Source organism: Misgurnus anguillicaudatus, chromosome 4 (genome assembly GCF_027580225.2).
Source record: "Misgurnus anguillicaudatus chromosome 4, ASM2758022v2, whole genome shotgun sequence".
In the NCBI taxonomy this organism is placed as follows: domain Eukaryota; kingdom Metazoa; phylum Chordata; class Actinopteri; order Cypriniformes; family Cobitidae; genus Misgurnus; species Misgurnus anguillicaudatus.
In genome coordinates, this window is record NC_073340.2 from 6,641,827 (window position 1) to 6,930,184 (window position 288,358).

At 38.0% G+C, this 288,358-nt stretch overlaps 4 protein-coding genes across 7 annotated transcripts; 2 read left to right on the top strand and 2 right to left on the bottom strand.

Moving 5' to 3' along the window:
• Positions 1–22,773: 22,773 nt before the first annotated feature.
• wfikkn2b (WAP, follistatin/kazal, immunoglobulin, kunitz and netrin domain containing 2b) lies at positions 22,774–26,299 on the bottom strand. The gene is made up of 2 exons (XM_055177064.2): positions 25,565–26,299; positions 22,774–25,102 (listed from the first exon to the last, which is right to left on the bottom strand). The coding sequence occupies exons 1-2, from the start codon at positions 25,763–25,765 to the stop codon at positions 23,597–23,599; spliced, it is 1,707 nt and encodes a 568-aa protein (XP_055033039.1). The 5' UTR covers positions 25,766–26,299; the 3' UTR covers positions 22,774–23,596.
• Positions 26,300–41,683: 15,384 nt separating this feature from the next.
• abcc3 (ATP-binding cassette, sub-family C (CFTR/MRP), member 3) lies at positions 41,684–127,369 on the bottom strand. Of its 4 annotated transcripts, none has more exons than XM_073866593.1 (31): positions 127,082–127,369; positions 95,243–95,419; positions 95,001–95,126; positions 92,416–92,553; positions 88,620–88,745; positions 88,367–88,428; positions 88,119–88,250; positions 83,739–83,972; positions 81,087–81,264; positions 78,160–78,321; positions 75,238–75,330; positions 74,516–74,719; positions 73,836–73,982; positions 71,604–71,691; positions 71,372–71,438; positions 68,793–68,923; positions 68,539–68,711; positions 68,230–68,397; positions 67,939–68,122; positions 67,734–67,842; positions 65,755–65,911; positions 64,107–64,314; positions 59,243–59,556; positions 55,080–55,279; positions 54,781–54,907; positions 54,011–54,112; positions 52,408–52,554; positions 50,339–50,497; positions 45,666–45,832; positions 45,175–45,369; positions 41,684–42,120 (listed from the first exon to the last, which is right to left on the bottom strand). In XM_073866593.1, exons 1-31 carry the CDS (start codon positions 127,115–127,117, stop codon positions 42,012–42,014), a joined length of 4,620 nt encoding a protein of 1,539 aa, XP_073722694.1. In that variant the 5' UTR covers positions 127,118–127,369; the 3' UTR covers positions 41,684–42,011. The 4 variants fall into 4 exon arrangements, with proteins under 4 accessions (XP_073722694.1, XP_073722695.1, XP_073722697.1 ...); XM_073866594.1 differs by lacking the exon at positions 59,243–59,556 and adding an exon at positions 60,236–60,546; XM_073866595.1 differs by lacking the exons at positions 41,684–42,120; positions 45,175–45,369; positions 45,666–45,832; ... (2 more) ...; positions 54,011–54,112; positions 54,781–54,907 and having other exon boundaries at positions 55,148–55,279; positions 59,337–59,556.
• A 7,458-nt stretch (positions 127,370–134,827) lies between these two features.
• On the top strand, positions 134,828–176,227 carry LOC129421124 (ras-associating and dilute domain-containing protein). Its single transcript, XM_055176441.2, has 16 exons — positions 134,828–135,152; positions 135,729–136,040; positions 140,251–140,483; positions 141,440–141,804; positions 145,776–146,450; positions 146,695–146,732; positions 146,840–147,018; positions 149,346–149,458; positions 159,979–160,198; positions 160,299–160,471; positions 171,303–171,447; positions 173,019–173,200; positions 174,748–175,078; positions 175,193–175,275; positions 175,572–175,711; positions 175,927–176,227. The coding sequence occupies exons 1-16, from the start codon at positions 135,034–135,036 to the stop codon at positions 176,006–176,008; spliced, it is 3,390 nt and encodes a 1,129-aa protein (XP_055032416.2). The 5' UTR covers positions 134,828–135,033; the 3' UTR covers positions 176,009–176,227.
• A 65,694-nt stretch (positions 176,228–241,921) lies between these two features.
• Positions 241,922–263,309, top strand: LOC129420514 (disks large homolog 2-like). Its single transcript, XM_073866603.1, has 5 exons — positions 241,922–244,006; positions 261,701–262,031; positions 262,145–262,227; positions 262,538–262,677; positions 262,892–263,309. The coding sequence occupies exons 1-5, from the start codon at positions 244,004–244,006 to the stop codon at positions 262,971–262,973; spliced, it is 639 nt and encodes a 212-aa protein (XP_073722704.1). The 5' UTR covers positions 241,922–244,003; the 3' UTR covers positions 262,974–263,309.
• Positions 263,310–288,358: the final 25,049 nt, after the last annotated feature.

Consider the following 288,358-nt stretch of genomic DNA (forward strand, 5'->3'; position numbering starts at 1 on the left):
CTTTCAGACAAACACATTTGGAGTTGTTTTAGCAAATGTTCTTGCTTTTTCAAGCTTTTTAATGGTAGAAAGCAGGGATCAACTTCTGACTTTAAACACCCAAAAAGTGCATTCATCCTTCACAGAGGTTATCCACACGACTCCAAAAGGCTAATCAAGGTCTTCTGTGGGTAATGAATACGATTTTGTAAAAAAATCCATATTTCAAACTTTAAAAAATGTAATAAAGATGCCATCTTGGACTCACGTGATTCACGGGAAAGTTTTAGTGTAGTAAAACGTTACAAAGCACTGACTCGCGTGAGTTCAAAGATGCCGTTGGTACCGGAACACTGAAAAAAATGGACTTGGTGGGTCTTTGAATTTAAATAAAATAAACATGTATATGCAACACAAAATATTATATTCCTTGTGTAAACATAATTTAATTGATTAGGATGAAAATGTTTTGTTTGAATGTAAAATGAACACATTATTCTCACATTGATTAAAATTGATTGAATTGAATAGTTAAAGCAATAAAATTGAGTTTGCACACAAAACGGCACCTCCTGAGCAGAAGGTGGCAGTAACGCTCAATGAAAAGGACGTCAACTGCCATAAAAAAAGAATAAACATCGTTTGTTTTGGGCGCCAAAATGAAGACTCAGCAGCAGTCAGTCAGAAGAACTCTCTCAGACGGACACCACGTTATTAAAGTAAGTTCTATTATTTATTTATGTTCACTTTATATACGTGATACATCTTCACTAGACAGTTTTTTTTACAATATGTAGTCATTGCAATGACGTAGTAAAAATTAGTTTGGAGGAGGTTGGTGGAGTTAGTTAACGTTACAGTCAGTCAGTCAGTAAGTAAGTGTAAGGCTCATAAAGAAAAACAGCGTTTTAAAAATGTCAGCTGTATAACGTTATTTCACGTTTGGTAGTTTTATCCGAGTTGAAAACTGTCAGCTTTGAGTTCACTTTTGAGGCACTTTTTACTCAGCTGTTCTATGGAAACGGTTCAGGACAAATAAAACGCTAACCAAACGTTATTCTGTCCAGAGTAACGTTATCCATGTAAGTAATTTACCAGATAATATCAATTGACTAAATTAATAATGACATTGCGTATTAAACAAACTGTCTGCTTAATCAGATGAACAGACCCGCGTCAGTTATTCATGACTTCGCTACGCCACGAGCAACACTTGATTCTATTAGAAAAAGCTTTTTTAAATGTCTCGCGTGACGTCTGGTATATTAACTGAAAAAAATTGCTTTGAAGTGCCACACCTTAAAGCTGACGTTTTCAGAAGAGAACCTTGTTGTTTTAAGATCTAATTTTGTCCAACATTGCGTCCTATGACAGATATAATACTTATTTCATTATTGCTCTGTGTATGTGTGACCTTCATCATTTGAGGTTGTGTGTTGATTTCACCTCTGAATATTTCCTCTTATAGGTCCATCATCCTTTCATGCACTACACACTCAAAAGCATTGGTAAGTAATTCCTATCACTGTTTTACTGCTGTTAGTAGCTAAATCTTATTTTTGTAACTAATGTACATGTATTATTCTTTGACTCGCAGTACTCAAATATACAATGGTTGGTTAATCTGTTTTCAGATAAATGTTGAATTTAAAAGAATCACTACTGTTTAATGTTCCTGCGTGTCACCTGGACCTCCAATCCAAAAACCTGACGAAACTCTTCTATCAGAAAGGAGGACAGCTAGCAAAAATACTTGGAACAATCAATGATCAAATGACAGAAGAGAGTAATATAGATTCATAGACATAAAAATGTGTAAACCTTGTTGGAAGTACAGAAAATGTTGTATGTTTTAGTTACATCTTTTGGCACAAGGGTCATTAAAACACCTGGGAAGATTTAAAGGGGTAGTTCACCCAAAAATAAAAATTCTCATCACTTACTCCCTATCATGTTGTTACAAACCTGTATAAATGTCTTTGTTCTGATGAACACTAAGGAAGATATTTTGAGGAATGTTTGTACCCAAACCAATCATAAGCCCCATTCACTTCCATAGTGGGGAAATATAATACTATGGAAGTGAATGGGGCTCATGAACAGTTTGGTTGCAAACATTCCTCAAAATAAATGTCTTCCTTCGTGTTCATCAGAACAAAGACATTTATACAGGTCTGTAACAACATGAGAGAGAGAGAGAAAATGAGAGAATTCATTTTTGCTGTGATTGTCAGGTATGGTAGCACACACTTGAAATGTGGCCTCTTTATTTAATTCATCCCAGTGTAGTGAACACACACACACACACACACACACACACACACACACACACACCTGGAGCAGTGGACAGTGCAGCTGCCTTGCTTTGTAACCCATGTATTTGTAACCAATTGTAACATGCTGTGGCAATGCACATGGGTCTGTATACTTGCATTTATATTTGTTTGCATTGTACTAATTTCCAATGACACTTTTATTGTAACAGTAACTTTTTTTCTGTTTCTTTAACTAAATTGGTCTGTTTTGTACAGGGCATGGATGAAGTCAGCATCAGTGAGGTCATTTGAAGACACCACTGTTGGGATTTGTGCTCTCAAACAACATGCTTCTTGTGATGAAGAAGAGGATCTTTGTATAGTCCTGGAAGGCATGAAGGTGTTGCAACATCGTGCCATGTTGTTTGAGCTGATGTATGCCTTAAACCTGATCTCCGCTTTATTTTTGAGGAAATCCAAAAGATTTTAACGGAACTGCATTGAGCATAACTTTAACGAACAGTTTCTTTCAGTGAAAGGATCAGAAAGACTGTGCTGCTCATTTATGTTCTTTTTATTTATCTGTTTTAAGTGTTTTCTCTTATTAAAACATTAACAGTTTGCTGCTCAGAGTTGATTTTGGAAATGGTTGTTGTATTTTGTTTTTGTTGAATCTTTGATTATCAGTTTATACAAATGCTGTAGCTCTGACTTTCTGAATGATTGATATTTTCCATTTTGTAAATCCATTTAAAAAATAATATTACTTACTGTTTTGCATGTCTCTTTGGAATGCAGTGTTTGTGTTTTAGCACTTCTAAATCTACTGTGATAGTAACTATTTTAAACATTTGAGTCAGTTTCACAGATTGGGCTTTTCCTAGTCCCAGACTTTTGCAATGCCTTAATTTGAAAACATATTGCACTGACATACAGTTGTGTTCAAAATTATTCAACCCCCCAATGCTGTTAAGGGTTTTAGGGAATTTAGTGTACATTTGTAATTGTATTCAGAATGAAATCCTACAATGACTTCTTAAAGAACCATATGCAACTAAAATGACATCAATTGGTTTTGTAATATAGTAGTAAATGTTTCTTTTGTGAATTCTTCATTGACACAATTATTCAACCCCTTAAAGAACTACCACTCTGAAGAACAGAGGTTCATTGAAGTGTTTTCAATCAGGTATTGAAAACACCTGTGGATGTCAGGGAACAGCAATAAAGCCTAATAAGCACCAATTAGGCAGCTTTAAAATGACTGTGATACTCAACTCCTTCTAAACATTTACTGGTGTGGTTACAAACATGGTGAAGTCAAAAGAATGGTCCAGGAAGACAAGAGAAGAGGTGATTAATCTTCACAGGAAGGGCAATGGCTATAAGAAGATTGCAAAGATGTTAAACATACCAAGAGACAACATAGGAAGCATCATTCGCAAATTCAAGGCAAAGGGCACTGTTGAAACGCTTCCTGGTCGTGGCAGAAAAAAGATGCTAACTGCGACTGCTGTGCGCTATCTGAAGCGTAGAGTGGAAAAAAGTCCCCGTGTGACAAAAAAGATTTGTCAGATGTGGGTACTGAAGTTTCTGCTCAGACAATACGGCGCACCCTGCGTACTGAAGGCCTCCATGCCAGAACTCCCAGGCGCACCCCTTGCTGTCTCCAAAGAATAAGAAGAGTCGACTGCAGTATGCCAAAAGTCATGTGGACAAACCACAGAAGTTTTGGGATAGTGTTCTGTGGAAAATTAGAACTGTTTGGGCCCATGGATCAACGCTATGTTTGGAGGAGGAAAAACAAGGCCTATGAAGAAAAGAACACCTTGCCTCCTGTGAAGCATGGTGGGGGGTCAATCATGCTTTGGGGCTGTTTTGCTTCTGCAGGTACAGGGAAACTTCAGCGTGTGCAAGGTACCATGAATTCTCTTCAGTCCAGGAGATATTGGATGACAATGTGTTGCAGTCCGTCACAAACCTGAGGCTTGGGAGACGTTGGACCTTTCAACAGGACAATGATCCCAAGCATACCTCCAAATCCACTAGAGCATGGTTGCAGAAAAAAGGCTGGAACATTTTGAAGTGGCCATCGCAGTCACCAGACTTAAATCCGATTGAGAACCTCTGGTGGGACTTAAAGAAAGCAGTTGCAGTGCGCAAGCCTAAGAATGTGACTGAACTGGAGGCTTTTGCCCATGATGAATGGGCGAAGATACCCGTAGATCGCTGCAAGACACTTGTGTCAAGCTATGCTTCATGTTTAAAAGCTGTTTTAACTGTAAAAGGATGTTGTACTAAGTACTAAGATTGAATGTCACTTGGGGGTTGAATAAAACTGATAATGATGTGAGCACAGAAAAGACATTTGTGGTTATTTCATTATAAATGTTATGTTATATTTGTCTGACCTACACATGCCTCTTTGATGTAATTGTAAGCAGGATGACCGAATGATCAAAATCAATGTCAAACCGGCCAAAACAATCAATTTCAGTTGGGGTTGAATAATTTTGAACACAACTGTATCTTGACATATATCAGTGCCATTGTTTTGTCTCAAGATGTACTCCAGTGTTATTTTTGTAAGGTAGGTTTGTTTGTAAACTTTTTTTGTAAAAAATATTCTAATATAACTAGAGCCTAGTCATGGCTTAATCTACAACCTGTCTGGGAAATTGCACCTTTGTATGTACTGCATGTGCTGATTGTTGTAATAGTTATTGACTGTTAATGAATTAATGTGTAATGATTTAAATGAATTGATGATCTGAAAGCAGTGGTTTGCCTCAATATCACTAAACATTTGTTCAAAACTCTTTGCTTTTTATGCCAATGCAAATGTATTTTGATTTAAAAAAGAAATAAATAACATTTGGATAATTATGGGTGATTATTCTGGTGCCAGAGACATAATGAAATTGCTTTAGAGTTACATAATCCCATAATATAAGCATTAAAAAAGCACGTTGGAATTACAGATGAAAATCTAGTCCCCTTACATAATAAAATTACTTAAACATTACAAAATAAATGTGTTATAGTAAAGAGAAATAGCACTTTGAGTCAACATATTTATATTAGACTACTTAAAACAATTAAAATGTTTTGGTCTGACACATAAAAATTAAATGAGGAAAATTATGTTGGTTTTACACAATCGGATTATGTGGGACCGATGTACACATTAAAATTACGTAAATTAAAAGGATTTTTTTTTCAGTGAAGCTAGTTATTATAGTTTAAAATATAGATCGTTTTCTTACAAAATCATATTGATTACCAGAAAAGGACCTTTATTAACCATTGGAGCCGTGTTGATTACCTTTATGAAGGATGGATTCAATTTTTTGGGCTTTAAAGTCAGAAATTGTTCCCTGTTTTTTACCTTATAAGCTTATGGGCAAGAACATTTACTAAAATAACTACAAATGTGTTCGTCTGAAAGATGATGGACACAAGTATCTCGGATTGCTCGAAGGTAAATCAATAATTTTAATGTTTGGCTGAAGTATCCCTTTAACTTTGTCAAGTTCTTCTGATATAAAATAATTTGAGATATATTATCCATATTGGCTTGTAGCTCTGTGCTCTTTTAAACCAGTGTCCTCATTGGATGATATTATTGGATAGTGTGGTGTGTTTATACAGAGCATCTAAAACTGATTCACTATTATACGTAAGGAATAATTGACGATGGGCCATTGAATTATAAGAATATAATGCATTAATTTCAAATAATTCAAAGTGAATTATTTCTCTTATACCACAGTTACCACAAACATTGCCCTGGTGCTTATTTTTAAGACATTTTACAGGTTAGATGTGCGGTTTACAGAAAAATAATCAACACCCATGAAACATTTCTCAGCCAATCAGAATAAAGCATTTAACAGACCCGTGGTATAAATATAAAATATGTAAGAACCAACCAAAATGTTGAGTTCAGGGTGAATGTGTACATCTGCTCTGTGATATGTGGACAGAACATCCAAGCTTTAATTGTCTCCATTCACCTCCACCGCCACGTCACCCTCTTTTTTTGGCTGTTGGGCTAAAAGCCTGGAGATAAACTCCAGAAATAGAGAAGAGAAGGAAGAGAGGTTGAGTGAGTCATCCATATCAGCTGCACTCATCCCTGGATGAACATTTGCCTTAATGCATTTAGTGAACACATGTGCGACCATAAAAACACAAACGCTCTCTAAAATGGCACTAATGCATGCAAAAATAAAACAACAGTTAAAGGGATGGTTCATCCAAAAATGAAAATGCTGTCATCATTTACTCAGCCTCATGTTATTTTAAACCTGTATGAGTTTCTTTATTCTGTTAAACACAATAGACGATATTTAAAAAGTAATTTCATAGTATTTGTTTTTTCTACTATGGACGTTGATGGGTACCATCCACTGTGTGTTTTTTTTTTTAAATATCATCTTATGTGTTTAACAGAATAAAGAAATTCATATACAGTATATAGTTTTGCCATTAAAGGCACGGTGCATGATCTCAGAAAGCCAATGTTGACATTTGAAATCACCTAAACAAACACGCCCCTACCCCAATAGAATCTGGACCGTCTTTTGATAGACATACGCAACCCAGGCAACAATGTCAGTTAGTAGCCACAACCCTTATTGCTGATGGGCTACAAGTGTGTTTTGGTAGTCGTCACGACTCACTTTTCCAAAGTGTTTTTCAAAAAGCTTGCACCCCGCCTTTAAAGTATCGCAAGAGTGACATGGCAGCACTAATTTCGAATCACTCTTGCAATATGTTGATGTCACAATTTGACTGGTCTGTGCAATGTCTCATGAAGTCAAACACACCTATGATTTCTACATCAGTAAAAGCAGAAACTGAAGATAAAGTTTACAGGCAAAGGAGAGACATTACACAAATTAAAACAGTTAATTTCTTTGGATTCAAACATTGTTGGAAACATTTAGGATAATGTAAGTGAACAAAATATATAACACTGTGCTGGTGGTAGTGGATCATAATCATTATGATTTAAAGGGATAGTTCACCGAAAAATGAAAATTCTGTCATCATTTACTTACCCTCAAGTTGTTACAAGCCTGTATATATTTCGTTGTTCTGCCGAATACAAATGAAGATATTTTGAAGTATTTTTGTAACCAAGCAGATCTGAGGCACAGACTTCTATACAGTAGTGAAAAAAAAGAATTCTATGTAAGTAAATGGTGCCCCAGATCTGTTCATTTGGGTTCAGCCGAACAAAGACATTTATACAGGTTTGTTACAACTTCAACAACTAACATTTTTTCGGTGAACTATCCATTTAATCCTCAGGCTGTAGCTATTTTGTTCTCTATGTCAGAGGATGTTGATTTGTGCTCTGCTATACTCTGTGGACAGATGAACTAAACATGGTCTTGCTTCAAAACATAACGAGAGATGATACTGAGCAAAAGTGCAGTGAGAGTTGGTGAAGAGCTCCTGGCTTTCTCTGGGGTAAAGGTCAAGATTGATCTACCCATAGTGTGTGTGCAGATGAGACGGCTTTCCTAATCTTTGTTGCTTGAACCTTTAGTCCTGTGCTTAGTCAATGCCCATTCACTTTCCCCAGTTAAATATGCAGAGAAATATAAGCAAGTCATTTATAATTTAATTGTAAATGCTGAAAAATGTAAACAAAATGTGTTTCTGTGGCACACTTAACCAACAGCAGGTGTTTGCCTGTTCAGTGGAAGATAGACCCCAGTTAAAAAACAAAAACTGCTGTTTCCATTTCATACTGGTAGTGACCCATCCTTCCCCTTTCAGTTAGCATCAGTTACATATAGTAAAGTAGTTGGATGGATAAACCATGTGATTTGACTTTCAATCTGTAACTGTTTCATACCACACAAGTAAGCTGTGCAGTTAGGGTGCCAATTCGTGCCAGTTCCGCCGGACACGTCCCGAACATGTTTTCGGGTTTGTTCACCGGAAGTCGCGTTGGTTGACCGCATACGTCATCAAGGTTTAATATTTCGGGTTTCATTTCAAAAAAGCAACCGTTACATTTCAAGGTAAGAATGAAACTACAATGATTGTATGTCTTAAAGCAAATAAATCTTAATTTTCTAATGTATTTTAACTGAAATGTGAGAACCTCGATGACGTATATGCGGAAAACATGTTCGGGACGTGTCCGGCGGAACTGGCACGAAGGCCATGTGCAGTATAGGAGTAACATACAACTCCAAAATATAAAAATAATCTCCCATAATTACTCATCCTTATGCCATCCCAGATGTATATGACTTTGTTTCTTCAGTTAAACACAAACAAATAAATTTATATTAAAATGCTGTAATTTTATCTTCTTATAGGCTATGGGAGTCAGCATGGCAAACCTTAAGAAAGCACATGCATCCTTCATTAAAATAATCCAGGGGCCTCATTTATAAAATGCTGTGTAAAAACCATCCTACATTTGATCTTACGATCATTTATCAAAAATGCGTACGTGTGATTCATAAACCGAACGTACGCGCAGAAAACGCGCATACCCCTTTCAAATCTATAAATCGCAAATGAACTTGAACTTGTGCGCGCAGCCGAGCAGTTTTCAGATCTCCGCCTTTAAACGATGCGCAATTAATGTCAGACATATAAAAGAGCGCTTATCAATATTTAAACTGCAAGAATGGCTTATATTTCCAAAAACCTGCAGCAATCAGACAAGCAAAAGTGCGTATGTCTGCTCAGACCCTGACGTGGTGCTAAGCACTTTTCCACGTCAAAGACAGTTTTTGTAAATATGGACTTTGCCGTGGATTTTTGCCTAAGCACACTTTACGATCAAATCTGTGCGTACGCTCGCTTTATAAATGAGGCCCCAGATGACTCCATATTTATGTCTTCTGATGCAGAAACCATACTTTTGTGAGGGACATCCGACACATTCGTACACATTTATGAGGTGGCAAATTTGTATAAATTCATACAGTACAACCTTATCCTCACGTTTTAGCCCCTGTATTGTTGGGTTCAGGGGTGGGGTTTTATTACTGTTTTTTTCTAATAATTGTTTTCATCCAAACTCATACGAATTAGCCCACTTATAAAATGTGTATGAATTTCTGTCAGATTAGGTCAATAAACCACATAGCCATTGGGAACATACAGATTAGCATGGTCTGTAGTTCAAATATGGCAGATGACATCTTGTTGACTTGTTATATGCGTGTTTCATTACAGGACACGCATGAACCAATTATATTCTGCATTATGGATGTACAGCTATGTAACCTTGCCTGTGAAATCCAGGCTATAGTCTCATAATCTAATGAGTTCAGTCATTGATTTTCATCTTTGACATGACCATACTCAGTCAATAGATAAGCATATCAAGGTTATATTTTACAGAATGTTCTTTACATTATGTAGGATGATTTTATGTAGAAACAGTAAATCACAAAATATGACTTTAGCTGGATTTTTAGAGGCAGGGTCACATATTTAAAGGGCACCTATTATGCAAATCCACTTTTACAAGGTTTTAGGACATAATGTGTGAACACAACCACCCTTGCGAATCCACCCGCTCTATGTTTTTAAATCATCAGTAAACCAAAGCAGTCTCATTAGAGATGCCATTTTGATTCTCTTTTCAATGTGAGGTCACATTGAAGATACTAGATACTATTGACTCAGACTGTTTTAATAACTTTAAAAACATATAGCTATGGCTATTATTAAAGAAAATACACATGCTTGGTTTCACAAGCAAGGCTTAGCTAAAGCAAGGACTTAGTTAAATTAAAACGTTTTATAAAGATGCCTTATGTAAGGGATAATGTAGAGGCAGCTGGTAGTTATTGGGAAATAAGCCCCAACAGTGTGACCAGGACCCGACGTGAAGCGGAGGGTCCCGTATCACACTGAAGGGGCCCACCTCCCGACAACCACCGGCTGCCCCCACACCATCCCGCTTATTACACGGCTACTTGTCACATAAGAAAAAAACCGGACATGAATATGAATTTGAAACATTTTATTGGCATATTTGTTTTAAATTAACATTTTTATCCTTCCGCGAAACTTTGCACAGATGCATAAAATGATCGTAATACCTTATTAAGATCCTCTGCTTCATACTTGTCTGTCTCCATTTTTTCTCTTTTAGCCAGTCTTTGAGCAGTTTTAATGCCCATTTTGTATTTTTGTGTGTGTTGGCTTCGTAGCTGTCATGCTCTATTTTGTCAAGTTCAGTCTCAGTAAGCTGTCTGTGTCTTGTCGTGGTTGTCCAGTGTTTGTCACAAGATGGCGCCAAACAGTAATCTTTATTGATCTTTATTGGCGCGGAGCGATTTTACTCGTACAAGTAGTACCGGCTATGCGTTATTACTTTGGAGCGGTTATTATTTGAAAAGAACGAACCTGCAAATGTCTCAACTGACCAATCAGAATCAAGCATTTCAGAGAGCTGTGTAATAAACTGGTATAATCAATATAATATAATCAATGGCACCTGAAATTTTACACAGCAGAAATGCTGTCAGTGTGTAAGCACAATGTGATCTGCTATTGGTGTACATTTCTTCTTCCTCTGATCATGTAAGAGATGTAAAATAGAACAAAGATGTAGCGTTTGCCTGTATCAGGTTTGTCACCTAAGAGTTTTCACATTCAAACTCTCTCAATTGGGTGCTGGTTAAGAGCTAGTGGTGAGCTTTTGTGTCGCTGTGCTGTGTTACGCTGACTTGCATGCTATCTGCATCTTAACAAGGACCAAAAGTCTGGATTGTACGCAATGTACTGAGCCGATTTTTCCTGGCTTGGATTCAGAAGCAGTGGCCTGTGCGACTGGGCCGGCAAGAACCTTCCTTATCTAAATCATTTCATTCAAGTTTGAAACATGTTTTCTAAACATGACAAATATATATATAGTGGATATATTTAATACAGTTATATACATAAAACAGTGTAATCCTTGAACCAGACAGCTTGTTAGATATTCTTGTGTTGTAGACTAGAGCTTTGACCTTGCTCTTGTTTGATCAAATTGCTTATTCTCTATGTGAAGATCCAGTATAAAACATTTCTTTATTCATTGCTTTCCTTTGAAACTAAATTTGGCAGATAAACAGCTTTCCACTGGTGTTATCTGTATCACAGCCCAGCAAACAGTAACACCTCTAATCAGACAGTCAGGTGGTTCAAAGACTACAAGAGAATGCTTAAGGCAATGTTTGTATTGTCTCTGAATTACTATCAATAGACTGGCAAAAACATTTTTAAAAAGCCCAAAATCCTCTAAGTGCACCTAACATGTTTTTTTTTGTAAATAATCTACACGGGCAACTTCAGACCCAGACACAGGCTGTGGCTGTTCTCAATGTCAAGGTAGGATCCTCAGAAGCCAGAATTTTGAGGATGCTACGTCATCGACATCCGTCGAAGGACTGTTCCAATATCGAGGATCCTTAGAATTTCAGCCAAGGACTGAGTCCTTCGTTCGAAAATACAGGAAAGGATGCATATGTGTATCCTTCGCGCTCTCAAATCACCCAAAATCCTATGAGCCCAGCGCCGAAAGCACACCTTTTTACTGACGGAATGACGCAACGACGTGCACTTGCTAGCCTGTTCCATTAACATGTTCTCCGAATGCTAAAGAGGAGCGTCGCCTAGTCTCTGAAGGAAGTGACTTGGAAAGACCAGTCCTGCCAAGGAAGTATCCGTGACATTTCTCAATGTCAAGGATACTTCATTGGAAGGACTGGATATTTTTCGAACGAAGGACTTAGTCCTTGGTTGAAATTCCGAGGATCCTCGACATTGGAACAGTCCTGCGAGGATGTTGATGACGTAGCATTCTCGAAATTCTGGCTTCTGAGGATCCTTCCTTGGCATTGAGAAACAGCCACAGCCAGCACACAGGCAGTGTAAGTTGACCTTCCAGGTCGGAGCTACTTTGTTGGCGTCGGTTGAGTGTATCCCTACCATTAGCTTAGAATCTTTCCAATTCTGGAAATCATGTTCATTACTCTTTTTCAAATACTTCCCAACTTCTATTAAACACAATTTTACACAAGCCTGTACACCTGGCAAATGTGTTTGTGTAATTCATACTTCAAAGTCTTTACTAGAAGTAAAAGTTTATACTCGATTGTCCACTGTACACCGTATCCTACAGTATGCATAGACACAAACCGTACGCCATGGCCTGACGCCATGGTAGACTGACGAACACCTTTCCAAAAATGTAACAACACGTCAGGTCTACGCAGTCGGCAAGTGCTCTGATTGGTCTGCTAGAACCCCTCCCGTCAGGTCAAAAAATATTATCACCATCATATGGTTTTAAACCTGTGTTGGAGATAGTCAGGATGTTGCTGTTTACATACGGTACAATAGAAGTGAATCATGGTCAGCGACTGACTAATTCAATAAATTATATAAATGTCATTAAAAAAATAGTATATACAACTCACACCAAGACTTCTGAGACCATAGCTCTGTGTGAGAGGCAGATTGATATTAAAGTCATTATTTCTTTCCCCCACCACAGTTCTTAAATGTCATTTGTTCAGTTTAAATAAGCTCATATTTAAATTTGGCATGTTGTGATTGGTTTGCAAGAAACCTGAGAACCAATGACCTTTTGCATCATGGATGTGGCACATTTTGATGTGCAGTATAATATGTGCCAAAATATGCCAATGAGACCTGTAAGGCCCTGTCCCAAAAGGCACACTTCGGACTTGTGGTCCTCCTCAGAGTCCACACTTTGATGACATCATGTAGTGCAGACTTTAGAGACCCTTGATGCGAATCCCTGTGGGTGCACCGGAGTCGTATTTTGGGACGGACTCAAGCGTCATGATGGAAATAGGAAGAGAAGTTGCCCGTCAGTGTGAACTCCTCTCTTCCGTCGTCTGATTGGTCTGATTGCTCTTTCGCAAGGACTTCTGTTGGTAAAGTGCGTGAAGCCTGCTGCAGTGCGGGCTTTGCCGAAGACCGCATCAAGGGGGCGCTGATGAGCACACTTCAAAGCATAAAAATGACACCCTACGGACTCGTAGACTAAGGGAGCACGCGCAATTTAAGGCCACAAAACCGAAAGTCCACATGAAGTGCGCCATTTGGGACAGGGCCTAAGAGGAGAATACTGTTAGTGAACAGCAACTTAAATTTGTATGTTTTCCTCCCAAAAGTGGTGCATTAGTTACACTGTCAGAAAAAAAAGATACAAAAATGTGCAAACTACCCTTTCTGTGGCTGCCGTGGTACCCTCAAAGGTTCATTTTTGTACCCTTATGGGTATACACACATTGAAATGTTGTACCTTTTGGGTTATACAATATTATACCCTCAGGACATATTGTGTAACTTAAAGGTGCAGTGTGTAATTTTTTTAAGGATCTCTTGACAGAAATGCAAAATAATACACAAAACTATATGATCAGGGGTGTATAAAGACCTTTCATAATGAACTGGTATGTGTTTATTACCTTAGAACGAGACCTTTTTATCTACATACACAGAGGGTCCCCTTACATGGAAGTAGCCATTTTGTGCCACCATTTTTTTACAGAAGCCCTTAAAGGACAATTTTTTTTACTAAGTTGTCTCCGATGATGACATGTTTGTCTGTTGGCAGCTACCGTAGCTTCTCTTTGTGTTTCAAAAGCGAGGGGTGAGCCATGGACTAAGTCTTTGGTTGCAATTCGCCACCTCACCACTAGATGCCGCTAGGGTGTAGAGCCCCAGCGACAGAAAGTGTAAATTTTTGTAACTGTTTTTATGGAACTTTTTTATTTTGTTATATATTTTTATATTATAAATAATATGTTTCCTGTGTGATTTTGATGTTTGGCTCATATAAAATATGCCTACTGTGTTTCCCCAAAATTCATTCTCCAAAATCTCATCTTTTGAGATAATATGAAAGAAAATCAGATTGCATTTGGAGTAACGTGGGAGTGAGTAAATGATGTCAGAACGTGCTAAAGCCAAAAGCAAATACGTGATCTTTCTTGCATAACAGTATATTTGAGAAACATGCCCTGAACATGCTGAAGTAATGAGCTCGATGAATCAACATGAACACTAAATTTAGTTTCTGCTCATCCAGACATGCAGCATACAATCTCATTCAGTATGTGTTTGCATTGTTAGTCACTGACACAACCAGAAATATTTGCAATGAGAGGTGGAGTAACAGTATGAATAAAGCCAATTAACCCATTAATTCCTAGATTTCCCTCAGAGAAATTTTGGGTCTAATAGCTGGATCGGGGTTACATTCAGAAATCTAATTAAATATAACTGCATATATGTGACCCTGTCTGTGAAAACACAGCTAAAGTTTAAAGTTTGTTTGTTTACAGAAAAGAGCATTTGGCAACTTTATTTCCCTGCATGCTTAAACACATACAAATAATGCATATTGGACTAAACAAGAGTCGGCATTTAGTAAAAAACAAATTGGCAATTACCTTAATTTGTTTCAGGCTTTCAGATTAATTGTGCTGTTACTTAACATCCTATATGTTAACTTTCAACACCCTGAGCGAACTTCAAAGCTGATTGTATAATTGGAGAAACATGGGCAGTGGATTTTTGGAGCGGCTCTGTGTGTCCCTTAAACCCTGATAAATGAGTTACATAAGAGAGAGAGAGAGAGAGATGAATTCAGGTCAAAGCAGAGCATGTAACAAAGACAGAGAGAAGAGACCAAGCGCATGTATGAGTGATCTAACAAGAGACCCTGGAGTGTCATCATATATGGAGAGGTTTTGATAGTGTTGATGTGGTACTGCTGGATTAACTGTAGTGTTCTTGTGCTTTAGTCTGGGTACAGCAGATTATGATTACACAAGCAGGGACCGCTCCGACGCACTCTATTCCTGACTACACCGCGCGCTGTTCCAAAAATAAAATGCAATAACTGGCTTCTCACACACCGCAGTGTTGTGCTTTGGTGACGTCAACGCAATTCTTTGCTTAAGAGATAATGGATTTGCAAAAATAGTCCAACCCAAACAGAACGACAGCGTCCCACAGTGGCAAATGGATGCAAGTGCAAGACAGTGCTGTAACTATATTTATTACAATATTTTCAGATGCTTTTTCTAAAATATTATCAATGTGTGTGTGCCCCCAGGGGTCGAACATATGACCTTTGACCTGATGCTCCTAATGCTCTGCCACACTGTAAAAAAAATATTATGTGCCTTAGTAGATTTACCGAAATAAAATGAGTAAACTATATTTAAAAAAAAATAGTTAATTGTAAGTAATATATTTAAGTAATTCTAAATGAATAAATATTTTTTTTGAATTTTAGTATTTAAGTTTATGTTTCTTCTTTGAGTTTTGTTAACACAGTCTCACACCCATGGCGTCAATATTTGACGACACTTGACCATGCGTCAATATGTTGACGCGGAGGGTATACCTTTCGCGTCATTTTTTGACGAACTAGGGACTTCAATACTATTAAGTCCGTTGCATTCTCTTTTCCTATTTTCAAACCATTTTCGCGTCGGTTTAGGGTTAGATTACGCAAAATTAAACAGTGTACGCGAAATTAAACAGTTGTCACCTGGCGTTGGGGTTAGAGTTAGGTACGCGAAATTAAACAGTTCTCACCTGGCGTTGGGGTTAGAGTTAGGTTTGGGTAGGGATGTCATTATGTAAATCTAACCCTAAACCGACGCGAAAATAGGAAAAGAGAATGCAACGGACGTAAAAGTATTGAAGTCCCCAGTTCGTCAAAAAATGACGCGAAAGGTATACCCTCCGCGTCAACATATTGACGCATGGTCAAGTGTCGTCAAATATTGACGCCATGGGTGTGAGACTGGGTTGGTTTTGTAGTTATCACTGTTCAGAAGAGTGCTGCTTTTGGTTTGTTAAATCACTCTGTAAAAAGATTCATTCAATTTACTCAAATGTTTTAAGTGGTTGCAATCAATTTATTTAAGCTACATCTAATCACAAGTGTTTTGTTTTGTTTTTCAAATTATTTTTTTTAAATGTAGCTTAAATAAATTGATTGCGACCACTTACCTTAAAAAATTAAGTAAATTGATTGAATCATTTTTCAGGCTAATAACTTTGCTAATGTCAGTACTGAGACAGTCTCTTCTTACTTGCTCATAATGTGATATATAATAATAAATATGTAAAGAAAATAGTTAATTTAACATGATTAAATCAGCAAGATTCCATTAAAGAAGTAAGCCTTAAAATGTAAAGTTGCAGAAAAAAAAATTTGTATTATGCAAAATTTCTGTAATGTATTGTGCTCGTTATTTTACTGTATTTTTACGGCACCCTAGCTGCTGGAATTCTACCGTTTTTTTACGGATTTTTTTTCTGTGTACTTAAAAATATTATGTATAATATTGTTACCAAAATTTAGTTTAAAGTAGATATCACACATTTTTTCCAACTTAGTTAAATAGATTTACTTAATTTCCATGTGTGAAATTAACTTGAAAAATATTAATACAAAAACTTAAAATAAAATTAATAAAATAAAATAAAATAAGTCTATTCTACTTAATGTTTTTTTTAGTGCAGTTGAGTTACAGGAACACATATAAAACTGCTGCATTAGTGTGTGCATACTTGGGGTAGTTTAATCTAATTATGTCGTGTTAAAAAAATTACATTTTCTGGCACCTTCTTTGTTTTATAAATGTCTCTGCTGTGTCCTGATGCCTGCTGTCTGTTACTGTTGACATTACCGAAGGGTGGGAATGCAAAGAAATCCTCCATAGGCTAGACCGTCTCATTTAACAATGCTTGGTTTAACCTTTGTGGACTTTGAAGACCATGCAGCCTCTGAATAAGGACACAGCTCATGTCTGTATCCCTGGAGAAAGTGTAGCGGTTAATATGGATGATGTGTACCTTGTCATTCGATCATATTATTGGCCTTGATGCCTTAAACATACAACCAGCTAAATTTGCATATACCATAGAAATGAATGGGGAATGCCACACTGAAAAAAATAAATGAAAATAAATGTATATAAACTTTTTTTTGTTAATTATAATAATAAAAACATTGCTAGATAAAACAAATGTCTAAATTATTATAAGAAAACATCATCATTATAATCTGTAAAAATAATCTGTTCAATGAAGGATGTTTGCTCACAAAAGCAGCATCTCATTCACTTTCATCTATTATAAACAGCCTCTTGTCTCCTTGCCAGTTTACTGCCACATAACACTTTGTTTTGCTGACCTTGGAGGTTCCAGCTACGGATGAAGCTTTCAAAATGTCTCTGTTATGGTTGTATGTCAGCACGCTGTGATTACTTGGAATAATATGCTTGCTCTTGAAATTTTGCCTTATTAGTACTGTATATTATAAAATCTACAATCGTACCATTTCACAATGACAAATATATTTAGGGGTCTTATTTTCTGCTAAAAACAAGCTGATCAAGAAAAGCATGTGATAAAGCATGATTTATATTCTGAGACAGACACGTCAAAACATTTTCTATTCATATACGTTCAGATTGAACTGAATGATCAATACTGAAGGGATGAAGTCTTACAACGCTGTAGTGAGTGAAATATACTCTGTACAATGCTGACATCTACTGATTTGTTCAGAATATTGGAGTAGATACAGTAGCACACATGTGAACGCACAGACTGACTGAATTTTATTAGATGTTTAGCATAGGTTACTACAACTAGTGTTGGGTGTAACTAGTTACTAAATAATTAGTTAGTGTAATGTAATGATTTTTTTCCATAAAAAAGCACACTGAAAAAATGATTAATTCAATTTACTACATTTTTTAAGGTAAGTGGTTTGCAATCAATTTAGTTAAGCTACATTTAAACAAACAAAATTAGTAAAATAAAATCAAATAAAAACGTTTGTTTAAATGTAGCTTAAATGAATTTATTGCAACCACTTACCTTAAAAAATAAAGTAAATTGAATGAATCATTTTTTGCAGTGCAAAGTAAGGGAAAGTACTCTTATTTTTTCAGTAATTTAACCACAGTTACTGGACTGAAGAACAATTATATATAATACAATAGTGGATTTAACATCAAAATGTAAAGTCTAATATTAAAATGCATGTTTTTATGAATCCTTCTCGCTTTAAATAATTTGGTGAGTTAATGGTAACACTCTTGTGTAGTTCAATTGTAGTACAATTCTCACTATTAACTGGTTGGTTATTAGAATTAATATTACAGAGATATTGACTGTTTATTAATACTTAAAAAGCACATTACGTAAACTTAACAACTACTTTACTAAGTATTAATAAGCCGTAATTAGGAGTATCATGATGTAAAAGTATTATTATTTAATAGTGAGTTTTATATTTTATTTGAGCCGTTTCAAGCCTACCTTTGTATCATTTACTAAATAGGATTAGTAATTAGTTATAAGTAAAAAGTAATTAGTTATAAGGAATTTAATACTTTTTGGAGAGAGTAATTTAATTTACATGATTGAAGATGTAATTAGTAACTAGTAATTAATTACTATTACACTTACTACAACACAACATTTCTTTTTAGATATTTGCTGCTTTATTTTATTTTTTATTTGATTTTACTGCTTTATTTTGTTTAAGATCAAAATGCTTGTTTTACAGTAAGCATAAAAATAGGATATTGTCTTCTTATAAAGTAAAGTGTTAAAACATGGAATGAATAAAAATAGGAGCAGGGATAACACTTAATAAATGTAGCATCATTTATGATTACTGTATTTAGCTTACAGTGACCATATTGTCTTGTGTTTCCCAGTCTTGTACTTTTATTTTGAAGTTCTGTTCTGTCATGTTTTGTAATCTTTTGTAGTTCTATTGTTCATTGGTTCCCTGTTTTTTTCCCTAAGTGTCTCTTGTTATCCTGTTCAACCCTGTGTCTATATATAGCGCTAGTGTTTCAATTGTCACTTGTCAGTCTTTGTTGGTGTAATTGTTTGGGTTTTCGTGTTTCATGTTATTTCATTTATGGATTACTTTGTATCTGTTGGTCTTCGTTGATTTGAGGTTAATTAATAAATGTTTGCAATTGGATCTGTTGGCTCTGCCTGCCTTCTGTCTAACGTTACAATATTACAGTGTATATAAAATAAAAATGTCCTACTTGAAGTGAAAACATTTAAGTTGATAAAACCGATTAAAGTAATTTAAGTAAATCCAATTTTCAGTTTTTTCAGTGTAGTTATGCCAGCCTGATTTCACAAAAAATCGTACATGTTTTACAAGTTGGCTAATTCGTATCATATCAATTCATACAAAGTTAATCGTGCAAAATCTTACAAATCTCATGAAAAAAATAACAACAATGAAACCGAACTCCTGACGCCGCACCTAACCCCAACGTCACAGGTGTCAAGGCAAATTGTACCAAAACTTACGAATGTGGTCGTATGAATTAATATAGATTAGCCAAATTGTAAACATTTACAAATTCTCGTGAGATAGCGTTGGTTTTGCACAATAAAATGTTCTGTCTCCCAAAGTAGCGAACCATTTCAAGACAGATAATATTTATTTTTAAAACCTGGTCCAAAATTCTTATTTACAATTAGGTGTATTTGAAACAATAAATCAAATCATAGACAGTCATTAACAATTTTTTTTTATCTGTTTTGGGGTCTGTTTCAAATTTACTCGTGTCTGTATAAATGTAACCACAGTCTCCATACCAGTTGAAATGAAAGTTTAAAGTATGAAGATGTATAGAGGGTCAGCATTTTCCTTTAATATTGAAACATGAATAAGGGGTAGATTTGCATATTATTTATGTTTTCATATTTTTAAAAATGTGTTTTGGAGGTTTAAAGATGAGTGTGGGTCTGTAGTGGTGAAGTTGCCTATGGTAATCTTTACACAATAGATAGCAATGAAGGCTCAATTAAATATTCACCAGGTATCTTGCAAGGCAAAATGAAACAAAGCAATTTAACAGACATTAGCTTTATAGCAGTAAAAAATGTTAAAAACTTGATTGTAAAACAACAGGAAGAAACTCCTTTAAAAAAATAATTGAATACCGCTGAGCAAATTAAGCTTTTGCTCTCTGGCCAAAATATGCTGGCTGATGCCAAACATGTAAATAAATGAATACAATTAAAATTGTTTCAACAGACTCCACAATGTTATCTGAGGTAACATTGTTGGTGCATATCCCACTGTGTAAACAACATTATTTCAGATGTAATTATGCCTCCAAATATCATTGAAACCAGGCCTGTTTCCTGATAATTAACCAACAAGCAGTTTTTGTCTAGCAAACTAATATGACAAAGGCAATAAAATAATTTTTTGAATATTACCTTGGCAAACATCTGCTTTATTAGTCGAAGTTCAATGGAGGCACATTGCTGTGGGTCTGTCGTGTCTGTGGGGGCCAGATTGAAGTAACAGAACTCATGGAACAGGAACCACCAGGTTAAATTCATTGAACAAGGTTTACATAGCTCAGCACACACTTGGCAGATCAGAGACCTGTGTGAGGTTCCCATTAATCTGAATTGGAATGGTGCACATAGTGCCATAAATTTTGTTTTATGATGCCAGGAGGATTTGCAGCTACAATGAACCATTTCTACACTGCAGTATTTACAACAGGAACATTTAGAGTACTGTGGGAAGCCTATCTGTTTACTTTGGGTGAGAGAAGGTATTCCCTGCTCAAGTTATTACCAGCCTGAAAACTACAGGGCATTCAAGGACACCTCAACTCTCGGTCTCAAAAATCGACCTCATACTTTTCAACGTTGGCAGTTAAACTAAATAAAAAACTTAAACTAAAATGTTTGTCTTATCAAATTCTGAAGTACATTGCTTCTCCCTTTAAATTTTAAAATATCGGAAAAGTCATTTTAAGCCAACTGTAATTCTTTTTGCAGGAAAATGGTGTGTGTGAACAATTTTATTCAGGATTTACGTCCCAAAACAGCACAGAGACAGCGCTGTTCAAACTTACAAATGATGCTTACTGTTAAAATCTGATTAACATCTGATCAATCTCTCTTCTTGTGCTATCCTTAATGCAGCTTTATGGATCATACCATTCTATTAGATAAAAAAAGTATGTTGGCTTTAGCCTCTGATAAATCCAGTAATCACAACTTTGTCATGTAAATGAGGAAAAGTTATATAAATCTCTGGTTAAATATGGTGTCCCACAGGGATCTGTTTTAGGCCCTAGCCTCTTCTCACTAATCATGTTCTTCCCATTGATACCATCCAGTTTACAAACTGAATTAAAGGGATAGTTCACTCAAATATAAAATTTCTGTAATCATTTACTCATTCTCATTTGTTACTAAATCTTATAAATGTATTTTTTGATGATTTGTTTTTACAATCAGGATCACTAATATAACTTAAATAGAGCCTTAAAAAATAAATGTTTCGATCAAAATGTTTATAATCCTAGTACAATCTCTTATTACAGTTAACACTGCTAATATACTTAATGATACAGCTGCTTGTTTAGTGTTATGAGTATAACGGTCTGACTGTTTTTGCAGTGGGTATGGTTAATGTAGTTTTATTTTGAATTTTTTTTAATACTTTTATTCTTAAATACTACTATACTTTGTATTTACTGTAAAGCTGCTTTGCTACAATGCAGAATTGATTTGAATTCACAATAGATTCAGAAATAATCTTACCCTTGATCTATCTAATAAAAAGCAGCAAAAAAATGAAAGTCTAGCTTTTTTATTTTTTGTTCTGTCACTCCTTGCATCTAAGGTCACGAGTTTAGTTTCTACCGCCTGCGGCAGGCGTTTTTTGAAGCCCACCCTGAAAAACTATAAGGAAACCATCTGTTAGGACATTAGATCTCCGGTAAAGGAAGTCCCAAATGTTCAAACCTCATATCCAAACAGTTCTTCATCTTCCAGCTCCCCCCTTAGCTCAGCATGGCCCTCCGTCTGAGGTCCGTGTGTGGTAGTCTGCTGGAATGAACCGAGGGGCCCCTTCATCGCCTGAGACCGCTCGAGTGAAAACTTTATCAGGGCAACTTAAACTCTCCTTACTGATGAAGGTCATGGCTTATTTGATTTTAGATACATTTTCGTTTTCATGACACTTTAATAAAAAATTAACATAACAGAGCTATGAAGGGACATTTTTAATTATGTGTTTAAACCATGGTACAGTGTGTTTATAATTGTCTTGATAGCGAAAAATGTGCAAAAAATACCTCATTAAACTTCACGCATTTGCTCATTTAGTACTGCATTCATTTTATAAATGTTTTGTGAATGCTTACACTGTTAAATTCAATTAGTTTGGTTAATTCAACTTAAAAATATTAGTTAACTCAAAAAAAGGTGTTGTGCCAACTAATATTTTTATGTTAAATTAACTTAAAAAAGTGAGTTACCTGGTTGCCTTAAAATTTTAAGTTGATCAAACTTTTTTTACAGTGCAATTTCTTTAAATAAATTATGAAAATGGCTAATAAAATATTTAAGATTGTTCATGCACTGTCGGAAAAGTAGAAAAAAAATAAACTTTAAATCTTTATTTTCAAATCATTATTCATATCTTTATTTTCATTATTCCACAATACAAATGACAGTATTACAGACACTGAACCACAAAGATTACTAAAAAAATAATACAAAAATATGTAAGTGCTTATAAGAAATGCCAGTCAGCCTTTTGGTCCATCACACTGAATGTTCAAATAAAAACAATAATAACAATAGAAAATTAAAATTAAAAGAATTACAAATAAATAAAGATGTCTGTACTAAATCATATACACTCAAGTCTTTCTACAAAAGTACTGTAAGGCTTAAACAAGAGAGCAAAGTCATTTTTTCCTGCTGCAATCGACATCAATTGTATACAACTTACCTAAGTGCATTCTACAGTGGATCTACTGTAACTTTAAAATACACGTCAACAATCTTTTAAAATAGTTCTTATAAGCAGAGAAAATAGGTGCAAGTTCATTTAGCAAAATCAAAAGATGAGACAGCATTACAAAAATGTGCCAAAAAAATATTACCAGTAAAAAAAATACATTTACAAGGCAGTCATGGACCTCCTTTTGAAGTCCGCTGGCATGTTTGGGCTAACAGATGGGTTTGATTAATGCATCCTATGTCTACAAATATGGTCCTTTTAACATGGTGGGATACTGTAAAGGCAACACATAAAATATCCAGCGTTGATGTTGCTTGATCAGTGAACATTACTGTTTGAGCTGCGGAAACATTTCCTCAGTTTTACATTCGAAGCGTCTGAGTTTTACCTGGACTAGAAATGCATATGAAATAAAAAATATCACAAACTAATTTCAATCATTATTTTTTTGAAAAGTATATCACATTTTGAAGAACATTTTAAGGAAATGTGTGATTTCCTATTGAATAAACTCTTTCAAAATGTCACAAGTTTTTTTATTGATAACCTCACGGAGCTTACGGACACGCTTGACGCTGGAAAGTGTGATGAAGCTGTCAGGCTGCAGAACAGCCATGCCGTTATTCGCTTCACCCATGATGATGATCTGACCATCTGCAGTGGTGATGTTAGGACACGGACAGGCCCAGTCCATGTTCTCCAATGTCACTTCCAAAGGCTCCTTCCCAAAGAACTTCAGCCCCATTTTCTCATCCTTCAGGATCTCCTCCACGGTGATCAAAGCATGACCGGACTCCTCGTCCTTCGTCAGCTCCATCACGCGGCCCAGAATCACAAAATCGCTTTTACAGAAGCTGGTCACCATCTTGTGCCGTGACTTGCATGGCTTGCACTGGTGGATCTTTGGAAAGGGACAGGTCTCTTCGCATGCTTCTTTGGTCTTGAAGTTGTTCTCATTGCCTTTACAACCACCGTAAATGAAGGGCTGGCACTGTCGCTGGAAGCCGCTGTAGGCCCAACGTGGTTCATATGCTTTGCAAGGGCCCTGATAGCTGGAGAGGTTACACGGGGCGGCGAGTTCTTTGCGGCATGAAGACATGCACGCCTCGTACGTCTCAAAGTGATTTTGGTTTTTGTTGCAGTTGCCGTATGTGAAAGTGTGGCAGTTGTTCCTTTGGGGGTCATAAAACCAACTCAGCCTTTCTTCTCCGCAGTCATCGCTATCGGGATCCTTAAAGCACTCATCGGCCGGGAAAGTTGTGGAGTTGTTCATCTCATCGTTTATAACCGGGTCTCTCTGGACCACAGAAAGTGGAAAGTGAGCTTGGACTGAGCCACCCGGGTTCGTGGCTGTGCAGGTATAGATACCCGCGTCTTGCGACTGGGCGTTGTAAATAACCAGCTGGCCGATATTGGTGACAACCACGTTTCCATGTACGTGGTTGGGTTTAATGACCAACTTGCCTTGCCCCTCCAGGTGCTTCTCCCAGGATATCTCAGGCTTTGGTCGGCCGGCGACTTCACAAAGGAAACTAGCCGTCTCGCCAACAAACACAGACTGTTGGGTTGGACTTCCCACCATGAGAGGAGCATGCACATCTAATGGCGTGGTGTGCTGCACGGCTGTCGTGGGGACTGCGGTAGTGCCTGCGGGCGGAGGGCTAGTTCTGGGCCCGGTGAGATGAAACCGGCACGTTACCACGGACAAGGAGATGCCCTTGGAGCAGGCTTCGGCATCCATGTAGCACTTGTTGTAATAAGTCATGCCATCGGAGGCACAGGTGAACTGGGGTTCTCTCTCACAGCGGTCACGACACTTGCACACGGGCTGTCCGTCCCAAATATCACACTGTGAGCCTTGCTGAGTGCACATGAACTTGTCGCAGGTCGCTTCCTTAGGCATACCCATTGGCCCTTTCTTTCCTGTAGCATCTATGTAACGGGCCGCCACACAGCTTCGATTACCACAAACATTGGCACAGCATTTTTCAGATGTGTCACAGTCCTAAAGAACAAAGAGGAATTTTAAAGAAGATTAATGCAACGGAAAGTGAGAATTTTGTTATTATTTCGGTCTGAATAAAGGAAATATCCAGTGAAAGAATGCAAAAAATGTTATGCATATCACTCATCTGATAAAATAACTAGCTACTTATGACAATAACTCTCATACAGCGTGAATGCAAAAAAGTCTCTTATTATATATTATTTAAATCATAATTTTAGCTTGAATTTAATTTTGGACATGGCTTTATGCAGTAAATATTAAAGATATCAAGGTTATATTTTCACAGAATGTTGTTTACATTATATAGGATGAGTTTATGTTGAAAACAGTTAATTACAAAAAAAACTACTTTAGCTGGTCTATCACAGACTGGGTCACATAATATATTATTATATTTTAATATAATAAAAGTGTTTTAGTTAAATGTAAAAATGAAATAAATTGAATGAAATTACAAACCTGATCAGATTCACATTCTCGCGTGCAGGTGCTCATTGCATCAACCCACAAATTTGGGTTTATGTCGTTTGGACAAATCCCTGCGTGGGAATACGCAGCTCTTTGCAAAGTCATGCCTTTTACGCATTGTCTGTCCAAAAATAGAAACAAAAACTGTCCCGCCACGAACCAGATCCAACGAGGAAAGAGCATCCACCACATGTTGAAAATCAGAAATAATGAATAATTGTAGAATTAGTCTTTTGTAACTAACTTAATTTTATTGAAACAGCCAATCTGAGCGCTTCGAGGTTCCAAGCTGGAGAAGAAATATCCTTGATATTCTGAATACTGTGTGTGGCAAGTGAGTTTAGATCTCTGTATTTATACTCTGATAGTTTTACATTCTTGAACAACAAAGGCTATTTCCCTGACCACAAAACTCGCCCTTACGCGCAAATGACAGTTATGAATTACTCTGTAGTTCTAGAGAGACGATTAAAAACATCTGCCCCAGAGTTGGGTTGGTACTAGGACACCTGCCTTTCTTTGAAAGTACTGTAGCTCGCTTTAACCCTTTGTCCTCACCATGCGCGCACCAGACGGACTGAGAGCGCGCGCTGCGTTTCTCTTCGCGTGAGATTCCTTCAGTGTAGGCTATTCCTTTACTGTGACAGCAACACTTACAGTAGCCTACTCCTGTAATAAAACTTAAAAATATTTTTATCTTGATATTCGACATTGGTTACAGAATCAGAAAGACTGAAACATATACTGAGGTAGAACTGAATATGCAACGTCTATTTGCATATGAATGAAGTGAAGTATGAACGAGTAATGAAGTACTGAAGACTAGATTCGGTGTATAATGTCTTAAAACGTAATGGTTATATTTATTTGTATTTTTAAGCTAATTTTCTTTATATATTGCAGTAGTTTCATTTGCCATAAATTTGTTTATTTATTGTTATCTATCTGAACACTTTAACGTCTTTTATTAAAATTAAAATTACGTAAAATATTTTTTTTTTTGTGAAAATATGTTTTAACAAAAAAATATATATTCCAGACAAATATTATTGAAATTAGGCCTGGCAAATGGGATTTTAAACTGCATTAAAAACTCATCTGTTTCATGAACTGTTTGGTGTATTACTCCGTACAGTATGTGACAACGTGTGTGTTGCTTTTTCCTGGCCAATATCTAAAAGTTGTCAGTATCTTTTTAGCTCCAAATCAGTGTTTTAGTGATGCATTAAAACGAATAAACACCCCAATGAAAAAATACAGAAGTATTCTTATTTATAGTAAACTGTATCCCAGATATTATTATAATTTGAACTTTAATTTGATTGAAAATTCAGTACAGTACAGTATTTGAATTCAATATAGTTAATACTAAAGAATATTCCTGTATGCATTAAAAAGTGTATCAATTAGTAAAATTCCAACATCCAGCTCAAGACTGCGGTTTCATATAAGACATGTGTTGCTCTAAAATGCATCACACGTCTTAAACCCCTGAGTCAAAAAGAAAACCTATTTGTGTCAAAACACTAAAGCTGATTAAAGAAAGGCCACATAACTCACCCTAACCATACCAAAAATACGTCCCAGACGAGAGCTATTTATTCAGTGTGTCGTTTAGCGACTGTTTAAAACTCACGTCTTTTACGCGTAATTACGCATTTCACTCATTATCATTTTCAGTAAGTTAACATGATAATAAGTGCCATCACAATGACTTGCACATTAACTCACTAATAATTATTATGGTTTAAACATTACGAAACTGGATAAGTTAGAGCTAGCCTACTTTATCACGGGGCTGAGTATGAGACGTTTCACCTTATTTTACCTCTGCAACCATGGATTACAGTAACTCTCTAGGAGATTTAAAGTGTTTCTGAGGAAAACATTCATGTTTCAAAAGTGTCAAATGAGGACAAACTCTTTATAAATCCGTTTAAAATTATAATAATGAACCCTGTGATTATTAAAATACCAATTTGACATAAAAGAGCTCCTGTATTGTTCATTCACAATTGATATTTTTAAAACAAATGACACAATGAATGTAAAACACATGTGGTTTGTACGGTTTTGTTTATTCTTGGTCAATCGCTCCTAATTTGGAAATAAATGATGGTGCCGTACTGTTTGTACAATATCTTACTAAGAATGATCTTATAAAGTTACTTTACGGTTATTAGCAGGGCTTTGGCACTATACCAAACCTAAATATCAAAACTCAGTACAGGAGACTGTATAAACAGTATTCCTATAATATCACGCCTCAGGTGTTTGGATCCAAATATATCATTAACCGAACGTCTAACAGCACATCAGTGTCTTTTTAAACATTTCAGAGGAAATATGTTCCACTGAAGTGTGTTCTGAATACAGGTTCAGAAGAGTATGGCCTCAGGGGGGAATAAAAAGCTTTCATGGGGCCGCTTCTAACTGCTGGCACATTGATAACATACTGCAACACCAACTAAGACTTCGTCTTTGATTGATTGCTAAAGGAGTAGCTACAACACAGTGCATTCTTTCACATAACGTACTTTGGAGACGGATTACCTTACTTGCCCTCTATAAAGGCAACACATTTGTTGAAGGAAATAGTTCAACGGGAGCAAAAATTAATAAACTCCTGTCAGTCTGTACACGTTAAGTGAGGACTGATGTGACCTCAGGCTGTAGGTTGAAAATAATAGGCTGGTTATTTTTGAAAAAAAAAGAAAAGAAAAGCGATCTCAGAGTCTATTCATAGTCTAATAACATACTTATCAAAAATCATTTCAACTGTCAACACAAAGCAGACTATAATAATAAATTAATAGCTCCAAAATCCAATTATTTGAAGACAATATTATATTCATTTCATGTAGACATAAGTGTAAATAGGCAGTGTAGATTGATTAATATTCCGTTTGTGGCGTTCACATTCATCAACTGTGCATCATGTTCTGTTAATATTCGTCTTACTGTTTACTACTTATATGTTTTACTGACGAAAATTTCCCAGTTTCCTGAGAAGGGAATACTACGCTGTATCATGGTGTTGATGCTATGGCCAAGCAAGGTTGTGTAACACTGACACAGATGATTGCTGAGTACACACTGGACCAAGTAAGTCAACCCTGAAGGACCAGAGAGATCCTGGTGTTGAATCCAAGTCCAGACTTCAAACCTGACAAATGTGTGCAGAGAGGACCAGCCTGGCACAGCACAAACATCATGTATGAGTGCACTCAAAGATGGAGCCTTGAAAGATCTGACACTACTGGTGGAGTGGGCCCTAAATCGTAAGGGTGAAGCCATACTGCCTACTCTGTAGGACAGAGCGATAACATCTGTAATCCAATGGGAAAGGCGCTGCTTGGTGACAGTGTTACCTCTATTGCAACACCTAAAGCAGATTAAAAGCTGGGATGGTTTACACCACTGGCCAGCATGTTAAACGTAAATTCTAAGAGCTGCCCCCACTATCTGGACACAGTGGGTGCAGCTTTTCTTGTTTGGGTGACTCACTAGAAAGACTTGAAGCATGACCATCTGGCCAGTACTGAAGGTTCAATACTGAAGGTCTGGTATTTTTCGCTGATTTTTCTGGACAAAGCCCACCTACGAGCTGTTTGACCGACATGTTAAACAACCAATCACAGTTTGTTTCGTCTAGCATCACGTTTTGGACTCCCCACAATAATGAGCCGGCTGGCAACAAGTCAGTTATTGAAATAACCAGCCAACTAAATAGCATCTAAATAAACAACATTACTCACCATAGGACAACGTTGTGCACTTCATCAACAGCCACACCAATGAGACGCTCCCATTAAACATCTGTTTGAAACATATCTCTTCATTTTTTAACACATACAAGCAATTCAGGAGAACCGAACTTTTTGACACCACTAACTGCCTCAAGCAAAACTCTTGGATGTCTTTTAGAAAGTCTATGCTGCGAACTTTGCGTATTTTTGAGAATCCAATATTTAGCTGATCATGATAACTGGTCATTATTATCCACGTGAACACGACTGATTTTCTTCCTCAATGGAACGTCAGAGCTTTGTTTTCCAGGGATCGAAACTAATCGCGACACTCGCGTCTCCTGGAAATCCGGTATATTTCAACCAATCAAAGACGACTTGGACATTCCAACAGGGTTTCCAGAAAAGTGTACGAAAAACATCAGACGTTTAGCCAACATTCTGTGGGCGTGACGTCTGAGGCTTAGATTATAGGTAGGGTAACCCTATTAAGGAACTCCTGCACTGTATCAACCGGAAAGTGGACTAAGTTTAACTGCAATATGGACTCCATCACCAATGCATGGAGTCATCATTTAGTAGGTCTCTTTTCCACATAAGAAGTGTACAAAGACCTTGCTGTGTAACCCTTATGACCTTTGATAGGTGGCTCAGGGGATGAAACCCACGCTCTAAAGCCAGAACAACTCGTACAGTAGACAGAGTAGCATCATGTTGGCTGCTGCTGCCAAGCGAGGTGACGTGATTGCCAAGAGCCAATACTTGAAATGTTACATCTGCATTAAATCTATCTATTGAGTAGTAAAACATGCACTGCAAGCCATGAACACATAGAGGCTGTTTACACTTGGTATTAAGATGTGTTTTCATCGATCGGATCACAAGTGGACGAGAGAGACACATTACGCTTACACCTGGTATTTAAATCCGTCTCTTTTGTCCACTTTCGACCGCTTCTGTCCTGAATACTGTGAGGGGGCGATCTGTGAGACGGTGGGCGAGTCTCTCTGCTATCATTCAAATGCGAGTGGGAGTAATGATGTTTATATGGACGCAAACTAATATTATGTCGGAGTCCGGTGCTTGTTTAGCAAGTATACATGCTGCACAGTGTTTTGTACGTTTATATGTTGGAGCTTTCTCTGAATTTTCAGTGCAATTGATGAAATAGGATCGCGCAACTTTCACGCTTTCACCCGCAGTAGTTTTATCAATGAAAGGCTAAAAATAGCGCTGTTCACCCTGTGTTTGCGCCAGAAGTCAGAGACAACGTTAAACATTGTGTTCAGTACTTCAGATTAGATAAATGGGCGGAGAGAAGGCGGTCGCATGTGGCTGTTCGAACACATTCAACCACATGTGTGTTGACACTACAAAAGCAATCTGATCGAAAGGGGTTTCGACTACCTCTGAATGTGGTTTTGAGAACCACTGTTCTAGGGCACCTTAGTCTTTTTCTGGTTCTGGTTACAAGTCTAACTGTCTAACTATTAGGCCACCAGGGAAGAGCACAGATACAGCTCCCCCACCTGAAATCTTGCATTCAAGATTTCCACATTTGGGGAATTTGCAAGTCTCAGCACACTCGAGAGTGCAATGACTGAACTAGTAAGTATTAGCCAGTCGCCAATGTAATTCCGAACATGGATGCCCTGGAGTAGTAAACGAGCCAAAGCTGCATCCATGCACTTTAAAGTGTGGGGATAATGCTAGGCCGAAATATTGGTATGCTACTTTGGTACCAAGAATTACAGGATGAAAAGCCAGACTCTCTCTTGCAAGGACACATACTCTATGTCCATAACAGATCAAAGTGCTTGTGGTAACGCAAATACTTCAACCATGTGCACTATAGTGGGCAGTACACCAGCAAAATGAGGTCTACTGCCAAATAAAGGGAAAGAGGTATCACTTCTTCAATTTTTCATTTGGGAGCAACTGCCTGATGCCACCGGTACCTGGGTGCAGTGAGAGATAAGCTCTTTAAAATACTGCCAGGTGCCTCTTTGCTTCCCTGTATCTGTCAACAATGCTATTTTAGCAAACCGACAAGGGGCAAAATCTGGGCATCCAAGGAAATCCTTATCTCTTCTTTATCCCTGTAAGGTTGAATCACAGATGGCCTAATGAAAAAGAGATCTGTGGGCCAGCAGAGTTATTTATCCATCTCAGGGTCAAATCCCTCATGATGATTCAGTTCCTTTCCGTTTCAACAACGACCAGTGCCCATGTTCACACAACCCCATAAGAAATAATTTGAACATCCTGAAAGCATCCCATAGCATCAACCCCATGTTACAGTTTCACAAAGTACCGTGGGTATGCACACTATTTGGAAATGCAACTTGTGTCTCTTCTAGTAACATTGTTTCTGTTAGGGTCAGTTTGAGTTGCACACTCTCAGTAACCTCAAATACATTTCCTTGTACAAAAATTGAATGTTTTAAGATGGCATCAAGTTACTTAGCAAAAGTTTAGGGTCTCTTAGACACAGGCCATGAGGGTTAAATATGTTTGTGACTGTAAAATGGGGCAATCTATACTGACATGTACTGTATAATGTTACAATTTACACCCCGGACTGCAGACGACTCCGGGCCGGATTCACACCAGATCCGCATCCGAACTATTGACTGCGGTGCAGATCCGGCCCAGAGTCGTCTGCTGTCTGGGACTAAATCTGACCACCAAGCTGTCAGGTTAATTGTGTACGTGTACAGTATATGTAGATATACCACAGCATAAGTAATTCAGACACCAAGGGGCCCAATCCAAGATTTAGAAAATTTATTGCCTAGAAAACAACTTCCATGCCAGGAATCATTCAAACATCACCGGTCATTAATTCCACAGACATTTAAATCGGGAAATGCACTGGCAGGTGTAAGATCAATTGGGCTTTGATAACAAACCAGTGCTTTGTTTAATATCTGAAAGAAATCTTGCTTTGTCACCACTTGATCTAAACATACCTACTCCTGCGGTAATCTGTCTGCCTGCAGCACGAAATGAATCAGCAGGTAAAGAGCCAAAACCATCCATATTTCATGTGGATCAGCCTAAAGGGGTGATACTGTTTCGCATCCTGGCACTACAGTCCTTATTCATGATTCTGAGTCAATCATCTGTCAACAAGGCAGCAGGGATGAGACGGCAGTCTTTAAAATAAGTAATATCACTAATCTAAATTACTGTAAGAAAATGCCAAAAGATGCCAGCCCTACCCTTGTACTTAGAAAGCAGAACCTCCTAACATGAAGTGTCTTGTTTGGAGTTTAACTGGAATAAACAGCCCTCCTATCAAGATATTTGTGTCTTTGCCAATATTTGTCACTTGCGGAGAACCACATAACTGAGGATGTTAAAAGATCTGCGTTTTTATTTCTGCCTCTAGGAGACACGTCGTGATTAAGCTTGTCCGCTGAACTCAATGTATCTGCCTCAAGATGTTTAGGGCCTACAGTATGTTGTTCATTTGGGCAACTTTGTTTTTCTCCACGAAACACAAAAGGAGAAAATTTGTCAAATATAGTTTTTCACTTATTTCCATTAAGTTACAACAAATACTGATTTATTTTAGTTTACTTTGCTTGTATTTACAGGTAGCTGTTGATAACAGCTGCAACTAGATTGTGCCTAGGAGAAATAGATCATGTCAATATATTGAACAAATCAGAAGAGCCATCTGTTTACAAATCTTTAGCCATGTTCACAAAGTAATTCTGGTAAATTCCAATACTAATATGATTTTACCAATAAATACAAAAATGTGCTGGTACCATTACAGCCTATCCTCCAACCCATAAGATTGTTGGTTTTTTTTCTGTCGTTTGTCCGTTCCTTCAAATACGACAGATGTGTTTCTTAAATTAGCGACTTGCAGCAGCAGGTGAAATTTAAAGAGCACCTATTATCCTATTCACGTTTTTACATTTCCTGCTTCAATCTAGTTTGCAACATTTCTCGTTGTGAATGTTGATATGCGTTTGCTTCCTCACTACGACACGCCCATGACGGAATTGTTGTTAAATGTGAAAATCGGCACACCTCTGATCTACTGGCCATCCTTCAACGTGATGTATATATATATATATATATATATATCTCCCAAGGGTTTTTCCCTCCTAGGCCTTTTTTTACTTCCCCGGCTAAAAAGTCTGGGGTTTTTTTCTCCTAGGGGGTTTTTCAACCTGGGGAGGCAGCCTTCTTGGGCTTAACTTAGCACCGTCTTCTATACGTTACATTAGTAATATGTTCGCTTATAATGTTGATTCATAGCTGCAGCTAATTTAGCTGCTTGTGCTATCGTGTATTATGTTGTGCTATCTGTCGATTTTCTGTGCTTTTCACTGCTTCTATTAATATATAGCTGCTTTGATACAATTACCAAATTGTGAAAAGCGCTATATAAATAAAATTTAATTGAATTGTTTCGGCTTCTTGTTCACACAGAGGGTTTTCCATGTATCTTACTAGGTCCTCTTTCCGGCAACGATCTCAGAAGATTTACGGGACGTGTTTGTGTTCACACAGACACTTTTCTGGCAATTTTACGGGTATTTTCTGGGACCAAAGGTCTGTGTGAATGGGGTTACATTTAATTATACCAAATACACAAAATAAAGTTGTTATTTAGCAATGAAATAGGTGCACTTTAAACAAATGTAAACCTTTCATTCCATTTAGTCTTAAAGAGCCACACAGATCCAAAATCGAAACTGACCTGTATTGCAGAGTGTCATGTAGCTGTCAATCAATGTAAACAATGTGCAAAGTAGTTGAACCAAAAAGTGCACGATTAATAAAGTTATTGGCTTCTAAAGTAAGGAGTCAACTCTGAATCGCTGAAACGAGTCGTTATATGGATTGGATCTCCTGCTTGACTTTGTCCACGTCACACAAACACTTCCAAGTCACACGAGATACTAATCTTCCCCTACAGTCTCACCCGTGGGAGAAACGAAAACTATGACCCGCCCACAACTAGTTGGTGTGTAAACATCAAATCACACTGTGTTTTCAGTTTGTGTTGTTTTCAGGAGACTTTTTCAAGGAGGGATATCCTAAACGTGTCTGGCTGTGAAGAATCAGTGGTTCAAATTTATTTTTAACGGAGGGATTTAGACGTTTGGCAATGAAAGATGGTTCAGTACCCACTTTATTTGGAGAAACATGCATCTCCTAACCACAACCTGTAAGTATGATTATAGCTACATACTTGCTTAAATGAGTTTAAAATGTTTTTATTGCTTGGATTAATGATGAATGATATAGTTGTTTAAACTCTATATATTGTCAGAGTCACGATAGCAAGCGGCTAACGCATGCTGCACTTACGGTTTTGCTATGACCCGGTTAGTTTACATAAATGCTTAAAGGGACACCATGAAACTATTTGGCCACTAGGGGGTGCTAGACACGTATTTTTCACTTCTAGCGCCCCTAGAGCCCACAAGCGCCGCAGCACTGTCGCAAAGGAAAGGAACTGGCCAACCTTAAAACTAAACTAAAAACTAAACATTTAAAATGCTAAACGATCAACATGTTGAGACAACAGGGAGAAACGCAGTCATGTTACAACTTTCTGATGAGGAACTCGTCGTGGCAGAAGCCATTTCTCAATCTGAAGGTTGCAGCCTCCGGATGTCTTATTTCTAAGCTGTATACGTCATCAAGACTGTCTTATTTCACAATATTAACAATTACAAAGTTAACTATTATACTTAGTTAATCGTAAATTGTTGCAGTATGCTTATGACTTGCGAATGTAATGCTCAGTTTACCTTAATAACCCAGGCTTGATGACGTATGCAGCCTGCATATTTGACCTCCGGAGGCTGCAGCCTTCCAATTCAGAAACGACCAGACGTATTTCCTTGCCTTTTTCCAAACAAATATTGTTGCATCGTCTCTCTCTCCCTCGCCACCAGGATTTTCCACAATGGCGCTCGTTATTCCTCTTTTTTGTGTGAAAATCGCTCCAAATCCAAGTAAACCGATGCGTTTAGGTCTGCCGCTTTGTAATACGTCACGCGAGTGACAGGGGAACGCAGCAAATGAGGAAGAGAGAAGAGAGAAACGCTCGGATCTGATTGGTGAATGAATAGGGTTTGGTTTTACACTGTGAGCAAGTTTGAGTGCTATAGCAACATGGATTGTATGTAAATATCATAGACACAGTAAAAGAAAGGTAAATACGTGAACACAGCATCTGAATACAGGGAACTATATGCAATATAATCGCCGTAATTTATAAAGAACATCGCATTTATGTATGAATCAACAGTTTATATAAAAAATTGCCTTAAAGGGGAATCGAGCCCGGGTCGCCCGTGTCATAGGTCCGTGACACTAAAGACTGTGCCACAGAGTCACATAATAGAAACTGCTCTCTACACTCCTTAAGTAGCCTCCAGCAAAATTCACGTTAAAAACAAATTGTGTGGAGGAAGTGACGTATGCCGTAAAGCAGTCGAATTTTGTAGTTTTTTTTGTGCTCTGGTTACTACCAGAAACCCTAAGTTTTAAAATACGAGTAAAAGTGATACAGACCCCGTCAGGCTATGGTAGACATGTCATTCAACCTATTTAAAGTCGATGTACTATCACAAGGGTCTTGAAAATTTATTATGAAGGCTGAAAAATTACATGGTGTCACTTAAATGAGTGTAAAATGTTAGTTTTTATTGCTTGGATTAATGATGAATGATGTGTATTGATGTCGATAATGTCTTCTCAGTAAATCATGTTAGCACGAGGTCAATACATGTTGCACTATTGTTGGTCTGTGCCACTGATCTGTGGTCTGTGCGGAGACTCTGTCAGTTAACCAATCAGAGCAGAGTAGCCTACTGAAAGGTGGGGTTTAGGCAGAGTGAGTCGTTGAACGGCTTCACACGAATCGTTTGGGGATCTCTGAGAAATGGGGTAATTTTTTATATATATTTTGAGAAAATTGCAGTGTTTTTTGACCTTGCATGCATTTAAACCTGTTGTCTGGGACTTATAAACAGTGATAGGATGCTTACAATTGTCATCTTACTGGCCCTTTAATAAGCCTACCTGTTGAAATATCTGTCATTACAATTATTATTACATTAAAAGTTAAATATTATCATATTTACTTTTTAATAAATAACCTTTTTGGCAAAAAAATACTTTTCGTGTTGAGCTACTGTAAGCTCAATTTGAATGTAGTAATAAATTGGATAATAGTGTCTGTTTAAACTAACATGATTAAAACACAAGATAAATACTAAGTGAGTGGTTTGATAAATGTGTGTGCATGTGTTTGAGATGATGATTCATTGATAGTCTTCTGCTCTGTTTGTGAAGTCAGATCAGCTCCAGCGGTTTCCTCCAGAGGTGGATTTACTGCTTACACATAAGGGTGTTGTGAAAATCCAATAATCGTTTTCATTTCACTGAGCGCTCTCGCTGTAAAAGAAAATGAAAACAACCTTCATAATACTGCACAAACGCTAACGCAAGCGTGAGGTCCCCCTGCTGCATGGGGCCCATGGGCTTGAGCCCAGTCAAGTGCAATTAGTGTTGGGGAAAGTTACTTTAAAAGTAATGCATTACAATATTAAGTTACTCCCCAAAAAATTAACTAATTGCGTTACTTAGTTACTTTTCATGGAAAACAACACCTAAGTTACTTTTAAGTTACTTTTTCTTACTTGACTAAGGCTTGATCTCTTTTAGGTGTTTTTTAGGACTGAGAAGTTTTGCTTATTTCCATCACAAAAATGTCAAGCTCTGGGGCCTCATTTATAAAGCGTGCTAATCATCCTAATATCCCACCCTGCAAGCCCATTCTCCCATTAAGTTTGTTTTTTTTATAAATCACAACCTTTGGGTGGGAAATGGCGTACGCACGTTTCCAGCCCAGTTTTGTACGTACGCTATATCCCACGCAAAGGTTGTGACTTATAAAAAACAAACTTAATGGGAGAATGGGCTTGCAGGGTGGGATATTAGGATGATTCATGTACGCACACTTGCAGGTGATTTGTGATTTATAAAGGGGACATTGCTTTGTTTAATAAGTCTTCATATTTTTTGTTGTATGCCATTTTTGGCTTTTGTGCGTACGTAGACTTTTACGCACAGTTTTATAAATGAGGTCCCTGACCTGCCATCTCAGTTTCTGACTCAAGCTGTTCCCGCTCATGTAATTCTACCTGTTTACGTTCAGTTAAATTCAGTACATTGTTTTTTTTTTATTAAACGAATTAAACTGAAAAGTAACTCGCATTACTTTTTAAAAAAAGTAACGCTTAGGTAACTCACGTAACCCCGGTTCCCTGAAATAACGGGAACGAAGCATTGCGTCAGTTTGCTGACGCTATGGGGGAAACTCCTGTTTACTCCGTGAATGAAGCCTATTGGTTAACGTTTGTACAAAGTACAGACCAATGACGTTTGAACCCGCGCGCGGGATGCACATGTCCTTATATAAGCGCGGTTCAAGCGTCAGGAGCTCATTATTATTCGACTGAAGCGCGCAGCCGAATACACTCGCTGCGTAGACGTTTGTAGCACGGCAAGTGACGCAATGCTTCGTTCCCGTTATTTCAGGGAACCAGGGTTACGTGAGTAACCTAAGCGTTCCCTTTCAATACGGTTCACTTCGCATTGCGTCAGGTTCGCGCTGAAGGAGAAATTAATGAGCTCCTGACGCTTGAACCGCGCTTATATAAGGACGTGTGCATCCCGCGCGCGGGTTCAAACGTCATTGGTCTGTACTTTGTACAGACGTTAACCAATAGGCTTCAGTCACGGAGTAAGTAAGTAAGTAAACAGGAGTTTCCCCCATAGCGTCAGCTAACTGACGCAATGCGAAGTGAACCGTATTGAAAGGGAACTCAAATATTATTGTGTACATTTTATAAAGTAATGCGTTACTTTACTCGTATGCACATTACTTGTAATGCGTTACCCCCACACTGAGCGCAATGGTAACTCCTGCCTTGTGTACTGGGATATGATTTTCAATTTAAACTGCCAGAATTAATTGTATTTATATTACACATTACGCTATTCAGGCATGTAGTGCAAATAATGCAGCCATTTATTAATTATATGATATAAAACACAGCATTATAAAAAGTAGTCAAAAAGTATCGAGGTCAAACAAACGAAAAAAGATGCGAAAGTGATGACAATCCGTTGTAAATATTATAGGCCTCATTTATAAAATGCTGTGTAGAAACCATCCTAAATTTGATCTCACGATAATTCTTTTTTAAAAATACGTACATGTGATTCATAGAACGAACATATTCACAGAAAGCGCACAAAATCTATAAATCGCAAATGATCTTGAACTTGTGCGCAGCTGAGCAGTTTTAGATCTACGCCTATAAACGATGTCTAATAAATGTCACATATAAAACATACATGAAAAGCAATTCCCGCACACTATCTGCTTGCTGACAACCTCTTGCCTGAGGAAGATCAGTTGATCGAAACGTTGCAACGCAACAATTATTACATTTTTTAGCAAGCAGATAGTGTGTGGGAATTGCTTTTCATGTATGTTATGAGACTTTTTGTCTTCTTATCCCAAGCACCTATCCATTCACCTCAGGGGCCTCATTTATAAAATGCTGCATAAAAACCATCCTTCATTTGATCTTACGATCATTTATCAAAAATGCGTACCTCAAAGACAGTTTTTATAAATATGTACTTTTCCGTGGATTTTTGCCTACGCACACTTTACGATCAAATCTGTGCGTACGCACGGTTTATAAATGAGGCCCCAGGTGTGCAACGCCAATTTGTTTACATATAAAACATATAAAAGACATATTAAAGAGCACCTGTCAATGTTCAAATCCTTTTTGAACAGCAAGGATGGCTTATATTACCAAAAACCTGCAGAAAAAGTGCGTACGTCTGCTCAGACCCTGATTTGACGCTATGCACTTTTCCACCTCAAAAAAAAAGTTTTTATAAATATTAACATTGGCGTGGATATTTGAGTATGCACATTCTACGATCAAATCTGTGCATGCGCACGCTGTATACATGTGTCCCCAGAAAACGTAACCACAGGTTGTAATACATTGCTGGCCCCTAAAGGGCACTGATCTCTTACACGTACCTTGACGTCGTAATAAGGTGCTTGCACAAACAAACTATTAGGTCGTTATTTTGAAGGGCAGTCTCTAACATTCACACATCAGTATTGAAAATACCAGTAAAATCTGTCCAAGAGCCAAAGTTTCCCCTTCATTGGAATAAGACAAAAAGTAAATACATACATGACAATATCTGCATTTAAGATGCCATGTTTTAGTCCCACACATTGTAAAATCCTTACATTTCGCTTTCAGACCATTTTCTTCAGCCTGTGCTTACTTAAAAAGCTTGTTCTTTAAGGTGTTTGTGATAAGTCTGAGATCTCAGAGGACCACAGACAGCAGCTGTGTCCAGTATGATAGGAATGACACCCTTTGACCTGCTTTATGCTTTACAGTATCTATCACTGCAGATTTTTAGACATTCACATAACACGATTCCTTTTAGCATTTACTGATTGTATTGATAAGTAAGGCAGAGTTAATTCACAAATATTTCAGGATGATGTTTTAGTTTCTTTAAACATTAAAAGGAATGGAGAGCACATATACTGTATGTTTTTTAAGCACGCCCTCTAGTGGTGAGTAGTAACAGCAACTTTATATCTGCAATACAAGCAGGCCACTTTTTGGAAAGTCATAGCTTCAAAACATAAAAAAGTTACATTTAAAAAGTTACTTCTGGATGTTCAAGCTTTTGTTGTTTATATTTTAAAATATTTCCTTTTAATGAATGCTCTTCACTAAAAGTACATGTAGTACTCATATTCCTGTCCTCGAAATGAAGTCATGATGTTAAACTACCAAACAAAGTGTACTAAAATATACATTTATTTCTCCACTTCTTATTCAGTGTGGATGTCACAGTAGGACACATGGTCTGGTCATTTTCATATTTTTTATATATTAACTAACAATGTTAGTTTTGTTTGCCAATGTTAGCAATTTTTGTGTTTAAGGCAGCTTCGCCTTTAGAAAAACACTGTACAACAGATGGTTATTATAGGAAAATATTCAATTTTGTCAACTTCATCACTTCACACAAATTTGCTGAATCAATGTTAATTTAAAAAAAGCATTTTCATAAAAGCATACATTACTCACTAGCTTTGTCTACAAATATATACATTTCTATTTAATGAAGTTTTAAATACTAAATAAAAAATAAACATTTAAAATATATACATTCATATTAGGGCATCACAGTTATACATTTGCATAGGACCTTTTTAAAGGGTACTGTACTGTTTTGTACCTCTCTTTTGGTAGTATGGATGGTCTTAAAGACAAATAGATAGACAGATAGTCTAATCAATTTGTTAAGCACTGTAGCCTATAGTATGAATATACAATTTAAAGTATGTTATTTTCAGTGCCCCGGTCAGGCGGCAAGTGCATCACTATGGCTAGGACATACAGCCATAAACACGAAATAATCTGAATTATAAAAAGTTTAAGCTGTATCTTTAATGGCCTAACAAACCTACGATGAAAACCAACCTGATCTCACAAGAATTCATGCATATTTTATAAGTTGGCTAATTCGTATGAATTCGTACGAAGTTAAGCGTGCAAAAACATATGATTATCATTAAAAAAACAATAACGAAACCCCACCCCTAACCCCTTCACAGGCTTCAAGGGAAATCGTACAAAAATGTGGTCGTACTAATTAATACAAATTAGCCACCTCGTAAAATAAGTAGCATAGTGAAAACTCAGAAATCTCAATATCAAAAAAACCCACATCAATATAAAACAGACACTTAAAGGTGCAGTGTGTAGATTTTAGCGCCATCTTGTGGTGAGGTTGCGAATTGCACCCCTCCCTTTCGAAGCACATAGAGAAGCTACGATAGCCGTCACAGCACTTGTCATCATCTGAGACAACGTAGTGACAAATGCGCTCTGTAGAGCAGTTTGTCTGTTTAGGGCTACTGTAGAAACATGTCAGCGCAAAAAGGCGGCTTACATGTAGGGGGACCCACTGTGTGTGTAGATAAAACGGCTCATTCTAAGGTAATAAAAACAATACAGTTAATTATATAAGGCCTTTATCCAACAATGATAATACTGTTATCTGTATTATATTGCATTGCTGTCAAAAGATCATTATGAAATTGACACACTGCACCTTTAAAATGAAATAATAATAGCCAGTATGAAGTTTTTCATAAATGGAAATAGCAGTGTATGTTTCTGTTTGTATCTATCGTTTATTTGGTCAAAGAGTTTTTGGAAAAGAACGTAAAAAATACACACATAAGAGAAACAGCGTAACAGTTTTAATAAATGCAACGATACTCCAAGTAACAGAGTTCAAGTTTTTACAGATTTGGTTTACAAAAATGAATCACATGTAACTGCGCAGTAATCTTTCCTATTGAACAAGTGACTTAAATAATACAGTACAAAAATATCATCAAAATTTCTTATTGAATAAACAGTGGCACTGTAGTATATAGAAAAAGAGACAATAAAGTAATATAATAAAAGATCTCGTGTAGCTTGCTGTCAAGTAAACATAAAATGACATTCACTGGCATTCAGTCTGATACTGTATAAAGGCACTCTCGGCATTATTACAGCATAGTGGGATCACACCAAACCTGCGTCCTTAGCCATTCCAAAAAATATACCTTTCTGCCCGATAAGATTCGTCGGTGTGTCGAATTCTGCTATCTTTCCCTTGTCCAAAACAAGCACTCTGTAACAAGAAGAAGTATTATCTAAGTTTAATCATACAGTCTTGCAATATTTTGGATTCTTTAACATACAGTGTAAAAACGGCAGCCAGAAAACTGTTGTTGCCAGAAAATCTCAGTAAAAATACAAAAACAAAAGGTGGCATTTTCTTTTTCTGACTCCACCCACTGGCAATATTTGAAAAATGCAAGAAAAGTGGGCAGACCCCAACGGAGATAGGGTGTGGTGAGCTTGACCTGCTTAAGTCACGTCATACTGCTTCCGCAACATTCAATAGGAAAATTCAACTGCAGTAGCCACCGTTCAACCTGAAGAGGGCAGCACTCAGATGTTTTTACACCATATATTGTAGCATTGAAACACTTTGGGCTCTATCTTACACCCAGCGCAATGCACAACGCAAGTGTCTTTTGCTAGTTTCCACCATGCGCAATTATAATTTTCACGTTTAATGCCACGTTGTTTAAATAGCAAATGCATTTGCGCCCCCTTTTGCGCCCATGGGCGTTCTGGTCTAAAAACGAGGTGTGTTCAGGCGCGTTGTTGGCGCGTTGCTATTTTGAGGCAACTAAAATAGACTACGCCATTGACCAACAAAAACCTGGTCCAAAGTCTAAAGTCAATGGCGCAATGTTTTTTGTAATTTAAAGAGTGCATTAGTCATATGCGCCTATAAACGGGACGACAACGCGGGTTTGCTTATCACACACATGAATGCGCAGCAGCACAAAAACGCTTTTAAATATGAAAGATTAAAGGATTGAATGTAAAAGATTATTATTGAGTCTCTTGGACATAAATGAGGACTAATTATGAAACGTTAGAAGGCACAAAGAGCTGCTTCACCTGCAGCTTGGTAAGTAAATAAATGCTTTGCTTTAAACAAATGCATCTGTTTTTAAATGTTTTTTTTTTCAAATGCTACCTCATGGATTTATTGTATATGATGACTCTATACCTGTGGATATGGTGAGATGAGAAACATTTTTAGGTAATGCTTAAAAAAACTGACGCTGTCCAAGTGCTGAAACGTGCGGAGAGACGTTTATAAATTCTTTATCTCCTGTTTGTTACAAATAAAGTTTTTTACAGTATAAACCTTTACTTTACATACTTGTAAATTATTTTTTGATGATAATGGATAGCCATACATTTAAAGCAATTAAAAGCCTGCTTTTTTACTTCCATGACTAAATGAAAACGGGTTTTAAAGGTTTTAATGAAAAAAATAACAATTTCAATACAAGTGAAAAACAACACAATTATTTAACATTAATCTTAAACTGGGGATCTTCTTCCTCCGCTTAGTTTTTCAGTTTACAAAGTCCGTCATCTAAATAGGGATTAGACATAGTGCCAGTGCAACAGGCTTTTAAAGGGGATGAGAGCTGAGACTCTCATTGGTTTATTGCACATTATGCCCAAAATACTCCCATTACTCATTAAAACAATAGGACCAACCCTTTTCGACCCTGAGCTCGGCGCACAAACCATTTTTCCCGTCGTTAAATTAGCAAAAGTGGATTCGGACACGGCCATTTAGATGTTGCGCTGTGCACTTTAGAGTTTAGACAATGCGCTTAGATCGTTACAATAGGGCCCTTTATATCCAAATGTCAAAAAAGTTACTCAAATCAATGAACAGCAATAATAAAGCATCATTCTTACAGATTATTAACTAAAAAAGTTGGTTTAGGGTTTAGTTACTCTTTAACTTACAGAAACCATGATTTAACAAAATTAAACCGTAAAAGTACATACAATCCTTTTCACCATAACACATGGTAATTCACAGCATTTACTTTTTCAAAAACTGTACATTTTAGCTTATTTTACCGTATAATTACATTTTAATTAAAGTTTTTAATTGTATATGTCAAGGTTTTAACCGCTTTTAACCGTAGCAAATTACGTAAAAATGACGGTGTACATATTAAAATACAAATTAACTCTTTCCCCGCCATTGACGAGATATCTCGTCAATCAAGAGAAAACGCTTCCCCGCCAATGACGAGTATTTCCGTCTTTCCGTAATACCGCTATTATCCACTAGGCCCTTCTGCAACTTTTTAAAACCGGAAGTATTGCCCTATGGCAAGCTGCTGCATGTCCGTGTCTGTTTTAAAGATCGCTCTGAATGGGATCTCTATGAAAAGTCCGTCACAAAAATGGAATTATCTCTGCTTTTTGCTCAAAATGTGGTGTTTTTGCAGAAACCTACCCATATTCAAAAGCTGATTACAAAAGAACTACTCAAGGTAGGATGAAACGGGTTTTTTTTGTTTGAAAGCAGAGGGTCTGGTCTTTCATTTGGTATATTGTATGTTTATATATTTGAAGAACAACATTTTCTGGAAGGCATTAAACTTTTGTGAAAATCATGAAAAACGCTGGGGCTGGCTGGACACTTTTTTTTTAAAAACGCTGGCGGTGAAAGAGTTAATAACAAAAGATAACATACATATATTTTTAAATGCATCACATTAGATTACAATACATACTTTTTTCTTAAAAATACATATAAAAAATACAGTTTAGACTGTTTGTAAGGAAACTTTAGGTCATTGTCACTACAATACAGGTGACCAGGTAAACCACTGGTTAAAATATTGTGAATAGTGAACCGCTCACTTCTAAATACATGTTAAACTATAAACAGATACAGTTTAGATGTAAAGAAAGCAAGTTTTAGCATTTGACAGTGATTGAAGGTTTCACTTCATTATTGCAGCCCCAATGACTGTAACCTGCCGCCACCTGACTTCCTGTTTGCCACCTCCAATGAATCAGTGTGATTGTCACCCAGTTACTGACCACAGACCACCCACATGAACATCCCACAAACCACAGTGATAACAACAGCACGACAGTCATTCAACGAGACATAATAGGTAATAATCCACTATCTGGGCACCTTTACTACAGTCTGGTATATCAGGTATATTCAATAACAAGAGGTCAAGTTACTTTCCTTCCTGTGCCAATACAATAGTTTTTAAAAACTATAATTGTAGTTTTACTATATTAAAAAATTATAATTGCTTATAATTCATACCTGGTGTAGTCCATAATGGTGTTTAGTCTGTGAGCTATAGTGAAAACTGTGCAGTCTTCAAACTGAGTGCGGATTGTGGACTGGATCAGATCATCCGTCTCCAGGTCAACGGCGGCAGTGGCTTCGTCGAGGATGAGGATCCTAGTCTTCCTCAGCAAAGCTCGAGCCAGACACACCAGCTGCCTCTGACCCACACTGAAAAGATATGAGCAGGTCATTAAAATGCAGTCATTGAAGCAAAAAGAAAGTCATATCAAATACCAAAAATATACAAAAATAACAAAAAAAAATATTTATGTAAAAAATTCATTATTTTCATTTTTGACTCAATGTAATTGTAATTCTAATGAAATAATATGTAATAAAAAAATGTATAAGATGACATTTAGAAAAGGCAATGTAAAAGCATTTTTATTGGTGGAATCCTTAGATTTTCGGACCAAACAGTAAATAACAGAAACTACACCTTTATTGTATTGTATTGAATGTACCTTAGATTTTCCCCTCCTTCTGAGCATTCCAGATTGAGTTTGGCAGTCTGATTGCTAACAAACTTCTTTAGATGAGAGAGTTCAAGAGCGTTCCACACTTCATCATCACTGTATTTACCAAAGGGATCGAGGTTCATCCGCAGCGTTCCAGAAAACAGAACAGGTTCCTACAAATGCATATCAATCACAAGTCAAGTTATTATGAATGCTTTAATTAGCAATACAGTAGCAGACATTGTGTAGTTGAGAAGTGTGCCTGGTGATAATCTCTACATGGCAAGTTCAGGAGCCCTATAGTTTCATATGCTTAACTTACATAAGTTAAATGTCACCTTTGTCAAAAATGAGATAATGAGATTGACTTAATGCTCTTGCCATGTATTATACTGTACATTTGTCAAATACTTTCACTTTAAATTTGCTTACTTCCCACCTCAGGCAATTCAGAAATACTGCTTTGTTTGCAGAATCCATTAAATAGATTTTTCAGAAAAGTCCTCTAAGTGCATTAAAGATGAATTGGATGAATGATGGTGTGCAGAACAACCATGAGTCACATTCAAACTTGTGTCCCTTGTAAGTACTTGGACCTGAATTTAACCTGAATGTGGCTGCCACATAGATCACAGCGCCCCCTAATGTGTGGTTCAGTTTCTTCATTTTTACATTCTGACTTTTATTATTTGCAATGTCGTGTTGAATCTTTACTAAGTCTTGTCCAAAAAAGTGGATTTCTTGGGCTTTTTTTTTTTTTAGAAAAATATAGTAAAGTTGATGATTACCAATGTTTTGACATCACAAGGGGAGCCAATTTTTTCAAATGCCTGCAGAGAATAGTTTAACAAAACTAAGTTACTGTGCTTTTCTTTTTATGAACAGTGTGACAACTTACCCCACTCTTCCCTACAATGTAAAAATTCCTTGTTGCACTAAAATGTTTAAGTATAAATAACTTGAATTTATTTTTTGACTAGTTAGAAGTTGCATAAATTATAAAAATAAAGTTGTATTAACTGAAGTATTTTTTATTTATACCAACTCCTCACAGTAAGTAAAAAATACTTTTAAGTTTGAGTCAAGTTGTTTAAACTTAAAAACTGAGTGCAACAATGACTTTTTATAGTGTATTGATCTGTATGTTTTTCTATAAATATGCAATGTATTGATGATTACTAAGCTCACAGTAAGCTCATAAACATATAGTTTTTAGAGTCATTTGAATATCTTTATTGATATATGGATGTGCTTTAAGGTGTTTCACTATGTTGGCTCCCATGTAAGATTTTTTTTATATTAAAAGCATTTAAAAAATATTTATTGTTTAACTATAGAAAGGAAATCATAAAAATCTTTAATGACTTTAGGGTAAATTATGAGCAAATTTTCATAATTGGGTGAGCTATGTTTTGAGCAAAAGCTGTAAACACCAAGCTGCTTAGGGGTGTATTCCAGAAAGCAGGTTATGTGACTTACCCGGGTATGTTTAGGAGTAAGTAAGCGGATAAACTCTGCTTTCGGTTCCAAAAACGGAGGTAACTTTCGGGTTATGTAAGTAACCATAGCAACTGACTCTCTGAAGATAACTCTCTGCTCCGGAGCAGGTTATGTTGCAGAGTAAGTTGAGTTTACTTAATAAAACGAGGCTCCGGAGGATGTCTGCGCATGCGTGTACATATGATGAGCGTGTAGCGGGCGTGGAAGCATATATTTTGCATAATATTACAATATTAAAGCATTTATTTTATTACATTTACAGTCACGAATATTTATTGCTGTCTTAAAACATTTACGATATTTTCTTTAAAGAAACATTTTTTTAATAGCATGGATTGATATTTGTGATTGGACTAATTACTGTACATTTAATTATGTCCATTATTGATAAAAAATTATTCATATTTGTGTTCGGACTAAATACTATACATTTAATTATGTTCATCATTAATATATCTCCAAATATCAGTAGATGTATGAAACACATTTCCATCAGTTAATTAATGTTAACAAGTACATTTCTATTTAAATTTGGTCAATTCATAAATAACCTCATCTTTCACTTACTAGATAATTTGAGATGAATCTAAAGTTCTAATAAATTGTGTGTGCAAATACATTGTCAATATTGAGCCAGAAATCTTAACATATTTTACTTAAGTGACAATGTGCCAATGTTACAGTAACAAATAGAAACACATGATGCCATCATAATAATAATTACTGAGGGACAGAAGTTACCCCTGCCTGCAGTCTCTGTGCATCTAACCTGACCCACAGAATGACACCCATGAAGCACAGGCATTATTTAACACTGACCCACATGTGAAGCACAGCCTTCATTTGGTGAAACACCATTTAATCACAGACATGGCATAGTGGTCAGAGATTTTCTATTATTAGTTAGATCATGTACACAATGAAATAAAATTATAAATATATATTCCATAGTATCAGATTTATTTCTTAAACATGCGCTTCAGATCTGTAGCCCCCTCTCTACATTTGATCTACAGTTTTTCTAAAATCACCTTTTTTTCTTTATGGGCCTTTTGTGCTTTCCTGGGCTATCATTTTTGAGCCAAAGAGAAATTGAGATATTTGTTTATATTAGATGATACAGAACATATTAGAACATGTTACTATTGACACTAATGTAACATTTCTATTCTCCACTTCTGTCACAGCAGATCCTAATCGTCCAATACAAATGAATGATCATTCTTAGTGTAGTGTACTGAAAAGAATGACACAAAATTTTTGAAAATCTGTAAGGACCGTAAGAAGGCTTAGCAATTAAAAGAGGGTGCATTTATCAGATAAGTAAACATTAAAAAAGATGGCGATACAGTGTCATACAATGGAAAGTCCAAAAACTAAACAGGGTCATTGAAATAAGTACAAGTAGTACAAGTAGTGAATATAATCATAGTGCATTTTATGCATACACAATACAATCATGTCTAAAAAAAAAACTGTAAATAAGCCTTATGACAGATTTATGCACTTTATGTGCCACAGCCCTTTAAACTTAATGGGATTTATGTCTTGTCACATCGTGTGGACACTTGGAAAGAGGAATGTAAACTTTTTTTTTCTGGAGCAATATCTCTTATCAGAACGCAAAAACACCGTGGAACAGCAGGTAAGCACCGCAGCTTTTAAATGTGGACATTGATCATTTACTTTATCGTGACCTGACTATTAAAACATGTTATGAGATATCGCCACTGGTATATTTATAAACAGCATGCAACAACATCTCTCTGACACTTATAAAAAACCGTTTTCTATAGTACTGACAAGAACAAAGTTTAATAATAATCGAGTGCTCGTATCGCGTTAAGAAGAAATGGTAAACCAATAGTAACATTATATAAGTATAGTTTTATTCACTTTTACCTCGCGCCAAAAAAACAAACAAGGCCGACATGAGAGTCAGGGAATCCCTGTCAGAGATGTAGCCCAGAGAGGGCGGTGGTCAGCGGGGCGAGTGAACACTGACATCCGCTCATGCTTTGGTTCTCATACGTACCGAATCTCACTAAGCAAACATTCAAACAGGCGCTCTCTTTACTAATCGACTGTAGATTTAAATATAATACATATACATTCTCGACTGAACTAATCTTAAAACTACACTTTGTGACCAAGAAACGGTAATATAAAGAAACGGCTTTTCCGTCCATTGAGTTGTTATGAGATTCAAAGCAGCCGAAAGTGTTACCTGTCATTCTGGCAGCCCTCAAATCGGTGGCGGAAGAAGTAGTTCTCAAACAAAGAGGCTTTTAAAATAACTCTGTTGTTGTTTTCTAGTTTTCGTTTTTCAAACGTGTGCCGTCGAACTGTTGTATAAAAGCAATTTCGCTCTCGGAGTCGTGTGATATAGAGCTATATCACACTCCTACTCAAGCGATATTGCTTAAATAGCAGGGGACTATTTTCGGGCAGTGCGTAATATCACTACGCCTGCTGCAGCTATGTTACGGCAGCAAAGTTCTTGATTATTACACCAGAATGAGAGTGTGGTTCCTTGCCATATCTGCCTAGAAAATCACAACTTAATTTTCCTTCAGTGTTAGTGCACGATGTAACTAAAGAAGTCAAGTTTTAAATAGGAAAAATATCCAAACTGTTTGGTTATTTTTAAGTGCAATGCTAATGGTCTAATCAGAATCAATGGATTATGCTAAGCTATGCTAAAAGTGGTAGCGCCAGACCCGGAGATCAGCTGAATGGATTCCAAAACGGTAAAAATGAAATGTTTAACTCTAGGGGAGCTAGAAAATGAGCATATTTTCAAAGAAAGTGGAGTGCCCCTTTAAAGAGTGAAATTAAATTCAGATCTGCCTTTACAAGCAAAAACAACAACTAAATGTTAATAACCTGGGCACAAGCTAACAATCCATTAGCCACAATAGTGTTTTCAATTGAACAAGCTCATTAGCCACTGTTTGTAAGCCTCAAGGTGCTTTGGCCTCCTCTATTGCCAGGACCAAAATCACAATCAACTGCTTTATGGCACTAAATAGGGAAATTTGCTGATTTTGCTGACATACTGTAGTAAACCCAACATGAGTGAAATGCTAATATAAAGATAAACACCATTGTCAAGCTGTGCTTAACTTACAACAGATGTCATACCACCGACAAAGCCAAAGAGATTTCAGAAGACCAACCTGAGGAATAATGGTGAGTTTGGATCTGAGGTCATGAAGGCCGATTTCAGAGATTTTCACCTCATCGATTACGATATCCCCCTCCGCTGCCTCCAGCAGGCGAAAGAGACACAGCGTCATGGACGACTTACCGGCCCCTGTTCTTCCTACAATGCCGATCTGTAGAAAAAAAACTGTTTTTAAATCCCTGTGATGTGTGATATAGAGGCCATGCTTCAAAAATTTTGTTAAACACAAATGAATGCAAGCCAAATCACAAGAAGTCACTATGAAGGCGCATTTACCGTAGTAAAACTTTGCATTTTACAAAAAATCTGAGCAATGAAGACTTACGGATGACGCAATGTCAAAGGTTTGTATCAGGGTTATGTTTTGTGAACTTTAAAAAATAATTTGAAGCCAACCCATAACAAATTGCGTGGTTTGGCAGTGTTTCGCCAGCAAAATTTCACAGCACTTTAAAGTAGCATTGTGTTACTTTTAGAAGGATCTCTTGACAGAAATGAAATATAATATACATAACTAGTATTCAGTGGTGTACAAAGATTTTATTTACATGTACACTGCAGGTTAGTAATGGGAATCACTTTAACCAATTGCTTTAAAAAATTATTCACTGTTCGAAGCACTCAAAACACTTAAAGGATTAGTCCATGTTTTTTGAGGAAAACATTTCAGGATTTTTTCTAATTTTAATGGACTTTAATGGACCCCAACACGTAATAGTATTAATGCAGTTTAAAATTGCAGCTTCTACGGCATTTCAAAGGACTCTAAACAATTTCAAACGAGGCATAAGGGTCTTATCTAGCGAAACGATTGTCATTTTTGGCAAGAAAAATAAAAAATATGCACTTTCAAACCACAACTTATCGTTTATCTCTGGTCCTGTGGCGCGCCAGCGCGACCTCACGTAATTGCGTAATGACGTCGAAAGGTCACGTGTTACATATATGAAACGCACATTTGCAAATAAACTGACACAAAGACATTAATTAGTATCATTCGACATACAACAACGTCGGAACGGTCCTCTTTCTTCACACTTGACCTCTTGACGTGATCACGTATTACATGAGGTCGTGCTGGTGCGTCACAGGCCCGGAGATAGACGAGAAGTTGTAGTTTAAAAGTGCATATTTTTTTAATCTTTTTTCTAGATAAGACCCTTATGCCTCGTTTGGGATCATTTAGAGTCCTTTGAAACAGCAATTTTAAACTGCATTAAAACTGTTAAGTATTGGGGTCCATTAAAGTCCATTAAAATGAGAAAAATCCTGAAAAGTTTTCCTCAAAAAACATAATTTCTTCTCGACTGAACAAAGAAAGACATCAACATTTTGGATGACATGGTGGTGAGTAAATTATCTGGATTTTTTTAAAGAAAATTGACTAATCCTTTAAATATGGCTCCACCTGCTGGTGAAATTGTTGTCAAAGCAACAAGATCTAAGTCCAAACTTTTTACAAAATCATTTGCAAAGGTTTTTCTAAAAATATGTTTTAACACTCCACTTTTAATTATGCACATGTTTGTGAATAAATGTATCTATAAACAAAAATTATGCGAAATGGTAGCGTTATCATTTAAACGGATGAATGTTTTATGAACTTGCATAATAAAACAGACCTGAGTTCATTCAATATTAGACATTGGGCATTTGTGATCAACTCCCCCTAGTGGTGAACCATCAGATTTTCGATCGAAACAGTAATGACGTAATGAAGCCTCGTTTGCTAAAATCACGTGACTTGGCCAGTTTGAAACCACTAATTCGAAACAAAAGATTGATAAATGTTTTGTGGCTTCATGAAGCAGTGTTTCGAAATCTGCCAACACTACCGCAGGTTACACGAGACTCGCCATTTCACACCGCAATGTTTCTACAGTAGCCCTAAATGGACAAACTGTTTGTCTTGTGGTGATGGCTACTGTAGCTTCTCTAAGCGTTTCGAAAAGGAGGGGTGAGCTGTGGAATGATGTGTCGGTTGCAATTCACAATCTCACCAGTAGATGTCGCTAAAATCTACACAGTGCACCAGTAAAAATGTATTGCGATGATTCTTACCTTTTCTCCTCCTTTCACCTTCAGAGAGATGTTTCTCAGCACCAGGTCCAGACCTTCTCGATACCTCACACTGTAATCCACAAACTGTACATTCCCTATAGGGGGCCAATCTGATGGGGGCATAGTTTCTGACACTGTCCATGGAGCCTATGAATATATGAACATATATGTCAGCTTACATGTTCTCAAAGATGTACCATCTGCTTCTAGAACAAAGGTGCCCAAACTGGACCTTTAATTTGGCCCAACATGCCATGTGAGCTAAGGAAAAAGGATAAGTGTCATTGACCCAGATGTTCGTATTTTTTAATTAAACACTTTCTAAAATTCAAAATTTTTTGTTTTATTTTATAAAATTCAAGGAATGAAAGTGAATTAATTTTTATGTACAGGCATACTTTAAGGTGTGTAGACAATTTCATCATGTCTGGATCCGAACTTCACTTCCGTTTTTTTTTTTTTAATGGTATGACTAGTTGCTAAACTGATCTCTTGAAGAAATGCATTGTCGAAAATAACAACTGTTTTGGTTTCCTATGTAATCTATGTGTTGTTTTTTGCTTGTTATATAAATAAACTACGTTTAAATAGTTTACCGGAAGTTACATGTTGACCACGAAAGCTGCTTGTTTATGTTGTTACTGCTAAAACCGTCTATAGCTTGCGTCACGAAACTAAATGAACTTGGGTACTATAGGGCTAATAATGGAGAGGCCGAGGCACACAGACAAAAGGAAATTTAAAAATGATTGGCAAAATGATTTCTTTTAACAACCGTTACATTTGAAAATAAAACCGCATTAGTTATGCTTAAACAGAATAATGTTTGCTTATTCATTTTTTAAATATTAGAAAATTATAAATTAGGAGAATCAGGGCAAATTTATTTTTAATATAACACAGCAACATTTAATTTCGGCCCACGGCCCTCAGTCAAGTTTTTTTTGGCACTTGGTAGGAAAAAATTTGGGCACCCCTGGTCTAGAAGGACAAAATTTACACAAACTACTTTCTGCTACCATTTGTGTTTTGAGATTGCTTCACAATTGTTTTAATGAGCTACCACTTTTCTGCATGCTTGTATTACGGTACATTCACATGGGCCGTAAGAGTTGACGCTTCCCAATAACTTTTAATGGGTGACGTCATGCGTTGCCGAACTGAATTGTGGATCTGTCGGTGCCGCGTCAGAAGTTGAACATTCCTCAACTTTTAAAGTGGCAACGCGTGCATCAGCCAATCAGAATGCCTTATGCAAATAACCAAGGCAGAGATAGGCTATTACGGCCACTGTGATTGGCCGTTGTCCACGCTTCAGACAAGCCTTCCAACAAGCTTTAACGCTTTCGCCCCGTGTGAATGTACCGTTACTGACTTCATTCATTCATTCATTTGACAGACGTTTATTCAAAAGTGACTTATGGTGCATTACAAGGTATTTTTTATCAGTACATGTGTTCCTTGCGTTCGAATTCATGACCTTTTGCGCTGCTAATGCAATGCTCTGCCAACTGAGCTATAGTGTTTAAAAGTCGGCAAAAGTAACAGAATGGTAAATGAAACTTGCTGACCGATAAAATGATTAAATTATATTGTACTGCACCTCAGTTTGTGTCTCTGAGTATTCTTTCACTCTCTCCACTGCTACTATGTTACTCTCAAGGTCAGAGGTCATCCTCACCATCCAGTTTAAAGACATCGTCACCTAAGAAATAAAGTGGTAAATACAAAACGTACTGTTACAAAATTTAAGTGATTACATACAAGATTTCAACAATTGTGCTATTGCTTTAAGAAATGTAGTAATGTATAAACAACATAAACAACAAACTGCATGAATTTACAGTACAGCAGCTGTAGATGATAACTAATGTTCGAAGTTCAAATAATGCTTAGATATCACATGGCTTGTGATCAGTGACCGGCGGGTGACTTCTCTACCGTGGGGGACGAATTCAAATATCTGAACCATGTGCATCATGTCAAAATACGTGCCTGCTACACACGCATTGGGTTAGGATTTATAAAAAGGATTTATGACAAAAGAGACGTTCACAAAAAACACTAACTTAACACTAAACTCTGATTACGCATGAGATTAAGCGAGTATCTGGCAATAGTGAGCGTCTCTTTTAATTATCATAAACCTTGAAGCGTTTGCAGCAGGCTCCTATTTTGAAATGACACGTGATGCACATACAGTAGGTTCACATGACACACCGAACAATATTTTGAAATTACGAACCACACACAAGACGGGATAAATACATGTTTTGACGAGTTTGCATCATGCGCCCTCGAAAAAGAAGTCACCGCCCACCACTGCTTGTGATGATATAATACACAATCAGTATAAAAATTATGTTTATTTACCTGCAGCGCATATGACACCGACAGTCCAACCAAACCAGGATTGAGCTTGTCCTTCCCAATGACAGCAAACAAAGCAGCAAACAGCACTATGCAGTTCCCGATAAACTCGATTCGAACCCCCAACCACCTGTTTTCAGTTAAACACAATACTGTGAACACTCACACAGCAGATCTCACATGTCGCAATAAATAACATTTCCAAATAAGTAAATGCTAGTTTTTGTGTAGTAAATAAATAAATAAAATAGAGACATAAATGAGCAGAAATGCATCCAAATGTGAGCGGCACTACAACCTACCTGTTGGAAACAATACCAGGGTAGTAACTCTTTTGGTTCTCATCCACTTTCATATCACTCAAGAGCACAAAGGCATCGTTTCGCCCGTAGGCACGGATCACACTTGTGCCCGTGATGGTCTCCGAAAAATGAGAATATATAGGAGACCTACTGACAGATTCCAGTCTTTTAAGCTGCCGAGACGTGGCAACATAAAATCTCTACAGAGGAAATTGAGGGGAAAGAAACAAACATCCTGTTCAACTGCTATTACAACCATTGACAGCAATATAATAGTAACAGCAACAACAGCACACATATTAAACTATGTTTACTATCTATACTGTAAAAATATATATACTGTATTTTTCACTGACCCATAAATGAAATGTAACACTATGATAATGTTGTAGTGTTTGTTTGGTTGGTCAGGCATTAACACCTCAATGGGTTTACAAGGACATCAACATAAATAAAAACAATGGATCTGATATTTTGGGTGCATGCAACAGACAATTAATTCAGTCATCGCAAGAAAATACAGTGCAGTTAGGAGAGAATCACGCCATGCAAAGCCTGTGCAATCCAAGAAGAATCAGTGAGATTACGTAAATCACAATTATGCAATGAAAGATTGGGCACCTAGATGCTTTAGGACAGAGGAACATGTGTGGAAATATCTATGAGAATTTCAGAAGAATGACTAGGGAATAAATGACGACGAACCGTTGAGTTATTTGAAAATAATGCACACCAAAGGTGGTAATGTGGGCATGACGCAAAGCAAATTGTGGTGCATTTTTTTCCAAATAATTCAAAGAGTCAATTATTCCTCTTATACCACGGATACCACAAACATTGCTCTGGTGCTTATTTTTAAGACATTTTAATGAAAAATAATCAACACCCATTTAGAATTTCTCAGCCAATCAGAATAAAGCATTCAACAGGCCCGTGGTATAATACAATGATAAATAACACTATATCATCTACAGTATTTAAACTGTATGTGATGTCACAGATTGTTTGTGTTAGCACTGTAATGTCATTTTATTTGTTTGGTTAATAATCAAGGTCTGAACTGGTTCAAATGGATTTCTTGCTAAATCGTTAGTAGCTTAATAAACTAACAAAGCCTAAATCAACAAAAGACACACCCAACACAATCTCACCGCTACAGACTATATTATGTTTTAGTGAATTGGTAGCTATTTCGAATAAATTGATATGATGTCATCTGCTATATTTTTCCAGTGATGATTGTGTTTACAAATTGATGTTTTTTCTAATAATCCTAGATTTTTAAATCACATCATATGAATCCATATCACCACCTCATAAAATAGTCACGTTTTCCTGTGAGATCACGTTGACGCACCACCAAACCCACAGCGTACAGTAAGTATTCTGATTCACTTATGTGGCTACTCTCTACTCACTGCCCTCACATCCCTATTCTATTAAAACTCCTAAATGCCAGGTACAAGGGAAAAGTCCACTTGAACTCGACTTTTACATGCCTGTTACGTGTGCTAGCATTAGTACTGAACTGTTAAAAGAGAGTACGAATGATGATGTACATAAAGGTTGGACTGATGAAATGACGAGATTACTGTACAGCACAACAACACTTCATGCCATGTTCAGTATACAGACAAATGAATTAATGTACATGCTACTTCTGCAAAGCTAACTCTACAGTAAAAGACTGTTCTTACACCTTCAATACTTTTTAAGAGTTTCATGAGCACGAAAACAAATTACAGTATGTCATAAACTTTACATTTCCCCTCAAATGAAGACGATTTTCATGTCCATAAACAGTAGGGTTCAAAAGTCTGAGTCTATACTGAACATCTGGGATTCAAAATCTACACTGTCAGAAACAATGTTAAAAATGGTCCCAGGCTGTCACTGGGGCGGTACCCTTTAAAGGGGACATTTCAATATGTAAAATAAATTTTCGGTGTCTCCAGAGTAAATAATAGATGTCCTTCAAAATGCAAATGAGCTGATGAAAAGCAAACACTGATCGCCATAATGGTGGTTTGTTGAAATGGAAACTCAATTGTGCTGTCAATTATTTCTCTCTCTTTGCACTAAATGGCAGTGGCGTGGTTGGATAGTGCAGATTAAGGGGCGGTATTGTCCCCTTCTGACATCACAAGGGGAGCCAAATTTCAATTACCTATTATTTCACATGCTTGGAGATAATGGTTTACCAAAACTAAGTTACTGGGTTGATCTTTTTCACATTTTCTAAGTTGATAGAAGCACTGGGGACCCAATTATAGCACTTAAACATGGAAAAAGTCAGATTATCATGATATGTCCCCTTTAAGAAGATCCTAATACGTACCATTTGAGGTACTACTACGCACTCTTTGGTACCTCTGATGTATGTTTATGAACTTTTTAGGTTCAACGGTGTACTTTAAAAAAGGGTACGGCACCAGTGACATAGGGACCATTTCTTGACCATTATTTCTGACAGTGTAACTGAAATTCTAAATAAATAGAAAGTTTTAGAGGTTTGTAATAATTAAATTAAATATAAATAAATTTTTGTACAAAAACTAACATGTTCTTGCTTCAACTGGGCATACATTAAATTTCAGGTTAACACTGACAAGTTCTACAAAGTAAAAGGGGAACATCTAAAAATGTAAAATATATTGGTGATTTTCCATTGGATAAAACAGTACAGCTACGTTTTCCACTATGTACAGTACCCAATACTTTTTAGTACCTCCTTTGTTGAGTTTCCAAGCGAGCCGTACCGATACTAAAACATCACGTGTAACACTGCAGGTCACTGATTGGTAAGAGAAAATCGTCACTACCAGCGTCATTGCTAAATGCAAGATTAGCTTACCCTCGTGCACCGTTGAGCAAACTAACGTTACATTCACACGGGCCGTAAGCGTTAACGCTTGACGGAAGGCTTGTCTGAAGCGTGGCCAACAGCCAATCACAGTGGCCGCTACACATGCTCCGGTCTTCCATAAACGTAATTAGCTGGCTCTGCTTTGGTTATTTGCATAAAGCGATCTTATTGGCTGATGCATAATGCGATCTTATTGGCTTCAAAATTTGAGAAATGTTCAACTTCTGTCCGACGGATCCACAATTCAGTTCGGCAACGCATGACGTCACCCATTAAAAGTGAATGGGAAGCGTTAACGCTTACGCCCCGTGTGAATGGACCGTAAGTGAGGTTGTCATCTGTGCTTTGTTGTACAAGTTCCCAAACTCCTTTTTAGCGGTAATTAACACAATCACATGCCGAAAATCAAGAACAGCATCGATATGCTCCGTTGGTACCTGTTGTACGTGGTATCACGTTTTTACGATGATGTCACGGCAGTAGAGGCGGCGCAACTGTATCGATTCTGTAATCCCACCCGCTCTAAAGTGGTACTAAACTCCAATGGAAAAGCAAACCGAGCCAAAGTAAAGCCAGCTGAGCTATCCAATGGAAAGCACCATATGTACTTTTCCACTCAAATTATGGTAGCAAAATTAACTGTAATAAAAAGTACTAAGAGGGGAAATGCAAAACTGGTTCTACTGTATACCATTAGCGTAAAGTTCTCAAAATCCCAAGAAAGTGCTTTGGTAAAAAACAGCTACTGCCTAAGGGGGCGTGGTGTACACCAAGGCGGCCGGTGTACGTTTTCAATTGTTTCCAATGGAAATGCCACGCTTTAAAAAAATGGCTGATTTTATCCGCGCTAATCGCCAACGCTAGCACTGAGCACCCAGAGTTGAAAAATTTAGGTAAAACGCTCAGCTCGTCAATATCACTTTTTATTTAACCGTCCAATCACAGTGGACGAGGGGTGGAACAAATACCACAACAACCAACCGGTGCATCATACAGCGTATTTATACAAAGTCTTATAGCAATCCAAGCACCCAGCTAAAAAAACTCTGGCAAGCGCCTACAGTTGCCATCTGCCTGGCGTTTTTGCCGTGTTTAAATGCTTTGGTGTACACGCCGCCAGTTCAGGGGTTCGAGTCTTGATGGCCACCAGAGTCTCGACTCCATGACTGCACTAAAAACCAAATGACCAAACCACATGGTGTACACTACTACAACACTAAAACAGTGCTAATGCAGCTAGAACATAAAAGAAACATGTTAGCATGCTGTATTAATGAGTTAGCAGACTCCTATTTACCTGGACCCACCAATAGAACAGCATTAACGGCACTACGACTATGAGGAACATAGGGGTGAGGACAGAGCATACGATCAGCACATTGACTGTGTACCAGAAAGTGCGCATCCAGATATCAATATTGTTTGGCAAGGCAGAGTCTATCGTGTCCACATCTTTGCTGAAGCGGTTCAAGATTCGGCCTGAGGGTGTGGCCTCGAAAAAGGCCTGGGGAGCTCTCAAAATGGCGTGGAGCATGTCGCGGTGGGTGGCGTGGGCCGCCTTCAGCATGCTGTAAGCCCGGCACAGTAAACAATTGCCCAGAATCAGCGCACCTGTTGAAGGGGCAGCACAATGAGAGACAGTGAGGAAGTGGAGGGTTAGTCGCGTGCCCTCTCTCGGCTCACGTCTTAAAGCTTTGGTTGAATAAATCAGCTATTAAACAAGCTACTACTGTACATGAACACTTGTGAGGGATTAATACTGATTTGGCACTATGGGGATGGCTGCCATCACGCTGCACATATCTAGAAAAGAAAAAGACTCATCTGAACGTCAATGTTGATATGATTTACCATGAGATAGGAAATAAGAAGCATATGTGCCTCATGCACTACTACAAGAATTTCACCAGAGGGCGCTAATACACCACAAAACCACTACAGTAAGAAAGACCCTTAAATGCAAACCACAAGGCAAAGACTACACTACTGTATGAACCGAACCAACTCTCAAGAGATATGATATGACTCTGCACCTATAATCACTGTAAGTGTACATGTGTGTATTCGTGTAATGGTGTGTGTGCTTATGAATGTGTGTGAGTGTGATTGCAGCCGAGCAGCAGAAGTCGGAACAGGAAGTGTGCGGGCAGGCATAGTGGAGAAACAGGAAATGAACACATGACAGATAAACAAGAAAAGGGAAAATTCAAGACATTTTGTACCACATTCACATGCGCTAACAATATTAAGGTTTCATCCAGCATTGATCGTAGAGCTGCAAAAAAAATACCTGCACAAAGAAGTAAATGCATGCCAGGGGAATAATGACCAGGGCGAAAATGGGTGTACTGATTATTATAACAATCATGGTGGACAGGGAGGCAAAGAAGGTGCCCAGGAACATCAGCATTGTGGATGGAAGAACTTCATCTATCACATAAATATCCTTGGAGAAGCGGTTGATGATCCGGCCTATAGGGGTGGTATCAAAGAAAGACTGGGGGGTGTGAAATTTGTTGTCCAGCAGGGCCTCGTGCAGCTTGCGTGCCGCCTGGATTTTCCCCAGGGCGAGAGTAAAGGAAGAGAATGTAACCAGGATGCCTGTGTTAGAGAGACCAGAGCAAGGGGGAGAGGGTCACTACATACTACATAGACCTGCTGGAAAAAATGGGGTTGTGGGTAGAATTGGGGGGGGGGGTTGTTGAGAGAGAGAGAGAGCTAAAAGGCAAGATTAATGTTCAGGAGCAAATACACAAAAGGTGCACATATCTGTATCATGGAAAAGAAAATTCACCCAAAAAATTAAATTCTGCCATTAGTTGCTTTGTTGCTGTTTCAGATTTTTATACAGCTATATTCTATTTCCACAGCAGTACAAACAGGTACCGTAATAAACATGGTTATCAAGTTTCAAAGAGGACAAAGATACACCGTAAAAGTATCCTAGCATTTATGCATTCGGCAGACGCTTTCATCCAAAGCGACTTACAGTGCATTACAAGGTATACATATTTTACCAGTATGTGTGTTTATTGGAATCAAATCCAAGACATTTTGTGCTGCTAATGCAATGATTTATCACTGAGCTACTGTATACAGCAGGGGTGCAAACTCATCAGGGGTGAAAAAGGTGAAAAAGACACAAGATACCCTTCTACTTGAGCAATAGCAGGAAACTGCAGGATCTCTTAAACCTAAATAAAATTCAATCCTAATTTCTAATTTTAAAGAAATTCGTCTTTTTACTTCATTCTGCTCAAAAACGCTCAAGATGTGTTTTCCCATTTCTCTGTATTAGCCCTTACCCCTTAGTTTTGCATGTTCACGTGAAAGTAAGGGCTATCCCAATTGGCCCTTACCCTCATGTGAATGTGCAAAACTAAGGGGCAGGGGTAAGGGGTAAAACAAAGAAATGGGATTAGTGCCAAGAGAAGTCAAACTAAACACAGACGATGCCTAAAGAAGACATTTAGTCCTGAAAAAAATAAAATAAAAAAATAAATAAATATATTGTACATATTTTCTGTATTTCCTGTTTGTATCTTAATAAACTAGATTGAAAAATAAATATGAATGGACATTAAAACTTCTAATACAACAAGTCTGGTGGTGGTGGCCTAAGACTTATAATATATATATATATATATATATATTAAATGAAAATACAATAATCCTAAACATTTAATTCAAATGTTCATTTACATGTACATTCTATATAATCCGAACCAAACGTCTGCGTACGCGCACAGCCAAGGTTGCCAGATTCAGGTATCAAAACCAGCCCAATGGACAGGTAAAACTAGCCCCAAAGCATCCCAATGACTACTAACACCAAAAACTAATAAACAAAATACTTTCATCTTTAACATGTAGAAAAAAATGAAAATGCTGAAACAGTTTGAAGGTACCCCAAATCTGAAGTCCGCAAAAATTCAGAAAACTTGGCAACGCAGCACAAGCATCTCTCGTCAAGTTCACGCTTGATCTTTGTATGTACAGAGTCAAAGTTTAGTTGGCGAAAGTTGTTCTTAAGAAGTTTTCAGATATAGGCAATGAAAACACATTTCGAAAGGCAGAACGCTATTATATTTCTTCATGTAATTTTATGAAAGACATGAAAGCTGCAGCGCGTGTTTGCCTTGCATGTTTTTGTGACGTGAATCATGTGATACGTAAATAAGAGGCGAATATAAGACGTGAACTTAAAGGTGGAGTCCATGATGTTTGAAAGCCAATGTTTATATTTGAAATCACCTAAACAAACACGCCCCTACCCCAATAGAATCTGGACCTTCTGTTGATAGACCCGCCCCACACATACGCAACCCGGCATTTGATTTGATTTGAATGGCTGTAAGTGTGTTTTGGTAGTCGGCCCGTCTCCTTTTCCAACGCGTTTTTCAAACATCGTGGACTCCGCCTTTAAGTGTGAACTTCAGAATTCTTCTGCGCGAGTATGCGTGCTCAATCTGCACAGACTGCTTAACTCTCGTCAATTATGAGAATTGCTTACCTGCCAATGATGAGTATTTCTGGCTTTCCGCAATACCGTTATTATCCACCGGGTGGCACTCTTCCGCAACTTATGCAACCTGGAAGTAACACCTCACGTGAAAGAGTAAGAACTCCGTGTATGTTTTGATGATCGCTCTGAATCTGATCTCTATCAAAAGTTCTTCACAAAAATGCAATTATCTCAGCTTTTTGTTCAGACAGTGAGTGAAATCACAGCAATTCTGCTATACCAAATGCCCAATGCTGTAATATTACAACATTTTCATAAAAACTTACCAAAATGTAAAAAATGTAAAAACCCATTGATTTTTGCATTAGAGGACTCTTACACAACATATAAAAGGTATAGAAAAGTTTTTTACATTTTCTGGAAGGCATTAAACTTTTGTGAAAATCATGAAAAATCCTCCCGCTGGCTGGCGACTTTTTTTTTAATGTTGGCGGTGAAAGAGTTAAACTTCGGCAGCAAATAAGGGGACTATAAATTGTAAAACATAACCCGCCAAACTGGTTAGTGATTTGACATCGTTATCACAATAGCTGGACAACTATTTCGCAGACCCCCCTCACCCCCATTTTCAAAAACTCGAATCTAGAAGAATTACAAGAATGGCCTATTTTGGATCCAAAACGGCGAATTTTGCCAAAATCTGACAAGTTTGCACCCCTGATACATTAGCATTTTTTCTTTGCGTTAAGAACATACTTTACAGTGAACTGTGCAGGATTATTTAGACTTATATAAATATAATCCTTCTAAGTTATTACTTATAATTCACTAGAAGTGTATGGTAGTGCTTGAAACGCCATCCTCCATCTGTATTTTCTTCTATGGTTTTGGGGTGCTCAGGACATTTCTGAGAGATAACCTTTGGACAGAGGGTGTGTAGCCCCCAGCCAATAACCACATGCAAGTCATAGTAAGTCATCATTGATTTTACATTTGGGTCTCTTTCTTAACACAAAGCTATCATGATATGACATGATATCGATTATAGGAAATTTTTATGGTGTTTATCTCTTGTTGTCCTTCTTTGAAATTGACAAACGTGGTCACTTTAACAGACATCCCACTGTGCAAAAACTCATTTCAGGAAGAAAAAAAATGTGTATTTAATATATACACACTACAGTGTAAGCCCGCCCACAGTGAAAACTGATTGGACTAGTTATCAGAAAGAGAGACTACTCTACTGCTAGTCGCTGGCGGTCTGAATGGGACATCAGTCTCTTCAGACTATAAAAATTTTAACCGGACCTCTCTAACTCACACATTTCTGGGATATTTTACATAATTTGCGAGTATTAGGGAGCTAATATTAATATGCAAGAGACTTCCAGAACAGCTGAGAGATGTGGGATGTCTGCTGTAATAAACCATCTGCTTGAAAATCAGATTCAATTCAAAATTAATTTTCCTGTTTGGGTGAACTTTTCTTTAACCATGCACATAATTGAAATGTAAGACCAGGATTATATTACATGCACATACTTGATATTTCAGTTCATTTTATTTGGCATCAGTCTTGGGTTCACTTAATCTAATCAGACCAGGCTCCATTAGATTAACAGGCCTGTGTGCACTACATCTAACTCGCACAACATCCGCATTACATTATGCAAATAGTATATAGACCATGTCATACCTTGTGAAATGCCCAGCGCCGCGTACACCCCCACCCTCATTTGTACATTCTCTTGCGTTTGGTTGTTGTGTTCATCATTAGTCCATTCACTGAGCCAGAAATTTGCTCCTATCGCTGCCGCGCTCTGACAGCCATACAGGAAGCAGATGAAAACAGACAGGAGAGGTCCCACCGCTTTTGCATACTCCCAGTAAACCTTTAACTTCACCTGAAAGAGGAAGGTGTCATGGAAAATGCAGTTTACTGTCATGTTAAAACTAGCTGCGTTTCCATTACATATTTGCGCAAAACTTCAGCGATATTTTCTATATGTCGCAAAAAAACATTAGCGAAATGACGGCGTTTCCACTAACCGATGATATGCAATTTAAACATGTCCACTGATGTTGGTATGTTTACTAATATCACATCCACCACACTCAGCATTATTTTTACCGAAAGGACTTAAGGGGGTGTGCACACCAAAGCTTTTAAACGCGGCTGAAAACGCCTGGAGTACACCAAATGCCAGCTGTTTTTTCAGCTGAGCGCTTTGGTAGCGCTGATACTTCTGCTTTGTTTATCAGTCGTTGTACGATGCGCCGGTTGGTTGTTGTGATATTTGTCCCGCCCTTCCTCCACTGTGATTGGACGGTGTGTGAGAACTGACATTGACGAGCGGAGCTTTTCACCCAAAGTTGAATATTTTTCAATTCTTGGCGCTCAGCGCGGAGAAAACTGCTAGCTGATAGCTTTTTTGAAAAAACCAGAGCTTGAAACAATTGAAAACATATGCCGGCCGCGGATGTAAAAGCTTTGGTGTGCACGACCCCTAAGAGGATCCAAACATTAATGCCAAGGAAAGCCCCTAATATTTAGGGGCGGCAACGTATTGGTGTATCTTGGAGGTAAAAGTACATTATTTTAAATCAAAAGAGATGTAGAAGTGTTATCCAAACATTATTGGCAAGGAAAGCCTCTTATACCTGGGAGCAGACACGTATTAAGGTGTTTTTTGGAGGTTTTAGTATATACCGCGTCATCTTCAAATAATAATTATGTGACTTAATTGTGTCAGGTAAGCTGAAAATGCGAATAAACTGTTTCCATTGCAGTTTTGTGAAATACACCTTTTACGAATTGTCTAAAAAACCACCTCATGTGAGCGTAAAAACTTTTTTGCGATACATGGGAGTTTTCTCGAACTTGACGTGTTTCTATTGGACATATTTTCAATTCGCACCTTTTTCGAATTGCCTAAAAAAACACCCCATGCAAGCATAATAACTTTTTGGTAATGGGTGTATTAGCGGAAATTACCTGTTTCGATATTTTATGTAAATTTGTGCAATATGAAGGGTAATGGAAACGCAGCTACTGTGCTTGTACCTCAAAAGCATTTAGTGCAGGGATGGGCAACTTCGGTCCTGGAGGGCCGGTGTCCTGAAGAGTTTAGCTCCAACCATAATTAAACACACCTGAAGGAGCCAATTAAGGTCTTACTAGGCATACTAGAAATTTTTAGGAAGGTATGCTGAGACAAGTTGGAGCTAAACTCTGCAGGACACAGGCCCTCCAGGACTGAAGTTACCCATCCCTGATCTAGTGTGCTGTGAGTGTGGTTGCACAGTTCCCATTCTCCAGATGGGGGCAGTCACGAGTCACTTACCCGCCCAGTTTCGGTCGTTTCTGCTTGGATGAGCTTCTCCCCCTTTTGTTCCTTCTTCTCCACTTGGGGCTCTGCGAGTTTCTTCACACTGCAGCGCCGGTGACGGATGGACTTGTTCTTTGGGTTCTCCACGTCATTGGACATGATACTGATCTGCCTGCAGGCGGAAAAGGGTCGAGAAATAGGCTTGAAAAAATCTGACCAGAAACTGCATAGGCTCCATCTCCCACAGGGGACAAGAGGGTTTGGAGAATGCATGGATGGGGTATTTATAAAGCCCTGCAGAGCATAAGCGATCTCCTAAAAAATGAAATTCTTTGATAGATTTATATTGGATTCTGTTGTAGTCTGCCACACAAAGCTATGGCATGCCTACTATTGTGCTCTGTAAAAGATTTAAATTACTGTAGAGCCTATAGAGACATTTTTAAATTGGATTGAAATGTTTCTTTTAGTCAACCTGATTGATGACATATTTGGGACTTTTGCAATGACTTTACAGAAAAGTGCTGACAAACCGAATCCAGCTCCTCGCCTTTATTTGGCCCAACTGGTTCCCAACAACAAGCAACAAATATGAATCAGGCCTGATGTCTCATGTCAAGTGACAGATAGTGCAAGCATGCTTGCTGCTGGTTTAACCAATGTGTTTAAGTGTACCAAACGCGAGTACGGTACGGAGCAATCACACGAACCAGCCATAACATTATGACAACCTGCCTAATATTGTGTAGGTCGCCCTTTTGCCATCGAAACAGCCCTAACCCGTCAAGGCATGGACTTTACTAGACCTTTCTATCAGAACCAGCAGTCACTTTTTCAGCAATTTCAGCTATAGTAGCTTGTAGGATCAGTAGGATCGGACCACACGGGCCAGCCTTTACTCCCCACGTGCATCAAATGAGCCTTGGCCGCCCATGACCCTGTCGCCAGTCCACCGCTTTTTGTTCTTTGGACCACTTTCATAGGAACTGACCCCTGCAGACCAGGAACACCCCACAAGAGCTGCAGTTTTGGAGATGCTCTCACCCAGTTGTCTAGACATCACATTTTTCCTGCTACTAACACATCAACTATGAGGACAAACATTTGTAACGCAGTTCTTGTGGGGTGTTCCTGGACTGCAGTGGTACCTATCAAAAGTGGTCCAAGGTAGATGGCCCGTGTGGTCCAATCCAACAGATGAGCTTCTGTAGCTGAAATTGCTAATAAATGTGAATGTAAACAGGGTTCCCACGCCTTAGTTAACCTCAAATTCAAGGACTTTTCAAGGACTTTCCAGGTCCAATACCCTCAAAATCAAGGAAATCTTCAAGGATTTCAAGTGAGAGCAAGGTTACATCGTGTTACCTTTTAAGATACATTGTTACAGTTCCCTTTCGAGGGAACTTGCGCTGCGTCACTGCGGTGACACTTTGGGGACGTCTCCAGAAGTAAGTGCGTCTGAATGTGTATATCAAATTCAACCAATGGTGAGGCTTAACAACAGGGTGACGCGGGAGCCAGGAAGTATATCGCTATCTGAAATATTGCCAAAGATGGCGTTACAGGGACGCAGAAAGTATGGCAAGGGAGGCGCAGCGTCTCGATACATACGTACCCCGAGACGTTTTCATGTGTCAAACACAACTATGCAAATAAACATTTTGGTATGAATCAACATTCACATATAGAAGATATAAACATTTAAAGCGAACAGTTTAGCACGTGTGCTTAAAAAGTCTAGAATTTTTATGATATTATCCTACACTACACAGGGAATAATATGAATTTTTTCCAGAAAATGTATTGTTTAAAATAGATTCAAGCACTTTCAATGACCTGTATCTATGTAAGTGGTTTAGAAGTAATTAGTAAGTGTAGTGTATAGCATACGTCACGCAAAAATAAAAGCAGATGACGTGGTTGCCAGGAGCCACATTTCTATCATCTAAAGAAAGAAGTGCTACAGTGAGAGGGCATTAAAACTTCATGTGTACCTCATGAATTGTCTGCGTGCCTCATTTACTGCAGGTTCATTGTCCACCATGTCAATGTGGTTACTAAGTGCGTCCTCTGGAAATTCCTCTTCTTCATCAACCACTGAAACTGTAAAGAATAAAATGTACAAATACAGTACAAATAAGTCATATATAAATCACCACAGTATTTATTCCAAATATATACACAGTGTTGTGTGCTTACGGGTCATTTCATCATCTTCAATGATATCCTCAAGTGAGTAGTTTCTTAAAAATTCGGCAAAAGCCCCATTCTGCTTGAGAAGATCCTGGTAGGAGCCCATCTCTGACACCCTGCCATCCACTATCACAAGGATGTTATCCACTTGAGGCAGGAAGCTGATCCCGTGGGTCACCAGTATCCGGGTCTGCGAGGAGATCAGGACAATGATTTACTTCTGCATTGCTAATTCGCATAGCAAATTATAGCATAAATTATTTAGAAGAAGTCTGAACCGAGTCATGGCCTGAATACCTTGCCCTTGAGCATTCCCTCGGGTCCAACGACATTGTCAAAAATGTGTTTGGCAACATGAGCGTCCACGGCAGACAGCGGGTCATCCAGGAGGTAGACGTCTGATTCGCTGTACAGCGCCCTGGCTAAACTTACTCGCTGTCTCTGACCACCAGACAGATTAATGCCCTGTGTACATACGTAGAAACAAATCACTGCAATCCAACTGCAAAAATGACCTGATCATTAAAACCGACAGTTACATAACAACACTTTTAATGTAAAACACATGTGTTCAAAAGTCATATATATATAACAATTAAACAGTACCTTCTCTCCTATCTCTGTTAGGTCACCACCAGGAAGCACTTCCAGGTCAGGGGTGAGAGAACATGCCTCCAGCACACAGCGATACCTTTGCTCCACATAGGGCTTTCCAAACAAGATGTTGTCTCTCAAAGTGGCATTCTGGATCCAAGCTTGCTGTGGTACGTAAGCCACAGATCCCTATACAGAAAATCAATGTATGAATTAAAAAGTAGAACTTGTTATTTAATTAAAACAAAAGCATTATGTGAAGCTACATCCACGTATGGAGATCTGGCCATCGAGTTTCTCCATCTCTCCAAGCAGGGCGGAGACAAGAGAGGTCTTTCCGCAGCCCACATGTCCAACCACTGCCAGCAAAGAGCCCTGAGGCACCATCACATTAATGCTGCCAACAGATGGCAAGTTGTTTTATTACAGAGTAATCTTTGTTGTCATCATTGTTATAAGAGCATTCATGTTGCAATGTTTTGTTTGCTTTGATGCACATGTGTGTGGATTATTGGTACATAACACCATTTTAGTCAAGATTTATGATTAAAATTGCTAAATGGATCAAGTGTATACTGTAGGGGGCATAACTGGTCATTTTTTCTTTATCAGTAGGTACGTTTACATGCAACCAAATAATCCGTTTGTAATCGTATTGATGGCTCAATCGTCTTCATGTAAACACCTTACTCAATATGATTGAGGACGATCGGATGCAAATTTGGATCGTATTGAAGGGGATGGTGTACTCCGATCTGTGATCCGATCAGCAGGAGAAAAGTACGCATGTAAACGCGTGAATCGTAGTATTTTCTCAATCGGATGCAAAAATACATCGTGCACATACGCAGAACGTTTGTGCTCAAGTTCACGTCTTATATTCACCTCTTATGTCACATGATTCTTGTCACAGAAACACGCAATAGCAAGGCAGTGGCATCACGCATTATTAAGGTAAGGATACTGGGGTCACGCGATGTACATTCTGCTGCGTTTATGTGTACTTTTAAAACATTAGGCTACTTTAAGCAATAAAAAAGTGTTGTGACTTTTGAAACATGTGTTTTCATTACTTTTATCTGAAAACTTCTTAAGAACAACTTTCTCCAACTCCGCTTTGACTTTAATCCAGAGATAAAGCCTGAACTCAATGAGAGATGCTGTCCGCAGCGAGGCGTTGCCAAGTCCTCTGCTTTTTTAGAGTTTAGATTTGAGCTACTGTTTAAACTGTTTCCACCAGTTGTTGTTTTTTCTACGGGTTAAAGATGTAAGTATTTCGTTCTTTAGTTTTTGGTATTTGGGCTGTAAATAGTCATTGGGATGCTTTTGGGCTAGTTTTGAATGTCCATTGGGCTGGTTTTGATTCACGAATCTGGCAACCCTGGTTGTGCGCTTGCGCAGACGTTCGGTTCGGATTCTATAGAATGTACATGTAAACCAACATTTTAATCAGATTGCAATCTTTAGGGTCCATGTAAACTGTATCGTCGTAACCTTCTATCGTATTAAATTCAATCGGATTGACAAAATTTTGTGCATGTAAACATAGCCACTGTTTTTCATCAGTTTTTTGCTTTTATTTTAAATGGCCCTGCTTTATGTCAAATATGCATTTCAAAATATTAGCAAAACTCCAATAAGTGCATTCGTCACATTACGTGACAAAATAAAATATTTTAAGTAGTCATGAGACATGCCAAAACCAATAAGATTTTAAGTTATCAACATGATGCCGTATATGAATTTAATGAGAGTATTCAGACTCATTTAAATTCATTTTTTTCTTATTGATCTACACTCAGTACCTCATAATGACAAAGTAGAAACTGAATTTTACAAATGTTTGTAAATGTATTAAAAAAAATGAAATATCAGGTACATCATTTACATATGCATTCAGACCCTTTACTCAGTACTTAGCTGAAACATCTTAGCTCCCAAAAAAATGGGAGGCACCCAAGCTAAATTTCATAAAAATGTTATTGCATAGGGTCTAAATACTTATGTTTCCTTTTTTTTACACTTTTGCAAACATTTCTAAAAATCTATTTTCACTTTCGTGAAGGGGTCTGATTACTTATGCAAATGTGATATTTCTGTTTTCTTTTTTCATACATTTGCAAAAAATTCTAAAAATGTTTCTAAAAATAATATATATATGATGAAAGTTTTTTTTCCGTTTTGTTTGTTTGTTTATTGTTTCATGAGTTCACACTTACAAATAAATTGGATAGATTAAATTAGTAAACGTTTTTGGCGTGCTGTCCAGGGAGAGGGCTCTGAGCTCGGAAAGTGGCCCGAACGCAGAGCATCCCCCCCCCCAGGTTTAGGAAATAAACAGAGGATCTTTGGAGAGTTACTGTGACTTATATATGGCTTGCCTTTGTGCTGATTGGGTAGATATGATGATTGTGGCATTTTGTGAAACTTTTGTGAAAATCACAAAAAATGCTGGCAGGCAACTTTTTAAAAATGCCTGGTGGGGAATGAGTTAAATAGATAAACATAATTTAACGATAAGGCTGCAACATAACAAAACTGAAAAAAGTGAAAGGGGGTCTGAATACTTATGCAAACATGATATTTCTGTTTTCTTTTTTCATACATTTGCAAAAATGTAAAAAAATCTTATTTCACTTTGTCATTTTCAGGGTACAGAATGTCGATTAATTAAAAAAAATGAATGTAAATGATTGTAGTATCATGCTGCAACATAACAAAATAAAAAAGTGAAGGGGGTTTGAATATTTTCTGAATGTACTTTAAAGAACACTCAAAAATAAAGCATGTCAAACTCTTGGCAATTTTCCAAAAGTCTATTATATCAACAAATGTGTGTTCCTACTTTTCAAGAGTGGGTTGATCTTGTTTGGCCCATGCAAACTTCCCATTCACCACTGTCACCGCATATTCTGAAAAAAGAGAAAGATTGAGAAAGTCAAGCTCTGACTCATCCTAAAGAAAACATTCAGAACGTAACAGAGATTAATGCTGACTCAGCAAATATTCACTCCCACACCCAACAGAAACCCCCAAACATTTACATGTTTCAGCTTGTCAGCTATGGCAAAAGTCACCTGAAGTATTGTTTTTTCTGTCTACGCTTTCTGGATCTAACTCATCGTGACTCAGGAAATCCTTGATACGCTTCAGAGACACACTGGCCTGAAAAAGAACAATGTCAGGTTATGGCTGATTACAATGTCTGAAAATGATGATCTCTACAGGAATCTACCATGGTGAAAATTACGTCATCATTTAAACAAGCCTAGAACTGTACCTGTATCAGACTAACCCTCTTAAAGTATGTTGCTTTTAATATTGTAGACATTGCATTTGGATATAAGGTAAAATGCTTGTGCAGAAAAGCTAAGAGGGTGTGTAAACCAAAGCATTTAAACACAGATGAAAACACCGTGCGGACACCAACGGTGGGCGCTTGCCAGTATTTTTTCAATTAAGCTCTTTGGTTCCTATGCTACTTCTGTTTTGTGTATCAGGCGTTATACGATGCACCGGTTGGCTGTTGTGATAATTGTCCCCCCTCCTTTACTCTGATTGGACGGCTGAGTAAAAAGTGACATTGATAGACAACATTGATGAGTTATCTCGTCAATTAAGAGAAAACATTTAGATAAAAACGTGTTCCTGATTAATTTTTATGTTAACCCAATTTATAAAAATACTGAAGCCAAAATGTTATTTACTAATTTTAAACTCTGTATCTGTTTTGATAATCGTTCTGAATCTGATGTCTAACAAAATAACTTCACAAAAAGGCTATTATTTCAGCTTTTTGCTAAAAAAATTTTTTTTTAAAGAAAAATACCCATATTTAAGAGTTTATAAGCAGAGAAAAAAATATGGATGGGATGAAACGTTTTTTCCCCGTTTTGTTTGTTTGTTTGAAAGCAGATGGTCTGTTCTCTCATTTGATATTTGTATGTTTATATATTTTTAGAAAAAAAAAATCCTGAAAGGCATTTTGTGAAACTTTTGTGAAATCACAAAAAATGCTGGCGGGCAACTTTTCAAAAAATGGCTGACGGGGAATGAGATAAGTGTTTGTGGTCCTTTTTTCACAAGTGGTACAAAACTCCTCCAATCGGATCACGTGTAATTCATCATTCACTTTCAGTAATATAGAAATTAACATTTAATGTCATAGTAATAGTATTATGAAAGTCAGTTATTGTAAATTAAAAGTTTATAAAAAACATATTAGGAGATAAAGATACTTTATGTATAGTTTAAAAAAAATATTTTTTGTATAGTATTGCAACGTAATGCAATGTCTGTAAAAATTGCATATTTGTTGATCTGGTGTGAGATTAGTAAAAAATGTTTAATATTAGATATAATATTGCATTATATAGTACTTAATACTTGCATGTTAAAAAAAAACTAAAGCAATCCCACCTAACATTTTTTGGTTCCCAAAACGTTTCCTCAACGTTAGTTTTTGGTTTCCAGAACGTTATTTTCCAAGATTTGTTTTTTGGTTAGCCAGGAAAGTTTCTTTATGAAATATAATTTATTTATAGTTATTTTTATGTTAGTCTAACGTTGCCCTAACGTTATTTTTTAATAACGCTAGGGGAACGTTCTTTTATGGTTAAAACACCCCAAAAATAACCATTAGAGCAGTGTTTCCCAATCCTGGTCCTCGAGGCCCCCCTGCCAGAAAGTTTTAGATGTCTCCTTATTTAACACACCTGATTTAACTCATCAGCTCGTTAGGGAGACATGTTTACCATTTTTGAAGGAGATTGATAAGTTGAATCAGCTGTTTAATTAAGGAGACATCTAAAACTTTCTGTCAGGGGGGCCTCGAGGACCAGGATTGGGAAACACTGCATTAGAGAACATTATGCTTGTTATTTTAGGTTTTTAATAATAACCACCCTCCAACATTATGAGAAAGTTTTTTATGGTTGCAAAAACAAAACCTATAAAAAATGTTCCCAGAACATTATTATTTGGTTTCCAAGAACGTTAGGTAAACATTCTGTGTTTGCTGGAATGAATAATATAATAAAATTAAAATAAAGATTGGTCTAAACATTATTTTAATCTTAATTTTTGAGGAGGGACTATTTTTTTGGATGAAGTTTTTTGCTGAAGTTATTAGGTTTTATGGTCATGATATAAGTTGGATACATAAAGTCTGCATATAACTGGAGCAAATATTTACATGCCAGTCCTATGCTAAGATGTATAAACAGCAAGAATTAGAGCTAATGTATTTAACCCATATCCTTACTTTACAGGTCAACAGTTTTTAACAAAAGAAAGAAGTGAATACTCACTTGTACAATGCTGCTTATGACTTGTGGGAGCATATTCAAGGGAAATCTTAAGATGTTGAAAAGAGACAAGGACACAAAAGCCTTCTCTGCATCCAAGATATTATTTTTATCCACCGTCACATATACAGCAAATGTTGTCAAGGCTACCTGCCGAGATATTAAAGGAATAGTTTAGCACAAATTTTAAAGATTTATTTATTCACATTTATGATGATTAAACCCCCATTTTTTTCTTTTGTTCTTCAGAACCATTACAAACTAAAACATAATCCATTATTATATTAAAATCTGGGCCTGTGCCTCTTCTTTTCATGCAAGTGCATACACATACTGATACATATAGTGTATACCTTGTATGCACTGTCATTGCTTAATATTAAGTTGCTTAATGTACGTAAAGGTAAATAATTTGACCATTGACCAGCATTGGGGTTCTCAGCAGGGTATACACATTTAACAGATCATCTGCATTAAAACAAGATAGTCTTCCAGCCAAACCAGTTTCTCACATCACGTATCTGTCTGTTACATCTGACTAATGCCTGTTTAACTAGTATGAGACATGCATGATAAAGATCTACAGCATCATTTGGCATATCAAAGATACAGTAAGCGATTTGCATTTTCCTCAAACACATAAACCACATAATAAGAGAAATGAGACACGAAAGATGTGTTACCATGAATGGTGCACTGGTCCAGGCCATGGTGGAGAGGGCACTGAGGTAGGCCGTCTTACGCAGCACGTTAAGCTCTTTTTTCCGAATCTGAAGGATCTTCTCCTTGAATGAGACCTCCCAAGCGTAGAGCTTCAACACCTTTATGCCATTTAAAATCTCGTTCATTAGCTTGATGCGTTCATCTTTATATTTCATTTGTTCCACCTGTAAGAAGTACAAACAGGAAGTGACATCAGACAACTGAGCAAACGTCATCTCACTTTTTTTAAGATGGTTACTCTACAACTTTGTTCACACTGACTACTAAACCAAATTGGTTTACAAATAAGATCTTTACTGCTTAGTATTTGCACTGTCATCTTACAATGAAATCCGATCTGTTTGTTAATGATATAAGCGTCAACACTACGCCAAGAGTCTTTCCCATGCAACATCCGAGAGAAGCTGCTTTATATACTGTTGCATAAACATAGTTTGTTATACGAGTAAACTATTGTCTAAATAGTTTAGCATTGCTGAAAGGTGTCTTGTTGACAATTTAGTTATGTCTCTTAAGCAAATTAAGAGGAAGTAATGGTTTGCTTAAAGTTTCACAAAAATGTGAGAGACTAAACAGTTCCTGTCAAAACCACAGACCAGAAAAAAATATTGATAACCATAAAAAAACGCTTCTGTTTGCAGACAGACACAGATGAAGATCTGGAGAGGAAAAGGAAACAAACCTGGTAAGTTCTGGTCTTCATAGCAATAAAAGCATTGAACGGGATAAGCAGAACCATCACTGCCACACCAGCAAGTACTGAGGGACCCAGATTCTGAAGACAGAAAAAGAATATAATGAAAATAGATCTAATCTCCCACCATATTTACAACAACCATGCAGGTTTAATAAATGCCTTCAGTAAAATGCATTATTATATGTCTATATGGCTAACTGGAAGTTTTAAAGGGCACATATTATGCCCATTTTTGCAAGATGTAATATAAGTCTCAGGTGTGCCTAGAATATGTTTGTGAAGTTTTAGCTCAAAATACCCCACAGATCATTTGTTATAGCATGTTCAAAATGCCACTATTTAAATGCAAATGAGCTACTGCTTTAGTTTAAAAATAGATCTGATTTCTGTTAATACAGTCTTGTACAGTGGTATCTTTAGCCGTATTAGTGCTACAACTATGGAGGACGAAAAATGACTTAAGTGTATATAAATAAATAAATAAATACATAAATGCATAAATAAATAAATGTAGAAATACATAAATAAATAAATGAATGAAAAAGCAGGAATAAATAAGTAATTAATTAAATTCATAAATAAATAAATAAATACATAAATGCATAAATAAATAAATGTAGAAATACATAAATAAATAAATGAATGAAAAAGCAGGAATAAATAAGTAATTAATTAAATGCATAAATAAATAAATGAAATGTAGAAATGAGAAATAAATAAATGCTGAAATAAATAAATTTAGAAATTCAGAAATAAATAAGTAATGAATTAAATGCAGAAATAAATGCAGACATAAATAAATAAATATATTGTTGTCAAAATTATCAACTTTTAATTTTATTATTTTTGCACCACTACATTTATTTCTACATTTATTTATGTATTTATACATGTATTTATGTATTTATACATTTATTTATTTATTTTTACATTTATTTATGCATTTCTACATTTAAGTATTTATGTATTTCTCCCAACCTCTCTCAATGCATGGATTGGTTAAAAAGGATCATTAGGGCTGTGGCTCCACTCAGCTACATACATACTGAACAGTCCTTTTGACGGACTTTTTAAGAACTATTGCTACTGATCGATGCGGGATTGCACGCGTGAGCGACGTGTCTAGCGTTGCCTCGTCCGAAAAATATGCTGCATGTGACCGTTGTGATTTCACGCAGAAATCACACTATTGCTACTGATTGACGCGAGATTCACACGCGAAAGCGACACGTTTAGTGTTGCCTTGTCTGGAGAGCGTTTCCAGCGCATGTAGCACAACTTTGTGTGTTTGGCTGTTTGTGTACTGTACCACCAATATAACTATTGCATGCTCGATATGATCAATATCAGTTGCTACTGAAATGGTTTCACACGCATGCCTGAGCAGAGCATTTTTTGGCACCCATGTTAACAAGTTTGCATTTATACTACAGCATGAGCAAAGCAGAAGCAGACAAGCATGGATTGACGCAAGATCATGGATTGATGAGAAACGTCATACATTACGTTTTATCTAGTGTGTTTTGTTTTAGCATTGCTTTTAACAATTTTTAGACAAATATCCAAAAACACTGTTGCCAGGAGTTCTTTTTGCCCAAACCATAAAAGCATGTTTAAATCATCTATAACTTAAACTGAAGATTCATTTAGTCATAAATTTTTTTATCACAAATACACAGCATTAATTTTAACATACACTCACTGAATTAATCATATTTCTTCCTTAAAGAAACAGAGATGATTTGGTTTAATGGGGATTAAAAAGCAAGAGTGGGTGGATATTTTTCATTGTTTCACACATTGCCAACACACATTTATGTCCAAACTTTGTAAAAGTGAACTTTGCATAAAATGGGCCCTTTAAAAAAGTGGTTTATAACTGTTTATGATGTTTAGAACTACTTTAATCGAACAAAAGTAAACAAAAAAAGTCCTTCAGTTCAACCACTGAAGTTTATCAATATTACTATGAATACACAATGACATACTAGCTCAATAACATGACATATAGGCTGCATAGAAAAAAAATATTTTACTCTTGAATTTTTATATCTATCGTTCAAAATCGCCAATTAATGTAGTTTTACCAAGGTTTTGTTCATTTTTCTTTAAATACTGCATCAATTGTTTGTTGGTTTTGAGAATAAAGGCGTTAGTGGTCGACCGATTTTTAATGGTTGATGCCGATATTAAGAAAGCAGAATGGCCAATTGGACGATATGAGCCCGACATATCACAAATGTCATTACAGTAAATGAGAGAAAAACAGAAAATAAAACTAAATAAATATTTGTTATACACATAATATTTATAAATATACCCTTTAAAGTACTTAAAACATATTTACAAGACATAATAAACATGGATTTGACATCTCACAGTACTGTTTGAATAAGACTTTGCTGCACACCAGACTGTGGTTGTTGCGTGTTGAGTGTGTGGCTTTACATCTGCATGTCTTTTCATTAAAAACAACTAATTTAAGTAACAGAAAAATGTACTGGCCAATTGAAAAAAATCCAATATCGCCCGGTATATCGGCCCTGCAATTTGACTAAACTGCGTGTCACTAACCGGCATGTCATGCAACCTGTCTGTGTAATCCGCCTATCGAGTGACAGACAAATTTATTGCTAAATACTACTAAGTTTAACTAGACACATCCTTCACATTTTGCAGAATATGCAAACATGTCATTCCATATAAAATTATAAAGTAGGAAGTTAAATTCCTTTTAAACCCAGCAACTGATTTGCATTTAGCAATGTTAATCCCTGATGTTTGCCGTCCGATAAGAAAAGAACATAAAGTTGTGACCCACTGCTTAAAATGAAACAATAGTCATTTATAAACAACAAAAGAGGCATGGGGTGATACTACAATTAAATAAAACATGTACAATTTTACCTTCCAGAGGAAGAAAAGAGCAAGAATGATCTGGAGTGGGGCTGACCACAGCATGTTAAGAAAGGTGGTGAGATCCATGAATGTCTGGGCGTCCACAGACATCAGGTTGACCACCTCTCCCACCGTAGATGAACGCTTGGCTTCATTTGTGATTATTAGTGCCTGGAGAGATTAATAACATTATCAGATGTATCCATCATCCAAACTAAACTGACTAAAATGCTTTAATACTTGTGTTAGGACAATATCTTTCTTTTAATCTATTTATCTTGTTTTTATCATTTCTACTTTATGATCAGTAATCAAAAAGTAATTTCTTGTTAACACTTAGTGAACTTATAATTGCAGGTTGTACATTTGTTTGAATTTTTTACTTAAAAAATATATGGCAAGAATTAAACTTGAGTTTTCACATTTTTAAATTTAAATTTTTTATATTTTATTGGGTTAACAACTTCAGCACTAGAATAAACATTATATAATGTAGTATTACTCATTTATCTCACTCTGCATTACTTAATGAAATCAGTTTTACAAAAAAAAAAAAAAACGGTGACAAAGCAGAATTTTTTGCTGTTTAAATTAGTAACGTTGCCAGTGACACAAAAAAGTCACACCCAATACAATGTACCCATGCGGCTTAAAGCAGTTCTGGGTTAAAGTGTACTACTGTGTTTAAACAAGCAGCCACTCCCACAGCATCACACCGACTGTAAAACCCTACTGTATTCTTTACCTTTCACATATAAAAAGTCATTAATGTCTAGTGCGACCTGAATCCATGACTCATCCAGTCATTAAGTTCAGTGTAAACATTATTACGCTGAGAAAAGGAAATGTGATTAAAATAAATATAAATGTTAGGCAGTCACTAAGGACTCTGTTGTAAACTTGGACTGTCCAGTCATTTGAAATGATTCAGCTTTCCACTGTACACGACAAATGACGGCAGATCAACCGGAAGTCATTCATTCCTTAGAGAGTCGCAAAGGGGCTGCTTGAGGTGCGTAATTTTCGGATACGTTTCGGAAAATGTTAACTTCCCCGTCAACCGGATAGTGTATTTCAGTGTATGTCAATCAAAAACTGAGTGCGAGGTGAAAATGATTAATTATTTTTTGTTTAACTTTATGCACCGGTTTTCCAAACAGGGCTTATGCTAGTCCCCGACTAAAATGCATGTTTGAGGTGCCTTGATTTAAACATCTTGCACTGAAATATCTTAATATATATCAGTGCCATTGTTTTGTCTCAAGAGGTATGTTTGTAAAAACGTCTTAAATGTCCTTATATGACTAAGACCTAAACTAAGTTTAGGATTACTCTAAACCCTGTCCGGGAAACTGCCCCTATAAATATAAAATATAAAATCATCAGCTCTTGCGTGTTACCTGTAGGCATGTATTTAATTCGAAGTAGTTTACGTTTATAAAAAATTAAGGTGTAATAAAGGAACCATTCTTTGGCTGTATGGATCCTTTGAAATCCAAAGATCCTGTTGCACAAAAGCATCTTTGTAGTCCTAAAAGGTTCAATAGGGTTCCCAAAATGGGGTGTGCGAAGCCTTGGTGGTTCACAGAGGAAATTGACGTGGATAATTTTTTTATTAATTACACTTAAATAATAAAATGCAAATACATTTTAAAATAAATTTAATATTCGTTTATCATGTGAGCATTACACAACAAATATATAATATATCAGAAAAACGAGAACTCATGCAAAATGGACAAATACGTTTTATTTAGCAAGAAAATAAATGTTTTAAAAGTTAAACTTGCAAATGTGCTACAGTATTAAATTATTGAAATACTTAAAATCTCAGGGGTACTGTAAGTGAATAATGTAGGTCAAGGAGGTTTGGCTGACAAAAAAGTTAAAAAAAAGTCTTGCTTTAGACTATTAAAAGGTAGGAAAAATTATTCTTTTGAGAACCTTTGACCAAATGGTTCAATTTTTTTGTCAGACGAACTCCTTTGGCCTAAAATTATTAAGGAATTAAGTATTATTAAGTATTATTAAGTAAATATTTCAATAATTGAATAGCTCATTTGCATCTTTAACTTTAAAAAACAAGTTTGATCAGTAGTATTTTCTGTCATTATGTTGTTATTACCTGTTATAGCACGGGCTGTTGAATGCTTTATTCTGATTGGTTGAGAAATGTTCCATAGGTGTTGATTATTTTTCTGTCAAATGCACAACTGACCTGTCAAATGTCTTACAATAACCACCAGAGCAATGTTTTAGCAATGTCTGTGGTAACCGTGGTATAAATCGAATAATTGACTCCTGTCCTTTGAATAATTCAAAAATAATGCACACCCGCGGTGTAATTATTACCTTGAGTGTGCATTATTTTCGAATAATTCAATGGCCCGTCATCAATTATTCCTTACTTATTGGACCTTTATCTGGTAATTTTCATGACACACAGAATAAAATGTTAGTAAATGTTATATTTTTTTATTATTTTAAATTATTTATTTAAATTTATTATTTAATTGAAATTATTAATTCATTGTTTTTTCATCAACTCACAAACCCCCGGCAATTCCCCCTGCAATTCGGAAAACCCTGTTCCATGGCATCGCTGCGAAAAACCTTTTGTAGCACCTTTATTTTTAAGAGTGTATCCTTTAGATTGCATTAAGGGATACGTGCAACATCTTTCCCACAACAATCTAGAAAAAAGGTGTTTGTACTCTAAATGTAACTCTTGACAGTCAAAACAGTACAGTCATAGCAGAAATAACAAATTCAAGTACAGGTTACTGTTGACATAAGCTCAAGTATCCATATTCAGTGTTTTTACAATAGGGTTTCACAGCACTTGTGCTCCTTATGAATATAAATGGTTAACCAGCTAACTAAAAAGACCAGTGAGACCAGCATTAACAAGTTTAGGTCATCTCAGCAGTATGTGCCTTCCTATAGATGGCCCCTACGATTGCACTGCGGAGCCTCATGCCTGTTACGAAGCAGTACTGAAAGTGCTGATGCAAGATGAGCGTCTGCAGGAGGGAAGTGCCGAACATCAGAAAGGCCAAAGCGTAGCCCCACCACGTCGGAGCGTCCGTCTGTTTGGTATAGCCAATCAACATCCTGGAAAAGAGAGGGCATTTATTACCATTGCTTTATAGATTGATAGGTAGCACTTTATTTACAGTCCCATACTACATGTACATACAATGTACCTACTCTGTACACAGTAACATAACCCTATCCCATATTAAGTACATACTGTATAGTGTTTTGTGAAGTGAACAACACTGTACTGCAAAATAAAGTGCAAACAATTGTTAAATATTGTATAGTTCAGTGGCGGCTTTTTCGAGGACGCTCGATGCGAAGTTCGTCACAACATGTATGTAGCCTGTCATGCGTGTGGTTTGTAATTTCAAAATATGTGTTCTGCGCCTTGAGAGATCGTGTGTGCATCATGTGTCCTGCCAAAATAAGTGCCTGCTGCAGACGCATCTAAAGGGTTTATGATAAAAGAGACGCTCGCGTTTGCCAGATACTCGCATAATGTCACGCGTAATCAGAGTTTACTGTTAAGGAAGTGTCTTGCGTGTATTTTGTTAACGTGAGCGTCTCTTATCATAAACGGTTTTGACGCGTGTGCAGCAGGCACTTACTTTGACAAAACACGTGATGCACACAGGATCTCTCCACACGCAGGACACATATTTTGGAAAAGGGAACCACACGTGACAATCCGAACACTTATTTTGAATTAGCGCATCCTCGGATGAGCAGTCACGAGCCGCCACTGGTATAATTGTATGACATTAGTGAAGATTAATCAAATTATTGTTTCTTTTCCGCCATGTGGTTTATATTTACATATATCATCATGCATACTGTGTACAATAGTGTATTGTGCAAAAAGCATTATGCAAATGTCTCAGGCCACCACCAGCAAAGTGCAATGACCAACCATATTTATCTTCGCTCTTTATGTTAAGATTCAAACAGACTTTTTTTGTTAACTAATATTTTATGTTGAATTAACTCAAAATGTTAAGGCAAAAGGTACATTTTGAGGTCATTAGATTAAAATTAGAGTTTAATTTCATTTAGTTTTAAAACACCCTGCAGGTTTATGCTACAATGTCAAAAAAAAATTGTCAAAAAATGGTCCCTTGCACTGGGGCGGTACATCTTTGGACCCAAAGAGTTCATATTAGCATGTCAAAGGTACCTATTGATACACTGAAAAAAATGATTCATTGAATTTAATCAATTTTTTAAGGTAAGTGGTTGCAATCAATTTATTTAAGCTACATTTAAACAAAAGTTTTATATTTTACAATACTAATTTTTTTTGTTTAAATGTAACTTAAATAAATTAATTGCAACCACTTACCTTAAAAAATTGATTAAATTCAATGAATCATTTTTTTTCAGCGTACCAAAAAGTGCATTAGTACCTCAAGGGTACATTTCAGTACCAAATGTATACATATCTGTAACTAAATGGTACATATTAGGACCTTTAAAAGGGGCACTGCCCCAATGACAGCTTGGGACAATTTTCTGAAAATGTATTGCTTAAGTGTAAGGGGAGGTAACACTAAATACTTGACATTTTTAGTTACAATTGTATTCAGTTTTTTATATTCTATTCCAATTTTACTTTATTTTCTGGTTGTTTTCTAATAAAGAGAAATAATTGAAGAGTTTTGTTGCAAAACAAGATAACTCAGTTTTTTTAATTGTTCAGAAATCTCGTTTTTTGGTTGTGGATTCCAATTAATATCAATTTAACTGAAGTTGGTTTGTTTTGATTTAAACCTTCATAACTTAAAAAATACAGCGAAGTAGCACCATAAAACAGAATAAAAACATGATAACATAATAATAAACATGTTTTGACAAAAATGCTAAAAACGGAGTTATCTCGATTTGCAACCAAACTCTTCAATTATAATTATACATGATCATGATACCATTGCAAAAACAACAAATCTAATTGTGGCAAGGTGGTCTTAGGCTTTTGCACAGTTCTGTATATTTGAAATGGTGACGAAGGACTAGTGAGCAACATTTTTGCACATTCAATTTGCATTGCAAAACTTTGGCAAGGACATATGGAAACGAAAGGCCGAAATTAAAGCAAATATCATGCAAATATATCTGCTTGGTTCTGTGGCAAACATAATTACAACAGGTCACATCATCCAGGTAGTTAGAATAGGTTTGGTTAGTTTTAGCTGTTATAATAAGCAAAATAAACCATGTGACTAATACAGTACAACCTTGTTCTAAGTGGACTGCCGAAACATTAGATGCTATTGTTTTTCTTATTATCACATTATCTCTATTCGGGGCTTGTAAAGCAAACAATTCCATCTGTTGAACAGCGTGTGTATCATGGATTATTAGATCATTCCCAGGATTATCTGGCTACATGCAACCATAAAAAAACAGCAGCCCTGTAGCCCTGCCATAAATCGGAAAATCAATAGATAAGGCAGATTTCCTGACAGTTATGACACATTTATGCGCCATATATGTTATTAAAAGTTTCCTGTCATAAAACTATAACTTAGCTGTTATACAGCCTCCCATACCTGAGAAACTGAGGGTTGACAAAGGTAATGAGATCCTGCAGCAGTTTGTAAGCAGAGCCGATGAGGAAGTAGGGTCCGAAAGCTCGGAGCAAGGCCCGCAGAAAGGAGGGCTGCTGGGACTCCTTTCGTTTGGACAGCAACACCTCCGCCTCTTCAGGATTGCCACCAACATGGTTGGTGTCAGCACCGGTGCCAGGTTTCGTAAATGTGGCCTGATCCTTCACCCTCTGTTCACTGTGTGACGAAGAATTTTAGACATATATTGATACTGTATGTTCTGAGGTTACAAATTACTTTATATATTGTGTAATGTCAACCAGGCTGGAAAGTTTTCTGTATTGCTTTTAAACTTATATGAAATAATCTGGGCAAAAAAGCTGAAACTTAGTTAAAGTCATTTCAGATAATTGTTTCTAAACACATTATAAATGTTAAACGCTTTGCTGAAACACGTTACAAAGACTGTAATCTTTGTAGTACTGAATTGTGGAGTTAAGGGGCGTGAACACCAAAACTTTTAAACGCGTCTAAAAACGCCTGGAGGACGCCAAATGCCAGCTGATTTTTCAGCTGAGTGCCAGCTTTCTTCAGCTGAGCGCTTTGGTAGCTGTGAGCGCCGGCTTTCAGTGTGGAAAAATCCGCCAGCTGCTTGCTGTTTTGAAAAACGCAGCCCTTACATTGGAAACAATTGAAACATGTGCCAGCCCCTGGCGTAAAAGCTTTGGTGTGCACGCCCCCTTACTGAGGCTGGCTCCAAAAGGGAGTAAATTCCCATAAATCCCCATGTTAAAAAGCCCAACTTTACAGAAAATAATATGTTTAAAGTGTTTTTGATCTATATAGCTAATTTTGTTCTTGAGGGGGGTGAATTTTTTTGTAACTCATTCGTTTAAATTATATTAAGTCTAAAAGTTTTTCATAATTAAGGGCGTGGCCACTTGAGTGACAGGTGAACTGCCACTGTACTCACTAGAGTCGAGCTACTTCACCCACGTCCTGCCTCTTTACCTATTTTCTGTTATGTATATAAGGAGGAACCCAAGTGCAGACGGTAGGTACTTAACAAAAGACTTTTATTAAATGACAAAACCAAAAAACAAAACCCACGAGGGGGCAAAACAACATAAACTGGATACTTAGTGAACACTAAACTAGACAGGACACAGGACCAAACTATGACACTAAACTGGATACACTAAACAATAAACTAGACAAAACACTTAGTATATAACACTAGACTTGACTACTTAACAGAGTACTCACATGAATTGGAAACAATGCACAAGCACAGGACAATGAATACAAGAGGATTGAATAGGGGAGCAAATCAAGATGGGAGCAGGTGATATAAATCAAACAATAATGAGGAGGATGACAAGGAGCGGGGTAAAAGAGACAAGACACTGGAACACGTGGTCCAGTAAACCAATACTAAGACCACGTGAACCCACACAAAACATGGGTCTGTCATGATTCTGCCACAAGACTAGATTAAACAAAGGATAAGATGGCAGAACCATGACATTTTCGGTTATCTGCTAGTGATGGACGGTGATGCCCGGCCAAGATGACAACGGCAAGCCCCATCAACTATTGGCTTCAAAAAAGCTCTTCACAAACCTATGGGTAAAATCACGGACACTATGTTCATATTTTTTAATCACCCACGTCACTGTGACGTAACCGCTAAAAAAATAAGTAGGAACTCAAAGCCAGCGCTCTAAAAGTTTGAGGTTTGGACTTTAAAATGTCACCTTGTTTTTTTTGCTGCCAGAATAGAAGGAACAGCACTTTTTGTTCAAAAATATAGTTTTACCAGATCCCGGCAAACATTCCTTCACAGAAATCAAGAAGACAATTGTGGTTGAATGCAATACGGCGTACAGACTTGACGGAGACGATAATAAATAATGCTTGTGTTTGCAGTGCACAATTCATATCAGGTAAAATAATCTATGCATATGTACTAGTGTGTTGGTTTTATCTAGTACAAGTCAGCAAGTTTCTGTTTTAAATGTGAAAAGTCACCAACCTTCAGCGCTATTGTTTAGCTTAAATGTTATACAAACATACAGCGATATATGTGTGTGCCATCCTTAGAATGGTCTCTTAAAATAATCCACTTAATTAGCCCAGCAATAGGTTACATTAGACAATAAGCCTGGACTAAATTCCCCAAACCACCCGAAAGTAATTAATATGTTGTCTAGAAAATATCCAAAACCTGGTTAAATCGCGAGAGTTAAAGGATTGTGGCCAAAACTGGTATTGCAATCACAAAACTTGTGGCTGAAACTGGTACTGCAATCACACAACTGGTGGGCAATACACAAAATGACAACATAAACATCAGTTGAGGGCTGCACTCCACTTTTTAAATGACAATATCCTGGCCAGACCACTGTTGTGAGTGATATAAGTATTTGAAATGAAAATTATTTCTTAATGTCTAGTGACATATCAGGGCCATTTTGTGATTAATTGATATACATTTCTTACATCAGGGAACTACACTAACCTTTTCCACTGGTGGCACTTGCGCTACCAACTTTTTCAGTTACTGGCGCAAAATATGATTTGGTCGCACATATTTTTTTCAAGTTATATTAAGGCGCTCTGGTTAATAATGAACAATAATGAAACTGTATTGCATATAGATATGCTTTTTATTTTACTTGCCATCTTTTAAACCACATGCCGCCTTGTTTTCTTAAACGTTGCAGTCAGTGTTTCCCACAGATCTGAAATTTACTTGGTGGTGGTAATCAGTAAAAAGGGCAATCATTACCCACTGACAAATATGGTCTACTATACATATGACGAAGAACTAATAATGTGTGACACAACAAATTATTTTTATTTATTGAAAATTAATATTTATTTCACATTATATTTCATTAATCTAAACACTTCAAACTTTCTTTGCCATTAACAAAGCTGACACTGTTTGTCAAAGCACCACGAAAACACGTACTGTTTTTGCACTGATATATGAAGCAATTAGACCCCTTTTATCAAACTCAATATAATACAATACTATTTATAGTATATTAATAGACAGTGCAGGTCTATAGATTATAAATGTGACTGATGTTATGACTGATGTTATAATGGTAATCATTTCTATAGGCACTTTTACTGCTTCTGCTCTATCTTTCTATTTCTCTCTTGCCGATTTAAAAAGCTTAATCCACTTATTATTTCAATAATATTATTCCACTTATTTTATTTTCAAATCTACTTGCTGTCCCGGTGACAAACTTTACATTGCTTTGTTCGTTTAGTGCAATGGGCTTGACATTAGCACTGCTTTTTTGCTACATCTGTGCAAACTTAATATGGATATGGTTTTAGAAAAGATATGGTTTATTAATAATAAGATTATTAAAAACATGTGAGAAAGAAAACGCAGCGCGTGGTCGTAACGAGAACCATCGCCATAGAAACCGAAGGCACGCTAAACTGCACTCGAGCTTTAGCGCGGTAGCGCTCATGGCCGTTTTCCGATCGACTCGGGTTATAAACTCAATATAAATCAGACTTGGGACCCAAAGTAATTAAACTAGGACCTAACCGGACCCGACAGACCATTTAAAATATAAACCCGGAACCATACGGGTCCCGCGTCCTCAGTGAAGAAAGACCTCTGCTCAAGTTCAGAAACATGGAAGACACTGCGCTTGCGTCGCGTCGCACCCAATTCATTGAGAAACAGCTGTGCACGCAAACGCACACTGATGGGGAGAGACACGACGTGCTTTCACACAAAATGAAGCCAACGTGTTGATGGCTCAGAGCACGTTATAAAACGTATTCTTAAAATCCACATTTCTGTTTTAATAAATGCTCATAGTAAATCATAGCATATTGTCTAAAACATTACTAGGTAGCACATTTGCGACCCATTAAAAATTAGGGTCGCAACGGCAGTTCAAAAGGTCGCATATGCGACCATTTTGCTCGCAGTGTAGCTCCCTGTACATACTGTTCCTTTAATTTACAAAAATAGGTGTCATGGTCCCGCAGAATCAGTGACTGTACCTATTCGGCCAGTTTCTGACCTTTTTCTGCATCCATGTTTTATAAATCCCCCTAAATAGTGCTAGCTTAAGCTCTGTGGCTCTTTCTGCCTCCAACTAAGCCCCGCCCACACAAACACGTCACAATGTTTACCAACCTAAAAAGGGTCTATAGATTGCATTGGTATTTAAATGTTGAGAAACAGGAGCTTTACCACGAGTGGGTGTGGTTTCAGGGCAGACAGCAAACACGCCCCAGAGTTTCAGATCATGCTCTCATTGATTTTGTTAACTTACCGTTATTTTATTTACTAGCAAAATATTGCAAAATCTTGATTTAAATCAAAAATACGGGACCTACCTAAGTGCTTTGGATTTCTCTATCTCCCATTCCTTGAGCAGACTGGGAACCACCACCTCTGAACTGTCTTGCTTGTTTAAAGACCACAGGTCTTTATTCTCTAATGGGGACTTGTAGCCTTTGATAGCCATGCTGTAGAACAGACACATCAATTTAAAATCCAGTTTTAGATTTGTTAGATATTAACAATATTAGTTGAACTTGTGTGTTGATGATGACCCAAAAGCTATATCAAACATAATACCCACCTTGTAAACCACCAAAAGGTCATTCTTGATAGGAACCCAGCAGTTGTTTCTGGACATACATTCTGAAAAAAACAACAGAAACATCAAAGGCACTTTAGGCACTTCTTGTTCTGTCGTTTCCAAGACCTTTGTGTTCTAATCCAGACACAGTTTGTGGCTATAAATCCTTCTTCTAAATGTTTGATGATAACATAAATTATAAAGACAATGAGGATGACTGTTAATGTTCAAGGCTGCACATTTACACACTTACAGGGTCTGTGACCACATTGGAGAAAAGAGGTGGCTTTTCATTGAAGCATGATAGGATGAGTTCAAGCAGGGTGAGCCCGAAATAAATGTAGAACGTTGTGAATCTCAGCTTGTCTTCCACTCCATTCTAAAAAAAAAATGATGCTTTATCAAGTACTCATAACGTCTCTACATGCAAGAAAAATACCATCAGTCCAGAAAGTCCTTATTTTACTCCATTCTCTTTTTTTAAGCAAATAAATTGAGTTTTTCATTCGATTTCAAGATGTTAACCTAACCCAACCTTTAACAAGGGCTGTCCCCTTAAAAAGACTGGGTAACACTTTACTTAAAGGGATGTGCATAAAACTGACATGGCACCTTCATAATCATGACATGACACGTGTCATTAACATGAAGGGGATTTTATGCACATTTATGACAATTGTCATTAAGTTTTATTTGTTCAACTATGTAATTTTTAATGCAAAGATGAAATTGTTCAAAATGTCTTTGTTATGACAACTTGAGATAAACCAATACATCATAACTTGTCATAAATCTGTCATAAACTTGACATTCAAACTTAAGAAACTATAGCTTTATGGGTTAACATTAAATATAATGTGTCATTTAAATCTGTCATTAATACTCTGTCAAATAGTTTTATAACAGCATCATGAATATTTTTCTTGACCTCAACTACAGTGATACAAATTGAACTTGTCATTAAAATGTCAATAAGTGTTAATACTCTGTCAAATAATTTTAAATACCTTAACAAAACCCAACAGACAAGTCAAACGATTATACTTAACTTCATGTATGAGCACAACACCTAAAAACTTGTTCTTCCTCGCACAGAGGGTTATGAAATTTTCTGACATAGTCCAAAAAACTAACAAAACATTTAATTAATTAATTTAAATGTAGTTAACTGTTTTTGCAGCAACATTATCCAGCGCTGCATGGCTTAATCCATTATTGTACCATTTTTATTTAATTTTAGGTGAATCGGTCTCCAAATGCAATCAAATATAATTTTATCCATTTTAATTATTATTATTATTATTATCATCATTATTATTATTATTATTATTATTATTATTATTATTATTAGTAGTAGTAGTAGTAGTAGTAGTAGTAGTAGTAGTAGTAGTAGTAGTAGTAGTAGTAGTAGTAGTAGTAGTAGTAGTAGTAGTAGTAGTAGTAGTAGTAGTAGTAGTAGTACTATTATTATTGGATGATTGATTTTATTTCTCTAACACCTGGGGGGAACTAAAAAAACATTTTAAACTGAAGAATATTTATGATGCTATTATAAAACAATTTGAAAGAGTATTAACACTTAATGACATTTTAATGACAAATTCAATTTGTATCACCAGTAAAAAGTGGTCAGTTATGACAAGTTATGATATATTGGTTGATGTCAAGTTGTCATAACAAAGACATCTCAAACAATGTCATCTTTGTATTAAAAATGACATATTTGAACAAATGACACTTAATGATAGTTGTCATATACGTGCATAAAATCTCCTTTATGTTGACGACACCTGTCATGTCATGATTATGAAGGTGTCATGTCAGTCTTATGCACATCCCTTCAAGTAAAGTGTTACCAAAGACAGTTTACATTTACATTAAAATGACTTACAGTGCATTACAAAAAAATGTAACAGTATGTCTGCTCCCTGAGGTCGAATCCACAACCTTTTGCACTGCTAACGCAATGCTATACCACTGAGCTGTACAGGAACACAGTTACTTGACAAATGTAAATATTTTGTATGGCTGATTTTTTTACTACCATTATTAATGTTGATAATGTATTCTCACTTTTAGTGCCCATCCCTGCAATACTGTAAAAAAGAGGGCTACTAGAAGGCATCAGTAAGGACCAGGAGCAAAACCCAGACAAAAGCTAGTGGAGCCTCTCTGGAGTGGCAGCCTTGAGCTGTGTTTGTGTCTGTGAGTTAGATAATCTGTCTTGAAGCAGGTTTCAGGAACAACAGAAACACTATTCTCTTCAAACAGTCATGTCCTTAATTGAACTCCTTCAGATTTGAGGTTTCTGAATATGTAGGTCAATGATGCACAAAAGAGCAAACTGTGCAGAATGAATCAAACACACATATCCTAAACCACATGCAGGGTTCTCACACTTTTCGATCAATGAACTTGACATTTTTCAGTCACTTGTGATTACAGGTGTTTTTTAGACATTATCCCATTTTCATTTAACCAATTCAGTATTTAGAGGTAATAAAAGCGCAAATTCACTGTACACATTTTCTAGACTTTTACACTACTTTTAGATTTTATTACTGTCAATGATCTTCCAGGCATGCATACACAATTTAAAGTTCCTTAAATTCGAAATAAAAATGATCCACGACTGTCGAAACGTGTGAAAATACAATAATAATAAGTAAGAGAACAGATGCAAAACCCTCTAAGTGCGTCTGACATGTTTTCTTGTAAATAACTCTTATGTTTAGATTCAGTAATTCAGGGTTCCCACACCTTAGTTAACTTCAAATTCAAGGACCTTTCAATGACTTTTCAGGTCCAATACCCTCAAATTCAAGGACTAAATGTGGGGACACATTTCAAGTGAGAGCAAGGTTACATCGTGATACATTGTTACAGTTCCCTTTCGAGGGAACTCGCGCTGCGTCACTGCGGTGACACTTTGGGGGCGCATCCAGGGGTAAGTGCGTATGAATGTGTATATCAAATTCAACCAATGGTGAGGCTAAACGACAAAGACAGGGTGACGAGGGAGTCAGGAAGTATATCGCTATTTGAAATATTGCCAAAGACGACTTTACAGGGATGCAGGAAGTATGGCAAGGGAGACGCACCGTCTCGTTCCCTTCTCAGGGAACAACAATTACATACGTAACCCGAGACGTTTTCATGTGTCAAACACAACTAACTATGCAAAAAAGCATTTTGGTATGAATCAGCATTCGCATACAGAAGATATAAGCATTTAAAGCAAACAGTTTAGCACGTGTGCTTAAAAGTCTAGAATTTTTATGATATTATCGTACACTACACAGATTTTTTTTTTTTTCAGAAAACTTCTTGCATAACATAGATTCAAGCACTTTCAATGACCTGTATCTATGTATGTATATTTTCAACAACTTCCCAGGGCCTTAAATTATTTCCCCCAGATTTACAAACTTTCAAGGATTTCAAGGACTCGTGGGATCCCTGGTAATTTCACTTAAACTGCAATGGAAAGGTTATAAGTCTGTAATTTAAATGCTTTATTTTCACAAATGTTAATTTAGTCATTTCATTGGAATTTCACAAATTTGACTGTCTTTCATTGTCGGGTTGTAATCAGATCCAAGTACTTACAAAGGACCCAAATTCGAATGCAACCCATGCCTGTTTGCCAATCCCACCCTATCTTTTTCCAGTTACTCTTCACTGTCCTTTCTGAATAAAGCTTAAAGGCTCAAAAATTTGGTCAGTATCCTAATATATTTGCTAAACCTCCTTTAACCGGGTAAAAAACTTGTAGTGGGTTCTCTGCGATTTCGTTCCCATTTCTCCACTTTACACTTTTTCCTTTTTGACGGAGGTGGTGTTTAGCAGCTTTTGCATCTGAACTCTTTATATACTGTATAATAATTTATATAATGAATAAAATAAATATATATTCTTAAACAGGATTAAATACAATAGACACATACTGTAAGTGCACTGCATGCTGTAATTTACTTATCTTTTAACCAAGTTAGTGAAAGAACCTGCTATAGTAAAGTCTGGTGGTATATACTAAGCTTGGCACTGACCTCTTGATTGGACAGAATAATTTTGGAGCGGAAAGGCACGATGGCACACAGCACTGTGATGGTCCAAAAGATGAAAAGCACACCGGATGACTGCACACCTTTCAACCTTTCAAACTGGATAAGGAAGGTGGCTAACAACTGGAACAGAGAAAAAAGATAGTGACAGTGGATTTATAATTGAATCATTATTTTTTGCTATCAGTTATAGGTATTAACTGTATATCTGTGATCTGCACAGTATTGTAAGTTTACAAACATGCATGATATAATTGCAAAACTTCTTGTAGTAACTATTCCCAAACACTGAATATAACTAGCTTGACTCCAAACAGTATCGGGCCAACAGTTGACATTTAAAATGAAGTGAAAACTAATTTCTTCTGAAATTATGAGACACCTTCAACACTTTAATACAGATATACCACCCTCTGTGCACAGTTGCTTCACAGTAGCTACGTTTACATGCATCCAAATAATCCGTTTGTAATCATATTGATCATATTGAAAAGCCTTCTTTTGAACACCTTAATTAATACGTTTGAGGTTGATCGGATGCAAATTTTGATCGTATCGAAGGGGGTGGTGTAGTCTGATCTGTGAACTGATCATCAGGAGAAAAGTATGCATGTAAACTTGAATCGTAGTATTTTTTCAATCGGATGCAAAAATACATTGTGCACATGCACAGTAGAATTCTACTCGTTCACGTCTTATATTTACCTCTTATTTACGTCTCACATAATTCTCGTCATGCAATAGCAAGGCAATGGCAACACACATTATTAAGGTAATGGGGTCATGCGCTGTACATTCTGCAGCATTCAAAAAGCAATAAAATAGCGTTGTGCCTTTTGAAAAATGTTGTTTTTATTGCCTATATCTGAAAACATCTTAAAAACAACTTTCTCCAAATCAACTTTGACTTTTATCCATAGATAAAGCGTAAACCCGACTAGAGATGCAGTGCGCTGGGTGGCATTGTCAAGTACTCTGATTTTTTCGAGTTCAGGTTTGGGCTACTGTTTAAACTGTTTCCACCAGTTGTTGTTTTTTCTGTGGGTTAAAGATGAAAGAATTTCATTGATTAGTTATTGGTATGTGGGGTGTGAATAGTCATTGAGATGCTTTTGGTCTAGTTTTTAATGTCCATTGGAATTGTTTTGATACGCAAATCTGGCAAACCCTGGTTGTGCACTAGCGCAGACGTTCATTTTGGATTATATAGAATGTACATGTTAACGTATAAGCAGATTGCAATGTTTAGGGTGCATGTAAACTGTACTGTTGTAACCTACAATCAGATTAAATAAAGGAGGATTGACAACATTTTGTGCATGTAAACATAGCCAATGAATGTCAGTACTAGAAACACCATGATTTTAGGTGCATTTTGAAGTATCGTATCAAAAACATGTGATGGAAACACCAAATTTCAAATAAAAATCCCTTAAAAATACCCAAAAAACGTTTTTACGCTTGTTTAAGGTTGTTGGGCAGAAAAACACCCCCAAAGCATGATGCTACCACCCCCATGCTTCACAGTAGGGATGGTTTCTTGGGATGGTACTCATCATTCTTCTTCCTCAAAACATGTTTAGTGGAATTATGACCAAAAAGTTCTATTTTGGTCTCATCTGACCACATGACTTTCTCCCATGACTCCTCTGGATCATCCAAATGGTTATTGGCAAACTTAAGACGGCCCTGGACATGTGCTGGTTTAAGCAGGGTGAACCTTCGTGCCATGCATGATTTCAAACCATGACCACTTAGTGTATTACCAACAGTAACCTTGGAAACAGTGGTCCCAGCTCTTTTCAGGTCATTGACCAGCACCTCCCGTGTAGTTCTGGGCTGATTTCTCACCTTTCTAAGAATCATTGAGACCCCACGAGGTGAGATCTTGCATGGAGATGCAAGAGATGCAATCGGATTAAATAAAGGCGGATTGACAACATTTTGTGCAATGAAACATAGCCAATGAATGTCAGTCCTAGAAACACCATTATTTTATGCGCATTTTGTAAAAGTTTTTACGCTTGCTTGCGGTTGTTTTGATAAAAGCGGATAATGGGAGATTTAAACGCATTTGCCGAAATAAATTCTGACATAGCAAACATTAAACCCATGAGACTGACCAACTTGCTTGTACCGTTGACATTGTCTTTCCCATATAAGGAGCTTGACCTCGTACCGATGCCCTTGCTGCTAGTGCTTGCATCAATAATTCTGCATTCCTTCTTCTATGCATAACATTTAGTTTGGCAACTATAAGCTGCACTGCTAATAAATGTATAACTTGCCATAACGTGTACGTGAGTACATGCAGTCATGTCTCCATTTTTCAAGCGTGTCTTGTTTTATTTACTGCTAGTTACAATGTTACCAAAATCACCGTCATTTACTCAAAGAATTTGATGGAATCTCACCTAATTTGCATTTGGTTGTTTTTCTTTTTTTGGCAAATTTTGAAAAGATTCGTTTTACATTTGGATGGAAACCCAGCTTATGTGCTCCAACATAAATTTAAGACGTTTCTGTTGTATTAACATACAACACATAATCTGGAAGCTTTTCTCACTTACCATTGTCATGCCGACTATTAAAGGTGTAATGAAATAAATGGGAGGTTTAGGGTGACCCTCGTTCAGCTCATGAAATGCAGAAAAAAGATCTGTCCAGCATACTATCCACAATACCAAACCAAGAACCTGTACACAGACACAAACCACCATTAGATAGATACCAACACACGAGATAACAGAAAGTACAATTGTAAAAACACACAGGTGTCCCGAGAAGACATTTGCTGAGTAATATCACTTACTGTTTTGATTCTGTTTAATATAGACATCATGATGTAGCCTTTGTTGTTCCTCTTGAGGTATAGGATGTAGAAAGGGGAAGTCACCCACAGGTAGATACAAGGAGCCCATGGCAGTATCGACATCTGAAAACATTCTGGTAAGTCGGGCACGTGTTTGTGCAAGGTGAGATTGGAATCCTGGAGGTGAGAAGTACACAGGAAGCTGATGAGTATGACCTTTTCTTTGATTTACTGTATATGAACAATCCATTTCATGATCACAGTGACATCACACCATTCTCATGCTGTGAGATTCTCATATTGTGAGTAATATGCAAGCTCATTGTGAATAATTGCTCATTGTCGAGTTGTTGGTTTGATTCCCACAGCTAGCAGGAAATGAGTGTGGGAATCAAGGGAGATGTTCCATACTGCAGTGATAGTTCGAGTGATACGATTTTGAGTATTATGTCAACAATTCGATTCAATATATCTAGTTGCATCCCTTAATTGTTAATATCACTGCACATGTAAATCTGTCTGCCTCATTAAAAACTCTGCTCTGCTTCATTAAGAGAGAGAGAGAAAGAGAGAGAGAGAGAGAGAGAGAGAGAGAGAGAGACATGTTTAATATATCATTCAATTCCATGGTTTATTTAATTCACCTTTATTTTGTGTTTTTGCCCATGCATTATAATGGCTTATATCTAATCTATTTTAAAATGGTATTTAGTGTACACCTTTCGTCACAACAAAGGCACCCATCACTGGCAACCATCACTATAAAGGAAATAAATGACATCTCAAGAGAGGTACCTTATGCTCTTATGAACCACAGACAGAGCAGTGGTAACAGAACTCAGATAGGTTTTTGTGTACTGTTCTCTTGTTTCTAAATGCTGCTGTGCTTTAGAGCCCCTATAGTTATAGCTGTTCTATCACCATGCCAATGTCGGTGTAACCGTTCTATTAGTGCCAATCCAACCGAGCCGGTATGGTTATTATTTTCCACTATGGGTCTCGTAGTAGCATCCTTTAAAATGTTCTGTAATACAAATGGGTCAGTCGTTGCCTTGGTAACACAAGAGATGGTGTGCGATGTAAATAGCAAGCGCGTTATGGAGGATAATCTTTTATCTTTGTTTTTAGAACTACTTTTTACCATACCAGTGTTTTCTTGGCTCAAATTCCAACGTTAAGAAAAAAGTGGCTGAAGTATGTTTTTAACAATGTGGCTGATTGCGTCAGTGCAGAATCGTTTCTTCAGCGTGGATCGATTGCATACCTGTCATAGTACATGAACCAGTATGACCAAACAACCCAACCCATATCATCACCTCTAAATCCCTGCTTTGACAGAGTTCACAGACACATTACAACCATTACAAACTGTATTGAACTATACAGCACAAGAACCATTATCTCTTAGCTTGTCTGCCCATTACTGTGTGACATTGGTGCAGTACACAGGACTTCATATTGTGCAAAAACTTGCATGGCTTGACCACTAGTTGGCGCTATAACATGACCATTTATTTGAGTAGCTATAACAACAGACGTCTTGAACTGATCGACCTGAAACTTGGCATGTGTGGTGAGTTGCCGCGGTGACGTAATTTTCCCACCGGTTAATCAGCGCGTCACAAACTCGGTGATCCCGGTATCACCGAGTGGGAGGGGCTTATAAATGCGCATGCAGACGTGCACATTTTAGTTTCACTTTTGAATTACGCAACTGTTTAAATGCATCGCTTGCGTAAGCTGCGTTAAATCGCCTATGAATTTGCGTGCAATGTGAGTGCAACAGCTGGTTTACTTAAGTGCTTGAGTCAATGTGCGCAGGTAATTCTCACAGAACCCGCCAGTCCCAAGCAGAGCAACCGGCTACTTCTCCATAAAAGCGCTGCTTGAATGATGGGTTTAATATTTTTCTTGATGAAAAACACAACAACAAAACGATCTCGCTTATATTAAACATCATATATGTATATTATAACAAAAACGAGCAAAGCACGCGGCTTCTGTCATCATCTGGTCAGTCAGCTCGCCTTGCAAACTCTGACAGAAATAAATGAAATCTGACACCTGCTGCTGCTCTGTCATGTGACGCGCGTTCAGCCCCGCTGAATTCAGACAACAGACACATTCAGTTGTAAGTGTTTGCTCTCTCTAACGAAACTAAATGATTTAATTACACGAAAATATCAAAACGATGGTGAAAGACGGTGTCGCGGTGGGCAAGTGATATAACCGGTGAGAGGCTGAAGCACCGGTTATCACCGTTTCACCGACTATCGCGGCAAGCCTAATGTGTGGTCTTTGTCCAAGGTATCATGAATTTCCTTTTAGACATTCATGGTACCTTGGACAAAGACCACATGTGCCAAGTTTCAAGTTGATCAGTTCTGAAAGGACATTCAAATCTATCAAAAAACATGGCCACCATCGGCCAACGAAATTCAAGCAGTTATTACAGTAGACAATGTTAACGAAGGTCGATCGAAATGAAACTTAGTGGCCCTTTTCGACTCTTGACCTCGAAGGTCTGTGCCAAGTATGAAAAAATCAACCACAGAGGGACACTATCACGTTTTTTCAGTTTCTGTGAGATTGTGTATTATGCAGTTTCAGATATAAACACGATACTTATATCATTTGATGGATCCCTTATTCTGAGCAACTTTGCCTCAAGAACCACTGGTCTCAATTGAATTATTTTTTAGATATTCTACATCATTCTACAATAAAGAAATTGAAGTTTGTTATATGATTCAAACTTACAAGCAGCCAAAGAACATCATGCAGACATGGGGGTTGGTTTATATCATTCATATTGGGTGGCAAGGTCCTAAATGCTTAAACCCCGGTTATTGCTGCATAGTTTGGCAAATGCTTAGGTCATTGATACTACAGGGGTTTCAAAGTGAAGTCTTATAGGACAAATTTTTAAATATATTAATTTAGCAGATGCTTTCAAACGTACAAATGAGAGAGCATTTAGCATATTGTCTTCGCAAACAAGCAGCAGGTAAACCAAGTGTTAAGAGGGTCGGAGAGCAGATGAACAAATTGCACACATCATACCCATGACCTGTAGCATCGCAATGCTCTAGCAGTTGAACTATAGGACAAAAAAGATGTTGGTATATTACTAAAGTACTTATTATAAACACCTTGTACTTACTATAGAGTTAGGGGTGAGATTAGTTGCATGTAACCATGCATAATGTACTGTTATTACTATAATAATTTCATGTAATGTATAACAAAGGCACTGTAAAGTAAAGCGTTACCAAGAAATGTTTAAGGTGCACTCATGTATACTCACAATACAAACTACAATTATGTCTCTAAAACATAATAAAATAGTTTTAATAAGTATGACTAACCTTATAAAGAAGTAAAGCAAACATTTGATATACTGTAAAAGACAAAAATGTGTAATGTCACACTTCAGTTTACCACTTCCCATTTCTCACATTGTAAGGGCAAAAACTGACTGTTTTATATCCCCTTTAAATGTAAGGCTAGTGACTGTCAGGCATAAACGTTTATTAGCCTCATTGTGTTTTCAAAGCAAGGACCCAGGGGAGGAGACACTTGAGTGCTCATGTAGGATGTGGTCTGCGGTTTAAAGGGAAGACACCCTTCACTGTGCCGACTTTGAGGTGGTTAGGAGGTCAGTCTGACAATATCGTGCCCAAATCTGTGTCCTTTCTCTAAGTTGCTCTATTGTGGTCAGTGGTGAGCATTAAAACTATAGGTGAGAGGCCAAAAACAGCTAACTGACCAGAAATACTAATGCCAGCTTTACAGCTTCTTGTGTTAATTAGTAATCTATGTGACTTGTAGTGCAATTTAGAAACTTGGTCAATCAAGTGCTGGCTTAATGCATCCCCTACAGCTCTGTAATAATATCCAATGGAAGAATTTATGGCAACTGAATGATTTTAATGTTTGTACAGAGCGGCTGAAATTTATTGCAATCTTTAAAGTCTGATCTTAACAGCACACTTCAGGATAGATATGTTTTTTTAACCTGTTACACTGTAATGCGGGCTTTCCAAAGAGGATGTTATTGTAGGGTGGAGCTGTTAAAATTTTATTTCAGTTTGTGTGAGAAAACAGAACAGTGTGCAGAGGGCATGTATACATAGAAGGCTTAGATACTGTACAGCGGCATCTTGACACCCAACAATTGACACATTCATTTTAAAATAGAAAATTTGGAATTGCTGATTTTCTAATATTATAAGTGTACCTTGGGTAACAAATATGAATGAATAAATCCAGACAGGTTGATTGTTACATAGTGAAATGCTGAAAGTGAATGTAACATATTTGTCAATGTATGGTGACCCATACTTGGAATATGATTTTTGCATTTAAACCATCCAGTGAGTAGTGAACAAAAGCACAGCACATCGTAAACACACACCTGGAGTAGTGGGTAACTATTCCCAACAGCACCTGGAGGGCAACTGGGTTTAAAGAGCAACTATCGTCTGATTCACGATTTTACATTTACTTTGGTGTGTGTTATTAGTACATGTTAAGGATATGTAAAAGGTACAAACCCTAAAGTAAACAATAACGTGGGTTATCAATTCCAACGTAAATCTCTTTTCTTGGACTACAACAAACACACAGACTGTACGCAACAGTTTACTTCCTGGGATTGGTGATGTGGACAAGACCGACACTATCATAATTCCTCCCGCTTCGGACTCACAGCCTGTAAGTTAACTCCTGTCAGCATTGCATTGTGAGCAAATCTTTTTAAACATGTTAACGAGCGTCACATTTGCAGCTGACGTCAGAGGTATTCAGACCAATCACAACGTAAAGATTAGCTGGCCAATCACTTTTCAAATCGATGCGTTTGAGGAAGGCAGGATAACTTGAGCTACAAAAATGTACGGTATGTGGAAAATAATGTGTTGTTTAACCCATAAACCACGCAAACATATTGTATTATACCAAATACACAAAATAATGTGGTTTAGCAATGAAATAGGTGCACTGTAAAGTGCTTTGCTTAAGGGCACCACAGTCACAACCTGCCAGCCATGAACCTCAATCCGGCAACTGTCGTGTTACTAAGTCGACACTCTAACCACTAGGCTATGACTGCCCCAATAGTAAATATATAAACGCAAAATATTGATTTGATATATATTTTATTAGCTCATTTGTAGGAAACGCAAACCTTTTGTGAGGGAAAAAAAATTCTTGCAACTTTAAGCCAAGATACATTAAAACAAGTTTAAATGTCAAACAAGACGTTCATACTTTTCATTTAATCATTTATTTATATATCATGTATATTAAACTTTACCTGTCAAAGTGACTAGCAGTACCCTCAGTATCATCAGTTTTAGGTGATTTTTATCTGGGAATAAAAAAACCTCAAAATGTCACCACTGATCAATCAGAATCAAGCATTCCAGAGCGTTATGTAAAAAAAAAGTATTTTAGTTTTCTTCCTGTCTGTGGTTTCCGCAGTCACTCATCCTGCACCTGTCTTTAGTTTAGTTAATTAGCTATTTGTATATACTGTATAACCACCCTTTTCTTTTTTGCTTCGTCATGTCTTGTTTTTACATTGCCTGTTTGTTTAGGGATGTTATACAGATTTTGGTGCATCAATCATTCTTGTTAAATACACCAGCAAGTAAATCCTTCCACTTTCCTGCTACATCTTCTTTCTGTAAATTGTACGCTTGCTTTATTTATCATGCACACTACCATAATGCATTATTTATAATTGCATTAAAGGCACCCAAAAAGTGCTTTAGGTCTATATAGCTAATTTTGCCCTTCATGACTACTTAAACTCATCAGTTTAAATTATATTAAGCTTAAAGTAGCTTAAAGTAGCGATTGCCTTATTTTCCCCATGGATTAGCAATTAGCAATCGTATATCCGAATGAAACGGCTTCTGAAATGAAATAAGGCAGGGCTGGATTTGAATTTGTCCATTGAGATCTGATTGGATCGTTTGAAGTTGGGTCGTGTTGCTAATTGCTAATCGCTGCGATCTTCTCCCGGACCCCGCCCACCTGCCATACCATATGACCGGAAGTGAAGATAGATCGTTTTTAGGAGGGGAGGAGATTTGCATTTTTGATTAAAGATTATGAGCACACACGAATTTTTTTTAAAAAAAATAAAGCTCACAGATAAGTCATTTGTTAATAATACCACAATATTAAAATGTTGCAACACATTCTCACTTCTCAAGGCGTCAAAATCTAAAAGCATGTCCAAACGCCTTCAGCGTCAGTATGAAGATGCGAAGGGTGCCCCTATGCGTCACTATATCGACAAAATGGGAACTCCTTTGCTTTCATGCTAATCCCACAACGTCGGATATAGACGAAAGGGAATCCCGGAAGGTAATGCCGTCACGTTATGCGACGATCGGCAGGATCATGCCGCTTCTGGACAGTAACTACTCAATTTTTTTCCAATTTTTAAACCATTGTCGCTTGGGGTTGGGGTTAGACTTGAGGTTTGGATGTCAGTTTGTTTATACTTTTTGTCTTCTGATTTTTAAGCCACTGTTTCTTGGGGTTAGGGTTAGAGTTGGGTTTGGGTTAGGATGTAATTTTATGTAACAGAAAGTCGTTCTAACCCCAACCCCAAGCGACAATGGTAAAAAGTTTGGAGAGGAAGTTGAGTGGTTGCCGTCCAGGGGCGGCATGATCCTGCCGATCGTCGCGTGGCGTGGCGGCGTCGCCTTCCGGGATTCCCTTTCGTCTGTGTCTGACGCTGGGGGATTGGCATGAAAGCAACGGAGTTCCCATTTCGTCGATATAGTGACGCATAGGGGCACCCTTCGCGTCTTCATACTGACGGTGAAGGCGTTTGGACATGCTTCAGATTTTGACGCCTTGGGGAGTGAAAATTTATATATATATATACATAGTTTTTCATTTCAATTTCATTGCGAATTTAAAGTTCTGCATAATTAAGGGCGTGGCCACTTGAGTGAACTGCTACCATCAAGCTAGGTGGGCGTGGTTTCAGCAACCAGCCACTTCAGCTTCACCCACGTCCCGCCTCTTTACCTATTTTTGGTTATTCGCGAGTGATGCATGGTGACACGCGGCCAAGATGGCGATGGCAGACACCGCCTACTATTGGCTTCAAAAGAGCTCTTCACAAACCTATGAGTGATGTCACGGATACAACATCCATATTTTTTACCGTCTATGGTTTAAACCCAGGTAATAGACATACAGTTATAAAAAAGTTACCTTGTAATCGACTGTCACTTTGGATAAAAGCGTTTGCCAAATGCATAAACCTAATGTAATGTAATGACAATGGTTTTATTTCATATTAAAAAATATATAATTTAAATATCAAATAAGTCAATTTAATGTATTATGTCTATCTTTAATTTGATACAAACCAAGTTAACATGGTTAGTGTCACACATTTAATAAATTATTAAAAAATATTACTAATATATATAAAATATACTGAAATTTATTTTTTATTTTAAGCCATAATATTTCTAGATTAGTTTTAAACTTGGTTTCAGATGTTTGGTCTTTACAATATTACCATTTTCTCCCCTCTCTTACTTTTCAAAATAATATTTTAGTAGCAACTAACCAAGTTTAGATAAAGCAGTGTGTATCGGTCTATCTGGTTTGCTCTCCTAGACTGAATAAACTCAGTCTGCTGGATAAACTTACAGTAGTCTACTGGATAAACTCAGTCTGCTGGATAAACTCAGTCTACTGGATAAACTCAGTCTGCTGGATAAACTCAGTCTACTGGATAAACTCAGTCTGCTGGCACTGCTGACAGATGCTGAGAAAAAGGGCAGCTGTGTTTATTTAACAGCGGGTGGGGATGCATTTACCTTTCACCTAGTCTTATATAAGCCTGGTAATAGCATCTTCCTAAGCCCAAGTATGTTTTAACTTCTTTCATGTCATGCTACAGTAGCCAAATGTGCTGCCAAATGTGTAAATACAGGCATGTGGTCGTAGATTTTTTCATGTCAGTGGTAGTTTTTTACAAAATAACACCACACACAAGTTGTGAAGCTGTCTCATAAACACAAGCTGGTAGGGGTTGCATCTGGGGATTTGAGTTTCTTAGCCTTTTCAGATAAAATCTTTGTGGTCTGTAGACTGATAGTTGTGCTGTAGAGTTGGTAGGAAATGGGTCAAGTGTGCAACACTCAATATTGGTGTTTGCGCTGATAGTTCTGCAGTCTCAAGCTTGATGTGTTATCTTCTCTACTGTACTGATTGAAAGAGTCAGAAGGATATTAGCAGTCAATGTATGGCTTTGTTAAACATTTTCTTCAAATTTAAGCATTTTACCTTTACATTTAGCAGATGCTTTTATCCAAAGATTAGTAAATGATAAAGCGATTTGTCATAGGGAGGCAGTAATACAAGAAGTTGCTACAAGTTTTTACTATTGCGAAAGAGACTTAGTATTTTTTTAAGATAGAAGAGGTGTGTTTGCAGTCAATATCAATTTGTCAAGTATTGTTGGAAGAGATCCGTTTTAGTTGTTTTTTGAGATATGGTTGACAGGACTCCTATAGGAAGATCATTCCACCAGCAGGGAGTAGTGAAGAAAAATGAGCGGGAACGTGATTTAGTGCCTTTTTGTGAAGGTAAGGACGTGATGTAGAAATGCAGGAAAGTGTGAAATGCTTAAATGCGTAAGCAAGTAAACTACGTATTAAATAAGAGGAAAGTCAAAGGGGGAAGAACAAATACGGTGAGTGTGTTTGCAATGACGATGCATTTTTCATATGAAAGGATTAGCAGTTTGCATGTTGTAAACCACGTCTGTTTTAAGCTCCGCCTTTGGCAAGGCCTACGCCAGCTGGTTTGCGTTAACTTCCTTCAGTGCTGTTTTAAATATCTGAGTCTGGGTATGCCTTCCGCACCTCTCATCTTGTTCAGTGACTTACACAATCACTATGAAGGCGCACTTAGCAGACCAGAAGAGGAACATTCCTTTAGGATTTACTCGCTCACTCTCGCTTTAACCTCTGGAGGCACCGATATCATATTACACACATTTTACCTTATTCTGTTACAGTGTAATCACAAACAAGTACTGACAACATTTAGAGGTTGGGATATGGTTGAGGATTGGTTGCTTTTGTGTATGCAAAATTTATATATGTATAACAAAAAAGAAATTATGCTTGGCATTATAAATAAAAACGGTACTACTAATAGTACAATACTAAGTGTATTGTACAATTGTTGAGGATGCTTACACACTGAAGTTTATGCTGTGTCTGAGAATCTCAGTAATTTACTGATTTTTATAGGGATGATTGCTATATTTAAACTTATGCTCTCTATGCATTCTAATGTAAGCATTTATTCACCACTGTGGGTTCAAAAATGTACTGTTTTCCTGTTTGATTTGAAGCTGACCCGGCTCATTCCACATCCTCTTACGCATTCCTACCTGTCAAACGCTCTGTCTGGGCCTTGTCTTTTGTGAAGGTGCCTTAAAGCCATATTTAAAATACTTCTATGTTTTTGTGGGAAGGTTGGAAATTATAAACGTGACTGCAAGAAAATGTTTCTGTATATGGTCCAAACATTTACAAAGAAACTAAAAGGATTTTTCTAATTAAAATAATTCAGGCAAATACATATGTTGTATTTGTGATGCCATGGTAAAATCCTTTTTGTGAAAATTCAGTGAAAGGTTCTTAAAAGAACCAGACTGTTAGGCTGTGCTGTAATTTCTACAGTTACTTACAACAAAATGCCCAATAAAATATTACAATATTTTATTACAGTTTACTGTAATATGCACTGCATTATGGGTGTTTTATGATGCTTCTTGTAATTTACAGTAACATACAAATTTTTCATTACAGTATATTACTGTAATATACATTGCATTATGGTTGTTACATGTATATGACATTTCATGCCATTTACAATTACATACAGTACATTTGCAAATTTGTAGTACTGTGCTGTTTAGCTCTTTCCCCGTCATTGACAAGTTATTTCGGCAAAGAAGAGAAAACATTTGCCTGAAAAAAACATGTTCCTGATGAGATTTTATGGTAATCTGTAATACCGCTCTTACCCAATTTATACAAATCTGAAACAAAAAATCCTTCACAAAAATGCAATCATTTCAGCTTTTTGCTCAAAACTTTGTATTTTTGAAGGATTCATAAACAGAGGAAAATAAATAAAGATTGGATGAAATTTTTTTTTCCTGTTTTGTTTGTTTGTTTAGTGTTTGTTTGAAAACAGAGGATCTGTTCTTTCATTTGATATATTTGTATGTTTATATATTTAAAGATTAAATTACTAACTTACTTTCAAACCTAAGGTAAGGACAAAGACTGTGTACTACACAACGATATGCGAAAGGTAATTGTGAGTAATGCGGCTTTCCATCCAAATTGATTGACAGCAATTGCAATTGATGCAATTGTTTCCCCTCACACGTATACAATATAAAATTATGTGTAGGCTGTTTGTAGTTTTATTTTTTTATCTAATAAATTGCATTGAAATATTAAGATATACTATTGAGATGATTCACAGCAATTGACAGTTTTTGTATATGTAAGGGGGAAATGGTCATTCGCTGTTGTTTTCTGTTTTGTTTTGTGTTGTAATGAATTTGTATTGCTTTGTTAAAAATCTATATTGAGTTTTAATAAAAAATATTATTGTTATACATGGACTAATGTCATTTATTTGCAGCAAATTATAATTATAATGCAATTTCTGTAAGGTGGTTATACTGTAAGGCTATTCTGTACAATAAAATTGCAGTAAGTAATGTGTTGTAAAATACATCTTAAGCTACTGTACTGTAAGGGGCTCTTATAGTAACTTACAGGCAATATTGCTGCCACTTAGTTATTGTAAAAATATAATGAAAAGTCTAACAGTGCATTTTTTACCTTTCATAGTCTAAAAAAAACTTTGTCCACCCAAACATTTCCGTGGATATTAAAGGTTCTTTATAAAATTATACAGCCTGACAAAAAAAACTTTTAGGAACCTTTACTTTTAATACACATGAACACCCTCATCTGACTACAGAAAATGCATGTTGACAAAAAAGGTAGGGTTAGAGGTGGAAATGACATATGGATTTCTGAAAATAAAGCAACAAAGCGCTTTAGAACTGAGCACAAAAGCATTTCTGTACATTAATTCTGTGCACTGACAGAAAACACCATCATCACAAAATACAGCGTCAAATGACTGAGCTTATGATCAATGAAGTAGTTAACACTCAACCTGTTCCATAAATGTTTAGAGAAATCCAAACATACAGCAAAAAACCTAGATTGCTCAATGTCGGTTCAGGAAGAAACACCGTATACGGTTATATTTTGCAGACACGTCTTATGAAAAAAAAAGAAATCACAGCTGGTTAACCGCTTTCAGTTTATATACATTAACTGAGACTTCTCAGCTGTCCTAAAGTATGTCTTTTAAATATTACAGTTGTCATACAGCTCCTCTGAAAAGCGTTGTTATCAAAACCTGTCTTTAAAATTTCAGGCCCCTAAAAAATGGTTGAGAAGTGTTTGGGTTTAGGGTAGAAGTGGGGTTAACTTTTTCCCCGCCAGCGTTTTTTAATAAAAGTTCCCAGCCAGTGCCAGCATTTTTTATGATTCACAAAAGTTTAATGCCTCCCAGAAAATGTTGTTCTTTAAATATATAAACATACAATATCAAATGAAAGAACAGTCCCTCTGATTTTAAACAAAAAAACAAACGTTTCATCCTACCTTCATTTGTTCTCTTTTTATCACCTCTCAAATATGGGTAGATTTCTTCAAAAAATACAAAATTTTGAGCAAAAAGCTGAAGCTTTTTTGTAAAGGACTTCTGATATAGATCAGATTCAGAGAGATGAATAAAACATACACAGAGTTGACAATTAGTGTGCGTCTGTTTCGATTGCTCGAGTACTCGAACGTGGCATCGATGATTGATCACGAAAACGATGAACATGTGGGTTTATTTATTTATTTATTGTGGATACGGCGGCATTTGGATGTCTGGTTAGCATTACAAGCACATGTGGTAGTAAAGACTGGGTCTGTAGATGTGGGTTTGACGTTGTGTCGAGCTACGCAGACAGACGTATGACGTAACATTACCATGCGTGATTCAAAAACAAACAGATAATTCCGTGCAACTTAGTTGAAGTCTTGCATTTTATGCAGATAGATGCACGTTGTACATTTATGTTGTATAAGGCTTAATACTTTGCAGAGTGTGTCATATAGAAAGCGCTTCAGTTTGTGTTTATTAACCCTTTGGTTTCACTTCATCACGCAGCTTTTCCTGTTAGAGGTTTCTGTTAAAAACATTTAATTAATTAGGAATCTAGTATGTGTTCATTGTTCTGTCATAGTTTCTTCGAAATTAAGTTTTATTTGAGTGTTTTTAATAAAAATATTTTCATTTTCACCATGACGTGTACGCCCCGCCCCTTTGATTGCCCCGCCCCCAGTTAATCGAGTACTCGTTCTTCAGACCTATGGATTAATCGAAATGAAAAAATGACATAAATGCACATCCCTAATATCTTTGTCATTATAAGTATTTGATCACCACATCTGAGTGATAATTGCAAAAAATTTGTTTATGTATACAGTATATTCTGTGTATACTATGTACAGTACTGTATCAGTACTGATAAGAATTGACTTGTATGCTTAGTTATGAATGAAAAAACGTTTGAAACGTAATTTTTATCATAAAGCTGCTTTAAAACAAAAATGCACAATTATAAAACGGTTAGTTCCAATCCTTGATTCTGATTGGTCAATAGGTGTGCTTTATTCACGATAAAACACTGCTATGACCGATTCACCCAACGGTTCTATTTAATATCACTGCGCCCTTAGCAACACCCTTAACAACACATAAACATATAATGAGACAAAGTCTGAGAACAGTTGGTTGTTTTTATTTGAGCTTTCATGTTGTTGTTCGCAGTCAGGGACTATTTTTTCTAGCGGAAGGAATGCTTTTATTGATTTAACTTCATGAAAGTTGCACTAATATTTTTTTTACTTTAATATTGTGTGGTAACCGTTTTATAAAAGCAATAAGGTACTCGAGGCAAGTCCTGTATCGTGAATAAGTAACGGCTGAAGGGCTTCGCGTCGTGCCTAACAACGCTCTTCAGCCGTTACTTATTCACGATACAGCACAGCCTCTCGTACCTTATTGCTTACATAACAAACACAATACAAACACACTGATACGAGTAAAGTTTTTTTGTTAAATTTTTCCCAAAGTTAATAAATCTCACACATCACCAGTCATCCAGGGGATTCCTACACTGTGAAAAATTCTGTAGAAATTACAGTATTACTGGGTATTGGCAACTAGCTGCCAGTAACTTACTGTAGATTTTACATTTATGTTATTAACTGGCAACATTTTCAGTCTATATCTTCTACAGTAAGGCTATGTTTACATTAATGCGTTTATGCTTTAAAACTCGTTACTTTTGCTACGTTTACGCCTTTCATCTACACTACATCACCGTTTTCGACCCTCATAAACGGATTCGTTCGCAAACGCTGAAGACCCTGTTTTAGTTTGAGAACTCAGACGTTGCTCTGAGTGTAAATGAACGTAGATGGAGTCTTATGTAAACGAACAGCTGATGTTAATGTGACAGCGCATCATTTTCAAAGTAAAAATTATTTTATTCATGTAAATATTGGTTTGCAACGGAGGTTTTGCCAAAAATAGTAAACATCTACCAACCAGCTATTATAAACGCTATATCGGATTGTTTTAACATGTATCCTTTTAGATAATGTCTGTTTTATATTAATGTTTGAGTATTGTTGGGTTTAATGTGTTTATGTTTTGTTTAAATTTAGTTAGCTTAGGAAAGATAGACTGTAATTTAAGCGCCATATAGGCGTTGCAAAGGCCAATATGAAGGGAGAATTGTAATGGGTCAGACATTATTTTCCAGTTTAATGTAAGTTTTGTTTGCTTCTTTAAAATGAATTTCGTTTCAGTTAATTTGTCTCTTAATTTTAATCGATGTTTTGTTGATAAGTTTTGTGAATATAAATGAATAAAAACAATAAACTCAACGTCATTAATATAATGCTCGTTTAGGCGCTTGGCTTTTAGCTATTTGTGTGTTGCTATAGCGGAGGACGTGCACGGACCTCGCACACTTTTAAAAATTAATGCAATAAGCATTTCTGGTAGGCTAAAGCAATACTTCACTTCTTACTATGTTTGATTGAAGTTTGCATTTGCGTAAATTTATTTTTGCTTCAATTTCGCTACTGTTTAGTACTGTTCACTTGAATGCTTTCTTTTTAAATCATAAAGACCTTTCTGTTTAGTTATAAAATTAAAATTAACCTATTAATCATATTAATATGTTGTAGGGGGAGCTAGAACAGTATAAGTGTTTATGTTTTGTTTAAATTTAGTTAGCTTACGAAAGATAGACTGTAATTTTAAATGCCATATAGGCGTTGTAAAGGCCAATATGAAGGGAGAATTGTAATGGGTCAGACATTATTTTCCAGTTTAATGTAAGTTTTGTTTGCTACTTTAAAATGAATTTCGTTTCAGTTAATTTGTCTCTTAATTTAAATCGATGTTTTGTTGATAAGTTTTGTGAATATAAATTAATAAAAACAATAAACTCAACGTCATTATTATAATGCTGGTTTAGGCGCTTGGCTTTTAGCTATTTGTGTGTTGCTAGCGGAGGACGTGCACGGACCTCGCACACTTTTAAAAATTAATGCAATAAGCATTTCTGGTAGTCTAAAGCAATACTTCACTTCTTACTTTGTTTGATTGAAGTTTGCATTTGCTGAAATTTATTTTTGCTTCAAGTTCGCTACTGTTTAGTACTGTTCACTTGAATGCTTTCTTTTTAAATAATAAAGACCTTTTAATCAAAATTAACCTATTAATCATATTAATATGTTGTAGGGGGGAAATAGAACAGTATAAAACTTTCCCAAACACATTTTTATAGGTTCAAAAATAGTGTCTGTTATAGTTGCCAGCAAAGGACCCATGTATGAATTTTTGTCAATATCGCACACCCCCTAGGCTGCGTAAAGGTGCAAAGGTAAGCTATTATTAGAATAATAAGTTATTTTACACTTTTATGCGCATGCCCAGTTACGTGATTGGTCATGTTTCATGCGTTTAAGGTGGTGTATAGTGTGGATGAAGATTCTTTTTAAAATGCCAGTATAAACGAGGATCGTTTTCATTTTAAAATGCCGTTTTAAAACGCAAATGCTCTAATGTAAACATGGCCTAAGTTACTGGCAACCAGCTGCATAATTACAGCAAATTTTTTTACAGTGTACTTATTTTCAGAAATAAATTGCAAGCCTTATATTGTTCGAGCTTTATTTTTATGTGTTGTTGTGTTTAGGTCTTTCTGTTTTAACTTTAAGTAACAAAAAATTCATTTTTACACATTAGTGCAGAATGATTACGCCACATCCAGTACAGCGGCTGTCCCAACACGCAGAGTCTCAGCAGCTACAGGTCTCAGTAAGCTGTCCACTAACACATTGTTTGAAAAATACTTGCTGACAACCACAAACTATTCCCACTGAGAAACCTCAACCCAGGCTGAACCCCCAGCGGGGGGGAGGGAAAGGTGCCCCCTGTTTCCACAGTGTAATGTAATACAGAGGGCCAAGCAGAATAACAGAACAACTACGTGGGCGGCACGGCAGTAGATGCGGTTGATAGCACTTATTAAGATTTTTAAGGTAATCCAGTTCTGAGTAGTTTGAAAATGGGTTAAATATATATTTAAAGAGAAGAAATGGAAATAACCATTACTTTGCTTTGCTTAAAATAAATGAGTCTTGTAACTCAATTGCATTGCATTAGCAGCGCAAAAGTCATGGGTTCAATCTCCAGGAAACACACACGCTGATAAAACAAATACATTCAACACTGCAAGTGGCTTTGGATAAATATATGTGCTCATGTATAGCTCTGTGATAAAGCATTGCATTAACCGGAAAAGGTCATAGGTTCGAACCCAGGGAACAAACAAACAGTACTATTAAAAAATTTATACCTTGTAATGCATTATAAGACACTTTGAATAAAAGTGTAAATAAGGAAAGTGGCACGCTAGTGTTCACATTGCAAAATACTTTTACACTCACAGAAAAAAGGTACAAAGTTGTCCCTTTAAAAAGTTTCTAACATGTGCCATTTTAGTATAGATATGTATCTTTAAGGAACCAATATGTACCCCTATGGTACCAATGTGTACCTTTGAGGTACCATTAATATACAGGGTACTGTCCCTGTGAAAACTTTTGTACCTTTTTTCTGAGATTATTAATGGAAGTTATTACAATATATATTATTTAGAAATGGTTAGTCATGGTTATGATGTCACTACAGTATATGTCATTTGACAAGGAGTTAAAATTTGTACTTGATCTTAAAATCAAGCACTCAAAACTTTCTGTCAAAAGAGTACTGAATTTCTCCAAATCTATAACATCATACGGATAAACAAATGACCATCAACATTTACAATAGTGTTTAGAAACAACTTCTGTCCAATAACAGTGAGATAACAAGGTGAGATCAATGCTATTTCTTTCTAAACACAAGAAACCAGAATAGCTTCATCCTTATGTTAACATTTGATTGTTTGTGATCTTGTCATTTTGTATATCATACATGTTAATAATGGATGGAGCAGGTAATAAATATTTGACAGCTAGTAAACTCGTGAGCACGTGAGAAACAGAAAGAAGCAGTGACCACAAGTGTTTATGACATGTCACATGTGCGGTAGCAGCAAAAAAACACACGTTTATTTCTGAGGGTCAAAGTAAAGTCGAAAAAACATCTTCCTCTATGCTAGGCGATGCAGCACATCACCATTTACTTTGTGGTGAGAACCAGAAGGGCGTAAGTGACATTTTGAATGAAATGGAGATATGAAAGGCCAAAAGGACATGAGTGATTTCTTATTCAATTTGGAGTTATAAAAGATTAAAATTAGTACACAAAGTCAGATCCTGTAAAGTTGGTAAAATGCCACTTACGCCCCTCTGGTTCTTACCTCTTCATATCATCAACACTCTATACAGAGGAAAACATTAGCCAATATCACAGTGGTATACACTGTTTACCATTACTAAGTAAAAAGGTATGGTTAAACATTAGCTTGCAAACGTGAGCCATGTGGTACATGCACACCGCAGCATAAAACAGTGGCGGTAATACCAGACACAATATACTATAGAGAAAAACTGATATTTACCAGGCTGATTAATTAGTCAATACGTGAGTAAACAATGTAAAATAAAAATAATATCTCTTATCAGTGTACTATAAGTAAGATAATTGTTAAAATGCATAACCGTGCATTCACACCACCACCAGCGAGAGCGTCAATAAAAGCTCTGGCTGCCCGTCTAACGACGCTAAAGAAAAGGTGTAGTGGACGCTCTGACGCCCGAATGCATTCTCTGGAATCCTCTCAAGCGGAGGTTTCCGCCTTCCGATTGGTTGCCGCCGAACCGCGTCATAGCTCAAGTTGAGCTGGTTTCAACTCTCCTCGACGCTCACGCTGTACACGACGCGCCGCTGCCCGACGGAGCTCGCCGCCGGCTCTCATTGAAAATTAATGACTTCTGGCCACTTTGACGCTCTCGCCAGTGGCGGTATGAAAGCACAGTAACACTGTAAAGTTAATTTAGAATGCAGGGGTAAACTAATCTAAATGGGGGTACATTTGGTGAGAAATTATGTCATAATTTTCTCATCCTCATGTTGTTTTAAATCTTTATAATTTTTTAAACACAAAAGAAGATATTTTGATAAATGATGGTAAGCACACAGTTAACAGTACCTATTGACATAAGCCCTTTTCACACAGACATTCCGTAAAATACACGGGAAAGGCATCCGGGATTTTTCCGGGATCCTTAGATTTTTTGTTCATTTTGATTACCCGGCATCTGATGGTCCCGGAAAGACACGTGCCTGTTGAAAGTCCCGCCCTCTCTTCTACGCAGCGTCTGAAGTTTGCATATTATATATTATTTTTCTCTCCAAGAACCACTCGCGTGCATTTTTGTTTATGATAAGATTATATAGGAGCGCCTGACGCGCCGTTCTAATGCTGGTGAATGATCTCAGCTTCAGAGTGGATATTTGACGAACTCCCTGATCTCTGCTTTAATACAGTTTTCAGACATTTCTCATCGTGATTGTTTATATGCCTGTAAAGTTGCCAGACAAGCGTCTGTGTGAACACAAACTCGTCCCGTTAATCTTCTGGGATCGTTTCCGGAAAGAGGACCTAGTCAGATACACGGATAACCCTCTGTAGCCCTTTTCACACAGATATTCCGTAAGATACACGGGACAGGCATCCTGGAATTTTCCGGGACCGTTTGATATTTTATTCATTCACACTGACATGATTACCCGGTCCCGGAAAGACACGTGACCTGTTGAAAGTCCCGCCCTCTCTTCTATGCAGCGTCTGAAGTTCGCATATTATTTATTATTTCTCTCTCCAGAAACAACTCGCGTGCATTTTTGTTTATGATAAGACTACAAAGGAGTGCGTGAACGCACAGTTATATTCTGGTGAATGATCTCAGCTTCAGAGTGGATATTTGACGAGCTCCCTGATTTCTGCTTTGATACAGTTTTCAGACATTTCTCATCATGATTGTTTATATGCATTTAAAACCCGCATTTTGAGGAGCTGAACGATATATCTTGTTGGGATGACGCGCGGGTATTTTCGTTTATTATAGCTCAAATGAGCATGTGATGCGATATTCTTTTATGCTGCTGAATGATCTCCGTTTCAACGCAGTAAGTAACAAGCTAACTTACCTGATATCTGTTTCAGTCCAGTTTGCTTACATTTCTAGTCGTGAATGTTGTAAATCCCTCATTTTAAAGAGTTGAACCAACTTCATGTTGCCATGACACGCGTGTCCTCACTACAGCACATGCGTCATTGTTTATGCATCTCATTTATAATTTCCTGATAACTGCGTCAATATAGCTTGCAACATTTCTCGTGGTGAATGTTTATATGCATGTTATCTCTTGTTGTAAGGAGCTGAACCATAACTTGTGTTGTGATGCCGCGCGCGTCCTCACTACGACACGCCCATTACTGCATTCTTTCGGCTTCTTGTTCACAGAAACCCCATTCACACAGACCTTTGGTCCCAGAAAATACCCGTAAAATTGCCAGACAAGCGTCTGTGTGAACAAAAACTCGTTCCGTTAATCTTCTGGGATCGTTGCCGGAAAGAGGACCTAGTAAGATACGCGGGTAACCCTCTGTTTGAACAAGAAGCCGGACGAATGCCATAATGGGCGTGTCGAAGTGAGGACGCGCGCGTCATCACAACACAAGTTATGGTTCAGCTCCTTACAACGAGAGATAACATGCATATAAACATTCACCAGGAGAAATGTTGCAAACTATATTGACGCAGTTATCAGGAAATGATAAATGAGACGCATAAACAATGACGCACGTGCCGTAGTGAGGACGCGCGTGTCATGGCAACATGAAGTTGGTTCAACTTTTTAAAATGAGGGATTTACAACATTCACTATGAGAAATGTCAGCAAACTGGACTGAAGCAGATATCAGGTAAGTTAGCTCGTTACTTACTGCGTTGAAACGGAGATCATTCAGCAGCATAAAAGAATATCGCGTCACATGCTCATTTGAGCTATAATAAACTAAAATACCCGCGCGTCATCCCAACAAGATATATCGTTCAGCTCCTCAAAATGCGGGTTTTAAATGCATATAAACAATCACGATGAGAAATGTCTGAAAACTGTATCAAAGCAGAAATCAGGGAGCTCGTCAAATATCCACTCTGAAGCTGAGATCATTCACCAGAATATAACTGTGCGTTCACGCACTCCTTTGTAGTCTTATCATAAACAAAAATGCACGCGAGTTGTTTCTGGAGAGAGAAATAATAAATAATATGCAAACTTCAGACGCTGCGTAGAAGAGAGGGCGGGACTTTCAACAGGTCACGTGTCTTTCCGGGACCGGGTAATCATGTCAGTGTGAATGAATAAAATATCAAACGGTCTGTGTGAATGGGATTTTACAGTTGAATAAACTGCAGTCTATGGGACAGACACAAGCCTCCCTGTTTTCATCAAAAATATTGAAAACCGTGTTCTGAAGACAATCGAAGGAATTGGTGGTTTAAAACGACACAGGCGTACGTAATTTATGATAAAAATTTCATTTTGGGGTGAACTATCCCTTTAACTTCGCTCATCTCATTAACGTCTAGAAGAAATAGCTCAGATATTAAAAACTATGATTTTTCTTTCTAATGGGACGGCAATAAGGAAATGCAGATGCAATCGTTGTAATCGTGTGCTGTATTATTTTTTAATATACAAATGCAGAAGCAAAGAATGTCTCCCATGGAAATTTTAAGCATTGAGACAATCACTGCCAAACATGCTGACTACAACAGGATGTGTATCACAAGGACAAGCTTTTGCTTTCCAAACATAGTATTAGGCATGATCTTTCCTTTCCAAGTCATCATAAGACTTCATAATCAGCATGGATGATGAGCCATGCCCACATGAGGGGGAATTCTGACCGTTATAATAAAGAAGTGAAACTGCAAGATTCATTTGGAGTGAGAGATTTTCTAACCTCGATCTCTACTGAACTATTAAAGGCTGTCCGTGTCCTCAAGTCAATGTTTGTATATAAAGCCCAAGCAAACATAGCAACCTTCTAATTGCTCAGTCACGGCGTTCTCTCGGAAAAATCTGTGAATGGCTTTCTAAAGGTTGTAAGATGGAAGACTACACTGTATTTTAAAGTGCACTTATTTCATTCATAAAAAGCAACGTTGTGTATTTGGTATAATACAATGTGTTTGCATGGTTTATGGTAAAAAAAATCATTATTTTCCAAATACAGTACATTTTTGTAGCTCCAGATTTAACTCTCTTTCTGAAACGCACTGATTTGAAAAGCTCTGTGTCCCTGATTGGCCAGCTAATCTGTACATTTTGATTGGCCTGAATACCTCTGATGTCAGACGGAAATGTGACGCTCCTTACCATGTTTGAAAGATTCTCTCACAATGCAATGCTAACAGGAGTTAACTTACAGGCTGTGAGGCTGTGATAATGTCGGTCTTTACTACATCACAAATCCCAGGAAGTAAACTGTTGCCTAAAATCTGTGTGTTTCCAAGAAAGAGATTTACGTTGGAGACGATAACATGTGGCATCGTTTACTTTGGGGTTTGTACATTTTGCATACACTGTAAAAAAAATCCGTAGAAATTGCAGCTGAGTTGCCGGTAATTTACCGTAGATTTAAATTTATGTTATTTACTGGCAACATTTTGTTCAAAGTTAAATGAACATTTAACATTTACAAGTCTTTGTCTTTACAGAGTAAAACTAAAAAACAGCATCAAGCAAAACATTCTGGGAAACAAAATCTGAAGCAAAAAACAGAAAAAGGTTGATGATGATTTCTGGTTCCCAGAATGCTTTGCATGAGGCTATTATTGTATAGTTTTATTCTGTAAAGATAAAGACTTGTTAATATTTAAAATTTATTTAACTTTGAACAAACTCTTGCCAGTAAATAACATAAATGTAAATCTACGGTAAATTACCGGCAACCCAGCTGCAATAACATTGAAATTTTACGGACTTTTTTTACAGTGTATCGTTAACATGTACTAATACACACTTACACACCAAAGGAAAGAAAAATGTGAATCGAACCAAAGGAGCTCTTTGATGTACACACATTGTAGCAGTTTTCCAGACAGTGTTTAGATTAATCCAGGATTAGGCCTTAGTTATATTGGGACATTTTTATAAACATACCTTACAAAAACATTACTGGTGTGCATGTTGAGATCAAACAATGGCACTGATATATGTTAAGATATGTTAGATGTTTTTAAATGAATGCACCTCAAACATGCATTTTAGTCTGGGACTAGAATAAGGGCCAATCTCATTTCTCTGTCTTACCCCTTCCCCTTTGTCTTCGTCCCCTTGCCCCTCGAAACCGAGTAAAGGAGAAAGGGGTAAGACAGATCGTTCGTCTAAAAAATGTGACACCACTCGATTACCGTTTGCGTCACTTTTCCTTGCCGCTAACCGGCTGCTACGTAAACAGACAAGCGTTGACAAACAAAGAAGATGCCGTTGTCTCAGGTTGTGGTATCGATTGCCTGAGCGGAGCTCAACAAATAGAGCATAACTTAGCTGCTAGCTAGCGCCTCAACTAGCGATTCAAAGCGAGTTGCGGTAAGTAAGACTTCTGTCTTATGTTGGAAATAGGCGCGTGCATATTATATAAATGACACGAACATGTAGTGAATCATAAGTTAAACAGTGTTGTATAGTGTTGCATGACTCGTACTCGCTCCTTCCGCGGTAGTAACTCCTCCTTCTTCATTTTTTTATACGTTATCGGAAAGGTTCAGTAAAGCTAATCTTTCATTTATAAATCTGATTAAACTAAAAGACTCTTCAGAGATATAAAGGATGTCATACTACTCTATAGGTACTCCATTTTAACATCAGAAATGCAGAAACAGCGTGTGTTACGTGAGCTTTAAAAGTAAATAAAAAGTACTGAGGAAATGCAACATAAAAAGTAATACCGAGGAAATGGTAAAACTGAGCATTTTTGAACACACATAATCGTTTGCTTTTTAGTAAGTGCTTAAAAAAATCTGAATATCTTTTAAAGCTTTGATGACACCAACCCTGCAATCTCTGTCCAGATAATTTCTCCCAAGAGCTGTTTCCGGGTGGACTGATAAGAACACCCAAGGCTCAACTTAAAAGACTGCATGATGGCCCGGGGCCAGCGTGAGAGACGCTTGGGCTAGTAAACAGTATTGTCTTGCCCTCAGTGACTAAAATATATTTCTGCCTGTGGCCATTTGTCTGTATGTATTCTGCAATTTTACCATCACAAGACACATTTTAAGCTCACAAACATTAACTTCTCAGCAATGTCATGGAATTTCTTCTACCTTATTGGTTGTTGTGGACAGTGTTGCATATGTTGGGTGTTATGTCAGCTGGTAGAGCAAAGAGACGTTAAGACGACAGCGCCCTCTAATTATGAGGACAAATGAAAATGTAATTTTGGACATCTTGGAAGCAGACATTAACTTGGGTAAAACATGACGATAGAAAGGTTTGCACAGTTTCAGTCAGTTTCCAGGTAAAGCAGACAAGTTGGGAGCCTTTTTTACATACAGTAGCGTGCATGGTGTCTAAAAGGGTTATCTGACATGTTCTAACATTGTTCCGAATCTGATCTCTGACAAAATTTCTTTACAAAAATGCAATTATTTCAGCTTTTTGTTCAAAATGTTTTATTTTTGAAGAAACCTACCCATATTTAAGAGGTTATAAAATAAAAAGAAATTAAGACAGTTTTTTCTCGTTTTGTTTGTTTGTTTGAAAGCAGAGGGTCTGTTCTTTCATTTGATATATTTGTATGTTTATATATTTATAAAAGAAAATTTTACTGGAAGGCATTTGTTGAAACTTTTGTAAAACTCCAAAAAATGTTGTCTGGCAACTTTTTAAAAAAAGGCTGGCGGGAAATTAGTTAAGGTAATTAAATGTAGGTTAATACCTTCAAAGTAACCACATGGGTTTAATACAAACCAGTCCCTCCAGAAAAACGCAATAGAGACATACCTGAAAACCACACCCACCGGGGGGAAACAATCCATCCGTCTCCATTGACTTTCTATTGCGAGAGGCCGCCTCCTTGTCATTTCTGGCTTATAACAAAAAAACAGAATAATGCCTAAAAGCTGCTGTGTGACAAGATGTACAGCTTACAAGCCAAAAAACCCAGAAACAAGTCCCTATAAGCTGTCGACACCCAAAAACGAGCGTTTAAAGACACAAAAGTGGAAACAGGCAACTTTTCATAGTACTCCAAATAGTAGAACTGCGTCCACTAGGGGGAACGTAGTCGGCGATCCACTTTTTTCTCCTTAAAGGCTGGGTTTTACAGCTCGACAGCCTACAAAAACGTACCTATGGGTTTCCTGGCTTGTTAGCTGTACATCTAGTCACACAGCAGCTTTTAGGCATTATTCTGTTTTTGTTATAAGCCAGAAATAACAAGGAGGCGGCCTCTCGCAATACCAATTCAATAAAGACGGTTGGATTGTTTTCCCCCCGGTGGGCATGGTTTTCAAATTTGCGCTCTGTCTCTATTATGCGATTGCATGATTCAATGCATAATCAGCCAAAGTCTGCATATTTATGCGGGGGGCGCATATTTTCAAATATGCAGCACTTTCGTAGCATTAATTGCAGATTTCTGCGCAAAAAATGTGGGATGCTTGCATGACTTTATAGCAAAAAGTCACATATTTCTTAGCAGAATGTTGAAAAATGTTGCATTTACTTCACACAAGCGTAGCCATGTCCCCTGTTACTATGGGAACGTTATGAAGTGACGTAATTACGTGACGTGAACATCATTGAAAAGTTGCAAACCCCAACCCCCCAGTTTTTGCAAGTTCCCGCAATTTTTGCAAGTTCCTGCAATTTCATCGCATAAAATTGCATAAATATCCCCCATATTCCATCACAATTTTTTAAGAAAACGTGCCACAAGATCAAGGATTTTTGCCCGCAACAATCACGTAAACAATATCGCTACTACTAGTCAACAGTTTAAAAAATCAAAATGTCCTTACTCTGAAGCACAAAAAGCAGAGAGCAAAATCCAGGAATCTGTGCAGTAATGGCACTTATACATTAATACAGGTATTACCTGAAATGACCGCTGCTCTAACAGGGTCAAATTCAAGCCACATTCAATGAAGCTGTCGGTCGTAAGACAATCAAGTCAAAATCCAGCAGGCCGACAATGTACTGTACTCTTAAGGCTCTTCAGCACAACAAACAGGTCAAAAAGGAAAAACAGATTTGATGAAACCGTGCCAATCCAGCAAATATGCCCCAAAATGAGTGACCTTACCTGACACTTCAGGCATGCCAACTATGCCAATAATTGTTTTAGCTCTGATTATAGTAACATTCAGTATTAAAGTTTTTGTGGTAATCCCTTGATGTATTAAGTACTTCAGGCTCATTTGAAATTGGGACACCACAATGCTACAACTACTTCCCACTGATCTCAGCGTAAGAACTGTGGCTTTTCTGGAGTAAGTCGTTTTCTATGACTGACCCATTTGCTTGGCTTCCTCTGTGAGGAATTTCACCTATATATGAAATCAATGGCATGCCTTAAAGTGACACCATGTAATTTTTCAACCTTCATAATAAATTTTCAAGACCCTTGTGATAGTACATCGACTTTAAATAGGTTGAATGACATGTCTACCATAGCCTGACGGGGTCTGTATCACTTTTACTCGTATTTTAAAACTTAGGGTTTCTGGTAGTAACCAGAGCACAAAAAAACCTACAAAATTCGACTGCTTTACGGCATACGTCACTTCCTCCACACAATTTGTTTTTAACGTGAATTTTGCTGGAGGCTACTTAAGGAGTGTAGAGAGCAGTTTCTATTATGTGACTCTGTGGCACAGTCTTTAGAGCCACAGACCTATGACACGGGCGACCCGGGTTCGATTTTTATATAAACTGTTGATTCATACATAAATACGATGTTCTTTATAAATTACGGCGATTATATTGCATATAGTTCCCTGTATTCAGATGCTGTGTTCACGTATTTACCTTTCTTTTACTGTGTCTATGATATTTACATTACAATCCAGGATGCTATAGCACTCAAACTTGCTCACAGTGTAAAACCAAACCCTATTCATTCACCAATCAGATCCGAGCGTTTCTCTCTTCTCTCTTCCTCATTTGCTGCGTTCCGCTGTCACTCGCGTGACGTATTACAAAGCGGCAGACCTAAACGCATCGGTTTAGTTGGATTTGGAGCGATTTTCACACAAAAAAGAGCAATAACGAGCGCCATTGCGGAAAATCCTGGTGGCGAGGGAGAGAGAGAGACGATGCAACAATATTTGTTTGGAAAAAGGCAAGGAAATACGTCTGGTCGTTTCTGAATTGGAAGGCTGCAGCCTCCGGAGGTCAAATATGCAGGCTGCACACGTCATCAAGCCTGGGTTATTAAGGTAAACTGAGCATTACATTCGCAAGTCATAAGCGTACTGCAACAATTTACGATTAACTAAGTATAATAGTCAACTTTGTAATTGTTAATATTGTGAAATTGTGAATAAGTTTCATGGTGTCCCTTTAAGTATCATACAGTTATAGGACGTCAACGCTTTAAACATAAAGCACCATCTCTGTAACGTCCATTGTGGAATGAATTTGTGGAAATCTTTTTGGCCTCATTCAATTAAAATGTTTTTCTGTTATAAAACAAACGCTTTATGTATAAACACAATGTATGCCTTATATATAAATAATTGCAGGAAAAACAAAAGCATCTGAGGACATGGATGCCGTGTGTGCTACATACTATTCAAGAAAAAGAATAGGATCAAAATGTATTTCATCATCTTAGAAACATGACTGTCTTTAAGGGTATACTTTCAGGAGCGTGGTGACACACATTTTTAACTGCAGTCGATGTAAGGCGGTCACCTTACATGCCCTGTGGCTTTTGAGCAAGCTAATCTAAATCTGAGTGAGCAGAATAAAATGAGCTGAACTCAGCCAGACAGCAATGTCTGAACCTTTTCAATTCTCGAGCCAGGTCTTTGAGTGTTTCGTGACAACACAATACGTTTGAATACATGGCTAAGCTATGATCTATACGTTTTCTTACAAACAGGAACCCACACCCCTCTCAAAGAACTCAGGGACCCCCTTAAAAATGCTTGATTGTCACTCTAACACTGCATCATACGCTCTTAAAAAAACGCTGGGTTGATTTAATCCATGGTTGGGAAAAATATGAACAAACCCAAGCATTCACTGTAAAAAAAATTCTGTAGAAATTATTTCTTGACGTCATGATTGGCCGATACCAATGCTCGATAAAGTACTTCAAAAGCATATGTTTATACATTTTATGCATAATTATTTATAATCATTTCACCAATTTTCTGTTTGTCTCTTATTTGCTGTAATAACATTTGTGTTATATCGGCCATAAAAAACACATATTGGTCAACCCCTATCCGATACAGATTTGTTGAGCTGATATGCAATCTTTCTGATGACTAGCTGTTAAATCTTTTTCTAGATAAATCAAAAGCACAGATGTTGACTTTGATATATTATTTAATCGGGTATATTATTTTTTATTACAGAATTAAATAAGCACGACAAATATTCATTCTACGAAGATCAATTTAATATGCCTTTAAAAAGGTTTATGTCTGTAAAAAGTACTAAAAATAAAACACTGCACAGTCTTCAGTGTATGAAGTAAATATAGATGCATTCTTATAACCGTTCTTAAGTCATGAGCAGAAAGTGATTTTCTCTTTTATATAATTGAGAGATGAATTATGTTACTGTAGCTTTAAGACGTAAGAGAGATCTTTGTTCTGTACTCGTGCTGAATGACAGGCTGTGTATGCGGCATCATTTTAAGAGCGGCTGCGAGTAAAATGAAAGTTGAGACTGTCAAAACTTTCAAACACATGCAAATAAGATGGCATGAAGATGCAAGATCGTATAAGATATGTATACGCTGTTTGATGGGGATGTGAAGACGGGCTGTGCTGCATGTTAAAGGACAAGTTCGGTATTTTACACTTAAAGCCCTGTTTTCAGATTGTTTATGATGAAATAGAACGGTTTTGACTGAAATTTGGACATATGATGCTGGCCCGAGAATTTTCGGCTGTTTCTTGTATCACCTCCTCTACAATGGCTGCATAGGTGCACTGGAACAATCCTTACTAAAATGTAAGTCCGACTGAACAAAGAAACACATCAACATTTTGGATGACATGGTGGTGAGTAAATTACATGGATTATTTTAAATAAAATTGACTAATCCTTTAAGGTCTTACTAAGCATATTACAAACTTCCAAGCAGGTGTGCTGAGGCAAGTTGGACCTAAACTCTGCAGGACACCGACAATCCAAGACCGAGTTTGGGCACCCCTGCTTTAGATATTAGATATCAGATGTGAGAGACTTTACACTGTTAAAAATAAACCGTACATTTTACGGTAGAAAACCGGCAGCTGTGGTTGCCAGATCTTTACCGTCAAAAATACGGTAGCAATGTTATTGGTTTTACGGGATTGCACCCATTGTACTGTATATTTTACAAATTTTAAATGTTTTTTTACAGTTTATAACTGTCTATTTAACATGTTTATGTTGCTAAAACAGTTTATATCTGTCAAATTCAAGGGTTAACATTATGATATTTATGGTTCATTACCATTTTTTACAGCTCAAAACTATTTATTGTAAAGGTTTATGTTGTACAAATGACGGTTCAGTACCATCTATTTTACAGCTCAGAACTGTCTAATTTAAATGCTACACTGTAAAAAAAATCTGTAAAATAGATTACCAGTACTATTTCCATTATGTTTATAGACATTTCCTTTAATTACTTTAAAATACTGTAGATTTACAGTACATTCTCCGTAGTCTTTACAGACACTTTAATCCGCCTATGAAACGCAACAATGGTGACATTCAACAACAAAGCTTCATGCTGCAATGCATGCTGGGTACCAGGATTGTAGAAAACTCATTCATAACTCCCATCATGCATTGTGACATGACAAAATTGTGCAACTTTCTTACCATTTACTGTCACCATCGTTGAGATTTGTATCCAAAGTGTTGATGTCTAAAGAAACTAAAAAAAAAAGAAACTAACTAAAGCTTTAAAGCAGTCTTCTTCTAAACAGTGTCATTTGCATAGAGCATCACTTTTTTGTGCTTTATATCTTTAATGTTCTTTTATCATTTTATGTTCATAAAATATTTATAAAATTGTATGCATATAAAATTATATGCATGATATACAAGCAATCAATAGATCACATGATAGTTTTTCTTACTCCCTCTAGCAATAAACAAGTGGTCTTTATAAAGCACTGTTGCAATTGCTAAAAGAGGAGAGTTAGGTCAATAAAGGTCACAAGGACAAATGCCTAACTAAAGGAAACACTAATCACAATAATGGTGACTTCAAATGAATCTTAAACAAACACAAACTGGAGATTTAATGGGATAAATTTGGTGGAAAATATGCATTTGACTTGTGATTATATCACGTCAGAAAGAATATTTGTCTACTAAATCACGTGTGTGGATGCTGGAATAGTTGAGCACTTGTATCTTGTTTTGACAGTTATAAACTTATCGTCCATGTTTAGAAAATAATTGTAATTTTATGTTTAAAAGTAATTTTAGTGTGATAAAATTAGGAACTTGATGACAAATGCCTGCATGATGACCACTATAGTGCAGACTGATATTATTCTAATTTTTAAACTCTATCAACAAGGATTTAGTAAAATATAAACAGATGGTTCAGTATATTGGTAACAAATATATTCTCTAAAAGTTTTAATGTTACATCAATAACGCATAATGCCATATCTATTACGCTGATATTGCTAGTATCTTGTTAATTTTACTGCAATAAACCATATTTTTATATGTTTTTACTGTTAAATGTAAGGTCTTAGTCTGTAAAACTAATTAAAGTTTTTCACAGTGAATCCTACGGTTATCACATGTTTTGTGAAATACGGTTTTATTCTGTATCACTTATACGGTATTTTACTGTTTAATTTACAGACATTTTTTACAGTGTAGCCAGGCAAGGAAACATAGTCCAAATAATTCCCGTTTACTTCCTGCATGTGCAGACTTCGTGCTATGTGCATTTATCATTTGATTAATCTTTCAAAACAGACAACATGAGCTATAAGCGGTGAGGAACAAAATAACTTTGAAAGAAAGATCAGTGAAATACAAATATCAGAAGCGAATTGCATTTTACGGTACATGACTTCATTTGCATAAAAAAGCCTACAGTACACAAGGGGCTAAAAAGTGTAGAGGATTTTCATCACATTTTCATACACTGAACTAAAAGGTTTTGCAGTAATAATGATACACGTCATTTTTGTAAATGCGTCTAGTCTATTATACGACTGAGGTCCCTGAGTTTTTTGAGAATCCAGATGGGGTCCCTGGGCCCGTAACATTAAAACCCTTGTAACAGATGATAGCAAGGTCAGCGAAAACATGCCCAATCTTCTTATCTGATAATGTTCATGGTCTGTAATGCTGACCGACTGTACAGCCCCACAGAACCACATGTGTCACTTGTAATAACTAGGCCATGCACAAGGACAACAGTACCTTAAATAACCTCGCAAACAACAGAAATTCCTCTCTAGAACCTGTGACGTGCAGCCTGGACTGCTGAAACTGACATCAGCCGGAGGGATGAAGCTGACAACATCACACCATTTGGAAAGGGTGCTTATTCATGTGTTAATGGACGTAGACTCCTATTAAACACGCTGTCATCATACAGTATTAAATGTCATAACCAAACACTGAATTAACGACTGTATCATACAAAAATATTAACATACATAGTATGCACGAAAAAAACACGATAGATCATGACAATAAAGACTAGTTAAGGACAGAATTGTTGAATGTTATTGTTACAGGTTTGCGAACCACCTGTATGAAATGTAACCATGCTTTTATTATAGTAAAGGTGTAGTAACAATCCCTACTGAAAAAAAAAACAATAAACCATTACAGAAAATATTAATGGTTTTATTGGTTTTATTGGGAATTTTATTGGTTCTAATGGAATATGGCCCAAAACACACTACAGTGTATTGGTTTTTGTTGGTCTCTAATGGTATGTATTGGTTCTATTGGTTCTATGTATTGGTTCTAATGGAATATGGCCCAAAACACACTACAGTGTAGTAATTTTAATGGTAAAAGCTAATGGTTTCTATTGGTATTTTAATGGAAACCATTAGAATTTTCTGTAATAGTTGTATTGTTTTTTTCAGCAGGGATGTTTTAGATTGGTTTTACTAAAACTGTGGTTCCCATAGTAAAATTAGGGTTAATTGTAAGGGTTAAGATGATTCGCATGGCTTATGTACATTAATGAGATGTGACTTTTTTGACATGCGGCCCCCCCTTGTATACAGTATGGTGCATCATGTTGTGGCCCACCAAAGAAAATGTATGACATAAAATATTACAAAACTTAACATTTGAATTAAACAAAACATTAAATTATACAAAGTAGTGCTGTTGGTTAGTAGCCTTATTTTTCTGAGGTTTAAATACACACAATTCATGATTTATGCCTAAAGAGATAGTTCACCCAAAAATAAAAATTATTTCATTTTCTCATCCTCATGTTGTTGTAAACCTGTATGAATTTTTTTCTGATGAACACAAAAAATAAATTTTGATAAATGATGGTAAGCACAGGGCTGATTGTAACCATTGACTTCCATAGTAGGAAAACAAATACGATGGAAGTCAATGGTTGCAATCAGCTGTGTGCTTAGCATCATTTATCAAAATATCTTCTTTTGTGTTTATCAGAAAAAAGAAATTCATACAGGTTTAGCACAAAATGAAAGTGAGTAAATGATGACAGAATTTTCATTTTTGGGTCAACTATTCCTTGAATATGCACGCACAGCTAAACGCATCGAAACATACTAAGTTAACTTACACGGACGGACATAAAGGGGGTAATACTAGGCTCGTGTTTGAATATGTTTGAATATATGTAGTATAATGTAAGAGTTGACCAGAACTTACCCAGAATGGAAGTTTGTCACCGCATAAGTGCTCCATTGCTGCTGTGTTGTTGGATCTCTTCCTTACGCCGAGGGGATGTGGCTCTTCTTCTCTTTTGTTTTTGCATACAAACACACGATCACACGCACATACATGAGCAAACTAACAGCATCGACGGGCAAACATATAATCTGTTATTGTGCCCAGTACCTAACCCTCCTCCCCAGGCGTATATGACGTCCAAAACTACTTGCCCCCTCGGTACAGTAGAGACAAGACTCTCGGAGGTTGTCATGGCACGAGACTCCGCCCATTTTCTGTGCGTAGTTCGCAAGCGCGCGCACCCAACCTCACAGACACAGTACACACATGCGTTACAGTACGTTTACTTTAGCTGTTTAAATCGGGATTATTACATATTACTGTGGATCATGCTTTTCAACAAGGAGTCTTGTGCTACTTGGGGATCCGTGGTGGTGATACTGGGGGTCCTTCAAAATTGTTTTGAAGCATCAAACAAAATGCATTAATTGTCTAATAATAACAGAAATGATAAAAAACTTGATTGAAATTAAGGTTATCATGTATAATAATATTAAACTTTATTTAAATGAAGGTTCCCAGTTAAAATCTATTCAGTAAATTTTAAATGTAAGTATGTTTTATCGCTGTATACAAAATTAAAGGGGCCATGGCACAAGACTTTTTTAAGATGTCAAATAAATCTTTGGTGTCCCCAGAGCACATATGTGAAGTTTTAGCTCAAAATACCATTTAAATAGTTTATTATAGCATGTTAAAATTGCCACTTTGTAGGTGTGTGCAAAAATCTGCCATTTTGGGTGTGTCCTTTTAAATGCAAATGAGCGGTTTGTTGCAATTGAAACTCAATTGTGATGTGAATTATTTTCTCTCTGTCTTTTTCTCTGCACTGAATGGCAGTGCTGTGATTGGATAGTCCAGATTAAAGCCGCTTTTCCACTGCACACGACAAACAACGGCCGATAAGCCGGAAGTCATGGAGAGTCACAAAGGGGCTGCGTTAGCTGCCGACCATCTACGGTTGTGTAAATATCGGATCCGTTTTGACGGTTGGATCCGTTAAAAAATTTGAACTTGTGCAACTAAACCGCATGCAATAAGCCGACCGGAAGTGATGTATTTCAGTGTATTCCAATCATAAACAATGTGTGAGCTGAAAATGATTAATCCTTTTTGTTTAACTTTATTAGTAACACTTGAAATTTTTTTTGGTTACTGATAAAAAATACATTATCAATTTAATTTGTGTATGTTATTATTTTAATCTTGTCTTCATATGTTCTCTCTAAAAAATATTGGCAATCTTTGTGATATATGCATAGCTGTTTATTGTTTCATTCATTTGCGTTCATTTATTTATTTCACCATGGTAAACATATTAGAATTAAGCCTCTTCGCTGGAACGAGCTTCTCTCTCATATACGATTAAACTGAAACTTCATTACGACTGCCACTAGGGGGAGAACTCCGACTGTCGTTTCCGTATGTCGTGTGCAGTGGAAAGGCGGCTTAAGGGGTGATATTATTATAATAAGTGCTCCTTATGACATCATAAAGAGAGCCAAATTTCAACGACCTATTTTTTCATGTGCTTGTAGAGAACGGTTTACCAAAACTAAGTTACTGGGTTGATCTTTTTCACATTTTCTAGGTTGATAGAAGCACTGGGGACTCAATCATAGCACTTAAACATTGAAAAAATCCGATTTTTATGCCATGGCCCCTTTATTAGCTCCATTGGGGTCACGTGGAGTGCTGGAGCCTTATCAGCCTTTTATCTTAGCCAGACAGTACCTTAACCCTATACTGATCAAATTTATGTAGAAATTACAGTATTACTGGCTTATAATTATGTTTTTTACTGGCAACAGTTTGTTCAAAGTTAAATGAACATTTAACATTAACAAGTCTTTGTGTTTATAGAATGAAAGTATAAAATAACACCCTTATGCAATTCTGGGAACCAGAAATCCTCATCAACCTTTTTCTGTTTTTTTTTTACATTCAGATTTTGGTTCCCAGAATGCTTTGCAGGAGGCTGTTATTGTATAGTTTTATTCTGTAAAGACAAAGTCTTGTTAATGTTTAATGTACATTTAACTTTGAACAAACTGTTGCCAGTAAATAACATACATTTAAATCTACAGTAAGTTACTGGCAAACAGCTGAAATTAACACTTAATGTGTTTGTTAAACACATAACAGATGAGGTCAAATGAACCCTCAAAACAAATTTTCTTCATAAAAAGAAGAAACAAAAAATAAAACGAATAAAAGAATAAAAAATGGTGTAGGTTTTCATGGAACAACCTACCGCAAAAGTGCTGCAAGCTAAAACAAAAACTGGCATAGAGAACTTATTTGCAATGCAAATTCATTTTATTGGCATTAATGCACATGAAAAAAAATGCACATTCTTCCAGCAAAGTTACTTAAGTGCTTCTGGTCCATCTTTCAAACACTTCTCACAGTCACTCTTCGATGGTACAGGACAAGATGTGATGCATCGCTTCATGTGCCTTTTCCACTGCCTCACCTCCGCCTTCTGCCAGAGATTTTTCTTGTGGTTATAGTTTTACCTTGAAGTAGTCAGAGGAAAGACAAATAGAATCATTTCTTCACTTTAAGCATACATATGTTGTTAAAGAATAGTTATATCTAATCACTGCTCATTATCTCATTATCCTATTGTTAATGTGCACTCATGAACTCACAAAAGAAGATATTTTGATAAATGATAGTAAGCAGACATTTGACAGTACCCATTCACTTCCATAGTATTTATTTTTCCCACTATGAAAGTTAATAGGTACCATCAAATTTGTGGTTATCATTATTTAAAAGGGAAACACCCAAAAACAACACATTTTTGCTCGCACCTACAAAGTATCAATTTTAACATGCTATAATAAATTATCTATATGATCCTTTAAGCTAAAACATCACATATGTACTCTGGGGACACCAAATATTTATTTTACATAATATTAAATATCCCTTTAAATATCTTTATTTATCTATGGCATAGTCCTGGTTTCAGCACAGCCTTGTCTGTGAAACCAGGCCATTATCTTCTTAAATTATTTTAAGTAATTATGTCATTTTGTTTATTTTTACATACGCACCATTCTGATTCAGACAACCATTGATGTCGGTATGAATGACCTTTTGTAAATATTCTTCTTTGCCCTAGGCATAACATAACGTCAGAAAAACTAACTGATCATGCAAAGTATGAGTAGCATCTCTTAAAATGTACTCAGCTTTGCCAACCCATCTTCTTGAGTAATACACATTATAAGAAGATGGGAAAATAATCACAACTAACCATTAACCTCCCCCCACAATAAACATTGATTAATGAAAACATATGTACAGTTGACATTTCAACCGATGTTTAAATTAAATCTACGCCCTTGAAGGAAAGAATTGATCCCATGAGGCAGATCTCATTACATGCATTAAAATATGTCCCTCTTCCTGTAACAACTAATCTGATCCAGATTAATGAAGATGAGACACACATCAACACAAGCCTCAGATTTCCAGGCCTGACAAAATAATCATGCATTATTATGCATTTGTCTTTTTATTGCCTATGTTTATTGCATCCACTGGATGGGAAATCATAATTTCTCAATTTTCTAGTATATTTTATACTAGATTGTTTATGGATCAAAACAGATAGGAAAAGTTTTTGAGTGTTTGGCGCCCCCTGAAGGCTGATTAGCGCTAAAACCTTAAAAGCCACTTGTAAATTTGTTGGAAAAACAAAAGGTTTTATTTATTGATTTTTTTTAGGCAGATTTAGGCAGCTGTTTTGATTCAGCTAGACAGTAATGGAGGCCCTTTGGTATTTATGTTCATTTATTGTTAATTTGTATAAATATTTATTGTCAATTATCGGTACATTTCTGTGTAGTTACAGTTTTTTCAGTTTTTATTAAAAACAAAACCTCATCTTCAAGCACTTTTGCAAAAACTCTGACTCCTCTTGCAAAATGAAACTTTGAGCGAGGCACCTCATTGCTCCCTGGGTGCTGATAGCTGCCCACTGCTTCGTGTGTGTGTGTTCATACTTGCAGTGTGTGTTCACTACTCACTGTATGGGTTAATGCAGAGGTCACATTCCAAGTTTTCCACTTTCACATGCGTAATTTCCCCAGATGAATGCAAGCAAAATACTCAGCGTAAAGATCAGGGCAGAAAGGCAGGCTTACGGCAGCTTGGCAACTATGGTATTATATGAATAAGTGCACTCGATGTTCACTATAATTTCAAATGGTCACCTCAAATGGTGCACTACTTAAGGGTATAGGGAGCTATTTTGGACACAGCCCAGGTTTAAAGAGACATTTCAAGACTTTTTAAAGATGTAAAATAAATATTTGGTATATCCTCAGAGTACATATGTGATGTTTTAGCTTAAAGGATCATATAGATAATTAATTATAGCATGTCAAAATTGATACTCTGTAGGTGCGAGCAAAAACGTGCCGCCCCTGGGCGTCTCCCTTTCAAATGCAAATTAGCTGATCTCTGCACTAAAAATGACAGTGCCATAGTTGGATAGTGCAGATTGAAGGGGTGGTATTATTATAATAAGATCCCCTCCTGACATCACAAGGGGAGCCACATTTCAATTACCTATTTTTCACACGTTTGCAGAGAAACTAAGTTACTGGGTTGATCTTTTTCACATTTTCTAGGTTGATAGCATTGGGACCCAATTATAGTCCTATTTGGATGATATGTCCCCTTTCATACTTTAAATGTATTGCATTTTTTGGGGTTATAAAAATAATGTAAATTTACTTTAGTAAAGTGCAGTAATTTGTAGTATACTGTAGTAATTACAACACTTTGTTAATGCAGGCATATACTAAAGTATTCTGCATTATTAAGTAGTAAATTGATAAACTGATTGATGTAAATACCATAGTATCCTTTAAAATTATATGGTAAGGTTCAAAACACTACAGTATTATACTACAGTTTACTATACTAAACTATACCACAGTATGGGTAATACAGCAGGATATAGCAGCTCTGCAAGTATAGGGTGATTTAAGTGGGACACTTTTGTCAATGAAATTCATGAAAAGTGTCTCACTTTACCCCAATTCTTTATTTTTTACACTTCACCTAAACTGAATTTTTATTTTAATGACAAAGAATGGAACAAAAGTCACCATTTGATCATATTCACACATGAATAGTGTATAATAACATGTTTATAATAAACATGCTTAAACTGAACGACTTTTAATAAATAGTACTTTTTTTATAAATGAAAGACTGCTAACAGGTTTGTTACTGCCAGCAATTTGTAATGTATTAAAAGTAAAACACTTTTCACATGTGATGTGTGCTGTATACATACACAAGTCACGTTATTCAAATAGGCTTAGGCTAATTTAAAATCAAAACATTTGTTACAAGACCTCAAGCAAATTTACTGAAGAGTTAATATTACCCATTGTCACGAATGTGTCAAAATGCTGTTCTTAAACTTTTACAGAAAGTCTATCCACATTTTCACCAATTCAACTACTTTTTTTATTAGAATTTTTAATTTCACCAAATTTGGGTGAATATCCTGCTTGCAGAATTTTTCCTGGACAATCAACAACTGTTTTGTGATGTGTTTTGTTTGTCGTGAGTCATTAAATCGACATTGTTCTTCAAGTAAAGTCTTCCAGATCCTGCACATCTATCTTCTGCATAATCTGCCCCATTTAAACAGGGATTGTATGATGTGTGAAATCAACACAACACATACAGCAATATGTAAACATGTGAACAGAACAGTTAGTATTATTTTTTTAAATGCCTTATTTTTCATTAATTAATGCTCTTCAAAGGATGCAAAAGATATTTATGTTTCCCAGTAGACACAATTATCCTTTTTACTCGGTGTCTGCAGCTGCTGTGCCAAATCTGACCAGTAGTTGGGGTTAGTGCTCCAGATAAATTACTGGATTGCAAGCACAGGCAACTCTGCAGGGTTGATTTAGGGCAGTGTTTCCCAATCCTGGTCCTCGGGCACCCCCTCCCAGAAAGTTTTAGATTTAAAACACCTGACTCGACTCATCAGCCTCCTTCCAAAATGGCAAACATGTCTCCTTAACAAGCTGATGAGTTAAATCAGGTGTGTTAAATAAAGAAACATCTAAAACTTTCTGGGAGGGGGTGCCCGAGGACCAGGATTGGGAAACACTGATTTAGGGTAAAGTGGGACACTTCTGTCAAATGAAATGAATGGGAAAAAGTGTCCCACTTTTATACTTAACCCCAACTGCTACAATGGTAAATCATATAGAGATGCTACTTCCAAGAGTGAATGGAACAAAATAAGGGACAACCAAATAAATATTCGTATAATTTTATTGTGAGGATATGTTTTTTTTTGTGTGTGTGTGTGTACGCGCGCGCGCGTGTATGCGTGTGTACCACCTCAGAAAGACATACAGGTTTGTACTGACGTGAGGTGCAATGGCAGGATTTTTTAAATCATTTTTAGTGAACAATCCCACATGAAAAAATAGCGTACTACATTGTAGTAACTGGATGCACCGATACTTTTTTGGAATACGAGTACGAGTACTTGCATTTCAGTTCTTGTCGATACCGATACAGATCACTTAATAAAAAAAACATGATTTAAATGTACAGGTAACAGCTTTAGTCATATATTTTAACAAAAAACAAGAGACTAGTTTTCCCGTTTGTTGTAAACTCTGCCTCTTTGGACAAGAGGCATTAACCCCTTACACGTCGTTCAAACATAGACATTTTTCAGACCGTGGTATCGATCCCCGGTATAGTGGAACTTTTAACGAGTACGAGTACTTTAGAAAATGTGGTATCGAGGCCAGTATCGGTGCATCCCTAAATATGGTAATTAGTGTAGTAATTAGATTAACTGTAATAAATACTGTAGCATGACTTAATATTTACTATGTTTATAACTATTAGTCATTGTACTACAGACTAGTAAACACTAGCGTTTAAACGCAATAGTATATTTCTGCACAACCAGAAGGCCGCAGTTTCAGGACTGCCGCAGTTCTGTGACCGCAGGTCTAGGATCCTACTTTTTTGTGACAGCGCCACCTATCGAGCTGGGTGGTATAGCGGCGGCTGCAGTTTTAGGTCCGCAGTTAGTTTAATGTCTGTACTGTAGCAGCCTACATAGTCAGTAGTATTTATAAATTTAATTTTGTTACCAAGTGTGCTTGAGTCACAATTTAAAATTTAAACATGAATTTACTCATAAAATATAACTGAAAAATGTATATACATCTTTAAACAACTGAAAAAGCGAAGTTCCTTAAAAGTCTTAATTCCTTGAATTATACATATCAATTAACCTTTCGTTTTTATTTATTTATTAGTGCATCAAACATTTTACATAAAACAGAATGAACAGAAAAAAAACTCTACAGGAATAAAATCACATGTTTCACAGATAAAATAGGGCAAGAGAAAAGATACATAAATAAACAAATAAATACAATAAGAAAAAAATAAAATAAGCAAGTTATATGGTGTGGGATTGGTATTGTTATATGGTATTTTTGGCCGGTCAATCATACACAGCCCGTGCAACATTTTTGAACTCGGGAACGCGCTCATGATGCCCCTAAACTCTGCCTACGTAAACAGCTCACGAAGTTTCCAGCCACAGCCCATGTAGACGAATGGACACGCAGAGAGAGAAAGAGAGAGAGAGAGAGAGAGAGAGAGAGAGAGAGAGAGAGAGAGAGAGTTTCGTGGATACACAGGACACACAACTGATTTTGACAGTTCAGTTCAGTTTGATCTGGTGTTGATTTTAGGGATGTTTTCCACAGTATGATCTGCGCGCTCTGGCGGGACCGGACCGTTAGACGAGAGTTGATCGAGGACGAGCGCTGGAAGACTTTACGATGATAGGTAACGAGCGGACATCCAAACCGCCTCCAGCATCACCTGCGGCTTTACCGGTCAACACATCAAAGAGAAGATTCACAAGGGTCGGAAGAAAGCAAAGCAATGGTTCCCTCCAGTAAGTTTATTTGCCAACTCCTGCTCATTCAGTCATATATTAAACCTACAAACACGTGTGCTTGTTTGGATTGAAATGTTTTACACGCTAAACATTGGAAACCATTACAAAATTTCTAATGGATTTAATAGTTATTATGGAAATTGTATTGCTTTAATGGAAATTATAATGGTCTCTACTGGTAATGTGTTGAGTTATTTTGGTGGGATGTTATCTGGCAGATAACCATTAAATCCTACTGGATTGCAATAATACCCACAACACACTTCATGTAGCCTACATGCATGAATTTTTATCAGCTGATGGTTTATAATGCCACTATCAGAAGAAATGTTTAAAAGGTCACTGCGGGTGGTACACTTTTTTTTTTAAAAGTACACATTTTCACCTTAAAGAGTTATATATTAGTACCTGAGATGTACATTAAAACATGTACAATTTACAAAAATCTAATGATGGTCAACTCACAGTAAAACAGCCTGGGTGGACGCAGCCATACTTTCACTGCTTCTGTACCTCTATGGTCACTCGACCCGGCTGTAGAATTGAACGATCTGTCTTGTGCCCTCTTCCCAGGTCAAGCTCATCCAGCGGCACAACCACAGAGATTGTGGGTATCCGCCAACCAGCAAAGAACAAGATCCGTCGCCACCAGCATCGCCTCTCAGCTGTGTTCAGCCGGGGTCCTCGGAGAGACTCTGGGGAGATGGCTGCTTCAGGAGAGGAAGTGTCGGTGACTGAAGATCCCTCCGAGCTATCAAATCACATCACGGCCCCAGGCATTCTGAAGATTTTTGGCACTGAGATTTGTGAAGGAGCCAACTATAAAAGTGTACTGGCCACAACACACTCCAACGCCAAAGAACTGGTCAAAGAGGCATTAGCCAGGTAAGTCCAACTTTATTGTCAAGAATTACTGTTAATTATGTTATTTACAGTAACATTAATACGCTACTGTACTTTATTTGTAGCAATTTATTATTTTTCTTGAGTTGACACTTTGTTATGCTAAGTTATTGCTTATGCTTAAGTGTTCATATATTTTGGGGCAGGGGATATTGCATATTCAGTTTTGGGTAAATAACTGGGGTTTGATCATGTTTAAATTTATATTTCTGTTGAGGTGTTATCGTACAGAACAGTTCAAACTATTTGGTATGGATTCTGGAATGTAGGTGAATGCACAAAACTGCGATTGTGCATATGGATTAAAGTGCCTTGATGGCATTTCTTTTCATGCTAATCTGGTTAAGAGGTGTAAAAAATTCCTTTGTGAATGCAAGTTGCCAGGGAACGAATGCTTAGTTAAACCTCAAGATACGAAATTCCTTTATTTGTTCTTTATTCTGCAACAGAATTTCTATACAATTTTTTTATCTGTTGATGACGTTTTGACACCTAACTTTTCTTAAATTTCAACGTACAGAGATTTATTTATGGATGTTGTTTAACTGAAAGTCATTTTGAAAGTTGTTCAGCCAGTAGTTCCGTTTCCATTACTCTTCAAACTGCGCAAATTAAAGGGACACTCCACTTTTTATGCTCATTTCAGAGTTAAACATTTGATTTTTACCGTTTTGAAATCCAGCCTCTAGCACTTCTAGCATAGCTGATCATAATCCATTGAATCTGACTAGACATTAGGATCGCGCTAAAAAAATAACCAAAGAGTTTTGGTATTTTTCCTATTTAAAACTTGACTCTTCTGTAGTTACATCATGTACTAAGACCGACAGAAAATTAAAAGTTGTGATTTTCTAGGCAGATATGGCTAGGAACTATACTCTAATTTTGGCGTAATAATCAAGGACTTTGCTGCTGTAACATGGCTGCAGAAGGCGCAATGATACGCAGCAGCCGAAAGTAGTCACCTTAGTAACTTTCAATGGCAGGGGACTATTTTCAGGCAGTGCGTAATATCACTACGCCTGCTGCAGCCATGTTACAGCCATGTAGAAAATCGCAACTTTTAATTTTCTGTTGGTCTTAGTACACGATGTAACTACAGAAGAGTCCAGTTTTAAAGGGATAGTTCGGCCAAAAATGATATTAAACCCATGATTTACTCACCCCGAAGCCGTCCGAGATGCATATGTCCATCATTTTTCAGATGATGACATTTTCAGTTATTTTAGAAAATGTTTTAGATCTTTCAGTTAATTAAATGTGAAGTTACAGGGTCCACGACAGTCCAAAAAGTGTGCATCCATTCTTCACAAAATAAATCCAAATGGCTCCACAATGATAAACAAAGTCCTTCTGAGGGTAATCCGCGCAGTTTCGTTGTAGAAATATCCACATTTAAAACTTTATAAACCAAAATAACTCGCATCCGGTAATGCCGCCATCTTAGTCGGATCCGCATTCAGGATGAGAGCTTACGCACCGTACGGAGGTTACTCTGCTGCAGCTCTGTGCCCCCGCCCTCCGAATTTGTCATTACGTCACTAAGAAAAGTGTGTACACTACGCTGATACTCTCTCCTGAATGCAGAGGAGTCTAGGCTGGCGGTGCTACCGGAGGGTAGTTATTTTGGTTTATAAAGTTTTGAAAATGTATATTTCTACAACAGCACCGTGCGGATTACCCTCAGAAGACCTTTATTTATCATCTGTTTGGATTTATTTTGTGAAGGATGGATGCACATTTTTTGGACTTGAAGGTCGTGGACCCCGTAACTTCACATTTAATTAAATGAAAGATCTATTTTAAAATAGCAAATTGCGCACAAAGGAAACAGCAATTTTGCATAAACCTATACATCCCAAATATTGTAAAAATATTAAATATTAAAATATTTTTACGCCCAAGTGAGGTGGTTTTTCAGGCAATTCAAGAAAGGAATATATTGCATTAGAAATGTTTTTTTTTTTTGCGTTTACATGTCATCTGCTGTGCATAAAAGTCTCATGATATGGCGTAGTATGCTTAGGTGTGTTCAACTTCATGCGACGCAGACCGATTGGCGGCTGACTTTGAAGCAGTGCATGCGATTTGTGAACACCCAGCTGGCCCAGCTGACATATTTTCTTCCCAGTGGTTGCACAGAGTTCTGATGACAACACAGCTCTTCGTGATTGGTCGCCTCACTGTTGACAACAATCATGTGCATTTCATATTTAATCTAACCTACAGTTCCACTAATAAACATTATAAAGTAAAACTCTTTAATATAACCTTAAAGGCGGAGTGCACAATTTCTGAAAAATGCTTTGGAAAAGAGTTGGGCCGACTACCAAAAAAAGCTTGTAGCCTATCAGCAGTTAGGTGCATGTCTACTTAACGACATCATTGCCTGGGTTGTGTATGTGTGGGGCGGGTCTATTAAAAGAAGGTCCAGATCTATTGGGGTAGGGGCGTGTTTGTTTAAGTGATTTCAAATGTCAACATTGGCTTTCAGAGATCATGGACCCTGCCCTTAATACGCTAAGCTGTGCCATATAAAAAAATGAAAAGAAGTGAAAAACGAAACTTTATTAGTATTTTAATAATATAGGCTTATGTTTACCGTTATTTTCGGGCATAGGCCTACAGTATAAACAAATTCAACATCTAATTTACTTCATTCACGATTAAAAAAAGGAAGCTGCAGGTGTCTGACTTGACGGCTTCGTCTTCAGTTCCTCGCTCGACTGCAAGCAGCAAACCTTGCTGATTGATCTGCGCAGCGGCCCATGAACTCAAACACACCTTTTAGTTGGACAGTCCATTCTCATGAAATGTGAATAAATAGCACGCAGTTGCAATACATGCAATACGTAAGCCAAATTCCAATTTTGCATGCATATGGTACACCAGTCCAGCGCATTTTTTCTTGTCGTTTTATATTGGTTTCTCTTTTTTTCTATTTTTATACCATTGTCGCTTGAGTTTGGGGTTAGAGCAAGATTTTGTTATGATATTCTAACCCAAACCCTAATTCTAACCCCAACTTCAAGTCACCAGGGTTTAAAAATAGACAAAACATAAAGAAACCTATATATTAAATGACTTCCTAAAGCAAATCCCAAATCTAACTCCAAACCCAAGTAACAATGGTTTAAAAAGAAGAAAACAAATAAGAAACCAATAAAATAAAACGACACAAAAGAGATGTGCCATATAAGTGAACGGGAAGGACTGGCGTATGCATTGGAATTCAACTGTGTGCTATTTATACACATTTCATGAGAATGGGTTTGCGTTAAAGGACAAGACAGAATAGGTGTGGTTGACTTCATGACGCGTCACAAGAACCAACAAGCTCATGACATCAAAATTCCCGCAAGAATGATTTCGGGAATCGACTGCTCTGTATGCTTTCATGTAGGGCTGCACGATTTGGGTAATTTTTCCCATTGCGGTTATTGCTGCTAATATTGCGATTGCGATTATACTAAATGGTATCATGAGTCAACTTGATGGGTTTTAAGGAAAATCCACACACAGTTTAGCTAAAATGTGTATTTGTAAAACTAGAAATGTTTTCGTATTGCCACGTGATATAGCAACTGCTCAGTGTCAGTAATCCTAAATCCAAAATACCGGCATACAACAGACATTTTTTTTTGCTACCAGATCACTGTCAACCTCCTCTGCATCCATCTTCGCTCTGGTATAAGTGACGACGCACACCACACACGTGCATGCCACACGGTGCACTGCCTTTTTTGTTCGTTTTTCTTTCTTTTTTTAAACAGCAAGGAAAATCATCAAACTGTTATCAGAAAGTTTGTGTTAACAAGTCCTCACATTTATTTATTTAATATAATTGCAACATTTTGCTGTCATATAATTGCACAGGCTGACATTGCGATTGCGATGCGATTAATTGTGCAGCACTACTTTCATGTCACTCTTGCGGTATTTTGATGTGGGTCTGCACATATGAAGATGAACACAATCGTTGGCATGCTTTTTTGTATGACTTATTGCGAGACAATTAAATAGCTTACGTTACATGACATTGTTTAATGGAAACGCCATTGTTTTTTGTCGTCAATACAAATTACAAATAACGCTAGTTATTTGCGAAATCTTTAATGGAAAATATTAGTGAAATATTTTGTTTTTGTTTACTGTATTTTTGTTTTTCTGTTGCTTGTCTTTATGTTTTTAGATACTCCCTAAGCAAAGAAAATACAGATGACTATGTGTTATGTGATGTGATTGGCTGTATTGGAGATCACACCTGGAGGACTGAATGTGTTCGTGTGGTAGGTGACAATGAAAAGCCCCTCCTGCTACAGTCCCTCTGGAAACCTAAAGAGGGTTATGCACGTCGATTTGAAATCCAGCACAAGGCTACTGTGGAAGAGAACAACTCCAGAGATAAGGACACAGTGACCGCAGGTATACCAGACTTAAAATATTAAAGGAATAGTCTACTCATTTTCAATATTAAAATATGTTATTACCTTAACTAAGAATTGTTGATACATCCCTCTATCATCTGTGTGCGTGCACGTAAGCGCTGGAGCGCGCTGCGACGCTTCGATAGCATTTAGCTTAGCCCCATTCATTCAATGGTACCATTTAGAGATAAAGTTAGAAGTGACCAAACACATCAACGTTTTTCCTATTTAAGACGAGTAGTTATACGAGCAAGTTTGGTGGTACAAAATAAAACGTAGCGCTTTTCTAAGCGGATTTAAAAGTGGAACTATATTTTATGGCGTAATAGCACTTTTGGGAGTACTTCGACTCGGCGCAATAACACCCTCCCACTCCCATTATGAGAGTGAGAAGGGGAGCGGACTTTTCAGGCGAGTCGAAGTACTCCCAAAAGTGCTATTACGCCATAAAATATAGTTCCTCTTTTAAATCGCTTAGAAAAGCGCTACATTTTATTTTGTACCACCAAACTTGCTCGTATAACTACTCTTCTTAAATAGGAAAAACGTTGATCTGTTTGGTCACTTCTAACTATATCTCTAAATGGTAACATTTAATGAATGGGGCTAAGATAAATGCTATCGAAGAGACGAAGCGCGCTCCACCTCTTACATGAACGCACACATATGATAGAGGGATGTATCAACAATTCTTAGTTAAGGTAATAACATATTTTAATATTGAAAATGAGTAGACTTTTCCTTTAACACATTTGCGCTGCAATTTACATTAAAATTACTAAAATCACTAAAATGATTATTTGAGCTGTCCTAAATTAAAACAGTGTGCACTGACATATCTAAAAATATATCACTGTCATTATTTTGTACACCAAAACTAAAGCCTAGTCCTGGTTTAATCTCATCCCTGTCTGGGAAACTAAAATATTAATATTAAATATTCTCATGTTTTAGGCATAAATGCACAGGCACGAAAGTTGCAGAAGACACGCTCCAGGGGCAAATCTGTTCCTCTGGACATCTGTGTAAGCGATGGTGCAGATGACGGCAGACACAATCTGTTTAGGAGTGCAAGCGAGACGAAACTAACAGCTGATTCTCAACGCACCTGCATCCGATCCTGTAAAGAAGCCGGCGAAAACGGCAAGAACCAATTGCAGGGGGAGGAGCCAGAGGCTGAGGCCTACAAAGCAACACACTGTCCTGCCAATGAAAGAGAGGAGACCGAGAGTAGCGATGACAACTCCACACAGTATTCCATTCATCCACCCCTTGAGTTTCCTTATTTCCTGCTCCTGCAGGGCTTCAGTTACAGACAGGTAGGACAAATTCCTACTATATCTCTACCCACAAACCCCAACTCTCTAACGTCCTTGCTCCTTTTAGCTTCATACATGCCATCAAACACAAGCTTCACTGTTTGCTGATTTAGCTTTATGAAGCTTTTATAGAAGATATGACGCTTTAAAGACATTTTTAGGTGCATTTATAGCCTTTTGTTACTAAGAATTTTGACATCCACTTTAGCTTACTCCTAAATCTAGTTCATTAAACCAGTCTGAATAATTGAATAGGTGACTCTGTGATCCGGTCACAGCGGTCAAGAGCTGCGGAGTTTTTTATGGATTCTTTCTTGGAATCGTCTGCCAAGGTTGGAAGCTTATTCATTGTAACTGTTTTTGCAGAACCGCATGTACATTTTTGGATAAATTAGTTTTTTTTAAGAGGTTTTTGTGTTTGTTGAGATAATGTGAATTAACATTAATGCAGTGCAGTTTGAGCACCTTTTTTATCATTTCTTGTGTGTGCTAATTCAATTCTGAATTCATTACAGGGAATTTTCATCAATATTTGTTGCAAAAAAGTGTTTATTCTGTGCCCTTCCCACAATCTCAATGTTTCACAACTTTAAACTGGATAATACAACACATGTGACGTCAATGCACCATGGAAAAAAATGATCCCATATCCCTTGAAATCCATTGGAAAATAACAGAGTGTGCCAAACAGAGGAAAAATGTCATAAAAATGACAACGTATGCAAAAACAGACTGAGATTTAACACTGGATAGGAAGTGGTGTGTCCACAGTAGGGTGTCCAAAGGGTGGACACATTTCCTGACAGATTAGTTCTGTTCACAGGATGAAGAGTAACCATAAATTAACACACATATACGTGCGTGTACAAACCGATAATAAACATACATGTCGGATTTATTATATATATTATATTATACAAATTCATTAACTCCCTTTTAATAGTGTACCTTTTTCAAAGTAATTAGGGTTGGGCATCTTATGCCTTTTTACAGGGTCAGATTGTTGTATATTACCAAACAAATACAGAATTTGTTTGTAAAGCAAAAGTGTGATTGGTTAAAGCTATAGCACACTGGTTAACACAATGTGGAAGTTACCTGATTGACCTGATTGAGTATATGTGGATTTGTGGGCACGCCTTGATGTTAGAAATGTTTCAAATTCCGCAAATGTGTGCAATGATTTACAAATGTTCAAAAAGCAATCAAGTAAATGCAATTAAAATATATTTGTACATTTTTAAAAATGACATTTTATTTATTTGTAAATTTTATTTATTTAGTGCAACATCAAACATATGAAGAGTGTGGTTCCAAAACGCAATAAATCCATTTGGACTAATTTTGGTAAAAATGTGTTTTCTATACCAAGAAAGTGTCATGATGAAAACCAGAATTTTCTGTTACAAACTTTCACATAGCATCTTTAGGTTATAATAACATTAAAAATTCAAATCCATAATTTGAAATTGCATTTTTCCGCAAAATGCACTAAATCCATGACAAGTTTTTTTTTTCAAAATGATATAAATCTATTGATTCAATATATAAACGTGCATTCATCTTTGCCATGTTATATTCATTTATATTCATACTAGTGGTATACACTGATAAAAAATAAACATTAATGGCATTAATCAAAACAATTACTTTATCATATTAAGATCACTGTCATTTCTGCAGTTATCCTTGGGACGTCGTCGTGGAACTTTTTTTGACAGCGATCAGCTGTAAAATGTTTTGGTCCTGCTCGATTTTCGTTGACTTCGAGTAAAATCATGTAAAGTTAGCATGACGGAAGCTTGATGCTGTCGGGAGAACATGCAACAGCTGGCATTTTTCTGTCGCCTGAGTGCCCAAGTGGCTTACTTTCTTGCCTGCCACAGAAAACCACCACAGGTTTATCAATGCCATCAAAGTATTATTTTGTTTTTGTTTGTTTGTTGATCATAAAGTTGTCAGGATCCCGAATGTTATTAAGTGTATTTAGTCTTGTTTCTGGTGCCGGGATCCTGACACCCCCATATACGTGTTCTGTGGTTGTGTGGAGAGTCATGTGGTCTGCGTTTTGTGTACCGCATGCTCTCCTGTCTTAAGTTTTGACCCTGCCCCCTTGTTTCCTTGTTGATTATTCATGATTGGTTTATTCCCTTCACCTGTTTGTCATTGTTCCCCAGTTTAGTTTTCCCTATTTAAAGCCATTGTGTCCTGTGCCGGTTCATTGTGTATCGCGAGATACTGTTGCGTGTGCCTTGTTTGTCCAAGTCATGATTATTTTCTAGTTCTGTCATTGTTTGCCCCCTCGAGGGTATTTATGTTTTAATAAACGTCTTTGAGTTATGAGCTATCTGCGATTGGGTTCTATCCACCACCACACCTGACAAAAGTACAAAGTAGATAAGGAAAACTACGTGTGTATTCAAAGCGCTGCCATTGTTGTTTACAATGTGTGGAATGGTGCGCTGTGATTTGTTGAGCGGATTTATTGCATTCTGCAGAGAAGGAGTGGCGTTTATCGCTGTTTGGGGGAAAAAAGGAGAAAAGATGACAGAATGACATGGCGGATATCGAATTTTGCGTAAAATTAAGAATTTACTTTTTAATACTGACCTGATAAAATACTGATTTTGTTGCCGTTTATTGCGTTTTGGAACCAAACTCTTCATATTTGTATAGCTTTCTGTGCAATGTGAATGAATGAAATTAAACTCTTTACATTTATTTGTCAATCAGATTCTATTTATTTAGTAATATTCAACAATCCACTTTTTTCAGTGATTGAATTTAATTTCTTATTTTATTGCAAACTACAAAATTGAAAATTTTTATTGCAAATCAAAATATCTATAATGTCACATACTGCAACAAATGAAAATGAGACATTATGGATATTTTGATTATTTAAACGTTGGCATTATTTTGATTTGAAGATCTGTATAAACATTTTACATGCATTACTAAAATAGTTAACCCAAACTCTAGTTGTGGTCTATCACGAAACATTTATTTATTTGTGTTTATTTGTTGCTTTTTTCGTGTCATTGAGCATGAATATCTTTTCGTGTCACTCAGCACACATTTCTAAAAATTGTTTTTATGTCCGTACCATGACTTCATGTCATTTTATATTTTTTCAAAATTTTTTTCAATATTTTTACCATTGTCGCTTAAGTTGGGGTTAGATTGACTTTCTGTTAAATTTCAGACATCCAAACCCCAACTCTATCCCCAACCTCATGCGAAAATAGTCTAAAAATCGGAAGAAGTGAAAATGTTTTAAAAATAGAAAAAAAGGGGAAAAAAACATACATAAAATGACACAAAAAAGAAAATTCTGCTAGGGACATGAAAACGAATTAATGAAAATTTGTGCTGAGTGACATGAAAACGACATTCGTGCTCAATGACATGAAAAAAAAGGAAAATCGTGTTCATGAACAAGAATAAATCAATTAAATATTTCATGACCACAAAACGCCTTTAGGTAGGGTTGGTTATACATTAGTGAATTGACTTATGCATGGGAGTTAGTAAATGACAAAATTTGTTTGTTGTACTTTCAATATTTTAAAAATAACACGTATGGTTTATGTGTTAAGATTATTTTGATTTGCCAAAGTCAGATATTTAACTCTTTCCGCGCCATTGACAAATGATCTCATCAATTAAGAGAAAACGCTTCCCTGCCAATGATTCAAAAACAGTAAAAACGCTGTGTATGTTTTGATCATCTTTCTGAATCTCATCTCTAACAAAAGTCCTTTCTAGAACATTTCTGGAAGGCATTAAACTTTTGTGAAAATCACAAAAAATGCTGCCACTGCCTGGCAACTTAAAAAAAACGATGGTGGCGAAAGAGTTAAACATTACAACAACTCTGTGTATTTTAACCTATTGAATCTGTAATATACTGTACATCACTGTACCAAATACACATTATCTCACAAACCTTTCATTTCATACTTCCTTAGGATTTTATCATCTATGCACTGATAGGCAGCTACACAGTATTTGGGCACCAAGTTAAACAAACTTGCGGTGAGCGTGAAGGTGATACAGATAGTCACCATCTATGGGCGCCTGATATTCTCCCCCATCACTGCTGTGTTCAGCGCCTGGACAACCATCCAGCCCCCGACCAAACTCTGGGAGGTGTCACTCTACTGAAACCCTTTGATGGAGCAAAAGTGAAGTGGAATGGAGTTGTCATTACCCAAGATGCTGAGCTGCAATCAGGAGACATCATCGGCTTGGGTGATCATTACCTCTTCATGTATAAAGACCCCAACTCACCAAGGGTCACAACTAACGTTACCCTACCATGGCATCATGAGATGTCACATACGTGCAGGCTACCCATACTTTGTAAAACGTGTACGTTATCAGAGAGAAAGTCTCGCGGTAATGGCTTGCCCTGTCTTAAGGATTCGGAAGGAGAGGAACTGGTGCTGGCTTATGATGTGGAACATGAGTCCAGGGTCCTTAAGGAGATATTTGCAATGGTTGAGAAGACTGAAAGCGCACACAGACTGACCGCATCCTTCCTGCTGTGCTTGTGTCTCCAACAGTCTGCTACTCATTTCTCAATGCCTGCCATACGCAGACTGCTGTTACATATAGCCAATGAGATTCAAACGGTCGTATGGGTAGGTTTAAGTTATTACATTTAAGCTATTTAATTTGCAGTGTCTGTAAAATATTCAACTTTAGTGTTCCTTTAACGCAATGGGTAGAGCATTGTGTTTGTTGCACAATCATTTGGGGTTCAATCCTAGGACCATTTATACAGTTTATACAGCGCTCTAAAACAGTATTTTGTGATAAAAAGCAGAAAATTAAGACTGTTGCAAGTCAACAATCTGTTTAAAGATGCAATCTGATTTAATACAGGCCAAAGCAAAAGAACTTGCAGCTTTACTGTCTGAAAAGTAAGAGCAAAACTTGTTTTTATTCATAACCAGTGGAATAAAAATTCCGTATCTCTGGCAATGCTCACATTAAAGCAAGATTTTCCTTTCTCTTTTGACGTACATAGCAGTGAGTCAGACCCAGAAGACTTGCATCCAAGCACTGAAAAGCTGATCCAGGGTCTGGAACCACTCGTCCTGTGGATGGCCAATTCAATCCAGCTCCTTCATTTCATTCAGCAGGAGGTTCCTCGTCTGCTACACGCAATCTCACAAGAAGAGGAGGAGGAAGAGGAAGATTGTAATGGTAGATCTCAACATGTACTATCTTTTTGATAATATTGTACAAGTCATTATGAACTCACATGCAAAAGAGTTTGCTGTTATTTTATATTACACAAAGTATACTGTTAAAAATAAATGACATGATGATTGCATTGAACAGTGGTTCTCAAACTGGGGGCCAGGGGCCGTGAGATGGTGCCAGGGGGCCCCCAGTTTTTAGACAGTTTATAAAATACATTATATATATACAGTGAGGAAAATAAGTATTTGAAAACCCTCCTATATTGCAAGTTCTCTCACTTAGAAATCATGGAGGGGTCTGAAATTGTCATCGTGCATGTCCACTGTGAGAGACATAATCTAAAAAAATCCAGAAATCACAATGTATGATTTTTATACTATTTATTTGTATGATACAGCTGCAAATAAGTATTTGAACACCTGAGAAAGTCAATGTTAATATTTGGTACAGTAGCCTTTGTTTGCAATTACAGATGTCAAATGTTTCCTGTAGTTTTTCACCAGGTTTGCACACACTGCAGGAGGGATTTTGGCCCACTTCTCCACACAGATCTTCTCTAGATCAGTCAGGTTTCTGGCCTGTTGCTGAGAAACACGGAGTTTGAGCTCCCTTCACAGATTCTGTATTGGGTTTAGGTCTGGAGACTGTCTAGGTCACGCCAGAACCTTGATATGCTTCTTACAGAGTCACTCCTTGGTTATCCTGGCTGTGTGCTTCGGGTCATTGTCATGTTGGATGACCCAACCTCGACCCATCTTCAATGCTCTAACTGAGGGAAGGAGGTTGTTCCCCAAAATCTCGCAATACATGGCCCCGGTCATCCTCTCCTTAATACAGTGCAGTCGCCCTGTCCCATGTGCAGAAAAACACCCTCAAAGCATGATGCTACCACCCTCATGCTTCACAGTAGGGATGGTGTTCTTGGGATGGTACTCATCATCATTCTCCTTCCTCTAAACACGTTTAGTGGAATTATGACCAAAATGTTTTATTTTGGTCTTATCTGACCACATGACTTTCTCCCATGACTCCTCTGGATCATCCAAATGGTCATTGGCAAACTTAAGACGGGCCTGGACATGTGCTGGTTTAAGCAGGGGAACTTTCCGTGCCATGCATGATTTTAAACCATGACGTCTTAGTGTATTACCAACAGTAACCTTGGAAACGGTGGTGCCAGCTCTTTTCAGGTCATTGACCAGCTCCTCCCGTGTAGTTCTGGGCTGATTTCTCACCTTTTTAAGGATCATTGAGACCCCACGAGGTGAGATCTTGCATGGAGCTCCAGTCTGAGGGAGATTGACAGTCATGTTTAGCTTCTTCCATTTTCTAATGATTGCTCCAAACACGTTTAGTGGAATTATGACCAAAATGTTTTATTTTGGTCTCATCTGACCACATGACTTTCTCCCATGACTCCTCTGGATCATTTTCTAATGATTGCTCCAACAGTGGACCTTTTTTTCACCAAGCTGCTTGGCAATTTCCCCGTAGCCCTTTCCAGCCTCGTGGAGGTGTACAATTTTGTCTCTAGTGTCTTTGGACAGCTCTTTGGTCTTGGCCATGTTAGTAGTTGGATTCTTACTGATTGTATGGGGTGGACAGGTGTCTTTATGCAGCCAACGACCTCAAACAGTTGCATCTAATTTAGGATAATAAATGGAGTAGAGGTGGAAATTTTAAAGGCAGACTAACAGGTCTTTGAGGGTCACAATTCTAGCTGATAGAAAGGTGTTCAAATACTTATTTCCAGCTGTATCATACAAATAAATAGTTAAAAAAATCATATATTGTGTTTTTTTTTAGATTATGTCTCTCACAGTGGACATGCACCTACGATGACAATTTCAGCCCCTCCATGATTTCTATGTGGGAGAACTTGCAAAATAGCAGGGTGTTCAAATACTTATATTCCTCACTATATATAATAGGTCAAAGTAAAAAAAAAATGTAAAAGTTTGGCCCGTATCATATTTACAATTTTAAAATCTGTCCCTCAAAGGAGTAGTTGAAGACCTCTACCTTAAAGGTATATATCTGTACAAAGGTACCGTCCCAACTTTTGTACCTTTGTTTCTGAGAGTGCATTGACTTATGACTGGTGCATTACTTATTGACTTATTAAGGATTTTTAGGAAGCCTACAGGTGGTGGCACTTTAATGTTTTTTCATACTTTTCCGAGCTTAAACCCCCAACACACAGTTTACAGTAAATTACATGGCAATAGCTAAATAATGATTTTTAAAGAACCAGTGAACCAAGAACCAAACATTTTTATGAATTGTTCTTGTAATTTGACTCAATATCTCTGACCTAAATTTTTCAGCGGTGCTGGAGTTACGCCTGTCCTCAATACGATCAGCCAGTGAGGAGGCCATGACGGTTCTGGAGGAGGTCATAATGTTCACCTTCCAGCAGTGTGTCTATTATCTCACTAAGGTCAGACTCACCAACATCTGTTCGCTTACTACACAAAACACTGAATGTCATTTAGTTGGCGGACTTTATACCAATGCACTGAAACAGGGTCAACATCTTCATTTTAACCACAAATTGTATATGTTTTATATAATCACACTGATCATTTTACACACTGAACTGGTTTGAAAGAAACAATCAAACTCAAACTTATGCTGAAGGAGCACTGTGGTCATGTAATGTATGTAATGAATAACATATTGTCAGAACTCTCACATACCAACAGGTTAGCAGGCCTAGAAAAGCAGTGGTATTGTGAATGTGGTTTATTACATGCAGAACTGTGGGTATTGAGAGATCTCAAATGCTTCCAGATGCCTTACGTGGTTTACCAATGTTGTGTTTGGTAATGTACAGAACAGATAGCATGTGTGTAGTATCATCCTTGTGGTACTGTATGTTTCATTCAAGTCTGTCTAAAACAGATTTAGTACAAACATCTGATGTGCTTTTGTAATGCAATCCCTGTGTAGCTCATTCTTCTGTTGGTAGCTCAATCAGATATAGGAAATACTTTCTGAATGTATAAAGGTGATTGTATGCAACATATCAAATCCAGATATGGAGTGAGACTGTGAGTTGGTTCTTATCAAAGCTTCTCTTTCCTTTAAGCACAGTAGAAAGGCAAGTGCTGTCCACTGATAAGTAACTTTCGTTGAACGACAGATGAATTAAAGGGATAGTTCACCCGAAAATGAAACATTTTCATCATTTACTCAACCTTATGTTGTTACAAACCTGTATACATTTCTTTATTCAGATGAACACGAAGGAAGATATTTTGAGAAATGTTCGACTTCAGTGGAGTGCTGTAGGGGGGAGTTGTCAGGAGTGATGATGTAACTGCGTGTACGTGCTCTGCCGCCATACAATATAGTTCTCATTTTTTATCCGCTTAAAAAATCGCCTCGTTTTATTTTGTGCCACCATACTTACTCATGTAACAGTCTTTAAATAGAGAAAACATGGAAGTGTTTGGTGGCTTCTAAATTGATCCCTGTTTGGATCCTAAGGAAGGAATGGGGCTAGGCTAAATGCTAACACATTCACAACACACTGTACAAAGATTAAGTGCACACATTGAATAAAGATAGCTATGCATTTTTTTAATATGTATATTATCTTTCTTTGTTCAGTCGAGAAGAAATTATGTTTTTTGAGGAAAATATTGCAGGATTTTTCTCATTTTAATGGACACCAACACTTAACACCCAACCCAACACGCAACAGTTCCTCAACTGAGTTTCAAAGGACTACAAACGATCCCAAACGAGGCATAAGGGTCTTATCTAGCGAAACGTTTGTCATTTTTGACAATAAAAATAACAAATATACACTTTTAAACCACAATTTCTCCTCTTCCTCCGGTCCTGAAAGTGTCAGCGTGACCTCACACAATACGTCATGACGTCAAGAGGTCACAGAAGACGAACGTGAAACTCTGCCCCAGTGTTTACAAGTGTGTTGAAAGAGGACCGTTCCTACGTTGTTGTATGTCAACTGATACTAATTAATGCCTTTGTGTCAGTTTATTGTTTTCAATGGTCCGCAAATGTGCGTTTCATATATGTAACGCGTGACCTCACTACGCATTTACGTTAGGTCGCACTGGATCGGACGTAGACGAAAAGTTGTGGTTTAACAGTGCATATTTTTTATTTTTCTTGTCAAAAATGACAATCGTTTTGCTAGATAAGACCCTTATGCCTCGTTTGGGATCGTTTATAGTCCTTTGAAACTCCGTGGAAAAAACTGTTACGTGTTGAGTTAAGTGTTACGTGTTGGTGTCCATTAAAGTCCATTAAAATGAGAAAAATCGTGCAATGTTTTCCTCAAAAAACATAATTTCTTCTCGACTGAACAAAGAAAGACATCAACATTTTGGATGACATGGTGGTGAATAAATTATCTGGATTTTTCTTTTAAGAAAATTGACTAATTCTTTAATAAGCGTGTGAATATATCACAATTGAAAAAATCTGATCTATTGACAGCCCTAACTTTTATACATTGATGTGTTGCTATAAATTACAACTCTTCTTATACTCCCTAGACATTATACTTACAAAACATATATTGTTTTCCCTTCCAATTTCCCTTCATTTTTTTTAGTTGATCTTAAAAAAGTCTTCATATAATAAATGCCTTCATAAAACTTGCAGAAACCCTGATTTAACATGATGACTCAAAACCCCCAGTCCAAGATGAGTTCTTAAACTTTAGGCGTGCCTTGTTTCCGTTATTATACACTATATGTATATTGTACTGTAGCTTGTTAAATATGTCTGAACTCATAATGGACAGCACAATAAAACCGAGTCTGTGATGAAAAACAGAATCTTTGACAGAAATGTGAAATTTTATAACCGGCTCTTTTTCTCCTTTAATGTTCAGACCTCATTTTAATATTTAAAGACAGATTTTGAAGTGATTTGTGTTCTGCATGGGAAAATCTGCAAATATCTCCTCACTCTGGAAAATCACAATAGATTTTTGTCCTAAGGCATTGTTTGTCATGGAAGGACATGATGTTTACATGGGTGTGATTTGATTTAGTGAATTTAAGGTCCAATTTTTGAATGCGGTTTTTCTGTGGAAAAATATTCCCTGGCCAACATTACAAACAACTTTGAGGTACTTGAGACGTTTCCTCTGTCATAATTGAAATAAGTGCTATATTGTGTTTCTTTTGATAATTTTATGTTTGAATTGGTCGACAGATGTATATAATAATAAGGTCAAACCTCAGAATGTTGTGAACCACAGGATATTGTTAAATCGGCGGTTTGTAAGTCTAAGATGATGTTTTATATTGTTAATTAACAATTTTATCATTGACTTACAGTAATGAAACACTTGAAAAAGTAATGGAAAGGTTTAAGTTGAAGTCGTGGGAAACAAAATGATTTTGTGTCAGTGCAGTTTGAATGCGTTATTCATCTTAGACTTTAAGCTGGATGAGAAACTAGACATTTTTAAAGAAGAGGAAATGATTTAGCAGTGCGGTTTATTCTGGTGGCAGTTACTATGAAATGTCACCCAAAATGACATTTTATACTTTAAACATTTGGCAAAATGTCAATTTCTTGCTTCTTCCTGCAGTGCCAATGCTCCATTATGAGGTCGGTGTTTTCAATAGGAAAATCGAATCAAAAACAAACATGTCTGGATGGAAAGCAAACTGATGTTTTACAACTATAATAACAGGTTCTGTGTTCAGTTGTGTGATTTTATCCTGCTGTGAAGGAAACTGCTGGTGGGCTTAGATAAAGTGCTCACTGTTGATGATATCCAGTGAAAACGACAGTACCTGCACGTTGTTAATGGGATTGTTAATACAGTATGTGTCACAATATTTGTCTCACAAAAGTTAAAATTTCATTATTCACTTACTATTCACTAATGTCATTACAGAGATGTCGTCTTATAAGGATTAGTTATTGGAAAAGTACATTAAAAGAACATTTGGGGCGGATCACACAGAATGCATTCACGGCAGTCGCAGGCACCTTTTTGTAATGTTTTATGGGCAGTAAGCGCTATGCGCACTGTTTATCCACGCCGAACACCTCACGTTTTGGCTGCCTCCCGCACCACACATTTTTGCAGAACCCTTTGAGCAGAAAAGTGCCTGATGTCAATCATGTTTTTTCCATTGTCCAATCGAATGAGTGGAGAGGCGGGACTTCCGTTGTGGTGACAGAAGTTTACAGTGGCTTGGACACACATGGGTGCTTTTTAATATGCGTCCTCGCTCCTACGTCCTACATCCTACGACCCGAAAACCGATCGAGCTCGGCCATCTTGTAGGACATCTCAATTCTTTAATTGCACTGTGAGGAGGCCCCTCACCTGTTTGTCATTTTCCCTAGTTTAGTTTTCCCTATTTAATGGCATTGTGTCTATATCTTGTGCCGGTTAATTGTGTATCGTATGATACCGTCTCGTGTGTGCTTTGTCTGTCTTGTCATGATTATTTTCTAGTTATTGTCATTGTTTGCCCCTCGGGGGTATTTATGTTTTAATAAACGTCTTTAAGTTACGAGCTGTCTGCGATTGGGTTCTATCCAGCTCCACACACTGACAGAGTATATGCCATTTCACTTAATACTTTGTTTCCTCCGTCCTCGCGTAAGGAAAGGAAATGAGGATGCACAAATAAGAATTGAGAAGCACTCACTGCCTCCTGTGTGTTTGTGCAGCTCTCACCCTCGATCAAGGTTAATCCAGTTCACAGAAGACATCTGAATTGCCGTGTCCCAATTCAAAGGCTGTGACCTTCTAAGGACGCGACCTCAGAAGGCGAGCACTCAGTCTTTGAAGTTCGCAACCTTCGAAGTCCACAAAGAGCAAGGCTTTGAACCGGTTCATGGTACGAAAATGAAAACCAGAAACTTTTGATGTTTTGCAAGGAACAGAAACGAAACCAGAAACTTTAAAAAATATAGAATTGTTTATTTAAAATAATGGTAACCGGTTAATACCGTTATTTTTTTCGTTCTTCGACAAGATTTCTGTCCAATACTCGATGAAGTTCACTTCCGGTCATCGCTGACTCATCGGAGAAATGAGAAGCTTGCCACCAGCAAGTAGTCTACTCAAGCCCAAGTCTCTAATGCTCAGTCATTAGAGGGAAATATTGTAGTATCTCAAGATGTTTGTTTTTTTAATACTAATTAGTGGTAACGGATCGCAGTTGATGCGGTTCGGCTTGCATGCGATTCACGGATTAATACGCAAATTTAAATAGGGTGAAAGTTATCATTAGCACGTGTTTCAAAGGCTTGCAAATATTAACACTAAGTGATTTTAAACTATTTAACCACATCAAGTCGCTAAAGTGAGCAATTTTCTGTACGCACAGACGCACATGCGGTTAAATGTGTCTAGTCCAACTCCATCAAACATGATCATCCCTTCAAAGATCAGAACTCTTGATGTATAAACTTGAGAGAGAGTTGCGCTACTGTGTCTCATACTGTAGTCCATTAAAATACATTTGACGAATAAAGCACTGAAAACAACGAAATTTTCACTTTATGTGGAGCGACTGTTTATGATCTTTTTCCCGAAGCGCCGTTTGGAATTCGTCCTACGTCTGTGTGTGTGCGCGTGTTTAACTTATTCACCGCCATTGACGAGTTATCTCGTCATTTATGAGTTCATATTTAACTAATAAATATGCCTTTCTGGACGAATTTCAAAGTGAAAGTGGCTTTTATCCACCAGATGGCGCCAAACCGAATTTATCAAAAACGGAAGTTAAAAAGATTTAATGATTTATTTTAACTGCCTTTATGTTTGATAGTCATTCTGAGTCTGATCTCTAACATAAATTCCTTTACAAAAACGCAATTTTTAAGCTTTTTGCTCAAAATGTTGTATTTTTGAAGAGAAATATCCATATTTCAGTGGTTAAATTAAGTAGAAAAAGTAAATATATAATGAAACGTTTTTTTCCCATTTTGTTTGTTTGTTTATTGTTTTTTGAAAGCAGAGGGTGTGTTCTTTAACTTGATATAATTTGTATGTTTATATATTTATAGAAAATAATTTTTCCTGCAAGGAATTTTGTGAAAATTTTGTTAAAATCACAAAAATGCAGGTGGGCAACTTTTCTCAAAAAGGCTGGCGGTGAATGAGTTAAGTGCACTCAACAAATGTAGGCATGTCAGAATTACAGTAATGCTGCTTACATAATGTAGCCTTTTTTAATGTTTGATGACAAGATAGAGACTTTAGGAATTTTGTAGACTAATAATTTAAGTTTAATGTCCTTATGATCAGCCTACTTATTTATATGTCCCACAGCTGACAATGAACGTTATTAACCGGTTCGGGAACTTTATTTTTTGTGTAACCGGTTCAGAAGCGTCAATTTTAGGGTTGAACTGAAAACCGGAAACGTTAAAATACTGTTTCTGTTCGGAAGGAACCAATTGGGGGAAAATCTGGTTCAAAGCCCTGCTATTAATACAAAACTTAACTTTTAATAGTAAAGCAATGACAAGAAACTTTTATTTAATGAAGGTTGTAAATGTTTATTTTAAAATATCCAGCCCTTATATTCAGCCGTTACAGGTGCGCAATGAATCCCGTGATAGCCTAGACTGTGAAGGATCCATTCGTTCTATCCTCAACAGCGCAGAGAAATAAGTAAGCATTTTGAGGATTCATTTTAAGCATCCTTCGAATTGGGACGGCCTTACTGTGTGTTCACATCACCACCTTCAACGCCCAGCTTTGACTCAGGAAGTTGCTCAAATCCCTGTCGCGCCACTCACATAGTTTAACATTAAATAACATCATATTTTTCCCAAATCATTAATGATTGACATTGGCTGCTAACGTATAGTTTGCATTTTGAAGTAGACTCTATCTGACGAAGATCGAACTATTTAATGTGCACTTCCGGTTTGCGATACCTCCGAGTTGTCCTAGACGTGACACGACGCTGAGCTGCCCGGGCGGTGTGCGACCCCCTTAGAATGCAGCCGTCGAAGGTTGCAGCCTTTGAATTGGGACACAGCAAATGATTTGTTTATGAATCAAACTTGGAGCCGCCGGGGTTCAAGTTTAACTAAATTTGTCAATGATCCTTTCGCAACAGTTAATATCTCACTGGAGGAATAGTTCCTTCATTTTAGATCTGTTCTTTACACAAAGCTATTAAATAAACATCAGAAGATTTAAAACAATGGGGCATATGGGCTACGTTTGTAATCCTTTTATGGCATTTTGAAGCTTGACAGACGCAGTTTTCCTTCACTTTCATTACATGATTTACATTACAGTGGCCAGATGATTTGCTTCTCATGGTTGTGCTGCACGGAAGAAAGTCAGTTGTTAAAAGACACAAAGGGAAAATTATAAATACTTTTAACCACTTAATATATCTAAGGGCGGTTTGGATTAATCCAGGACAAGGCCTTAGTTATATTAGGATATTTAAATAATTTTAACAAACATACCTTTAAAAAATGCTGGTGTGCATCTTGAGACAAAACAGTGACATTGATATATATATATACAGCAGTGGTGTCCAAAAGTGAGGTCCAACTTTGAATAATTAACATCTTAACTCTTTATTTAAATATGAACTTTAACTACAATGTAAAAATGATGTTATATTAACATTTATTTTTATGCTACTTTAAGTTAAACAATTGAAACTTTTATGAGTTATGCCAACTTATCACAAGTCAAAACTTAAAATAGTAGGTTAATTTGACTTGTGTAACCAAGTTGCTTAAACGTCAGGCTACATTTACAGTGTAGTGTCATTATATGCTGATCATGTTATCAAATGTTACCACTTACTACTTTTAATTGGGACACTTTTACACTCTTGCAGGCAACTCAGTGTCTTTAGTTTTTTTAATAAATGGAAGCGCTTTTTCCGAAAGCTCACTTTTTCCTTTAACAGCTTAATGGTTTTGGGTGGAGTCTCTTTACTGTATATTAGCTGTATCGAGAGCAAACTGCCAAAGAGGGCACCGGTTGCCAAGATGGTGTCAACGCGTGAGAGCCGTCTCCATGAGAATCTTTACATATGATGGTTAAGGCTGCGGGTGCCAAATGTAGACTGGATTCAGCTGTCTGCACACAATTAGCCCGAACAAAGCCAGCATTGTGTTAATCTGATGTGTGGCACATAAAAGAGCCTTGAGATGGGAGAATGGGGGCTGCGCCTCGGCAGGCACGTCTCAAACAGACTTTTCTTTCTGCGCTGATCTTGTGGGTCCTCTGGAACGCGGCTCGATGATCTGAGCAATCTGCTGCTTTTCGAGGATTCCCCAACTGTATATCCTTAAAACCAGATGGAAATGTATTATCACACGGTTATTGCAGGAGTGTTGTTAGTAACAGAGCTGTAGCCTGAACACATGTGCCTCCAAACAATCAGAGTTTTTATTTGATGAAAGGAACCATAAAAGTAAATAGACTTGGCATTTTGTCGTTTTTAAAGGGCGCGGGCAGTGCAGAGAAATCCTATCACAGATGTTTTGGCATAAAACTGTGTTCACGATCTGGAGATTACTGTCAAAATCTGAACTGAGCTTGTGTTCAGCTGGGTAGGAGGAGGTTTGTCTCCTTTCCTCTGTCTGTTGATAAGACACTGGTGTGAATTATCTTATCTTTAAATACATTTCCTTTAAAAAAAAAACTGCCTGGAATGAACTTTGAAAGTGATACACACGGCACATAAAATAAATAATCTTGACATTTAAGACACTATATAGCCTCTCGACAGTAATATAAGTTTATAGTTGGCATCTGTGGGTGCTGTGCACTGACGTGTTTTGCAATACTTGGATTAGCATCCAGGACAGGAATTATGGGTTTCATATTACACTGTCAGAAAAAAATAGTCCATTTCAAAAAGTACACCTTTGCACCTAAAGAGTTCACGGGCCATTACATTGAATAGTTGCCATTTCTGTCCCCATGACATTATACTGTATGTATGTATAAAAAATGCAAGATAACTAACACTTAAATACATTTTATTATTAAGCAAAATTTCCTTCATGTTAATCTAACACCAAATTTAAACTATATCATTTAAAAGATTAAAGAGCACCTATTTCACTACTAAAAAACAATGATATTTTGTGTATTTGTAATAATATAATGTGTTCACGTGGTTTATGGTTAAAAAACACATTATTTTCCACATACAGTAAATTTTTGTAGCTCCACATTTCACTCTCTTCCTGAAACGCACAAAATTACGTATACGTTGTGATTGGTCTGAATACCTCTGACGTTAGCAGGAAAAGTGACGCTCCTTACCATGTTTGAAAGATAAGCTCACAATGCAATGCTAACAGGAGTTAACTGACAAGCTGTGAGTCTTAATCAGGAGTAATTATGATAATGTTGGCTTTGTCTACATCACCAATCCCAGGAAATAAACTGTTACCTACAATCTGTGTGTTTGTTGTAGTCCAAGAAAAGAGATTTATGTTGGAGACGATAGCTCGCATCATCGTTTACTTTGGGATTTGTAGCTTTTGCATATGGAAATGTAAAAACGTAAATCAGACAATAGGTGCTCTTTAACTCTTTCGCCGCCATTGACGAGATAACTCGTCAATTAAGAGACAACACTTCCCTGCCAATGACGAGAATTTCACTTCCGCAACTTATACAACCGGAAGTAGCACCTCACATGAAAGAGAAAGAACTCCGTGTATGTTTTAAAGATCGCTGTGAATGGGATCTCTATCAAAAGTCCTTCACAAAAATATAATTATCTCAGCTTTTTTCTTAAAATTGGGTGTTTTTGAAGAAACCTACCCATATTTGAGAGTTGATAAGAAGAGAAGTAATGAAGGTATGATGAAACAGGGTTTTTTTTGTTTGAAAGCAGAGGGTCTGTTCTTTCATTTATATATTTAAAGAAGAACATTTTCTGGAAGGCATTAAACTTTTGTGAAAATCATGAAAAATGCTGGCGCTGGCTGGCAACTTTTTTAAAAATGCTGGCTGGGAAAGAGTTAATATAAACTACATAGAACACTGAAAAACTGCATTTTTTTATCTCTATACTTTACCATTAAATATAAAGCATAATTTTTTTGCATATTTGTGTGGGTCCATATCCAATAATTTTTGCATTAACTATTTTTTACCATTGAAAAAGTCATAATATTTTAGATAACATGCACACAGGATTTCCCTTAGTCCTGCTACCCAACATGTTCCCCCCTCTGAAAACAGGAGTCACATTTTCAAGAGGAAGTCACATCATCTGGTTCTTCTGAAGGCCATTTTAAAGGCGGGGTGCATGATCTCTGAAAGACAATGTTGACATTTGAATTCACCTAAAGAATCACGCCCCTACCCCAATAGAATCTGGACCTTCATTTGATAGACCCGCCCCACACATACGCAACCCAGGCAATAATGTCAGTTAGTAGACACGCCCGTTACTGCTGATTGGCTACAAGTGTGTGTTGGTAGTCGGCCCGACTCTCTTTTCCAAAGCGCATCTCATAATAGTACCTCGTAGTTACCATATGTATACATCTTTACCGAAATGGTACATAATAGGACCTTTAAAAGGGTACTAGCCCAGTGACAGCTTGGGACAATTTTTTTCTGACAGTGTAGGCCAAACATTTCATGGCCAATTTAAATAGGTACTGTATAATCTATCCTGAGACCCATCAACATATTTTTAAATAGTAATATGATAAAACACAAAATGTTCTTTCACAAAAGTAGTTTTTTATTTTACTTGTCATTTTATTAATGAAATGTATGTTTATAATACTTTATATACATACTTTGTAATCATATCAAGATAATTGTTATTGCTTGTCATTAGCTGGACTAAACAATTCACTGCTATAGCCGAGGGACTTTGCCCACCCACCTTATCCCACTGCCCGACCCACAGTTTGAAAAACCCAGGTGTAGGCATTATAGTTCAATTATTTACTGATGAATCTTTTTCTTCGTTTGTCTCCCAGATGTTGTATCCAGTTCTTCCAGGCTTGTTGGACAGTAATCCTTTCTCCAAAAGTGGACAGCTGCAGATCTCGAAGGACGTCAGAAGGGTCCTGGAAATCTGTACAAAAACACTGCAGCTAGTCAGAGTGTTCCAGGTGCACCCAGAAATCACAGTGCAGCTCTTCGCCTACCTCTTCTTCTTCATCAATGCTTTGCTTTTCAATCTGTTGATGGAGAGAGGTGAGCCTTCACTGCCCATCTGTCAGACGTTTCAATGCTCATTTGCGCTGCATGTCATCACATCGAATCATTTTGGCCTTGTGTTTGGTTTTGTGTGAAGGATCGGGGGGAAGTTTTTACCAGTGGTCTCGTGGGGTCCAGATCAGGGCTAATTTGGATCTGCTTATAGACTGGGCACATGGAGCAGGACTGAATGATTTGGCACACAGCTACCTTCTCAAACTCTCAACAGCTGTCAATCTACTGGCCACGCCCAAGGAAACCCTTTTGCAGGTCAGAGATACATCTATAAATGATTCTCACGCAATTAGACTTATGAGGTGTCATGAAACATTTTGATAAAAAAAGTAAATGCAAAGTAAGAAGCATACAGTTACAAAAATCTCTTCATGTACTATTTTGCACATGATTTGAAATGACATCATACGAACCAATTTTTTTTTTCCACATTTAATGGGAAAATTTTCATTACCGCAACGTGTCCGTGACTGGATTTGGGTTCTTTGACATGAAAATATTTATAATTAAAAAATCTTAAAAAGCTTCAGTTATACTATAAACATTTACAGTAAAGAAACATGTGGTATTTGATGATCATTGGTAAATGTAGAGACAATAATAAGGAATATAAATGTGTCCAAGAAAAATTTTCTCATCTTCCGCAACAATTTTCAATCATTGTTTAAGCCTTCAAGGAACTAACATTTAAAAAAAATAGTTGTAAGGGACATAATTGACTGTGACTGCTACCAGGTAAGCAGAAATTTTGTTATTTCTCATTACCGAAACATGAGTTTGTAAATGCATATATTTAATGTAATATCATGTTGCGGTAATGATAATTTTTGATAATGATAATCTAAAAAATGTAAACAATTCAATAGGAAATATTTTTAATCCTCTAAAAATAATGGTTATAGTAAGTTCAAACCTTAATCTTATAAGTGCAAAAAAAAATTGTCTACAAGGGCTTTTAGAAAAATCTGATTCTGGACACCTTCTAAATCTGGATTTCGTGAGAATCACCCCTATGTATATTCATTATATTTCTCAAGAGTCATGTGGGGTGTAGTGAAACAATTTTAAAAATGTTTGCATGCTAAAACAGCTGTTGGTATACACAATTCTGAGCATTCCTGTCTTATTACAAATAAATTCCTTATTTATCACAATCTCAGTGGAGATCAGGAATTAGTTTGGTCCTCAGAAATAATTAACAGGAAGTATTACTCATTAAAGGATAAAGTTTTGTGAACACAAAGATTCTTTCATAGTAATAGATAAAGATGCAGGATAAGCTACATCTCCATCTGACATGTCTGGGTAACAAATCATCTCGCTAAGGGGACATCCTGCTAAAGGAAATAATAAAACATTGACTAGCATTACTGTCAGAGACTATATGACGCTTTTTGGGTTTGGTGTCTAACAAATTGTCAAAATATATTAGATGTTGTGTTGTAGTTATTGATACGTAAAACAAGGGTTTTATTTTATTTTTGGTAAGCACTTACTATTTAAAAAATATTTCTTATAGAATTATTTACATGTTTTAGATTATCATTATAAAAAATTATCATTACCGCAACACGATATTACATTAAATATATGCATTTACAAACTCATGTTTCGGTAATGAGAACTAAAAAGTTGTCTAGGTACTATGACAAAATTTTAACTTTTATCTGGAGAGAAAATAAGAACTACCTGGTAGCCATCTTGAGTGTCACAGTCAATTATGTCCCTTCAAACTATTTTTTTTTTAAAATGTAAGTTCATTGAGGACTTAAACAATGATTGAAAATTGATGCGGAGGATGAGAATTTTTTTCTTGGACACATTTATATTCCTTATTATTTTTTCTACATTTACCAATGATCACCAAATACCACATGTTTCTTTACCGTAAATGTTTATAGTATAACATGCATTTATCAGGCAGAAATAAGTATGTTTGTTTGACATTGAGATTGTATTTGATCCAAAATGTATTGGTGACCATCGTCAAGTGGTTAAACATGACTTTTATATCACTCAGTCGCAGACCTAAAAGACAGTTTACTTACATGAAATACACATATTGAATGGGTTTGTACTTGTCTAGAGCAAAGACTGTACCTCTTACGTACATCACATCTGTATGGTGTAAATAAAAATGTCTGATGCTGTTTTAGGTATAGGATCACAGTATGGTTTGGTAATCTTTCAGTTAAGCTTAAATAAAAAAAAGTTGTTGTACCTGATACTGACGGCATCAAACATTGTCAGGCATGAGAAAGATCATAACCTCCAAGATTGACATGAGGAGTTTATTCTTAACCAGTTGGAGAGGATTCTTGTCGATCAGAGTCATTCTTTGTACTCGCAGTATGAACTGCTTCCTTTTGGCAGAAGATACAGAGTCCCAGTGTGTAAACTTAATCGATACAACAACTCCTTTGTGCCAGTATCTTTGCATTAAGGGGCGGTTTCCCGGACAGGGATTAGACTAGTCCTTGACTTAAATAAATGTAAGAGCTGTCCAAACTAAAAACTACTTGCATTGACATATCTTAAAATACATCAGTGCCCTTTTTTTTGCTTCAAAATGCACACAAGTAATGTTTTTAGCAAGGCATGTTTGATAAAACTAGTTATATTTCCCAATTAAACTAAGGCCTAGTCCTGGTTTAAGCTAATCCCTGTCTGGGAAACCACCCCTAAATGTTTATCTTAATAGGTTTTTTATTACTATTATACTGTTTTTTACCTGTCTATTGTAGTCGTGCAGCAACATGCAGCAACAATTTCCTCTCGATGACAACAATAAAGTATAATTAACTGTGATTCATCAATTCTACATAACAAAGAATGGTTCTGATATTCGACCCTGGACCACAAAACCAGCTATAAGGGTCATTGTTTGAAATTGAGACGGCTGTATAAATAATATGCATTGATGTATGATTTGTTAGGATAGGATAATATTTGGCTGAGATTCAACTATTTGAAAATCTGGAATCTGGTGGTGCAAAAAATCCAAATATTGAGAAAATCACCTTTAAAGTACCCCTAACCTATGTGTTTCCAGCAATATAAAAATAGTCTCTGGTATCCCCAGAATGTGTCTGTAAAGTTTTAGCTGAAAATACACCACAGATCTTTCATTATATGATGTTGAACAAGCCATCTGGAGCTGCAATAAAAAACACGCTGTTTTTTGTGTGTTTCGTTAAATGCAAAGACAGCTTCTGTTCCCCTCCCCGTATGCAGAGTACAACATCAACATCATGTGCTTTGGACTACATCAAAAAATGTGTCTCTGGCAGAAAGTTGAACTATGCGCTCATAAGGTGCAGTCTGTGAGTGTTTATGGTGGGGCGTAATCAGTGTGACATCACATTGATAGGGGATCCTCAACAGCCTGTTTTGTGTGACTGTTGCAGTTTAAAGATTACACAAAGAACCTAGAAAAAGTTCTAAGTAGAAAAAGTAGCTTTTTCTGTTAGAAAAATGATAAAAAGTGAATTTTTTAGGTTAGGGGGTCTTTAAAGTTTTCAAATTACAGCACTAGATAGAAAAGTTTGTTGACAAACTTTATGTTGGCTTGACAAAGCGTAGCCTGTATGTTTAAAAAGGTTTGACAGATGTATAGTTTAGTAGGCTATCTGGCTGTTAGTATGTTTAAGTATGAAGCTAGCCTGATTTAGCATGAAGCTAGCATGATTAGCCTGAAGCTAGCATGAAGCTAACATGATTAACAAGAAGCTAGCATCAAGTTAGCATGATTAGCATGAAGATAGCATGATGCTAACATGAAATAGCATGAAGCTAGCATGATGCTAACGTGAATTAGCATGAAGCTAACATGATGCTAACATGAATTAGCATGAAGCTAGCATGATGCTAACGTGAATTAGCATGAAGCTAGCATGATGCTAACATGAATTAGCATGAAGCTAACATGATGCTAACATGAATTAGCATGAAGCTAACATGATGCTAACATGAATTAGCATGAAGCTAGCATGATGCTAACATGAATTAGCATGAAGCTAGCATGATGCTAATATGAATTAGCATGAAGCTAGCATGATGCTAACATGAATTAGCATGAAGCTAGCATGATGCTAACATGAATTAGCATGAAGCTAGCATGATGCTAATATGAATTAGCATGAAGCTAGCATGATGCTAATATGAATTAGCATGAAGCTAGCATGATGCTAACATGAATTAGCATGAAGTTAGCATGAAGCTAGCATGATGCTAACATGAATTAGCATGAAGCTAGCATGATGCTAACATGAATTAGCATGAAGCTAGCATGATGCTAATATGAATTAACATGAAGTTAGCATGATGCTAAAATGAATTAGCATGAAGCTAGCATGATGCTAACATGAATTAGCATGAAGCTAACATGATGCTAACATTAATTAGCATGAAGCTAGCATGATGCTAACATGAATTAGCATGAAGCTAGCATGATGCTAACATGAATTAGCATGAAGCTAGCATGATGTTAACATGAAATAGCATGAAGCTAACATGATGCTAACATGAATTAGCATGAAGCTAGCATGATGCTAATATGAATTAGCATGAAGGTAGCATGATGTTAACATGAATTAGCATGAAGCTAGCATGATGCTAACATGAATTAGCATGAAGCTAGCATGATGCTAACATGAATTAACATGAAGCTAACGTGATGCTAACATGAAGCTAACATGATGTTAACATGAATTAGCATGAAGCTAGCATGATGCTAACATGAATTAGCATGATGCTAACGTGAATTAGCATGAAGCTAGCATGATGCTAACATGAATTAGCATGAAGTTAGCATGTTGCTAACATTAATTAGCATGAAGCTAACATGATGCTAACATGAATTAGCATTAAGCTAGCATGATGCTAACATAAATTAGCATGAAGCTAGCATGATGCTAACATGAATTAGCATGAAGTTAGCATGATGTTAACATGAATTTGCATGAAGCTAACATGATGCTAACATGAATAAACATGAAGTTAGCAAGATTTATTATGAAATTAGCATGAAGCTAGCATGAAACTAGCATGAAGCTAGTATGACTTAGCATGAAACTAGCATAAGGCTAACATGACCAAAAGACCCAACCCCCATGTCTCTATGATGTTCGGATCCAGAGATATAAGGCTTTGTTTATTATGTTGCTAGGGTGCTCATATTTGGTTGCTAGGGGCGTGGCTTAATACCTCAATAAGAATCCTTAGAGACTGATTGGATGCCTGAGTAAAATGAGCCCACCCCCATGTCTCTGTGACACTGTGCTGCAAAGATATCCATCTGGGCATTTTATAATGGCAGTCTATGGGAGATGTTGCTAGGGTACCCAAAAATGGTTGCTAGGGGCGTGGCTTAACAGCTATGAGACGATCCAGAGAGACTGATTGGATGCCTGAGTAAAATGAGCCCACCCCCATGTCTCTACGACACTCTAAAGTGAAGATATTCCATCTGGGACGCTTTTATTCCCTTATATGGGCATGTTCCTTGCCCCATTATAAGTCAATGGGGAAATTTGGGTGCCTCTTACACCCCAGGGGTGAGACTTACACCCCAATGTGATGTATGTTCTTACAGAGCCTGCCAGCCTCTTCAAATGTGGTAACCCACAAGTTTCTACAAATTTCTCGCTTGCAGCTAAGACCCGTCAAAGTTTGTCGCAATGTTAAGTCAATGGAAAATTTGGGGTGTTTGAGCGCCCCGTTTAGGAATTCGGTAGGTCCCATCAGTTAGAAAAGATATAGCATAAATCTACGTACCAGTCTTAAAAGTTTTGTAAAGTTTTGTGGGTGTAGCTTGAAAGCTCTAGGAGGAGTTACTGTTAGAAAAAGTGTGGACCAGAAGAATAATAATAACTAGATAGGTACATTTCCTGAAGAAAATGTGAGTGGTGCTTGCCGTGGCAAAATTCTGGGTAACATATATGATTATACTCCAAGCCAAAAGTAAAACGATCCAACTCCCGTGTCTCTACGATGTTCTGATGCGGAGATATAAGGCTATGTTTATCCGGTTGCTAGGGTACTGTATTTGGTTGCCAGGGAAAAAATTGCCATCCACTAGTGATTACCCTCCGAGTCACGAGTCAAACGGTCCAACCCCCGTGTCTGTACAATGTTCTGATGCGGAGATATAAGGCTTTGTTTACTCTGTTGCTAGGGTACTGTATTTGGTTGCTAGGGAACAAATTGGCATCCACTAGTGATTACCCGCCGAGTCACAAGTCAAACGGTCCAACCCCCGTGTCTCTACGATGTCCTGATCCAAAGATATAAGGCTTTGTTTACTCTGTTGCTAGGGTACTGTATTTGGTTGCTAGGGAAAAAATTGGCATCCACTAGTGATCACCCGCCAAGTCACGAGTCAAGCGGTCCAAACCCCGTGTCTCTACGATGTTCTGATGCGGAGATATAAGGCTTTGTTTACTCTGTTGCTAGGGTAATGTATTTGGTTGCTAGGGAAAAAATTGGCATCCACTAGTGATTACCCTCCGAGTCACGAGTCAAACGGTCCAAACCCCGTGTCTCTACGATGTTCTGATGCGGAGATAGAAGGCTTTGTTTACTCTGTTGCTAGGGTACTGTATTTGGTTGCTAGGGAAAAAATTGGCATCCACTACTGATTACCCTCCGAGTCACGAGTCAAACGGTCCAACCCCCGTGTCTCTACGATGTTCTGATGCAGAGATATAAGGCTTTGTTTATTCTGTTGCTAGGGTACTGTATTTGGTTGCTAGGGAAAAAATTGGCATCCCATAGTGATTACACTCTGAGTCTCGAGTCAAACGGTCCAACCCCCGTGTCTCTACGATGTTCTGATGTTGAGATATAAGGCTTTGTATATTCGGTTGCTAGGGTACTGTATTTGGTTGCTAGGGAGAAAATTGCCATCCCATAGTGATTACACTCCAAGCCAAAAGTAAAACGGTCCAACCCCCGTGTTTCTACGATGTTCTGATGTTGAGATATAAGGCTTTGTATATTCGGTTGCTAGGGTACTGTATTTGGTTGCTAGGGAGAAAATTGCCATCCCATAATGATTACACTTCAAGACATAAGTAAAACGGTCCAACCCCCGTGTCTCTACGATGTTCTGATGCCGAGATATAACTGTTTGAATTTTATGTTGCTAGGGTGCTCAAAAGTGGTTGCTAGGGGCGTGGCTTAATACCTCAATAAGGATCCCGACAGACTGATTGGATGCCTGAGTAAAATGAGCCCACCCCCATGTCTCTGTGACACTGTGGTGCAAAGATATCCATCGGGGCATTTTATAATGGCAGTCTATGGGATAGGTTGCTAGGGTGCCCAAAATGGTTGCTAGGGTAACCTTACACCCCATTGTGGGGGACATCCTGACAGAGTCTAGCACCCTTTTCAAATTTAGTAACCCACATCTTTCTACAAAATCCTGGCTCGTACCTATGACCCGTCAAAGTCTTTGCAATGTTAAGTCTATGGGATTTTCCCCCATTGACTTTTCATTGGGGCACTTTTGGGCGCCTCTTACACCCCAGGGGTACAACTTACACCCCAATGTGATATATGTTCTTACAGAGTCTACCACCCTCTCCAAATGTTGTAACCTACATGTTTCTACAAAATCCTCGAGCGGAGCTATGACTCGTCAAAGTTGGGCTCAATGTTAAGTCAATGGGATTTTTCGGGTGGTTTTTCGCCCCCCTTTTGGAAATCCTGCACCCGATCGCTTATAAAAGTCATAGCAGTCGTGTCCTTAATAAGCCCGTTGATTTGAGCCCTCTTTCATGGGTCTACGACAAACCGTGCGGGACTAGTTAGGTGCCGAAAAAGTGTGCAGATGTAAGAATAAAATATAATAATTATTATAATAATAATAATATCCCTGAGCAATAGTAATAGTGATGCCTTGCATAAATGCAAGCACCACTAATAATAACTAGATAGAAAAGTTTGTTGACAAACTTTATGTTGGCTTGACAAAGCCTGGCCTGAACGTTAAAAACTGTTTGACAGAAGTTTAGTTTAGTAGGCTATCTGGCTGTTAGTATGTTTTAGTATGAAGCTAGCCTGATTTAGCATGAAGCTAGCATGATTAGCCTGAAGCTAGCATGAAGCTAACATGATTAGCATGAAGCTAGCATCAAGTTAGCATGATTAGCATGAAGCTAGCATGATGTTAACATGAAATAGCATGAAGCTAGCATGATGCTAACATGAAATAGCATGAAGCTAGCATGATGCTAACATGAATTAGCATGAAGCTAGCATGAAGCTAACATGATTAGCATGAAGCTAGCATCAAGTTAGCATGATTAGCATGAAGCTAGCATGATGCTAACATGAAATAGCATGAAGCTAGCATGATGCTAACATGAATTAGCATGAAGCTAGCATGAAGCTAACATGATTAGCATGAAGCTAGCATCAAGTTAGCATGATTAGCATGAAGCTAGCATGATGCTAACATGAATTAGCATGAAGTTAGCATGAAGCTAGCATGATGCTAACATGAATTAGCATGAAACTAGCATGATGCTAACATGAATTAGCATGAAGCTAGCATGATGCTAACATGAATTAGCATGAAGCTAGCATGATGCTAACATGAATTAACATGAAGCTAGCATGATGCTAACATGAATTAGCATGAAGCTAGCATGATGCTAACATAAATTAGCATGAAGTTAGAATGATGCTAACATGAATTAGCATGAAGCTAGAATGATGCTAACATGAATTAGCATGAAGCTAGAATGATGCTAACATGAATTAGCATGAAGCTAGCATGATGCTAACATGAATTAGCATGAAGCTAGCATGAAGCTAGCATGATGCTAACATGAATTAGCATGAAGCTAGCATGATGCTAACATGAATTACCATGAAGCTAGCATGATACTAACATGAATTAGCATGAAGCTAGCATGATGCTAACATGAATTAGCATGAAGTTAGCATGATGCTAACATGAATAAGCATGAAGTTAGCAAGATTTATTATGAAATTAGCATAAAGCTAGCATAAAACTAGCATGAAGCTAGTATGACTTAGCATGAAGCTAGCATAAGGCTAACATGACCAAAAGACCCAACCCCCATGCCTCTATGATGTTCGGATCCAGAGATATAAGGCTTTGTTTATTATGTTGCTAGGGTGCTCATATTTGGTTGCTAGGGGCGTGGCTTAATACCTCGATAAGAATCCTCAGAGACTGATTGGATGCCTGAGTAAAATGAGCCCACCCCCATGTCTCTGCGACACTGTGCTGCAAAGATATCCATCTGCGCAATTTATAATGGCAGTCTATGGAATAAGTTGCTAGGGTGCCCAAAAATGGTTGCTAGGGGCGTGGCTTAATAGCTATGGGACGATCTTGAGAGACTGATTGGATGCCTGAGTAAAATGAGCCCACCCCCATGTCTCTACGACACTCTAAAATGAAGATATTCCATCTGGGACACTTTTATTCCCTTATATGGGCATGTTTCCTGCCCCATTATAAGTCAATGGGGAAATTTGGGTGCCTCTTACACCCCAGGGGTACAGCTTACACCCCAATGTGATGTATGTTCTTACACAGCCTACCAGCCTCTTCAACTGTGATAACCCACAAGTTTCTACAAATTTCTCGTTCGCAGCTATGACCCGTCAAAGTTGGCCGTAATGTTAAGTCAATGGAAATTTTGGGGTGTTTGAGCGCCCCGTTTAGGAATTCGGTAGGTCCCATCAGTTAGAAAAGTCATAGCATAAATCTACGTACCAGTCTTAAAAGTTTTGTAAAGTTTTGTGGGTGTAGCTTGAAAGCTCTAGGAGGAGTTACAGTTCGAAAAAGTGTGGACCAGAAGAATAATAATAATAATAAGCTTAGATCGAAGAACAGTATGTTGGCTTTGTCAAGCCAACATAATAATAAGCTTAGATCGAAGAACAGTATGTTGGCTTTGTCAAGCCAACATAATTAGCAACACATATTAGTAATAATAATAAATACATTTTTGATATATTTACAGTAGGAAATTTACAAAATATCTTCATGGCACATGATCTTGATATCCTAATGGTTTTTGGCATAGAAAATGTGTCATTTTGACACATACAATTGCTACAAATACACCAAATAACTTGTTTTGTGGTCCAAGGTCACATATTACATTTAATTACAAGGAATTAATGCTTTTAGTATGATACGGTAACTTAATTATCATAAAAAGTATCTGTACATTGATGGTGCTTACACTCAAATATGGACATCAATTTAACCCAGAGCCTTTCAAACTTTTCCACATGTGCCCCCCTTAAGAAATTTCATCATATGAAACAATCTCAATCATTGAATTTAATGAAGTAAAACATATTAAATGATACAGTATAGTGCTGTTGGTTAGTAGACTTATTTTTCTGAGGTTTAATTACACAGAATTTATGATAAATTAATATAAAATGTGACCCTGGACCACAGTCTTAAGGGGTTAATTTTCTGAAATTTACATTTGCTATATGATTTGAAAGCTAAATAAATAACCTTTCTATTCATGTATGGTTTTGTTAGGATTGGACAATGTTTGAAAATCTGGAATCTGAGGCTGCAAAGAAATTGTATACATAAATAAATCACCTTTAAATTTGTCCTTAGCAACACATTACTAAACATAAATACATTTTTGATATATTAACGGTAGGGAATGTACAAAATATCTTAATGGGAAGTGATCTTTACTTAATATCCTCATGGTGTTAGGCATAAAAAATCTATAATTTTGACTCATACAATGTTTTTTTGCTTTTGCTACAAAATACCCATATAACTTATGATTGGTTTTGTGGTCCAGGTTCACAAGTGTCATAAAATTGGGCCCCTTCGCTCCCTTGTTGGAGAACCACTGATTTAACTCATTGGTTAAGTTTGTCCATAACTAACCTACTATGAGTTAAAACCAGCACAGAGCATCATTTTTAGTGTAGTTTTCCTTACATTTCTAAATGTCATGTTTAATGTGGATAAAAAATCAGGTTGTTAATATTAAAACACTTAACATTTATTATGTATTATTATGTCAGTATGTAAATCTCCATGTTTGTGTCAATGTAGATGTCCTGGAGTGCCCTGCGGATGGAGTTTAATGCACTTAATCCAGCACAGCTGCACCACATACTGAGAGAGTATAACTCACGACGCTCGTGTCCTGCTGCATGGGCGCCCTCTAGTGATGAAACCAACACTGCTCTCACAACCAGTAAATTATTCATATCATTACATAAATATATTATCTTAACAATATGAACTGTGTTTCACACATCTCATGCATGCCGTATGAATGTAATGCATGTTCATTTCAGAATTAGCGTTTAAGACAGCGTAGGGTTGCGAAATATGTTTCTCGACCCTGTTCCTTAACCCAGTGGTTGCCAACTTTTTCCTTGCCCCCGCCCCAAGTACATATATCTATCTTTCAGTTTGATTTTGCTGTTGAGTTGACAAGTACAAATAATTTGCAAACAAGAAAAAAATTAACTACCCTATCTTGGCATTGTAAGAATATGATTTTTAAAAAACTTAAAAATATATATAAATGAAGAGTTTCGTTGCAAAACGAGATAAATCCATTTTTTTACATTTTTGTCAAAACATGTTTATTATTATGTTATCATGTTATTATTTTGTTTTCTGGTGCTACTTAGCTGTATTTTTAAGTTATAAAGGTTTAAATCAAAACAAACCAACTGCAGTTGCATTGAAATGAATTGGAATGCAGAACCAAAAATCGCGATTTCTGAACAATTAACAAAACGGTGGTTATCTCGTTTTGCAACGAAACTCTTCATATATATTTTATAAAATTATTAGTGGAACATATGCATCTTATTGCGCTCACAGCATATGGGATCCTGCACCCCGTTGTGAACTCTGGCTCCCCCCTAAGGGGGGGCTTGGACCCCAGGTTGGGAACCACTACCTTAAGGTACAGAAGGTACACATATCTCTCTAATCAAATACATTTGATTTCACCTTGCTACTAGATGGTTGTGTCATATATGCAAAATGTTTAGTGTTGATGAGGCTCCAGGAACACACCATACAACGATTGTATTCCCTTATAAAACATTTAAAAGTAAAAGTAAATTTAAGGGGACATATCATGAAAATCTGACTTTTTTCATGTTTAAGTGCTATAATTGGGTTTAATAGTTTTGGTAAATCATTCTCTGTAAACGTGAAAAAATATATCATTGAAATTTGGCTCCCCTTGTGATGTCAGAAGAGGATAATACTGCCCCTTAATCTGCACTATCCAACCACAGCACTGCCATTTAGTGCAGAGAGACAGAAAATAATTGACAGCAAAATTGAGTTTCAATTTCAACAAACCACCATTATGGCGATCAGTGTTTGCATTTCATCAGCTCATTTGCATTTAAAAACCCCAAAACAGCACATTTTTGCTCACGCCTACAAAGTTGCAATTTAAACATGCTATAATAAATTATCTGTGGGATATTTTAAGCTAAAACTTCACATATGTACTCTGGGGACACCAAAGATTTATTTGACATCTTAACAAAGTCTTGTCAAATGTCACCTTTTAAATGTCATGATGATCAAGTTTGTAATAATTCTCAGTGATCTACTGTCTATAACTATCAAAGCAAAAACTCAAAAATAATTTTATTTTTATACATCAAACAGTTCATAGTATAGATTTGTTACATAATGTTTACGTCTTCCTGTGATTCTTGTGTTGGGGTGAATGAGTAGCGCATCAGCTTTTCTTAAAACTGATTATTTTCTTGTGCTTTTTGTCTGCAGTTGATATCCTGGAAAGTTTTGATAAGCACCCACCTCTCATACTCCCTCTGGATGGTTTTGTTCTTGATCTAAAAAGACCGATCAGTGAAACGGGTCTAGTTAAACAGCTGAGTCATTTTCAAAGGCTGATCAAAAAACTCACCGACCCGGATTCTGGTCCAAATTCCACAGAACCACATCAGGTATACGTGCAGCTTAATTTTTGTTAGATGAAACATTTCACCAACCAAAGCTTTACGTGTACATTTTGTGCTAAATTAGCCTTTCTGGAACAGCAGTGTGTAGTGGAGTCCAAAATCTTAGTGGACATGATCGAGTCATTCAATCCCATGATGCACCGCAATAGCAAGTGTACACTCAACAGCCTTCCACTTTAAAGCTTGTGTCATATGAATTCCCGCGTCTTGGCACAAGATGGAGCCTGGAGCACTTCTAGCATACTCAGGGTACATTTACATTACATGGCAAAGATGTACCACACAGTGGTGGCTGATGACTTCTCTTCCGAGGGGCAGAAATTCAAAATATGTGTTCGTTGTGTCATGTGAACCTTTGTGCATCATGCATTATGTCAAAATAAGTGCCTGCTGCACACGCGTTAAAAGGATTTATGATAAAATAAAAACGATCACGTTCACAAAATACTCACTTAACACTAAACTCTGATTACACATGAGATTACGTGAGTATCTCTTTTATCATAAACCCCTACAAAACATCTGCTGCAGGGATGTATTTTGATATGACGCATGATGCGCAGGTTCACATGACGCGCCAAACTCATATTTTGATAGGACGAGCCACACACATGATGGCCTCAATAAATGTTTTTATGAGCTTTGCATCATGCGCCCTCGAAAAAGACCAAAAACATATAGTCCTGTGGCCGGTTGCATAAAACTTTAAGACTAGTCTTTAAAGTTAGTCATGAATTTTTTTCTTCAAGACCGATCATAACTGTTTTAAGTATGTTACATAGTAAGGTAGATTGGTCTAATTTAAATCCAAATAATAAGACTGATTAGCCCTAACTAAATGCTAGTTAGTCAGAGTCATACTTAAGACGCAGTCTTAACGTCACGGCTATGTTTATGCAACCGGCCACTGATTTCACAGACAAGGCTTAGCTGAAACCAGTGGCCGGTTGCATAAACATGGCCGTGACGTTAAGACTGCGTCTTAAGAATGATTCTGACTAACTAGCAATTAGTTAGGGCTAATCAGTCTTATTATTTGGATTTAAATTAGACAAATCCACCTTTCTATGTAACACACTTAAAACAATTATGATCAGTCTTGAAGAAAAAAATTCATGGCTAACTTTCAAAACAGTCCTGTTTACATGGATCCACAAAAATGAGCATGTTGTATTACCCATACCAGGCCTGTAGTTGGCGATGTTTGAACACGTAATACGCATGAAGTCACCATTTTCACAAATGCACCTTTTTGTAGTTTATATGGAGATGATAATGGTTTAGTTTTAAAAAACGTGCACTTTGAAAGCCCCAAAATGTATATGAACAGCCAAAAGATGCCATTTTATTACTTGGAGTCCTGTAAACATCCTTTCAGTGTCCAAATTCACTACTTTAAGTGCACAACATTCGTGAAGTAATGTACTAGGGAGTAGTGAATGAGAGTAAAGGGGGCTATTTTTTTGTACACAGCCAAAAACTTTATGGTAAATGACAGAATAATAAATTGGCCTATTTCTGTGTTTTTACAGTTCGTCTCCGCTGTACCAACAGAAGCCAAATTTACTAAACTGGAAGCTCATCCAACAGCTCATCTTGAACTTGGGCACACGGAGAAAGTTTTTCCTTGGGCTGGAACAAATGATTTGAGCTCTTGTGAAACTATTTTAACAAAGAAGCTTCAAAATCTCGAGTTACAGATGAAAGGGTTGCATCCCAGCAGTGTGGAGCGCTCGGCCCCATTTTTACTTACACCACCAAACCCACTGCAAAACCTTGAGCTGATGGATCCTGAAACAGACCAGCAGGAGACGATATCACACCATCAGACCTCCAAATACCTTACTGATATCAAACAAGAAGGTAGCAGGATTTTGTCTTCCTTGTTTTTTAAATACACTGAATGTAAAAAGCCATAATGAGGTCAAGATGCTAAAATGGTGACACGTGTTTGGTGTGTATAATATGTTTTTGAAGGTGAGGGTGATGAGGAAGATGTGTTTGTGCTGGAGTTGCAGAGAGGATCATGTGGTTTGGGTCTGGCATTGGTAGATGGACAGGTCAGTGGATCAGTAGGCAATGTTTGCATCATCCCTCTATATGCAATATTTTTAAAATACACTTTCAGATGTTTTGTGTTAAATAAACTGGAATCAATAAATACTTGGCCATTTTAGGATATTATGTCTAAAAGTTTGCATCCAAAAAACTGCTTATGGAAATCAAACACTAAAAGTGACAATATGTGGTAATGAATATGTAACAAATTCTTACTGTCTCGTTGTTTAGTACTGTATTTTTGGTGGGCATGTCATAATATTATATAAATATTATACAGTAATCTTTATTTAAACAGGAAACACCATTTAAAGTCAATGGAATATACATCAAATCCGTAATGCCGGAATCTCCTGCTGCTTTGTCCCAGCGGCTGAGACCAGGGGATCGTATTCTAGCAGTGAATGGACTCAGTCTGGTTGGGGTGGACTACCAAACGTGAGTAAAATGACAAATAGATTGAGCCAGGTACAGTTTTGTACCTTAATTTCTGACAGTGTGTAATGCTCTACCAGGAAAGCACAAGTGATGCATTAGGATTTGACAATTTGTTAATAAGTATTATTGTAACTCTTAGTCATTTATAAAGCACTATTGTTATATTTTCTGTGTCAATAAAATCACTGTAATGTATTTTGTTTGTGTGTTTGCAGTGGCAGGGAGCTCATTCAGACATCAGGAGACAGACCCCGATTACTAGTTGCCAAATCTGACAGAAATACAAGAGAAGCATAACATTCCTCCCACAAAACAACTTTTCTACATTTTTTACCAAATGCTTTTATGTATATGTCTTTTATTTTATTGTTATACGTGTGTGTGTGTTTCATTAATTGAATTTTGAGATTAAATGTATCGATGTTTTTTTGAAATGATAAAACATTTGTTAATGTATGTCTTATACAAATGGCCTCATTGCCTTGACCAACTAAGTAAAACCTTTTTTTTTTCAAATGCTGCATCCTTATTGCATAGACCAAAGTTTCTACAATAATTTGTTTTATTCTTTAAGTGTTAATTGTTTGTCAATGTGCATCCCAGAAAATAAATTTTTCACTTTTTGCCATTTGATTTGGCTGGATTGTCTGAGGTGGTGCGAAAGAGTGGAGGCTGGGACTATTTGCATATTTATATACAGTGAAGACAATAAGTATTTGAACACCTGAGAAAATCAATGTTAATATTTGGTACAGAAGGCTTTGTTTGCAGTTACAGAGGTTTGCACACACTGCAGGAGGGATTATGTTTAATTCTTAAGGTGAAGGAATGTAATAGATGTGCTGAGTGATGGGCACGTTAAGCCACGCCCACTTGTTTATGTATGGGGTTTCCACGCACACCCGGAAGTTAGCTGTAAACTAAGTAACCCTGCAATGAGGGTGTCTGTCTGCTTTCTCTTTAATATCGCAGCATATTACAGTCATATCCTAACTATCTTATAGATCCAATTAGAGTCCAGATGCAGGGAGCTACACTGCGACCAAAATGGTCGCATATGCGACCTTTTGAACTGCCGTTGCGACCCTAATTTTTAATGGGTCGCAAATGTGCTACCTAATGTTTTAGACAATATGCTATGATTTGCTATAAGCATTTATTAAAACAGAAATGTGGATTTTAAAAATACGTTTTATAACGTGCTCTGAGCCATCAACACTGTGGTGTTGTTGCGATCGTCGATGATATTCTGGTTTACGGACGAACCCAAAAGGAACATGACGACAATTTACACGCAATGTTGCAAAGGTCTCGCAAGAAAGGCATAAAGCTCAACCCTGAGAAAAGTATTGTGAGTGCTACTGAAGTTCGCTATTTCGGTCACTGCTTATCTGCTGAAGGAGTCAAGCCAGACCCTGAAAAGGTTTCAGCGATCAAGCACATGGAGCCACCAAAGAATAAAGCGGAACTCGAAACAGTCCTGGGAATGGTAAATTACCTGTCCAAGTTTGCACCCTGCTTATCGGACATTAATGCACCGCTTCGGCAGCTCCTCAAACAGTCCAGCGAGTTCATATGGGATTCCCAGCACGATGCAGCATTCAAAAAAATGAAAGATCTCATAACTACAGAACCGGGACCAGTTCGTGCATTCTATGACCCACAGAAAGATCTGCACCTTCAGGTGGACGGATCGAAATACGGTCTCGGTGCAGTTCTGCTGCAGGACGGGAAGCCACTCAGCTATGCGTCAAGGTCACTGACTGACTGTGAAGTTAGCTATGCTATAGAGAAGGAGCTCTATGCGGTCTTATTCGGCTGTAAGCGCTTTCATCGGTACGTATATGGCCGAAATGTCATAGTGGAGTCTGATCACAAGCCACTTGAATCAGTGATGAAAAAACCACTAGCTGCAGCTCCGCCGCGACTCCAAAGAATGATCTTACAGCTCCAGAAATACGATATCACCATCATACACCGGCCAGGAAAGGAGATTCCGGTGGCGGACCCTCTCTCCAGGAAGTTCATCGAGACAGAGCACGACAACCTGAGCGAAGGAATGGACATGCAAGTTCACATGGTTTACAAAAGCTTACCTGTCAGTGATGAAAAGCTCCTACAGATCCGTGCTGAGACTGAGTCAGACAGCCAGCTTGTCCAGCTTAGACAGGCGATTCTGGATGGATGGCCTGGGGAAAGGAGAAAATGCCCCGCAGACATCAGTGACTTCTGGAATTTTCGAGATGAACTGTCACTGACAAATGGAATAATTCTTAAAGGTGAGAAGATAGTCATACCCACCTCACTTAGAGAAGACATGCTCACACGCATTCACATCGGTCACATGGGCATAGAAAAATCAAAGCAAAGAGCACGAGATGTGTTATTCTGGCCAGGAATGTGCAAACAGATAGAGCGCATGATTGAGAGATGTGATACTTGCCTGGAGCGACGTTGCTCAAACACCAAGGAGCCCATGATTTCCCACGAGATACCAACCAGACCATGGCAGGTGATAGCCTCCGACCTCCTTACCTGGAACAACGAGGAATACATGGTTACAGTAGACTATTATAGCCGTTTTTTCGAACTGGACAAACTTCACACCACAACAGCCGCTACCGTCATCAGCAAACTCAAAGCCATTTTCGCGAGACACGGCATTCCAGAGAAAGTCGTCTCCGACAACGGTCCACAATTTCGAGGCAAGGAGTTTGAGGACTTTGCCAAGACATGGGGTTTCACACACACCACCACCAGTCCCCACTACCCCCAGAGTAATGGCTTGGCTGAGAAGACAGAGTGCAGATCACAAAATCGATCCTGACAAAATCCAGGATGGACCGAAGAGATCCCTATATTAGTTTACTGGAATATAGGAACACACCTGTCGACAACTTCAAATCGCCTGCCCAGCTCCTCATGAGTCGCAGGCTGCGTTCCATTCTGCCAAACACCAACAAGCAGCTTCTGCCTAAAACCGTCAGTTTCACAGAGGCACGCTCCAGAAGAGTGGAACAGCAGCGGCGTCAGAAGAAGTACTATGATCGTTCGACTCGTCCGCTATCACAGCTTTACACTGGACAGTCTGTTCGCATGCAGGAGCATGGCCTATGGAGGCCAGCTGTTGTTGTCCACCCTGCCAATTCTCAAAGATCCTACCATGTTTGTACCCCAGACGGTCGGATGTATCGCAGAAACCGTCGTCATCTCCTCCACACAAAAGCTTCCACAGAGCCTGTGGAGAACGCTGCCGTTTCTGAAAACATAAAGGAAAAGCAAAACAGCGAAGCTTCATCTATACCTCAGGTATGCCCTGAAGTATCAACACAACGTTCAAGTGACAGTGAAATCCAGCCCATACAATATCATACCAGATCAGGTCGAGCAGTACGACCTAGAGCAATTCTTGACTTGTGATTTGTGATTCGTCTGGGGTGTAGGCGGATCGCTGCCCCTATGAGAAAAGGAACCTAAGATCTGGTATGAGCTGTCTAAAAAAATTGCAGACATTTTTTTCAGACATGTTGAAAGTTCAATTCAGTTGCATGATGTGATACATGAAGTGTCAGAAATGTTGAGATGTTTCGTGAAATGCAGCAAACTCTGTGTTTATGTTATAGTAATGTTTGGAGTATGTATGCTGTATATAATTTATATAAATAATGTTTTCTTTGTTTTTATTAAAAGAAAGGGGATGTAATATTCATGTAAGAACTGAATATTTACGACACTGATTTACGGCATGACGGAAGTAGTGAAGAGACTGGTCGCTTGGCGGCAGTCGTATGTCACATGTAAATACTGCTGCACGTTTGTCAGTAAAGCTCCAAGTTTATTCAGTACTCTCTGTACGTCTCCTTATTTCAAACTGCACGTCCAGTGCAACATCGTTATAATATAACGAAGAACAAGACAAACACGTTGGCTTCATTTTACGTGAAAGCACGTCGTGTCTCTCCCTATCAGTGTGCGTTTGCGTGCTCAGCTGTTTCTCAATGAATTAGGTGCGACATGACGCAAGCGCAGTCAGTGTCTTCCATGTTTCTGAACTTGAGCAGAGGTCTTTCTTCACTGACGACGCGGGACCCGTATGGTTCCGGGTTTATATTTTAAATGGTCTGTCGGGTCCGGTTAGGTCCTAGTTTAATTACTTTGGGTCCCAAGTCTGATTAATGTTGTGTTTATAACCCGAGTTGATCGGAAAACGGCCATGAGCGCTACCGCGCTAAAGCTCGAGTGCAGTTTTAGCGTGCCTCCGGTTTCTATGGCGATGGTTCTTGTTACGACCACGCGCAGCATTTTTCTTTCTCACATTTTTTTAATAATCTTATTATTAATAAACCATATCTTTTCTAAAACCATATCCATATTGAGTTTAGACAGAGATTGTAGCAAAAAGCAATGCTAATGTCAAGACAATTGCACTGAACGAGCAAAGCAATGTAAAGTCTGTCACCGGGACAGCAAGTAGATTTTTAAATCTGAAATAATGAGTGGATTAAGCTTTTTAAATCGGCAAGAGAGAAATAGAAAGATAGAACAGAAGCAGTAAAAGTGCCTATCTAATAGAAATTATTACCATTATAACATCAGTCATAACATCAGTCACATTTATAATATATAGACCTGCACTGTCTATTAATATACTATACATAGTATTGTATTATATTGAGTTTGATAAAAGGGGTCTAATTGCTTCTTATATCAGTGCAAAAACAGTAGGTGTTTTCGTGGTGCTTTGACAAACAGTGTCAGCTTTGTTAATGGCAAAGAAAGTTTGGGGTGGTTAGATTGATGAAATATAATGTGAAATTAATATTAATTTTCAATAAATCAAAGTATTGTGTTGTGTCACACATTATTAGTTCTTCGTCACATGTATAGTAGACCATTATTTGTCAGTGGGTAATAATTGCCCTTTTCACCGGCTACCACCACAAGTAAATTTCAGATCTGTGGGAAACACTGCAACGTTTAAGAAAACAAGGCGGCATGTGGAAAAGATGGCAAGTAAAATAAAAAGCATATCTGTATGCAATACAGTTTCATTATTGTTCATTATTATCCAGAGCGCCTTAATATAACTTGAAAAAAATATGTGCGACCAAATCATATTTTGCGCCAGTAACTGAAAAAGTTGGTAGCGCAAGTGCCACCAGTGGAAAAGGTTAGTGTAGTTTCCTGTAAAGACTGTTGTTATTGTTTCAATTTAAAATCACTTGTTTTTGAATGCGGATACATGTACAAACATCAAGATTTCCTGACCACGCGCACATGCAACTGCAAGAACTGACAGGTGGGTGACATCAAAGTTCTGCGAGAGCATTTCGGAAGCAGTCTCGTCTAATGAGTTCTCGGTTCACTCTCACGGGATTCTGATGTCATCTGACTGCCTCTTGGTTCTTGTGGCGCCACGTGAAGTTTACCCATGAGTTTAACAAACTCGTTGTATTAGCCACTGGTTAAATCAGCGTAGCAGTCAAAAACGATCACGTATGAGACAAATTAATTACCCCCAAAATACAGGACCCTAGGCTTACTGTGCAAAGACACGTAAATTACCTGGCTGTTTGATTTTCTTAGCCCACGAACTGAAAGGCTTGCCAATCTTCCTCATTTCGCTAAGCCAAGTTAATCTCCATTGGTCTTATACACCTTTATCGATGTCCAAAACATCGGATCCTTCCTGCATTACAAGTATGTCCATGCTAGCAGAAATTAAGTTTTACCTCAGCTTAACGTGAGATACAGCCAGAAAACCCGGAGTGGATCTTGTGCGTAGTGATTACAGAACGCTTACAGTGGACTGTGGAGAGAGGAACGTGATTTCGTTCCACTCCAGGCTTTGATCACATTCCACTTAACAAGGTGAATACACAGCGTCTTTATGAAAAGTTAATTTAATAATTTTGCAACTGACGGAAATCCGTCGTAGACTCGCTGCAATCGACGGAAATCCGTCGCTACGACGGAGAACTTTAATCCATGTGCAGTAGGTATTTCTCAGATAACTGACTCGTCGTCTCCTTGTTCACCGGGTACGTACTGTGCACTGTTAACTACGACTTTTCCTCTCTTACAGATGGCTGGTAGCGGTGGATACGGTAGGTACTTCTCAGGTAACTGACTTGTGGTCTCCTTCTTTAGAAGGCTCGTAGCTGAAACACAGAATCAACACTTTCACAACTCACTGTGGCTTTTCTCTCTTACAGGTGGCTGGTAGCAGTGGATACGGTAGGTATTTCTCAGGTAACTGACTTGTGGTCTCCTTCTTTAGAAGGCTCGTAGCTGAAACACAGAATCAACACTTTCACAACTCACTGTGACTTTTCTCTCTTACAGGTGGCTGGTAGCAGTGGATTCGGTAGGTATTTCTCAGGTAACTGACTTGTGGTCTCCTTCTTTAGAAGACTCGTAGCTGGAACACAGAATCAACACTTTCACAACTCACTGTGGCTTTTCTCTCTTACAGGTGGCTGGTAGCAGTGGATACGGTAGGTATTTCTCAGGTAACTGACTCGTGGTCTCCTTCTTTAGAAGGCTCGTAGCTGAAACACAGAATCAACACTTTCACAACTCACTGTGACTTTTCTCTCTTACAGGTGGCTGGTAGCAGTGGATACGGTAGGTATTTCTCAGGTAACTGACTTGTGGTCTCCTTCTTTAGAAGGCTCGTAGCTGAAACACAGAATCAACACTTTCACAACTCACTGTGACTTTTCTCTCTTACAGGTGGCTGGTAGCAGTGGATACGGTAGGTATTTCTCAGGTAACTGACTTGTGGTCTCCTTCTTTAGAAGGCTCGTAGCTGAAACACAGAATCAACACTTTCACAACTCACTGTGGCTTTTCTCTCTTACAGGTGGCTGGTAGCAGTGGATACGGTAGATATTTCTCAGGTAACTGACTTGTGGTCTCCTTCTTTAGAAGGCTCGTAGCTGAAACACAGAATCAACACTTTCACAACTCACTGTGACTTTTCTCTCTTACAGGTGGCTGGTAGCAGTGGATACGGTAGGTATTCCTCAGGTAACTGACTCGTGGTCTCCTTCTTTAGAAAGCTCGTGGCTATTGGTGGCTTGTGATGGCCTAACGTGTATACAGTGGATGGGATTACTCACAGACCTCCCGTGGTAAGATGTTTACTCGTGGTCTTTGCCTCCAAGGCCTCTGTTACGACCGGGGGATTCAGTACTGTCACCGTCGAGCCGAACGCTGCCCTCTCCTCTCCGTACGTGTAGCTCCAGAGATCTGGACAGGGGCGCACCTTTGAAGAGGCTCTGCGACAGGCAAGTTACTGCACACTAGGCTTCCACAACAGTGTACTTGTTCCTCACATATGCACTAGCACTCTGAAATTCTACTCACGCAAAGGTCTGGATCTTCTGTGCAATCCACCACCGGCTCCACACTGTATCGTTGGACAGCATATAATTTTAAAAGCACTTCACCCACCGCACGGCGTCTTCTCTCACGACCGACTCTCTATAATGGCTCCTGACAACAGATACACAGCACTGCACTGCAAGACATCAAGTGTACACACACACTCAGCAAAGTCAAGACTCACCCACGACACACTTCAAGTGACACAAAGTAAGGTCAGGCCATGATCTTCCCGGAGCCGGCTGAGAACCTGCGGGGCGTTGTAGTAGGGGAAAGCTGGTGGTTAAATGTAGCTGTTGCAAAGATCTTCCTTCCTGGCAATGCTACGCTGCCGGCTCACCCACCACTCTGCTCCGTGATAGGGCACATCCAGCTGTATATTCCTTGTACTCACGGTAAGTTATCACACTTCCTCTCTTTATCTCCGCGATATCCACACTAGCTGGTTTCCTTTACACTGCACGTAATCCAGTCGTACTCATCCGACTATCACACTGAAGATATGCATGTCAATACTCTCACAATATCAAAGACTTCCAATATACTCAGCCACGCTATTATCCTCTTCCTCCGTTTCCAACCAGCGTCTCGTATAGTCCTCCGTTTCCACGCCACAGCAGCACAATATCCACTTCACCACCGGAACTCACGTACCGACTGCAACCAAACAACAACAACCCCTACTGGCTGGTTTTTGTGTCCTCTTTATACTCCTTCGCTTCCTTAAGTTCTCCAATCCTTGATCGCTGCGTTTATTTGCCACACCTGTGTTCAATCGGCTTGATTTTGCTCGCGGCATTTTCCCGGAAGTTCCTGTATTTCTGCTTATCCCGCCGGGTGGAACTCAACCCCGGGCGGAACCAATCTTCTAGAGTTTTGGTTCCGCCCCATGTAATCGTCACCGTGTGACAAGTGCATTGCTAGAATATAAATATATTGTATTGCAATAGGTAACATTAGGTATTAACATTAAATCAAACTAAACAAGAGATTTATAAATGAAAATGTTTAATAACAGTACTGACTTATGGTTACAATTGAAATTGTTTTGGTATAAATGCATCAAAATTTAAATAATACATGCACAATTTACTGTTTCCAATAGAGAACAGAGAAAGAAAGAAAGTTTAGAAGAAAGAGAGTCACCAGCATTGAACTAAAATCTTGGCTAAGGGGTTGTGTAAACCTAAACTTTTAAACGCCGAGCACTTTTTAGCTCTGACACTTGAGCTGTGAGCCAGTTGGTTGTTGTGATACTTGTCCCCGCCCCTCCTCCACTGTGATTAGACGGCTGTGTGAGAACTGACATTGACGATCGGAGCTTTCCACCCAAAGTTGAATCTCTTTCAACTCTTGACGTTCAGCGCGGAAAAACGCTGAGCGCCGGCTTATTTTAAAAACGCAGAGTTTCCATTAAATCAATTAAAAATCTGCGCCGGCCGCGGGCGTAAAACTTTGGTGTCCATGCCCCCTAAGGGGTTGTGCACACCAAAACTTTTAAACACGGCTGAAAACGCCTGGACAACGGCGAATGCCAGCTGTTTCTTTAGCTGAGCGCTTTGGTAGCTGTGATACTTTAGCTGTGAGTCGGTTGGTTGCTGTTGTAATGCCCCGCGCCTCCTCCACTGTAATCGGACAGCCGTGTGAGAACTGCCAATGATGAGTGGAGCTTTTCACCCAAAGTTGAATGTTTTTCAACTGTCGGAGCTCAGCGCTAAGGGGGCGTGCACACCAAAGCTTTTACGCATGGAAGCTCAGCGTTTTTCAAATAAGCCAGCAGCTAGCGGTTTTCTTCCGCGCTGAAAAACTGGTGCCCGGCGGTTTTTCCACGCTCAGCGCTGAGTGCCGAGAGTTGAAAAATGTTCAACTTTGGATGAAAAGCCCCGCTCGTCAATGTCAGTTCTTACACGGCCGTCCAATCATAGTGGAGGAGGGGTGGGGACAAGTATCACAGCAACCAACCGTCTCACAGCTGAAGTATCAGGGGGCGTGCACACCAATGCTTTTACGCCCGTGGCCGGCGCATGTTTTCAATTCATTTCAATGAAAACTCTGCGTTTTTCAAATAAGCCAACAGCTAGGTTTTCTTCCGCGCTGAAAACCGGCGCCCAGCGGTTTTTCCGCGCTCAGCACCGAGAGTTGAAAAATGTTCAACTTTGGAAGAAAAGCTCCGCTCGTCAATGTCAGTTCTCACGCGGCCGTCAAATCACAGTGGAGGTGGGGCGGGACAAGTATCACAGCAACCAACCGTCTCACAGCTGACGTATCAGAGCTACCAAAGCGCTTAGCTGAAGAAAGCTAGCACTCAGCTGAAAAACAGCTGGCATTAGACGTTGTCCAGGCTTTTTCACCCGCGTTTAAAAGTTTTGGTGTGCTGAATCCCTAAGCGCGGAAAAACTGCTAGCTGCTGGCTTATTTGAAAAACATGGAGCTTCCATTGGAAACAATTGAAAACATGCGCCGGCTGTGGGCGTAAAAGCTTTGGTGTGCACGCCCCCTTAATGGCAAGAAAAAGACCATAGAGAATGAACAGAAGAGCAGAGCTCATGGAGACCAGCCCAAAAATGGAAAAATGGAATGGAAAAAGCAGAAAGGCTGAGCATACCCTAACATTATCCCTTCCCTTGACCATGTGACCAAACCCAACATGATACATTCAAACTGACGATTAAAAGACCACCTTTAACCCCCACTGTACTTGACAAACAACTCTGCCAATAGTCAGTGAGCACAGGAATGCAGATGGTAGATCTGGGAATAGGGGTTGTGCCATTAATTCCTGTTTTCCCAGAGTGCACCCTTATTTTCAGCCTTACAACTCTTAAACTCTCCCAGTGTGAATCTAGAAAAAATCCTATCTTTTAGCCAAGCGTTCACATAAAACACCTCTTATTGTTCACTTCTCAAGTAATGAAAGTTAATTTTTTGCTTGAAATAATATGAACAGCAGCTCTGCTAACCCTTCTGCTTTTGCTTTCCTGTTTCTATATCGGGATACCCAATATAGGTTACAGAAGCACAAGTATGGATCCAGCCTCACATGTGAAGACTTCAGATGATGCCAATGCCCCCAAAGACTTCATATGATGGCAACTATAGATGGACTTAAAAAACTGCCATATTGTAATCACTGCCTCATAGTTTTTACAATAAATAATAATATTTGAATGGACAACGTTTACGCTTTTATATTCCCATTTGTTTGTCCACAATACTCTGCTGGACAATGCAAACTGGTGTGTTTTGCATCATCCAAATATTGTTAATTTACATATATTACAGACATTGTAACAATAGAAAGTGGGTTGAAAGTCTGTAAACTTATGCGGCTTTCACATAGGATGCGGTGTGCGCTGCGCTCGCTGCTGGGTTCCGCGCAGCCAAGCGATTTGTGCTCTGATGGCCAGACCACAGTAGGCGGGGTTTTCAATAAATTACTACAGTGTTTATATTTGCGTTAAATAGTCGATGAGGAATACAGAGACTGTTGCTCGTCTCCATTTCACGTAACTTTAAGCCTACCTACAACAATGCTGCTTGACTTAAAGGGGACATTCCATGAAAATCAGACTTTTTCCATGTTTAAGTGCTATAATCAGGTCCCCAGTGCTTCTACCAACCCAGAAAACATGAAAAATAGCAACCCTGTAACTTTGTTTTGGTAAGGCTCTCTCTGCAAGCATGTAAATAAATAGGTCATACGGATTTCGCTCCTATAGTAGTTTTTGTTGGGTAAATTACTGATCATATGCTGTATTAATATTATATTAGGCCTAAGGCCTGTTGTTTCTACACAAGGCTATAAGACACCCAGTTAAACTTTCGTTTTCTCAGTTAACTTTCGTTTCCTAATTAAAAGAGTCCAGGTGCGATCCTGCGACTATACCCCGATTGTTCTCGCCACGATTAGTTTGAGAAACAAGGTCGACATAAGCGATAAAGAAGAGGACGCCATTTCAGATTAGTTATCTTTCGTTTTCTCAGTTTCCTAATTAAAAGAGACCAGGTGCTATCCTGCGACTATACCCCGATTGTTCTCGCCACGATTAGTTTGAGAAACAAGGTCAAACAACCAATAAACAAGAGTACGTCATTTTAGATTAGAGAATTCGTCCGGCTGTACTTTGCTACATTAACAAAAAGTTGGTTATGTCAGGGAAAGCCAAGGCCAATCGAAATAATAAACAGAGAACGTCACTTTAAGATTTAAGAAGTCCAGCTGTCATTTTAGATATGAAGAAGGATTCAGCTGCACATAAAACAAACAGATTAATTGTGGCAGACTGAGACCAATGAGAAGAACATACGTCATCTCAGATAAGAAGTGTTTGATCTTACTGTATAAAAATGGAGTCAGATGTTGGGAGGGCAGATGATCTTTGTGCACCTCTTTGAGGGGTATTGATTGTCTCACTTTGTTGGCTCGAGCGAATAAAGTAATTTTTGTTTGGCACCTGGAACCTTTGTCTCCTGAGTATTTTTTCTTATGAAGATTCAAGCTAAGACTTTTTGCCACAACATAACTTGGTGACCCCGCGACGTGATTGGACAGAGGCTACGGAGTGGAGGGCCGCAGACGGGCAGAGGTCGGCCAGGTCACACAAGGGCGCGCCACTATAGAGGTGAGCATAAATTTACTTGCTTATTCTGTATGGTGCTTGTGTGGTCTGCCGAAGGTAAGCCCTGAGCGGTGTTGATACTCCAGGTCTCTCCAAATTGAACACAGCAATTTGATACTTATAATATAAATTATTTGCTTCCATTAAGATAATGATAAAATACTGAATTGAAAAAGCAAAAAGGGTTCCAGATTCTAAACAGGTGTGCGTGTGAGTGCGGGTGTCGAGCTTCGTGCTCGAAAAAACCCTGCTTGGGCAGGTCACGCGAGAGGCGTGTCGGGCCTTGGGGTCCGGAGCTTGGTGCTCGAAAAAACCCTGCTTGGGCAGGTCGGGCCTTGGGGTCCGGAGCTTGGTGCTCGAAAAAACCCTGCTTGGGCAGGTCGGGCCTTGGGGTCCGGAGCTTGGTGCTCGAAAAAACCCTGCTTGGGCAGGTCGGGCCTTGGGGTCCGGAGCTTGGTGCTCGAAAAAACCCTGCTTGGGCAGGTCGGGCCTTGGGGTCCGGAGCTTGGTGCTCGAAAAAACCCTCCTTGGGCAGGTCGGGCCTTGGGGTCCGGAGCTTGGTGCTCGAAAAAACCCTGCTTGGGCAGGTCGGGCCTTGGGGTCCGGAGCTTGGTGCTCGAAAAAACCCTGCTTGGGCAGGTCGGGCCTTGGGGTCCGGAGCTTGGTGCTCGAAAAAACCCTGCTTGGGCAGGTCGGGCCTTGGGGTCCGGAGCTTGGTGCTCGAAAAAACCCTGCTTGGGCAGGTCGGGCCTTGGGGTCCGGAGCTTGGTGCTCGAAAAAACCCTGCTTGGGCAGGTCGGGCCTTGGGGTCCGGAGCTTGGTGCTCGAAAAAACCCTGCTTGGGCAGGTCGGGCCTTGGGGTCCGGAGCTTGGTGCTCGAAAAAACCCTGCTTGGGCAGGTCGGGCATTGGGGTCCGGAGCTTGGTGCTCGAAAAAACCCTGCTTGGGCAGGTCGGGCCTTGGGGTCCGGAGCTTGGTGCTCGAAAAAAAACCCTGCTTGGGCAGGTCACGTGAGAGGCGTGTCGGGCCTTGGGGTCCGGAGCTTGGTGCTCGAAAAAACCCTGCTTGGGCAGGTCGGGCCTTGGGGTCCGGAGCTAGGTGCTCGAAAAAATATATAATTATTACACGGTGAGATTTAGATGCTCAAATCCTGTAGGTCAGGTGGTTGTAGGTACGGTCTATGTGTTATTTGTCTTGTTGCTTTGTGTTGTTTTTGTCAGTTATTGTAGCATTAAGTTGGTGAACTGAGTTAAAACTGCAATCAGTTTGTGTGTTATATATGAAGGTTGGGCTGATGAGAGAGTGTTATTCTATGGCTGTGTCTTATTCAGCGTGGGAAAATGTTTGCCTGCTAGAACTGTGTGTGTGAAAAGATAAGAACTAAAAGAGCAGAGGAAGGAGGGGCTCATGGTGCATGAGAAAGAGAGAGAGATTTTTGTGAATAAAAAACTGTTTTGAGTGAGAGCATATGAGAGATCAGTGTGTGTGTCTATATGTGTGTGTTAGTGAAGATAAAGTGAGGCCTCTGTAAATATAAACTGTAAATATGAGTGATTTTATCTTTAAAAACATAGCTTTTGATCTTATTTTTCATTTTCTCATTTTCTTTTTGCCTTAATATACCTGATGAAGTAATTATGGATGATAATAACTTAAAATATAAGAAACGTGTATTTATAGCAGCTAGGGATGTTCATATTGTATATAATAATAATTGTTAATGCATGGTGACTCAAAGTAGGCCCCTAAATGACACAAATTATTAAAACCAAAACTTTTTGAAATGCATCCTGCTTTAGAAATGACCTCTGTGGTAGATGCAATCTGCCCTTTTTAGATATTAATCATCTGGACTGATCACGTTTTCTTTGATGAGGTAATGTTGCCTGAATATCTGATAATGTACTGTATGAATCTTGATTCTGTTGTTGATCTGTCGCTGCTGTTTGCACGTTTAAATGAGATAAAATGTTTTGTTTTTTATCAGGTCACAGACAACCGTCAACTATTTTTACTCAATGACAATTTAATATTAAAATCTTATAAGTTAATGGTTAATATTCAGTTAATAAGATGCGGTTGTCGGTTGTGAAAATTAACTGATATGAACATCCCTATTAGCAGCAGAAAGAGTGTGAAATGCTTAAATTCAAATTGAAATAAGAGATATTAACAATAACTTCTGGAAAAGCATTTAGCAAATATTTAGCAGTAATATAAATAAACAGACTGATATCTGAGATAATTAGTGGAAGTACAAAAGTTACCAGAAGTAGAGAAAAAGTGGCCATAGATAACCTGGCAAGTAATAATTAGAATCCTGGAATGTCATGTTGATAGAATATTTAGATGAGGTTTGCTCATACAACCTTCAGAGATCAAGTAGGCCACATACGCCTGAAACTGGAAATAATAAAATTTTGGAAATATTATTTATGAGTGAAGTTGTCTATTTATTCATTGGTCACCCCTTTTTCCAAATTGACCTATGTAATTAATTCTAATTATGGTGAAGTGTGTTTACAGACATGGCATCCATATCATTGGAAAGGCTGAAGTCCAGACATCCTATCAGCACGGATTTGATTACAAGAACTTCCAAACAAATGGACCAAACAAATGGACCAAACATACCAAACACTTGAGGACAAAATGGCCAGAGGATGGGACATTTGAGGTAACAGTGTGTGAGGACGTGGAAAATTTGTAGAAATTACAAACCCTAAGAGCGAAATATGAGAAGAGATGAGAAAATAGTAATAATAATAATGATGATAATAATAAAATAATAGTTTTTAATTTATTTAAAAAAGGAGGGACTTAACTTTTTAAAATTTAGAGTAAATAGATTTAGAATAAAGAGATTCTAAAAGAAGATGATAAAAAGTTGTAGACAAAGGAAAAAGGTCTCCTCTAGGGATGAGGGATTTAAAAACCAATTACCAATAATTACAGGTGACATACAATTTGAGGACAGAATAGAATTGGAGCCAGACCAATCACAGGCTAGAGCACAACCCCTTTTACAAACCCCTAAACTCATCACAAACACAGATGAGCCCACAAGCCCAATAAAAAAAAAAAAAAAAAAAAAAAAAACAGACAGCAAACCAAGGCCAGAACCCAGTTCTTAACCCAGTTCCGATGCAACCAAAACATTAGGAAAGATGTTAACACCCCCTGAGATACATAAGGCATATGATAGTGTAGCCACAGCCCTACATCAGATAACACCCCTAGACGTATGCAGAACAGAAAGGCTTAAGTTAAGGATGGACAAATTTAGGAATGACATTTTAGAAAAAGTAAATGATACAACACCGACAGGAAGTGTAGAGTAGGGACCAGGCAGGCTGGAGAAACCAGAGCAGTAAAAGCTACAAGCAAGGATAATTCAAGCAAGCAGCCGGTATCTCAAGGATGGAGAGAGAGGGTGCAAGGATTTAAAGTTTGAGACTGGACGCTGGGTAAACGTTGGACAAGAACAGCAAGCTGCATGGATTTATGCCAAGAGACAATGTTTATGTTGATGAACCCAGAAATACATCAATGTGCCTGATTTTGATAAACGGACAACAAGGACAATGTAAACCCTGGGCCACTCAGGATTTTGATGGACTAGCTGCACGCCTTCCAGAAATACATGAAGGAGCCGGAAAATGGATACAAACTTTTGAGCAAAAGACAGCAGGGTGTGTCTCGGCCATAGGAGATATCAAGGCCCTGTTGGCAAAGTGTGTCGGTGGAACAAAGTTGAATGAACTTTTGAATAATGCTGGACTGAGAATTGCAATTGACAACATCAGAAGAGATAAAATGTCCTTTGTCCCCCTTCAGGAAGAGAACGTGGACAACAATACACAGAGAATACCCCATGCAGATTGACCCGAAGATGCTGAGAGGTGATCCGATTGGTGAAACAGAAAATCCAACAGAATATATACAAGAACAGCTGAAACGGTGATGTGGAGAACTAGAAAAAGACCCGGAAGAAGACTTTGTTTTAGCTGCACTGTTCAGAAAAGCAATAGTGGAAGCTGTGCCACCACCGGTTAAAACCAAACTCGAAGATGTAGTCGAACTGAACTCCAAATCACACAAGGAGTTCTGTGATCATGTATTACATGCAGTCAAGCAGCACCAAAAGAATGAGCTGAAGGCAACAACAACAGAGAGAGAGAGGGAGAGAGAGATGCAGAGGGGGCTGGCAAAGTTACAGCGGAACGACTTTGTGAGCAAAACTAAGAAAAAAGCACAAGCTGTTCTGAAGGAGAAACAACCAGCTTTAATGGTGCTCATCAACACACCTGCCCCCACCATCCAGCAAACACAGATAGCAACACCAGCCCAACCCACTCCGGGAAATGCTCAACAGCAAGCCACTCTCATTGTTATCTGTGCAAAGCCAAAACAGCAAAACAGCAGTAATGGACAAAAACAGCAAGGAGGCAGAGGACAAGACAGAACAAAAAGATCACGTGATAGATGCTGGGGCTGTGAAGATGCTGGGGCAGCATGGACACTTCAGAAGCGAATGTCCGAATAACCCATCTAATTAAGATCAACAAAACTGACAGCAGAATTAACAAGACGGACGGTTGAACCAACAAGACTGGCAGCCAAACCAGAGACAGTAAGGCCCACCCAGAGCAGCAGCAGCAGTCACAACAACAATCACAGTGTGGTCCAGTGAATCTGTGGTGTGGGCCAGACCAAAGCTACTAAGGTTGCCCAGAGGATTCTAACGGGAGGGGCCAACATCCAATGATAACTGACAATGCTGACGACAGATTATTGACTCTGCAGGTTGAAGTTGAAGGCAAGTCTGAACCTATGATGACTGACACTGAAGCAAATTACACATGCGTAAGTCCAAATTATACCACACACCTCCACCTGTCTGAAAATTTTGAAAAACAAGCAGGATTTTAAGGAAAAAACCCAGCTGACACCTCTGACTGCTCCAGTCTGTCTGTAAGCAAAAGTCAAACAAGTCACTTTAGCACACCCATTAATTATTAGAAATAGATGCCCTATGTAGATTAAAATAGCAGATATCTTGTTCCCCTGATGGAATTTATATTAACAGTAAGGCAGTTAGAAAAATTACAATGATGACACCACAAGTAAACTTATGTTGGATAGGAAAATTTAGAATAGAATATATACATGATAATTACAAAATGGAAAAAGTTTGTGAAAGAGCAAATTAATGAACATAGAAGGTACAGTCTGAATTTTTACTGTATTATGATGTATGACCCCTTATGCAGAACAGATCTAGAAAAAGAGTGAATAAATAGGAAGAAAGGATAGAAAGTTCCCCTGATTTCCCCACATATAGAATAGCACCCCAAGTTACAGCTTCACAGATAGACACTTGATTGAAAAAAAAAAATAAATAGAAGGATTTTTGACTCTACAGCACATGTAACTATTTTGCAGGCAAATAAATTAAGTATTAAGATCTTAGCCATATGATGAAAAATAAAATAGGGAACGCAGTAAAATTCTATACTGCTCATTTTGGAAGAGAGGAGAAACAAGAAAGTTGTGTGCACCATGGTTCTGCCAGTAGTTGCAACTGATAAGATAGAGATGCTTTGGCAGTCATCCCAGAAATACAGGCAGGCCTATCAGAAATAGAGCAGCTGATTCAAACTAATTTCTGGACAAGCTAAAACATATGTAAGTTTAACAAAAATTTGCAAAATACCCATTGTGACAGGAAACAAGAAAATGTTAGAAGCACTATTGAGGCATTAGGAGTTTTTAGTAGAAACAACAAGCTATTGTAAAACACCAATATTTTCTGTAGCTAAAGCTTTATTTTTATACATGATTGGAGAAATATAAATGATGAATTTGAAGATTGGCCAGCACACAGTAAGTTCCGGATCCACACACACTGTTAACTAGTATCCCTCCTGAAGTTAAATATTTCAATGAAATTGACTTATGCTCTGCTTTCTTCAGTATTTAACTGGACAAGAAATGCAGAAACTTTTACCTACAAAGGTAAACAACTCACTTATTCTATATTACTGAAAAATGTCCTCATTTACTTTGCATTTTCAATTAATTAATTATTAAAAACAGATTTGAAAAGATCTAGTGTTGGACAATGCGCTGTTCCAATATGTGGATGACCTATTAATTTACTATATCAAGAAAAAACAAAGAACGGCACACTGCTACTATGGCTCTCAATATTTATTATTTAAAAGACAACGTTTCGACCAAAAAGGTCTTTGTCAAGTCAAACACAGTTTGACACAGTTTTTTCTTGATTTAGTGTTTTTTTGATCGAGCACCTGTCTCAAAATATTTTTGGATGTGCACACATTCTACTCCTTATTCTATTAATTTACTATCCCACACTTGACCCATGCTAGCCTGACGTTGTCATACTCAATTCTAGTCCCCGTTTTTCAAATTGTGGTGGGTGGGGCTAAGATCGGCTGGCACCCAGGCTAGACCCATGCTGTAAAGATTATAAAACTTTTGAATAAATTATCTGAGGGGGGAGGCACAAAGCCTCTAGAGCTAAATAACAACATTGTTAAACATAAGTTAAATATTTGATAAGATTAATTGCAACTATATGCAACTAAAATGACATCAATTGGTTTTGTAATATAGTAGTAAATGTTTCTTTTGTGAATTCTTCATTGACACAATTATTCAACCCCTTAAAGAACTACCACTCTGAAGAACAGAGGTTCATTGAAGTGTTTTCAATCAGGTATTGAAAACACCTATGGATGTCAGGGAACAGCAATAAAGCCTAATAAGCACCAATTAGGCAGCTTTAAAATGACTGTGATACTCAACTCCTTCTAAACATTTACTGGTGTGGTTACAAACATGGTGAAGTCAAAAGAATGGTCCAGGAAGACAAGAGAAGAGGTGATTAATCTTCACAGGAAGGGCAATGGCTATAAGAAGATTGCAAAGATGTCAAACATACCAAGAGACACCATAGGAAGCATCATTGCAAATTCAAGGCAAAGGGCACTGTTGAAACGCTTCCTGGTCGTGGCAGAAAAAAGATGCTAACTGCGACTGCTGTGCGCTATCTGAAATGTAGAGTGGAAAAAAGTCCCCGTGTGACTGCTGAGGAACTGAGAAAAGATTTGTCACATGTGGGTACTGAAGTTTCTGCTCAGACAATACGGCGCACCCTGCGTACTGAAGGCCTCCATGCCAGAACTCCCAGGCGCACCCCCTTGCTGTCTCCAAAGAATAAGAAGAGTCGACTGCAGTATGCCAAAAGTCATGTGGACAAACCACAGAAGTTTTGGGATAGTGTTCTGTGGAAAATTAGAACTGTTTGGGCCCATGGATCAACCCTATGTTTGGAGGAGGAAAAACAAGGCCTATGAAGAAAAGAACACCTTGCCTACTGTGAAGCATGGTGGGGGGTCAATCATGCTTTGGGGCTGTTTTGCTTCTGCAGGTACAGGGAAACTTCAGCGTGTGCAAGGTACCATGAATTCTCTTCAGTACCAGGAGATATTGGATGACAATGTGTTGCAGTCCGTCACAAACCTGAGGCTTGGGAGACGTTGGACCTTTCAACAGGACAATGATCCCAAGCATACCTCCAAATCCACCAGAGCATGGTTGCAGAAAAAAGGCTGGAACATTTTGAAGTGGCCATCGCAGTCACCAGACTTAAATCCGATTGAGAACCTCTGGTGGGACTTAAAGAAAGCAGTTGCAGTGCGCAAGCCTAAGAATGTGACTGAACTGGAGGCTTTTGCCCATGATGAATGGGCGAAGATACCCGTACAGGGCTCGACATTACGGCTTGTCCGCTTGTCCGGGACAAGTGGATTTTTTGTCGGACACGTGTAAGAGAAAAGGAGTTGGCCGACTGGAGAAGTTAAATTTCAATCAACGTTACTTCACGTTATGTGCCGTTAACGACGCAGAACGCGCAGCGCAAACACCGAGCGGAATATTGAACAGAGAGCGCGGCACGCCGACACACACGTTTACATGTAGGCTACTGTTATTGTTACTAAACAAGCTGTGCGCGCATTAAACCTGATCGCCGAACACGGAGGGGCGGGAGTCGCGGGACGGCATGGAGTGGAGTGGAGAGTGATGTTTCTTCAGGCTCCGGCGTGAATATAAATTACTTCACTGTGTGTCAAAAAAGCCGATTTAAGTCCGTATTTGTTCTCTTCTAACGTTCTGTAAAAACACATAATGGGCTTAAAATCTTGTTTAAGAATCTGTTTTATAACGAGAATCTCTCTTTAGCGCGCCTATGTGTGTGCTGCGCGACAGCTGATTTGAATCTGAGTTCGTCACTGTACATTAAAAATCCCACACGAACATTACAGCATAAATGCTAGGTTTAAGATTGATTTGATATGTAACAAATAATCTAGATACATTTATTCTAATACGTTTTTTAAAACATGGTAATGTTTTAATGTTTTGCAATCATTGAAAAATCATCTATTATTTTCCTTTAATTGCTAGTCTGGGTTTGGTTGAAGGCTACAGTTTGTCCGGTTAGAACAAGTATGTCTCACTCAAATCGTTGACTTTATTAAATGTGCATAGATGTGTGGTTAGTATAATGCACGCACACGCACAGTCCACAAAACCTCCTTCGATTTGAATCAATCCTGCTTATTTAAACTATAACTATTTACACTATTCAGCCGATCTCCTTTCCCGTTATCATTCACCTGCTCTATTCTCCGACACTGCGCAGACTCTAGCGGAAAGTTTGGAACAGTCCATTTCGCACTTATTAACAGGGGTGACCGGATTAGTCCATTTATTAAAGGTGACACTTTTCTACAATCATTGAAATGTGGGGAAAATGAAGAGAAAGGCAGCAGATATAGCATCATTCTTCAAAAAGAGTAGCAAGAAGCAGCCAAATGAATCTTAGTAAAATACATTTCAGTGCCCTACAAAATTCATGTGATTTTCTGGTCTCTATATTTTCAGCAATGGGAGATAGAAATCCTGGTTTCAAAGTAAATTTCAAAAGTTTTATTTGATTAAATAGTTTAAAAAAAACATGAGGTTGAATTATGACTATAAATTGTATGTTAATCTCAATTCATTTTAATTAAATTTCAAGTATTGTAGCAATTGTATGTTACACATTATTCTGATTAACACACATATAATACTTAAAAGTATTTTAAGGTTGGATGATAGAGATTATATATGCCACCCCAGAGTAACTGCTGGCCCCTGCCTGGCCACCCCTATGAGAAATCCCTTGCTCCGCCACTGATTAGCAAAACACAAAAATACATTATATTATAAATCTTTACCCGGACAAGTGACTTTTGTGCATGGACAAGTGAAACACAAATTTACTTGTCCAAAGGACAAGTTGCTCAAAAAGTTAATGTCAAGCCCTGCCCGTAGATCGCTGCAAGACACTGTGTCAAGCTATGCTTCACGTTTAAAAGCTGTTTTAACTGTAAAAGGATGTTGTACTAAGTACTAATATTGAATGTCACTTGGGGGTTGAATAAAACTGAAAATGATGTGAGCACAGAAAAGACATTTGTGGTTATTTCATTATAAATTTTATGTTATATTTGTCTGACCTACACATGCCTCTTTGATGTAAATTGTAAGCAGGATGACTGAATGATCAAAATCAATGTCAAACCGGCCAAAACAATCAATTTCAGTTGGGGTTGAATAATTTTGAACACAACTGTATAGGCTCCATACATATACACACATATCAGAATTGCTAGAAATGGATTATGTAATCTAAATAATCTCTGTCCAAAAGTGGCAATTAACAGACATAGCAATGCATCATGTTCTATAAGATTATCATGTTAAAATGGAATTACTCAATAAAGCAAGAAAAAAACTACCTCAAATGTGTATCTATTTAAAACATCAAAATCATCACACGCAAAAAGTCGCTAGAGCAATAGACGGTTTCATCGGATGCACGTGATACACGTCTGGATCCGAACCTTACTTCCGGTTTCGTTTTTTTAATGGTCTGACTAGTTGCTGAACTGATCTCTTGAACAAATGCCTCGTCGAAAATAACAATAAAGTTGTGTCCACGTGGACTCGCATTAAGGGTCCCTAAAGTCTGGACTACGTGATGTCATCAAAGTGTGGACTCTGAGGAGGACCACAAGTCCGGAGTGTGCCATTTGGGACAGGACCATAGACTGTAAAAAAAGATGGATGACGCGATGTCGCCTCCCACCATTGTAATGAATTGAAGCCAAAAATGTCCGACCACGGTCGCCGCCATGTTACGTAAAAACGTCAGTTTGGAGCCAAGGCATGCGCAGAAGGAATCGTCCGTGGAGCCAGAGCCACGTTATCAAACTTCCGCCTAAACGCTCGCTCGACCAATTCAACCACGCCACTCATAACGACACGCCCCGTTTCTATAGCATCAAATTACTAGCTAAAATGAAACTTACCACAATAAGGAAAACACTTTTACATATATACGCGTGAAAACAACTACCTGAAAGTACCAAAACCACCTTTTGGAAACTTTTATTGGAAGTGTAAATACTTTTTTTTATTTAGAGCAGAGTCCCATTAGTTTGAATGGAGAGGGCGGGGTTATGACTTGTACTGCAGCCAGCCACCAGGGGGCGATCACAGAGCCAGAGGCTTCACTTTTCAAGGCTTATGAGCAGTGTTAGGAAAGTTCACTTTCTACATGAACTAGTTCAGTTCACAGTTCACAAATTTTAAAATGAACTAGTTCAGTTCATAGCTCATATTTCCAAATTTTGAACTAGTTCACAGTTCCAAAAATGAACTAATTTATTTATAGTTCTTTTTCCCCATATTATTTAAAAAAAATATATTGCCATATAGCCCATATAGAACCACAGACAGGAATGATTTTATCAGTTTTAACACTGAAGCTAAATGCATCAGATTTCATATTCATATCCAACTTTAAATCCTTATCCAACCAGGGTTTACGAGCATTGACTGTCTTTTAATTTTTGTATTTGCTTGCACATACCTTGAAAGGCTAGCCGGGTGCTTCAAGGGGGTTTTCCGGGCGAGAAGCGCTGCGAGGCGTTGAGTGTATGACAACTCAGGTATTGCACACCGCACGTGCACGTTAAATAGCGTGAGCTTGTCTATTTCAAGATCCAGAATATGTGTAAGCAGCCTTTGTTAATCGTTAACGATTTAGGACAAATATGATGTTATGTTATCTAATGTTAAACTATGCGAGTGGCGCAGCAGGGATTTGGATAGCAGCGTCCAGTCAGTGTTGTTTTGATGACGTATGCAGCCTGGTGGCAGTGTTGCCAGATTGGGTGTTTTTTTCCGCTACACATTAAGGCCTGTTTACAGTGTGTTTTAGACGGGTTTTCGCCTGGAAGACTCTATAGAAATCTGGCACCCTACTGAATGACGTTAAAGTGAGAGAACGTGCCGTTCACAAGCCCCAGAATGAACGAGTTCACCTTGCGTTCATCAGGCAGTAATACAGTACGTTCAGTTCACGTTCGCCCAAAATATGAAGTAGTTCAACAATGCTTATGAGGCACACCCGGACAGGACCTATAAGGTTGCTTAGTTGGCAAGGAACACAGTCACTGAGTTGGCAACACTGCTTCAGCCAATCCCCTTTTTTTAAGCAAGTAAGCCCCGCCCACTTATTAACATTGAATTTGCATACAAGTTGAAAATAAAAATGAACACGAAAATTAAAACGAAAATGAAAAAGAAAAACAGAACATAAAATTAAAACTGAACTTTACATTTTAATTTTGTCCCTATTATTGCTTGGGCATGAATAAAAAGCCTTTTAAAAAATGTATTTACAGATTCCTTTTCAAGCTTGCCTTTTAATTTTAATATTGTCAGTCTTGTCTCAAGGTTATATTGAAAATGAACTGTCAAATAATCAATTTAATTTAATTTTTCAATTTGGCCGGAATGATGCTTCATCACGTTAAAAATGAAAATGAAATAATTTAATATAATGTTTTAATTTTTATTTTAGCATTTCATTTTCAAATTTGGGACATATTTTGCGATTTTATTTTTTATTTTATAATTTAATTAATTATTTTATAATTTAATTAATTAATTTTAAAAAGTCCAAAACACCTTCCTTAGGTTTCCTCTATGGCCAGCTTAAGGGTGCGGCGTCCCAGCGCCCCCTAGTGACCAGCCGCTACTGGGTGTAAGGGGAAATCCCCTATATGGCGAGGCTGCAGACCGTCTCCATGGAAACGGAGTTGTACACTGACGTCATGGCTATATAAACCGAAGACTCTCCGCGAGCGCTCATTCCTTTGGTTGATCTGAACGACACAGGACGGATTAATTAGCGGTTGCGCTTAACAAAGCGAAAAACTCAAAACTCTACAGATACATTGTTCGAGGACAGAAAGTTTATTCAGTTCATTCAGTTTATTCTGTTTATTCTGTTTAGACCGAGTTTTCACAGTGTGTCTACAATCCACTTGATCGTGTCTTCATCACCGTCTTCTACAGACTTTGGTGGAGGTGTTGAAAAGGTGGATTTCCCCCTCCCTATCACCACTGTCAGCATCTCGACTTCATCGTTGTTCGCCAGGTGCATCGATGTAGAAGAAGCTGGAAAAGTGGATTTACCCCCAACTACCTTTCCGGTGAACTACTACTGTCCGCTGTGGGCTTTTTAGGAGGACACGCCGATGTGGTAATTGTTCCGAACGCTGAAACGTCTGTTCAGTACCCTGGACCGTTATCCTTATCAGACGACATAAGCAGCGTTTGGTTACAAACAGAAGGAGAAGAGGAGAGTGTTGTAGCTGCTGAAAACAACATAGCAGGTGAGTCTGAAGTGGACGATGTAACTTTATGCATATTATATAGGCTACACCGTACAGGACATGTTTTATTAATAATAATGATAATGATAACGGTTGATAATAATCCAAAGATGTGGTACATGGATGTGTATTTAAAAGCTAATTGCAAAGCACATATTTTAAGGTGGAACGTTAGAGTTGCTGACAGGAGCAGCGCGCACGTCTTAAATTAGGTCTGCGGTGTTTCCTCTGGGATTTTTCCAGCTTTGGCGGCAGTACATAATCATTTTTAAAACGTAGAATATATACGTGTATTTTATAATTTTCATGCTGTCGTTGGCTTTTCCTTATACTTATATCCTATGGATTATCTTTATTTGATTTAAAGTGGATTTTCTAAAAATACGTTTGCAGCTCAGTTCGCATCTTTATTGTGTAACGTTACAAGTTGTGTGTAGCGGAAACACTTGTCTCGTCTGTGTGTAGATTTTTTTTCTTCCAAACGCTGTTGTTGACTTCTGAGATCGTCCAGTCTTCATTCATGCAGTTTTAAAAGTAAAAGTAAATGAATTTAAGCATGAATGACATAACGGGGTGGTTTCCCAGACAGGGATTAGACTAGTTCTAGACTAAAATAAATGTAAGAGCTGCCCAAACTGAAAACAACTTGCACTGACATATCTTAAAATACATCAGTGCCCTTTGTTTTGCCTCAAAATGCATACCAGGGATGATTTTAGTAGGGCATGTTTGTTAAAACTTGTAATATTTCCTATTTAAAGGCCTAGTCCTGGTTTAAGCTAATCCTTGTCCGGGAAACCCCCCCAACATTGTTTAAACTAGAAATGTATATTGTTTATAATAAATACATATATTATATATATATATTATATTACATATATTATATGTTTCTATACATTCATGAATGTGTGTATACATGATAATTACACACAGCACACACACACATATTATGCCAAAAATCACTTTTATTGTGTATGCGATTAATCGTTTCCCAGCCATTAATAATGTGTTTAATGAGAAAGAAATTGAAAAAGAAGTCTCGCACAAAAAATGGGAAATGCGTCACATCACTTAACTTCTGCGTTAGAAATAAGGTGGATAATTTTTTGTACAAGACATTGTTGATTCCAAAAGTACGATGTGCTTCCTTATACAACTTTTTATTTTACTCGGAAAATATCACATTCATGTGAAAAAATGGATAAAAGCTAAGCCAAAAAAGAAATTAAACATTAGACAAAATCAAGAACAAAAAGCAAGAAAGACCTATGAAGCATTTTGTTACTTTAAATTGTTGTAACTTGCCAATGGCATGAACATTTTTATTTTACATTTTTATGTACGTTTATTTGTTTTCCACTTGTTGCGAGTTGTATATTTATGTATAAACATTTGTATAATTCTTGCATTTGTGTAATTAAAAAAAAAAAAGGTAGCACTTGTTTTTAAGACACAGATTAATCTTTGCCAAGGTTGTAAGTGCAGCCAACAGCAGCACGTGTTGTTCATCTGTTTTGTAATGATTTTTACAATTTTACAAATGATTTTTGAACAATTTACTGCTGTCATAATAAGCCATTTATCGTTACAGCACTAATTTACCCATAATTTATTTTTACAGCAATGGATTTTGTTCTTCCAAATGGTGTGTTGTCTTCTGAGATTGTTCAGCATCCTGGACCCTCCTCAGAAGCCATAAACAGTTTTTGTTTTGAAGAAGAAGGAGGAGACGAGAACGCTGAAAACATCTCATCAGGTGAGATTGAAGTGGACTGTGTAACTTTAACGCACACGCACAGTAATTGTGTGGATTTTTAGGCACCTGCAAATGTGATTAAAACCTTATTGACCTTCATTAAATGGTTATCAAGTAAAATTGGGTGATATTAAACCATTAAAGGGATAGTTCATAGAATAATTTTCTCATCCTCATGTTGTTCTAAACCTGTATAAATGTATTTTTTTCTGACCAACACAAAAGAAGATATTTTGAGAAATGATGGTAAGCACACAGCTCATTACAGTAACCATTGACTTCCATTGTAGGAAAAACAATGATGAGCCCCATTCACTTCCATAATAGGAGAAAAGAACACTATAGAAGTGAATGGGGCTCATGAACGGTTTGGTTACACACATTTCTCAAAATATCTTTCTTCATGTTCATCAAAACAAAGACATTTAGACATGTTTGTAACAACAGCGAGAAAATGATGACAGAATTTTCATTTTTGGGTGAACTATCTCTTTAAATGATTCGCCCTTTGCAGGAGTTTAGATAAAGATATCTGCAATATAACGTGCTTTCATGCTAAACTCGTCTAGAGAGGATGAGAGAGAGCTTTTGAATGAACAATGAATCATTGTTTGTTTGTTTGTTTGTTTTTAGGGAAAAAAACAGCAAAATCCATTAAAAGAAGAATTGCAAAATTTTTCCGTACAATGGGGAAGAAGATCAAGAGCCCTTTTGTTCACTGCTTCGGTAGGAAAAAAGTGGAATCTTTCGTACCCTCCCCAGAGCTGAATCCGGGGAAGGCCAGTGATGATCTGGTCAAATCAGAGATGAAGACCAGTTCCGGGATGAAGGCTGATGATGATATTGTCCATCCCGTGGCAAAGGCAGACTATGATCTGCTGAATACTACAAAGCCTGAGGATGTATCGTCTGCCCCCCAGCATTTCACTGGCACTTCTTCCGTCAGTATTCCTCAGTTTGTCATCCCGAGGGCAGATACCAGTCTGCATATTGTGGATTTTAGCGAAGACGATTCAGTCGATACTGTGCTGAATGCTCGCACCAATCCTGCCAATCCCAAGCCAAAGAAGCCAACCTCATCTACTAGCGGTGAGTCTACTGTCATTGTTTACCTTCCTGCTGTTGTAGTTTATTTAAATCAATCAAAGTTTTTGTGTTTTTCATGATCTGTGCTTTTTGATTATGATATTGATACAGATGAGGTGCTTGGGGCGATTGGCTTTACCAGCAGGATGTACCCAAAAAGCCACGAATCTGATGACAAACGGGTAACAAACTCAAATTATCATTGATGTGTAAATTGTAGAGCAGGGGTCTCCAACGGATAAAACATTTTGGTAACTCTTCTGGAGGGCTACTTTTTGATATAGTTTACTTAAAACTTTTTTGTTTATTTTATTTTACTTGTTGATAAAGGGTTTCATTAATCCATGTGAACCCAAGGAGAAGACGGACACCAACCCTGCCAATCTCAAGCCAAAGAAGCCAACCTCATCTACTAGCGGTGAGTCTACTGTCATTGTTCCCTTTCATGCTGTTGTAGTTTATTTAAATCAATCAAAGTTTTTGTGTTTTTCATGATTTGTGCTTTTTGATTATGATACTGATACAGATGAGATGCTTGGGACGAGTGGCTTTACCAGCAGGATGTACCCAAAAAGCCATGAATCTGATGGCAAACAGGTAACAAACTCAAATTATCATTGATGTGTAAATTCTAGAGCAGGGGTCTCCAACCTTTTTGTGGCAAGGGCTACCACAACGGATAAAACATTGTGTTAGCCCTTCTGAAGGGCTACTTTTTGATATAGTCTACTCAAAACTTTTTTTTATTTTACTTGTTAATAAAGGGTTTCATTAATCCATGTGAACCCAAGGAGAAGACGGACACCATCTCTGCCAATCCCAAGCCAAAGAAGCCAACCTCATCTACTAGCGGTGAGTCTACTGTCATTGTTTACCTTCCTGCTGTTGTTGTTTATTTAAATCAAAGTTTTTGTGTTTTTCATGACCTGTGCTTTCTGATTATAATATTAATACAGATGAGATGCTTGGGGCGATTGGCTTTACCAGCAAGGTGTACCAAGAAAGAGAAGACTCCGATGGCAAACAGGTAACAAACTCAAATTATCATTGATGTGTAAATTCTAGAGCAGGAGTCTCCAACCTTTTTGTAAGCAAGGGCTACCATAATGGATAAAACATCACAGACTATGTGCCCTTCAAGGGTGCATTGAAAATGCCCAGATTTTAGAATCTCAAAGCTTGAAAGTTATGTGTACAGTGTCGCAAGCATATTTTTCATGTTTTTTTTTTTTTTTTTTTGTATTTGCAGGTCGCCATAAAGCAAGTTTGGGAATGGAAACATAATCCTTACACTGATATTGTAAGTTATCAAAACAAGTCTGTGAAAAGATAATTTCTTTATGTAATATTATTTATTTATGCATAAATGTGTTATAAATATATATATTTAGTTGATGAAGTGCTTATCGCTTTAAGAATGGTTGAAACTTGTAGACAGATGATATCTATTTTATCTTAATTTTATCAGAAGGTTAACAACAATTCAAATTATGCCAATTTTAAGACTGGCACCATTCCCAAGACAAAGGGTTTTATTAATCCATATGAACCCAAGGAGAAGATGGACGCCAACCCTGCCAAACCCAAGCCAAAGAAGCCAACCTCATCTACTAGCGGTGAGTCTACTGTCATTGTTCCCTTTCATGCTGTTGGAGTTCATTTAAATCAAAGTTTTTGTGTTTTTCATGATCTGTGCTTTCTGATTATAATATTGATTCAGATGAGGTGGTTGGGGCGATTGGCTTTACCAGCAAGGTGTACCAAGAAAGAGAAGACTCCGATGGCAAACAGGTAACAAACTCAAATTTCTTTCAGCAAACAGTGTGCTCTTTACATAAAGATTTATGTTTACTCAAAACATTAACCGAGTTAACCGATTGTAGATTCTCAAAGCTTGAAAGTTATGTGGAGAGTGTCAGGTGAGAAATAAACTCGCAAGCATATTTTTCATGTTTCTTTCTGTATTTGCAGGTCAACATCAAGCAAGTTTCAAAATGGACCCGTAACCCTTGCATTAATATTGTAAGTTATCAAAACAAGTTTGTGAAAAACATTGTTTTATGTAATTATATTATTTATTTATTTATTTAAATATAGTGCTTATTGCTTTAAATAGAAATGTGTGGACATAATTGATATGTATTTTATCTTAATTTTATCAGAAGGCTGACAATAATCCAGGCAATGCCAAATTAAAGACTGGCACCATTCCCAAGGCAAAGGCTGGCACCGGTGTTGGCAATCCAGTTCGAAAACCTATTGCTATTCCCTGTGGTATCATGGTGAAGGCAGACCCCAAACCTGCCATCCCCAAAAAGACGGCTGTTTTTCATGAGCGTGATAAGAAGGTGAAGGCAGACCCCAAACTTGCCATCCCCAAAAAACCGGCTGTTTTTCATAATTGTGATAAGAAGGTGAAGGCAGACCCCAAACCTGCCATCCCCAAAAAGACGGCTGTTTTTCATAATCGTGATAAGAAGGTGAAGGCAGTAACCAAACCTGCCATTCCAAAGAAGACAGCTGATACCGAGGTGAAAGCATATAGCGAGGAGATCAATGCGGCACACAGTGAGTCTACTGTTATGATTACTCTAAATTGGTGGATCTTAATCGTTTTGATGGCCTCTTATTTTCCACAGAAATATTTGACGGATCCCCTACTCACCATATAGAAATATACAGATATGTTTTAGCTTATTTCATTGCTTGTTTTAAATCCTTTCAAGTCATCTTATGGCCCCTTTGGAAGTCTTTTGGGCCTGTCCTTTAGAAACAACGCTGTAAGGATGGGTTGCAATAACAAACCCCTGATTTGCTCTAAACTCTGCTTAACTTTATTCTTGTTGGTCAACTCATAAACATGAAATGTGGCATTGTTGCTGTTTGAGTTCTTATTCTAAATCAAAGGTTCTAGCAACCGCATACATTTTCATGTTTTCTGTCTGTTTTTCAGGAACCTTGTGTCATGATTATTGTATTGATACAGATAATCCGCTTGGTAAAGGTAGCTTTGGCGCTGTGTTTCCGGGGACCAGTAAAGCCGATGGCAAACCGGTAGGGCACTCAAACTTATTTCAACAAACATTTTGCTCTGTACAGGTTTGATCAAAACATTTGTTAAATCAGTTAACAGATTGTAACTCAGTGGTTTTCTCTATTTGCAGGTTGCTATCAAGTTTGTGAAACGAAGGCAACCAAACCGTTACTTTATCATGGTAAGTTACAGTAGTTGTTTAAGTGCTTATTACTGTAATTAATATAACTGTAGGTTACATGAAGCACAGTTTAACAGACACTAAAATGCTATAAGCACCAAATAATATTAAGATGGAAAGGCTTTATTGTTTATGTTTACAAATATAAAAGCAGTGGAAATTAAGCCTACTGTAGGTACAATACAAAAACAAAATGTTTTTGTCTAAAGAGCAACTTATTAACAACTAATGTTTTTCTTCAGCCTGGATCTGGAATGGTTCTCACAGAACTAGTAGTGTTGCACACATTAAAGGAGGATCCAAACCCTCATGTGATCAAACTTTATGACAGCTATGAGGATCCGGATTACTTCATACTCGTCATGGAGCGGCCTGATCCTTGCATGACCTTGAATGAGTTTATTAAACTTCAACGAGGTCTGCTGGAATCAACAGCACGCATCCTAATGCGTCAGGCAGTCATGGCTGTAAAACATTGCTTTAAGCATGAGACTTTTCATACTGACCTCCACGCTGGCAACTTCCTCGTGGATAAAAACAACATGCTGCTGAAGCTGATCGACTTTGGGTGCTGTGACCGATTAAGAGACACGGCCTATGCATATGAAGAGTATTTGGGTGAGTTTTTTTTTTCATACCATAGTGTAGTGAAGCAATCTGCTTGTAGTGACTTATTGATCATGTGACTCTATCACACAACAACTGTCTTGCTTACAGGGGCACCGGCTTATCGGCCACCTGAGGTCCGCAACAGGGGCAGATACCACGCCATGTCAAGCAGTGTCTGGTCTCTGGGAACTCTGCTCTATTATATGGTTAATGTAAACTTGCCCTTTCCCAAATATGGGCCAGTAACTGAAGGCATGATAAACCACGAGAATGACTATTTAACAAAGCGTAAGTAAACGGCACAAACACAATAGGTCAGTTAAGTCTCTGATCAAATGCACAGTATCTGTGAAAGACAGTCAGTAAACATTATCCGAGCATATGCAGGACTCAGTGCAAGGATTATCCCCCTGACAAATTGTTTCAATATTTTTGCTTTCACTGCTAAAACAAACATCCTGTAATATACCAGCAGAAAGATGTGATTCATTACTACTTAGCAGTTAGTTAAACTGCCCATATTTTATAAAACTATCATGAGCATTGACCGGTCAGTTTAAAGTTCTGAAAATAGGCTGGATAATATTTGAGCTATACTGAAGATGCATGTTGAGATATACATTATATTAAACATACATTATATTATTAAAGAAATCTGTAACCTTAAGTTCATGTGATCAGAGACTTTATATAGTCTTTTAATTTAAAATTATGACAATAATGTTTCCACATGCCATAACAGTTTATAAGAAGATCATTTTCTTTTCACTACTCACATATCTTAGAAACTTAACTTTAGTGATCAACATTAGTGCTCTTGATTAACCAGATTTATCCTAAAACATGCACAGAGATTCAGGATCTGATTGAGAAGTGCCTGTCCATTGATCCAGCTAAACGACCAACTCTAGACCAGATGTTAGAACATCCCTGGTTTAAAATGGGTGAAGAAGGAGGGATGGTAGGCCATTTAGTCCAACATTACTATGAAATATGAGGTATTGCAGTGGTTCCCCTGTCTGTATTTGGTATAATAACACCTGCTAAATCTGCTTCTTCTAGTCAGCCGAATTCCGTCAGATCATGGATGAACTCACCGACAAAGCCAGTTAGACCATCAAGAAAGCCAGTTAGACCATCAAGAAAGTCAGTAAGACCATTTAGGAAGTCAGACAGACAAATTATCATTGTGTAAATTCTAGAGCAGGGGTCTCCAACCTTTTTGTGATCAAGGGCTACCACAATGGATAAAACATTGTGGTAGCCCTTCTGGGGGGCTACTTTTTGATATAGTCTACTCGAAACCTTTTATTTTATTTTACTTGTTGAGATGTTTTAATTCAATTCAATTTTATTTATATAGTGCTTTCTCAATTGTTAATTGTTTCAATGCAGCTCTTATATATATATATATAAATACTATCGGGGTATGTGAACGGGTATATGCTTTGTTTTGGACAAACTAACTATTGCGGGATAAGTACATTTACTGGACATTTTATGTGAATGCTTTGTTAAAGAAGAATGTCTTAAGTTTAGATTTAAATTGATCTACTGGGTCTGATACTCGAACATTATTTGGTAAATCATTCCAGAGCTTAGGGACTAAGTAGGAAAAGGATCTACCACCTTTAGACACTTTTGATATTCTAGGGATAATTAAGTGGCCAGAATTTTGTGATCGCAGTTTACGTGGTGGATTGTATTCTGATTCTTTAATATACAAGGGCGCTAGGCCATTTAAGGCTTTGTAGGTGATTAGTGATATTTTAAATTGTATCTGATATTTAACTGGTAGCCAGTGTAAAGATTCCAGAATTGGACTTATGTGGTCATACTTTTTAGATCGAGTAAGCACTCTTGCGACAGCGTTTTGAACCAGCTGTAACTTGTTTACCTGATTTGCGTGACATCCCCCGAGTAACGAGTTACAATAGTCTATTCTAGAGGTCATAAAAGCGTGGATAAGCTTTTCTGCATCTGATGCAGACATCAAATGACGTATTTTTGAAATATTTCTAAGATGGAAGAATGCTGTGTGGCAGACGTTGGAGATATGACTATCGAAAGATAGATTGCTGTCGAACATCATGCCTAAGTTCTTAACCGTGGAAGATGGCCCCACCGTGCAGCCATCTATGGGCAACTTGTAATCTGACATATTATGTTTGGAGCGATTTGGTTCAATATAAAGTATCTCTGTCTTATTGGAGTTTATTATAAGAAAGTTATGTGCCATCCAGTCACTAATATCGCTAATGCAGTCTGTTAGCTTAGAGAACTGGTGTGTTTCGCTAGGATGTGACGAGATAAAGTAAAGCTGGGTATCATCCGCATAGCAGTGAAAACTTATGTTTCCTGATAATGTCTCCTAGAGGTAACATATATAACAAGAATAGGATAGGACCTAAAACTGATCCCTGTGGTACGCCATACTTAACCGGGGAGTGATATGACTCTTCCTCATTTACATAAACAAAGTGATAGCGATTGGTTAGATACGATCTTAACCAGGCTAACGCCTGACCACTGATGCCAACATAGTTTTCTAGTCTATTGAGTAAGATTGTGTGATCTATTGTGTCAAAGGCTGCACTAAGGTCTAGTTATATAAGGATTGAGATTTCACAACGATCGGATGTTAAAAGGAGGTCATTTGTAACTCTAAGCAGTGCTGTCTCTGTGCTATGGTGGGGCCTGAATCCCGATTGGACCTTTTCATACGTACTATTATTCACTAAAAATGCGCATAGCTGGCTTGCCACTACTTTTTCTAATATTTTAGATAGAAAAGGTAGATTTGAGATTGGTCTAAAGTTATTAAATTCTCCCTGATCAAGGTGTGTTTTTTTAATGAGCGGTCTAATAAATGCTAGTTTGAAAGCTGTTGGAACGTATCCTAATTCTAGCGATGAGTTAAAGATATTTAGTACTGGGTCTGACACTACATGAAATACCTCTTTAAGTAATTGTGTGGTGACGGAGTCTTACATACAGGACGATGATTTTTATGAGAGCTCTTCTATTGTTGTAGCTTTAAATGACTCAAGATGTTCGTATGGTAATCTAGTGTTAAATGTAAAATCTGCGATATAATGTGCTTTCATGCTAAAATCATCAAGAGAGGATGAGAGAGAGCTTTTGAATGAACAATGAATCATTGTTTGTTTGTTTGTTTGTTTGGTTTTAGGAAAAAACCCATCAAAATCCATTTAAAGAAAAATTACAACATTTTTCCAGACATTGGGGAAGAAGATAAAGAGCCCCTTTTGTTCACTGCTTCGGTAGGAACAAAGTGGTATCTTTCGTACCCTCCCCAGAGCTGAATCCGGGGAAGGCCAGTGATGATCTGGTCAATTCAGAGATGAAGACCAGTTCCGGGATGAAGGCTGATGATGATATTTCTCATCCCGTGGCAAAGGCAGACTATGATCTGCTGAATACTACAAAGCCTGAGGATGTATCGTCCACCCCCCAGCATTACACTGGCACTTCTTCCGTCAGTATTCCTCAGTTTGTCATCCTGAGGGCAGATACCAGTCTGAATATTGTGGATTTTAGCGAAGACGATTCAGTCGATACTGTGCTGAATGCTCGCACCAATCCTGCCAATCCCAAGCCAAAGAAGCCAACCTCATCTACTAGCGGTGAGTCTACTGTCATTGTTCCCTTTCCTGCTGTTGTAGTTTATTTAAATCAATCAAAGTTTTTGTGTTTTTCATGATCTGTGCTTTCTGATCATAATATTGATACAGATGAGATGCTTGGGGCGATTGGCTTAACCAGCAAGGTGTACCAAGAAAGAGAAGACTCCGATGGCAAACAGGTAACAAACTCAAATTATCATTGATGTGTAAATTCTAGAGCAGGAGTCTCCAACCTCTTAGTGAGCAAGGGCTACCACAATAGATAAAACATCACAGACTATGTGCCGTACCTTTCGCTAAGGGCCCTTCAAGGCTGTATGGAAAATGCCCAGATTTTAGATTCTCAAAGCTTGAAAGTTATGTGTACAGTGTCGCAAGCATATTTTTCATGGTTTTTTTTGTATTTGCAGGTCGCCATAAAGCAATTTTGGGAATGGAAACATAATCCTTACACTGATATTGTAAGTTATCAAAACAAGTTTGTGAAAAGATAATTTTTTAATGTAATATTATTTATTTATGCATTAATGCTTATCGCTGTAAGATTGGTTGAAATTTGTAGACAGATGATATCTATTTTATCTTAATTTTATCAGAAGGTTAACAACAATTCAAATGATGCCAATTTTAAGACTGGCACCATTCCCAAGACAAAGGGTTTTATTAATCCATATGAACCCAAGGAGAAGATGGACACCAACCCTGCCAATCCCAAGCCAAAGAAGCCAACCTCATCTACTAGCGGTGAGTCTACTGTCATTGTTTACCTTCCTGCTGTTGGAGTTTATTTAAATCAATCAAAGTTTTTGTGTTTTTCATGATTTGTGCTTTTTGATTATGATATTGATACAGATGAGATGCTTGGAGCGATTGGCTTTACCAGCAGGATGTACCCAAAAAGCCACGAATCTGATGGCAAACAGGTAACAAACTTAAATTATCATTGATGTGTCAATTCTAGTGCAGGGGTCTCCAACCTTTTTGTGGCAAGGGCTACCACAATGGATAAAACATTGTGTTAGCCCTTCTGAAGGGCTACTTTTTGATATAGTCTACTCAAAACTTTGTTTATTTTACTTGTTAATAAAGGGTTTCATTAATCCATGTGAACCCAAGGAGAAGACGGACACCAACTCTGACAGTAGACTCACCGCTAGTAGATGAGGTTGGCTTCTTTGGCTTGGGATTGGCATTGTTCCCTTTCCTGCTGTTGGAGTTCATTTTAAATCAATCAAAGTTTTTGTGTTTTTCATGATCTGTGCTTTTTGATTATAATATTGATTCAGATGAGGTGGTTGGGGCGATTGGCTTTACCAGCAAGGTGTATCGAGAAAGAGAGGACTCCGATGGCAAACAGGTAACAAACTCAAATTTCTTTCAGCAAACATTGTGTTCTTTACATAAAGATTTATGTTTACTCAAAACATTAACTGAGTTAACCGATTGTAGATTCTCAAAGCTTGAAAGTTATGTGCAGAGTGTCAGGTGAGAAATAAACTCGCAAGCATATTTTTCATGTTTCTTTCTGTATTTGCAGGTCAACATCAAGCAAGTTTCAAAATGGACACGTAACCCTTGCATTAATATTGTAAGTTATCAAAACAAGTTTGTGAAAAACATTGTTTTATGTAATTATATTATTTATTTATTTAAATATAGTGCTTATTGCTTTAAATAGAAATGTGTGGACATAATTGATATGTATTTTATCTTAATTTTATCAGAAGGCTGACAATAATCCAGGCAATGCCAAATTAAAGACTGGCACCATTCCCAAGGCAAAGGCTGGCACCGGTTGTTGGCAATCCAGTTCGAAAACCTATTGCTATTCCCTGTGGTATCATGGTGAAGGCAGACCCCAAACCTGCCATCCCCAAAAAGACGGCTGTTTTTCATGAGCGTGATAAGAAGGTGAAGGCAGTAACCAAACCTGCCATTCCAAAGAAGACAGCTGATACCGAGGTGAAAGCAGATAGCGAGGAGATCAATGCGGCACACAGTGAGTCTACCGTTATGATTACTCTAAATTGGTGGATCTTAATCGTTTTGATGGCCTCTTATTTTCCACAGAAATATTTGACGGATCCCCTACTCACCATATAGAAATATACAGATATGTTTTAGCTTATTTCATTGCTTGTTTTAAATCCTTTCAAGTCATCTTATGGCCCCTTTGGAAGTCTTTGGGGCCTGTCCTTTAGAAACAACGCTGTAAGGATGGGTTGCAATAACAAACCCCTGATTTGCTCTGAACTCTGCTTAACTTTATTCTTGTTGGTCAACTCAAAAACATGAAATGTGGCATTGTTGCTGTTTGAGTTCTTATACTAAATCAAAGGTTCTAGTAACCGCATACATTTTCATGTTTTCTGTCTGTTTTTCAGGAACCTTTTGTGATGATTATTGTATTGATACAGATAATCCGCTTGGTAAAGGTAGCTTTGGCACTGTGTTTCCGGGGACCAGTAAAGCCGATGGCAAACCGGTAGGGCACTCAAACTTATTTCAACAAACATTTTGCTCTGTACAGGTTTGATCAAAACATTTGTTAAATCAGTTAACAGATTGTAACTCAGTGGTTTTCTCTATTTGCAGGTTGCTATCAAGTTTGTGAAACGAAGGCAAACAAACCGTTACTTTATCATGGTAAGTTACAGTAGTTGTTTAAGTGCTTATTACTGTAATTAATATAACTGTAGGTTACATGAAGCACAGTTTAACAGACACTAAAATGCTATAAGCACCAAATAATATTAAGATGGAAAGGCTTTATTGTTTATGTTTACAAATATAAAAGCAGTGGAAATTAAGCCTACTGTAGGTACAATACAAAAACAAAATGTTTTTGTCTAAAGAGCAACTTATTAACAACTAATGTTTTTCTTCAGCCTGGATCTGGAATGGTTCTCACAGAACTAGTAGTGTTGCACACATTAAAGGAGGATCCAAACCCTCATGTGATCAAACTTTATGACAGCTATGAGGATCCGGATTACTTCATACTCGTCATGGAGCGGCCTGATCCTTGCATGACCTTGAATGAGTTTATTCATCTTCAACGAGGTCTGCTGGAATCAACAGCACGCATCCTAATGCGTCAGGCAGTCATGGCTGTAAAACATTGCTTTAAGCATGAGACTTTTCATACTGACCTCCACGCTGGCAACTTCCTCGTGGATAAAAACAACATGCTGCTGAAGCTGATCGACTTTGGTTGCTGTGACCGATTAAGAGACACGGCCTATGCATATGAAGAGTATTTGGGTGAGTTTTTTTTCATACCATAGTGTAGTGAAGCAATCTGCTTGTAGTGACTTATTGATCATGTGACTCTATCACACAACAACTGTCTTGCTTACAGGGGCACCGGCTTATCGGCCACCTGAGGTCCGCAACAGGGGCAGATACCACGCCATGTCAAGCAGTGTCTGGTCTCTGGGAACTCTGCTCTATTATATGGTTAATGTAAACTTGCCCTTTCCCAAATATGGGCCGGTAACTGAAGGCACAATAAACCACGAGAATGACTATTTAACAAAGCGTAAGTAAACGGCACAAACACAATAGGTCAGTTAAGTCTCTGATCAAATGCACAGTATCTGTGAAAGACAGTCAGTAAACATTATCCGAGCATATGCAGGACTCAGTGCAAGGATTATCTCCCTGCCAAATTGTTTCAATATTTTCGCTTTCACTGCTAAAACAAACATCCTGTAATATACCAGCAGAAAGATGTGATTCATTACTACTTAGCAGTTAGTTAAACTGACCGGTCAATGCTCATGATAGTTTTATAAAATATGGCCAGTTTAAAGTTCTGAAAATAGGCTGCATAATATTTGATCTATACTGAAGATGCATGTTGAGATATACATTATATTAAACATACATTATATTATTAAAGAAATCTGTAACCTTAAGTTCATGTGATCAGAGACTTTATATAGTCTTTTAATTTAAAATGATGACAATAATGTTTCCACATGCCATAACAGTTTTTATGAAGATCATTTTCTTTTCACTACTCACATATCTTAGAAACTTAACTTTAGTGATCAACATTAGTGCTCTTGATTAACCAGACTTATCCTAAAACATGCACAGAGATTCAGGATCTGATTGAGAAGTGCCTGTCCATTGATCCAGCTAAACGACCAACTCTAGACCAGATGTTAGAACATCCCTGGTTTAAAATGGGTGAAGAAGGAGGGATGGTAGGCCATTTAGTCCAACATTATTATGAAATATGAGGTATTGCAGTGGTTCCCCTGTCTGTATTTGGTATAATAACACCTGCTAAATCTGCTTCTTCTAGTCAGCCGAATTCCGTCAGATCATGGATGAACTCACCGACAAAGCCAGTTAGACCATCAAGAAAGCCAGTTAGACCATCAAGAAAGCCAGTAAGACCATTTAGGAAGTCAGACAGACAAATTATCATTGTGTAAATTCTAGAGCAGGGGTCTCCAACCTTTTTGTGATCAAGGGCTACCACAATGGATAAAACATTGTGGTAGCCCTTCTGGGGGGCTACTTTTTGATATAGTCTACTCGAAACCTTTTATTTTATTTTACTTGTTGAGATGTTTTAATTCAATTCAATTTTATTTATATAGTGCTTTTCTCAATTGTTAATTGTTTCAAAGCAGCTCTTATATATATATATATAAATACTATCGGGGTATGTGAACGGGTATATGCTTTGTTTTGGACAAACTAACTATTGCGGGATAAGTACATTTACTGGAAATTTTATGTGAATGCTTTGTTAAAGAAGAATGTCTTAAGTTTAGATTTAAATTGATCTACTGGGTCTGATGCTCGAACATTATTTGGTAAATCATTCCAGAGCTTAGGGACTAAGTAGGAAAAGGATCTACCACCTTTAGACACTTTTGATATTCTAGGGATAATTAAGTGGCCAGAATTTTGTGATCGCAGTTTACGTGGTGGATTGTATTCTGATAGTAGTTCTTTAATATACAAGGGCGCTAGGCCATTTAAGGCTTTGTAGGTGATTAGTGATATTTTAAATTGTATCTGATATTTAACTGGTAGCCAGTGTAAAGATTCCAGAATTGGACTTGTGTGGTCATACTTTTTAGATCGAGTAAGCACTCTTGCGACAGCGTTTGAACCAGCTGTAACTTGTTTACCTGATTTGCGTGACATCCCCCGAGTAACGAGTTACAATAGTCTATTCTAGAGGTCATAAAAGCGTGGATAAGCTTTTCTGCATCTGATGCAGACATCATATGACGTATTTTTGAAATATTTCTAAGATGGAAGAATGCTGTGTGGCAGACGTTGGAGATATGACTATCGAAAGATAGATTGCTTTCGAACATCATGCCTAAGTTCTTAACCGTGGAAGATGGCCCCACCGTGCAGCCATCTATGGGCAACTTGTAATCTGACATATTATGTTTGGAGCGATTTGGTTCAATATAAAGTATCTCTGTCTTATTGGAGTTTATTATAAGAAAGTTATGTGCCATCCAGTCACTAATATTGCTAATGCAGTCTGTTAGCTTAGAGAGCTGGTGTGTTTCGCTAGGATGTGACGAGATAAAGTAAAGCTGGGTATCATCCGCATAGCAGTGAAAACTTATGTTTCCTGATAATGTCTCCTAGAGGTAACATATATATATAACAAGAATAGGATAGGACCTAAAACTGATCCCTGTGGTACGCCATACCTAACCGGGGAGTAGGGGTGTAACGGTACGCAAAAATCACGGTTCGGTGCGAACCCCAGTTTTGAAGCCACGGTTCGGTTCATTTTCGGTACAGTAAGGGAGAAATGCAAACATTAAACTGCAGGTTGTTTATTACTTTAAACTTTTTTTTACAATTTGTTTACACTTTTTTAAACACTTTATTAAAATATAACAGATAAAATATATATAAAATGAAAAAATAATAAATAAAATACTACTGCAAAGTTATTTTTTACATTATTTTATAACAGAAGGTAACTCTTTTCTTAACCTTCTCTTAAACTTTTTCTACTAAAACCTTGAACTAACAAATTCAATTCCTGAATACATTTATGAACTATTAGCCTACATTTTTGCCACTAAAAATGTTCTGTTTTGATTTATTTTGGATTGTTTAACTCACAGAATTGATTTGGCTATGTACCATCTCTGTATAAAAATAATATTACTGCTCTATGTGTAACTGCATAGCAAGCAACATGATGATATACTTATTATACACTCATTTTGAGATTAGTGAGCTGCATACATAGCCATCTTTGATCTTTTGCACGTTTCTCCTAATCTTTGCTTGTGTCGTCAATGTAAGCTGTAACGAACCCCTCCGCAGCTGAGTAACAGCTGAGTAAGCCCGGGTTACAGCTCTTCTCTGTCCCGACCAGCTGATCGCATTGTGACAATGATATGATTGACGTGATATGCAGATGAAAAATCTGATCACGCATTCCTTATTCTTGCTGTCACAGAAAGCGCGTCTCATAAATGCGTAGCAACGAAAGACGTGCATCCTCTCACGCACTTTTGAAAGAACAAAGCAGCGCGTTGACACGCGTTTAACATGCGCTTTTAGATACGAAACGTAAACGTTTACATCAATAATCAAACGGATATACAACTAAGTAAATAAAAATCTTTCTGCGGGCCGAATTATGTTATATGTTTGACAGAAGACTTGCGCTGAACGCGGAGACTTCCGCCACTTAATATGTTCGTGCGGAAACGCACGTATTATGTTCCGCACAGGCGCACACAAAATGCATTCGGCCTTTCGGTGCACGTGCACACCGTGCCGAAAGCCCTGAACCGAAACGGTCCGGTTCGAATACACGTACCGTTACACCCCTACCGGGGAGGGATATGACTCTTCCTCATTTACATAAACAAAGTGATAGTGATTGGTTAGATACGATCTATACCAGGCTAACGCCTGACCACTGATGGCAACATAGTTTTCTAGTCTATTGAGTAAGATTGTGTGATCTATTGTGTCAAAGGCTGCACTAAGGTCTAGTTATATAAGGATTGAGATTTCACAACGATCGGATGTTAAAAGGAGGTCATTTGTAACTCTAAGCAGTGCTGTCTCTGTGCTATGGTGGGGCCTGAATCCCGATTGGACCTTTTCATACGTACTATTATTCACTAAAAATGCGCATAGCTGGCTTGCCACTACTTTTTCTAATATTTTAGATAGAAAAGGTAGATTTGAGATTGGTCTAAAGTTATTAAACTCTCCCTGATCAAGGTGTGTTTTTTTAATGAGCGGTCTAATAAATGCTAATTTGAAAGCTGTTGGAACGTATCCTAATTCTAGCGATGAGTTAAAGATATTTAGTACTGGGTCTGACACTACATGAAATACCTCTTTAAGTAATTGTGTGGTGACGGAGTCTTACATACAGGACGATGATTTTTATGAGAGCTCTTCTATTGTTGTAGCTTTAAATGACTCAAGATGTTCGTATGGTGATCTAGTGTTAAATGTAAAATCTGCGATATAATGTGCTTTCATGCTAAAATCATCAAGAGAGGATGAGAGAGAGCTTTTGAATGAACAATGAATCATTGTTTGTTTGTTTGTTTGGTTTTAGGAAAAAACCCATCAAAATCCATTTAAAGAAAAATTACAACATTTTTCCAGACATTGGGGAAGAAGATAAAGAGCCCCTTTTGTTCACTGCTTCGGTAGGAACAAAGTGGTACCTTTCGTACCCTCCCCAGAGCTGAAACCGGGGAATCCGGGAAGGCCAATGATGATCTGGACAATTCAGAGATGAAGACCAGTTCCGGGATGAAGGCTGATGATGATATTTCTCATCCCGTGGCAAAGGCAGACTATGATCTGCTGAATACTACAAAGCCTGAGGATGTATCGTCTGCCCCCCAGCATTACACTGGCACTTCTTCCGTCAGTATTCCTCAGTTTGTCATCCTGAGGGCAGATACCAGTCTGCATATTGTGGATTTTAGCGAAGACGATTCAGTCGATACTGTGCTGAATGCTCGCACCAATCCTGCCAATCCCAAGCCAAAGAAGCCAACCTCATCTACTAGCAGTGAGTCTACTGTCATTGTTTACCTTCCTGCTGTTGGAGTTTATTTAAATCAATCAAAGTTTTTGTGTTTTTCATGATCTGTGCTTTTTGATTATGATATTGATACAGATGAGATGCTTGGGGCGATTGGCTTTACCAGCAGGATGTACCCAAAAAGCCACGAATCTGATGACAAACAGGTAACAAACTCAAATTATCATTGATGTGTAAATTCTAGAGCAGGGGTCTCCAACGGATAAAACATTTTGTTAACCCTTCTGGAGGGCTACTTTTTGATATAGTTTAAACTTTTTTGTTTATTTTATTTTACTTGTTGATAAAGGGTTTCATTAATCCATTGCCAATTTTAAGACTGGCACCATTCCCAAGACAAAGGGTTTTATTAATCCATATGAACCCAAGGAGAAGACGGACGCCAACCCTGCCAATCCCAAGCCAAAGAAGCCAACCTCATCTACTAGCAGTGAGTCTACTGTCATTGTTCCCTTTCCTGCTGTTGGAGTTCATTTAAATCAAAGTTTTTGTGTTTTTCATGATCTGTGCTTTCTGATTATAATATCGATTCAGATGAGGTACTTGGGGCGATTGGCTTTACCAGCAGGATGTGCCAAAAAAGCCATGAATCTGATGACAAACAGGTAACAAACTCAAATTATCATTGATGTGTAAATTCTAGAGCAGGAGTCTCCAACCTCTTAGTGAGCAAGGGCTACCACAATAGATAAAACATCACAGACTATGTGCCGTACCTTTCGCTAAGGGCCCTTCAAGGCTGTATGGAAAATGCCCAGATTTTAGATTCTCAAAGCTTGAAAGTTATGTGTACAGTGTCGCAAGCATATTTTTCATGGGTTTTTTTTGTATTTGCAGGTCGCCATAAAGCAATTTTGGGAATGGAAACATAATCCTTACACTGATATTGTAAGTTATCAAAACAAGTTTGTGAAAAGATAATTTTTTAATGTAATATTATTTATTTATGCATTAATGCTTATCGCTGTAAGATTGGTTGAAACTTGTAGACAGATGATATCTATTTTATCTTAATTTTATCAGAAGGTTAACAACAATTCAAATGATGCCAATTTTAAGACTGGCACCATTCCCAAGACAAAGGGTTTTATTAATCCATATGAACCCAAGGAGAAGATGGACGCCAACCCTGCCAATCCCAAGCCAAAGAAGCCAACCTCATCTAGCGGTGAGTCTACTGTCATTGTTCCCTTTCCTGCTGTTGGAGTTCATTTAAATCAAAGTTTTTGTGTTTTTTCATGACCTGTGCTTTCTGATTATAATATTGATTCAGATGAGGTGGTTGGGGCGATTGGCTTTACCAGCAAGGTGTATCGAGAAAGAGAAGACTCCGATGGCAAACAGGTAACAAACTCAAATTTCTTTCAGCAAACATTGTGCTCTTAACATAAAGATTTATGTTTACTCAAAACATTAACTGAGTTAACCGATTGTAGATTCTCAAAGCTTGAAAGTTATGTGCAGAGTGTCAGGTGAGAAATAAACTCGCAAGCATATTTTTCATGTTTCTTTCTGTATTTGCAGGTCACCATCAAGCAAGTTTCAAAATGGACCCGTAACCCTTGCATTAATATTGTAAGTTATCAAAACAAGTTGGTGAAAAACATATTATTTTATGTAATTATTTATTTATTTAAATATAGTGCTTATTGCTTTAAATAGAAATGTGTAGACATATATGTATTTTATCTTAATTTTATCAGAAGTCTGACAATAATCCAGGCGATGCCAAATTAAAGACTGGCACCATTCCCAAGGCAAAGGCTGGCACCGGTGTTGGCAATCCAGTTCGAAAACCTATTGTTGTTCCATGTAGACAGACAACAAACCTGCAGTTCCCAAGAAGACGGTTTGTTTTCATCCACGTGATACCGAGGTGAAAGCAGATAGCGAGGAGGTCGATCCGGCACACAGTGAGTCTACTGTTATGATTACTCTAAATTGGTGGATCTTAATCGTTTTGATGGCCTCTTATTTTCCACAGAAATATTTGACGGATCCCCTACTCACCATATAGAAATATACAGATATGTTTTAGCTTATTTCATTGCTTGTTTTATCTTGTTTGAGTTCTTATACTAAATCAAAGGTTCTAGCAACCGCATACATTTTCATGTTTTCTGTCTGTTTTTCAGGAACCTTGTTTGATGATTACCGGTATTGTATTGATACAGATAATCCGCTTGGTAAAGGTATTGGCACTGTGTTTCCGGGGACCAGTAAAGCCGATGGCAAACCGGTAGGGCACTCAAACTTATTTCAACAAACATTGTGCTCTGTACAGATTTAAAGAGCAACTTATTAACAACTAATGTTTTTCTTCAGCCTGGATCTGGATTGGTTCTTACAGAACTAGCAGTGTTGCTCAAGTTAAAGGAAAATCCAAACCCTTATGTGATCAAACTTTATGACAGCTACAGATGTGGCCTTTAAAAACGCGTGTTTTCTCCCGCGGCATTCGCCAATTCGTCTCACAGAGTCTCGCAGAATTCTGCAAGTGCTTTCGGGGAGGCTACTTTCCCTTTTCCCTTAATGTGTTTCGCTTCACAGAATAATCACCAGGTGGCGCATAAGTGTATGCTTTGTCATTGCGGTTGTTTCCAGAAGTTAATAAGGGCTTTGCTGAATATATAACATTGCTATTAAAACAGCAAAGTGACGTCAACCCCTTCTTGCCAGCATAACAGCGCATACAACTAATAAGACGTGCAATGCGCATTTATACTAAAGTGCAACAGAGACCCTTACGAAAATAAACCATGGGTTTATTGTGGTAAAAGTGTAGTAATCATGTTTTTTTGGTGTATTGATTACTATCGGCAAAACTACGGGTTTACTACACTTACCATGGTTAAGCCTAATAAGGTTTTTGTACACCATGGTTGTCAGAACCATAGTTATTTTGTGGTTACCATAATTTCACTACAGTTTTTTGTTTTTTTAAATTGTAGTAAAACCATGGTTAATTTTCGTGAGGGGAATTTAGTGTGAGCCTATTTACAATGAATATCTTAATTATAATTTTGATACAGTTTTGTTGTTTGTTCATAATATTTATAATTATGTTCGTTTTTCTTAAAGTATCAATATTTTAAAGAGATTAATGTGGTATAAAAAGACATGTTTTAAAGTTAAAAAAATGTTGTACAAATTAAATTAGCATTCTTATATATTAAGAATAACAATATGATACATTTATATTGCGCTAAAATGGAAAGAGGAATTCTTCTCAACCACCACCAATAAAGTTTAAACATTATTCTTTAGAAAAAAACGGCCTTTAAACCCGTGGAGCGAACAAGAAAACATATGCTTACATGCTTATTCGGCATGTGATATCTTTTTTATTTCGTTTTATAGTTTTAAAAGTGGCAAAAAAGATCTTAAAATCTAATGAATACTGTTCTCTGTAAAATATATATATAACTGCAGATGACAGCAGATTTGATTCAGTTCACCTACTAAGAAATTGGAGAAGTGATGATTTGTGATTGATTGGGGCTAATAGAATGACTGCCACACTCAAAATACACCAAACCAAATAAGCACTTAAACTAAAGCAAGTCATGACCATAACTTTATTGTGTATATAAATATATTATTGTTTATAGACGTCAAATATCAAACATCACGCAGGCTTCTACTACTTACAAACATGCACACGCGGGTGAAGGTTAATAAATCTGCCATTTTCTGAGGGTATCTGCGTGCGTGGGATCCGGGCAGGTCTGCTTTTACTCCAGACCTTGACGCTTTGTGTGTTCGACTTTATACGGTGCGGTGTTGACTGATCGGCGTATGACATCAGAGTACCGCGAGAGCAAAGATAAAGTCGGACCATTTTGTAACATTTCGACTTGCTCTTGCGGTACTTTGATGTCTTCGCTGCCGAATTGTCTGCGCAGCGCCACATAGAAACGCCCTTTGACTATTTACAGCAAAGTACCAGCAACATGAGAAGTGGTGGCACGCAAAAGAAAGTGAAGGTACGCAAAAATATAAAGTGTCAGTACTGCGAGCACCGGTTTAGTTATTTACATCGTGTGTTGCTCTTCACCATTGTGCAGCCGCGCACTCCCTCTGTAGTTTGTAGCTCGCGCTCCGGCTTCTGTAAACAATGGCCGTTTCTCAATACCAAGTACGCCAAGTTCGGACTTGCGTCCTTCTTAGTTCGGACATGCAAGTAACTTAACTTTACCATCAGTTAAAAGGATAACAAATAACAGACTTCATATGAATAATAAAGATAAATAAATTGATGAGACAAAAAAATGTCTGATAGATAAGGAAATATTTTATGTTTGATCAGACACCAAAGGGCAGAGCTACGAAGCCCGCCTGGTCACCCCTTGGAAAAAAGAAAACAAGAACCTTAAGACATCAGAGTACCGCAAGAACGATTTAAAACCAACCTCCTCCGCTTTATTTCTTGTGGTAGTCTGATGTCACCTGCTTGTCGGCTCTTGCGGCGCTGCGTAAAGTTGACCACATCTAAAAAACGTACTGCTAAACTCGACGGAAATGCTCTGTGTAAGCATGCACCTCCTTTATTAATTGTATAGCAGGAAAAGTTATATATCTTACTTCTTAGCGTGAGAAATAGCTTACAAGGTTTGGCGTGTGAGCGTGTGAACTGACAGAAATACGTGTGTCTCATGTTCGGCGAATGCGTGGGACTTGAGAGCCCAGGTTATATCAACATATGTCAAATTAAGTAACCCGATATACACTTAATTTTATAAGTTATAAACATTCAATTGAAATAACTTACAGCATATGTAGTAGATTTGCTTAAATAGCATTTAAACAAAGGAACTGCAAGGGAAACCCCACACGCTGGTGAAAACTGGAAAAAACGGTTTTCTTTTGATTCCCTGAGAGAAGATCGACTGGCATTAGGGGGGTGGCAAAGAATTGGCAGACCTGGGGGTTGGTGGTTTTTAATTTTTTGATTCTGTGTGAATGGTAGCTGCTAAAACTAGCAGCTTAACCATGTGCAATTAATTACATTTTGGAATTAACTTGCTTCATGTCATTTTATTTATAAACTGTAAAAATATTTTTTGAATTTGTAAGAAAAGTTAGCATTAAATATCTTTTACAAACTCTTGGATGTTTGTAATTATCATCATTCAGAAAAGTGGTGCTTGTATTTAGACTTGTGTTTGACGTGATTTAATCAGGAATATTACATTGGTTTCTTTTCAGTGTAGAACAGTTTGTCAACAAAATGCAAAAATATAGTATATTTATAAACATCACTAAAACAAAGTGAATTAAAATGAAAAAAGTAATAAAGTTAAAGCTGCTGATATTTTTGTTTACATTTACTAGCATTTGTGAAAATTGTTTCCTAGCTTTTTTTAAGTAGCCTAAATCCTACTCCAATTTATTTCAGTGTAGGTTTCTCATTTTTATCAGCTTTCTTTTGCTTTTCAAAGGGCCGTCTATCTTTGCTACCGCCAGTGCTTTAAGTGGGCCGGTAGGCGCCAGTACTCAGTACCGTTACTTCCAAATAGCAGCTCTTAAGCGTACCACCACCTCAGCGTGCGCCCGAACGTGCTTTTAGCGTACCGGGACGCTCATTTGCACATCTGTTTAAATCAGATGTTTAATTTAATCATTTGGCTGCACTGCTGCTTTTCAAAGCGCCCTTCACAATGCACGCTTCCTAATTCGTCCCACCGAGAGCAGAGACTACATTACCCATACACCCTTGAGTTTTACTAGTTAAAAGCGCATGCGGCTTGTTCAACTTCATGCGGCTCCGCAAGAATCGACAGCAAGAATCACCAGCCGGATGACGTCAAAGTTTCGCGATAGCGAGACGAAATATGATTTCTTGAATCATTCTTGCGGTCCTTTGACGTCAACCGGCTGTCGGTTAAGTCGAACAAGCCTAGTGTTAACAACGTGGTCTGGAGAGGTGTGTGAAACGCGCAACCTATCTGCTCGGTTAAAATGAAAATACTATGAACACTTAATGCCCTCCTGGTTTATGACTCTGAGTAGTAAAAGAACAAGGTCAGAATCAGAGGACTCGCTGGCTGACATCCCACCAAAGAACAAAGAAAAGGGCCGCACTTTGCATATAAAACGTATTTTTTATTGGCACAGATGCGTTTCGGCTTTGCGCCTTCCTCGGTGTGCTTAAGTGAATTAAAATTCAAACTCATTCATATATTCCTACCCTTCCATATACCCACACAATCGACCAATGATAATGTAGTGTCATCCCATTCATTCAATCATTCAATTAAAACAATTAATACAATCATCATTTTTTGTTTTCTAACACATTGTACACAGAACTACAACAGAAATACACCAAAGTTACTCAGATCAAATGCACCAATAACTATTTTTTTTACAAGAAACAAGTCAATGACAATTCTTCATTCAAGCCATTAGGTGTGCATGTATTCAAATTAAAAATATACCACGCCTCCCTCTGTAGAAGGCGGTTCTCACGATCTCCTCCTCTAATGAGCCGACTAACTGTTTCTAAACCCATAAACCTAAGTGTGTTAGCATCATGTCCTGCGCTGTTAAAGTGTCTTGCTACTGGGGACCTTTCGTCATTCTTCCTGATGTTACACTTATGTTCACAAATTCTGGTTTTCAATTGGCGTTTAGTTTTGCCCACATACAATAACCCACATGGGCATGTCAGTAAATACACCACGAAGGAAGTTAAACAAGTGATTCTGCCTTTCACTCTGAACGTCCTGTTTGATTTTGGATGCGTAAAAGTTTTTTCAGTGAGCATGTAATTGCATGCCACACAATTAAAGCACTTAAAATTGCCGTCTGGGATTTTGAAAGAAAGACGCAGCGGACTCGGCGCAGGCAAATACGATCGCACCAAACGATCTCTCAAATTAGATGCTCTTTTATAACAAAATCGCGGAGGGTCTTGGAAAGCATGACCGATTGTGGGGTCACTGCTTAAAACGTGCCAGTGTCGTTGAACGATATGTTTTAATGAATGAGATATGTGTCCATAAGTTGACACAAACGTAATTGGAGTATCTGTATGTGGCTTCCGCGCTCTGTCAGTCATTATGTTTGTGCGTTCGATGTTGCGTACCCGCTCAAGGCAATCTCGTAATAATGTATTATTATCATATCCCCTATTTGCGAACGTTTGACATAGCTCTCCTGCCTGTCTTTCAAAAGCCTCTTCACTGTCACAAATACGGCGTACCCTGAGTAACTGACTATACGGTAAACTGCGTTTCAGTGATGGTGGGTGGAAACTCTTGTAATCTAGAAACGCGTTCCGATCTGTATCTTTTCTGTAAATCTCAGTGTGTAGTACATTATCACATTTTTTAACCCATACATCCAAAAAAGCCATGGCATTGGAATCAGAGTTTAAGGTGAATTGAATGGACGGCAGTCTAGTGTTGACATAATCATGAAAAGCTTCCAACTCTTCCATCGTTCCTTTCCATATAAAAAACACATCATCAATATATCTGTACCATACCTTAAGATGTTTTTTGAATTCATTATCGGAATAAACAAAATCATGCTCAAATTTTCCCATAAACAAATTGGCATAATTGGGTGCCATTGGCGAACCCACCGCAGTTCCTTGTGTTTGTAGATAAAATTTATCCTGAAACATGAAATAGTTTTTGGTCAAGACATCATTAGCCAATGAGATTAAAAAGTCAGTGTGTTCCACATGATGGGTCTGCAGATAGTATTTTAAAGATGCTAAACCCGCTTTGTGTGGAATGTTCGTATACAAACTTGTCACATTCATTGTACATAATATATCAGATACATTCACTTCTCCTATACCAGATATTTTTTTCAAAAAATCAGTCGTATCCTTCAAAAAAGATGGCAGTTTATACACAAGATCCTTTATATGGTAATCAATGTATTGTGAAAGAGGCTCTGTTATAGATTGATTGCCAGACACAATAGGACGGCCAGGTGGATCATTTAGCCTTTTGTGAATTTTTGGAAGGGTATAAATGACTGGTCGTACTGGGTTAGTCTGTAAAAAATATTTATACTCTTTGTCATCAATAATTGCGTCATTCAATGCTTTTTTTAATTTAGATTTTATCTCATTGCTAAAATTCGGACTAACCCAGTACGACCAGTCATTTATACCCTTCCAAAAATTCACAAAAGGCTAAATGATCCACCTGGCCGTCCTATTGTGTCTGGCAATCAATCTATAACAGAGCCTCTTTCACAATACATTGATTACCATATAAAGGATCTTGTGTATAAACTGCCATCTTTTTTGAAGGATACGACTGATTTTTTGAAAAAAATATCTAGTATTGGAAGAAGTGAATGTATCTGATATATTATGTACAATGGATGTGACAAGTTTGTATACGAACATTCCACACAAAGCGGGTTTAGCATCTTTAAAATACTATCTGCAGACCCATCATGTGGAACACACTGACTTTTTAATCTCATTGGCTAATGATGTCTTGACCAAAAACTATTTCATGTTTCAGGATAAATTTTATCTACAAACACAAGGAACTGCGATGGGTTCGCCAATGGCACCCAATTATGCCAATTTGTTTATGGGAAAATTTGAGCATGATTTTGTTTATTCCGATAATGAATTCAAAAAACATCTTAAGGTATGGTACAGATATATTGATGATGTGTTTTTTATATGGAAAGGAATGATGGTAGAGTTGGAAGCTTTTCATGATTATGTCAACACTAGACTGCCGTCCATTCAATTCACCTTAAACTCTGATTCCAATGCCATGGCTTTTTTGGATGTATGGGTTAAAAAATGTGATAATGTACTACACACTGAGATTTACAGAAAAGATACAGATCGGAACGCGTTTCTAGATTACAAGAGTTTCCACCCACCATCACTGAAACGCAGTTTACCGTATAGTCAGTTACTAAGGGTACGCCGTATTTGTGACAGTGAAGAGGCTTTTGAAAGACAGGCAGGAGAGCTATGTCAAACGTTCGCAAATAGGGGATATGATAATACATTATTATGAGATTGCCTTGAGCGGGTACGCAACATCGAACGCACAAACATAATGACTGACAGAGCGCGGAAGCCACATACAGATACTCCAATTACGTTTGTGTCAACTTATGGACACATATCTCATTCATTAAAACATATCGTTCAACGACACTGGCACGTTTTAAGCAGTGACCCCACAATCGGTCATGCTTTCCAAGACCCTCCGCGATTTTGTTACAAAAGAGCATCTAATTTGAGAGATCGTTTGGTGCGATCGTATTTGCCTGCGCCGAGTCCGCTGCGTCTTTCTTTCAAAATCCCAGACGGCAATTTTAAGTGCTTTAATTGTGTGGCATGCAATTACATGCTCACTGAAAAAACTTTTACGCATCCAAAATCAAACAGGACGTTCAGAGTGAAAGACAGAATCACTTGTTTAACTTCCTTCGTGGTGTATTTACTGACATGCCCATGTGGGTTATTGTATGTGGGCAAAACTAAACGCCAATTGAAAACCAGAATTTGTGAACATAAGTGTAACATCAGGAAGAATGACGAAAGGTCCCCAGTAGCAAGACACTTTAACAGCGCAGGACATGATGCTAACACACTTAGGTTTATGGGTTTAGAAACAGTTAGTCGGCTTATTAGAGGAGGAGATCGTGAGAACCGCCTTCTACAGAGGGAGGCGTGGTATATTTTTAATTTGAATACATGCACACCTAATGGCTTGAATGAAGAATTGTCATTGACTTGTTTCTTGTAAAAAAAATAGTTATTGGTTCATTTGATCTGAGTAACTTTGGTGTATTTCTGTTGTAGTTCTGTGTACAATGTGTTAGAAAACAAAAAAATGATGATTGTATTAATTGTTTTAATTGAATGATTGAATGAATGGGATGACACTACATTATCATTGGTCGATTGTGTGGCTATATGGAAGGGTAGGAATATATGAATGAGTTTGGAATGTTCATTCACTTAAGCACACTGAGGAAGGCGCAAAGCCGAAACGCATCTGTGCCAATAAAAAATACGTTTTATATGCAAAGTGCGGCCCTTTTCTTTGTTCTTTGAGATTATTTATGAGTTTGGTCAAGCACTCTTATAATATATAATAAATTGAGTGAAGCCTGCTCCTACGGCACAATTGTTTGACATCCCACCAAACCATAATGATATCGCTGCAGGTCAGAAGCAAACTTTTTCCAATACCCTTTTTTGCGTGACAATCTCCGCTGTCGCGGCTGTCAGTTTGGTTCCCCTCGACGCAACTTCGGATTTCCTCACACGATGTACAGAGTAAAAACATTATTGAAATTGTAATATACATTTAGTTTAATTGCTAAACTACAAGTGAATTAAATTTCAAAGAATTTGAACGACGCGCACAACTTATAAAAGGATTTATTATTTTACAAGGTTGTCTGTTGACTGCTGTATATAAAACCCCTTCAATATAGGTGGAGTCGAGTCAGCAAAAATAAAAAAATTAATATAGTACCGGGCACCTCTTTTGGGCCACTTAAAGACTGGCTACTGCGGTCTCACTCGCTGTAAACAAGGGTTTTGTTTCAGATGCATTGAATGCGCTTGCCCGATTAAAAGCATTTTATGTGTAATTTAATCTATAGATTAAACTCGTTGCGTTTATATTTTGGGTGCATCTGTTTGCGCTTACATGATTTACTAATAATTGTATATTTTAATTGAACTGTCTTAATGGATTAAGCATACATATTTTTTCACGTTATTCCTCGAATATCCCAGGGGGCTAGATGTTTTGCCAACAGTTTGACAATTTGTTAAATGTGCACAAAATACATATGAAGGGTGATTAACAGTTGACTTCTGAAATTAAATAAAAATAACAAGATAAGAGGTTATCTTATAAGAGGTTATCTATGGAGAAATGAGTGCTTGCAGAATATGTACTCTTTTTTTGACTAATGCTTCATTCGAATCAGCATTACTTTTTTGTTTCTTCAACTTTAAAGATGAATATTAGAGATGGGCATTTTAGAGATTTTCAGCAATAGCACATTATGTTCAAATGTTTGATTATTTATATGCATTTAATAATAGGCTACCGTAAAATCATAATGTACACACCGTAAAAATGATTCAGTGGCTTTGTAAATATCTCTAAAATAAATGATTAAAGTAACTTTATTTCAGTTAATGTGATTTTTTTTTTGTTGGACAAACCAAAATAAATTACTAAAAATAGAACAGATATTTTGAGTAAAATGTACATATATTATTAAGGGGTATACATCAAATAAAATAAGTATTACATTTACAGATTATTTTAATAAATATATAACTCTGACCTTCTTAAATATATTTAAGTTTTTAAAACTGTAATAATTGCACATTTCAAATTAACATTATTTCTATTTAACATCAACTTGTGTAAAAATGTGTAAGTTTTACGCCTAACTTGAAGTATGATTTACTTATATTTTTACATTGATATTATTTGAGTAAATGTAGACAAAAAAATAAATGAATAATAAGTAGAACAAATGTTAATTTAAAAAAATCCCACAGCCAACGGTTTTTAATCAGCAACAAAGAAACTGCGCCTTTTGCCGATGACAAACACCTCAGAAACTCCTCAAATTTATGAATATTTACACACACAATATGATTTTATTTCCTTACTACAAAAGTATAACATATTAGACAAATTCTCAGTGAAATGTATTTAACACCATTGCATACTTTTTATCGTGTTGCATACCATGTAAAGGCAAACATGATAATATAAAAAGTAGACTATGTACAGTAATGCAGAAAAGCGCATCACAACCATCTTAAAGCTATTAAAACGTTCAGATGCAAAAATGAACTAAATGTAAAATTAGATAAACTAGTTAATGATATTGCGTAAATGCTCTCTTCAAAGGTCTTCGCAAATTATTTTGTTATAAGACTCAGTTATCATACATCACGTCTCTTCTACTGTAAGTGCACGGAAAAAAATAAGACAAATGATGCGCTTTTGAGTCGGACTTTTATGAAGAATATGTGACTTTTATGTAACTGGCAAAAGAAAACTTCGCCTACGCAATGTACAGTAGCGGAGTGGCCATCGGGAGAGTCGGGACATTATCATCAAAAACTTTTATGACAAAAATTATATTTAAATGAAATATTCTTACAGTTATTAAAAGATGCACATATTATTCCATAGCCTATTACTCCCATTTATGAGCACGATCATCTCTTGTCTCGCTCTGTTATGTTATAGCTGTTTGATAGCTGCGCATCTCCGTCTTTCAAACAGGTATCATTTTGTGAAGTTACTCATTTAGGAAAATTAGCCATGATTTAATGATTTTATCATTATTATTATTATTATTATTTTTTTGTGGCAGATTACGATTTGTATTACCCCAGTTTTACTACCAATACGAGACCGTTTTTTGTTTTTACCACGGAGGGCCGGTGGTATATGAAATTTCCTGGTAAATTTTTTGGTCCCACTCCGCGCCTGGCAATGTTTGCCAAAAAGCCTGCATTTGTATGACATCAAAGTCTTTCGCCTAAACACTATTAATCCGTGTCATGTTACTTCAATATCATACAGTCTACGCTCAGCATGAAGTCGAGCGCACAAATTGCATTCAGTATGGCCTACATGAAACACGACTGCCCTCTACAGGTTTTTTTATTTCCAGCGTCCCCCACCGAACACCCATTCTGCAGAATGCCGCAGAATTTCGGCAGTGCTCGCGGCATTCTGCTCTCGGAGACGCGCATTTTTAAAGGGCACATCTGTATGAAGATCCGGCTTACTTCATACTCGTCATGGAGCGGCCTGATCCTTGCATGACCTTGCATGAGTTTATTAAACTTCAACGAGGTCTGGAATCAACAGCACGCACCCTAATGCATCAGGCAGTCATGGCTGTAAAACATTGCTTTAAGCATGAGATTTTTCATACTGACCTCCACGCTGGCAACTTCCTGGTGGATAAAAACAACATGCTGCTGAAGCTGATCGACTTTGGGTGCTGTGACCGATTAAGAGACACGGCCTATGCATATGAAGAGTATTTGGGTGAGTTTTTTTTCATACCATAGTGTAGTGAGGCAATCTGCTTGTAGTGACTTATTGATCATGTGACTCTATCACACAACAACTGTCTTACTTACAGGGGCACCGGCTTATCGGCCACCTGAGGTCCGCAACAGGGACAGATACCACGCCATGTCAAGCAGTGTCTGGTCTCTGGGAACTCTGCTCTATTATATGGTTAATGGAAACTTGCCCTTTCCCAAATATGGGCCAGTAATTAAAGGCATGATAAACCACGAGAATGACTATTTAACAAAGCGTAAGTAAACGGCACAAACACAATAGGTCAGTTAAGTCTCTGATCAAATGCACAGTATCTGTGGAAGTCAGTCAGTAAACATTATTCGAGCATATGCAGGACTCAGTGCAAGGATTATCCCCCTGACAAATTGTTTCAATATTTTTACTTTCATTGCCAAAACAAACATCCTGTAATATACCAGCAGAAAGATGTGATTCATTACTACTTAGCAGTTAGTTAAACTGACCGGTCAATGCTCATGATAAAATATGGGCATATTATTAAAGAAACTCTATAAAGTCTCTGATCACATGAACTTAAGGTTACATAGTCTTTTAATTTAAAATGATGACAATAATGTTTCCACATGCCATAACAGTTTATATGAAGATCATTTTCTTTTCACTTCTCACAAATCTTAGAAACTTAACTTTAGTGATCAACATTAGTGCTCTTGATTAACCAGATTTATCCTAAAACATGCACAGAGATTCAGGATCTGATTGAGAAGTGCCTGACCATTGATCCAGCTAAACGACCAACTCTAGACCAGATGTTAGAACATCCCTGGTTTAAAATGGGTGAAGAAGGAGGGATGGTAGGCCATTTAGTCCAACATTACTATGACATATGAGGTATTGCAGTGGTTCCCCTGTCTGTATAATAACACCTGCTAAATCTGCTTCTTCTAGTCAGCCGAATTCCGTCAGATCATGGATGAACTCAGGCAGAACACTGACAAACCCAGTTAGACCATCAAGAAAGCCAGTTTCCAATAAGGAAGTCAGTAAGACCATTTAGGAAGTCAGTAAGACCATTTAGGAAGTCAGACAGACAAATTATCATTGATGTGTAAATTCTAGAGCAGTGGTCTCCAACCTTTTTGTGAGCAAGGGCTACCACAATTGATAAAACATTGTGTTGGCCCTTCTGGGGGGCTACTTTTTGTTATATTTAAGACTGGCATCACATCAGGTGAGATTGAAGTGGACTGTGTAACTTTAACGCACAGTAATTGTGTGGATTTTTGGCACCTGCAAATGTGATAACCATTTAATGAAGGTCAATAAGGTTTTAAAGTAAAATTGGGTGAATTTAAAGCATTAAAGGCGGAGTCCACAATGTTTGAAAAACGGTTTGGAAAAGGAGACGGGCCGACTACCAAAACACACTTATAGCCAATTAAATCAAATCAAATGCCGGGTTGCGTATGTGTGGGGCGGGTCTATCAACAGGAGTTCCAGATTCTATTGGGGTAGGGGCGTGTTTGTTTAGGTGATTTCAAATATCAACATTTGCTTTCAAACATCATGGACTCCGCCTTTAAAGGAATAGTTCATCCAAAAATGAAAATTCTGTCATCATTTTCTCATCCTCATGTTGTTCTAAACCTGTATAGACGGTTTCAGCAGTAACAACATAAACACGCGGCTTTCGTGGTCATCACGTAACTAACGGTAAACTCTGCGAAGAATAAATAACAACAAAGTCCTTTTAAAGTAGTTTATTTATATAACAAACAAAATACACAACACGTAGATTACATAGGAACCCAAAACATTTGTTATTTTCGACGAGGTATTTGTTTAAGAGTTCAGTTTCAGCAACTAGTCAGACCATTTAAGAAACAGAAATCGGAAGTAAAGTTCTGACCAGACGCTTATCGCGTCACCGCACGTGCAGTGTGTATTTTTTTCTGATATTTTGAGAAATGATGGTAAGCACACAGCTCATTACAGTAACCATTGACTTCCATTGTAGGGAAAAACAATCATGAGCCCCATTCACTTCCATAATAGGAGAAAAGAATACTGTAGAAGTGAATGGGGCTCATGAACGGTTTGGTTACACACATTTCTCAAAATATCTTCCTTCATGTTAATCAGAACAAAGACATTTAGACATGTTTGTAACAAAATGAGAGTGAGAAAATTATGGTAAACTATCCCTTTAAATGATTCTTAACTCGCCCTTTGCAGCAGTTTAGATTAAGATATCTGTGATATAATGCGCTGTCATGCTAAACTCATAGAGAGAGGATGAGAGAGAGCTTTGGAATGAACAATGAATCACTGTTTGTTTGTTTGTTTGTTTTTAGGGAAAAAACAGCAAAATCTGTTAAAAGACATTGGGGAAGAAGATAAAGAGCCCCTTTGTTCACTGCTTAGGGAGGAACAAAGTGGTACCTTTCATACCCTCCCCAGAGCTGAAACCGGGGAATCCGGGGAAGGCCAATGATGATCTGGACAAATCACAGATGAAGACCAGTTCCGGGATGAAGACTGATGATGATATTGCCCATCCCGTGGCACTAATCACCTACAAAGCTTTAAATGGCCTAGCACCCTCAAATCTTGGAGAACTACTATCAACCTGCATTAACGACGACAGTGGGGCCTCCAGCCTTAGTCAAACGGGTTGGCACGTATGGTCGGGTTGCGATTTTGGCGCTTTCGTGTATCTTGCGAATAGTATGCCATACAGACCCGTTTGCCACTGAACCTGCATTAACGACGACAGTGGGGCCTCCAGCCTTAGTCAAACGGGTTGGCACGTATGGTCGGGTTGCGATTTTGGCGCTTTCGTGTATCTTGCGAATAGTATGCCTTACAGACCCGTTTGCCACTGAACCTGCATTAACGACGACAGTGGGGCCTCCAGCCTTAGTCAAACGGGTTGGCACTTATGGTCGGGTCGCGATTTTGGCGCTTTCGTGTATCTTGCGAATAGTATGCCATACAGACCCGTTTGCCACTGAACCTGCATTAACGACGACAGAGGGGCCTCCAGCCTTAGTCAAACAGGTTGGCACGTATGGTCGGGTCGCGATTTTGCCGCTTTCGTGTATCTTGCGAATAGTATGCCATACAGACCCGTTTGCCACTGAACCTGCATTAACGACGACAGAGGGGCCTCCAGCCTTAGTCAAACGGGTTGGCACGTATGGTCGGTTTGCGATTTTGGCGCTTTCGTGTATCTTGCGAATAGTATGCCATACAGACCCATTTGCCACTGAACCTGCATTAACGACGAAAGAGGGGCCTCCAGCCTTAGTCAAACGGGTTGGCACGTATGGTCGGGTTGCGATTTTGGCGCTTTCGTGTATCTCGCGAATAGTATGCCATACAGACCCGTTTGCCACTGAACCTGCATTAACGACGACAGTGGGGCCTCCAGCCTTAGTCAAACGGGTTGGCACATATGGTCGCGATTTTGGCGCTTTCGTGTATCTTGCGAATAGTATGCCATACAGATCCGTTTGCCACTGAACCTGCATTAACGACGACAGTGGGGCCTCCAGCCTTAGTCAAACGGGTTGGCACGTATGGTCGGGTTGCGATTTTGGCGCTTTCGTGTATCTTGCGAATAGTATGCCATACAGACCCGTTTGCCACTGAACCTGCATTAACGACGACAGAGGGGCCTCCAGCCATAGTCAAACGGGTTGGCATGTATGGTCGGGTTGCGATTTTGGCGCTTTCGTGTATCTTGCGAATAGTATGCCTTGCAGACCCGTTTGCCACTGAACCTGCATTAACAACGACTGTGGGGCCTCCAGCCTTAGTCAAACGGGTTGGCACATATGGTCGGGTCGTGATTTTGGCGCTTTCGTGTATCTTGCGAATAGTATGCCATACAGACCCGTTTGCCACTGAACCTGCATTAACGACGACAGTGGGGCCTCCAGCCTTAGTCAAACAAGTTGGCACGTATGGTCGGGTTGCGATTTTGGCTCTTTCATGTGTCTTGTGAATATGCCATACAGACCCGTTTGCCACTGAACCTGCATTAACGACGACAGAGGGGTCTCCAGCCTTAGTCAAACGGGTTTGCACGTATGGTCGGGTCGCGATTTTGGCACTTTCGTGTATCTTGCGAATAGTATGCCATACAGACCCGTTTGCCACTGAACCTGCATTAACGACGACAGTGGGGCCTCCAGCCTTAGTCAAACGGGTTGGCACGTATGGTCGGGTTGCGATTTTGGCGCTTTCATGTGTCTTGTGAATATGCCATACAGACCCGTTTGCCACTGAACCTGCATTAACGACGACAGAGGGGCCTCCAGCCTTAGTCAAACGGGTTGGCATGTATGGTCGGGTTGCGATTTTGGCGCTTTCGTGTATCTTGCAAATAGTATGCCATACAGACCCGTTTGCCACTGAACCTGCATTAACGACGACAGTGGGGCCTCCAGCCTTAGTCAAACGGGTTGGCACGTATGGTCGGGTTGCGATTTTGGCGCTTTCGTGTATCTTGCGAATATGCCATACAGACCCGTTTGCCACTGAACCTGCATTAACGACGACAGTGGGGCCTCCAGCCTTAGTCAAACAGGTTGGCACTTATGGTCGGGTTGCGATTTTGGCGCTTTCGTGTATCTTGCGAATATGCCATACAGACCCGTTTGCCACTGAACCTGCATTAACGACGACAGTGGGGCTTTCGGCCTTAGTCAAACGGGTTGGCACGTATGGTCGGGTTGCGATTTTGGAGCTTTCGTGTATCTTGCGAATAGTATGCCATACAGACCCGTTTGCCACTGAACCTGCATTAACGACGACAGTGGGGCTTCAAGCCTTAGTCAAACAGGTCGACAGGTTTCATTATCTGTTAAAGATCGGAAGGTGACCCTTAGTTACCATATATACCTTCGCATTGGGCCCCTAATTTGCTAAATCCTCGTCTGTTGATAACATAATTATGCCACAATAGTTATCCTGTCTGGAACTAAGCTGATTTAAACCACAACACTGTGTGACACTTGCATTACATGTGAACGGCCCCTACGCTAATATGATTTTGTTTTTCCCTCCCTGTCTCGTCCTCGACCCCGAGGACAGTGAGACAAACAGACCCAGTTCCGGTAAATGTGAAAGTCGGCACACCTCTGATCTACTGGCCGTCCTTCAACGTGATGCCCAGCTGATGCCGGACCAACGATCACCGGCAGAACCCGCTTAATCTCCGCTTAATCTCCTTATCCGTTTATATGTCTGTATATATATATATATATATATATATATATATATATATATATATATATATATCCCAAGGGTTTATTCCTCCTAGGACTTTTTTTATTTCCCCGGCTAAAAAGCCTGGGTTTTTTTTCTCCTAGGGGTTTTTTTAAAGGGGGGATTTAATGGTATTTCAAGCATTCTGACTTATTAACACAGTTATAGAGTTGTTTCCTCATGCTAAACGTAGGCAAAGTGTCAAAACCGCAGTTGGGCGTGTTTCAGAGTATTTCTGTGCCGAATGCACTTCGCCAGGGTTCGTACAAGTTTCGGCTAGTTTTTTTCGATTACAGTTCGAACTGACGTTTCAGGGGTTTTCGAAACGTATCACTTCTTTATATGGGCTTCCGGCGGAAAACTTCCCCCGGAAAACCCCGCCCCGCCGTCAGTCAGCGGGAGACGCTAGAGCTTGCTAACAGCTTATCACGCCACTCAGCTTTGTTTAATTTCAAAACTCAACAAGGCACAACAAGAAGTGTGTTTTTGGATGTAAGGAGAAGACATCCAGCCTTATGGAAACAATGGATATAGTTTATTATCCGGATTAGCAGCGGAGTTTTGCGTGTGTGTTTGATGCTGTGGATTTTCAGAACCGGGTCATGACGAGTTACACGTGGTTAGTAAGACTTCTGTCTTATGTTGGAAATAGGCGCGTGTATATTATATAAATGACACGAACATGTAGTGAATCATAAGTTATAAGTGTTGTATAGTGTTGCATGACTCGTACTCGCTCCTCCTGCGGTAGTAACTCCTCCTTCTTCATTTTTTCGTACGTTATCGGAAAGATTCGGTAAAGCTAATCTTTCTTTTATAAATCTGATTAAACTAAAGACTCTTCAGAGATATAAAGGATGTCATACTACTCTATAGGTACTCCAGATTAACATCAGAAATGCAGAAACAGCGTGTGTTACGTGAGCTTTAACCCGGGGAGGCAGCCTTTTTGGGCTTAACTTAGCTTCCTCTTCTAGACGTTACATTAGTAATACGCTCGTTTATAATGTTGAGTCATAGCCGCAGCAAATTTCGTCTTGAACTCTGATGCCAGTTCAGCCGAGCCTCAGATGACTGCCATTTATTTGGTCAGCGACGGACAAAAGGTTGATGAAACAGGTGAGTCTACTGTCATTGTTTTCTTTCCTGTGGTTGGAGTTCATTTAATCAATCACAGATTCTAACAGTCAAAGTTTTTGTGTTTTTCATGATCTGTGCTTTTTGATTATAATATTAATACAGATGAGGTGCTTGGGGTGATTGGCTTTACCAGCAGGATGTGCCAAAAAGCCATGAATCTGATGACAAACAGGTAACAAACTTAAATTATCATTGATGTGTAAATTCTAGAGCAGGGGTCTCCAACCTCTTTGTGAGCAAGGGCTACCACAATGGACATAGTGTTAGCCTTTCTGGAGGGCTACTTTTTGATATAGTCTACTCAAAACTTTTTTGTTTATTTTATTTGACTTGTTGATATGTTTTAGTATTGTTTAAAATATTAACATGCGTAAACCAAGACAAGCTAATATTAAAATATCCACCATGTTGGAGCTCTAGAAGTAGTTGCGCAATTATGTCTCATACTGTTTCAGATTTAAACATGCTTGGCGAACAGAATAATGAAAAAGGGTCATTATATCTTTATCTGGAGCGACAGTTTATGTGCCGTACCCTTCGCTAAGGGCCCTTCAAGGGTGTATGAAAAATGGCCAGATTTTAGATTCTCAAAGCTTGAAAGTTATGTGTATAATGTCAGGTGAAAAAATAAACTGATATTGTAAGTTATCAAAACAAGTTTGTGAAAAGAACATTTGATGTTATATTATTTATTTATGCATTAATGTGTTATAAATATATATATTTAGTTGATTAATTGGTTATCGCTGTAAGATTGATAGAAATTTGTAGATATGATATCTATTTGATCTTAATTTCATCAGAAGGCTAACAACAATTCAGATGATGCCAAATTTAAGACTGGCACCATTCCCAAGACAAAGAGTTTCATTAATCCATATGAACCCAAGGAGAAGACGGACCCCAACCCTGCCAATCCCAAGCCAAAGAAGCCAACCTCATCTACTAGCGGTGAGTCTACTGTCATTGTTCTCTTTCCTGTGGTTGGAGTTCATTTAAATCAATCACAGATTCTAACAGTCAAAGTTTTTGTGTTTTTCATGATCTGTGCTTTCTGATTATAATATTAATACAGATAAGGTGCCCGGGGCGATTGGCTTTACCAGCAGGATGTACCAAGAAAGAGAAGAAACAGGTAACAAACTCAACATTGTGCTCTTTACATAAAGATTTATGTTTACTCAGAACATATGTTAAAAGAGTTAACTGATTGTAGATTCTCAAAGCTTGAAAGTTATGTGCATAGTGTCAGGTGAGAAATAAACTAATATTTTTCATGTTTCTTTCTGTATTTGCAGGTCACCATCAACCAAGTTTCAAAATAAACGTGTAATCTTTGCATTATTATTGTACCATTGGATACATCTCAGGGTTTCCTGCATAAAATTTGTTAGTTAAGGTGGTAGGGTTGGGCTAGTGGGCGGGCCAGAGGGCGTGACAATCAAATAGGCGGGGCGTATGCGTCATGATGAGAATTAAAATATTTTTATTTAAAACACTCAAATAAAACTCAATTTCGAAGAAACTATGACAGAAAATGAACACATACTAGATTATTAATGAATTAAATGTTTTAAACAGATACCTCTAATAGGAATAGCTGCGTAATGAAGTGAAACTAAAGGGTTAATCAACACAAACTAAAGCAGATGTTGTAGAACGTCAGGCGAACATTGATAGATGGCGCAAAAATGGTAAAAACTGATTATTTCCTACTATTAATAACATTATCTTAAAGGAGTGTAACTACTGTAGCATGTAAATATTTGCGCATAAATAAAGTGAGCAAGAGCGCTCAACAATTATATCTAATCAACAGGCACGTGAAACCCAGCTAGCAGGTTGCTCAAACAACAAAATCACCAGCTAACTTGCTTTAAATTTGCAAGAACTATAGACTAATACAATAACAGGCTTAAATAAACCCAAAACATAAGTCCTCTTACAGTTCTCACGGACACGCGTTTTATCAACTGGCCATCCTCCAGACATGACGGACCACGTCTTTATCTCATTTCGGCCGCGTGGCACACGTTCACGCTCGCGGTGTGAAGCGCGTCCGCGCTATTCTCCGGGATGTTTTATCAACTGGCTAGTTATCCTCTAGACAGTGACGGTCCGGACCACATCTTTCTCATTTCGGCCGTGTGGCACGGGTCCCCGCTTGCGTGTATGCGCTATTCTCTGAGATGCACTTGACGGCATTTTGTGCTGCGAATTTATTATTTTTTATGGACAACCTAGTGAAGGCGGTAGGGTTTCCAAGCTTAGGCCTCCTCGCACCCGTCTTCCCATGGGACCATCAGTTCAATCATAATTATCTTCCTTGCCTCTTCAGAACATAAGACCATGTCTGGCCTCAGTGGTGTTTGCACAACCTGGGGGAAGACTAGTCTCCTTCCCAGGTCCACCCTCATCTCTGCGTGCTGCTTGCAAGAGGCTCTTTTTACTCGTCTTGGGGTATGGTGGTTTCTCCCCTTCCCTGATGAACTGAATGGATCTCGCTGGCCTTGTACTGGGCTGGTGCTTTTTCTGCCTCTCCCGCTCCAAGATGCCAGCCAGTGCACTAAGAACCTTGTCATGATGCCACCTGTATCTTCCTTGGCTAAGAGCTGTCTTGCATCCTGCCAGTATGTGCGCCATTGTTCCCCTCCCTCTGCATAACCTACACAATGGGTCCTCCCTCATTCCCCATCTGTGGAGGTTTGTTGGGGATGGAAGAGTGTCGTACACTAAACAGAGCAGGAAAGAAATGCGAAAGGGCTCCAGTCTCTAGATCTCAGGCCACGTGATCTTCCGCTTCGTCAGGTCCCACTTTGTCCAGGCACCTTGCGCTCCAAGCTCGACAGCCCTAGACCTGCCCCTTCTTCCTCCAGGTGTCGGACCTCGGCTTGGATCATGTCCCTCCTCTGCCTTGGGTCTGCTTTTCCCCACTGCTGGAAGTGGTTGGATCCAAGTCCATGTCTCCCTACGCATGGGTTCCCGATGATGTCCTTCAGCTTCAATGCACTTTCAGCTTGCGCCACTGATGTGTCATTTCCACACACTTAATTGGGTTTTCCTCAAGTGATGGATTCGTCTGCCCCTGTACGCGCAACTGGAACTTGCTGGTCACTTTCCCACTTCTGATCACCATGCTTCTTGATTTCCTTGGCTTGAACTTCATCCGGGCCCATGTTGCCACGTCATCAAGAACCTTCAGGATCCATCTTGCTTGCACATGGGTTAAAGTTGTTATAGTAAGGTCATCCATAAAGCCTCTTATTAGAGGTTGGCTGGTGCCAGACTCCATTAGTGGCCCTCTGAATTCCTTTCCTGCAGCTGTTATGAGCAGGTTCATTCCCATGACAAACAGGATGGGGAGATGTTGCAGCCTGTCACAATTCCTTTTTCAAGGTCCTGCCACCGAGTTGTGAAGTGGGCAGTTTTGTATGTTATCAAAACAAGTTTGTGAAAAACATTAATTTATGTAATCTTTTATTTATTTAAAGATAGTGCTTATTGCTGTAATTAGAAATTTGTAGACATATATGATATGTATTTTATCTTAATTTTATCAGAAGGCTGACAATAATCCAGGCGATGCCAAATTAAAGACTGGCACCATTCCCAAGGCAAAGGCTGGCACCGGTGTTGGCAATCCAGTTCAAAAACCTATTGTTATTCCATGTAGTATCATAGTGAAGACCTGCGGTTCCCAAGAAGACGGCTCGTTTTCATCCACCTGATACCAAGGTGAAGGCAGACCCCAAACCTGCCATCCCTAAGAAGATGCCTGTTTTTTATCAGCGTGATACCAAGGTGAAGGCAGTAACCAAACCTGCCATTCCCAAGAAGACAGCTGTAGGTAATCCACATGATACAGAGGTGAAAGCAGATAGCGAGTAGGTCGATCCGGCACACAGTGCGTCTACTGTTATGATTACTCTAAATTGGTGGATCTTAATGATGTGTTGATGCCCTCTAATGAATATTATTATATTAATAAATAAAATAGAAATATTATTAAATAAAACACCTTTATTATATTTACATTACTTTGTCTCCTGCTTGCTGTTTTTCCCTTCATCTCTGTATCTGACTCATGGTTGATTTGAAGTATTACCTCACTACAAAGTTAATATTAGAGTATAGATTTAGTCATTTTCTGATGGGGAGAGACATCTAATGACATATGTGCGCGCTGTTTCTGTGTGAGGGGAATAAGCCAGTCGCGCATTCGCTTCTCTTTGAGCTTGTGAGTATTTTTGGCCTTAAATACACATAAGGTTATGCGTCAAAAATCCCGTCTTTGCAAGTATCCTCAAACACGACCATTTAGGGCTTAGGAGAAAGTAAACAGCAGAAAAAAGGGTAAGTTACATTTTTTACCTTTACTAAAATATTGTTTATTATCCTTATTTCATCACTGACTGTTTATCCTTAGTGAGCTTGAATTTTGTTCTTGTGTAATATACACAAGTTGCGCACAATGCGTTGTTTTAAGTGCATAACATTGCGCATAAAAAGCACCTCAGCTCTGCCTCTATTGTAAAATAATAATTTGTTGATAAAGGGTACAGTCATTTAATGTACAACTGTCACTATGATTACAGGCATCCTGTGTGAATTGTACACGAGTTTTATTCGAGTTGCTCGTTCAGGGTTTATATTCATACATAAAGTTACTGTATTAGAGCTGTGACTGTAAGCTGTTGTGTGAGCAGTACAGACCGTGGATTTTTCGTTTATGTGCACTGAATAATATGATATAAACATTTCTGTACCACTTTTAAAAAAAGTTGTATTTGTTCACATTACTAAATGCATTATATAACATGAACAAACTGTTACAAACTAATTCTAAGCAGGTCTAGAGGTATGAAGTTTTCGTTGAATCTGTAGTAAAGAGACGAGGTCTGAGGTGAGCAGCAGAGAGTTCTGATATATATCAGGGGCCATGAAAGACACTGACACCGAGATGCAGTTCAAACAAAGACCAAAGTTTATTAGACAGGCTTCAGCTTATATAGTGTACAGAAAGGATAGCCTGGGTGCCAGCCGATCTTAGCCCCGCCCACCACGATTTGAAATACGGGGAAGATCGGTCTGGGGATTCACCGTTCAGGAGCTACTATGAGAATATCAAAACAGGCAGACGAATCAAATTGTGAGGGCGGGCTTTATACGATGATTGACAGATAAACGACAGTAACGTAATGAACCACGTCACCAAAGAGCGCGTGTGTTGAATGGCTGCCGCTGTAGAGTTCAGATGTGTGGATTCTGACATTGAGTCTGTTCTAAAAGATATCGACAGAGCATTGATTTTAAAAGAGGAACAGAGAAACGCGAGCAGGGCATTTGTTGATGTTTTTGCCGTCCTTCTTATGGGATTCGGCAAAGGTTGGTCGCAACTGAAATGGACAACCTTATCATGGCGAGGCAACTCTGCGTGCACGACGAGATGGATATAATTAGCGGTCGTTGCCAGCTTCTTTTCGGAAGCCCGGAATCGTGGTTGTCTAATAAGTGGAGGGACATGCTAGGCTCCAATATTTTCAAGCCAACGTAGGGTATCGTCGTGGATGAAGTTCACCTAACGTACAAATGGTAAGAGATAGTCATACTCTATGACTTAGTAAATACTTCATGTTGTGATATAAACGAAATGTTGTAAACATAGTAGGTGTTGATGTACATTCGCTAACTCAGACTTAGTATAATCACCATGTTAGTGTCGTAGCGAAATGACTAGCAGTTCGGTCAGGCTGCAAAGACGTAATTTCAACATACACTCCGTTGCTCTGATTGGTCGTAGGTCTATCCAATTGAGTGCAGAGGCATTTTTCGGTTGAGACACGCCTCATAATTATAGCTCAATGGAGAGGTATCAGACTCAAATTCTGACTAGAATTGAGTATGACAACGTCAGGCTACAGAAAGGAAGCACTGGTCACCTGATAAACATTTGATAATGTCTAGAAGAATCATGTGGGCAGTTATTGAGCGAACATGTCTGGAGAACAATCACATGATTGGTCCCTTCACAGGAACGTCTGGATACGGATACATAAATAATAATGCTTAGACAGTTGTATTGTGTAAACGGGGAAAGGGAGATTATAACAGGGAAGTCTGGTCGTACTTCATGACCTGGACTGACCAGCCCATGTCTAGCGTTTGTGCATAGTCAAGGGAAAATGTTACAACTCAATCTCAACTTAGTAAATGCAAGATAAATGAACCGTATCATTGCTTCATTAAAGGGATAGTTCGGCCAAAAACGATATTAAACCCATGATTTACTCACCCCCAAGCCGTCCGAGTTGCATATGTCCATCGTTTTTCAGACAAACACATTTTCGGATATTTTAGAAAATATTTTAGATACTTCTGTTCATTAAATGTTATGCCACGGGGCCCAGCAACAGTCCACGACCCTCAAGTCCAAAAAAGTGCGTCCATCCCTCACAAATCAAATCCAAACGGCTCCAGGACGACAAACAAAGGCCTCTGCGGGCAATCCGTGCGGTGTTTTTGTAGAAATATCCATATTTAAAATGTTATTAACTTTATAAACTAGCTTCCGGTAGCGCCGCCATCCTAGACTCAGGAGAGAGGATTAGCGTAGTGTACGCACTTTTCTTAGTGACGTATGACAAATTCGGAGGGCGGGGGCACCGAGCAGCAGCAGAGAAACTCTGTACGCTGCGTAAGCTCTCATCCTGAATGCGCATCACTCCAAAATGGCGGCGCTACCGGAAGCTAGTTTATAAAGTTAATAACATTTTAAATATGGATATTTCTACAAAAACACCGCACGGATTACCCACAGAAGACCTTTGTTTATCATCCTGGAGCCGGGTGGCTTTAATTTGTGAAGGATGGACGCACTTTTTTGGACTTGAAGGTCGTGGACTACTGCTGGACCCCGTAACATAACATTTAATGAACAGAAATATCTAAAATATTTTCTAAAATATCCGAAAATGTGCCCGTCTGAAAAACGATGGACACACGCAACTCGGACAGCTCGGGGGCGAGCAAATCACGGGTCCAACACTGCCTTTGGCCGAACTATCCCTCCAATCATCCGAGTATAACAATAAAGAAATATACAAGGTTCTATGAAAATATATCAAATATATAAATGTGGGGTGTGGGGGAACATCAATTAAATTCTGACAATGGCCCCTTTGAGACACGTCAGTGGATCACATCTGATCCCACACACCCATATCAAAAAGAAAAATTCCCTTGTGTTTGAAAATAAAATTTTGCATCACAGGTCGTTTGGGTCCACCTTCTATACATCGAGTTATCACTAATCCATTTACTCCAGATACATTATTTATGGCATATAACAGGGTTATGGGTCCACATCTGGAAAGCACTGGTTTCATATACTTTAAGAAAATACTTTTCCTAATTGCAGAAATCAAATAGTTACAATTAGTTTATTAAATAGCAATTTCCTAAATAACCCTTATTTTCAAGAAACCAAGAACTTTATTATTATTTCTATAAACCTTTCAGATCACTATCATTCAAAATAAACATATACCACAGCATATGATCTATAAATTGCTTTTGCAGGGCCAGTTGTGTGATGTGTTCGTTGTCTTCCAATATTCTTTGCTCTGCTTCCACAATGTGCTCGCTGAAGATGATGAAAGCTTTGGTCACAATACATGGTTCGAATCCTCTCGGCAGTGGAGCTTCCATCAAGATATCTCACTCGTTGTTCTCCGTTGTTTTCCATTACTAGTAGTCGTTGTTTGGGTTCGTCTCTGGTGTCCTGATCCGTGGCAGAGTGTTGCTTCAACCCTGAGGCGTGAATCCACTGTAGCTGGTTGTCAATCAGAACTCCCATCTTTGTCACAGCCATCACCTTGTCTGGGCCGAGGTATTTTGGCTCTCATACCCTCGTGGGCTTCAGGCTCCTATTTAGAACAACCTGTCCTGGAGCAAAAATGTAAGTTGGTTTTTCTGAGGGGAGAGACAAAGAAAATTAGCACAGATAGAGTTCAATTTCTCAATTATGGACACCACATAGTCTTCTTGTATCACCTCCAGTCACCTGGGGAAGAAATGCCTGCGCGGCCTTTGACCCACAGGGTGGGGAATGACCTACCCATTAGTATTTCAAATGAAGACAATTGTTTGGTTGAAGATGGAGTCATTCTTATTTCGTATAATAAAGCAGGTAGCAAATCTACCCATTTTTTTTCCAGTTTCTAACACAGCTTTGGTTATCCTATGTTTAATTTTCGTGTCCGTTCTCTCTATGACAGCTGTTAATTGTAGGTGATGATACGGGATATTAAAATGGCAATTAATAGTCAGCGCTTTAGCTAAGAGCTACATTACTCTAGACACAAAAGGTGTCTCGTCGTCGGATTCAATTGTTTTCGGTATGCTAAAACGAGGAATAATTTCCTTTTGTCAAAATTTTAACTACAGTTAGCGCATCCTCTTTGTGATAAAAAAAGATATTTCATCTTTTCCAATCGGCACTATGCGAATGAAGTCAATCTGATCGTGTTAATCACTTGCACAGCCATAGCAAGGTCTGTTTTGACATCATACTCAAATAGTCATTTAATGTGAGCTTGAGCTGCTTCTTTGGCAGCCTCATCTGCTCTTCTTGTTTCCCACAGCCTAGTCATCATTTCCTGATCCATGATCTTTTACCTTCACTATTGCCATTTCAGACGGTAGCTGTACTGCTTTTGTCAACCGTCCTACCAAATATGAATGAGCTATAAGCTTACCATCTGTTGTCTCAAAATCTCGGGCTTCCCCTGTTTTTACAAAATTTAGAGTACATATAGCTTGAGTGACCGGATGGAATTCAAGCGTAGTTCAGGCAGATCACTGATCGCTAACTACTCCAGCTGACGCTCAGCTGCTTAATCACTCTCACCTGCTTTAATCAACAGTATTTAAGCAGTCAATCAGACGCTCTGTAGCTACTCTGTCGCACAGACAATTTTACCGAGTCTGTCGCACAGACTTTTTTACCGAGTCTGTCGCACAGACATTTGCATAGCAGATTGTAGACTGGGCCAGTACTCATGCGATCGATAGAATTTTATTCCTTACCCTTTTCGGCGTTACCATGGCTTGCTCGGAATCGGAAGATGTTGCAATACTCTCTGTGGAAGTGCCGGAAGACATCCATTCCGTACAGGTATTAAGATAATTTGGGCGTATATCTCCTGTCAAGCCCAAAGAACTTATGTTTCCGTGATCTTTGAACGCGCTTTTCAGTGCGTGAGCTTTGAGTTTGTGCACGTATGCGCACTGGAAAAAGTTCACTTTAGTATCTTTGTCGCTCAAATAGTCTAAAATCGCTATGTCACTGTAAACAATAACTTTCTTATCAACAGTATAGCAGGATGTTCTATTAACAGCATTTCATGCAATATTTAGCAGTTTTACCATATTTACATTTACGTATTTACAGCAGTAGGCCAGTAACGTTAGACCAATGTGACTACAAGCAAGGAGTATGTCCGTCATTCGTTCCAATTCATTTTCGATATAAATCGTTCAGGTCACCTTGTAGTGTCAGTGTATATATGTTGTTTTAATTGATTGCCTCAAAATTCGACGGTTATAGTTATACAGCATTTCGTGTCTTACACTTGATTTAACGTCCCGAAGGCAGTCGTTCTACGCATCTTCAACAAGCATGTAAAGCATAAGAAACCAGTGTTGCCAACTATTTTCAATGGAAAGTAGCTAAAGCTTGCTTGGAAAGTCGCTAAATGTCACTAGATTACGTCATTGCGTCATTTGCATAACAGTGACGTCATCACGACACATTTGCATTCTTACTACACTGGCTTACTACATTATTTCACGTTTCTCTTTCTCTCTGAACTGTCAAAAATGTTATTTTAAGACACATGAATGCTTGAGAAAATGTTTTCTCGTTTGTTTATCTGCTTATGTTCTCATAAAACGAGATGTGTGTATGTTTATATGGCCAAACAGTCCAGTTTCAAAACATACACTGATAAATGATGGGAAACGTTGTTTTGTAGGTAAATAGCCCATTAACGCGTCAGCTCCGTACAGTTTGTCTGTTCTAAATGTGCTGCTGCTCAGCTCCCTCAAGTACATTTATTTTATGTACAGTGATTCATTTTATTCAAAGACCATTTTATATTTATATCTCGCCATTAATGTAAGCCATCGCGGGATCCGCCTGCTCCGGCTTCCCGCATGCACGATTATGCCGTCTGGACGCGGATAGATAACCACTTCTCCTGCCCTGATCAGTGGCGGTGTCATGAGCAATCCAGTCCCCCCGAGCAATTCGGTCTCCCCTAGGACCCCGATTGGTATCTACACTAATGCCTGCTCAAAAATGTGTCATTGCAATATCTCGTCTGCATACGCGGCTAGCAAGCTAATTATGTTGTACAAAATAGAAACATTACATTTTTTAAAATAAAAGTTAACTAAAAAAAACAATATAATAAACTAATATTCATGTTGCAGACACGTCAGTACTTTTGTGTCATCATCTGCTTTGAAAAAACAATACTTTTATTTTTTTGTAAATTATTAACATACCTTACGGAATATATATTTTTAATAGTAAAAGTGTAGTAATCATGGCTTATAATTATAATTTAAATGTGTGATTCAACTATGTAGTAATCATGTTTTGTATAAGTAATTAATGACTAAGTAATTCTATAAGTAGACAGTCAAAAGTGGAAATGGTACAGTATAATAATCTAAATAATAAAATGACACAAGCAATGTGTAGATCTCCCGCCTATAGCCTCATTTATATACTACTATATGAAACATATCATTTAAAAGACATCAATTGTAATTTTAACAACGTTCTAACTACATAAATCATAACGCGATTTTGTAGGAATTGTAATAAGGCGCTAAGAAAACTACCCATGAGGAGTTTTTTCAGCCAATGGAGTCGCGCGGGGTCCTAGGGGAGACCGAATTGCCCGGGGGGACCCAATTGCTCACGACACCGGCTATAATATCAATAGCACCCGCCCAGCACCCCCAAGAAATGTCTGTAATTTTTATATTTACATTTTAATGTCATGTTTGAATAGTGTTTTCGTGTTGTTAAAAAAGGGAGTTAAATAATAATTAAAAAATATATATTTAGCTAAAATATCATGACGCCAAAACATGTGATCTTCTTTGGCCAATGGGTGCAGCGCCCGGTAAAAGTTTGTTTTTGATAGCGAGTTTAGAAATTTTGCCAAGTAAAATACACCAAAATGGATACACCAAAAACTACCCGAGGAACAGCAGTGGACACACTAGGACCAGTAATCTGGCACTTTTGGCTATAAATACGGAGAGAACGAGGACCCTTGACTGCGTCAACATCATTGATGATGCTGTTTTGATGTGAAGACGTCTATGATAAGTGCTTGATTTTCCCCTCTGTTGGCTATTACAAATTGAATTAATTTGGTGTTTAAAGAACAAATCTTGGCTCTGCATTGTTACATCAATAGGTTGCATTTACGTGTCATTCTTCCCGGACGCGTCCTATCCAGGATTTCGGTGCGTCTTCCGGAAGTCGTATTTGTTGACTGCATACGCCATTCAGTTAAAAACATAAGATATACAATCGTAGTTTCATTCTTACCTTAAAATGTAACGGTTGCTTTTCTGCAATAATAATAATAATCCTCTATGACGTATGCGGTCGACAAATACGAATGCACCCGAAATCCTGCACAGGACGCGTCCGGGTCACCCTATGATGCTCCAACAATAGAAACAATATTGCTGATTCATCACTAGTGTTGGTAACTGGCTGTGTGATTTCGTGATCTGAGCATTTTAAGCTGAAGCGTGCAGTGTGTCTGTTGCTGCGTTTGCTGCTCCGTTGTATTCAGGGCTAGACTGTGACAGATCTGTGAAATATTATTTTCAGAGGTTTACATTGGCAGGCTTATGTATGTTGTAACTATTGCCCTTGTGTTGAATACTTTTACATAGTCGTGGAACGAGTATAGGCTAGTTAATGCAGGCCTGTACACGTGTATAAAGGGTGGTCCGATGCGACCTCCTTAATGAAATGCCCCAAAATTTAAAGCACCTTCTCTTAAGTGTTGAGCATCCCCATAGCACCTGCATCAGAAAATCTCTGGAGCCGCCACTGGCCCTGATTGCAACTGGGAGAGACTCTGCTCTGCTGCGCAAGGACTAGACCGCCTGGGAATGCTTTGGGCCGGGGGTGGAGCCCACAGAAGCAGCGGTAGCTGCTCATTGAGAAGAGTGAATGTCACGTAAAAAGTCTCCAACAATGCCAAGATGTAAGAAACATCTTGCACGCGTTATCTTGTGTTGGGGGTCCGTTAATTAATGATTAACTAATGTCAACCTCAGCTGTCCTTCATTTTATTTCTCTCCTCTGAACCTGCCTGTTCCAAATCTGATGAATATCAGGGAACCCCGTTCCCTTTTGAGGTATGCTACCCAACATGCCAGGAGCCGCGTACTCCGAGACAAGCAGTCTCTAGAAGTTATGCACTCAACTACGTTGTTGTGTTTGGGGGATTCATGCAAAGGATGCATCTTAAAGGTGCAGTATGACAACCGAGCCCCTTGATTCCTAAGCCTTTGGCCAAATTCAGATATTTGTTATAATATATAAATATATTATATAATTTTGGTATTCTTAAGTGGTCCTGACTGAAATATAGCTTGAGTGACCGGATGGAATTCAAGCGTAGTTCAGGCAGATCACTGATCGCTAACTACTCCAGCTGACGCTCAGCTGCTTAATCACTCTCACCTGCTTTAATCAACAGTATTTAAGCAGTCAATCAGACGCTCTGTAGCTACTCTGTCGCACAGACAATTTTACCCACCACCTCCCCTTCACCTCCAATATCTCAGTTTCACAACCATTGCACCCCTTTTAATTATTTTCACGTGTAGCATACTAAAATGTTGGTTATGACAGGCTGGGGGATTCATGCAAAGGATGCATCTTAAAGGTGCAGTATGACAACCAAGCCCCTTGATTCCTCAGCCTTTGGCCAAATTCAGATATTTGTTATAATATATAAATATATTATAATTTTGGTATTCTTAAGTGGTCCTGACTGAAATATATTTAGAGTCGTGTAGATTTTGGCTTTTTCCTTTCATTAGCTCACAAGCTCGTAATAAAGTTACCAATTCTGCAGCTTATGCTGAGTTGTAATTTAGAGCAAAGGGTTCAATAACCTCACCCGTATCTGACACCACAGCATAACCACACAGGTAGACACCGTCCGATGGCTTTGTATATGAGCCATCCACATAGATCTGACCCCCCCCATCTAGGGGCGATTCCATTAAATCAGCCCTAGAGGAACAGGAAGTAGTCAATCCAACAATGCAATCATGTTTTAGATCGTGCTCAGTCATGTCTACCAGTCCCAAAACTCCCAGCAAAAGTGGAATTAATGTTAAAAGTGGGCTGGATCGTTACATTTTTGGTTGCCAACAGCGTAGCCTCATACCCATATCGCCTCTGTGCCGTCCTGTGTTGTGTAAAAATGCACCTACTTGATGTGATGTGTAGAGTCATTGACTGTGACAGCACCGTTCTCTCAGCCACCTGTACAAACAGAACATCAGCAGCCACTGCATAAAGACATTTTAGGCATACCTGTTACTACATTATCTAGTTTTCTAGACAGATATGCCACTGGCCTATAAGTGCAACCTTGTTGTTGCCAAAGGATACCCAGAGCCACACCCTTCGCCTCTCACGCATGCAGGTGAAAAGTCCTTGCATAGTTCGGATGGCCCAGAGTTGGGGCCGTAGTAATGGCGTGTTTCAGTGCCATGAAATGAGTCTCTGCTTCATCAGTCCAGCATATCAGTGATGCAGGCGATGCCTTGTGATCAATCGTGCTCCGCAAATGTCCGTCATGGGCAGCACACTCAGGTTTCCATGAGCGACAACAGTTTATTAACCCCAGAAAACTTTGGAGCTGTTACACAGTTTGTGTGAATTACATCTTCCGGATCAGTTCAACCTGATCTGTGGAGGTATTTTTTCGAACACCTGGCATTATGACGTGACCCAGGTACGAGAACTTTTGCTTGACCCACCGAACTTTTCTTTTGATGCTTTGAAACCAGCGTCCACCAAAATATTGCAGACGATAATGGAGGCTTCCTCACAGTTCTTTTCAGTCAGAGCAGAGACCATGAGGTCATCGGCATACAGCAGACAGCAAACCCGAAAACAGCAAGTTGATCTTTTTTTTTCTCAATGTCTTTTTTTTTTCACCGCAGCGGAGAGGACGGATGGTGAGTCAACATACCCTTCTTAGTTTTTTTTTTTTTTTGCACCGCCTATCCTATAAGGCTAGCAGTGGCTGTGTGTCTGGATGCACTGGAACAGAGAAACAAAAGCAGCACACAAATCAATGACAGAAATACTTATGTGTGCATGGTATAAAATTTATAACAGTCGGCACATCTGGAACAATCAGAGACAGAGGAATTATCAGTTTATTGAGTGCTCTTAAATCTTGTGTAAGACATTATGTCTTTCCATCAGCATTCACCACCGGGTTAATCGGTGTGTTGTATGGCGAGTAGGTACGAGGACACCCTGTTAAACAAAATGGTGAATAATAGGTTTAATGCCATCTTCCTTTTCTTTTGACAAAGGATATTGTTTGATGTACACAGGTTTAAGTTTAACTTTGTATGGTTTCATATCAATGAAACCTGTATCATTGTTTGACTGAGTTCATAGGCATGGGTTAATCAAGGTTTCTACATCATGTGGTATGCGGGCGACTACTGGGTCTTGGTCGGCCTTCTCACTTCCTCCCCCCATAGGCAGAGGATCACTGTATGTCTGTAAACATGACATAAAAGAGAAAACAACATGAGAATCATGAAATTCCATTTTTAACTTATGCATAATGTCTCGCCCGAGCAAATTAAGACAAACATCTGGTATGATTTGAAATTTGTGAAGAAAAAATGGTTTGACACCTGGAGCTCTTACCTCCAGAGGTGGTGTAATGGGTCAGAACATTTCATTGTGTTTTGTTATGCCAGTTTGTTTGGTAATTACTGTCAGATAGTTTCTGATGCACTTGCTTTGGCTGTTGCATTGACTGTCTACGTGGTGGCGCCCTTGGAATAAAATTGCACCCCCCTTTGAACGACAGTCACATTTCATGTGGCCCCTTTGTCCACATAATAACACATTATATCAAATCTTCCTTTCCGGTGCTTAAGCAAGCTTTTTCCCGTTCGATGAGACTTGCACTGAAAACATAGCATGTTCACCAGATGCATCAGACTCACAAATCAGTCTATTCACATTCATATTCAACAGATTTCACTTACCGGTACCTACGATTCATATTGTTAAACAGCATATTTGTAACAGCGCACTCAGACTTTGTCAATCGGTAATCTAGAATAAACTCATAATACTTTAAAACGTGTGCAAAATTCAGAGGCAGTTTCATTTGGCTTTATCTTTCCGTTTAATGCAAATGATAAATACTGGCAAATGCCAAACCGTTTATCTAGAAAAACGCGCAGCTGATCAAAAAAGCATATCATGATATTCATGATCTTCCCGTGTGAATGGATTGCGAGAGGCTGCAGTCCCCTCACCAGTCACATGGTTTTCCCGAATCAGACAGCGGCACGTATCAGTTATGTTTTGTTTTTTTTGTTTTCCGCTAAGTGACGTACAGTTCAACATAAAAACCTTTATTATTTGTATACATAAATTCATCAGGCTTTTGCCTGGCCATGGCAGAATCACCCATCTTCAACACAATGTAAACAAATAATAGCAGCAATAACAAGCAAACAGCAATAAGCACAAATAAGCAATTGACAAACACCCGGGTTTTCTGTGCTCCTCTACTCAGCCTCAATACATTTACGTATCGTTTCGTTCTTTAGAAGTTATATATTAGTTTGGCAAATTATTTGAAATTTGCAAAAATCCAGTTTTCATAAAATGTCATAAATGTTATTCATATAATTTTAATAAATTTCTTTGATAGTGGGCAATGCTCGTTTTATATTCAATTCAACGTTTCGTTGATGATTACTCAACAATAACGAATAACAATAACACCGCGATCTCAAATATACAGCGAGCTCTAACTGTATATTTGACCTCGCTCCGTACGCAGTCAATGCTGCATGTGCTGGTAATCTCGATTACCGCACCCGTGAAATTTAATTGACAAGAAATCACTCGTTGTCAATTTATTTCTTTCTTTTACTCGTGAGCGACTATCACTTCGTTACTAGCAATTAATTCGTAAATCAATTAGCCAACGGTGGCGATTTCTGGGCCACCTGCCCCACGTGGGCCGAGTGAAACTGACCGATCTTGTCTCGAGCACAAGATATGGGTCCTACTGGGACTCTACAGGGGTAAGCGCTGTATTTCAAATTTATTAGAAATATCGCGACACTTACCCCTTTCTGTAGGTCCTCCCCGATCTGCGGTGTTCGAATTTCGGTCTCCGGTTCTGTCGGGAGGAGGCTCACCCCCCTGTCGCCGGACGAGCGCCCAACTGTTAGAATCTAATTCTAAGCAGGTCTAGAGGTATGAAGTTTTCGTTGAATCTGTAGTAAAGAGACGAGGTCTGAGGTGAGCAGCAGAGAGTTCTGATATATATCAGGGGCCATGAAAGACACTGACACCGAGATGCAGTTCAAACATAGACCAAAGTTTATTAGACAGGCTTCAGCTTATATAGTGTACAGAAAGGAAGCACTGGTCACCTGATAAACATTTGATAATGTCTAGAAGAATCATGTGGGCAGTTATTGAGCAAACATGTCTGGAGAACAATCACATGATTGGTCCCTTCACAGGAACGTCTGGATACGGATACATAAATAATAATGCTTAGACAGTTGTATTGTGTAAACGGGGAAAGGGAGATTAGAACAGGGAAGTCTGGTCGTACTTCATGACCTGGACTGACCAGCCCATGTCTAGCTTTTGTGCATAGTCAAGGGAAAATGTCACAACTCAATCTCAACTTAGTAAATGCAAGATAAATGAACCGTATCATTGCTTCATTAATCATCCGAGTATAACAATAAAGAAATATACAAGGTTCTATGAAAATATATCAAATATATAAATGTGGGGTGTGGGGGAACAACAATTAAATTCTGACACAAACTATGAAAAATATAGAGTATATAAGCATTTATTAATTCATGTTTATGTCCTTAAAGTAATTGATGTTAGTTCATGGTGCATTAACTAATGTTAACAGTTTCAACCTTGATTTAAAAAAATGTATAAGTAAATGCCAAAATTAATAAGATTTACAATTAATAAATAATTAAGATTCATTAAAGGTGGTGATATTAGTATTTCTTTTTATATAGTGAGTTATTTAGCTGTTTCACCTTAATCTGAAATGCCCTGCAAACTACATCTTACAGAATCATTTTTTTTAGTTTGTCACAAGTAGATTAACATGACGGGATAACGTTTTTAACCCTTAGTGCAGAAGTCACAAGTGTTTTGTTTTAGACATATATTAAAGGTAATGGTTCAATTAAAGGAAAGTAAAGCTGTAAATTAACAAACTATTAATAAACCTATCATATGTTGTAATTAAGTGTTAATTCACAAAAAAACATACTCGCACTGCTGCTGTATTTCATAGTGACAGTTGTCAAACCTATAAATGCCACAGTAGACTTCAATATGGCATTAATGGCAAAAAACATCTCCCCTTAGAATGCTATTGGTCTCGCCTGTTTACAAGGAATATGACTTGGCCTGAAAAAAATTTCACTCAGAAGAATTTTTTTCACTTTAATCCATGACTGCAGTCTTTCCCCTCTTAAACTCTGCCTCCGGGAGAAGCGGAGGGTGCCACGGGTTCAAGAAGGACAGTCCAGAGTCCCGTCCCCTCTGCCTGGAAGCCAGAAGAAACCTTGTTTTTAAATCCCCCTTCCCTGAATACTATTTTAAATAATTTAATAAAGTCTATTTTAATTTTACTTGTACCTTGTGTGTCTGGTCATTGGGGTGGCTTTGGGAACATCCTCGAGGTGGAAACTAGGAAGGGGCGTGACTCAATAGCATCTGGGTCCGCTCCGACCTGTGACACACTCCCACATATTTTGCTATCATAACTGCGCTTATTTCCGCCGTTGGTTGTTACTGACAGTTTTACATTATCTTGCTGTTAATGTTTCTTCAGTCATTTTGTCATTTCTACAGCTTGAATAACTGTAGTGAATCCACCCTTACGGAGTAAAATGTAAAAACTCTTTGCCTTCTTTTGGAGACTTCGACATCCTGGGTACTACCAATAATTTTGTGACCTTATTTAGCAAAAATTATCTGGTTCAGTCACCATCAGATTGTTTCTGGATCCCTTTGTAAATTTGTCTCTATAATTTGAGGATAAGGAACAAACTATATGCAATAATACCATTAAGTGTGAGAAACAGGCCATCATAACTATAATTTACACTGCCGTTCAAAGGTTCACGTTCAGATTTTTTTACGTGTCTCAATATTGTAAACTGTCATTTATGTTGTTTCAGCATCATTACTCCAGTCTTCAGTGTCACATGATCCTTCAGAGTTCATTTTATATGCTGATTTGCTGCTCAAGAAACTTTTTCGATTATTAACACTGTTGAAACAGTTGTGTTAATAAATATTTTAGTGTTATTTAAGTTGTTTTATGTCATGATTCATTATTAATAGACACTAACTTTGAATAGTAACTTGCACCACTGTTTGTCAGAGGGAGAGATTTCTGTTTCAAATAACGCTGTTCAATGTAAATGTTTATTTATCTAAAAATCCCCACTAAACTATGAAGCAACACAGCTGTTTTTCCGCAGAAGTAAATCGGCATATTTGAAGGATCACGTGACAGTGGAGATTACACCCTGAACGGGCTTGCCCTCAGCACATTCCTCACCGCATACTTTTACATTACGTATTTTGCTTACATGCAGGGATGCGCAAACTGGTCACTCATGACATCAATGTACCGCGAGAGCAAATCGAAAGTATACAGAGCAGTATATTCTCGAACCGTTCTCGCGGAGTTCTGATGTCATACGGCACATGCAGTCGACACTTATATTTTTGCAGTGTATGCATCAATCTAGCCACTTATCGATAAAGCGGTTAGGATTAATGTTAGCTAATATTAACGGGTTTTTTTTACAAACCCAAGACTTTCAACATAAATATAAAGTTTTAATTAAAAAAAAACGCTTTTTTTACCAAACAGACGAATTTCGTGTGCTTTTTGGAGGGGCGTGGAAAGTCCTGGAATTTAATAGGGGCGTTTCTTGTAGTCGTCCAGGACGCAGACAGACCCTCACCCTGGCTTCTTCATCCACATACCTTAAATCAGTTGACCCTTCGTGTTGGAGGACTGAATGGTGCTTCAGGTTACGCGTCGTTTTATTTGGGCAAACTGTCGACCACGCGGTTTACACTACCAAAGCATTTTTATTTGCACCTCTAAAAGTTGAGGAGGATTAAGGCGCCTTACTCGATCACTATCAGATGTGATAAACCGAGATCTTCATACATCTTGTTCACGGTTTTACATTACAGATTTTACATTTTTACGTTTCAGATCTGTTCTAAGTGTTTGTGTAGTTTAGAAAATGACAGAGGCAGAATTGTACTCTGTATATAAAGGGGTGTTCGTCCCAACTCACTTGCACCCTCCTGAATGTCTAAAATACTACGAGGACTTTACCTTCCGCCCGGATGACATCCTTATCGTTACCCAAGGCCGCCTTAATGCACGGGCTTACCTGGGCTGAAGCCCAGGGGCCTCCCAAGTTCAAGGGCCTCCCAAGTTTGCGTTCATGATGAGCTGAAAAGGTCATATTGTTTTGTAACTTGTCAGGTTTTCTGTCAATCACTCTAATTGCACGTTTCATGGCTGCTGATTGGTCCGTTGTAACTTAACGTGAAATAAAATGTTAGACGTAACATATTTTTTATTCCGCGTAATGTAATTAAGTGCGCGTTGTCAACTTGACATTCCTGCACGTTAGACTGAGTGTGACAGATAAACGGGAAATAATCCACCAACAAATGAAAGAGTAATTTCTGAAATTTCATAATAAGCACAAGCACTAGTGAGGTGCAGGTCTCTCTCTCTTTCGTGCGCGCGCTCGCTCGTTCGCTCTCTGTGCTCGTTCAGCTGTCTGAGTCTCTAGCATGCAGAAGTCTCTCCAAACGTGCGCAAGAAACTGTGCCGCTAAATTAAGAAAGGAGTTCTCGCACATAATGCTGTTAGTTGTTATAAAGTTTAAGTTTACTCGCGTTTATATCAGTGACGCGTGCGCAGCTGGAGCGATGTAGTTTGACGCGACATTAGCTCACATTACACACATCTGTTGATTTCAGAAAGACGAGAAAGAGACGCACGCAACGGTAAAGGTGCAAGTCTTAGAAAGTAAAGAGCGACAAGACCATCTCAAATGATCATCCCCTGATAGCACCATTCATATTTATAATCTTATTATCTAAAGATCTTATATACAGGTATGTTCCCTGTCTGTCTTGTGCATATTCATACTTGCTCGTTTTACATGCTTATTTATGCATAAATACTAAATACAATGCATACTATATCTTCAATAGCCTACAAAATAAATAAATGATTAAAAAACAAGATTCTGTCTATAAAGACTTATCTTTTGTTATCATTAATGCATTTAACAAGATTCTGTCTATAAAGACTTATCTTTTGTTATCATTAATGCATTTAACAAGATTCTGTCTATAAAGACTTATCTTTTGTTATCATTAATGCATTTTCACTTTAAAACTAACTTTAACTTATTATATTTTTAAAACTGTGGTGAGCATTTAGTTAGTGAGTGCAATTTTCTGCAAATTTGTATATTCCAAAAACTATATAAATATAAAGCTTATAAACATATATACTTTCACACATTTTGGTTTTATTATCACCACAAGTTGCTGTGTGTGGTTGTTAAATAAAGTGTCTTGTGTTTATGCTCAAGTGGGCTCAGTGATATGTTAACAATATTATGGTGTTTTCTGGCTCAAAGAGGGAAAACTCACTGTTGTATGTCTCGAAAGAAACTAATGCATTTTGATATGTAGATTACCTAGATATTACACTTACAAAAAATAGACCATAAATCAAGGGGAAGGGGGGCCTACAAAACCTCTTAGCCCCGGGGCCTCACATTAGGTTAAGGCGGCCCTGTCGTTACCTATCCTAAATCAGGTAAGTTTCTACATCTAAACATGTTTATATAAAATACGCTATATAAATAAAACACATTTTTAACATCTATGGTGAGCCTGCCCCAGCCAACATTTCAATATGGGTTTGCCCCACCTGGAGGTTTCTTCGTTAATAAACCATTGCCTCTTTGTTTCTACATTTAAAAGACAAAGCTGGCAATTATATTATGGCTATACTTTTCTATTCTTTTAATAATTTATTTTATTTTATTTATAAATCACTCTGGGTTATCTGATGTATCTATTTGGCTTGTGTTTTGTTTTCGTGCACTTGAGGCATTTTGCACATTTGTTCTGCACTTTGTTACTTCTGACCTTATTTTATTAAAAAAATGTATCTATTATAAACGTACATTCTGATCTAATTTAAGTCTGTACATTTTGGATAGCTTTTCGTTGTATCGATGTTGCGCTATTGCGTGCTGGCCATGCTTGCGCATGTAATTTAGCCGAACGGGCTAGGTGCTCTGCGTCTCATATTTAGGAGTTCATCAAACTAAACATTAAAAAACGGATGTTTTTCGACGGGTATAAGTTTTTAAAATGTATTTATCATACATTTTGGTTATCTTGTCAAAAGTTAAACTACATAACAGGTAAGCCGTTTTTTAAAATTTCGGTGATGAAACGGAAACTATCTGCACCGAACCTATATTTCTGCCTGACACGAATGTCTTTCTTGTGATTTAATATTGGTTGGTGTTCACTTTTAAATGATAGCAAATAGATTCCTGAAATAAATAATATCATCCGGTCTTTCTGTATCTAAAGTGAATACAGAGATTATCAAAGTCAGAGCAAGCAAGCAGGTATTTCTGTGCTAAATAATAACGCATAGTGTCTATAAAATCATTAATTTCAGTGTTTTTCATGTTATAAATTAACGTTTAATAAATTGTTTTAGGTTTAGTTATCAAAATGTATTTTTGTGTGATGTTCTGTAGATCGTGGCTTTAAAATGTTATGAGGAATAAATAAACAAATGTTGCCTTATATATTTTACCTTAAAAAAAATAAATATATAAATGCATCGTCAGTTTTGTCTTCGTTCATCACTTGAAAGACAGTTTTGGTCACTTTAACAGAAAGTTGTTTATGTGTGCTGCTTGTGAAAGAAAATAAAAGTTACCAATTTGTACCTTGTCTGGCCCCCTCCCAACCCATGCACACACATAGATATGATTCGACTATGGAAAGATTCGACAATTCTGATTCGAATATGTAAATCCTTAGTCGAGGACACCCCTAATGCGCATAGGTTCACATGACGCGCCAAACTCATATTTTGATAGGACGAGCCACACACATGATGGGCTCAATATATGTTTTTATGAGCTTTGCATCATGCGCCCTTGAAAAAGACCAAAAACATATAGGCCTGATTTCACAGACAAGGCTTAGCTGAAACCAGTGGCCGGTTGCATAAACATGGCCGTGACGTTAAGACTGCGTCTTAAGAATGATTCTGACTAACTAGCAATTAGTTAGGGTTAATCAGTCTTATTATTTGGATTTAAATTAGACAAATCCACCTTTCTATGTAACACACTTAAAACAATTATGATCAGTCTTGAAGAAAAAAATTCATGGCTAACTTTCAAAACAGTCCTGTTCACATGGATCAACAAAAATGAGCATGTTGTATTACCCATACCAGGCCTGTAGTTGGCGATGTTTGAACACGTAATACGCATGAAGTCACCATTTTCACAAATGCACCTTTTTGTAGTTTATATGGAGATGATAATGGTTTAGTTTTAAAAAACATGCACTTTGAAAGCCCCAAAATGTATATGAACAGCCAAAAGATGCCATTTTATTACTTGGAGTCCTGTAAACATCCCTTCAGTGTCCAAATTCACTACTTTAAGTGCACAACATTCGTGAAGTAATGTACTAGGGAGTAGTGAATGAGAGTAAAGGGGGCTATTTTGTACACAGCCAAAAACTTTATGGTAAATGACAGAATAATAATAAATTTGCCTATTTCTGTGTTTTTACAGTTCGTCTCCGCTGTACCAACAGAAGCCAAACTTACTAAACTGGAAGCTCATCCAACAGCTCATCTTGAACTTGGGCACACGGAGAAAGTTTTTCCTTGGGCTGGAACAAATGATTTGAGCTCTTGTGAAACTATTTTAACAAAGAAGCTTCAAAATCTCCAGTTACAGATGAAAGGGTTGCATCCCAGCAGTGTGGAGCGCTCGGCCCCATTTTTACTTACACCACCAAACCCACTGCAAAACCTTGAGCTGATGGATCCTGAAACAGACCAGCAGGAGACGATATCACACCATCAGACCTCCAAATACCTTACTGATATCAAACAAGAAGGTAGCAGGATTTTGTCTTCATTGTTTTTAAATACATCTAATGTAAATAACCATTATGAGGTCAAGATGCTAAAATGGTGACACGTGTTTGGTGTGTATAATATGTTTTTGAAGGTGAGGGTGATGAGGAAGATGTGTTTGTGCTGGAGTTGCAGAGAGGATCATGTGGTTTGGGTCTGGCATTGGTAGATGGACAGGTCAGTGGATCAGTAGGCAATGTTTGCATCATCCCTCTATATGCAATATTTTTAAAATACACTTTCAGATGTTTTGTGTTATTGACTAATAGCAAAATAAATTGGAATCAATAAATACTTGGCCATTTTAGGATATTATGTCTAAAAGTTTGCATCCAAAAAACTGCTTATGGAAATCAAACACTAAAAGTGACAATATGTGGTAATGAATATGTAACAAATTCTTACTGTCTCGTTGTTTAGTATTGTATTTTTGGTGGGCATGTCATAATATTATATAAATATTATACAGTAATCTTTATTTAAACAGGAAACACCATTTAAAGTCAATGGAATATACATCAAATCCGTAATGCCGGAATCTCCTGCTGCTTTGTCCCAGCGGCTGAGACCAGGGGATCGTATTCTAGCAGTGAATGGACTCAGTCTGGTTGGGGTGGACTACCAAACGTGAGTAAAATGACTATAGATTGAGCCAGTTACAGTTTTTTACCTTAATTTCTGACAGTGTGTAATGCTCTACCAGGAAAGCACAAGTGATGCATTAGGATTTGACAATTTGTTAATAAGTATTATTGTAACTCTTAGTCATTTATAAAGCATTTTTGTTATATTTTCTGTGTCAATAAAATCACTGTAATGTATTTTGTTTGTGTGTTTGCAGTGGCAGGGAGCTCATTCAGACATCAGGAGACAGACCCCGATTACTAGTTGCCAAATCTGACAGAAATACAAGAGAAGCATAACATTCCTCCCACAAAACAACTGTTCTACATTTTTTACCAAATGCTTTTATGTATATGTCTTTTATTTTATTGTTATACGTGTGTGTGTGTGTGTGTTTCATTAATTGAATTTTGAGATTAAATGTATCGATGTTTTTTTGAAATGATAAAACATTTGTTAATGTATGTCTTATACAAATGGCCTCATTGCCTTGACCAACTAAGTAAAACCTTTTTTTTTTAAATGCTGCATCCTTATTGCATAGACCAAAGTTTCTACAATAATTTGTTTTATTCTTTAAGTGTTAATTGTTTGTCAATGTGCATCCCAGAAAATAAATTTTTCACTTTTTGCCATTTGATTTGGCTGGATTGTCTGAGGTGGTGCGAAAGAGTGGAGGATGGGACTATTTGCATATTTATATACAGTGAAGACAATAAGTATTTGAACACCTGAGAAAATCAATGTTAATATTTGGTACAGAAGGCTTTGTTTGCAGTTACAGAGGTTTGCACACACTGCAGGAGGGATTTTGTCCCACAAAAGATGTTTAATTCTTAAGGTGAAGGAATGTAATAGATGTGCTGAGTGATGGGCACGTTAAGCCACGCCCACTTGTTTATGTATGGGGTTTCCACGCACACCCGGAAGTTAGCTGTAAACTAAGTAACCCTGCAATGAGTGTGTCTGTCTGCTTTCTCTTTAATATCGCAGCATATTACAGTCATATCCTAACTATCTTATAGATCCAATTAGAGTCCAGATGTCATTAGATGTCTCTCCCCATCAGGAAATGATGGAAATGACTAAATCTATACTCTAATATTAACTTTGTAGTGAGGTAATACTTCAAATCAACCATGAGTCAGATACAAAGATGAAGGGAAAAACAGCAAGCAGGAGACAAAGTAATGTAAATATAATAAAGGTGTTTTATTTAATAATATTTCTATTTTATTTATTAATATAATAATATTCATTAGAGGGCATCAACACATCATTAAGATCCACCAATTTAGAGTAATCATAACAGTAGACGCACTGTGTGCCGGATCGACCTACTCGCTATCTGCTTTCACCTCTGTATCATGTGGATTACCTACAGCTGTCTTCTTGGGAATGGCAGGTTTGGTTACTGCCTTCACCTTGGTATCACGCTGATAAAAAACAGGCATCTTCTTAGGGATGGCAGGTTTGGGGTCTGCCTTCACCTTGGTATCAGGTGGATGAAAACGAGCCGTCTTCTTGGGAACCGCAGGTCTTCACTATGATACTACATGGAATAACAATAGGTTTTTGAACTGGATTGCCAACACCGGTGCCAGCCTTTGCCTTGGGAATGGTGCCAGTCTTTAATTTGGCATCGCCTGGATTATTGTCAGCCTTCTGATAAAATTAAGATAAAATACATATCATATATGTCTACAAATTTCTAATTACAGCAATAAGCACTATATTTAAATAAATAAAAGATTACATAAATTAATGTTTTTCACAAACTTGTTTTGATAACATACAAAACTGCCCACTTCACAACTCGGTGGCAGGACCTTGAAAAAGGAATTGTGACAGGCTGCAACATCTCCCCATCCTGTTTGTCATGGGAATGAACCTGCTCATAACAGCTGCAGGAAAGGAATCCAGAGGGCCACTAATGGAGTCTGGCACCAGCCAACCTCTAATAAGAGGCTTTATGGATGACCTTACTATAACAACTTTAACCCATGTGCAAGCAAGATGGATCCTGAAGGTTCTTGATGACGTGGCAACATGGGCCCGGATGAAGTTCAAGCCAAGGAAATCAAGAAGCATGGTGATCAGAAGTGGGAAAGTGACCAGCAAGTTCCAGTTGCGCGTACAGGGGCAGACAAATCCATCACTTGAGGAAAACCCAATTAAGTGTGTGGAAATGACACATCAGTGGCGCAAGCTGAAAGTGCATTGAAGCTGAAGGACATCATCGGGAACCCATGCGTAGGGAGACATGGACTCGGATCCAACCACTTCCAGCAGTGGGGAAAAGCAGACCCAAGGCAGAGGAGGGACATGATCCAAGCCGAGGTCCGACACCTGGAGGAAGAAGGGGCAGGTCTAGGGCTGTCGAGCTTGGAGCGCAAGGTGCCTGGACAAAGTGGGACCTGTCGAAGCGGAAGATCACGTGGCCTGAGATCTAGAGACTGGAGCCCTTTCGCATTTCTTTCCTGCTCTGTTTAGTGTACGACACTCTTCCATCCCCAACAAACCTCCACAGATGGGGAATGAGGGAGGACCCATTGTGTAGGTTATGCAGAGGGAGGGGAACAATGGCGCACATACTGGCAGGATGCAAGACAGCTCTTAGCCAAGGAAGATACAGGTGGCATCATGACAAGGTTCTTAGTGCACTGGCTGGCATCTTGGAGCGGGAGAGGCAGAAAAAGCACCAGCCCAGTACAAGGCCAGCGAGATCCATTCAGTTCATCAGGGAAGGGGAGAAACCACCATACCCCAAGACGAGTAAAAAGAGGCTCTTGCAAGCAGCACAATCCTGTGAGATGAGGGTGGACCTGGGAAGGAGACTAGTCTTCCCCCAGGTTGTGCAAACACCGCTGAGGCCAGACATGGTTGTAAAGAATTTGAGTTTGTGTGTGTATAATTTATGTTTTGATGCATTATTTACTTGTATTTTTGTCATGGTAACGGAAGGCTTTTATTTTGAAATGTATGTTCATGACCGCATATAGCGCGAGTATGTGCTGTATGTGCTAATCAATTCAGAGAGAAACGAGACCCAGATTCAAACGGTTGTGGCCTCGAAGGTTTACGGTTTACAAAGGCTTAGTTCCTGGTTTAAGTGGAGAACAAGGTATTGTAACTTGCTACCTGTTGTTAATGTTTTAATTTATCTTTCATTGTGATATAAGTATTCGCTTGTTATTTGGGTATGTTTAAGTTATTGCTGTGTTTGTAGTTTTGGTTTTGATGTATGTTTATTTCAAGGTTTACTTATTCAAGTGTTTGTTTGATTTTCCCTTTGTCTAAGCTCTTACGGTGATCTTCAGTAATCTCACGGCATTTATGATGAACATTTGAATAAAGCTTGAGGATCATCAGTTGAAGAGTCAGTATTTATTAAACCAGGGAGCTACAATGGTCTTATGTTCTGAAGAGGCAAGGAAGATAATTATGATTGAACTGATGGTCCCATGGGAAGACGGGTGCGAGGAGGCCTATGAGCCAAAGGTCGGCAGACCTGGCTATTCCCGGTCGACGTCGGGTGTAGGGGTTTGCCGGCACGGTGTGTGTGGAAGACGCTCACAGCTCTGGGTATAGCAGGAAGGGAGAGGAAGGCAGCTGTCCGTTGGTTGGGTGAGGCAGCAGAAAGAGCATTGTGCTGGCTCTGGAGTAGGAGGGAGGAGTTGAGCTGGGGGCCAGGAGGAGATGGGCAGTGACTGGCCACCACTGCAGACCCGCCAACTGGAGGGTGTTGTGATTCAGGGTCGAAAGTTGGACTCCACCTGATGACATCTTCTCCTGGCTGAAAGCTACAGTCATGCACTACAGTCAGTGACTGAGTTAAATAGCATCAGTATAGATGCAAGGTTTCCCGCAGCACATTTCAGTTCAGGCGGCCCGCCTAAGCTTGGAAACCCTACCGCCTTAACTAGGTTGTCCATAAAAAATAAGAGAATATCTCAGAGAATAGCGCGTACACGCAAGCGGGGACGCGTGCCACACGGCCGAAATGAGAAAGATGTGGTCCGGACCGTCACTGTCTGGAGGATAACTAGCCAGTTGATAAAACATCTCGGAGAATAGCGCGGACGCGCTTCACACCACGAGCGTGAACGCGTGCCACGCGGCCGAAATGAGATAAAGACGTGGTCCGTCATGTCTGGAGGATAGCCAGTTGATAAAACGCGTGTCCATGAGAACTGTAAGAGGACTTATGTTTTGGGTTTATTTAAGCCTGTTATTGTATTAGTCTATAGTTCTTGCAAATTTAAAGTAAGTTAGCTGGTGATTTTGTTGTTTGAGCAACCTGCTAGCTGGGTTTCACGTGCCTGTTGATTAGATATAATCTTAATATATAATATAATAATCTTGCTCACTTTATTTATGCGCAAATATTTACATGCTACAGTAGTTACACACCTTTAAGATAATGTTATTAATAGTAGGAAATAATCAGTTTTTACCATTTTTGCGCCATCTATCATTGTTCGCCTGACGTTCTACAACATCTGCTTTAGTTTGTGTTGATTAACCCTTTAGTTTCAATTCATTACGCAGCTATTCCTATTAGAGGTATCTGTTTAAAACATTTAATTCATTAATAATCTAGTATGTGTTCATTTTCTGTCATAGTTTCTTCGAAATTGAGTTTTATTTGAGTGTTTTAAATAAAAAAAAATTAATTCTCATCATGACGCATATGCCCCGCCTATTTGATTGTCACGCCCTCTGGCCCGCCCACTTGCCCAACCCTACCACCTTAACTAACAAATTTTATGCAGGAAACCCTGAGATGTATCCAATAGTACAATAATAATGCAAAGATTACACGTTTATTTTGAAACTTGGTTGATGGTGACCTGCAAATACAGAAAGAAACATGAAAAATATTAGTTTATTTCTCAGCTGACACTATGCACATAACTTTCAAGCTTTGAGAATCTACAATCAGTTAACTCTTTTAACATATGTTCTGAGTAAACATAAATCTTTATGTAAAGAGCACAATGTTGAGTTTGTTACCTGTTTCTTCTCTTTCTTGGTACATCCTGCTGGTAAAGCCAATCGCCCCGGGCACCTTATCTGTATTAATATTATAATCAGAAAGCACAGATCATGAAAAACACAAAAACTTTGACCGCTAGAATCTGTGATTGATTTAAATGAACTCCAACCACAGGAAAGAGAACAATGACAGTAGACTCACCGCTTGTAGAAGAGGTTGGCTTCTTTGGCTTGGGATTGGCAGGGTTGGGGTCCGTCTTCTCCTTGGGTTCATATGGATTAATGAAACTCTTTGTCTTGGGAATGGTGCCAGTCTTAAATTTGGCATCATCTGAATTGTTGTTAGCCTTCTGATGAAATTAAGATCAAATAGATATTATATCTACAAATTTCTATCAATCTTACAGCGATAACCACTTAATAAACTAAATATATATATTTATAACACATTAATGCATAAATAAATAATATAACATCAAATGTTCTTTTCACAAACTTGTTTTGATAACTTACAATATCAGTTTATTTTTTCACCTGACATTCTACACATAACTTTCAAGCTTTGAGAATCTAAAATCTGGCCATTTTTCATACACCCTTGAAGGGCCCTTAGCGAAGGGTACGGCACATAAACTGTCGCTCCAGATAAAGATATAATGACCCTTTTTTTATTATTCTGTTCGCCAAGCGTGTTTTAATCTGAAACAGTATGAGACATAATTGCGCAACTACTTCTAGAGCTCCAACATGGTGGATATTTTTATATTAGCTTGTCTTGGTTTACGCATGTTAATATTTTAAACAATACTAAAACATATCAACAAGTCAAATAAAATAAACAAAAAAGTTTTGAGTAGACTATATCAAAAAGTAGCCCTCCAGAAAGGCTAACACTATGTCCATTGTGGTAGCCCTTGCTCACAAAGAGGTTGGAGACTCCTGCTCTAGAATTTACACATCAATGATAATTTAAGTTTGTTACCTGTTTGTCATCAGATTCATGGCTTTTTGGCACATCCTGCTGGTAAAGCCACTCACCCCAAGCACCTCATCTGTATTAATATTATAATCAAAAAGCACAAATCATGAAAAACACAAAAACTTTGACTGTTACAATCTGTGATTGATTAAATGAACTCCAACCACAGGAAAGAAAACAATGACAGTAGACTCACCTGTTTCATCAACCTTTAGTCCATCGCTGACCAAATAAATGGCAGTCATCTGAGGCTCGGCTGAACTGGCATCAGAGTTCAAGACGAAATTGGTCAGACGTTTCTCTGCCCCCAGCTTGGTTAAGGCTTGGTCATCGGTAGCCTTAAGTCCATTACCGATGGAATAAGTGCCAGTGTAATGCTGAGGGGCGTCTGAGACATCATCAGTCTTTGTAGTATTCGGCAGATCACTGTCTGCCTTTCAATTCAATTCAATTTTATTTATATAGCGCTTTAACTCGTCATGACCCGGTTCTGAAAATCCACAGCATCAAACACACATGGAAAACTCCGCTGCTAATCCGGATAATAAACTATATCCATTGTTTCCATAAGGCTGAATGTCTTCTCCTTACATCCAAAAACACACTTCTTGTGCCATTGTTGACTTTTGAAATTAAACAAAGCTGAGTGGCGTGATAAGCTGTTAGCAAGCTCTAGCGTCTCCCGCTGACTGACGGCTGGGCGGGGTTTTCCGGGGGAAGTTTTCCGCCGGAAGCCCATATAAAGAAGTGATACGTTTCGAAAACCCCTGAAACGTCAGTTCGAACTGTAATCGAAAAAAACTAGCCGAAACTTGTACGAACCCTGGCGAAGTGCATTCGGCACAGAAATACTCTGAAACATGCCCAACTGCGGTTTTGACACTTTGCCTACGTTTAGCATGAGGAAACAACTCTATAACTGTGTTAATAAGTCAGAATGCTTGAAATACCATTAAACCCCCCCTTTAAAAAAAACCCTAGGAGAAAAAAACCCAGGCTTTTTAGCCGGGGAAATAAAAAAAGTCCTAGGAGGAATAAACCCTTGGGAGATATATATATATATATATATATATATATATATATATACAGACATATAAACGGATAAGGAGATTAAGTGGAGATTAAGCGGGTTCTGCCGGTGATCGTTGGTCCGGCATCAGCTGGGCATCACGTTGAAGGACGGCCAGTAGATCAGAGGTGTGCCGACTTTCACATTTACCGGAACTGGGTCTGTTTGTCTCACTGTCCTCGGGGTCGAGGACGAGACAGGGAGGGAAAAACAAAATCATTTTAGCATAGGGGCCGTTCACATGTACAGTAATGCAAGTGTCACACAGTGTTGTGGTTTAAATCAGCTTAGTTCCAGACAGGATAACTATTGCGGCATAATTATGTTATCAACAGACGAGGATTTAGCAAATTAGGGGCCCAATGCGAAGGTATATATGGTAACTAAGGGTCACCTTCCAATCTTTAAGAGATAATGAAACCTGTCGACCCCTTTGACTAAGGCTTGAAGCCCCACTGTCGTCGTTAATGCAGGTTCAGTGGCAAACGGGTCATTATGGCATAGTATTCACAAGACACACGAAAGCGGCAAAATCCCAACCCGACCATACGTGCCAACCCGTTTGACTAAGGCTGGAGGCCCCACTGTCGTCGTTAATGCAGGTTTAGTGGCAAACGGGTCTGTATGGCATACTATTCGCAAGATACACGAAAGCGCCAAAATCACGACCCGACCATACGTGCCAACCCGTTTGACTAAGGCTGGAGGCCCCACTGTCGTTGTTAATGCAGGTTCAGTGGCAAACGGGTCTGTATGGCATACTATTCGCAAGATACACGAAAGCGCCAAAATCGCAACCCGACCATACGTGCCAACCCGTTTGACTAAGGCTGGAGGCCCCACTGTCGTCGTTAATGCAGGTTCAGTGGCAAACGGGTCTGTATGGCATATTCGCAAGATACACGAAAGCGCCAAAATCGCAACCCGACCATAAGTGCCAACCCGTTTGACTAAGGCTGGAGGCCCCACTGTCGTCGTTAATGCAGGTTCAGTGGCAAACGGGTCTGTATGGCATATTCGCAAGATACACGAAAGCGCCAAAATCGCAACCCGACCATACATGCCAACCCGTTTGACTAAGGCTGGAGGCCCCTCTGTCGTCGTTAATGCAGGTTCAGTGGCAAACGGGTCTTTATGGCATAGTATTCACAAGACACACGAAAGCGCCAAAATCGCAACCCGACCATACGTGCCAACCCGTTTGACTAAGGCTGGAGGCCCCACTGTCGTCGTTAATGCAGGTTCAGTGGCAAACGGGTCTGTATGGCATATTCGCAAGATACACAAAAGCGCCAAAATCGCAACCCGACCATACGTGCCAACCCGTTTGACTAAGGCTGGAGGCCCCTCTGTCGTCGTTAATGCAGGTTCAGTGGCAAACGGGTCTTTATGGCATAGTATTCACAAGACACACGAAAGCGCCAAAATCGCAACCCGACCATATGTGCCAACCAGTTTGACTAAGGCTGGAGGCCCCACTGTCGTCGTTAATGCAGGTTCAGTGGCAAACGGGTCTGTATGGCATATTCACAAGACACACGAAAGCGCCAAAATCGCGACCCGACCATATGTGCCAACCCGTTTGACTAAGGCTGGAGGCCCCACTGTCGTCGTTAATGCAGGTTCAGTGGCAAACGGGTCTGTAAGGCATACTATTCGCAAGATACACGAAAGCGCCAAAATCGCGACCCGACCATATGTGCCAACCCGTTTGACTAAGGCTGGAGGCCCCACTGTCGTCGTTAATGCAGGTTCAGTGGCAAACGGGTCTGTATGGCATATTCAAAAGACACACGAAAGCGCCAAAATCGTGACCCGACCATACGTGCCAACCCGTTTGACTAAGGCTGGAGGCCCCACTGTCGTCGTTAATGCAGGTTCAGTGGCAAACGGGTTTGTATGGCATACTATTCGCAAGATACACGAAAGCGACAAAATCGCGACCCGACCATATGTGCCAACCCGTTTGACTAAGGCTGGAGGCCCCACTGTCGTCGTTAATGCAGGTTGATAGTAGTTCTCCAAGATTTGAGGGTGCTAGGCCATTTAAAGCTTTGTAGGTGATTAGTGCCACGGGATGGGCAATATCATCATCAGTCTTCATCCCGGAACTGGTCTTCATCTGTGATTTGTCCAGATCATCATTGGCCTTCCCCGGATTCCCCGGTTTCAGCTCTGGGGAGGGTATGAAAGGTACCACTTTGTTCCTCCCTAAGCAGTGAACAAAGGGGCTCTTTATCTTCTTCCCCAATGTCTTTTAACAGATTTTGCTGTTTTTTCCCTAAAAACAAACAAACAAACAAACAGTGATTCATTGTTCATTCCAAAGCTCTCTCTCATCCTCTCTCTATGAGTTTAGCATGACAGCGCATTATATCACAGATATCTTAATCTAAACTGCTGCAAAGGGCGAGTTAAGAATCATTTAAAGGGATAGTTTACCATCTTTTTCTCACTCTCATTTTGTTACACACATGTATAAATGTCTTTGTTCTGATTAACATGAAGGAAGATATTTTGAGAAATGTGTGTAACCAAACCGTTCATGAGCCCCATTCACTTCTACAGTATTCTTTTCTCCTATTATGGAAGTGAATGGGGCTCATGATTGTTTTTTCCCTACAATGGAAGTCAATGGTTACTGTAATGAGCTGTGTGCTTACCATCATTTCTCAAAATATCAGAAAAAAACACACTGCACGTGCGGTGACGCGATAAGCGTCTGGTCAGAACTTTACTTCCGATTTCTGTTTCTTAAATGGTCTGACTAGTTGCTGAAACTGAACTCTTAAACAAATACCTCGTCGAAAATAACAAACGTTTTGGGTTCCTATGTAATCTACGTGTTGTGTATTTTGTTTGTTATATAAATTAGGGATGCACCGAATCCAGGATTCGGTTTCGGATTCGGCCGAATACTGGGCTTTTTGGCGGGGTTCGGGTTCGGCCGAATCCTAGATTTTTTTTCCACCGAACCGAACCCTAGGCTTGCGCTACGCTGGTCGACGTCACGCAGCCGTTGATTACACACATCGGGTGCTGACGTGGAGATGAGCTTTTTCTTTCGGTCAGCTGGACACACCAAAACTTTTAAACACCGCTGAAAATGCCTTGAGGACCCCAAATGCCAGCTGTTTTTCAGCCGAGCGCTTGGTAGCTGTGATGCTTCACCTGTGAGCCGGTTGGTTGCTGTGGTAATGTCCTGCCCCTCCTCCACTGTGATTGGACGGCCGTGTGAAGACTGACATTGACGAGCGGAGCTTCTCACTCAAAGTTAAATATAGTTTTCAGCGCGGAGCTGCTTGCTTATTGGAAAACAAGCGTGTCGCAACGCATCGCTTTCATTATGCATAGGCTTATGGTAATTGTCAAAATAGTTTTTCCAACTTGTCATCCTGGCATAATGTACAGTTAAAATTAAATAAAATGAAAAATACACTGCTATGGACGTTTTTTACTTCATTAATGTGTTTTACTGTGTTGGAATAAGGATGCGAGTAGGATTCGGTATTCGGTTTCGGATTCAGCCGAATCTTAAACGGTGGATTCGGGATTCGGCCGAAGCTAAAAAATCTGGATTCGGTGCATCCCTAATATAAATAAACTACTTTAAAAGGACTTTGTTGTTATTTATTCTTCGCAGAGTTTACCGTTAGTTACGTGATGACCACGAAAGCCGCGTGTTTATGTTGTTACTGCTGAAACCGTCTATACAGGTTTAGAACAACATGAGGATGAGAAAATGATGACAGAATTTTCATTTTTGGATGAACTATCCCTTTAAAGGCGTAGTCCATGATGTTTGAAAGCAAATGTTGATATTTGAAATCACCTAAACAAACACGCCCCTACCCCAATAGAATCTGGACCTTCTGTTGATAGACCCGCCCCACACATACGCAACCCGGCATTTGATTTGATTTGATTGGCTATAAGTCGGCCCGTCTCCTTTTCCAAACCGTTTTTCAAACATTGTGGACTCCGCCTTTAATGCTTTAAATTCACCCAATTTTACTTTAAAACCTTATTGACCTTCATTAAATGGTTATCACATTTGCAGGTGCCAAAAATCCACACAATTACTGTGCGTTAAAGTTACACAGTCCACTTCAATCTCACCTGATGTGATGCCAGTCTTAAATATAACAAAAAGTAGCCCCCCAGAAGGGCCAACACAATGTTTTATCCATTGTGGTAGCCCTTGCTCACAAAAAGATTGGAGACCACTGCTCTAGAATTTACACATCAATGATAATTTGTCTGTCTGACTTTCTAAATGGTCTTACTGACTTCCTAAATGGTCTTACTGACTTCCTTATTGGAAACTGGCTTTCTTGATGGTCTAACTGGGTTTGTCAGTGTTCTGCCTGAGTTCATCCATGATCTGACGGAATTCGGCTGACTAGAAGAAGCAGATTTAGCAGGTGTTATTATACCAAATACAGACAGGGGAACCACTGCAATACCTCATATTTCATAGTAATGTTGGACTAAATGGCCTACCATCCCTCCTTCTTCACCCATTTTAAACCAGGGATGTTCTAACATCTGGTCTAGAGTTGGTCGTTTAGCTGGATCAATGGACAGGCACTTCTCAATCAGATCCTGAATCTCTGTGCATGTTTTAGGATAAATCTGGTTAATCAAGAGCAATAATGTTGATCACTAAAGTAAAGTTTCTAAGATATGTGAGTAGTGAAAAGAAAATGATCTTCATATAAACTGTTATGGCATGTGGAAACATTATTGTCATCATTTTAAATTAAAAGACTATGTAACCTTAAGTTCATGTGATCAGAGACTTTATAGAGTTTCTTTAATAATATGCCCATATTTTATCATGAGCATTGACCGGTCAGTTTAACTAACTGCTAAGTAGTAATGAATCACATCTTTCTGCTGGTATATTACAGGATGTTTGTTTTGGCAATGAAAGTAAAAATATTGAAACAATTTGTCAGGGGGATAATCCTTGCACTGAGTCCTGCATATGCTCGAATAATGTTTACTGACTGACTTCCACAGATACTGTGCATTTGATCAGAGACTTAACTGACCTATTGTGTTTGTGCCGTTTACTTACGCTTTGTTAAATAGTCATTCTCGTGGTTTATCATGCCTTCAGTTACTGGCCCATATTTGGGAAAGGGCAAGTTTCCATTAACCATATAATAGAGCAGAGTTCCCAGAGACCAGACACTGCTTGACATGGCGTGGTATCTGTCCCTGTTGCGGACCTCAGGTGGCCGATAAGCCGGTGCCCCTGTAAGCAAGACAGTTGTTGTGTGATAGAGTCACATGATCAACAAGTCACTACAAGCAGATTGCCTCACTACACTATGGTATGAAAAAAAACTCACCCAAATACTCTTCATATGCATAGGCCGTGTCTCTTAATCGGTCACAGCACCCAAAGTCGATCAGCTTCAGCAGCATGTTGTTTTTATCCACGAGGAAGTTGCCAGCGTGGAGGTCAGTATGAAAAATCTCATACTTAAAGCAATGTTTTACAGCCATGACTGCCTGACGCATTAGGGTGCGTGCTGTTGATTCCAGCAGACCTCGTTGAAGTTTAATAAACTCATTCAAGGTCATGCAAGGATCAGGCCGCTCCATGACGAGTATGAAGTAAGCCGGATCCTCATACAGATGTGCCCTTTAAAAATGCGCGTCTCTGAGAGCAGAATGCCGCGAGCACTTCCGAAATTCTGCGGCATTCTGCAGAATGGGTGTTCGGTGGGGGACGCTGGAAATAAAAAACCTGTAGAGGGCAGTCGTGTTTCATGTAGGCTATACTGACGGCAATTTGTGCGCTCGACTTCATGCTGAGCGTAGACTGTATGATATTGAAGTAACATGACACGGATTATCAGTGTTTAGGCGAAAGACTTTGATGTCATACAAATGCAGGCTTTTTGGCAAACATTGCCAGGGGCGGAGTGGGACCAAAAAATTTACCGGGAAATTTCGTATACCACCGGCCCTCCGTGGTAAAAACAAAAAACGGTCTCGTATTGGTAGTAAAACTGGGGTAATACATATCGTAATCTGCAAAAAAAAAAATAATAATAATAATAAAATCATTAAATCATGGCTAATTTTCCTAAATGAGTAACTTCACAAAATGATACCTGTTTGAAAGACGGAGATGCGCAGCTATCAAACAGCTATAACATAACAGAGCGAGACAAGAGATGATCGTGCTCATAAACGGGAGTAATAGGCTATGGAATAATATGTGCATCTTTTAATAACTGTAAGAATATTTCATTTAACTGATGGTAAAGTTAAGTTACTCGCATGTCCGAACTAAGAAGGACGCAAGTCCAAACTTGGCGTACTTGGTATTGAGAAACGGCCATTGTTTACAGAAGCCGGAGCGCGAGCTACAAACTACAGAGGGAGTGCGCGGCTGCACAATGCTGAAGAGCAACACACGATGTAAATAACTAAACCGGTGCTCGCAGTACTGACACTTTATATTTTTGCGTACCTTCACTTTCTTTTGTGTGCCACCACTTCTCATGTTGCTGGTACTTTGCTGTAAATAGTCAAAGGGCGTTTCTATGTGGCGCTGCGCAGACAGTTCGGCAGCGAAGACATCAAAGTACCGGAAGAGCAAGTCGAAATGTTACAAAATGGTCCGACTTTATCTTTGCTCTCGCGGTACTCTGATGTCATACGCCGATCAGTCAGCACCGCACCGTATAAAGTCGAACACACAAAGCGTCAAGGTCTGGAGTAAAAGCAGACCTGCCCGGATCCCACGCACGCAGATACCCTCAGAAAACGGCAGATTTATTAACCTTCACCCGCGTGTCCATGTTTGTAAGTAGTAGAAGCCTGCGTGATGTTTGATATTTGACGTCTATAAACAATAATATATTTATATACACAATAAAGTTATGGTCATGACTTGCTTTAGTTTAAGTGCTTATTTGGTTTGGTGTATTTTGAGTGTGGCAGTCATTCTATTAGCCCCAATCAAACACAAATCATCACTTCTCCAATTTCTTAGTAGGTGAACTGAATCAAATCTGCTGTCATCTGCAGTTATATATATTTTACAGAGAACAGTATTCATTAGATTTTAAGATCTTTTTTGCCACTTTTAAAACTGTAAAACTAAATAAAAAATATCATATGATATGCCGAATGAGCATGTAAGCATATGTTTTCTTGTTCGCTCCACGGGTTTAAACGCCGTTTTTTTCTAAAGAATAATGTTTATTAAACTTTATTAGTGGTGGTTGAGAACAGGGGCGGTTCTAGGGTCAGTGGATATCCGGGGCTTAGCCCAAAGACATCCAAGCATGTGTCAAAAATACACTTTTAATAGGTAAAACATGATAAACATTTTCTAAGTGGTATTATTTTTGCCAGATTAACTTTGTAATAGTGTCCATTAAAATAACAATGTTCCACTGAGTTAAACTGAGAACACTTTACACTGATATCAAAGTAGTTGTTCACCTCAAAATGAAAATTCTGTCATCTTTTACTCCACTACTTTTTATTTTAAACCTGTATGACTTTTGCAGAACACAAAATAATATATTTTGAAAAATATTGGTAACCCTAACACTACTCCCCCATGACTTTGACTAATGTAAGTCAAAGGGGGGCCAACAGTTTTTTTTCCATATTGGCTCTTTTTTTACTCTCCACTTAATTCATTGTTCCTTTATTTTATCCACAACTGTTCTCTCTTTAATATACATCTTAATTTTTCTTGTTGGATTTCTTTTTAATGAAGAGAAAAACGGATACGCACATTCAAAAAAGTCTTGACCAGGTGCCAGATCAAAAATGAATCAAAGAACAGAAAAAGATCTGCACACTGCAAAAAGTCCCTTCATCCAAGAAGCAAAACTGCAACGCCTCGGCCAAAGACCCCCGCCAGGCAAACACACACACACACACACACACACACACACACAAACAAGGATCACCACTAAACAAGAGTCCACAGGCCCAAACAGTTTCAATTAATGACACCTGTTAACAATCAAGGTCACTCAAGTAAGCAGCTAAAGTAGTCACATTAAAGTAACACCTCAAAACATCATATAACACCCAAACATTCTCCCATCATCTTTTTGATATATTTTTCAAATAAGATTAATCAATACTTAAATCACATGAAAAAAAACCCTCACTCTTACATGTAGGTACAAAAGATATCAATTAGAAACATGAATTAAAATCAAGTTCGAAAATCAATCCCTTAGGAGAAAGAGTATTTAGTGTGTAAATGTAGTAAGCTTCTCTTTTTAATAGGAGATTGTTAACATCACCACCTCTTCTAGGCACTTGGACATGTTCAATTCATGGACAGATTATGTCTTTTTGAATTAAAATGTACTGCTACTGGGTTTTTTTGATCATTTGTGCGTATACTACTTCGATGTTCTGCAATTCTAGTTTTTAAAGCTCGTTGTGTCTTACCAATATACGCCAACCCGCATGGACATTTAATCATGTAAATAACATTTTTGGTGGTACAAGTGATGACACCCTTAATTTCAAACTCCTTCCCTGAATGGGGATGAGAGAAGACCTTTGTTTTGATGGTAAAATTACACTGGGCACAACGACCACAGCTGTAATTACCCGAAGGGATAGATAAAAAGTGAGTGGGTCGTTCAGGTAAACTGACATCAGCCCTTACAAGATGATCACGTATATTGGGAGAGCGTTTATACACAAATCTTGGTGTTTTTTCAAAGATATCACTAAGGGGAGGATCAGATTTTGGGATGTACCAATGTTTGTTAATAATCTTTTTTATATCTGGACAAATAGGAGAATATTGAACGGTACATACAATTGATTTGTTTTCTGATTTTAGCCGTTTTTTATTTAGAGAGGTTTCTTGAGTTTCATTTTCAAATCTCCTAACTGCAGACTGTATCCAATCTTCATTATAACCCCGCTCTCTAAATCTATTAACCAGATCAGTACTTTGTTGTGTACATGACTGTTCAGTACTACAAATTCGACGTATCCGGTTAAATTGACTAATGGGCAAGCTATGTTTCAAAGTTGTAGGATGGTAGCTCTGTCCATGCAAAAGTGTATTACGGTCAGTGGGTTTTCTATAGAGATATGTGATGATTTTATTGCCATTCTTAATAATACGGATGTCCAAAAAACTGACACACAAATCATCATAATTCAGAGTAAAACGCGAGTGTTCATCGTAGGTGTTAAGGAGACTGTGAAATTGAAGCAACTGATTTTCAGTACCTGACCATAACATAAAAATATCATCAATGTACCTTCTCCAAATAACAATATTTGACAAAAAGTGATTCTTTAGACCATTAAAAATGAATTTCTGTTCAAAAAGGCCCACATACAAGTTAGCATAATTTGGGGCCATGGTGCTACCCATGGCAGTGCCCTTAATCTGAGGAAAGAAATCATCTTTGTATCTAAAAATGTTTTTAGTCAACACCATTTTGGCTAATGTTTTAATGCAATCAACACTAGGGTTTGTGTCTTGATGTAGGTCTCTAAGAAAGACTTCTATTGCCTCTATCCCTCCTTCATGTGGAATGTTAGTGTATAAAGACTCAACATCGAATGTTACAAACAATATTTCATCAGGTAAATCAATCGTTTTTAAAATTTTTATCATATCGATAGAGTCTTTCACAAAAGAGGGCAGTGTGGATACAACTGGCTTTGAGAAAAAATCCACAAATGTTGACATTTTCTCAGTAAGAGACCTGATTCCAGATATAATCGGTCTTCCTGGAGGGTTAGTAAGGTCTTTATGTATCTTAGGAAGAATGTAAATGACCGGTGTAATTGGATAATCAACCTTCATGAAACTAAACTCCTGTTTTGTGATTTCACCAACATCCACCAAATTTTGAAGGTATTCCAGAATTTCAATCTTAAAAACCAAGGTGGGGTCAGTACTCAATTTCTTATAGAAGACATCATCATTTAATTGTCTTTCAACTTCTAGATCATAGTTAGTAAAATTCATAATCACAATGGAACCACCTTTATCTGCTGGTTTGACTATAATGGTCTTATCCTTTTTCAAATCAGATAGAGCACTTCGTTCATCCTTAGTTAAATTATTAAAAACCTTGTTAGAAAATACCTCCCGTACATCCCCCTCAACAAGACGACAAAACGTTTCTAAAGAGGCATTTCTGTTCTTAAAAGGAACAAATGATGATTTACCTCGAAAGTTTGTAGAGATTCTTGTTGTTTCAGATGGGGGAGGATGATCATGAGAAGCATCTTCAACACTAGAAAGGGTATTCAAAGGTTCCACAGAAGATCTATTACCAAAAAATTATTTAATACGAAAAGTTCTAAAAATTTTTTGAAGGTCCACATAGGTATTGAATTCGTCATAATTAGTTGTAGGGACAAAAGACAGTCCTTTACTCAAGGCAGTTAAGCCTGCAGGAGAGATAGTTTTATCAGACAAATTGATCACATTGGATATTTCCTGCTCCGAGTGTAATTATTGACGGGGAGAAAAGTCTCTTCTTCTTACTCCTCCTACATTTTCTCCTTTTCTTCCTCTCACATGGCCTCTTGATGTTAGTCGCCTTTGAGGTATTGTGTCGTCTAAAAAAGAAGATGAAGAGGAAGCCGTACTCAACTGAGTTTCAGAATCTGATTCAAACTCAGTTGAGTACGGCTTCCTCTTCATCTTCTTTTTTAGACGACAACTAATTATGACGAATTCAATACCTATGTGGACCTTCAAATTTTTTTTAGAACTTTATGTATTAAAGAATTTTTTGGTAATAGATCTTCTGTGGAACCTTTGAATACCCTTTCTAGTGTTGAAGATGCTTCTCATGATCATCCTCCCCCTTCTGAAACAACAAGAATCTCTACAAACTTTCGAGGTAAATCATCATTTGTTCCTTTTAAGAACAGAAATGCCTCTTTAGAAACGTTTTGTCGTCTTGTAGAGGGGGATGTACGGGAGGTATTTTCTAACAAACGTGAGCACAAGGTTTTTAATAATTTAACTAAGGATGAACGAAGTGCTCTATCTGATTTGAAAAAGGATAAGACCATTATAGTCAAACCAGCAGATAAAGGTGGTTCCATTGTGATTATGAATTTTACTAACTATGATCTAGAAGTTGAAAGACAATTAAATGATGATGTCTTCTATAAGAAATTGAGTACTGCCCCCACCTTGGTTTTTAAGAATGAAATTCTGGAATACCTTCAAAATTTGGTGGATGTTGGTGAAATCACAAAACAGGAGTTTAGTTTCATGAAGGTTGATTATCCAATTACACCGGTCATTTACATTCTTCCTAAGATACGTAAAGACCTTACTAACCCTCCAGGAAGACCGATTATATCTGGAATCGGGTCTCTTACTGAGAAAATGTCAACATTTGTGGATTTTTTCTTAAAGCCAGTTGTATCCACACTGCCCTCTTTTGTGAAAGACTCTATCGATATGATAAAAATTTTAAAAACGATTGATTTACCTGATGAAATATTGTTTGTAACATTCGATGTTGAGTCTTTATACACTAACATTCCACATGAAGGAGGGATAGAGGCAATAGAAGTCTTTCTTAGAGACCTACATCAAGACACAAACCCTAGTGTTGATTGCATTAAAACATTAGCCAAAATGGTGTTGACTAAAAACATTTTTAGATACAAAGATGATTTCTTTCTTCAGATTAAGGGCACTGCCATGGGTAGCACCATGGCCCCAAATTATGCTAACTTGTATGTGGGCCTTTTTGAACAGAAATTCATTTTTAATGGTCTAAAGAATCCCTTTTTGTCAAATATTGTTATTTGGAGAAGGTACATTGATGATATTTTTATGTTATGGTCAGGTACTGAAAATCAGTTGCTTCAATTTCACAGTCTCCTTAACACCTACGATGAACACTCGCGTTTTACTGTGAATTATGATGATTTGTGTGTCAGTTTTTTGGACATCCGTATTATTAAGAATGGCAATAAAATCATCACATATCTCTATAGAAAACCCACTGACCGTAATACACTTTTGCATGGACAGAGCTACCATCCTACAACTTTGAAACGTAGCTTGCCCATTAGTCAATTTAACCGGATACGTCGAATTTGTAGTACTGAACAGTCATGTACACAACAAAGTACTGATCTGGTTAATAGATTTAGAGAGCGGGGTTATAATGAAGATTGGATACAGTCTGCAGTTAGGAGATTTGAAAATGAAACTCAAGAAACCTCTCTAAATAAAAAACGGCTAAAATCAGAAAACAAATCAATTGTATGTACCGTTCAATATTCTCTTATTTGTCCAGATATAAAAAAGATTATTAACAAACATTGGTACATCCCAAAATCTGATCCTCCCCTTAGTGATATCTTTGAAAAAACACCAAGATTTGTGTATAAACGCTCTCCCAATATACGTGATCATCTTGTAAGGGCTGATGTCAGTTTACCTGAACGACCCACTCACTTTTTATCTATCCCTTCGGGTAATTACAGCTGTGGTCGTTGTGCCCAGTGTAATTTTACCATCAAAACAAAGGTCTTCTCTCATCCCCATTCAGGGAAGGAGTTTGAAATTAAGGGTGTCATCACTTGTACCACCAAAAATGTTATTTACATGATTAAATGTCCATGCGGGTTGGCGTATATTGGTAAGACACAACGAGCTTTAAAAACTAGAATTGCAGAACATCGAAGTAGTATACGCACAAATGATAAAAAAAAAACCAGTAGCAGTACATTTTAATTCAAAAAGACATAATCTGTCCACACTTAGATATATTGGAATTGAACATGTCCAAGTGCCTAGAAGAGGTGGTGATGTTAACAATCTCCTATTAAAAAGAGAAGCTTACTACATTTACACACTAAATACTCTTTCTCCTAAGGGATTGAATTTAGAACTTGATTTTAATTCATGTTTCTATTTGATATCTTTTGTACCTACATGTAAGAGTGAGGGTTTTTTTCATGTGATTTAAGTATTGATTAATCTTATTTGAAAAATATATCAAAAAGATGATGGGAGAATGTTTGGGTGTTGTGTGATGTTTTGAGGTGTTGCTTCGGTGGGACTGCTTTGGCTGCTTGCTTGGGTGGCCTTGGTTGTTGGCGGGTGTCATTGGTTGAGACTGTTTGAACCTGTGAACTCTTGTTTGGTGGTGATCCTTGTTTGTGTGTGTGTGTGTGTGTGTGTGTGTGTGTGTGTGTGTGTGTGTGTGTGTGTGTGTGTTTGCCTGACGAAGGTCTTTGACTGAAACGTTGCAGTTTTACTTCTTAAATAAAGGGACTTTTTACAGTGTGCATTTCTTTTTAATGTCATATTTTTCCCCCTTTCACACTCATCTCTTAATTCATCCAGGATAAATAAAAATTTCATCCAGGATATGTTCCTGGATCTCAAACTCAAACCCAAGATTGACATCTCGTTTCAGGGCTGCAAAGCTATTTTAACATAAAATTAGGGCTGTCAAAATAAATGCGTAAATAACGCGTTAACGCAAATTAATTTTAACGGCACTCATTTTATTAACGCGCGATTAACGCAACACACAATTTCTGTTTGACCCACAGCTGGATGAATTGAGAAGCAGCAAGTAACCGGCGCTGTCTAGATGAGTCGGATCTTTTCATAAAAATAAGAACATTAAGGTCTCGTCTAGCAAATCCAATGCTGTAAATGGTCATTAAACGTCTAAAATGATCTTTATCTGCACGTTTTCTGTGAGGTGTACCGTCCCAAATCCATATAAAGCAAAGATGCGTCTTCTTTCACTTTTTAGGTTCGTTTTTAAAGCTTTCAGAAATTATAGAAAATAGACTGCAGGACTTTCTTGATGTTAAAATAATTATTAAGAGAAATAAAGTTCGGGATCTGATTGATGTTAAAAGAGTTATTAAGAGTGACAAGACTCAAAAGCGATGTCTGACGCAGACGTCTGAAGCGCATGCACACAAACACACGAGTGCGTGACCCCGAAATAGACATCTAACACAAAATTACAGTTTTAAAAATATCTGTTTTGACAAGAATTCACGCAGGTATGACCTATAATCTGTTATATCTGAAGTGAATGTTTGGTTAACTGTTAAGGAAAAGTATCTGTTGTGTCATTATATTAAACCCTTGTATTATCCTACAGTATCTTAAAGCGGTCTGTCTCAATGTAAAAATTAAACAATAAAAGAAAAACATATATGTAACATATATTGATATTGTTTTTGCTCTGCATTAACAGGTATAGTTCTGTCATGCTTTGTCAGATTCCAACAATTGTTTTGAAGTTTTTTAATAGAGAATGTTAAAATATAAATGACACATTTTTTAAAATTTGCTCATCCCTACTCAATTTGCCAGCACAGGTCACAAATGATGCAGCAGCAAACAGAAATGGAGAAAGAACAAGGTCTTCTAAAGGCAAAAACATTTATAAAACTATGACTGAATGGTTCTGTTGAAAATGTAAACAGGCTGTTGTAGACATACATTTGCATATAGCATATATATTATCCAAATCCATGCTGATTAGAGCATTAAAAACTTGAAAAGTGTTACATTTAGGTAAATTTAGAAAAGATAAAAATGTGCGATTAATTTGCGATTAATCGCGAGTTAACTCATGAAATCATGCGATTAATCACGATTAAATATTTGAATCTATTGACAGCCCTACATAAAATACACAATATTTATGTAAATTACATATTTTTCTATTATTTCTATTTATATTGCACTGTATATTTAACAGCATTAACATTTTCTTAACCTTATTTTAAATAACTTTATATTAAAACTTGGCACTAAACTAACACATTAAATTCCTGAGTATGAATGTATTAATGATTATACATTTTCTGCAACCAGGTAGTGTTTCTGTTTTGATTTAATTAGGATTTTTTAAGTTACAGACTTGACTTGGTTATGTTCAATCTCTGTAAAAATAAATAAGGCTACTGCTCTGAGTAACTTAAGCACAGACACAGCAAGCAACATAATGATATATACTTCATATAATTCTTATATTGAGATGAGTGAGCTTCATAGCATACAGTCTTTTATTTTTTGCACCTTTCTCCTTATCTTTCCTCTTTTCTTAACATGGGCACTGATGACTCTATTTTTAATCCGTGGTTTAGTATGTGTTACATCTCCATCTCTACAGTATATGAGGTGTTGCCATTGAAGCTGTGACTTGGCGTGAACTAACCCCGCGCAGCTCTTTGAGTAACAGCTGAGTAACCCCACAGACAGAGTAACAGATCATCTCTAGACGAAAACTCCAAAGTCCCGACAAGATTAACTGATTGCATGGTGGCAATGATATGATTGACATGTGGTGCATGACGACACAGGGAACTAACCTTTATTAACTAGCCTTTTCCACTGGTGGCACTTGCGCTACCAACTTTTTCAGTTACTGGCAGTGTTCGAATTATGTCAAAGTTTATGGGGGGTCCCCTACTTATGCCCCACCCCCTGGCCAAGCCCCCCCATCATTATAGGGTTGCTGTGATTTCAAAAGGTAAGATTTGATCCTGGATCAACAATCATCTGATCCTGGTTTTAATCAAAGAAACCCCAAGTTACCCTTAACTCAAACCATTTTTACCCCTCAAATTAATGTGAAACAGTGGCGAGGCCAGAAATTTTAAACAGAATAGGGGTGAAATAGGGTGGACCTCAATGCCTGCTCTCAAGTTGCATGTTTTTGCTGGTGGTGGTTGGATGGATTACATTGCGTTTTTAAATCATAGATCAAATAATTTTCGGATCAGCAAAACTGGGGCTAGGAAAATAAAATAATAAGAAATGATGAGCATATAAAAATAGAAAAGAAAAAAGGTACAAATAAAGATCTAACAGTAGCATTTAGGTACATAAATATAATCAAATTAATAATAACACTGTCTTCTTCATCGTATAAATTGGGTATAATTGGTCTTTTTGAGGATGCAGAGGTGATTTTCCTTTTTTTTTTTTATTAATATAAATGACAGAAACACAAGCAGATAAGAACACAGATTTGACTTCTTTCTGAACTGTTTGCACTTACTTTAAGACATAATTGAATGTTTTTATGAGAATAGGTGCCAAGACTGTGGTATTTCAAAATAATTTTGTGTTTGCATGCTTTAGAAATGCGCATCTCTGTGCGTCCGCTTATGAGTGTGCGTCCATTTGAGTATGTGTGCGCGTCATTGCCTGTGCACACACAAAACAGCTGAGCTTACTTTAACATCTTGCGCTCAAATTGTTTAAAATCGCTTGCATGTTAACACTTGCAAGGTTTAAAACCACACATGCAAAAGATAAGCTTTCTATAAATAGTTATTTATTTCTGAATGATGCGTATTTGAGCGATTCGTTTTAAAAAGACACTAGGCTAATTTATTATCATTTATGCGTGATTTCTTCTGCTTTCCCAATAAAATATTTTGTGTTTCTTTTGACTTGGTGGACCAGCTGTCAATTTGATTGTGTAGTCTCGCCACTGTTATGAAATAATAGTTTGAGAAGAATATTTATTTATTTATTCAGACTGAAATCATTTGAATTAGTTTATTGTAAAATTGGGACAAATAACGGACAGCAGCCTATCGCTTTGTGACAGCGCAACATGAGAATTTTAAATTCACGTTGTATATTAATTTTAATAAAAAACAGGGGACCCCCCTAATTTATATTTTTGTGGTTTATGGGGGGTCCCTCGAGGCTTATGGCAGGTCCAGGACCCCCCCAGACCCCCTTCAATTCGAACACTGATTACTGGCGCAAAATATGATTTGGTCGCACATATTTTTTCAAGTTACATCAAGGCGCTCTGGATAATAATGAACAATAATGAAACTGTATTGCATACAGATATGCTTTTTATTTTACTTGCCATATTTTAAACCACATGCCTTCTTGTTTTCTTAAACGTTGCAGTGTTTCCCACAGATCTGAAATTTACTTGTGGTGGTAGCCGGTGAAAAGGGCAATCATTAACCACTGACAAATAATGGTCTACTACTATACATGTGACGAAGAACTAATAATGTGTGACACAACACAATACTTTGATTTATTGAAAATTAATATTAATTTCACATTAAATTTCATTAAATTTTCCTAAATTTCATTTCATTAGTCTGCTCACGGTGGCTCTCGTCGCGTACGCGTTTACGTCACAGGCATGCGCCAGTTCAGGAAAATAACAACAAACATGTCAGATTATTTCCATACGTCGGACCTTCAAGTTGCCATAGCAGCTCTGATAAATATACAAGTCTTTCCAGCAGTTGTACGAATTATTCACAGCAAGTATTACTGATCAGAGAAGGCGCATTAATTACCTCAGTGAAACTGTTAATGCGCCAATTCGTCGGAGGCAAACCAGACGGCTTTGGACGAGACCTGGGAGAACCAGGAAGAAGGTTGTACGCAGGCTCACGGACTGGGTGTTGTTGTGTGTCAGTGCTTCACATTGCCACCTAGCCGCCTGGAGTGCATACTACATCGAAAATCACACACTTTTGCGTCACAATATGCACGCAGATTTCCCCCTCAAAATGCATGTATAAACGCGAAATAAAAAGTGATAACGCAACGCCACTTTTGCGGTTTCTTTTCAGATCGTTTCCATGTAAACGTGGGCTGAGCTTGCTTCGCGTCACACCCAATTCATTGAGAAACAGAGAGCACGCGAACGCATGCGAATGCAGACTCATAGGGATAGACACAACGTGCTTTCACGCAAAATGAAGCCAACTTGTTGAAGGCTCAGAGCACGTTATAAAACGTATTCTTAAAATCCACAGTTCTGTTTTAATAAATGCTCATAGTAAATCATAGCATATTGTCTAAAACATTAGGTAGCACATTTGCGACCCATTAAAAATTAGGGTCGCATCGGCAGTTCAAAAGGTTGCATATGCGACCATTTTGGTCGCAGTGTAGTTCCCTGAATATGAGCAATTCAAATCCGATCACGCATTCAGTCACTTGCCGTCACGGAGAGCGTGCTCATGGTTGCGTACAGTAGCAACGAAAGACGCGCCACCTCTCACGCGCTTTGGAAGGGAAAAGAAAGGTCTATAAGACGTGTTTTTAACCGTCTACATGAATAATCAAACGAGCAAGTTGACAGTTCTTGACGAGAGATTTACAGTTCGGCTGTAATAGAAAATATTTTAACAGATTAAAATTAGTGACGCCCATATTATAACAATCGGGGCTTTACAAAATAGGTCCGGGGCTCAAGCCCCGCTAGCCCACCTCTAGCGCCGCCCATGGTTGAGAATAATTCCTCTTTCCATATGTAAAGCATTTTAGCGCAATATAAATGTATCATATTGTTATTCTTCATACATAAGAATGCTAATATATTTTTTACAACATTTTTTACTTCAAAACATATATTTAAAGATGCTTAGTACAACAGCTTTGCTTCTGACAAGTTTCTGTAATAAATCAGTAAATCAATCACAAACCGTGTTGACAGTGGCGAATAAAATGCTTGTCAATTTAAACAAAGCAGAAAGGTGTATAAAGGTGTACCATGGTAAGTGTAGTAAACCCGTAGTAATCAATACACCAAAAAAAACATGATTACTACACTTTTACCACAATAAACCCATGGTTTATTTTCGTAAGG

What these genes read in the sequence shown, in the direction of transcription:
- wfikkn2b (XM_055177064.2), bottom strand. Translation starts at nt 25,765, where the DNA reads ATGTGGTGGATGCTCTTTCCTCGTTGGATCTGGTTCGTGGCGGGACAG. An exon ending in GAGAATGTGAATCTGATCAG is followed by an intron (nt 25,103 to 25,564) that starts GTTTGTAATTTC and finishes TTTGTTCTTTAG; the next exon opens with GACTGTGACACATCTGAAAA.
- abcc3 (XM_073866593.1), bottom strand. Translation starts at nt 127,117, where the DNA reads ATGGAGCACTTATGCGGTGACAAACTTCCATTCTGG. An exon ending in TTATTCTGTCCAATCAAGAG is followed by an intron (nt 88,746 to 92,415) that starts GTCAGTGCCAAG and finishes TTTTTTTTTTAG; the next exon opens with AATGGAGTGGAAGACAAGCT. An exon ending in TCATAAGCAGCATTGTACAA is followed by an intron (nt 71,692 to 73,835) that starts GTGAGTATTCAC and finishes GTTCTTTTTCAG; the next exon opens with GCCAGTGTGTCTCTGAAGCG.
- LOC129421124 (XM_055176441.2), top strand. Translation starts at nt 135,034, where the DNA reads ATGATAGGTAACGAGCGGACATCCAAACCGCCTCCAGCATCACCTGCG. An exon ending in GCAGCTTTACTGTCTGAAAA is followed by an intron (nt 146,733 to 146,839) that starts GTAAGAGCAAAA and finishes TGACGTACATAG; the next exon opens with CAGTGAGTCAGACCCAGAAG. An exon ending in TACTGATATCAAACAAGAAG is followed by an intron (nt 175,079 to 175,192) that starts GTAGCAGGATTT and finishes ATGTTTTTGAAG; the next exon opens with GTGAGGGTGATGAGGAAGAT.
- LOC129420514 (XM_073866603.1), top strand. An exon ending in TGGCATTGGTAGATGGACAG is followed by an intron (nt 262,228 to 262,537) that starts GTCAGTGGATCA and finishes TTATTTAAACAG; the next exon opens with GAAACACCATTTAAAGTCAA. An exon ending in GTTGGGGTGGACTACCAAAC is followed by an intron (nt 262,678 to 262,891) that starts GTGAGTAAAATG and finishes GTGTGTTTGCAG; the next exon opens with TGGCAGGGAGCTCATTCAGA.